This window comes from Argopecten irradians, chromosome 1 (genome assembly GCF_041381155.1).
Source record: "Argopecten irradians isolate NY chromosome 1, Ai_NY, whole genome shotgun sequence".
In the NCBI taxonomy this organism is placed as follows: Eukaryota; Metazoa; Mollusca; class Bivalvia; order Pectinida; family Pectinidae; genus Argopecten; species Argopecten irradians.
In genome coordinates, this window is record NC_091134.1 from 60,469,058 (window position 1) to 60,756,681 (window position 287,624).

Here is a 287,624-nt window from a genome sequence, read left to right on the forward strand (position 1 = left end):
AAATCAATGTAAAACACATTATGACAGTGACAGGACACGATTTATCATATCAAAAATAAAATCAGTATAAATCAATTAATAAAATCAAAAAAGCCTAGGCAGATGTTTGCATCGGCCGGGTAATCGAACCCGGGCCTTCCCGCGTGGCAGGCGTAGAATTCTACCACTGAACCAGCCGATGCAGTCTTATACACTCATGTTATTCCAACTCACTGATTAAATTTTTTTCTGTTTTTGATTTTAATGTTTGCGTGCATATGGTAAATCAGATACTTATCTAGTAGTAAGTTAGATACAATGTTATTGAATAACTACCGCAGTGAATAGCTTTTTTCTTTTCCATTTACCTATGATATAAACACATTTCAACGTGTGATTTACAGTTTTGTTACTGAACAACATTATTTTGTTAAACGTTTTATTTTAGAAGATACCAGTTTTCAACCGACTATCATTAAGCCAAACAAAGCTAGGATCGCATCTACGAAGGTTCTTAGATAGGAGCCTCTACGGAACCATAATTATTGCGGTGCAAGAAGTATTTCTACTGAAACCATTCCTTTTGTAGGAAGTTTTTCTCTCAGGATCACGTCTGATTTAGGGTAAAATGTTTGTAAAATACATTGATCAATTCCGATTAATACTTCTAGCTGCCGTTGATTTTTTCGGGCTTGTGTGTATCTTTGACATTTGACAATTAATTTCGCGAGCGAAGGCTACTCTTTTCAAAACTAAACGCGCAGACACATTCGTTTTCTCGCAGAGATGTTCCATGCATATGAATCTTGAGTGTTTTATATAAAAAGAAACAGGAGCGACCAATATACGGGCAATACAACTGATGAACTCGTTTGTTAATTTCCGATCGGATTTACAATCATATGTTATTAAAATGAATGTAAGAAAGTTCAATGCATGAACAATTTGATGTATAAATCATTGATATCCTGTTTTTTTTCTATTAATAAACAAAGGTGGGACCAAAATACCGCAATTAACTAACTGATGAAATTAGGTATGTTAACTCTTGTAATGGAATATAAATAATTTATAATTTCCTCCTCGCTCTCTCGATAAGTCAATTGCATGAACACAAATTTGCATGGGCAAACATTTGTTGGCGCATCTGAAGCGCCGCGGCAATCGAACACAGTCTCATCCGCGTGGCGCAGCGAGAATTCTACCACTTGTCACTCACCGATGCTTCGTATTGGACAAGTTCATTTCAGAAAATCTGGCGGACTTATGTACTGCTCCATGATAAAAAATATGGTCTATTGAGTCGACTTTCTTGCTAATATTTTAATGAAATACCTCGAGGGGAAAATGATCGTATATTTTCAAAGTGATTGAGGTATACAATTGAAAATATAAATTGTATAACATTGAACCAGCGAGGCGAGTTTTTCAATATCAAAAAGTAAATAACAGTACACATAATCAATTAAAAATATATATGTGCATCGGCCCGGGAATCGAACCACTGTAGGAGCCTCCCCGCGAGCAGGCGTAGAAGATGTACTACCTCACGGAACCACCGCTGTCTTCTTTATACACTTCATGCGTTAATTTTCATAACTCCCAGAATTAAAATTTTTCTTTCCTTGTTTTTGCGAATTTTAATGTTTGCGTAGCTGAATGAGTAAACAGGAATACTTATGTATAATTAAAGAGCATAAGATGGTATTGAATAACTACTCAGTGTTGAAAGGCTTTCTTATTTCTTTTTCCATTTACCTAAGGGGGTGGGGGGCGGGGGGGGGGGGGGGGGGGGGGGGGGGGGGGGGGGGGGGGGGGGGGGGGGGGGGAGGGGAGGCGGGGGGAGGGGGTGATATACACAATTTTCAATCGTGACTAACAGTTTTCTGCGTCTTACTACACCATATTTTGTTAACGTTTATTATATAGATACCAGTTTTTCTACCACTGAGTAATATGCAAGGAAACCCCCCAAAAAAAAAAAAAAAGCTAGGATCCATAACAAGTTCATGAGAATAGTGCCACCTATCGGGAACCAAATTAGTGTCTTAGCGCAAGAAGTATATGCTAACTGAACACCATTCCTTTTCTAGGAAGTTTTCTCAGCTCACTCTGCTCTTAGGTAAATTGTTTGTCAAAAATAACATTGAATCATTTCCTATTTCCGTTGGATTTTTTCAGGCCTTGTGTAATCTTTGACATTGCAATTATTTCGCGAAGGCTACCTTCTTCACAAACTAACGCAGACACATTCGTTTTCGGGAGATGTTCATCATATTGAATCCTTGTTTTATATTAAAAGCAAAAGGAGAATGACCAAAAAACGGCAATACACAACTGCTGAACCTTCGACGAGTTGGTTAATTCAGCAATAATTAAAATAAGTTATTAAAATAATAAGAAAGAAAGTCAATGGCAATGAACATTTGATGTTATCATCATTGAATCTTGATTTATATATTATAAAAACAAAGGAGACCCAAACAAACGGCAATTACAACTGATGAATTAGGATTGTTAATTTATGTATGATTATAATAAGATTATATTAAAAAGAAAAAAAGTCAATTGCATGAAACAATTTGCAAGGCAAAATCTTTGCGATCATCGGCCGGGAAATCGAGACCCGGAGCCTCCAAGCGTGGCAGCGAGAATTCTATCCACTGAACCACCGAGCTTCGTATCCTGTGGACAAGTCTCAAATTCCAGTAAATGAGGGCTAATTATGTGTAAATGCTCTCCATGATAAAGGGGATATGGTTAAGTGATGTTTGCATAATTATTTAATGATCAACCCGAGGTAAATGGAATGTATTTTCAAGATGATGAGTGTATAAAGTGAAAATTTAATAGTAATCTCATTGACAGGAGCGCCGATTTTATCAATATCAAAAATAAAATCTGGGATATATCATAAATTAATAAATAAATGTGCTTCAATTGTGCATCTTCGAGCCGGAATCCGAACCAGCGTTGCCTCCCGCGTGGCAGGCGAAGAAATTCTACAGGCCAACTTAGAAACCACCGATGCTTCTTATACACCCTTAATATCATGTTATTCACATCACTCACATGATTTAAAAATGTTTTTCTGAGTTTTCTGTGGATTTTAAATGTTTGCGAAGCATAGTGAGTCAAAAACAGATACTTATGTATATAGTTAGATAAATTGTATTGAATAACTATACGCAGTGTACAGTTAATATTTTCTCTTTCTATTCCATTTTACCTATGAATAAAACTTCATTTTCAACGTGATTTACAGTTTTGTTTCTGCGTACAACAGTTATTTGGTTTAACGGTTTTTTCAGAAGGATACCAGTTTTCAACCACTATACATAAGCAAACAAAGGCTAGGAATCCATACGAAGTTCTGAATAGGCCTACCGGGAACCATATATGCGATGCTAAAGAATGTATTACTATTCTACTGAACCATTTATCCTTTTTTCTAGGAAGTTATTCTCTCGGCATCACTCGGTGCTTTAGGTAAGGGGGGGGGGGGGGGGGGGGGGGGGGGGGGGGGCAATGTTTGTTAAACACATTGCGATCAATTCCTATCTTTCCCGTTGACTTTTTTCGGGCTTGTGTATCTTTTGACATTGCAATTATTTCGCGAAGGGGCTACTCTTTCAAAAACTAAGCGCAGGACACATTCGTTTTCGGAGATGTTCATCATCGAATCTTGTTTTTATATTAAAAAGAAAGGAAGAACCAAAAACGGCAATACAACTGCTGAACTAGGTTGTTAATTCAGATAATTAAAATAAGTTATTAAATAAGAAGAAAGTCAATGCATGCATGAACAATTTGATGTTCATCATTGAATCTTGTTTTATATTAAAAACAAAAGGAGGACCAAAAACCGGCAATACAATGATGAACTTAGGTTGTTAATTTAGAATGATTATAATAAGTTATTAAAAAAAGAAGAAAGTCAATGGCATGAACAATTTGCCATGGCCAAATTTTGCATAGGCCGGAATCGAAACCCGGGCGCCTCCCGCGTGGCAGGCGAGAATTCTACCACTGAACCACTGCCGATGCTTCGTATTGGACAAGTTCAATTTCAGAAAATATGAATGGCTAATTATGTATGCTCCATGATAAAGGATATGAGTAGTAGTGATGTTGCTAATATTTAATGATACCGAGGGGAAAATGATGTATTTTCAAGTGATGAGTATAAAGTGAAAATTAATGTAATCATTGACAGGAGGCGATTTTATCAATATCAAAATAAAATCAGTATATCAAATTAATAAAATAAAATGTGCATTCGTGAGGCCGGGAATCGAACCCGGGCCTTCCCGCGTGGCAAGGCGAGAATTCTACGCCACTGAACCACCGATGCTTCTTATTACACTCATGTTATTCAACTCACTGATTAAAATTTTTTCTGTTTTTGATTTTTTAATGTTTGCGTGCATATGGTAAACAGATCGCTTATGTATAAGTTAGATAAATGTATTGAATAACTACGCAGTGTAGCTTTTTTCTTTTCCATTTACCCTATGATAAACACATTTCAAAACGTGATTTTACAGTTTTGTTCTGACAACATATTTGTTAACGTTTTTTTTTAGAAGATACCAGTTTCAACCACTATTAAAGCAAACACAAGCTAGGATCCATACGAAGTTCTGAGATAGGCCTCGGAACCATATATGCGGTGCAAGAAGTATTCTACTGAACCATTCCTTTTCTAGGAAGTTTTCTCGGCTCACTCTGCTTTAGGTAAATGTTTGTAAAATACATTGATCAATTCCTATTTCCCGTTGATTTTTTTCGGGCTTGTGTATCTTTGACATTGCAATTATTTTCGCGAAGGCTACCTTTCAAACTAACGCAGACACATTCGTTTTCGGAGATGTTCATCATTGAATCTTGTTTTATATTAAAAAGAAATGAGGACCAAAAACGGGCAATACAACTGCTGAACCAGGTTGTTAATTCAGATAATTAAAATAAGTTATTAAATAAGAAGAAAAGTCAATGCATGAACAATTTGATGTTCATCATTGAAATCTTGTTTTATATTAAAAACAAAAGGAGGACCAAAAACGGCAATACAACTGATGAACTAGGTTGTTAATTTAGATGATTATAATAAGTTATTAAAAAAGAAGAAAGTCAATGATCAATGAAACAAATTTGCATGGCAAAATTTTGCATCGGCCGGGAATCGAACCCGGGCCTTCCGCGTGGGCAGGCGAGAATTCATAGCCACTGAACCACACGATGCTTCGTATTGGACAAGTTCAATTTCGAGAAAATGGCTAATTATGTATGCTCCATGATAAAGGATATGGTTAGTGATGTTGCGGGGATAATATTTAATGATATCACCGAGGAGGGAAAATGATGTATTTTCAAGTGATGAGGTATAAAGTGAAAAATTAATGTAATCATTGACAGGAGAGGCGATTTTTATCAATATCAAAAATATAAAATCAGTATATCAATTAATAAAATAAAATGTGCATCGGCGGGAATCGAACCGGGCCTCCCGCCCGTGGCAGGCGAAGAATTCTACCACTGAACCCAACGATGCTTCTTATCACACTCATGTTATATCAATCTCACTGATTAATGTAATAATTTTTTTCTGTTTTTATGATTTTAATGTTTGCGTGCATATGAGTTATAACAGATGCTTATGAATAAGTTAGTTAAATTGTATTGAATTAACTACGCTCAGTGTAGCATTTTTTTCTTTGTCCATTTACCTTTGATAAAACACATTTCTACGTGATTTTCAGTTTTGTTCTGACAACAATTTTTGTTAACGTTTTGTCAGATGATCCCAGTTTCAAACCACTATAAAGCAAACAAAGATAGGAATCCATACCGAAGTTCAGGGAGATAGGCCTCGTGGAACCCAAATATGCGGTGCAAGAAAGTATTCTACTGAACCATTCTTTTCTAGGAAGGTTTTCTCGGACTCACTCTGCTTTAGGTAACTGTTTGTAAAATACATTGATCAATTCCTATTTCCCGTTGAGATTTTTTCGGGCTTGTGGAATCTGTGACATTGCAATTATTTCGCGAAGGATACCTTTCTAACTAACGCAGGACACATTTCGTGTTTGGTGAATGTTACATCATTGAATCTTGTTTTTATATTAAAAAGAAAGGAGGGACCAAAAACGGCAATACCAAATGCCCTGAACCAGGTTGTTAATTCAGAATAATTAAAAATAAGTTATTAATAAGAAGAAAGTCAATGCATGAACACATTTGATGTTCATCAATTGAATCTTTTTTTATATTTAAAAACAAAGGAGGACCAAAAACCGGCAATACATATGATGAACTAGGTTGTTAATTTAGATGATTATAATAAGTTTCTTTAAAAATGAAGAAAGTTCAATGCGATGAACAATTTGCATGGCAAAATTTTGCATCGGTCCGGGAATCGAACCCGGGCCTCCCGCGTGGCAGGCGAGTAATTTCTACCACTGAACCACCGTTGCTTCGTATTGGGACAAGTTCAATTTCAGGCAAATGGCTAATTATGTATTGCTCCATGATAAAGGGATATGGTTAGTTGATTGTTGCTAATATTTAATGATACCCGAGGGGAAAAATGATGTATTTTCTCAAGTGCATGAAGGTAATAAAGCGTGAAAATTAATGTTAATCATTGACTAGGAGGCGATTTTACTCAATTATCAAAAATAAAATCAGTATATCAATTCAAATAAAAGGCTACAATGTGCATTCACGGCCGGGAATCGAACCCGGGCTCCCGCGTGGCAGCGCGAGAATTCTACCTCCTGAACCACCGTTGCTTCTTATACACTCATGTTATTCAAACTCACTGGATTAAACATTTTTTCTGTTTTTTTTTTATAATGTTTGCGAGCATATGGTAAATCATTATACTTATGTATAAGTTAGATAAATGTATTGAATAACTACGCAGTTGTAGCTTTTTTTCTTTTCAAATTTACCTATGATAAACACATTTTCAACGTGATTTTCAGTGTTTGTTTGACAACAATATTTTGTAAAAACGTTATTAGAAGATACCAGTTTCAAACCACTATAGAGCAAACAAAGCTAGGATCCATACGAGTTCTGGGATTGGGCATCGGAACTCATATATGCGGATGCAAGAAGTATTCTTCTGAACCACTCCTTTTCTAGGAAGTTTTCTCGGCTCACTTTGCGTTAGGTAAATGTTTGTTAAAACACATTGAATCTAATTCCTATTTCCCGTTTGATTTTTTCGGGCTTGTGTATTCTTTGACATTGCAATTATTTCGCGAAGGGATACCTTTCAAACTAACGCACGACAACCATTCGTTTTCGGTAGATGTTCACCCTTCATTGTAATCTTGTTTTTCATATTAAAAAGAAAGGAGGACCAAAATAAACGGCAATAACAACTTGCCTGAACTAGGTTGTTAATTCAGGATATATTAAAAATAAAGTTATTAAATAAGAAGAAAGTCAATGCTCATGAACAATTTGATGTTCATCATTGAAATCTTGTTTTATATTTATAAAACAAAGGAGGACACAAAAATACGGCAATACAAGATGATGAACTAGGTTGTTTAATTTTAGATGATTATAATAAGTTATTTAAAATAGAAGCAAGTCAACTGCATGAACAATTTTGCATGGCAAATTTTGTTCATCGGGCCGGGAATCGAACCGGGCACCTCCCGCGTGGCAGGCGAGTATTCTACCACTGAACCACCGATGCTTCGTATTGGACAAGTTCAATTTCAGAAATAATGGCTAATTTTTGTATGCTCCATGATTAAAGGATATGGTTAGTGATGTTGCTATATTTAATGATTACCCGAGGGGTAAAATGATGTATTTTAAAGTGATGAGGTATAAGTGAAAATTAATGTAATCTATTGACAGGAGGCGATTTTTTCGATATCAAAATAAAATCAGTGTATCAATTCAATAAAAGCATAAAATGTGCATCGGCCGGGAATCGAACCCGGGCCTCCCGCGTGGCAGGCGAGAATTCTACCACTGAACCACCGATGCTTCTTATACACTCATGTTATTCAACTCACTGATTAAAATTTTTTCTGTTTTTGATTTTAATGTTTGCGTGCATATGGTAAACAGATACTTATGTATAAGTTAGATAAATGTATTGAATAACTACGCAGTGTAGCTTTTTTCTTTTCCATTTACCTATGATAAACACATTTCAACGTGATTTACAGTTTTGTTCTGACAACATATTTTGTTAACGTTTTTTAGAAGATACCAGTTTCAACCACTATAAAGCAAACAAAGCTAGGATCCATACGAAGTTCTGAGATAGGCCTCGGAACCATATATGCGGTGCAAGAAGTATTCTACTGAACCATTCCTTTTCTAGGAAGTTTCTCGCTCACTCTGCTTTAGGTAAATGTTTGTAAAAACACATTGATCAATTCCGATTTCCGTTGATTTTTTCGGGCTTGTGTATCATTTGACATGTGCAATTATTTGCGAAGGCTACCTTTCGAACTAACGCAGACACATTCGTTTCGGAGATGTTCCATCATTTGAATCTTGTTTAATATTGTAAAAAGAAAGGAGGGACCATAAACGGGAATACACTGCTGAAACTAGGTTGTTAATTCAGATAATTAAAATAAAGTTATTAAAATAAGAAGAAAGTCAATCCTTGAACAATTTGGATGTTCATCATTGAATTTGGTTTTATATTTAAAAACATAAGGAGGACAAAAGGCAATACAACTGATGAAACTAGGTTGTTAATTTAGAATGATTATTATAAGTTATTAAAAAAGAAGAAAGTCAATGCATGAACATTTTGGCATGGCAAAATTTTGAAATCGGCGGGAATCGAACAAGGGCCTCCCGCGTGGCAGGCGAGAATTCTACCACTGAAACCACGATGCTTCGTATTTGGACAAGTAAATTTCAGAAGAAATGGTAATAATTATGTATGCTCCTATGATAAAAGACTATGGTTAGTTGGATGTTGCTAAATATTTAATGATACCCGAGGAGGGAAAAATGATTTAATTTTCAAGTGATGTGTAGTTAATTGAAAAAATTTAATGTAATTCATTGACAGGAGGCGATTTTTACACTCATCAAAAATTACACATCAGTACTATCAATTAATAAAATGTTGCCTCGGCCCGGGAATCGGAACCACGGGCCTCCCCGCGTGGCAGGCGAGGAATTATAACACTGAACCACCGATTGCTTACTTTACATACAATCATGTTATATCAAGTCACTGATTAATAATTTTTCTGTTTTTGATATAATGTTTGCGAGCATATGGTAAACAGATACTTATGTATAAGTTAGATAAATGTATTGAATAACTACGCAGTGTAGCTTTTTTCTTTTCCATTTACCTATGTTAATATTAACACATTTCAACGTGATTTACAGTTTTGTTCTGACAACATATTTTGTTAGTTTTTTCAGGAAATATATAATATTTAGGTTTAAATGTTTGTTAAATTACACATTGATCAATTCCTATTTCCCGTTGATTTTTTCGGGCTTTGTGTATCTTTGACATTGCAATTATTTCTCGCGAAGGCTACCTTTCGAAACTTTCAATAACGCAGACACATTCGTTTTCGGAGATGTTCATCATTGAATCTTGTTTTATATTAAAAAGAAAGGAGGACCAAAAACGGCAATACAACTGCTGAACCAGGTTGTTAATTCAGATAATTAAAATAAGTTATTAAATAAGAAGAAAGTCAATGCATGAACAATTTGATGTTCATCATTGAATCTTGTTTTATATTAAAAACAAAGGAGGACCAAAAACGGCAATACAACTGATGAACTAGGTTGTTAATTTAGATGATTATAATAAGTTATTAAAAAGAAAAAAGTCAATGCATGAACAATTTGCATGGCAAAATTTTGCATCGGCCGGGAATCGAACCCGGGCCTCCCGCGTGGCAGGCGAGAATTCTACCACTGAACCACCGATGCTTCGTATTGGACAAGTTCAATTTCAGAAAATGGCTAATTATGTATGCTCCATGATAAAGGATATGGTTAGTGATGTTGCTAATATTTAATGATACCCGAGGGGAAAATGATGTATTTTCAAGTGATGAGGTATAAAGTGAAAATTAATGTAATCATTGACAGGAGGCGATTTTATCAATATCAAAAATAAAATCAGTATATCAATTAATAAAATGTGCATCGGCCGGGAATCGAACCCGGGCCTCCCGCGTGGCAGGCGAGAATTCTACCACTGAACCACCGATGCTTCTTATACACTCATGTTATTCAACTCACTGATTAAAATTTTTTCTGTTTTTGATTTTAATGTTTGCGTGCATATGGTAAACAGATACTTATGTATAAGTTAGATAAATGTATTGAATAACTACGCAGTGTAGCTTTTTTCTTTTCCATTTACCTATGATAAACACATTTCAACGTGATTTACAGTTTTGTTCTGACAACATATTTTGTTAACGTTTTTTAGAAGATACCAGTTTCAACCACTAAAGAAACGTTTAACAAATTTGCTAGGATCCATACGAACAAAACTGTAAATCACGTGAAATGTGTTTATCATAGGTAAATGGAAAAGAAAAAAAGCTACACTGCGTAGTTATTCAATACATTTATCTAACTTATACATATTAGTATCTGTTTTACCATATGCTCGCAAACATTAAAATCAAAAACAGAAAAATGTTTTAATCCAGTGAGTTGAATAACATGAGTGGTATAAGAAGCATCGGTGGTTCAGTGGTAGAATTCTCGCCTGCCAAACGCGGGAGGCCCGGGTTCGATTCCCGGCCGATGCACATTTTATTTTATTAATTGATATACTGATTTTTATTTTTGATATTGATAAAATCGCCTCCTGTCAATGATTACATTAATTTTCACTTTATACCTCATCACTTGAAAATACATTCATTTTCCCCTCGGGTATCATTAAATATTTTTAGCAACATCACTAACCATATCCTTTATCATGGAGCATATACATAATTAGCCATTTTCTGAATTGAACTTGTCCAATACGAAGCATCGGTGGTTCAGTGGTAGAATTCTCGCCTGCCACGCAGGGGAGGCCGGGTTCGATTCCCGGCCGATGCAAAATTTTTGCCATGCAAATTGTTCATGCATTGACTTTCTTCTTTTTTAATAACTTATTATAATCATCTAAATTAACAACTAGTTCATCAGTTGTATTGCCGTTTTTGGTACTCCTTTCTTTTTAATATAAAACAAGATTCAATGATGAACATCAAATTGTTCATGCATTGACTTTCTTCTTATTTAATAACTTATTTTAATTATCTAAATTAACAACCTAGTTCAGCAGTTGTATTGCCGTTTTTGGTCCTCCTTTCTTTTTAATATAAAACAAGATTCAATGATGAACATCTCCGAAAACGAATGTGTCTGCGTTAGTTTGAAAGGTAGCCTTCGCGAAATAATTGCAATGTCAAAGATACACAAGCCCGAAAAAATCAACGGGAAATAGGAATTGATCAATGTGTTTTACAAACATTTACCTAAAGCAAAGTGAGCCGAGAAAACTTCCTAGAAAAGGAGTGGTTCAGTAGAATACTTCTTGCACCGCATATATGGTTCCGAGGCCTATCCCAGAACTTCGTATGGATCCTAGCTTTGTTTGCTTTATAGTGGTTGAAACTGGTATCTTCTAAATAACGTTAACAAAATATGTTGTCAGAACAAAACTTGTAAATCACGTTGAAATGTGTTTATCATAGGTAAATGGAAAAGAAAAAAGCTACACTGCGTAGTTATTCAATACATTTATCTAACTTATACATAAGTATATGTTTACCATATGCTCGCAAACATTAAAATCAAAAACAGAAAAATGTTTTATGAGTGAGTTGAATAACATGAGTGTATAAGAAGCATCGGTGGTTCAGTGGTAGAATTCTCGCCTGCCACGCGGGAGGCCCGGGTTCGATTCCCGGCCGATGCACATTGTAGCTTTTATTGATTGATATACTGATTTTATTTTTGATATTGATAAAATCGCCTCCTGTCAATGATTACATTAATTTTCACTTTATACCTCATCACTTGAAAATACATCATTTTCCCCTCGGGTATCATTAAATATTAGCAACATCACTAACCATATCCTTTATCATGGAGCATACATAATTAGCCATTTTCTGAAATTGAACTTGTCCAATACGAAGCATCGGTGGTTCAGTGGTAGAATTCTCGCCTGCCACGCGGGAGGCCCGGGTTCGATTCCCGGCCGATGCAAAATTTTGCCATGCAAATTGTTCATGCATTGACTTTCTTCTTTTTTAATAACTTATTATAATCATCTAAATTAACAACCTAGTTCATCAGTTGTATTGCCGTGTTTGGTCCTCCTTTGTTTTTAATATAAAACAAGATTCAATGATGAACATCAAATTGTTCATGCATTGACTTTCTTCTTATTTAATAACTTATTTTAATTATCTGAATTAACAACCTAGTTCAGCAGTTGTATTGCCGTTTTTGGTCCTCCTTTCTTTTTAATATAAAACAAGATTCAATGATGAACATCTCCGAAAACGAATGTGTCTGCGTTAGTTCGAAAGGTAGCCTTCGCGAAATAATTGCAATGTCAATGATACACAAGCCCGAAAAAATCAACGGGAAATAGGAATTGATCAATGTGTTTTACAAACATTTACCTAAAGCAAAGTGAGCCGAGAAAACTTCCTAGAAAAGGAGTGGTTCAGTAGAATACTTCTTGCACCGCATATATGGTTCCGAGGCCTATCTCAGAACTTCGTATGGATCCTAGCTTTGTTTGCTTTATAGTGGTTGAAACTGGTATCTTCTGAAAAAACGTTAACAAAATATGTTGTCAGAACAAAACTGTAAATCACGTTGAAATGTGTTTATCATAGGTAAATGGAAAAGAAAAAAGCTACACTGCGTAGTTATTCAATACATTTATCTAACTTATACATAAGTATCTGTTTACCATATGCTCGCAAACATTAAAATCAAAAACAGAAAAATGTTTAATCAGTGAGTTGAATAACATGAGTGTATAAGAAGCATCGGTGGTTCAGTGGTAGAATTCTCGCCTGCCACGCGGGAGGCCCGGGTTCGATTCCCGGCCGATGCACATTTTATTTTATTAATTGATATACTGATTTTATTTTTGATATTGATAAAATCGCCTCCTGTCAATGATTACATTAATTTTCACTTTATACCTCATCACTTGAAAATACATCATTTTCCCCTCGGGTATCATTAAATATTAGCAACATCACTAACCATATCCTTTATCATGGAGCATACATAATTAGCCATTTTCTGAAATTGAACTTGTCCAATACGAAGCATCGGTGGTTCAGTGGTAGAATTCTCGCCTGCCACGCGGGAGGCCCGGGTTCGATTCCCGGCCGATGCAAAAATTTTGCCATGCAAATTGTTCATGCATTGACTTTCTTCTTTTTTAATAACTTATTATAATCATCTAAATTAACAACCTAGTTCATCAGTTGTATTGCCGTTTTTGGTCCTCCTTTGTTTTTAATATAAAACAAGATTCAATGATGAACATCAAATTGTTCATGCATTGACTTTCTTCTTATTTAATAACTTATTTTAATTATCTGAATTAACAACCTAGTTCAGCAGTTGTATTGCCGTTTTTGGTCCTCCTTTCTTTTTAATATAAAACAAGATTCAATGATGAACATCTCCGAAAACGAATGTGTCTGCGTTAGTTTGAAAGGTAGCCTTCGCGAAATAATTGCAATGTCAAAGATACACAAGCCCGAAAAAATCAACGGGAAATAGGAATTGATCAATGTGTTTTACAAACATTTACCTAAAGCAAAGTGAGCCGAGAAAACTTCCTAGAAAAGGAGTGGTTCAGTAGAATACTTCTTGCACCGCATATATGGTTCCGAGGCCTATCCCAGAACTTCGTATGGATCCTAGCTTTGTTTGCTCTATAGTGGTTGAAACTGGTATCTTCTAAATAACGTTAACAAAATATGTTGTCAGAACAAAACTGTAAATCACGTTGAAATGTGTTTATCATAGGTAAATGGAAAAGAAAAAAGCTACACTGCGTAGTTATTCAATACATTTATCTAACTTATACATAAGTATATGTTTACCATATGCTCGCAAACATTAAAATCAAAAACAGAAAAATGTTTTATGAGTGAGTTGAATAACATGAGTGTATAAGAAGCATCGGTGGTTCAGTGGTAGAATTCTCGCCTGCCACGCGGGAGGCCCGGGTTCGATTCCCGGCCGATGCACATTTTTGCCATTGATACACTGATTTTATTTTTGATATCGATAAAATCGCCTCCTGTCAATGATTACATTAATTTTCACTTTATACCTCATCACTTGAAAATACATCATTTTCCCCTCGGGTATCATTAAATATTAGCAACATCACTAACCATATCCTTTATCATGGAGCATACATAATTAGCCATTTTCTGAAATTGAACTTGTCCAATACGAAGCATCGGTGGTTCAGTGGTAGAATTCTCGCCTGCCACGCGGGAGGCCCGGGTTCGATTCCCGGCCGATGCAAAATTTTGCCATGCAAATTGTTCAATGCATTGACTTTCTTCTTTTTAATAACTTATTATAATCATCTAAATTAACAACCTAGTTCATCAGTTGTATTGCCGTTTTTGGTCCTCCTTTGTTTTTAATATAAAACAAGATTCAATGATGAACATCAAATTGTTCATGCATTGACTTTCTTCTTATTTAATAACTTATTTTAATTATCTGAATTAACAACCTAGTTCAGCAGTTGTATTGCCGTTTTTGGTCCTCCTTTCTTTTTAATATAAAACAAGATTCAATGATGAACATCTCCGAAAACGAATGTGTCTGCGTTAGTTTGAAAGGTAGCCTTCGCGAAATAATTGCAATGTCAAAGATACACAAGCCCGAAAAAAATCAACGGGAAATAGGAATTGATCAATGTGTTTTACAAACATTTACCTAAAGCAAAGTGAGCCGAGAAAACTTCCTAGAAAAGGAGTGGTTCAGTAGAATACTTCTTGCACCGCATATATGGTTCCGAGGCCTATCCCAGAACTTCGTATGGATCCTAGCTTTGTTTGCTTTATAGTGGTTGAAACTGGTATCTTCTAAATAACGTTAACAAAATATGTTGTCAGAACAAAACTGTAAATCACGTTGAAATGTGTTTATCATAGGTAAATGGAAAAGAAAAAAGCTACACTGCGTAGTTATTCAATACATTTATCTAACTTATACATAAGTATATGTTTACCATATGCTCGCAAACATTAAAATCAAAAACAGAAAAATGTTTAATCAGTGAGTTGAATAACATGAGTGTATAAGAAGCATCGGTGGTTCAGTGGTAGAATTCTCGCCTGCCACGCGGGAGGCCCGGGTTCGATTCCCGGCCGATGCACATTGTAGCTTTTATTGATTGATACACTGATTTTATTTTTGATATCGATAAAATCGCCTCCTGTCAATGATTACATTAATTTTCACTTTATACCTCATCACTTGAAAATACATCATTTTCCCCTCGGGTATCATTAAATATTAGCAACATCACTAACCATATCCTTTATCATGGAGCATACATAATTAGCCATTTTCTGAAATTGAACTTGTCCAATACGAAGCATCGGTGGTTCAGTGGTAGAATTCTCGCCTGCCACGCGGGAGGCCCGGGTTCGATTCCCGGCCGATGCAAAATTTTGCCATGCAAATTGTTCATGCATTGACTTTCTTCTTTTTTAATATCTTATTATAATCATCTAAATTAACAACCTAGTTCATCAGTTGTATTGCCGTTTTTGGTACTCCTTTGTTTTTAATATAAAACAAGATTCAATGATGAACATCAAATTGTTCATGCATTGACTTTCTTCTTATTTAATAACTTATTTTAATTATCTGAATTAACAACCTAGTTCAGCAGTTGTATTGCCGTTTTTGGTCCTCCTTTCTTTTTAATATAAAACAAGATTCAATGATGAACATCTCCGAAAACGAATGTGTCTGCGTTAGTTTGAAAGGTAGCCTTCGCGAAATAATTGCAATGTCAAAGATACACAAGCCCGAAAAAATCAACGGGAAATAGGAATTGATCAATGTGTTTTACAAACATTTACCTAAAGCAGAGTGAGCCGAGAAAAACTTCCTAGAAAAGGAGTGGTTCAGTAGAATACTTCTTGCACCGCATATATGGTTCCGAGGCCTATCTCAGAACTTCGTATGGATCCTAGCTTTGTTTGCTTTATAGTGGTTGAAACTGGTATCTTCTAAAAAACGTTAACAAAATATGTTGTCAGAACAAAACTGTAAATCACGTTGAAATGTGTTTATCATAGGTAAATGGAAAAGAAAAAAGCTACACTGCGTAGTTATTCAATACATTTATCTAACTTATACATAAGTATCTGTTTACCATATGCTCGCAAACATTAAAATCAAAAACAGAAAAAATGTTTAATCAGTGAGTTGAATAACATGAGTGTATAAGAAGCATCGGTGGTTCAGTGGTAGAATTCTCGCCTGCCACGCGGGAGGCCCGGGTTCGATTCCCGGCCGATGCACATTTTATTTTATTAATTGATATACTGATTTTATTTTTGATATTGATAAAATCGCCTCCTGTCAATGATTACATTAATTTTCACTTTATACCTCATCACTTGAAAATACATCATTTTCCCCTCGGGTATCATTAAATATTAGCAACATCACTAACCATATCCTTTATCATGGAGCATACATAATTAGCCATTTTCTGAAATTGAACTTGTCCAATACGAAGCATCGGTGGTTCAGTGGTAGAATTCTCGCCTGCCACGCGGGAGGCCCGGGTTCGATTCCCGGCCGATGCAAAATTTTGCCATGCAAATTGTTCATGCATTGACTTTCTTCTTTTTTAATAACTTATTATAATCATCTAAATTAACAACCTAGTTCATCAGTTGTATTGCCGTTTTTGGTCCTCCTTTGTTTTTAATATAAAACAAGATTCAATGATGAACATCAAATTGTTCATGCATTGACTTTCTTCTTATTTAATAACTTATTTTAATTATCTGAATTAACAACCTAGTTCAGCAGTTGTATTGCCGTTTTTGGTCCTCCTTTCTTTTTAATATAAAACAAGATTCAATGATGAACATCTCCGAAAACGAATGTGTCTGCGTTAGTTTGAAAGGTAGCCTTCGCGAAATAATTGCAATGTCAAAGATACACAAGCCCGAAAAAATCAACGGGAAATAGGAATTGATCAATGTTTTTACAAACATTTACCTAAAGCAGAGTGAGCCGAGAAAACTTCCTAGAAAAAGGAATGGTTCAGTAGAATACTTCTTGCACCGCATATATGGTTCCGAGGCCTATCCCAGAACTTCGTATGGATCCTAGCTTTGTTTGCTTTATAGTGGTTGAAACTGGTATCTTCTAAAAACGTTAACAAAATATGTTGTCAGAACAAAACTGTAAATCACGTTGAAATGTGTTTATCATAGGTAAATGGAAAAGAAAAAAGCTACACTGCGTAGTTATTCAATACATTTATCTAACTTATACATAAGTATCTGTTTACCATATGCTCGCAAACATTAAAATCAAAAACAGAAAAAATGTTTATCAGTGAGTTGAATAACATGAGTGTATAAGAAGCATCGGTGGTTCAGTGGTAGAATTCTCGCCTGCCACGCGGGAGGCCCGGGTTCGATTCCCGGCCGATGCACATTTTATTTTATTAATTGATATACTGATTTTATTTTTGATATTGATAAAATCGCCTCCTGTCAATGATTACATTAATTTTCACTTTATACCTCATCACTTGAAAATACATCATTTTCCCCTCGGGTATCATTAAATATTAGCAACATCACTAACCATATCCTTTATCATGGAGCATACATAATTAGCCATTTTCTGAAATTGAACTTGTCCAATACGAAGCATCGGTGGTTCAGTGGTAGAATTCTCGCCTGCCACGCGGGAGGCCCGGGTTCGATTCCCGGCCGATGCAAAATTTTGCCATGCAAATTGTTCATGCATTGACTTTCTTCTTTTTTAATAACTTATTATAATCATCTAAATTAACAACCTAGTTCATCAGTTGTATTGCCGTTTTTGGTCCTCCTTTGTTTTTTAATATAAAACAAGATTCAATGATGAACATCAAATTGTTCATGCATTGACTTTCTTCTTATTTAATAACTTATTTTAATTATCTGAATTAACAACCTAGTTCAGCAGTTGTATTGCCGTTTTTGGTCCTCCTTTCTTTTTAATATAAAACAAGATTCAATGATGAACATCTCCGAAAACGAATGTGTCTGCGTTAGTTCGAAAGGTAGCCTTCGCGAAATAATTGCAATGTCAATGATACACAAGCCCGAAAAAATCAACGGGAAATAGGAATTGATCAATGTGTTTTTACAAAACATTTACCTAAAGCAAAGTGAGCCGAGAAAACTTCCTAGAAAAGGAGTGGTTCAGTAGAATACTTCTTGCACCGCATATATGGTTCCGAGGCCTATTCCAGAACTTCGTATGGATCCTAGCTTTGTTTGCTTTATAGTGGTTGAAACTGGTATCTTCTAAAAAACGTTAACAAAATATGTTGTCAGAACAAAACTGTAAATCACGTTGAAATGTGTTTATCATAGGTAAATGGAAAAGAAAAAAGCTACACTGCGTAGTTATTCAATACATTTATCTAACTTATACATAAGTATCTGTTTACCATATGCTCGCAAACATTAAAATCAAAAACAGAAAAATGTTTAATCAGTGAGTTGAATAACATGAGTGTATAAGAAGCATCGGTGGTTCAGTGGTAGAATTCTCGCCTGCCACGCGGGAGGCCCGGGTTCGATTCCCGGCCGATGCACATTTTATTTTATTAATTGATATACTGATTTTATTTTTGATATTGATAAAATCGCCTCCTGTCAATGATTACATTAATTTTCACTTTATACCTCATCACTTGAAAATACATCATTTTCCCCTCGGGTATCATTAAATATTAGCAACATCACTAACCATATCCTTTATCATGGAGCATACATAATTAGCCATTTTCTGAAATTGAACTTGTCCAATACGAAGCATCGGTGGTTCAGTGGTAGAATTCTCGCCTGCCACGCGGGAGGCCCGGGTTCGATTCCCGGCCGATGCAAAATTTTGCCATGCAAATTGTTCATGCATTGACTTTCTTCTTTTTTAATAACTTATTATAATCATCTAAATTAACAACCTAGTTCATCAGTTGTATTGCCGTTTTTGGTCCTCCTTTGTTTTTAATATAAAACAAGATTCAATGATGAACATCAAATTGTTCATGCATTGACTTTCTTCTTATTTAATAACTTATTTTAATTATCTGAATTAACAACCTGGTTCAGCAGTTGTATTGCCGTTTTTGGTCCTCCTTTCTTTTTAATATAAAACAAGATTCAATGATGAACATCTCCGAAAACGAATGTGTCTGCGTTAGTTCGAAAGGTAGCCTTCGCGAAATAATTGCAATGTCAATGATACACAAGCCCGAAAAAATCAACGGGAAATAGGAATTGATCAATGTGTTTTACAAACATTTACCTAAAGCAAAGTGAGCCGAGAAAACTTCCTAGAAAAGGAGTGGTTCAGTAGAATACTTCTTGCACCGCATATATGGTTCCGAGGCCTATCCCAGAACTTCGTATGGATCCTAGCTTTGTTTGCTTTATAGTGGTTGAAACTGGTATCTTCTAAATAACGTTAACAAAATATGTTGTCAGAACAAAACTGTAAATCACGTTGAAATGTGTTTATCATAGGTAAATGGAAAAGAAAAAAGCTACACTGCGTAGTTATTCAATACATTTATCTAACTTATACATAAGTATATGTTTACCATATGCTCGCAAACATTAAAATCAAAAACAGAAAAATGTTTAATCAGTGAGTTGAATAACATGAGTGTATAAGAAGCATCGGTGGTTCAGTGGTAGAATTCTCGCCTGCCACGCGGGAGGCCCGGGTTCGATTCCCGGCCGATGCACATTTTATTTTATTAATTGATATACTGATTTTATTTTTGATATTGATAAAATCGCCTCCTGTCAATGATTACATTAATTTTCACTTTATACCTCATCACTTGAAAATACATCATTTTCCCCTCGGGTATCATTAAATATTAGCAACATCACTAACCATATCCTTTATCATGGAGCATACATAATTAGCCATTTTCTGAAATTGAACTTGTCCAATACGAAGCATCGGTGGTTCAGTGGTAGAATTCTCGCCTGCCACGCGGGAGGCCCGGGTTCGATTCCCGGCCGATGCAAAATTTTGCCATGCAAATTGTTCATGCATTGACTTTCTTCTTTTTTAATATCTTATTATAATCATCTAAATTAACAACCTAGTTCATCAGTTGTATTGCCGTTTTTGGTACTCCTTTGTTTTTAATATAAAACAAGATTCAATGATGAACATCAAATTGTTCATGCATTGACTTTCTTCTTATTTAATAACTTATTTTAATTATCTGAATTAACAACCTGGTTCAGCAGTTGTATTGCCGTTTTTGGTCCTCCTTTCTTTTTAATATAAAACAAGATTCAATGATGAACATCTCCGAAAACGAATGTGTCTGCGTTAGTTTGAAAGGTAGCCTTCGCGAAATAATTGCAATGTCAAAGATACACAAGCCCGAAAAAATCAACGGGAAATAGGAATTGATCAATGTGTTTTACAAACATTTACCTAAAGCAGAGTGAGCCGAGAAAACTTCCTAGAAAAGGAATGGTTCAGTAGAATACTTCTTGCACCGCATATATGGTTCCGAGGCCTATCTCAGAACTTCGTATGGATCCTAGCTTTGTTTGCTTTTATAGTGGTTGAAACTGGTATCTTCTGAAAAAACGTTAACAAAATATGTTGTCAGAACAAAACTGTAAATCACGTTGAAATGTGTTTATCATAGGTAAATGGAAAAGAAAAAAGCTACACTGCGTAGTTATTCAATACATTTATCTAACTTATACATAAGCATCTGTTTACCATATGCTCGCAAACATTAAAATCAAAAACAGAAAAATGTTTAATCAGTGAGTTGAATAACATGAGTGTATAAGAAGCATCGGTGGTTCAGTGGTAGAATTCTCGCCTGCCACGCGGGAGGCCCGGGTTCGATTCCCGGCCGATGCACATTTTATTTTATTAATTGATATACTGATTTTATTTTTGATATTGATAAAATCGCCTCCTGTCAATGATTACATTAATTTTCACTTTATACCTCATCACTTGAAAATACATCATTTTCCCCTCGGGTATCATTAAATATTAGCAACATCACTAACCATATCCTTTATCATGGAGCATACATAATTAGCCATTTTCTGAAATTGAACTTGTCCAATACGAAGCATCGGTGGTTCAGTGGTAGAATTCTCGCCTGCCACGCGGGAGGCCCGGGTTCGATTCCCGGCCGATGCAAAATTTTGCCATGCAAATTGTTCATGCATTGACTTTCTTCTTTTTTAATAACTTATTATAATCATCTAAATTAACAACCTAGTTCATCAGTTGTATTGCCGTTTTTGGTCCTCCTTTGTTTTTAATATAAAACAAGATTCAATGATGAACATCAAATTGTTCATGCATTGACTTTCTTCTTATTTAATAACTTATTTTAATTATCTGAATTAACAACCTGGTTCAGCAGTTGTATTGCCGTTTTTGGTCCTCCTTTCTTTTTGATATAAAACAAGATTGAATGATGAACATCTCCGAAAACGAATGTGTCTGCGTTAGTTTGAAAGGTAGCCTTCGCGAAATAATTGCAATGTCAAAGATACACAAGCCCAAAAAAATCAACGGGAAATAGGAATTGATCAATGTATTTTACAAACATTTACCTAAAGCAGAGTGAGCCGAGAAAACTTCCTAGAAAAGGAATGGTTCAGTAGAATACTTCTTGCACCGCATATATGGTTCCGAGGCCTATCTCAGAACTTCGTATGGATCCTAGCTTTGTTTGCTTTATAGTGGTTGAAACTGGTATCTTCTGAAAAAACGTTAACAAAATATGTTGTCAGAACAAAACTGTAAATCACGTTGAAATGTGTTTATCATAGGTAAATGGAAAAGAAAAAAGCTACACTGCGTAGTTATTCAATACATTTATCTAACTTATACATAAGTATCTGTTTACCATATGCTCGCAAACATTAAAATCAAAAACAGAAAAATGTTTAATCAGTGAGTTGAATAACATGAGTGTATAAGAAGCATCGGTGGTTCAGTGGTAGAATTCTCGCCTGCCACGCGGGAGGCCCGGGTTCGATTCCCGGCCGATGCACATTTTATTTTATTAATTGATATACTGATTTTATTTTTGATATTGATAAAATCGCCTCCTGTCAATGATTACATTAATTTTCACTTTATACCTCATCACTTGAAAATACATCATTTTCCCCTCGGGTATCATTAAATATTAGCAACATCACTAACCATATCCTTTATCATGGAGCATACATAATTAGCCATTTTCTGAAATTGAACTTGTCCAATACGAAGCATCGGTGGTTCAGTGGTAGAATTCTCGCCTGCCACGCGGGAGGCCCGGGTTCGATTCCCGGCCGATGCAAAATTTTGCCATGCAAATTGTTCATGCATTGACTTTCTTCTTTTTTAATATCTTATTATAATCATCTAAATTAACAACCTAGTTCATCAGTTGTATTGCCGTTTTTGGTCTCCTTTTTTTTAATATAAAACAAGATTCAATGATGAACATCAAATTGTTCATGCATTGACTTTCTTCTTATTTAATAACTTATTTTAATTATCTGAATTAACAACCTAGTTCAGCAGTTGTATTGCCGTTTTTGGTCCTCCTTTCTTTTTAATATAAAACAAGATTCAATGATGAACATCTCCGAAAACGAATGTGTCTGCGTTAGTTTGAAAGGTAGCCTTCGCGAAATAATTGCAATGTCAAAGATACACAAGCCCGAAAAAATCAACGGGAAATAGGAATTGATCAATGTGTTTTACAAACATTTACCTAAAGCAGAGTGAGCCGAGAAAACTTCCTAGAAAAGGAATGGTTCAGTAGAATACTTCTTGCACCGCATATATGGTTCCGAGGCCTATCTCAGAACTTCGTATGGATCCTAGCTTTGTTTGCTTTATAGTGGTTGAAACTGGTATCTTCTGAAAAAACGTTAACAAAATATGTTGTCAGAACAAAACTGTAAATCACGTTGAAATGTGTTTATCATAGGTAAATGGAAAAGAAAAAAGCTACACTGCGTAGTTATTCAATACATTTATCTAACTTATACATAAGTATCTGTTTACCATATGCTCGCAAACATTAAAATCAAAAACAGAAAAATGTTTAATCAGTGAGTTGAATAACATGAGTGTATAAGAAGCATCGGTGGTTCAGTGGTAGAATTCTCGCCTGCCACGCGGGAGGCCCGGGTTCGATTCCCGGCCGATGCACATTTTATTTTATTAATTGATATACTGATTTTATTTTTGATATTGATAAAATCGCCTCCTGTCAATGATTACATTAATTTTCACTTTATACCTCATCACTTGAAAATACATCATTTTCCCCTCGGGTATCATTAAATATTAGCAACATCACTAACCATATCCTTTATCATGGAGCATACATAATTAGCCATTTTCTGAAATTGAACTTGTCCAATACGAAGCATCGGTGGTTCAGTGGTAGAATTCTCGCCTGCCACGCGGGAGGCCCGGGTTCGATTCCCGGCCGATGCAAAATTTTGCCATGCAAATTGTTCATGCATTGACTTTCTTCTTTTTTAATAACTTATTATAATCATCTAAATTAACAACCTAGTTCATCAGTTGTATTGCCGTTTTTGGTCCTCCTTTGTTTTTAATATAAAACAAGATTCAATGATGAACATCAAATTGTTCATGCATTGACTTTCTTCTTATTTAATAACTTATTTTAATTATCTGAATTAACAACCTGGTTCAGCAGTTGTATTGCCGTTTTTGGTCCTCCTTTCTTTTTAATATAAAACAAGATTCAATGATGAACATCTCCGAAAACGAATGTGTCTGCGTTAGTTTGAAAGGTAGCCTTCGCGAAATAATTGCAATGTCAAAGATACACAAGCCCGAAAAAATCAACGGGAAATAGGAATTGATCAATGTATTTTACAAACATTTACCTAAAGCAGAGTGAGCCGAGAAAACTTCCTAGAAAAGGAATGGTTCAGTAGAATACTTCTTGCACCGCATATATGGTTCCGAGGCCTATCTCAGAACTTCGTATGGATCCTAGCTTTGTTTGCTTTATAGTGGTTGAAACTGGTATCTTCTAAAAAAACGTTAACAAAATATGTTGTCAGAACAAAACTGTAAATCACGTTGAAATGTGTTTATCATAGGTAAATGGAAAAGAAAAAAAGCTACACTGCGTAGTTATTCAATACATTTATCTAACTTATACATAAGTATCTGTTTACCATATGCACGCAAACATTAAAATCAAAAACAGAAAAAATTTTAATCAGTGAGTTGAATAACATGAGTGTATAAGAAGCATCGGTGGTTCAGTGGTAGAATTCTCGCCTGCCACGCGGGAGGCCCGGGTTCGATTCCCGGCCGATGCACATTTTATTAATTGATATACTGATTTTATTTTTGATATTGATAAAATCGCCTCCTGTCAATGATTACATTAATTTTCACTTTATACCTCATCACTTGAAAATACATCATTTTCCCCTCGGGTATCATTAAATATTAGCAACATCACTAACCATATCCTTTATCATGGAGCATACATAATTAGCCATTTTCTGAAATTGAACTTGTCCAATACGAAGCATCGGTGGTTCAGTGGTAGAATTCTCGCCTGCCACGCGGGAGGCCCGGGTTCGATTCCCGGCCGATGCAAAATTTTGCCATGCAAATTGTTCATGCATTGACTTTTTTCTTTTTAATAACTTATTATAATCATCTAAATTAACAACCTAGTTCATCAGTTGTATTGCCGTTTTTGGTCCTCCTTTGTTTTTAATATAAAACAAGATTCAATGATGAACATCAAATTGTTCATGCATTGACTTTCTTCTTATTTAATAACTTATTTTAATTATCTGAATTAACAACCTAGTTCAGCAGTTGTATTGCCGTTTTTGGTCCTCCTTTCTTTTTAATATAAAACAAGATTCAATGATGAACATCTCCGAAAACGAATGTGTCTGCGTTAGTTTGAAAGGTAGCCTTCGCGAAATAATTGCAATGTCAAAGATACACAAGCCCGAAAAAATCAACGGGAAATAGGAATTGATCAATGTATTTTACAAACATTTACCTAAAGCAGAGTGAGCCGAGAAAACTTCCTAGAAAAGGAATGGTTCAGTAGAATACTTCTTGCACCGCATATATGGTTCCGAGGCCTATCTCAGAACTTCGTATGGATCCTAGCTTTGTTTGCTTTATAGTGGTTGAAACTGGTATCTTCTGAAAAAAACGTTAACAAAATATGTTGTCAGAACAAAACTGTAAATCACGTTGAAATGTGTTTATCATAGGTAAATGGAAAAGAAAAAAGCTACACTGCGTAGTTATTCAATACATTTATCTAACTTATACATAAGTATCTGTTTACCATATGCTCGCAAACATTAAAATCAAAAACAGAAAAAATGTTTAATCAGTGAGTTGAATAACATGAGTGTATAAGAAGCATCGGTGGTTCAGTGGTAGAATTCTCGCCTGCCACGCGGGAGGCCCGGGTTCGATTCCCGGCCGATGCACATTTTATTTTATTAATTGATATACTGATTTTATTTTTGATATTGATAAAATCGCCTCCTGTCAATGATTACATTAATTTTCACTTTATACCTCATCACTTGAAAATACATCATTTTCCCCTCGGGTATCATTAAATATTAGCAACATCACTAACCATATCCTTTATCATGGAGCATACATAATTAGCCATTTTCTGAAATTGAACTTGTCCAATACGAAGCATCGGTGGTTCAGTGGTAGAATTCTCGCCTGCCACGCGGGAGGCCCGGGTTCGATTCCCGGCCGATGCAAAATTTTGCCATGCAAATTGTTCATGCATTGACTTTCTTCTTTTTTAATAACTTATTATAATCATCTAAATTAACAACCTAGTTCATCAGTTGTATTGCCGTTTTTGGTCCTCCTTTGTTTTTAAATATAAAACAAGATTCAATGATGAACATCAAATTGTTCATGCATTGACTTTCTTCTTATTTAATAACTTATTTTAATTATCTGAATTAACAACCTAGTTCAGCAGTTGTATTGCCGTTTTTGGTCCTCCTTTCTTTTTAATATAAAACAAGATTCAATGATGAACATCTCCGAAAACGAATGTGTCTGCGTTAGTTTGAAAGGTAGCCTTCGCGAAATAATTGCAATGTCAAAGATACACAAGCCCGAAAAAATCAACGGGAAATAGGAATTGATCAATGTATTTTACAAACATTTACCTAAAGCAGAGTGAGCCGAGAAAACTTCCTAGAAAAGGAATGGTTCAGTAGAATACTTCTTGCACCGCATATATGGTTCCGAGGCCTATCTCAGAACTTCGTATGGATCCTAGCTTTGTTTGCTTTATAGTGGTTGAAACTGGTATCTTCTAAAAAACGTTAACAAAATATGTTGTCAGAACAAAACTGTAAATCACGTTGAAATGTGTTTATCATAGGTAAATGGAAAAGAAAAAAGCTACACTGCGTAGTTATTCAATACATTTATCTAACTTATACATAAGTATCTGTTTACCATATGCACGCAAACATTAAAATCAAAAACAGAAAAAATTTTAATCAGTGAGTTGAATAACATGAGTGTATAAGAAGCATCGGTGGTTCAGTGGTAGAATTCTCGCCTGCCACGCGGGAGGCCCGGGTTCGATTCCCGGCCGATGCACATTTTATTTTATTAATTGATATACTGATTTTATTTTTGATATTGATAAAATCGCCTCCTGTCAATGATTACATTAATTTTCACTTTATACCTCATCACTTGAAAATACATCATTTTCCCCTCGGGTATCATTAAATATTAGCAACATCACTAACCATATCCTTTATCATGGAGCATACATAATTAGCCATTTTCTGAAATTGAACTTGTCCAATACGAAGCATCGGTGGTTCAGTGGTAGAATTCTCGCCTGCCACGCGGGAGGCCCGGGTTCGATTCCCGGCCGATGCAAAATTTTGCCATGCAAATTGTTCATGCATTGACTTTCTTCTTTTTTAATAACTTATTATAATCATTTAAATTAACAACCTAATTCATCAGTTGTATTGCCGTTTTTGGTCCTCCTTTGTTTTTAATATAAAACAAGATTCAATGATGAACATCAAATTGTTCATGCATTGACTTTCTTCTTATTTAATAACTTATTTTAATTATCTGAATTAACAACCTAGTTCAGCAGTTGTATTGCCGTTTTTGGTCCTCCTTTCTTTTTAATATAAAACAAGATTCAATGATGAACATCTCCGAAAACGAATGTGTCTGCGTTAGTTTGAAAGGTAGCCTTCGCGAAATAATTGCAATGTCAAAGATACACAAGCCTGAAAAAATCAACGGGAAATAGGAATTGATCAATGTATTTTACAAACATTTACCTAAAGCAGAGTGAGCCGAGAAAACTTCCTAGAAAAGGAATGGTTCAGTAGAATACTTCTTGCACCGCATATATGGTTCCGAGGCCTATCTCAGAACTTCGTATGGATCCTAGCTTTGTTTGCTTTATAGTGGTTGAAACTGGTATCTTCTAAAAAAACGTTAACAAAATATGTTGTCAGAACAAAACTGTAAATCACGTTGAAATGTGTTTATCATAGGTAAATGGAAAAGAAAAAAGCTACACTGCGTAGTTATTCAATACATTTATCTAACTTATACATAAGTATCTGTTTACCATATGCAAGCAAACATTAAAATCAAAAACAGAAAAAATTTTAATCAGTGAGTTGAATAACATGAGTGTATAAGAAGCATCGGTGGTTCAGTGGTAGAATTCTCGCCTGCCACGCGGGAGGCCCGGGTTCGATTCCCGGCCGATGCACATTTTATTTTATTAATTGATATACTGATTTTATTTTTGATATTGATAAAATCGCCTCCTGTCAATGATTACATTAATTTTCACTTTATACCTCATCACTTGAAAATACATCATTTTCCCCTCGGGTATCATTAAATATTAGCAACATCACTAACCATATCCTTTATCATGGAGCATACATAATCAGCCATTTTCTGAAATTGAACTTGTCCAATACGAAGCATCGGTGGTTCAGTGGTAGAATTCTCGCCTGCCAAACGGGAGGCCCGGGTTCGATTCCCGGCCGATGCAAAATTTTGCCATGCAAATTGTTCATGCATTGACTTTCTTCTTTTTTAATAACTTATTATAATCATCTAAATTAACAACCTAGTTCATCAGTTGTATTGCCGTTTTTGGTCCTCCTTTGTTTTTAATATAAAACAAGATTCAATGATGAACATCAAATTGTTCATGCATTGACTTTCTTCTTATTTAATAACTTATTTTAATCATCTAAATTAACAACCTAGTTCATCAGTTGTATTGCCGTTTTTGGTCCTCCTTTCTTTTTAATATAAAACAAGATTCAATGATGAACATCTCCGAAAACGAATGTGTCTGCGTTAGTTTGAAAGGTAGCCTTCGCGAAATAATTGCAATGTCAAAGATACACAAGCCCGAAAAAATCAACGGGAAATAGGAATTGATCAATGTATTTTACAAACATTTACCTAAAGCAGAGTGAGCCGAGAAAACTTCCTAGAAAAGGAATGGTTCAGTAGAATACTTCTTGCACCGCATATATGGTTCCGAGGCCTATCTCAGAACTTCGTATGGATCCTAGCTTTGTTTGCTTTATAGTGGTTGAAACTGGTATCTTCTGAAAAAACGTTAACAAAATATGTTGTCAGAACAAAACTGTAAATCACGTTGAAATGTGTTTATCATAGGTAAATGGAAAAGAAAAAAGCTACACTGCGTAGTTATTCAATACATTTATCTAACTTATACATAAGTATCTGTTTACCATATGCACGCAAACATTAAAATCAAAAACAGAAAAAATTTTAATCAGTGAGTTGAATAACATGAGTGTATAAGAAGCATCGGTGGTTCAGTGGTAGAATTCTCGCCTGCCACGCGGGAGGCCCGGGTTCGATTCCCGGCCGATGCACATTTTATTTTATTAATTGATATACTGATTTTATTTTTGATATTGATAAAATCGCCTCCTGTCAATGATTACATTAATTTTCACTTTATACCTCATCACTTGAAAATACATCATTTTCCCCTCGGGTATCATTAAATATTAGCAACATCACTAACCATATCCTTTATCATGGAGCATACATAATTAGCCATTTTCTGAAATTGAACTTGTCCAATACGAAGCATCGGTGGTTCAGTGGTAGAATTCTCGCCTGCCACGCGGGAGGCCCGGGTTCGATTCCCGGCCGATGCAAAATTTTGCCATGCAAATTGTTCATGCATTGACTTTCTTCTTTTTTAATAACTTATTATAATCATCTAAATTAACAACCTAGTTCATCAGTTGTATTGCCGTTTTTGGTCCTCCTTTGTTTTTAATATAAAACAAGATTCAATGATGAACATCAAATTGTTCATGCATTGACTTTCTTCTTATTTAATAACTTATTTTAATTATCTGAATTAACAACCTAGTTCAGCAGTTGTATTGCCGTTTTTGGTCCTCCTTTCTTTTTAATATAAAACAAGATTCAATGATGAACATCTCCGAAAACGAATGTGTCTGCGTTAGTTTGAAAGGTAGCCTTCGCGAAATAATTGCAATGTCAAAGATACACAAGCCCGAAAAAATCAACGGGAAATAGGAATTGATCAATGTATTTTACAAACATTTACCTAAAGCAGAGTGAGCCGAGAAAACTTCCTAGAAAAGGAATGGTTCAGTAGAATACTTCTTGCACCGCATATATGGTTCCGAGGCCTATCTCAGAACTTCGTATGGATCCTAGCTTTGTTTGCTTTATAGTGGTTGAAACTGGTATCTTCTGAAAAAACGTTAACAAAATATGTTGTCAGAACAAAACTGTAAATCACGTTGAAATGTGTTTATCATAGGTAAATGGAAAAGAAAAAAGCTACACTGCGTAGTTATTCAATACATTTATCTAACTTATACATAAGCATCTGTTTACCATATGCACGCAAACATTAAAATCAAAAACAGAAAAAAAGTTTAATCAGTGAGTTGAATAACATGAGTGTATAAGAAGCATCGGTGGTTCAGTGGTAGAATTCTCGCCTGCCACGCGGGAGGCCCGGGTTCGATTCCCGGCCGATGCACATTTTATTTTATTAATTGATATACTGATTTTATTTTTGATATTGATAAAATCGCCTCCTGTCAATGATTACATTAATTTTCACTTTATACCTCATCACTTGAAAATACATCATTTTCCCCTCGGGTATCATTAAATATTAGCAACATCACTAACCATATCCTTTATCATGGAGCATACATAATTAGCCATTTTCTGAAATTGAACTTGTCCAATACGAAGCATCGGTGGTTCAGTGGTAGAATTCTCGCCTGCCACGCGGGAGGCCCGGGTTCGATTCCCGGCCGATGCAAAATTTTGCCATGCAAATTGTTCATGCATTGACTTTCTTCTTTTTTAATAACTTATTATAATCATTTAAATTAACAACCTAATTCATCAGTTGTATTGCCGTTTTTGGTCCTCCTTTGTTTTTAATATAAAACAAGATTCAATGATGAACATGCAAATTGTTCATGCATTGACTTTCTTCTTATTTAATAACTTATTTTAATTATCTGAATTAACAACCTAGTTCAGCAGTTGTATTGCCGTTTTTGGTCCTCCTTTCTTTTTAATATAAAACAAGATTCAATGATGAACATCTCCGAAAACGAATGTGTCTGCGTTAGTTTGAAAGGTAGCCTTCGCGAAATAATTGCAATGTCAAAGATACACAAGCCCGAAAAAATCAACGGGAAATAGGAATTGATCAATGTGTTTTACAAACATTTACCTAAAGCAGAGTGAGCCGAGAAAACTTCCTAGAAAAGGAATGGTTCAGTAGAATACTTCTTGCACCGCATATATGGTTCCGAGGCCTATCTCAGAACTTCGTATGGATCCTAGCTTTGTTTGCTTTATAGTGGTTGAAACTGGTATCTTCTAAAAAACGTTAACAAAATATGTTGTCAGAACAAAACTGTAAATCACGTTGAAATGTGTTTATCATAGGTAAATGGAAAAGAAAAAAGCTACACTGCGTAGTTATTCAATACATTTATCTAACTTATACATAAGTATCTGTTTACCATATGCTCGCAAACATTAAAATCAAAAACAGAAAAATGTTTAATCAGTGAGTTGAATAACATGAGTGTATAAGAAGCATCGGTGGTTCAGTGGTAGAATTCTCGCCTGCCACGCGGGAGGCCCGGGTTCGATTCCCGGCCGATGCACATTTTATTTTATTAATTGATATACTGATTTTATTTTTGATATTGATAAAATCGCCTCCTGTCAATGATTACATTAATTTTCACTTTATACCTCATCACTTGAAAATACATCATTTTCCCCTCGGGTATCATTAAATATTAGCAACATCACTAACCATATCCTTTATCATGGAGCATACGAAAAATTAGCCAATTTCTGAAGTTGATTTCAAATGTTTATATTAAATGAAATGTGAGGAGCCTTCGGGGCCCCAACCACGGGGGTCCTATTTGCTGGGAACATTAAAAAATTATTTTTAAAGTTAAAAAAAAATTCTCGCCTGCCACACGGGAGGCCCGGGTTCGATTCCCGGCCGATGCACATTTGATTTTTTTGATTGATAAACCTATTTCATTTTTGACATTGATAATGAGCCAAGTGAGCCAAGAAAAACTTCCTAGAAAATGAGTGGTTCTGTAGAGTACTTCTTGCACCGCATATATGGTTCCGAGGGTTATCCCAGAACTAGTTGAATAACATAGAGTGTATAAGAAGCATCGGTGGTTAGGTGGTAGAATTCTCGCCTGCCACGCTACTGTACAGCTCTATCCAAAAACTACCAAATATGTCTATGGATGTTTTATTGATTGATATTTATTTACTTTCTTCTTTTTTGATAACTTATTCCAATTATCAGAATTAACAACCTAGTTCAGTGGTTGTATTGCCGTTTCAATTGGTTTTGATGTAACACAAAATTGAATGGTGAATCGGACATTACATGATGGCGATGCACATTGTATTGATATTATCAATAAAACTGATGTAATTTTTGATATTGTTAAAATGACTTCCGGTTTAGATTTTGGAGGGAATGAACGCCTTTCTATGAGCGGATATCAAATGAATTAACATCGGTAGTAAGATAGTGTCTATGACCCTAATATTGTGTCATTCTATCGTTTTCATCATTTCCAGCCGGTTAGACTTTGTGTGGATCCTAGTTTTGTTTGCTTCCTAGTAGATGAAATGATAATTTTCTAAACAACATTCAGTTCCAGTATTTACTCGTATGAATATGAAAATTCACTTCATTATATGTGGCGCTATTATTGGTTTCGACACTTTTAAACAAACTCTTTTGTCAGAAGAAAAACGTAAACCACGTTAAAAATATGAATATTATCGGTAAATAGAAAAGAATAAAAAGCTACACATACGCTTAAATAATTATTCAATGGGTAAACTTCTTTGTAATTATTATATTCTACGCAACATTCGGTTCTAGTATTTACTTAGGTAAATATAATCAAATCTTTTTATGGTTCGGCACTTTCACCTTCTTGTTGACTAAAACATACTAAAGCATTTCATAATATTTACAGTTTGTACTGACATGGACTCAGTGTGTTTTAACAATGAGATATCATCAAGTCACATAAATAAGATCAAATGGCATTAAGATTATCGAGGCTCGGGTACGATTCGTAACCGAGGCATTTTGCTTGATTTCGTTTAATGTTAAAAACAATATAATTTACTTGGTGACCAATAAGAATGGTACACACGGTACATTTTAATTTCATAATCTTTACACTAATAACACTGGATATTATCTTTGACGTGATGGAGCAATATTTCCTACTGTACCTTCATGTGGCGGAGAATGCAGACTTGAATTTCTTGTTATAACTCCGTTGTGAACTCCATGATTAATTATCGACATCTGTTTTATAAGGCGAATAATATAAAAATGAACAGTTAAGCTCGGCATTTCACATTGTAAAATCCGAATATCATGACTTTCTTAGTATCCGTGTCCATGTCAACTTGCGCTTTATAATAATAACCATATGCATATGCATACTGTGACACGGTCAGGCGTTCGTGAGGTCAGAGCGATGTGTCAAAGTAATATCCAAATTGTCACATACATTGTCATTTGTCAAGCAAATAAAATGACAAACATGTCTGAAAATGCGTTTTATTCAAGGTTACATGTATGTAGGAGGTTTTTTTTTAATTGGAAATTTACAGATACATTTGACAGCTTCATTGGTTTTGCAATGACTGTCACATTATGTCTTAATTTGCACGTCTACAGTCAATTGAAGTTATCGACGAAAAGCTTATTTGTATAATTACCAAAGAAAAACAAAAAAGACCTGATCATACACATTGGAAACCTTCCCTAGAGGCTTCACAAAAAGGATATTACTGAGAGTCTTCTCTCATTCATTTTAGATTTATAATAAACTACTTGTATACACTAGGCATGATCCATGATCGTGTAAATTGACTTACATTTCATTGTACGCTTTTTTCTGTGTGGTTCGCTTGCTTTTTCCAGCAGCTGAGGTTTCTATAATGATGCGAACGCCTCTCTACACGCCTGGTTTTTTTCTGCGTTGCAAAATAATAATCATAACAGGAAGGACATAAATGCATTGGTTTTGGTATGCTTTCTTATGAAAAAAGGGAATTTTTCTTCCGGTGTGATATTAGTCTGTCCTTCGACAAAGCTGTGGGACAACAGTGCTCTCTAAACGAGGCAAAGAGATATACACATCTATCGTTCACAAAAAGGGGGCCAACGTTAGGTCATTACGACTTGGTTTGATTTATTGTGTGTGCGTGGGATTTGTGGGGATTTTCACACCGTGTAAAACAAAATATGCTGATTCATTGATGGATTAAATATGAATAAACTTCTCATTACCAGTTTTATCATTTAATTATTTTATCAATAACCTACATATCACGGGAACAATATAAACGGGCTGATTTAGAATGAGATCAAACAGTCTGTATCAAACTAACTATCCAGAATTAAAACCCAAACCAAGTTCAGTCGGTTACAAAGGTGACGATCTGACCCGAAATGACATTCTCTATTGAAACTAGTGTCCAGCTCTGGGGTTATTTCTAAATCTTGACCATAATGACCGCATGACCTGCATCTCCGGACAGCAGTCCTTAAAAAAGTTCTGTCCCCGCCGGTCAAGAGTGACCCTTCGAATGCCATGTACTATTCAATAGGGATTAAACGAAGGAGTTTAAAGGGGGCTAATTATTGACTGTACTGGTTCAGGATAAGGTGATGTTTTTTTTATCCTTTTGAAAATGTCATATGTGAAATAAATTCCTTTTCTCCTAGTAACAGTATTTGCATTATCTAGAATATAAATGTACATGTAAAAGGCAACTTTTCACATTATACAAAATGCCTCATGTTTATTTTTGAAAACGTCATATGTGAAATAAATTCCTTTTCTCCTAGTAATAGTATTTGCATTATCTAGAATATAAATGTACATGTAAAAGGCAACTTTTCACATTATACAAAATGCCTCATGCTTATATTATCAAAATGTAATTAAGAATTACATCTAAAAATTCTGAAAACATTGAATTTAGTTTGTAGTGTCAACCTTCACTGCCGCTTAGAAACAAATACATTAAAGTTGATATGTGCCGTATTAATCTCATACTTTTAGCTGTCAAATTAATCAGGGATTGTAAGAAGTTATTTAGCACCAAACATTACCAACATTTTGAGAATAACATGATTTGAAATGAATTTTGGCAGTATTGGTAAAACAATGATATTAATGTGGTGTAATGAAATGGGTACAGAATCATTAATATTACCATTAGTAAAGTGAATTTCTTATGTAGACTGACATAGAACATTGAAATATTTATTTATTTATTTATTTATTTATTTATTTATTTGCATTGTATAAAGTCCGTATAGTTGCTTACTTTTATTTTTACCTCTTTGTCATTAGCTGTAATTTCTGTAGCTTATTTAATTAAATATGTGGTATTCAATAGATAACGGAAGAGACAAGTCAACATGTTCGAACAGTCAAGACATATAGCTTAAATTGGGGGAATTTTATGCATATATGCTGAATGGAAGAGCTCATTGCATTGTAGATGATAACGAGAGTTGTAGATAAATACGATACATTTATACAGAGCGATAGTCTATTGGATATATTTAAACCTTCCATGATAAATTAGAACCACGTACATGCATCAGGAAAATAAGCAATGTCATACCCATATTGTAGAAAATCATTTTGTATATAATGAATGTTTTTATTTCTAGTTTAGTGTGTCACCATTCTACTCCACAGTATGTTAAACCAGTAATATTGGAGGTTCGTGCTACCAGTATTTCTGTAAGTGTTTTAGGCCAAGATCTAGGGTGGTCCACGTGCACCCCCCCCCCCCCCCCCCCCCGCCCCCACAACTTAAGCACCAATGTTTTTCTGAAGCCTTATGAATCACTGAAAACGAAATCGAGAGGTTACATTGTATAAACTGGGATGAACTTCCGGTTATGACGTGGATCCCGGCCTATTTACTTTAATACATTCTCTAGCAGAAAATTAATTGTGTAGTCTTTTGATTGGTAGAACAGTTGTGTATTGGTTAGTTGACGCGGACATGGACAATTTATAGTTTTATACATATCGTGATCACAAGTAGCAACATAATATCCAATTAGAGTATGTCACTTGTTTCAATACCACTGTAAATTTTAATTACAAACCATCAATATTACTCTTTCACTTGTAACATACTTATGCACTAATTTGATCGATGTCTGCATTATGTTTATAATAAAAAATCGTGCATTTGAAGGAATATAGAGAATACCAAGTATGATTGGAATTGTGTTTATTTGCTTGATATTCGGTGGTAAAGGTACGAGGATTGTATTTGCACTCCGACGGTTTCCTTATAGACGAAAAAAGGGTCGTTAGGGATTTTAAGTTAGAATTGAGGGGACAGATTACTGGGTCTGAAACATGAGCTAGTGGCTTAAAGGCTATTTAGAATAACGGTACCGACTTGCATTATCAAAGGACTGTATGTATTCACAGCTTGATTCTAATAGGTCCGTGACCTGTATCTCCGGCCAGACGCTTGGTCAGACAAAAAATGCCGTCAGAAATGACCCTTAAAATGTCATGCACTGGTCAACAGAATTAAAATGGAGATAAAAAGCCAATTACTAAATAAGCTAGTGAGATTAGGGTTGTTCAGAGGGCTGTTATTGTCCACGGTAAAACCTGGACGATAGTCAATTGACCAGAAAAAAATATAAAAATAACTTTGCCGTATTATGGCTTTAGTCTGACAGCTGAAATCTGGTCATTGCAATCTGCCAATCTGGTCATTGCAATCTGCCAATGACCAATACTTATTATTTATAATTTAACACTCTTAGCAGGACATCCGGTTCCGGCACGTTCCGATGCTCTATGACCAGTGGACGGTTAAATTGCACGCATCATCTTCATTCTCGAGACACGTGTTTCACAGTAGGTTATTTTTAATATTTCATTAAGGTGGTGTTTTATGGGGAAATGGGTCCATTAATAAGTCTATGTAAAGAAATCGTTTAGGATATTAATGTCCGGTAAAAAAGAAATTATCAAATCGACTGAAAAGACTAAAGAAATGATAAAAAGATACCGGTATGTACACTGCAGTTCAAACCGACATGATTATGAAGCTCCATGAATGATATCTACTTATAATTCGTTATTTTGAAGTCGAGATTTATTTTTCGTCTATACGGTCATGAACAAATTATGTCAACGACAAAAATATTTCCTGACGTCAAGCGAAATTATTGATTCTTAGACTAAATATCATCACAGAAAAAGACTTAAATTTGCAATTTGTAAAGTGTGTGTAACTATCGTCAATAGTGTTAAGATCACTAGTTTATGGAAAATATCTAATGTGAGTGTAAACGAGACAATGTAGTGAGGTTATAAGTCTGTCTTTGTCTCAGAAGGTGGTCCATTTCAGCATGGAATTTCATTCTGGTTGCTGAAAGGGATTCGACCTTATAGACAAAGCTGCACTGAGTTGTGTTTGTTTACCTGACATTTATTGAACATAGGGAATATCTCTATCTGCAGAATACAAAAAAAAATCAACGATTTTCGAAAACCCTAATAACCCCAGAATCGATATATATCTTCCACCGTATGCTGCAATGGACAGCAAACAACTTCAGTACTGTGCGTACCATGAGTTCGTGTCATTCTTCGCGTCAATGCTATCGTACAACAGTATCTAACGGAGGGTCTTAGAATCCGGTATTAGATAAGTTATGTACATAAGCACACCGTTATTCAAATATGTAAATGTATCTAACTTACAAACTGTCAAATTTATACAGTACCATCGCGGACAAAGCCAGGTGTCATACCGACGGTCATGTTTATTTATGACGGGTAGATGGCAGCACTGCAGCTAACAAAGGTGACGTAACTCTACATGCAGGACCCTTGACCAGTGTCCAAACTGGTCAATAAACTTTATCAGTGTGTCCAGTAGGTATACAATAATGACTACACACTTGCCATAGACACAAAGGTGGTCAGTTCTTTGTAATAGGTGAGAAAAGACGCGGCTTAATCAGGTGTCAGTATTCACTATGACGCGCCATTTAGATTCCGTGTCAAATGTTTTATAGGGTTGTAATAGGACATAGGGTTGTAATAGGACTTGAAAGGGACGTGTGAGAACTGGAGATAGTCTGTCAAGTGTATGGTCAATATCTAACCTGCTGTGACGCTAGATAATCAGACTTCTGTGCACCTTCTTGCTTTTAACTTTGGATATTGATGTTAAAATCTTATCGATAGGCGGTGGTGGCCAGCTTACGTCAAAGACCCTAAATTTGTTCCAATCGTGGAAATACATGGTCAAAATCAGAAAATGTTTAATTTTGGATTAAAGTGGCTCACCACAATAATCGCCATAATCCTTATAAAGGTTAATACAGCTCTATCTGTCCGATAGTACATCTCCTGCGTCTGATTGTAAACAATGGCTATAACGTCAGTGAAGACATGGAAAACACAATAAGATTGTGTTGAAGTGATTCTATACAATAAATTATCGCACGGCATTGTTTGTATGTTGAGATTTGAAAATAAAATCACTTTAATATTTTGAGTGTTCCTTCATTTTTCTCTTTCTTCTTTTCAGTCTGTTTTGTGGTTCAACAAGGAGCAACAATTTGAGCCTTATTGTTTTTTGTTAGCAAAGGTTTGGAATTAGTTGTCCACAGGCAATCAGAGCAATACAAACGAAGCGTTTAAAACTGATAGACGAAGGGTAGCTTTAATAGTGTTGCTCTAAAGTCTAAAAAAACCACTTCATGGGCGATAATGATGTCGATTTAAAAAGCATAGTAGACTGAGTGCGCTATCTCTACGGTTGGACGGAGGATGAAGGCGCTATTTTCCCGCCAAATAAAGTTAATTCGTCATTCAGGTACGGATAAATAGGTCAAATAACCAACGTAGAGCAATGATGATAAAATTCGAACCTGCTCAGCATATCGCCACCCCATGGTGATAACACGTTGTTATCGGAGGCTAGACACCTCCGTCTCTGTTCTGAGGATTACGATACAACGTAAGATAAATAATACATTTATCATATACAAATAACAACAATGACGAGGAATTCATATCAAACACTTTAATTGATAACATGGGACTAGTGTTATCGTAATGTCAGTGATTTTAAGCCGACGATCTTGTTTGATTCAAACAGCTCAAAGAATCGTCCAGAAACACTTCGTATAGAATTAATGCTGAATACATCCGTCATAACTTACTATAGGATTTGCTGCTGGATAACAATCTATTTTATAGTAATGAAATTTTAAGAAAACATGAACGATAAATATTAAAAACTGTAATCAAACATGTTCACATGGTCTGAATTCACATCGTTTGGCCTTCCGTGTCATCTCACCACTTAAGACTAGATACGTCTGTAGAAAGGATTAGGTATTGTTACGTTTGTTTTGTGTTGTTGTTTTGTGTTTATTTGGTTGTCCACTTGTGTACTATAAGGGGTTTGATGGATGACATTTATTCACCTTTTACAAGGCCCTGGCTTTGACCGACAGCTGGATCTTCGATAACTACAGGTCAATACCCACATGTTCTTTTTATCACAAAACAACTATCAGTGACAGCAGATTACACGCTTAAGTAAATAGATATCATTAACATGATGATTGTGGTCAGTTCTGTCACTCCGGACAGACAATAAGTGGTCATTTGAGGAGCGTTATTAGGCGTTACCTACCACAACCATTGGTCTTTATTAGCTACCTGATATCACAGGTGTACTTCGGACATTTTCATACTGACAGGAGTAACACTCTAACTGTGAACTTTGACGGCCTTAGAGAGGAAGCATGTCCAGTTTGGACACCTTCTCATGTTCGGACAATGGATAGGAGAGAGTGTAATGGATTATACCTGCCAACCTGTGGTTCAGGTATTGATAGACACGGCAAGGAACGTGAGAAATCCGTCCACATTAGATAATATGTCCAGCTAACAACGCCTCTCACCTGCTCAGGAAAGAAAGGTGGTCAGTAAAGTTGTAACAAGGATCGGATTTCGGACAATGACCATATTTTCCCTTGCCTAATAAACCTTCAAATTGGTGTTGCTTTTAAATATATCGTCTGTGTTGTAAGGTGAAATTCGCTGATTCAAAATTCTATAGGAAAAATCATAGGTAAACCGTAAAGATACTTGTAACGGAAATTTATAATCATTGTAAAGTATGCTTCAAATTTAAATTTATATAGATATCATATTATATCATATTAACGACTGTGTACATGTATTTAAGCATTAAACTGCTTTGTATGTAATTTGTATTGTTTATATAGATATCAGCGTTGCAGACAATCTTCATAATGCGCGTTAGCGCATTTTAAAATGATTTTCTGCCAATTACATGTATATCACTATAGACTCACATAGACGTGACTAGTTATAGGTATATACGTATATTCTACATAATCTGGTGTGTTTGCATGTTTTACACTAGACATTGCTGTATAATGACCTTTTAATGTCTGAGAAAAGACGCTTTTATTAACCATTTTACTATTGTGTCAGGCGAAAATTGACTAACACAATGCATATCGTCTAAAGACGATTCCGGTTTGTTACATCCGAAATGAAACAAGTACCTCAAAGTCCCTACATGTGTGATGCACCGACTCTCCTCCCCGGGTTACCAGGGGACGACGTACATAGTGTGGTGCTGTCGTTATCGTTTGGCGATGACGTGGAGTCAGAAAGGGTCAGCTCCGACCCCGACGCTATCTCCCTAAAATACCATGTTATTGGAAGGTCAGACCACTTGGGATTAACTACCTACAAACAAAGATTTATTTTTTAACATTCCTTGCATAAAAAACATGTCGCGTCTCATTTCAGATAGGCTCTTTGAGATTTGTTCCCAGGTCAAAAGGTGCCATATGGAATTATAATAGCTAGGCAGCGTCTAGAGGCCGTGTGTGAGTGTTGATTGTCCCCGCGTGCACGGACCAATTATTTTGGGGATACAGCAGTAATCAGACGTGACTGACCTAAACTGACCATTACGATGTCCATTGGCGATGTCCAGTACTGGTCAACGTGTAGCGATAATCGTCTACTGACGCTTGTTTCTGTCACAATTTCTTTTATTCGACAATTTTGTCGGTAAAATATAATTACATGTACCTTTCAGACCTCATGTCCCGACCGGACTTTGTTAATGCGGGTCAGTGGTCACCCAGAGGTCAGCCAATGTCCAGAAGTGGTCGTTTTAATTCGCCCATAAAGGAGATACACAGATATCGCAAGGCATGCATTGTAGCCCAATTAAAGACTTCATATCTCACCAAATCCCAGTAGCAGGAGCATGAGAAAAATGCATGAATAAAAAATGTATCTCCTTTTGTAAGAGCTCGGTCTATAATTACTGATGTTTAGGCTGGCTTATAGCTGAGACCACATTTGCATTTTAATCTCAATTATATCTTCATATTGCAAAGATGTTAAGATATGGCGTCGTTCTAAATTTGAAACCCTTTTTTGATCTAACCTAAAATTGACAAGTTTTAATTGATATCAAAATTCCTCGATATACTTTCCTTGATTATGTTAGTATAACTTAATTTATTTTAATCACCATAAGATACTCTGCTATCATGCTAAAGACCACAAGAAACGCATTTTAGTTTATTCCATTTTTAGATGTATTTCCTTATACCAGGAACACTCCGACATTGTCGCATTTTGCCAACAAGAAAAATGTCATGTTTCTTGACTTATTTTATATTGTAGTAATTATGTAAAGTACACGCGGGAACAGACTATCTGATGTTTAAAAATATTGATATTTTACTATATTTTTTTTTCTCACGAACATGACTAGTGACTAAATGACACGATGGCTGTGAACAATGAGTGGTCAGTCAAGTGTAGATTAATTCTATGCGAGGTGTTCCGATCGCGTCTCGGAGATCGAACTCCTTTGTACTTTTCATCTGATTCTGAAGAAGTAGCGTATCGGATGACACAACAAATATTTGTTGGAGTCCATTGAAATGTCAAAGTGTATCTACTCTCATTCAGAATACCATTGAATCACAAAATGTGTCAGAAAAAAACTTTACGTGCGAGAATTAAAAGCATGATCGAATTTAATGAAAATATAGCATGCATGTCGAACATGAATTATGATTTTGTTAAACCTTTCAGAGACTTTTCACGAATATCGGAATCAATGACTCCAATGCTGCCGCCACCACTCTGCGCTGTTATCGATTGTTCTTTTTATTTATTTATTATTTGATCCATGACCCGAAAAGAAATCCCCCGTAAATATGTGTCCTAAGGGAAATAACTCTTACACAATATTTTTTTGTATGACGGTGTATAAAATGAATTGTCGTGTTACATTGCTTACACAATATGTTTGATCCCTGAGGTCCTAAACATGCGGCGAACTGAAATAAAAATCTAAATCGTGCACCTCAAATCTATTGTATTTTCAACGTTTGCTGTTCACAATAATAGGGATTTGTATACACATACATGAAAGTAATATTCCTGGCCTGCCAATCACGTAATATACCATTTCAATACTACAGGGTGTGTGCACAGCACGATAACAATTGGTCCCGTCCGATTATCATCTATTTTGTCCCATAGATCAAATAAACCTGTTCTCAACTCTCGTTTCATCAGGAAAATATCAGTTTGCTGCACATTCGGTCGATAAATGCACAATCATACCATTAATCATTGGTGTACTGGGAAAATCCAAATGACGATGTTTACAAGTGATAAAAACAAATGATGATTTAGCAAAAATTCAATAGATGTTTTTTTTTTAAAGTTTAGTCTATATCATTGTTTATGATGATTTAGCACAAATTCAATGAAATGTTTAACCAAAAATATACCCGGTGATCCCGGGGGTTGCCCACCTGTTTGACTGAGAGGTAGCATAAGATAAGTTATCTGTGTGTGATATACATAGGATATACTTTACTACAATAAAACCAGTTTTAGATGTGAACTCCGTATTGTTTATTAGACCATTCGGAAGTCACCATGACTTGTGGTAGATAACAAAGAAACTTAATAGAAACCGGGGGTCGTACTAGAGTGCTGCACGAGAAATTTTGTGTGGAAATGAAAACGATAACAGAGTAACTAAAACCTCTTTTAAAGTGTTCATATTAAACTATATTTTAGATTTAATTAGATAAGTTTAAAAACAAAAGATGATTTAAGTTGACTCAATGTCTATCAGTTACACTGGAGACATACTTACACAATAGTCTAAATGAGGTATTATTGTCCTCCATTATCGGTAACATCACGGACATGTGGTCATACTGCACACTAATGTAGATCCTTTACTCAGTAACGCCATGGCCTTATATTTACAATAGTCATTCCTGTTATAATCGATAGGTCATTTGTCTCCTGTTACAAGTTACACAGCGGACATCAAAAATATAACAAACTATAGCCTTTATGTTTGATAACTTCTTACTTCATTGTTTTTAATTATCAGTAGTAACACCACAGACTTCGTTGTATACGAATGACATACACGTATATATATACATATATATATATTAGACTATTACCGATAAATCCGTAGACCCCTTTTCTATGCAACAGTAACACCACGGACAACACTGTTTTTTATAAACTTTGATAAATCTCGTTTCCTGGTACCCGGAACACTATATACATGGACTTCGTTATGTACATGACTGTATCGGTACTCTACGTCATTATGTCTTTGTCTGCTAAATCCGCGAGATTTGTCGGCAGCACCAGTACCCCTGACTAAGATTTACAATAACATTATGCTTTTGCTCGATAAAAAACAAAGATCTTTTCATGCATGTCAAAAAGAACTTTTCAATATTGAATGAAAAAACGAAAAGAAATAGTACAATATTCAAAATATTTATTTCGAAGTCTTTCCCACGGAAAGCTTCAAGGAACCCGATGGTTATAGCAACGGTTTATGTTGATCATTAGGACATCTTGTATTTTTATTTTTACTTTCAAATTAGCATTTCTTATCTTGGGGTTTGGACTTACGAGTCGGTTAAAATAATACCCCTCCGTGTCCTAGCCTCTGATGATAAGTTAGGCTTTAATTCCCGTGTATCCATGGGAAACAGAAACCTCGCCGACCGGACACAAGCTGACCTGATCAGACGCTAAACAGAACATACTATCCAAACAGACGGGTGGGACTGACCTCAGATGACCAGTATGTGACCTCAAGTTGACCAGTGGTCAGTTTCAGGTCCGGCTTTAAATGATCCCAATGTCCCAATTTAAACACTCAGACTCTAATTCATTTGACCTTAGAATTAAACTCTCAAATCGACAATGTTCAGAAACATTGACACTTTGTAGATATTTGTACGAATGAAAAAACGTTATAGTCTGATGAATCCGCAAAGAGACATATAGTTGATTCGGGAATATCTGCAATATCATTGATATACTAGTAGATAAAAATAAAATAGGGTCAAGAACAGATCTTTGGGGAACCCCTGCTACAAGTTGACCTAAATAAGATTATTAATTACATATGGAAGTCCTCTATCGTCTATCCAGCAACTAGTGTTCAATTCAAATATAGATAGCTTCACAAATCGTAATATCTTAATTTCACCATCAAACCCTTGTATTACCAAACGCCACCGAAAGCTTTGGAATGTTTACACAACAGAAAAGTGCACGTCAGTTGTATGTCCTCATTTTGACCTATCGTAGTCGTAGACTTGCTAATCCCGGGTCACTTACTATCAATAAATCCTTACAAAGGCAGAACATTATACAAAACCACGAGACTCTTGTTGGCGTTGTCATGGCGCCACATCGAATGCAACAATTACTTAGCAAATAAGAAATGACAAAAAGATGCAGACGGTAAAGATGGTAGCATATCAGAAACAAAAATAAAATAAACATAAAACAGTGAACTACCGAAGTTGAGTATTAGGAGACGGTGCTGCTGATGCATGTCCACACCTCTGGAATGTTTTCAAATATTAAATGGAGAATGTGTTGATTACCGAAATGTTTACAAGATCCGACGATTACACTGGTATGACTCCTAAACGGCACCGGACACTTAGTCAAATAGAGATACTGTTTCTCTTTACAAAGCTTAATGTGTCTACAAAAGTGATATTGGTACTCAGGTAAGCAGAGATGATATTGATTTCAGGCAAGAAAAACTATTAAACGGGTCTCCATTTATTAACAGAGATGGAACGATAGGAGATGTCCGCATAAACACTAAAACATGGGATTATTATTCGCGTCCGTATCTGTCGACCAGAGTCCATAACGCCCTTCAATAGGCTAATTACCGGAGACATAGCGGAAGTAGAACATAAGAACTCTCCTGTGGGGGAAACCATTAATATCCCATGCAACATTACGCCTTGGTTTACTTCTCCGGGCGCCTAACGGGCGTCAATTGCCATAATTAGTTATTTCTCTTGCAGACAACAACCATTACAAAATGAAGGTTTTGAAGAATACTTAAGCGCATATGACTAGCTTTCGTCGGGTATACTGCATGGGGTATTTAACTTCGACTAACGTGCTTTTTCATAAAGATAATGATATCTCCATTTCAATATATATATTTTTTCGATAATTTGCTTTACGCTATTGACAAAAGCGGTTTTCCGTCCTGTCCTGCCCTGCAGGTAGGGATTTAGAATAGTAAAGGCGACTAAATTCAGGATCTTATATGTTCTCTTCTTCCTAACTAACTTTATTCTTCCCCACGTTTTCCTTGACACCGCCTCATTTTTTGGCCCTCTGTTGAGCTTTCGCCCCTGTGAGGTAGCCTCTGGGTTCTGTTCCCTGGCCGAGACACCGAAGTCTACAAAATCGGAAGTTTCTGCTTCTTCCTAGCGTTCAGCATAGCGGGAGTGAGACGACTGGTTTGCCCGTTGCCAGTATAAAGCACAGGGACCTGGCACGACTTTTTTTTAAACTAACAATATACATATATATATATATATATTATAGTATCAAGGGTATGAACTCGGCGGTCGAGAAAAACGGACCTATTGTTTAAAAACCGTGATTATTTTAATAAATGGGTTCTACACAACATTGACGGATATCTTACCTTTAAGGGAAATAATTTATCTTTCTATTGAGTGCTTGATGAACAAAATTGACCAAGTTTTGACGAAGTTATGGCTTGATGAATCGGGAAATTTACGAAAAATATGCTTGGTAGACATTTCCCTGTCCGGTCGAAATGTCGTCTCGGCTCTAATGGGCACCTCAAAAACCAAGCCAAAATCACAAAATCTACGCTTGTGGTGGTAAACAGTATCCATAACTGTGTTCATCCACAATCTCCTTTGGAGGTGTCATGACCCGTACTTTGTAGAAACCCCATTTAAACATCGTGTAGCTCACTTACTTTAACCGTGACCGCCATGTTCATTTGTTTTTCGGAACGCTTCTCGAGTTTACCGACAAGCAAACATAACATAATTTGCATATTGTAGTCACTTTATGTAAAGTCGAGAAGCGTTCCGAGAAAAAAATGAACATGGCGGTGACGGTTAAAGTAAGTGAGCTACACGATGTTTAAATGGAGTTTCTACAAAGTACGGGTGATGACACCTACAAAGGAGATTGTGGATGAACACAGTTATGGGCATTGTTTACCACCACAAGCGTAAATTTTGTGATTTTGGCTTGGTTTTTGAGGTACCCATTAGGGCCGAGGCGACATTTCGACCGGACAAGGAAATGTCTACCTAGCATATTTTTCGTAAATTTCCCGATTCATCAAGCCATAACTTCGTCAATACTTGGTCAATTTTGTTCATCAAGCACTCAATAGAAAGATAAATTATTTCCCTTAAAGGTAATATATCTGTCAATGTTGTATAGAACCCATTTATTAAAATAATCACGGTTTTTAAACAATAGGTCCGTTTTTCTCGACCGCCGAGTTCATACCCTTTATACTATAATATATATATGTATACTATTGGTTAAAAATTTTCGTGCCAGGTCCCTGTGGTATAAAGTGACTGTGTGGGGTGTGTTGCTTGGTGTATTCGTTGGCATGCTACAGTGATATAGCACCATAGATGGGAAATAATTCCACTATACATGTACGAGAAAACACAACAGTCTTTCAAAACACGCATCGCGCACTTAATTCACGCTTCACATCGCATACATGCATGAGAGGCCGCCCGATTTAATCAAACAAACAAATCGACATTCCGCCTGAAATTCTATTAAACTGATAGAAATCAACAGAATGTATTATAAGATACATGTAGTGTACTTTATTTAATATCAAATACAGACCAACCCAGTGTAAGGCAATGTCCTATCGATCTTTTACCCTGCCGTATGATTGATGCCTGGGGTATCGAAGTCAAGTGAAATACATATGTACACGTATATCAAGATGGATAGGATATATATTCATTCATAGGAGTTACTGATTCATGATGAGAAATCGTTTAATTTATTCGCGATATCAAGGTACACAATCCCCTAGCGTATGTCAGTGTCACATTACCATGGGTATAAACTGTATTAGATAAGATATGTTTTCTACTATTTTCTCTGGCTAATAAATGGTCACGTGAAGTTGGATATATAATATACCGACTCAGTGTTTCCCTTTAGTGTGATGTTACAATCTGGTGGATATTGCGCTTGTGAACTCTTTTGGCCAAACATTTGAGTTCTTCAGGGTGCCGTTATATGGTTATTGTTCTTGTTGTTATTAACATGTACATCAGATAATCCTTTTGACATTATTTAGAATAAAATATATGTCTAATATAAAATTTAAGAACCTTTGATTCGGTTCATCTAGTGTTATATCACCATGGTAGAATCTTACATAATAACGGTTATTATTTAATTTGACCAAGGTCCATGTTAGATAAATATCAAACATAATCCACCAGAGTAATAGGCTGCATCTTTTCTTGCAAGTGTACACTCACTCTAAAGTAGACTGACCACCACTCTCTAGAATATTGATAAAAAAATCACTAAAATTTGGCTTGATTATTTTTGTCTCCCTAGTACATGCATGATCCTAAGTTTCAATCTAGGGGAGATAATCTAGTAAAGAACTCTGTTGAGAAAGTCTTATCAACAACTCTGGTAGCCAGTCTAACTATAAAGGTCCATATTGGCGTATTGACCCCGCAAGGTCAAGCATCAAATGGTAGATTTTCATAGTGTACATTCTACACGTATACATTTCGGCCGTCATACAATAGAAAGATGGAAGTACACTCTGGATTTTGTGTTAAAGTTCCATAACGTTAATATGATGTCGCTGCGCCGGTTGATTAGCCAATCATCAGCATCATGAGATCATACATGTAAAATGCTTGAAACATATAGTAACACAATACGTTACCCGAACAAAGAAATAAGGATGTCACATGATTGAAGTTGACACTTTCTGACGTCCATTTTATCGGTTTTATTAGGTGATTTGTAACCAGAGCCTCTATCTACATAAGCTGGATATATCTAACGTGTTATTTAGGTAGTGTGTCCTTTAAAGTATGCACATTCTAGTAAAATTGTTATCTAGTTTAACCTCGAATGCGGAATTAAGCTGTCACTTTTTTCCAGACCCCATACCTCGATTTAACAACCCAACATGTCACGAGATCGATACCGAAATGTGAAATATCAGATGTTTATCAGATGTTTAAAGCACGTTCTCTTTATATTACTGATTGCGGCACGAACTGCTTCCTTTGGCCGGACACCATGGCTTCCGCACGAACGGCTAGACTGTAGAGACAACCTTCTTTTGGGTATGCGGCTCCACACGAACGGCTAGGTTGTAGAGGCGACCTTTGTGGGGGTATGTGGCTCCACATGAACAGCCATATTGTAGAGGCGACCTTTGTGGGGGTATGTGGCTCCGCATGAATAGCCAGATTGTAGAGGCGACCTTTGTGGGGGTATGTGGCTCCACATGAACTGCCAGATTGTAGAGGCGACCTTTGTTGGGGTATGTGGCTCCACATGAACGGCCAGATTGTAGAGGCGACCTTTGTGGGGGTATGTGGCTCTACATGAACATCAAGATTGTAGAGGCGACCTTTGTTGGGGTATGTGGCTCCACACGAACAGTCAGATTGTAGAGGCGACCGTTGTGGGGGGTATGTGGCACCGCATGAACAGCCAGATTATAGAGGCGACCTTTGTGGGGGTATGTGGCTCCACATGAACTGCCAGATTGTAGAGGCGACCTTTGTTGGGGTATGTGGCTCCACATGAACGGCCAGATTGTAGAGGCGACCTTTGTGGGGGTATGTGGCTCTACATGAACAGCAAGATTGTAGAGGCGACCTTTGTTGGGGTATGTGGCTTCGCATGAACAGCCAGATTGTAGAAGCGACCTTTGTGGTGTATGTGGCTCCACATGAACAGCCAGATTGTAGAAGCGACCTTTGTTGGGGTATGTGGCTGCACATGAACAGCCAGATTGTAGAGGCGACCTTTGTTGTGGTATGTGGCTCCACACGAACAGTCAGATTGTAGAGGCGACCTTTGTTGTGGTATGTTGCTCCACATGAACAGCCAGATTGTAGAGGCGACCTTTGTTGGGGTATGTTGCTCCACATGAACAGCCAGATTGTAGAGGCGACCTTTGTTGGGGTATGTGGTTCCACATGAACAGCCAGATTGTAGAGGCGACCTTTGTTGGAGTATGTGGCTCCACACGAACAGTCAGATTGTAGAGGCGACCTTTGTGGGGGGTATGTGGCACCGCATGAACAGCCAGATTATAGAGGTGACCTTTGTTGTGGTATGTGGCTCCACATCAACAGCCAGATTGTAGAGGCGACCTTTGTTGGGGTATGTGGCTCCACACGAACAGTCAGATTGTAGAGGCGACCTTTGTGGGGGGGGGGGGGGGGGGGGTATGTGGCACCGCATGAACAGCCAGATTGTAGAGGTGACCTTTGTTGGGGTATGTGGCTCCACACGAACGGCCATATTGTAGCGGCGACCTTTGTTGGGGTATGTGGCTCCACATGAACAGCCAGATTGTAGAGGCGACCTTTTTTGGGGCATGTGGCTCCACACGAACGGCCAGATTGTAGAGGCCACCTTTGTGGGTGTGTGTGGCTCTACACGAACAGCCAGATTGTAGAGGCGACCTTTGTTGGGGTATGTGGCTCCACATGAACAGCCAGATTGTAAGGCGACCTTAGGGACCTTAGAGGGGGGTATGTGGCACCACACGAACAGCCAGATTGTAGAGGCGACCTTCTTTAGGGTAGGGTATGTGGCTCCACATGAACGTCTAGATTGTAGAGGCGACCTTTGTGGGGGTATGTGGCACAACACGAACAGCCAGATTGAAGGGGCGACCTTTGTTGGTGTGTGTGGCTCCACACGAACGGCCAGATTGTAGAGGCGACCTTTGTTGGGGTATGTGGCTCCACATGAACAGCCAGATTGTAGAGGCGACCTTTGTTGGGGCATGTGGCTCCACACGAACGGCCAGATTGTAGAGGCCACCTTTGTGGGTGTGTGTGGCTCTACACGAACAGCCAGATTGTAGAGGCGACCTTTGAGGGGGTATGTGGCACCACACGAACAGCCAGATTGTAGAGGCGACCTTTGTTGGGGTATGTGGCTCCACTTGAACAGCCAGATTATAGAGGCGACCTTTGTTGGGGCATGTGGCTCCACACGAACGGCCAGATTGTAGAGGCCACCTTTGTGGGTGTGTGTGGCTCTACACGAACAGCCAGATTGTAGAGGCGACCTTTGTTGGGGTATGTGGCTCCACATGAACAGCCAGATTGTAGAGGCGACCTTTGAGGGGGTATGTGGCACCACACGAACAGCCAGATTGTAGAGGCGACCTTCTTTAGGGTATGTGGCTCCACATGAACGTCTAGATTGTAGAGGCGACCTTTGTGGGGGTATGTGGCACAACACGAACAGCCAGATTGAAGGGGCGACCTTTGTGGGTGTGTATGGCTCCACACGAACGGCCAGATTGTAGAGGTGACCTTTGAGGGGGTATGTGGCTCCACATGAATAGCCAGATTGTAGAGGCGACATTCTTTTGGGTATGTGGCTCCACATGAACGTCCAGATTGTAGAGGCGAACTTCGTTGGGTATGTGGCTCCACACGAAAGGCTAGATTGTAGAGGCGACTTTTTTTTCGGTATGTGGCTCCACATGAACAGCCAGATTGTAGATTGTGGGGGAATGTGGCTCCACATGAACAGCCAGATTGTAGAGGCGACCTTTGTGGGGGTATGTGGCTCCACATGAACAGCCAGATTATAGAGGCGATATTTGTGGGGGTATGTGGATCCACATGAACAGCCAGATTGTAGAGGCGACCTTTGTGGGGGTATGTGGCTCCACACGAATGGCCAGATTGTAGAGTCGACCTTTGTGGGAGAATGTGGCTCCACATAAACAGCCAGATTGTAGAGGCGACCTTTGTGGGGGTATGTGGCTCCACACGAACAGCCAGATTATAGAGGCGATCTTTGTGGGGGTATGTGGCTCCACATGAACAGCCAGATTGTAGAGGCGACCTTTGTGGGGGTATGTGGCTCCACATGAACAGCCAGATTGTAGAGGCGACCTTTGTGGGGGTATGTAGCTCCACATGAACAGCCAGATTGTAGAGGCGACCTTTGTTGGGGAATGTGGCTCCACATGAACAGCCAGATTGTAGAGGCGACCTTTGTGGGGGAATGTGGCTCCACATGAACAGCCAGATTGTAGAGGTGACCTTTGTGGGGGAATGTGGCTCCACATGAACGGCCAAATTGTAGAGGCGACCTTTGTGGGGTATGTGGCTCCACATGAACGTCCAGATTTTAGAGGCGACCTTCGTTGGGGTATGTGGCTCCACACGAACGGATAGATTATAGCGGCGACCTTTGTTGGGATATGTGGCTCCATACGAATGGCAAGACTGTAGAGGCGATCTTCTTTTCGGTATGTGACTCCACATGAACGTCCAGATTGTAGAGGCGACCTTTGTGGGGGTATGTGGTTCCACATGAACGGCCAGATTGTATAGGCGACCTTTGCGGGGGAATGTGGCTCCATATGAACAGCCAGATCGTAGAGGCGACCTTTGTGGGGGTATGTGGCTCCACACGAACAACCAGATTATAGAGGCGACATTTGTGGGTGTATGTGGTTCCACATGAACGTCCAGATTGTAGAGACGACCTTTGTGGGGGTATGTGGCTCCACATGAACAGCCAGATTATAGAGGCGACCTTTCTTGGGATATGTGGCTCCACATGAACGGCCAGAATGTAGAGGCGACCTTTGTTGGGGAATGTGGCTCCACATGAACATCCAGATTGTAGAGGCGACCTTTGTGGGGGGTGGCTCCACACGAACGGCCAGATTGTAGAGGCGACCTTTGTGGGGGTATGTGGCTCCACATGAACGGCAAGACTGTAGAGGCGACCTTTGTGGGGGTATGTGGCTCCACATGAACAGCCAGACTGTAGAGGCGACCTTTGTGGGGGTATGTGGCTCCACACGAACAGCCAGATTATAGAGGCGACCTTTGTTGGGGCATGTGACTCCACACGAACGGCCAGATTGTAGAGGCGACCTTGTTGGGGTATGTGGCTCCACACGAGAGGCGGCAGATTTGGGGGACCTTCGTCAGAGTGCAAAGTTTTGGGCGCTACGTGGACGTACATATATAGTGTATATGTTTGGGTTTCCAGATGGGAGGCACCAATAGTCAATACGGCAAACATTTTGCTCGGAACTAGAAAGAAATTGTATTGCAATCCTTCAACTTTAACTCAGAACAAATAATTGATTTTTGATAAGCACCATGCAGGTTGAATTAAACAAAGAAAATTATATTACTTTTTTGAGACCTCAAGGTAAAAAACGTTATTTGGTTGGTTGCTTGCTTTATTTACGTCCTGTCAACATTTAGGGTAATTAAAGGACGGCCTCCCCTGCATTGTGTTTGCGTGAATATTTTTATAGCGTTCTCTCGCTCATGCATACTGTCAGAAATACCGGACATAACGCCCCACTCAGTCACATTACACATTATAATTCTTACGTCTTCATATTGAAAAAAGTCACCATACAGCTCATTGTTCTCAAAATAAATTCAACATTGTACATCATTAGTTTAAAAAAAAACTCAGTTTGTACATCCGTACAAAAATAAGGCAAACCTGCTATATATCGTCCGTCGTGCCATGAAGTCACGTAAAACTCGGGGGTTGAGTTGTCGCTCAACTGTCAAACTTTGACCTTTAACATGACCTCCGACCTGACAGGTAATATTGGATAGTCTTTAAAAACCTACAGGGAGGCCTTGGCGTGTCGGGTCACCAGAAGCATCAACAGGTGTCGAGAGGTTTCCAGAGGAGTCGATTCTGAGACTACTTATATATGTAACTTGATTCTGTAGATAGAAGACTGATCCTGTCACACTATTAACCTATATCTATAGCTCAAGGTTAGGGAAGCTCACCTTACAGAATCTGGAACACCGCTCGATGTTCAATCTTGACACAGTTGCTCAACTTCAAATAAGAAGTTTATTGCAAAGTCGCCCAGTATCTACATGTATTTAAACAGATAGTTAGCAAACGGGGGTATATTTTGGTACCACTTATTTTGCAGTAGTACACGCTGAATATATATTAAAAAAACTCCTTTCGAAAGAGAAGATAACTCTGCATGATAAAAACGTTCATCCAAGGGGTTATTAGAACTGTCCATATATCCACATGGTTGGATATAACGACAGTGATAGTAACTCATGGAGTATCGAGGATGGACCAATGTAAGTGTCTTAAAACATAACATTTAGCACAAAAACGTACATAACAGTCCTATCTGATAAGATTTCCTTCCATAAGACAGATACAGAAACTCCATACCTAATAATACTACAATACTGGTCAATAGTAGAAAACTGCTCGTTCATACACATACAAACTGATGTATTACTAGAGCATAGGATCACTGTATAGGATTTGTTTTCTCTTAGCCTTTTCCAACCTTAATCTTTTGGTGAAAGTTGAATACAACTTAATCCTAGGCGTTTTACTGTGTAATGCGATTATGGAAACTTACTCGGTCTCTCGTTGCTATGGTTACGCCCCTTAACACGTGATGGGGACAAGGTGAGCAGCCTTACATGACCTGATGACCTCGGATGTCCGACACTTTATAAAGGACGTTCTTTTTGTGTTGAACCGGGACGGATTCCCCCGAGGAGTTATCTTTTTTATTGTCATATTACATGGAGATGGGATATTGGCGGTGTTCTCCATTTAAATGTTATTCCTATCGCTCTCTTTGATACAAAGAACAGAAAGATGAAAACTAGACACTTTTAAATAGTAATATTAAGACTCTGTGTAATGTAAAGAATTATCGTTTGCATAAAAAATCTGAAATAAAGTCGGTAATATGTGTCAGATATCATCGGAAATGCTACATGGTGTTTTGCCAAATGTCGCACTTCCAAACCACGTCGGGAGCCTGACGTCAGAACCATGTAAGATATATGGAAGCCCAAACAACGTCGGAAGTGTCACGCAGGAATCATGTCATATAGATGTAGCGTCTGAATTATCATTTCATGTATCGGATGTCATAACGACGTTATGAATTTGACGTCTGAACAGCAAGCGTTGGAAATCTGGCTGGTGAATCGAGACAGCTATCAGACAGCAAAGAAATCTATGACATTTTAAAGTTACATGTGCCGTAATTTTCATCCTGACATAGCTGACGAATCAAAAAGAGCTTTAAATTCAATATTTACTACCAAAAGTTACCAACATTTTGAGAATTACTACTTACAATTCATACATAGGTTTTGATTTTAAAAGAATTTTGGTAGTACTGCCAAAAAAATCATTATATTTATTATACAGCTACATATACACCCAGGTTGTGGTCTACAATTTCATTTAACTTGTTTACAGCATTTATTATTAGTAAAGTGATTCCTGTTTTAATATCAGCATACATAAAACACAATAAACAATAATTTTACAATGAATCAATTCTGTGTTGGAAGTAACGTTGATAAGGCAAATATTCGTAGCTTTCACCAACACTGGAGAATGTCCACGAATGTAATGGTAAAAGAGAGATAACTCCTACGAGTTGAACAGTGGAATTGGCTTATTCTCCTCATAAAGACGAAACTTACTACGTATCATGTGTCGGTTAACATGAAAAAATAGATTCATCACATATCTGAAAATGGCAGCTCTTGTGTTAAACTGAAATATGATCAATAGGAAAATATACGTAACATACAGAATCCATAACTTACAAAGCAGGACTAAATCGTTAAAAAAATCATGTAATAAAAGATAAAACGAATTATAGAACTGAAAATAATGGTAAAAGTTGTGTACTTTGTGTTAATAACAAAATTTAAAAGTTTGTATAACCATTTTGTTCAAAATGAAGAAAAAACTGAAAAATAAATAGAAACGACCTAGTCACTATTTCATATTATTATCTTTCGGCGAGGTAAACAATCCCTGTGTGCATGCGCGATGTGGGAACATTTACCGAAGGAAATCTCATCTGTCTAATGGACATATCTGCTATCGACTGAAAACACCAATTTATATACTACAAGTACCTGATTACTGTGTTAAATCTAATAAACGTTGAAACGTATGCAGAAGTTTTGTGAAGAGTTTCTAAGTGTAAATATTCATATATTGTACAGGTTTTTGCAGCTTTAAAGAAGAGTTTTTAGCATAATATATGGTTTTATACTTGCTTCTACCATTATTTTATTTCACTTGTCATGATATTAGGTACTAGTCCGCTAAACCTGCCAATATTATTAGGTTTAAAAAAAATGGCCTAATATATAAACTTTATAATAAGGAAAAACTAATAATATATGCATGTTTAGCGGACTAATGAGGTACATGTATTTCTTTTATCATTATATCAATATTTGACATTCCCTATATATCCTTAGTTATAATGTATATCCGTCTAATGGACATTCCCTATATATCTCTAGTTATAGTATCTATATCCGTCTAATGGACATTCCTTCTATAGCCCTAGTTATAATATATATCCGTCTAATGGACATTTCCTATATATCTCTAGTTATAGTCTCTATCCGTCTAATGGACATTCCTTATATAGCCCTAGTTATAATATATATCCGTCTTATGGCCATTCCCTATATATCTTTAGTTATAGTCTCTATCCGTCTAATGGACATTCCTTATATAGCCCTAGTTATAATATATACAACTGTATCCGTCTAATGGACATTCCTTATACTGTAAATACCTAGTTATAGTCTATCCGTCAAATGGAAATTCCCTATTATACAAGTATTTCATGGGTTTGACAACAAATGTTATATTGGCCTCGTGCAATATAATATTTGTTGATTACCATCACCGAGGGGTAAATATTATGAACTAGAGCACAGAAACCCATGAAATATTTGTTTTATTATATAATCACTATTTTTTAGTTGAATATTTTATAAAACGAATACGACAATCACTTAAAAAATCAACAGCACCGTACCGTACGGAGAAGCTTCAAGTCCTATTGAAGATTGACGTATTACCCACGTACGTCACGTTGTAACTCCCGTTTTAATGTCTTATTGTCTTTTTTAACATTATTAGACCTGCATGCAGCCTTTTAATCTAATTTACAATCGCCGTGTCCGTCCTCTACTCGATAAACATCTATATGACGTGCTTGATTCGAGATCTATAAAGCTAGCGCGAAATTGAGCGTGAACCTTTATGACGTCATAATAACGTAACTCACTGTTACGCGCGATTCCTTATAATTCAATATAAGATATAGTGCCACGTATTTTTTTCGGTATGCAATTAATTATTTTTCATTTAACTTGAAGTAAAATTAGAAGCTCACACTTTTCAATGGTGGTAATTGTGTAAAGTAAGTAACTTTTGTAACTGAAGAAAAACACTCGGTTCTTTCCGTTATAAACAGCTAACGCCTACAGATACAGTTTCTTGTTGTGTTTTGCGACATTTTAACGTTGATAAACATTGCCAATATTTCAAATAATATGTTGTAATTTTGAAAACTTTCTAATTTTAGGTATAAGAACGTTTGTAGGAAGTCAAAGCCCCTAAGAAATTTATGTAAATCTAATGATTTAGTAACTATGCCTTTCAATGATGTGTGGTGCAAAATATGGTTAACGGGTAAAACAGGCGCATGATAATACTAAGACAAAAATCGAGAAAACGTTCGGAGTGGAGGCAGGGTCCGTTCCCGGACATGGGCCTTATATTACCAGGTATGCACTTATGACCAGGCATGGGCTTATTACCAGGCATGGTTTTTTTTTACCAGGCATGGGCTTATTACCAGGCATGGGCATATTACCAAGAATGGACTTATTACCAGGCATGGACTTATTACCAGGCATGGGCTTGTTACCAGGCATGGGCTTATTACCAGGCATGGACCTATTACCAGGCATGGAATTATTACCAGGCATGGACTTATTACCAGACATGCACTTATGACCAGGCATGGGCTTATTACCAGACGTGGGCTTATTACCAGGCATGGACTTATTACCAGGCATGGGCTTGTTACCAGGTATGGGCTTATTATCAGGCATGGACTTATTACCAGACGTTGGCTTGTTACCAGGCATGGGCTTATTACCAGGCATGGACCTATTACAAGGCATGGACTTATTACCAGGCATGGACTTATTACCAGACATGCACTTATGACCAGGCATGGGCTTATTACCAGGTATAGGCTTGTTACCAGGTATGGGCTTATTACCAGGCATGGACTTATTACCAGGCATGGACTTATTACCAGACATGCACTTATGATCAGGCATGGGCTTATTACCAGACGTGGGCATATTACCAGGCATGGACTTGTTACCAGGTATGGGCTTATTACCAGGCATGGACTTATTACCAGACATGAACTTATTACCAGACATGAACTTATGACCAGGCATGGGCTTGTTACCAGGTTTGGGCTTATTATCAGGCATGGACTTATTACCAAGCATGGACTTATTACCAGACATGGACTTATTACCAGACATGCACTTATTACCAGACGTGGGCTTATTACCAGGCATGGACTTATTACCAGGCATGGGCTTGTTACCAGGTATGGGCTTATTACCAGACATGGGCTTATTACCAGGCATGGACTTATTACCAGGCGTGGGCTTGTTACCAGGTATGGGCTTATTACCAGGCATGCACTTATTACCAGACGTGGGCTTATTACCAGGCATGGACTTATTACCAGGCATGGACTTATTACCAGGCATGGACTTATTACCAGGCATGGGCTTGTTACCAGGTATGGGCTTATTACCAGGCATGGACGTATTACCAGACATGCACTTATGACCAGGCATGGGCTTATTACCAGACGTTGGCTTGTTATCAGGCATGAGATTGGTACATATGCATATACATTTGCATAGTGCTGTTATTTTTCCCTGAGATGCAAGTAATAATTTTAACTTTTGTTCATGAATTTTTAATTCGAAAACTTTGTGGGTCTTTAACATTATCGGGACATGAAAAAAAAGAGTTTGCAAACCCTTTTTTTGGGAATCAGCACCATAAAACTTTCTCAGACAGATTTAGAATATTTACTCAAGCCTGCATGTACTGTATGTAAAATTATAAAGTTTGTCTGGATGACACCAATGTATTCATATGCCAGTATACATGTATATAGGGTAAAGAAATAATTCTGTATGCTACATATTGCAATAAGGTTGAATGACAGTAACGTTGATTATTTACACAGCAGTCAAACTGTTTAGAGAGCGATTTTACTTTGAGTTGCTTCCCTTTGGTAAGGATCTAGCCATTGTTTCGGATTAGGCCTTTCGGAGTATGCATGTGTACATTGTATATTTTATGTGAAGATCAACGTTTTAGCAGAGTTATCTGTGACATAGAAATAAATTTCAGACTAGCCAGATTATGTTTTACAGGTTTAGATTATTGATGAGAGTGGGAAAAATACGCAAATGTTTCTACGTAAACAAATCTAAATACAGTATAGCCATGACTACAATGTAGCTAGATATAGGTGAAACCGAAAGAAGGCTGTTACTGTTTGACTGTTGTGTCAAATTGTTATGAATAACTGCCATAAGCCGGTTGGAAGCTTGTAATCACAACTACGTAACCAATAGTTTCTCTCGAAGAGGTAGGTTTCGTATTTCATTCAAGATACGAAAAAAAACCAAGTACCATATGTATTCAATTTTTGTTTGTTCCGTACATGTAAGTGCGTGCACAGCTGAAATACAACCTTTTACTTTAGAATTCAATATTAAAGTGAACCTATTGTATACTTCCGTAGCAGTTTTAGCATAGCTCTAAATGATGATTGATACAATAAAAGTACATAAATTAATCTGACTGGCCCAGGGCCTTACATTTACCAGTTTACTTTCACTTTACCAAAAAATGATAATCACTGATAGTACAAATCATAATAACATAGAGAATGGGGAGCCAATGCAAGTTGTCGATTTACCTAATATGTAGCAATGTTGATATGATAATTACATGTATAATCATAGGTAACCACTAACCAGATATACATGTGTACACTCTGTACAGTCAGTTCTCTACAGTACATGTAATTAACTTTGTACATGTACACATGACATACAATGTACATGTATGTTTAACTTTATACATGTACACATATATGTTTAACTTTGTACATATATACACATTCATGTTCACCCATATTTGTATGTTTAACTTTGTACATGTACATATGACATATGTATAACTTTTTACATGTACACATAAATGTTTAACATTGTACATGTACACAAATGTTTAACTTTGTACATAAACACATACATGTATGTGTATTAACTTTCGCAGATAATCTAAGTAAAACACTTAAGATTATACTTTACACCATCTTATTGTCATAATGTGTTATCTATAGATAGACATACAAAATGTATGTATAGTATATTTTATGAAGCTCAATAAATGGGATTGGTAGAGCATCTGGCTAAATTTTGGAGGTTGTGGGTTCAAACCCCGACCTGACAGCTACCTTTTCAGATATTGTATAAAAAGGTAAATAAGGGCTTCTTCAAATTGGTTCATTCTATTCCAGGCAAAGGAAATTTACAGGATGCATTTTTCTGGATCCCAGCTGCCATCTCCTAAACGGTTGCTGGAGCGATATGAGAAGGCCTATGAACAGGAAAACATCCTCCTGGTGGGTGCTGTGGGAGCGGGGAAGTCTGCCACCATCAACACACTGTGTGCCTCACTGTCAGGGGAGAAACTGTACCGTGCTCCTGTAGGCTCTCAGAGTGGAGAGTCTGGCAAAAGGACCACCACTCACCTTATATGGTAAATAGCTAACAAAATTTGTCACATTATTTTATGCCATATTTGATAATTGACACTGCTTGAATGTCAATTTTAAAATTGCTTGATTGCAATAGAAGCAGACGAATTGTTACATATAATTTAACAATTCATAGAAGAGAATATATATTCTTTTCATTAATCAGCAATAACTTTATATAGATTTTAAGTTTAGACATTCACATGTTGATCACAAATTAATCAATAATGAGTAATTATTGTGTGCATAATCATTAATCAATCATGGAGCTGGGTCCATTTTATGATACATTATTGAGATGTACATGTTATATAGAGGTATTCTAACACCATTCAACTCCCAGTCATCATGGTTATTGAATAATCACACCTGAATTATAAAATATTACAAACTTCCTTGACAGGTATGACAAATGTGGAATTGAAGAGAAAAGGTTGCAGGAAATGAAAGTACCTAAATACTTCCCTAACTTAGTGGACATGACAGGACTAAACAATGAAAATTCTTCACAACAGAGAAAACTGCTGGACATGATCCTTACTGGACGGATATGGAACAAGACATCCATCCCAGCCATACAAGATGTCCAAACAACCCAAGGAGATCGCAAACTTGAGCGGATGTTCCCGTTGGTGTATAGAGGACGGAGGATCCATAAGATCTTGTTTGTGGCAAGTGCTACGGATAGAATTCCTGTAGAACTTATACGATGTGTGAAGAGTGTGGCCCAGCCCGATGGCAGTGCACAGTGCCTGAATCCCAGATGTAAGTATACATTATCTATAGTTATACCTACAGCTGTAAACAAGATCTTGTCTTTACAATTTGTTTATTAAATGTCATATGAATAGTTATAGTCATTAAAGGACATATAATGTGTTTCAGAGTAAACCGTAGTCAAGGGAGATAACTCTGGTTAGAATGAATTGCCCCGTGGGATTTTCAAAATTTAATCACAAATCTATCTCAACCCATGATCTGAATCAAAGCGACACGGTCAGAATTAACTATAGATTTATTAACTAAAAACTTAAGTCATTTTTCACTATTTTAAAGAAAATGTATGATTAAGTTTATGACTGTTTGAAAATAAAAGAACTGATCTTATGATCAGAGGCAAATTTCTCAACCTGTGGATGTTTTCATTTGAATGAACATAATGTTATTTATAGATTAATGTAAGTCTCGGTATATTTTCATTGGCAAAAGGTCAGTCTTGACATCATATTAAGTCAATTTACTATAATCAGATTCTAAAAATAAATAAGCCTTTGAATAAAATTTATTATCTTCTGAAATCCAATATATAATATATATTTGTACATCATAAATGTTCTTGTTTCAGATATTCCAATATTTGGCATACTTACAAAGCCTGACCTGATTTCCAAAACAGAAGTAGATTTGAAGAAAAAGGAACAAGAATTTCTGGAATGCCTTGGAATTAATGCTGATACCTCTTACTCTTTGTGGAAAAACAGTGCCTCCGGTGACTGCAGTTTCTCAATCCTAGAGTTCATGGACAAATTATTCTCACCGAATGTTCGTCATGTTTTGGATGAAATATCCATAGTGAAGCTATGGATGGCGGACCTGTATGAAAACCCTGTTCTTCTACTTGCAATACTTGTAGCTATTGTGGGTACAGGTCTTGCAATCAACCTATGCTTTCCAATATATGAAATGATGGAAAATCTCCTTGGAGTTCCCATGTTCATCAAGAAATTTTTCAAATTCTTAGGTATTTAGGGTTACCTGATGTTTGATTTTGCTGTCAATCAAAATTGATAAAAGATTAAAATTATATTTAGGACAAGATATATTTGGATAAGGTATAACAACTACAGTTGAATTAGAATATATGAAATGTTTGACTTTATTTTGGAGGGGGGGAATACATATGAATGGCCAATTTTTTTATACAGAAATACTGGGCTTTAATTATTTTTAAGTCAAATAAATGCATTTTTCCAATAATTCACTTTTTCTATGAAAATTTTTTTTTTTTATACTTGGTAAATGAATTAGAACTACATGTACAGGTACAATGTGCATCGATAAGGTTGTTTTAGCCTTTATTCAAAGTTTACAGGTTGTCAATAATTGTCTTTATTTTACTTTATTTTTATTTTTTAGGACCTTAGTTGTACATATTGCATTTTGGGACTGATCAGTCAACATGATGGTCGACCGGCCGCTATCTTAGATTTTGTTAGTTGAACTTTGTTACCGCTATTTTTCACTAAGTTCTAAAGGGATCTGTCTCAAATTTCAAATGAAGGTTCCTCTAGTACCCTAGTTGTGCATAGTGCATTTTGTGACCGATCGGTCAGCAAGATGGCCGACCGGTTGCCATCTTGGGTTTCAATAGTTGAGGTTCAAAAAGCAGAGAAAAGATCCCTCTATCATATGTCAGACATAGATCATTCTTTGGTAGGCGCCAAGATCCCTCTGGGATCTCTTGTTACTAAAACATATAGATTGCTATTGATGTTCATAATTAAATCATCAAACTGCAAAACATGTAAAACAAACTCCACTTCAAAGTGAAAGGGAGTCATGTGATTATGAACTAAGTCATATGCATCATAAATTATTTTCAAAGAAATGTATATATTCAATGAATCGATTAATGATATACATGTACTAAATGACAAATGCTTTTGCATGTATATTTTTGTACATGTAAACATGTACATCATATATTTTTTATGTGCATTTCTAATAATTTGTTACAGTCAATTTGTCATCTTGACATTGATAACGTGTGTTGATATGATAATTATCAATATATTGATTGTGGCCCATAGATGTGTGAAATACTCTTAAAATCAGATTTGTATACCTTTTTATATTTTAACCGGGACACATTTTGTAGATTAATTTTTACTTTATGATATACATAGTTTGTGTATGCCTATATCTATTGTTATATTTCTGCTTTATACACAGGGAATTGTTTTGATATTTTCACTTCGTTAGAACAACTGTGATAGTAGATAGAGCAGCTCTTGAAAATGTAACATAACTGCAAAATTACAACAGAAATCATATTCAAATCTTCAAGAGTATGTAAAAAAAAATGTAACTTAAATATTGAAACAGTCTGCTTTTTGTGCCGTTATAAAATTGTATATGGTTTCTAGTTTCTATATAGAGTTTATATAAAGCTCACAGTTGTAAAAGCTGCTTTTAGATGAAATGTAACTCATTCAGGGATATTCAGTGTTTAGTTGTGAGTAGTTACTATGACAATCACATTTACTGTGTCCATGATATTAAATTTAAGACTGAGTGATTTTACTGTTACAATGTAAGCTTGAGAGGTCAGGAGCACATTTATTATGAGAATGTAAGCAATGAGGGCACACTTATGAGAGTGACTTCATGAGATTAAGACGCCTACTACATGGTGTCAGGTTGAGAGATCGAGAGCATGGAGAGTGATACGCCTACTACAAGGTGTCAGCTTGAGAGATTGAGAGCATGGAGAGTGAGACGCCTACTACATGGTGTCAGCTTGAGAGATTGAGAGCATGGAGAGTGAGACCCCTACTACATGGTGTCAGGTTGAGAGATTGAGAGTATGGAGAGTGAGACGCCTACTACATGGTGTCAGGTTGAGAGATTGAGAGCATGGAGAGTGATACGCCTACTACATGGTGTCAGGTTGAGAGATTGAGAGCATGGAGATTAAGACGCCTACTACATGGTGTCAGGTTGAGAGATTGAGAGCATGGAGAGTGAGACGCTACTACAAGGTGTTAGCTTGAGAGATTGAGAGCATGGAGAGTGAGACACCTAGCTACTACAAGGTGTTAGCTTGAGAGATTGAGAGCATGGAGAGTGAGACACCTAGCTACTACAAGGTGTTAGCTTGAGAGATTGAGAGCATGGAGAGTGAGACGCCTACTACAATGTGTTAGCTTGAGAGATTGAGAGCATGGAGAGTGAGACGCCTACTACAAGGTGTCAGCTTGAGAGATTGAGAGCATGGAGAGTGAGACACCTAGCTACTACAAGATGTTAGCTTGAGAGATTGAGAGCATGGAGAGTGAGACGCCTACTACATGGTGTCAGCTTGAGAGATTGAGAGCATGGAGAGTGAGACGCCTACTACAAGGTGTCAGCTTGAGAGATTGAGAGCATGGGGAGTGAGACACCTAGCTACTACAAGATGTTAGCTTGAGAGATTGAGAGCATGGAGATTAAGACGCCTACTACATGGTGTCAGGTTGAGAGATTGAGAGCATGGAGAGTGAGATGCCTACTACATGGTGTCAGGTTGAGAGATTGAGAGCATGGAGAGTGAGACGCCTACTACAAGGTGTCAGCTTGAGAGATTGAGAGCATGGAGAGTGAGACGCCTACTACAAGGTGTCAGCTTGAGAGATTGAGAGCATGGAGAGTGAGACACCTAGCTACTACAAGATGTTAGCTTGAGAGATTGAGAGCATGTGTGAAAATGTCAGAAAGCCTGAGGGATTAATCTTGGTAAATCTATTTTTGATCTTGAGTATCTTTTTAAGGAAGAGAGTATTATTCATTTCATTTACATGTATTTTCTTCATAGTTTTGTTCATATTTGTTATATAATTACATATTCCATCATTGTCAATCTACCTGCAAACTGAATTAAATCATTATAATAACATATGTCAGTTGAATGTGAGTGTTCTTTACATGTACATGTATATCATATTATGTATTATCATCTTTTTGTGTGATATCTCTGATTAAATCTTATCATATTTTGAAAAGAAAATTGTATCTTCATTTGAATTTGATGTCAATTTCAAATGACTTTTACACAAAAAGTAAATGATATTTAAAACCATTTCAGAACCTATAATGCTACATGTATACCTTGTCCCTGATGTATACAATGCTCAACCCAATCATGCCAATCAGAGACTGGTTATAAACATAAGGAGATGGGAAATTAAAATTTGACTTAATGAAAGTAATTGGAATATTATGCCAAGAATAATAATTGAAATAATACTGATCCTAATTATTAATAGGATGTTATATAGGGGAGACTGAATTACAACATTTACAAAAATCAACCATTTTTCACATTTTTTGTCCATATTTAAACCATAGGTTTACAACGCGCAAAAAAAAATACTAAAAATGCTCAGTCTTTTTAGTGTTTTTTGAGCGTCGTAAACCTGTGTTTAAACCTATGGTTAGCTATGAGGATCAGTGTTCAACTGTTACAAATACAAATAAGTCATTTTATTCCATTGATACAAATGTGATAATGTGTTATATATGTATTGACATTGACCCGCATTTTCTTCTAAAGAATCAATTTTGTTCAAATAAATAATTCGTAAAATGATCAAATGTGATTCCCTCCTATCTTTTTTTTTCTTCCAGACGTCACCTCCGCCACAACCCAAAAGTGATGAAGTAGGCACGTTCATTGATGTTTAACATAATTTTTGTTAATGCAGAATGTTCTGCAAGATTTTAAAAACTTTCGATTTTAATGAAACTTGGTAAATGCCTAGTTGATTATTTTTGGTAGATTGTCTTTATAAAATACCAATACAACTTTCACTAAGCCGATTTATATATTGTTTGTTTTGCCAATATCAAAAGTTTAATGCAATAAAACATTTTAAAACCATTCTACATAATAATAATTTTATATAGAAATATTTGATTTTACTAATTTCGCAAAACTAATAAAAGTCGTTATATAAATTCCTTAAAAATCTTCTTAAAGGGGAGGTAACTCAGTATAGTTAATATTCTATCCGTCAATGTAGTTTTTGAATACAGTACAATACATGTAGATATTTAACACACATTACAAATATCAGTAGCATTTTGATTATATCAGTAATAGTAAGTGAATAACAAAATTATATCAAAAATCCATACTGGACAGTACATATAGTGAATAAATTTCAATCTTTTTAAATTAGTCTAATTCCGCTCCACTAAGATACTCTGTGTCAAATTTTAATTAGATTGAAATAAACTGTTGAATGGTCGAATGAGTTATTATGATAATTGTTGATGTAGTTTGGGTACATATTGAAACGGAATCATATGTGATTACAAAACCAAAAAAGTTGGAAAATCTTAATTCAAAAACAGCTGCTAGACGGGAGATACAATTAATATAGATAGCACACATTTATCTGTTTAGCCATTTTAACATTATAGACCTATATATATATATATATCATCAGGGACGTGGTCGGGTTAAAACAATTAGGTTGCATACGGGCATCCCCTCCAAACAAGAAATGAATATGTGCATATATTGTATATGTATCCTCTTTTGGCGTAGCGATTTTTTGGTATTCTGAAATCGAAATTACTTCCATTTTTCTTTTTTCTTTTTGAAAAAAAATTCTTTGCATGAAACTGGATAATTCTAAATGAAAACCCTTCTATTTCTTGGCAAATTCATTTGAATTATGGATATACAATGTATATATCTAATTGTATGTTTAGTACACGTTATTTGCATCAATGATATTTTAATATCAATGTCCCAAAGATGAGTGTATACTACTGTATATCAGCTATAATTATTTAAAATATGAACCTTATGAGTAACCCTTGGGATATCAAGATGGCATATGATACAGGGCTGGGGAAATGTACTCGTCCGCTCGTCTAGACGAGTGGATTTGGCCATCGGACGAGTGAATGTTGACATCACGCTTGTCCGTTGGACGAGTGAAAAATTCTGACAGTGACTATATGACCTACACCTTATTAATTGTATCGTTTCTCGATAAATTTATATAGGGTCTGACATTCGTAACGGTTTCTTAAAAATACGACGAAGCAATGATAAGCTTTCGCTTTCTGCGTCATTCTAGGAATTCCCGACTTTCGTTTTCAATGCGCATGCGCGTGTACAGCATTGTAACATGAATAAATCCGAGGTCTATTGATATCGTAATCAAGAGTCTAGAGGTGTATCGAAAAACAAGATGTCATAGCGAAATTTGCTTCATTTTTTTGCGACATTCGCCTCAAAAAAATCTTACCAGAAGCTAATGGAGTTAAAAATGATATATACCTACTACATTGGAAAGTAAGTTAAAATATCGACCCTTTAAAAAGATATCTTTTTTTATAACACTTGCATACAAAATTGTTTGGGAATTAAATGTTCTGTCAGTCTTCCTGTAAAACTGTCTGTTAGTCATGTTATCCCGAATCGGCATCAATACAGTTCTAACAATCAAATGGATATATCTAAAACCACTGTCGGTTAATATATACAGTCACATCTACTTATTTATCTGACAAATATTGCGGACAAGTAAAAATGTCATTCGGACGAGTAGATTGTGATGAAGCACTTGTCCGACGGACGAGTACATTTCAAAGTTTTTCCGCGGCCCTGTGATATGATAAACTGTCCCCGACTCGGGAAACAAACTAAAGTCAAACTACATGTAAATGACTTGGGATATACGTAAATGAACAGCATTGACTCTAAAGTTCGCTGGGTTTTTTTCTCCAGAGACCGGGGTCCAGTGCCCAGTTCCTTGAACATTCCTTAGATTTAACACATTTTAAGAAAGGCTCGTTTACTTATGATTTTCCCTTAATTAATTTTTGTAATGCTTTCCTACGGATAATTTTAAGTTAAGGAATTCCTTAAGTTAAGGAATGTTCATGAAACTGGGCCTAGATCTCGGTTATCATAGGCATGACTTACAGTTTCATTTGAATAAATTTTCCCAATGAGTATCTCTTATAATAATAAGAGCCAATGATATCATATCTTAATGAGTTACATATTAATTTATTGTGATTATGGATAGATTTGCTGAGTGGAATGATTGGGTAAATTTCTACCCTTTGTATAACATTAGATAAACCTCTAAGGTAGAACGTAATTGCAAAGACAACATAAAATTAATCATTTTCATAAATCGGGGAACATGTGCTTGAACATACAGTAACTAAGTTTTCCGTTGAAAGAAATGCAGATTAAGAACTTAAACGGAAGTGGGCATTTTATCATCCTCCTTCATTAGCAATGATTTGCACAATTTTTATCTGGGTTTGCTTTGTTATGCTGACAGTCCTCAGCTATCCGGAAGAAATGCATATGGTAGATGGATACGTGTGTTTTCACTGTTTTTGGGCGATTTGGTGTGGTACGTCTCGTTGTAAACTAATAACGGGGAATGTTGTTGACATAAATTATATTGCTATCTCACTGTAACATACTCCCGGAGATACATCACACCCTTCCCGGTCACCAAGCTGTGAACGCAAAGCAGGATCAGACTTTCGGGACTATTGATTATGACCACGCATGCATGGTCAGGTAACAGAACCTATGGTCTTTCTAAATGAGGATGAATTGGCAACTCTGAGCTATAACATCGTGACAGATGTATCAATTTCAGCTGGAATGAAAAAATTAAACTATTTTGTGTGGGTTTTGTTCTTATCCTTATTCGTAAAGAGTTTCGGTTGATGACATCCTCGATACTCCAGGGGTTCCGATCACTTACGATCTCTACACCCTGAACTATCTCATAGTAAAACCGAAGGCAGCTCAGCGGAAAACATATGAACGAATCACAGGCCTGCAAAAAATCCTTTAAAGACTAGTGAAAGAGTGACGCCGAACTCCAAAGCCACACAGCCAACCACAGTGTACCGTTATACCGCTCTTTTGATGTACATTAAAGGACTAAATTACCTGTTCTTTTCTGTTGTGTCCAGTTTACTAATGTATGAGATAGTCCAGGGGTGTAGAGATCGTAAGTGATCGGAACCCCTGGAGTATCGAGGATGGGTTGATGATAGAATAGACAAGACATTGCTGTGATGTGGAGAAATATTTATCTCGTAAGAATTGTATGATAGATTCAATTATAATCGAATTCGTCCTTAGCCCACATAGACATATTAGTTCTTAAGGAAGAATCCATTGTTACCTTAATATATCAGTTGAAGGAAATAGTCAATAAACCAAGATATAGATAAGTTATCTGTGTTTTAATAACTGACAAAAATATACAATCCGATTAATTCCACTGATATGCCAATTACAGTGGGCACAATATATGTCTTTCTATAACAGAGAGCACACCGTTTTGTTAAAAGTCTTGCTTCTACCCCATGGAACTCATGATTATGAAAGGAAACGACGATTGATTAAGATACTGTCTCTCATTGATGTTATTTTCATTTGACTTGGGAATAATATGATGTATATTTTGTAAATAACTTGACTTTATTTAAAACATCAATGAATAGTGGGAATGGCTACATGGCTATGTGCATATCTAGGACAACATAATTAATAGAATTGAACATAAAGCCAAGCCAGACGAGTGACCGCGAAAATAAGCAATAAAAGAACCCCTACGTATACAGACTGAAACTGCTCAATGTATTGTTAACCAATAATTTCCCTTATACATGTATATTGCTTATTTATTCATATTTTTTCCTCTATCAAAAAAGGACCAAACGACTTAGTATTTTTCTTCAGTTACAAAAGTTACTTACTTTACACCATTACCACCATTGAAAAGTCTGAGCTTCTTATTTTAGTTCAAGATAAAAATATAAAAAATAATTAATTGCATCCCGAAAAAATTCCGTGGCACTATGTCCTATATGAAATGCAGTACTGATTGTGCATGCACCGATAGCAAAATCAATTATCTTAAATTATTTTTTGTGTTAATGAGACATATATATATACGATTAAACACCAATTATTGTTCAAATTATGGGTACAATTTATGCTCTGTCGGCGGTGGATACTCTATATGACAGTAAAACCATTTTTGGAATATGTTCATCATTGGTGCAATGAATTTTTAGAATTAGCGGAATGATTTTCTTGGATGTTACTTGGTATGTCTTTTACAATTGACTTTTCCTTTCAAAATGTATTTTACGTTTTACTTATCTTTTGAAGAATTGTATTACATGTATTTATATATAACCTTTTCATATATTGTGAACGGAATTATCGTTTATGATGAAAGAATTGTTGTGAAGCGAAGAATAACTACCAACAGACAATGAAATCCCACAAATAGATCTCTGATAAACCTGCCGAAAATAATTGTATGCAGTTCCAGAAATCATTGCAATGACCATTGTTCTTATTTGTAGCATTCAACTAAAACTGGCACATCTATGGCTATCTACAATGACGATTTTCATCTTGAAATTTCGAAGTGTGCTTCGCGCGTCTTTGAATACTTACCATGAGGTAAATCGATTATTAATGTCCATAGAGTTCAAAATTGTACTGTCCAGTGGAGATAGACCGATAGACAAATTCGGGCCAGTGTTTGTCATAATCAGAAACGGCCTCTAGGAGCAACTCGGCAATAATATATTTACAGTAATATACTTTTAATAGAAATATCGTTCAAGTATTACAAGATGTATATTTTTTTCATTACTATAACTTTAATAAATATTGATATTTCATATGCATACAAAAATGAAACTTACAGTAAACAAAACACAATAATTAATGTTCTACTGGCCAGAATACAAAAGTTCACAAATCTCGGATATTTTGTTCCTTGCATATTTGTTGTTTTACAGCAGCGCATTTAGTTTTTGTCCTTTCACATGAAACAGAAGCAGCAAATTATCCACGATTCAAACGTTCGCCACAATATTATGTTGAAATCCTGGTAAAGCTTTTAAATCCACACAACGCTGATTAAGATCGATATCAATCTTCACTTGATACGTGTCCATGATGGACACACTCCACCCCACAACAGGTGGGCCGACAGGAATAGTTGTTGCCGTGTTTGTGATGGCAGTAAGAATCACTGATGCAGCCGACGTGCCAGCTACAATGACAGCCCCCAAACATGTCCTCGCCCCAGCGCTTCACCAGACTTTTAAGGATGCGACCCCCGTGTTGGCCCGAGTTTGCGGAATCCGACAACACCACATCTCCTGGACAACAACAATAAATTTTGATTAATAATGTATTCCATGAATTGTAAAGAAATCTATTGTTTTGTTCAGAATCTAAATTCATTTAATTTTCTGTTCGAAGATGATTCACACCCTATTAAATAAATTGTATTTATCTTTTAGTTGACTTCTTCATATGTATTAAATAAAAAAGCAATCTTTGTCATTATTAAAGAACTTTAAATCAATCTAATTCGATATTTTATCGCATTTGTTCTGAAATAAAAGGAACTATGAAAGAGGTAAACCTTTAAGCATAAACACTGTTTTGTCGTTTAAATATATACCATTCATGTTTTCAAACAGCAACAAAATCAGAACGATTTAAAAATTCATAAATGGCATACTTACTTTCATTCTTGATAGCGGAGACAATAAAACATGTGATGGCGCAAACCACAAATGTAGTCTTCCAATCAGCCATTTGTGTTGATTTGATTGTTTCATAAAATGATTTAATTCATCAGAATCAATGTTTTCAGAGCTTTGTTTTAAAGAAAGTTTTCAATATAGCTTTCTATGGCTCCATTTGTTAAAGAGAAATATCCCAATGCCGACGTCCTTGCTTTACAGATGTAATTGAGGTAAGATGCCGTTTTGTCCAGACTTGGTAACGGTCCAGAAAGAGTGCGGAACCTTGATTTACGCCGGGTTTTATTCAAAATAAATTGTATAATACTCATGTGACTAGTTAAGCATGCGTCAAGCCATTCCTGATGTTTTGTATCTCTTATCTTGGGGAGACGTGTGTGATTCAAATACAGGTTAGTAGGTCATACGCGAATTTCTGAACTATATCAGGACGGAAATTGTTATTTTGTAAATATTTACATCCAAAATCACGTGATTCAATAAGATTCCAACCCACAGAAGCTGTAGTAATTTACGCACCTGGTAACAGACCTGTTGTCGACGTGTAAAAGAAACTGCGAGTGTTAGCATCTAGAGTTCACGAGGGTCAACATTTTATCTCCTTGTTTCCCCATACGTCGGGTGGACGGCGTTACCAATCAAGGCAAGTTGTCGTGTAAACCCTATACATCGGTCACACATACTCAATGTAAGGCATGATTTCGGTTGACAAAAAGACATCAGTTTATTTTGTTTCTCCTCTAATCATCCAAATTATGCGAGAGATCGTGATTCATTCATCTAAACACCTAGATACTTTCAATCACATACACAATACATACATTCTTACACAAGGGTATTTTTACAGAACATGCAGCGCTCGAAGTTTTCTTAGAATGAAAGTGTTGACACTAAAACAAACCATTCTGTGGTGTTAGGAATCCAATACAACTAGATTACAGGAGTAACATGCATGCAAGGTTCAAAGATACAATTTGGTGTTGTTTATAAGAAATCGGTCATGGCTTTGCATGGGATTTTTTCCATTGAGAACCACCTTATTTTAATTCAATAGATCTAACACAGCAAAGGCAATTATGTTATAACATCCTTTATGTGACCATTTGACTTATCACGTGAAAGGTAATTGCGGAATTATTATTTTTAAAAATACTGAAGTTATACAACATAGTTTCATTGTAATTTGTTGTGTATGTTAGGATGGGGTGTAACAAGCACATACATGACCAATCGTTTGTATGTTTTAAAGTAAAAAAATGACTGCAAAATGTTGATAGGGCTAAATAAACGATAACACAATAACGACAATATTAGTGTACCACACCTGTTCTGATGTTACAACAGATGGTGTCATTATACACAGGATCATCACTACAAGAAGTGTTCCAGAAAAAAAGTTCTTACGACTATACCTGTCATACAAATATTGGTCATGACACTCTTTTCAATTTATGGAACAAATTTAGCAAAAAAAAACAACAAAAAAACAAAACTTTTTTCTTTTCGATGAAAAGTATGGAGAAAATTCACCGACTTCATTAATTAGCATGCATTGCGAGAATGCGAGAATTGGTATTATTTATAACTTTATATTTATTGTCTGATTACATAATACATAATAACAAAAAATAAAATAAGTGTATAAACATCATAATAGTAATTAAAAGCAAAATATGTAACAGATGCAATGTATAATAAATGATATAACTGACAACCGCCATTTGCATGACAAGGTCAAAAAAGACTCGATGTGTATGCATTTGGAAGGTCGAGCCCGGTCAAACAAGTACCCCTTGTACAAGTTATAGACACATGTAATCGTAGTGGCATGGCTATTTGGTGATATAAATAGGTACAGAACTTATAATAATAATTACTAAAATATAGAAATATGTACAGAACTTACTAAACTGAAATGTAGACATTTTTGCATATTTTACCAACATTTACAAATAACATCTGATGCATACACACTTTTCATCAACTTAGTTCAAGTATACCTAAGAAGTGATATATAGACATACAAACTATTGCTAGTTTAACAGTGTATGAAACTTTAATGGCCAACTATATTTCCGAAACAAACATTAAAATTTAGAAATTAATCATTTTTGAACATCAGAAAATCTATATTATTAACCTAAGAGGAAATTAAAACACCAAACGCATGCTGGATTCCCTGGGTAAATCTATGCTAACAAGTTTAGCAATAATTAAAAACAACATTTTCTTTTCGATGAGATCAAGATGGAGACCATGGAGAAAATTCACTGACTTCATCAATTAGCCTGCATTGATGGCATTGGTATTATTTATTACTGTATTTCTATTGTCCAATTACATAATACATTATAACAAAATAATAAATTAATAGATAAATCGATAAAATAATTTTATGAATATAATAATAGCAAATTAAATCACAATATGGAACGTAAGCAATATAATTACATGTATAATAAATGATATAATTGACAACCGCCATTTGCATGACAAGGTCAAAAAAGACTCGATGTGTGCGCATTTGGAGGGTCGAGTCCGGTCAAACAAGTACCCCTTGTACATGCTATAGACACATGTAATCGTAGTGGCACGGCTATTTGGTGATAGATTTTACCAACATTTACAAGCAACATAATGATCTTCGACTCAACAGTAATACATAAGGTTAGGGCCGATACATACACACTTTTTATCAACGTAGTTATGTTCAAGTATACCTAAGAAGTGATATGGGACAAGGAAGTAATTCCAACCGTGTGAACAAAACAAATTGTCAAATTGTCGAGGCGATCTGCCCCTTTATCAAGACATACAAAACAAACACGATTACATAATAGGATACCAACAGTAATGCGGGACAAAGTAGACAAATATATAACTATATACAGCACAATGGAGCGCAATTTACCCTTCAGCAAGTGGCAGCCGAAGGCCGGATCTCCCAAAATGTATCCATGCTGTTCGACAGAACGCGATATCGACATACAAACTAATATTACTGAAGGCAAGGCCTTAAAGGGCGCAGGCAGATGTTTCAGCAATTATTGATTATGTAATGTTAAACAGTACAATTTATGATTTCCGATTATTTTTCATTCATATATCCATACTCTATCCTTGTCCCCAAACCCCTATTTGTTAAGGAAACCACCATTAGAGAAGGAAGAAATTTTTTTCCGTAACATATATTCCGTTTTTGGTCGGCTGATTATATTGGAAGGTGGTCTAAATCACTTAAATGCTTACAGATAAAGAGCGATAGCACTGAGCTTCTGTATGATGAAGATTACGTTTGTCAGATCATGAGAGCGTTTGAACTGATCGATTATATAATGAGCTCACTTTAAAGCATCATATTCATGGTGATTACCCATCATTCCCCTCCCCATAGGTATAATTGAATTGGATTGGATTGAATTTATCTATACCACAAACCTAAGATGAAGTTAAAACACCAAACAAATTTTGGATTCCCTGGGTAAATTTATGTTAACAGGGATTCATTTCGCTAACTATTTAAGGACTTGGATAGATTTTTTATGTTATGGAGATATAACACAAAAACTGAGTGTACTCTAAATAAGCCGCGAAGCGGTTTATGATGAAAGTATTTTTGTGTTATATCTCCATAACATACAAAATGTTATCCAAATCAATCCCTATGATTCAATTTACTAAATATAATCTCTTCAATTTTACAAATTTATTCGGGACTCTTTTGTCTATGAAACCATTTCACCGTCATCTCGGCCAATCAGAAGCGACGTTAAAACAGCGACGCCATTTTTTCCTTAATGGGCTGGTAAACTAATTACAATTTTAAGCCATTGAAAATGCTCGTCACAAGTAAATTGAATTACTGTGCGGTATCTAGGACGACAGTGGGAAACATGAGGATATCAGTGGTATAGTAATGGACATTTTGATTTATCAAACGTTTACATTTTCTAATCTGAAATTCTCTTAACCCTCCTTGTAAAATAACAAAACCATTAACTATTACTCAACAAAGTGTAACATAAATAAAAATTCTGAAGAGCTGACACGAAGTCTATTCCAGAAACATTGAGTAACAAACGCCATCTTTATAATCAGCTAAAAAGGTAGTCTGTTTATAAGGGTACCTAGGAGCTCATTGTAATTACAAACAACTTATACATATAGTATACAGTCTAGACCCTCTTCCTACTCTTACAGTTTTTATGCAGCTCGCCTACACAGAGTTTTGAAGACGATGGCCTTGTTTTAGGGTGATAATTAATACATAAAATAAAAGAATACAAACGCTTTTCTTGGGAGAGCTCTTTGTGATTAACCAATAGCTGAATTCATTTGGCGGACACACAAAATTTTAACAGAACTTCACCTCACCACACCAGTCCTAGATTATGTAGTGGGTAGAAATCAGCAAGACTACCGAGCTTTACATGCAGACACAATAAAGCTATCTCCCACATCCATTATGACACGTGTTTTGGATTTTAATATGGTTAGTTAAACATATCATATTTGAAACATTCAAATGCAGTTGGGTACTATACTGCACAATGGTAAAATATCAGCATTTCTTATGTAGTGAAATAATTACAAATAAACATATATAAACTAACTTTGTTGTATTCTGGAAAATTCTGTAGTAAACATAAATCTCCCTAATGAGTAATATAGAAAAGTATAACTTAAACTATTTGTATTTGGTACATGTATTGTATATAATATATTATTACTGATACTTTTGGACATAGTATTTCATGAAAAACGATTGTGTAGTCTTAATAACATTTTTCTTAAACAAATAGTCGTTTATTTTGTTACATTTATTTATTTATTTTCAATATTCAACAAGTCATTAGCTCAGAATGGAATTACAGAATCGATAACATAATAATACGAAACATGTAGTCTATAGGTTATGCATTGATATGTTGCTTTCATCTAGTTTAATAGTTTAATGATAGTATGTTTTGTGTAGCGGTATAGAATGGCCGGGTGCTTGGCGATTGTATATACGAGGCAAGTTAGATACACTTTGTGTGAAACATATTAATGAAGTTATTTTTTTAATTTGGTTTCATGGTCAGTAGATTACTATATTACGGTATGTTGATAGGGATGAATTTCGTGTGATTCTCTTGGAACAAAAGTTAGACATTGTTTCAGTGAGATCAGTGTGACAGGATTCTAAGATCACAGTATTAACAAAGTTCGGTATAAAACAATTATCTAAAAGTTGTATAAAGCAATAAGATAAATAAGATAACCACGGCATCAATTTTAAATCAAAAAAATATTATCATATACAACTTGTAGATCTGGTATTCCAAAATATGGAGGATGCACGGGGTTGAAGTTTTGGCATTGGCTATCTAAATACTTTTTCCGGAGTTTAGACTTATTGTCTGAATATATCTAATATAAACTAATGTTGCGTGTGCGGAGTGCATGCGTGTTTTCATGGTGTTTTAAGGGGCTGCAATTGTATGAAACATCAATTTGATAAACAGTTTTCCGAAAAGTGAAACGATACCTAAGCTTATATCAACTAATTAAACAGTTGTGTCCGATAGGTGGTAGGAATATCGTTGTTAATTTCGCATTATGAAACAAAAAGCTATTTGATATTATTTTCATCATCACGAAAACATGCTATTATGCATTAAAACATGGCTGTGATGTCTAGTCGGAGCAAAGTCTACTATAATCATCTACTACTGTTGAAAAGTTACCTTTTCCTGTGGAATAGTTTGTGAAATTTTCCACGGGAAAAGGTAACTATTTCACAGTTGAAGGTAAATGTAAAGACTGGTGAACATCGACGGAGAGATGGATTACCAATTACATATGGTACTTGTCAAAGTTGTCGTGATGTATAAGTAAATTATTTTTATAATACCAATTCCATGAGACAAATGCTGAATTTTCTGCCAAAATGAAATTTCATATGCTTAAGACATGATTTTTCCATATTATGTTATCCAAATCACCTCATATACCATAAAAAATGGCATCTAAATTTACATCCCAACACTTTTTATGAAGATAATAATTCCCAAGGAATACTTTCAAAAACACACTCTTTTGTCACATGATTTCACTTTGTTTGTGTATATGAACCGGTAGTATTATGATCCCGAATATTTTGTTTTTTTCTTCTTCATCTAAATTTTGATTAGCTCTCTCTAAGGCCTGTATTGCGTGGTAAAAGATTTTTGCCCAATTCACTTCAAATTTATATCCAAAAAATCATCACTACTGTATTCAAATCTGCATACAAAGATACATATCTATGGTTCTCCATGTTGAACAGTGAAAACTAAACTGGGTAAATGTTTTAGTGTGAGTACCATATAGTACCTACGCATGGATCTTTCAGAAAAATCATGTAAATCATGATTCTTGTTCTCCAGTGAGGTAATGAAATGCATCATGAATAGGTCTCAAGGTTTAGATAGATAGTTATTGGGTTACCTGCGGCAGTGGTATAGTTAAACCAAACACCTCAAACTTTAGAATAGTCACAGTTTGAGGTATTTCTCCTATACTTAATGACTTACAAGTTATTTTACTTCAAAATCCAAAATATGATGACATTGAGTTTGATGATATAAACATCGTTTGTATTATACATCGTCTGATAAGTGAGTACATACTCTCCTCCACATACCCCCTCCCTTTATCTCCACAGGTTGCCCCACCACACAGACGGTTGCTATGCGCACGTAACCCAATACCCCAGCCACTGTAGCCAGGCTCGTAGTGTATCCAAGATGGCGGAGGATAATGTACAACAACGGAGAAAGAATCGTTTTCTTACTGAACTTCCACCAATAAGTCATGAAGTAAGTAATGTGTCATATTAGCAAGACATTATGTTGATGTATATTCATATAACATTTGTAAGATATTTAAGTCTGATTTAGATTAAGATTCAGTGCTGTGGATTCTTTACTTCGTTTATTAACAGTAAGTTACTGAATCTTATCTTGATACCCCTCAACCAGGGCCGAGTAACTCTACATACACGAGCAACATGCACCATCAGTATAAATAACATCAGACATACCATGGAAGTCGGTCGCCATGTTTAGGTTGAGATTTATGCATATGATTATGTTTTGGTCTGTGTAAAATAAATTAATGTTATGTTGAAGGTGTTATTATGGCTGTTGCCGAGTAGACTTCGGTGTATAGTGGTCTACACACATGTAAATATACAAGTAGACAATTTATGTATCGACATACGACTATACATCTAATTCCACTTATTCTTCTTATCGTTTTTGTAAATAATGATATTAAAGAGACATAACCCACGTGAATAATTAAACCTGGAAATGATAATGATAAAAAAAAGCAAAAACAAACAAAAACCGGAAAATTAGAGCAAACAATGAAAAACAAAATAAAATCTTGAGGCTGTTGCCTTGTTCAATATAATAAGATTATACATGAATAATAATGTACCTAGTTATTCCGATGGGGTCGAGAAAATTATGTAAATTCTTCTAATCATAATTTCTATTTAATACATAGCCAGATAAGCGATTCCATAATACATTAACACTTTTCACGATAGAAACTAAGACATGCATTAATCATTTAACATTTCTAAAATACATTATGTGCCGTTACACCTTTATTTCTTTCACCATCTATCGCCCACGGCTATATGTTTATGACGTCACTTTCCCTCGAGCTACATGTCATCCATCACCTGAATAGGTGAACAAGTCGCCATTATGAGAGACGCGCTGACAATGTCGCCTTTAATGCACAAACACTGATCCAGCGCGAATAATAGACCACTGTTCTATACAGAACATCACAAACAATATTAATATGATAGTCCACGTGTCATCCGTATGCTTTCACAAAACAATATAATACGCTTGAAAGTCACACGGAAGAAGCTGGTAATTAAATAACTAACTCAGCAAATTCACAATTTCCTGCAAAATCTTATTATAAGAAACTGTTCTACCGTCTTGTCTAGTTAATGTCATTCCACAATTGAAACAATTTAAAAGTAATACTTCTTTGGTCATTATATCGATATATGAAGGAAACTCCAAAGATGTTGTCATGATGATATGAGTAAAGGTATTATGAATATGCACATGTTTTGTGTAAGCATCACCTGGAATAATGTCCCTCCTGATACAATATAAATATATCCACTAGATCAACATGTTCCAATACAAAGAACAATATAGAAAAGCAATTTGTAATCCATGCATACATAGATACTTATACTGTATACAAACATGTAAATTACAGAGATATATCTGTCGATGTACCGTTTGATTGACAAGGTCTCGTGCTGCTCGAGACAGATTATGATGTACTCAATATAGACGTTTTTGGCTGTGGCAGAATGTCTTATTGTCCGACTACGGTGAGCCGTATTTGCCATAAGCAGTCCCGTTGAAACACAAAGTTTTTTTTTCTTGCCCTGGATAGAAATGTCTGCAATATTACCATTATGAAACGGTTTCGCTATTTGGCACATGTCTTTGACGTTTCTGAACAATTTATAAGATAGTTATGCAACGCCATGACGTCAAGTAAAATATATAACGACGTCATAACGACGGAATGTTAAAAAAAGAATGTGCTGGACATCTTGAATTCTACATAAATTTATATGCATATGAGATCCTACTTTGACAAGTTCAGACTGAAATTGCGATCGAGTTGATGTCCTACTTTCTGAACTGTTAAACAGTTCCCGCCTGTTGTGATGGATATTTTCAATTTTCCAATCGTCATTAAAGTATCAATTACCATAAAACTTAATGGAATACTGTTTTACATATAAACCTGTAACAAATTATTGTAAATTATTGCATATGATAAACCGACGAAATTTACCAAAGATTAAATTGTATATCTTTCAAATGCTTACGATTTTTTATAATACACCTTCATGGTGATATTACAGTCTCACCCCGCCCACCAAGACCGACCATGCACATTTCAAAGACAAGAAGAAGAAAGTATTTACCGGATATTCTATTTTTCTCTAAGCTTTCTCGCTCATCTACAGTAGTCCTACTTGCCACGCGCCAACGACTGTCTCGCTTGCCTCCACATCCTCTCTTCTCTTTAACTCTCTCTTCCTGTCTTTTCCCCCTGCTTTTTTTTATTTTTTTTCTGCTCACTCCCGCTGTTTTTTCCCTCTTACCCTCCTTCGTTCTATTTTTTTTCTCCCCTTCCCCCTATCGCTTTATGTATTTTCTCTCTCACCCTCTCTCTGTATTTCTCTCTATCTTTCTGTATTTTCTCTCCACCCCCTCTCTCTCTACGTTGCTCTTTACTCTCACTACCCTCCTCTCTATCTCGATTTTCCTCTCTTTCTCTCTATCTCTGTCGGAAACAATTACTGTTAGAAACAATGAGACTTGTTATTGTGAAAGATATAAAAAAGATATACATATGCTATATACCATTTTCGCATTGGGACCATATATTCATAGAGAATGACCTTAGTCCTGAGTGCTTAAAAAAAGAAAGAAGAAGAAAGTAATTAGACCTTCTCGCATAAACCGCATGTTAGTATTTTGGTGAATTAGAACTCAGGAATAAAAGAGAGTTAGATGGTCATATTTGGCTTGGATAGAAGACCGCTTTATTATACTGCTATGTGTAGCTGCCGTCGGCGTGGAGGTGCTTCCATACATAATAAAACACAATGGAAGATGTAGGTAGAGAATGATGAAAGTGTGCTAGCGAGATCTGTGACACAAGTACATGTCTCTCTTAAGCGCAGACACACAAACTGGTATTTACAGTTATGTGACCAATGTTATACTTCATTTTAGTATCTTTCTGTGATTAAGATTTATGTTGTAACGGATTTATATCAAATGTGACATATTCAGCAGGACTGTGTCTTAGCTATTCTATAGGTAAGTTTTGTGTTTTATACTACGTTCCTCCGGGCTAATTGTATGTGACATTTCCGTTTAATGGAACACAATATACTCGTAGAAGTTCATATTATACATGATATCACTCGGCAAACCAAACGCATCTTCTACTTATGATCAAATACAACTATTACATTTTTTATTCATTTCATTTCATAAATGATGAATAATGGCCAAGCCACGTTATTATGTACATATTCAGTGTTTTAGGGCTTCACGCATCTCATTTTGGTTCCCTAGTTGGTTACATATTCTGTTCTAAACTGGTATGTTTTATTTAGAGACCGGATACTCATCGCAAACCCCTACTAGTTCAGGACCATTCCAAGTAAATACATTCCCATATTAACACACCATTCCGAAATCAGTATATTAATATAAAGTTTATTTATTTACTATGATTGCGAATCAATTATATAATTATATATGATGTTACGGACAAATGGTATGTGTCCCATCAAAATGACTTTTGTAAGGTGTTGGGGAGAGAGGAAAGTCGGGCTACACCTGCTCTGTTAGGCTATCTTTCACTATATTACCTGTGATAAGTCACCAATAACCAATATGTTGTAACGTTAATGTTACATTAGATCAACGCTAACTGCATTTTGATTACCTAATTACACCAAATGTGTCATATACGGAGCCTATGAGAAGGCAGAAATATGTAAATGAAATTCACTATTCATCATTTTCATTTCTGCATGGGTTTTTTTTCTCTCTACAACTGGTTTGGGTATGTCAATACTTTTTATGCAAATCTCGCACAAACTTACTTTGATGAGTTAAGCCTGCATGTCTGGAAGGTAAATATATGATTGGTAATTAATTAGGAACAATAAAAAGCACATGTAAAGTAGAAGTTGACATATGGGATATGTAACACGTGTATTCATTCCTAAATTATCATACCATCATGGATTTATCATTTAGAACTTTCGAGGTTTATCACAAAATTATTCTACAGCAGTCAAGAGGGAATGGATTTGCCTTCATCGGTAGGAATAAGTTCTTGGTTTTTTCTTTGCTTTAATATCACTAGAAAGACGTCTTGTAAACAAAACAATGCCAATCGAGTTGGTCCATAGGTATGACATATTTAACGTCAATAATATTTTCTTAATTTCAGTCAGTATAATGCGCCATCACATATTACTTATTATATAATGACTCAAATGGTTGGAATGGTGTGTAGGCATGTGGACGGGAATAGAACTGCCATTAAGATAAAGGTATATTGTTAAAACGATTGTTCATTGTCAAAGTCACCTTAATCGACAACCATACCTTATATAGATACGCGATATACGTCGTTCACCGACTAAAGACTGATTAATTGCAGTTGTAAAATAAATTAGCTTAAAGACGAGTCCGTATCTTAAACAGGCATATAGCAAGGGAACTTGGTCTAGAATGTCGTTATTTTTTTTTCGTAACTAGGATCTTGCCCATGTTTCATCAACGCTTTGAACTTAAGGAAATACTTAAGCTTAAAATGCTTGGCCGAAAAGCAGGAAGGAGGTTAATAAAGTTTAGATGAAACTTTTGTTAACTTCTATTATGCTGATATGGATAATATTAAGCTAAAATTCTTTTAGTGAAGGTCATTTGATGAACTGGTCCCTAATTCGTAGTTTTGATAATTAAGCCCATTTTGACGTCCCGCTGTAGCCTTCTGAAGCACGTAATTGTCTACCGTGCAGTAAACACATAGGTATGGTGATGATGTATACAGGTGTTAGAGGACAGGACCTGCCTATTGTTGGGTTATATACAGTAGGCAATAACTCGAAACATGTCAAACGATATAGATGAGCACACTAATAAATTTATGGGAACATAATAGATTCACGGAAATGACATCATAGACGGGATGTATACGTACCAGACTGAAACAAACGGGACATGTTGTCTCTGTCTGGAATTAAGACTTGGTGAGTACACAGTTTTTGGAACAGTGTTATCACAGTTATTTTCTTTCTCATATTCATTGTAGAAGCCATCACCCTATTGGAATAGTTAAAGATTATTAAGGTGTTTCATGTGGTATACTTATGTATTGTAGATTTGGTCTAATTGTGCAGTGTATATTTTCAATGTCAATAGCCATTGCAGGAATACAATCACAAAATATTTCATTTAAAGAACACTTTTAACGAATGTCACGAACCTGCCGCTATTAGGTAATGGCCCTTTCTGTAATGTATCGATCATGTTTATATGTAGTACACAGACTTAGTATGATATGTGTTCGAAAATCTTCGAACAGCATACATTATTTTGTATTTCAAACGAAAATTTGTAATGCCAGTCTTTCTTATGTTAACTCTACAAAGAGCGTTCCTTTATGTAGCGTTAAAATTACAGTTATCGTGTTATCATCGTGAGATGAATTTTAATGAATCTTCAGATATTTCAAGTGGATATTTGGGAGTTTTCATCGAATTATTGCCCTGTAATACCATAGTAGTCGATTTAGTATCGGATCATAAATCACGCGGTATAATAAAGATAATGGAACTAGTTAAAGGGCTCTTAGTGATGTCCGCCAATGTTGTTCTGTCTACCTGACGTCTGGGTGTACAATGTGTAGGAATGATACCACCGTGATGTCGTCCATCATCGGCATTATTGTTCAATCTATAATTTGTCAAAGTTACAATAAGGGTTTTTGAAGAAAAAAACATCTGATTAAGGAACATGCCACTGTTAGCGGTAACATTTTTATAGAAGTTTTATTTCTCTGGCCGTCACTCATTTATCGATAATTTACCCAACAAGAATTCGGGCACGATTAAGATTCTGTATGGAGAAGACCTCAATAATCGAGCTACATAGTGCAGGTTAATGATAAGAACTGGTGTAACGAATTTCATGTTAGCAACTGGATAACTCACTTTCACGACAATGTTTGCTTTTGGCGATAAAACGGCGACTGCCATTGAATGTATTGGAGGCGATATATTAAATCTTTGCCTTTATTGCAGACTACTGGACAGCTAGGGCAATGAAAGGGTCGCTCACGTGATGGACCGTGGACAGGTGAGGAGCGGTGACGGTTAGCCCTAACCACGTGTGATTTTACCGTCGTCATGACACCAAAATCTTGCAATGGACTGCCATCTTACTGCGATTATTTGTTTTCCTTTTAATTTAGCATATCCATTAATTCCAAGGAAATACTTTGCACCTGAATCCTATTCTGTTAAGACGCGGGATTAGTATTGTGTTGGTACGATTCAAATATGGAAGTGTGAAAGTGGATTTTAACAAATTTTGTTTTATTTCACTCCATGAACTTATACATATTGTGAAAAATCAAGACATTGAGTTACATTGGGATTATATTTTACCAAATTGTGTCCCCAGTTGCTTGTGACAATGCCATGTATCAATGGTTCAGCTATCATATCACAAGGACGACGCGTCTTTAATGTCCGTAACCTCTTGTTTGTCCTACTCATCCTGGTGACCGTTGAACTGGTGACCTTTAACCCTACAAAATGTGCTATGATGGGGTCAATTCTCGGATTGTGTTCGGTCCAGAGGATGCGAGGCGATTCTTCCAAAGTCAGACAAATTGGTTGGTTTTGGGAAACCAAACCGGAAGTGACGTTGCCTTTATGTCCTCTCATTCCTCCAACCATTGGTAAGTTTATTTAAGTTTATACGCTGATTTGGGGAAAAGTGTCCTCCAGTATACGGTTTCTTAGTCATGCATACTAGTAGTTTGATTGTTTTATTAGCTCTATACGTTTAATATATTTTGGATTTGGAAAATGGTTTTGTTTTTATGGAACACGAATCATTACATATTGTCAAAATATACACTAGTACATTTATTAGTATAATCTATGACAGAAAACGCAGTCATCATTTTGTGAGACAGTACTACGATTGCATGTATTTATAACAATACATTTCCTGTCAAACTAAAAGTTTCTGAAATATGGTTTCGTTTTCACGGGGAAAGATTTCTTGATGTTATATTTGCTTTCAATGACGTTTGCATTTAAAATAAAACATGACAAAGTTTTTATTTTTTTTATTTTGAACTATTCCAAGACCATATCACTTCATATCGCATCATGACGCTATCCTTATGACTGGATAAAAGTAGTGTTCAAATACAGAACCTACGTACTAGCTATTTGGAAGTCATTGGATTAAACATTTTAGTGTAATCATTCAATATGTCTGTTGAATGAAGGCCAAAATATGACAAACTAATGTTCATTTCTCAAATACCTCTGTTTAATATCAATGTGTCTCTTAATCAGTTGGAAAGGTTCCCGTGACGACAGCGGTTTACAGCTGGGAAGCGCTTGAGACAAAATTTAAGGACGTTGGAAATGGCGGCCGGTACCGTCCTACACATTGCACTGCTCGTCATAGGGTGGCCATAGTACTGCCCTTCAGGGACAGAGAGATACACCTGAAAATCTTGCTCAATAATCTTCATCCATTCCTACAGAAACAACAACTTGACTACGCAATATTTATTGTCGATCTGGTAAGCAATCCTACAATTTCTACCAATTTATGCATTCTAACTACATCGTAATAAGGTAAAATCAAACATACTAAAAACCTTGATTAAATACTTGTGCTGTTCCCATTGTTTCAGATGCCGGAAGTGACGTTTAACAGGGCCATGCTGCTAAATATAGGTTTCGCAGAGGCTCTGAAACTCTATGACTACCAGTGTTTTATATTTCATGACGTTGATCTCATACCCGAAATGGGCCATAATATGTACAGTTGTCCGGAAAACCCACGTCATATGTCTGTTGCCATAGATACAATGCATTACAGGTGAGTTATGTGTCAATGAGGTATGGTTGATTTTTCGTTTTATTTTGAAGGATGTAGCCCGAGATGTCATCAACAAATATTACGAGGCAATTGTTTTACAAAGTTACAGTTTGAAAATCGTTCAAATAATGCATCAACCTTTAAAGTGATGAAAATTAACAATGTCCATTGGAAGTTCTGGACAACAAATAACATTTAATTGTGTTAGAATATAAATATTTGAAATTGTTGTTGAAATATTCATTGGAAAACTCAGGGTAAGTTGCAATACCATTCTTAGATGACAAACCAATGCATTGTCAATTGAAAGTATCACAGAAAGGTTTCTGAGAGCCGATATTATTAAATGTCACATTCTTTATTTCTAAACCTCTAAATGTCAATGGGGACAACCTACGTCACCGGAAGTGATATCGGACAATTCCGAAATCTGTTATACATAACTGGATTATGAAACCCCTCCAGTACTTTCAGAGAAATAACAGATGTAAAAGACGGACGGATGACGAGAAATGAGGGAAAGGCTATTTTTATAGCTTGCCAACCATTTGCTGATGGTGGGTTAGAAAAAACAATTAAATAAAAGTATTTTGGAGGGGTATCCATTGGAGTTGCATGAATGCGTAAATAACGACTACATGTACAATGCTGTAATATTCAGTTTTCGTAACTTTGGATGTGACCGTTACCCCTAAAGTTCTAAGTGTGACCGATATCACTTTCATAATTTCTAATTAAGCATCGTATATGATTCTCCACTATCAGATATAATGAATGAAATATTTTCTTTCAACAGTCACATAATACATATTAGCAAACGGAAGAGTTTTGTGGCAGCAAAATTTATTTATTTGCAATTTATAACGTTTTAGTGATTAAAATGTGACCGATATCCCTGCTGTCGAAAAATATTGTGTCGATGTGTTTGCATAATCTGAGCTAGTTTGACGATATCTAATAATTTCGCAGAGTCTCTAACAATACACTGTCTTTAACGCACGATAGATTTAGAAGATGCATTGCTTTTATGTCATACTTTCAGCCGATTTTCATCTTGAAGCGGGCGTTTTTCCATTGTTTTTGTGTGCCCGATATCACTTCCGGTGACGTAAGTTGTCCCCATTGAATGTAGTTCTCAGATTATCGAATGTTCTCCTATTTACAGATTGCCATACAACAATATATTTGGAGGGGTGGTAGCAATGACAAAAGAGCAGTTCCAGCAGGTCAATGGGTTCTCTAACAAATACTTTGGATGGGGAGGCGAAGATGATGATATGTTTAATAGGTAAGTGTATGTAGCAAGGTGATGTGTTATCATGTGAGATATATAGTATTCCTTAATAACATTCAAAACGAAAGTGTATATAGCTGAGGTAAACCAGAACAAATATGAGGTCAAAACAGAAATTATGAATGAATGGGATATTTACTGGGGGAAAACTGTGTAACAAAATCGGAATACATGTTTCATGTTTATTTCTAACAAAAAGGGATCCGAGTTGATAAACACTTCTCATTTAAATCTATCAAAGCATCTGTAATACATCTGAAATACGAAATCAAGCCGCGTAGGACATTTTGTAGCTATGTACATGTATGTTGGTTAGATGTCATAATGTTTTCGGTCGTCTGCACAATTACGTGGCTATTAATACTCGGGCAGAATGCTGTCACCATGTATATGTTGTATGCAATAAAAAGACAATTAAATAAATGTGGCAACAGGAAGACATCATTGCCTAAAACGAACGAGATTATAGCTTTTTATTAATTCAATATATAACTTACCATGTACACTTCTTTATAGTGTTTGTAAGCTGGAGACACACGTCAAAATATGTTTTAACATCATTGTTCATAGTGTTATCTTGTTTATTCCTATTGAATTTTATAAATATAATGACTGAACTTCATTCACCTACCATTATGCATGCATACTAACACCATCTTTTACCATCCATTGTCTTTTAATGTCATTTAATGTCACCGCGTCGATGTTTAACATATTTCGACAATAAATTAGCATATCACTTATCATAATATTTACAAAAACGATTAGCGAGATAGATCATTAGTTACTTACTTGTCTATAATTGTCTACACGATTTCGCTTATTACAAGGCTTTGTCTAATTACCCGGATGTTTATTGTAAGAGGAGAACAGAACCGCGGGCTCCAGATGGATAGGCGTTTTATCGATAGCAGACGCTAACAACTCCGATCATATTAAATAATCATACTTCAAAGTTTGATCCAATCTAATATTGCCTTACTTTCTAATTAACTGCTAAGGCCATTTAAGGATGGACTGTACTGTACGTCATGTATAACGTCTGGTATGTTTGCATTTCATATTGCAAAAGATCTTCCCAGAATGGATCAAGATTTGCATCAAAAAAAGCAAATGTCACTTCTGAACCACCAGTAGTTAATTTATATTTGTTGAATTCACAATTTCCTTCATACCAATTCTGTTCTACCCTAATTATATAGTTATATTTTTTTTATTATGACTTTTTTAGAAGTGTAGTGTAACCATGCAAAATATATTCTATATACAACATTCTCAGGTTCATATGCGTTAAAGGTGGTATGAACGCAATGGGATACAGACATATTCAATGTAGCGCGTTAGCGCTACATGTAGAATATGTCTGTATCCCATTGCGTTCATACCACCTTTAACGCAATCAAAACACTGTTCAATCTATATATTTACATAAATTAGTCTTTTTTTACATGTTCGTGGTCAAATTTAAAATGATGTTGGTTGCTAAGCTAGGTAACTACGGTAGTCAGGATGACCGAAGATATAGTTCCGATTGTTGAATGTTATAGCTGCAGTTTGATTTGAAATATAACAATGACATCTTTCAATTATTTTTAAAATATGTTGTTTTTTTTTCCAATTTGATCATATATCAATAATGTCAATTTCGAATAAAAATTGAGATAAGTGGGGCGGAACGACTACCGGTATGTATCGTTGTCAAGGTAGTGACGCGGTCCGAAGTGGAGCAAGCCGCCATATTTGATTTTCAACCGAGTAAAGTACTGTGACATAGCCTGTTAATGGTATGACCGTTGAGCTACTGAGTGTTTGTCATGTATGTATCGGTTTACGAACGCGATATAGTCTAAATTCTTCATAGTTATGACTTTTATTTTATTGTACGGATGAACAATGTACATTTGTTTGCATGGTGTGTGACTGACGTAATTTTGAATTCCCCGAACATTCCTGAGGAAAGCCCCCGGTTGTAGCCAGACCAGCGATTCATTTTGCTGTTTATTACCGTTACAATTCCTGAACACATATTCTGTTTTGATATCAAATACATATTTAATTGGATTTAATAACAACTCTTTATTGTTATTTTGAAACCCGACAACGAAGAAACTTTGTTTACACTACCTACTACTGTCAACCGAGTACTGACGAGCATAATATTGTCAGTGCCGCCTAAGGATCAGTCTTGAGAAAAATAGAAGAACGAAATAATTTTTCTTGGTTTATTATTAATTCAAAGCAAATCTGTCATCTGTGAAAAGGAAAAATGTATATCAAATAATTAAAGCTTATTTAGATTATCATATGACGCAAATTTACTGAAGCGTGAGCTAGAAGTAGTCCGATCCTACTCTGGGTTTGTATTCATACGTCGTTGCGTTTACGCTAATTTGAACGCAACTCCCCTCCCGTTGACTATATAGGGGCATATGTAAATATATTACAGTAATTGTAAATATCATTTACAATTACTGTAAACCATCTTTCTCTCATGCTAATAAATTTCGCGATTTCAGTTTCAAAACATTTTCATGGAGATTAAAGTATTTGAAATTAGGTGGAGATATATTTTAATTTCATTGTGCAAGAATTGTCTATGGTATTGATGCGGGGGGGGGATAAACTTGGTTTTTCCTTGATCTCGAAATTCGCGAAAATAATCGTACAGGAAAGAAAGTTGGTTTACAGTATATACACATTTGAAACGGGACAATGTAACGTTTTGAAGTTGTTTCTCCTTACTAGGGATTTCTATACATACATGTATATGCATTTACGTAAAGCTAATTGCATACTGCAGTTAAATATAGGTCAACAGTTTACAAGAAATATGTACATTTAATATCATTTACTATGTGATCCTATGTCATTCGCATGATATTATGAAACGTCAGTACACACATTGAAAATTCTTGAACTATAAACCAAGCGAAGTAATCTTGCCATAGTTATCCAAACTCACATGAATATACCGTAGTTTTAAACACTGTACACCAACAGAAAATAATCTTTAATAATGAAAACCAAAACTAAATTGTTTTACATGTTAATTTATTTTTTTCATTTGAAACCATTTTTTTTTTTTTTTTTTTTTTGCATTTTTGCATTTTTGCATTTTCACATATATAGCAGTTAAATGACAGAAATCAGAAGACATCACTTTCTCACTCACTTTCTCACTTGTGCCTTCTGGTCAGAAAAAAAAGAATACTAAGATTGCAATTTGCCATATCTTTCCTTTTGATATATCTATATAATCCTTCCTAACGATAATAACGCTGTCCGGTATAATGTCCACAATAACAATAGCAATTACACCAAGTTGATTTGAATTATTAATTACAGGATACGAACAAACAACATGTCTATCACAAGGTATCCCGGTGACGTCTCCCGGTATAAAATGCTGTCTCATAAGAAAGAGCACGGTAATCCAGACAGGTTTGTATTCTATTGTTGATGTTCTGATAAACACTTCAGTAATGTGGCTCGAATAACGATAATAACAATTAAATCTTTCAGAAACATTGGTGTGAATGACAGTTTTGTGTTATATTACATGATGTTATATTACATTATTTTTATATTCCCAACATCAGCACTAGGTATTGTTCTATTATTCTAAAGGAAAACCATTGTAATTTATCTGTTCTGCTGGGAAGAGACATGTTTTATCAGTCTTGATAAAACTTAATTTTCAATGAATCCTACTGAAAGCAAAACTTGAGTCTGTAAATTTCTTATGTTTAAAGAATAATGAGGACAACAAGACGAAAATAATCCATACCACATAACTAGTTCCTTTCCGTATTCCGTATTTATGTATTACTGCACTAGTATGTCACTTATTTTACGTATCGCTTGTTACCGAAGATCAAACCAGTTTTACTTACTGCTTTTTAGCACTGTAATGCCAGAAACGTGTCCTTGGTTGTTTCAGATTTCATTTATTGCAAGGATCGAAAAAGAGATGGCAGAAGGACGGCTTAAACAGTCTGAAGTACTCCCGTGTAAAGCTTGAACTACGGAAGTTATACACATACTTATTAGTTGATGTAGACGAGGTTTACATAATGAGTAACGGAGAATTCAACAGAAGTCACCACAAGCAACATCAACACCAGCTACAACAACAGTTCCAGGAACAAAACATCGACCAACGTCATATAGCCAAAATACAGCAAGATATACAGAAGGGATTGCAGTTTGAACAACAGAAACAAAGAATAGAACAACGAGAAAAACAAAAACAACAATCACAACAAAAACAGCAGGATATGCCGCAAAGCGGTAAACAGGGACAACAGCAGGCGAACCAATTAAATGCGCGCCTAAATCAGCACGTACAGCAAAATTTACACGAAAACCAAGTAATAAAACAAACTAATATACAGACGAAACAACAGGTATTACAACCAGGTGGTATACCAGTTCATTTACTAGATCCACAAAACCAAGTTATCACAAATCTGCATATGAGTCAACAGCAAAACCCAAATCTTCAATTGAAGCAAAACTTACAAGAAGACCAACTTAATAAAAATATACCACAGAACAAAGTAAATCAAAATCTACAGCAGAGCCAGCAAGCTCTGCAAAATATGCAACATAATCAACAAGTTCCGCAGAATATACAAAACCTGCACAATAATCCAATTCAACAAAATTTACAACATAATCAACAAGTTCAGCACAATGTACAACAAATTCAACAAAATCAACAAAATATTAAACAAAGTCAACAGATTCAGCAAAATGTACAACAAATTCAACAAAATCAACAAAATATTAAACAAAGTCAACAGATTCAGCAAAATGTACAACAAAGTCAACAGATTCAACAAGATATACAACAAAATAAACAAGTTCAGCAAAATGTACAACAAAATCAACTAGTTCAGCAAAATGTACAACAAAGTCAACAAATACAGCAAAATATACAAGAAAATAAACAACCCCAGCAAAATACACAACAGAAGGTTCAGCTTCCGCAAAATCAGCAGCAGCATAAAATAGACCTAGATGAAAAACACAAAATATTACAAATGGCACAAGCACAATCGAATGCCGGTGGTGTTATAAAACTGCCAAACCTATTAAAGCACCCAGATGTACATGTATAATGCAGCAGTGTCATACAGTGTGACTGATTATTGTTATTGTTCTTGTATGTTCAGGAGATATATGGTCTGAAGAGACATAAAACACATTTAGTGGTATGTATATTGTGTAAATGGTAATTATCATGTGCTGATATTTTCAAGTCATTGTCTTATTTTCACAAGAGGTAAAAACACTTCAAAAAATATGCCTCATAATTTTTTTTTAAGTTTAAAATTAATTTAAAAAATGTATATTTGCTTCCTCAAATCTCCTTTTTTTTGAAAGTATGGGATGGATTGCAGAGTTCCTGATTCTGATGACACAGTTCAAAAGACATCATCGCTGGAGAGCCACGGTTGATTGACTACCTTACGCTTCATCGATAGATGCATGGTAGCGAAGTGTAAACAACCGTGAGTCTCTGACGATAAATTAACTTGGTATATCTGTAGTAACTTTCGTTTTTGGGGACCATTCTTCTATTCACGACTATAATTGTGTGAATGAGGACCGAGTCAGTGAGAGAATCATTCGCTATTTTGTCTGTGATAAAACGTGTGTAAAGGTGACAAGAGAATTGTTGTCTTTGATTGTTTGTTGACATTAACATGTATTACGGAGGGTACAAACAACAATAAATTATTTCAATGCTATTCCTCTTTGTCGGTATAGATAATGTCTTCCTTTCTTTGTGCACGAAAGAGAAATCATATAATGATTAAATCCGTTTCTTCCACAATAGGCGCTGTTATTCAACTCTCAGGGTATCAGATAAACGATGCAGCTGATGATTCACAATATGTTAATACCACACGTGGTATAAACTCTGTACGCATTCTGATTGGTTAAAACTAGCGTCTTTTGTAACTTTTAAAAAATAACTCACTCGTGGGGAAAAAATTCCATATCCAACAACCAATCGTTGTGTAACCTCTATATATCAAACAGTCATGCAAAAAGTTTGCTGGCATATGTAACCCCAAACAGATAATATTACTTCGTTATAAATTGATGGAACTGGTGATGTTGTATTCGGCATTGATGTCACTATTTTTTAGTTCATAGGTGTATGAAATAGATTTTGTTTGCATACTGCTAACAAAATTTATTTCAAAACCCTATGAAATTAAAAAAGATATAGTGATTTCAATCCTTGTGATTAATTTCCCAGACTACTTTATTAAATAAAATTCGTTACACGTACGATATCATTGATTTTCCAAGGGATTTTTTTTTCAAATCAACGTCAATGTTTCTATTGTGATTTCCAGATAATGCCATTCTTGGATGTTTATTATTTTTTCCATAGTAGTATGAACAAAAATGAATCTGTCAGCTAGAAAGCCAATTTTAATATAAAAAGAACAAAGAAAAATGAATTATAAGAGAATGGCGCCGAAAGAAATATTGATGAAACCTCCACTTGTTTGGGATCCGGAGAAGCTAATAAGTATCACGAAAAGAAAGATGGGAAAAAAGAAAATTTATGAAATAAAGTCTCTTGATTCAATGTGAAGTCGTGGATAAAATAGACATACTTCAAACAGCCATGATTTTCTTAATATCAGATGGGATAAGTACAAGAAATTACAGATTTATTTTTTATTCTTCTATAGACAATTGAGATATGTTTGATGTTAAATCAATTTTGCTATATCCTGTTTGTTTCATTTCAATTTTAAGATTTTTATGTTTAATCTGCGAAGCAATAACATACCATGAGTAAAGGTGAAATTAAGAAATGTCTATCGTTATGAAATTCACACACTTCTTGAACAAAAAAATAATAATTTATTAATGAATGCATGACATTAGAAAAAAGCTTTAATCTATGTTATTAATTCTCATATCCAGGTATAATATATTACTTGTTATCCGCGATACTCAAGGGGTTACTATCACTAGTCCAGGGGTGTAGAGATCTTAAGGGAACACAGGAGTATCGAGTATGATTATTTATAAACTAGGTTCAATTCCTCAAAGTAACGTTAGCAGAAAAGAGCTTTAGCAAAACAAATTCATGATTTTGTTCACATTTGTGTTTACACCAAATAAGTATATGAGATGCACATATTTGTTTTATCAAAGCCTTGTCTAGATGGAGTAAAAAAACATCACTACTCATTCATCATCATCAATTATTAGACAACATATACATTGTAATGTTTTTCTTACGTAAGGATGTATCAGCTGTTTGGGTTTGGACTTTTCAAATGGATGCGTTGATCACATTGAATTAAATACAGGCTGTTAGGAGTTGTATGGTACAAGATAAAACGAATTGTGGTAACGTTTATTTGAAGGGAAACAACCCTTACTGTACTTAACGCAAAAGCTAAACTATTTGATCATAACTTTGTAATTATTTATGTGTTAAATATAATTGATAAGTCTAAACAAAAGGCATTGAAGACAGAAGAAAATTTAAATTTCACAAGGATACTCATCGTCAGCTACCCACGCAATAAACCTTCACTACAGATTGCGGTATAAACGGAGAGTAGGGTATATAGATAGACGCTGTGCTTCCGAGGGGAATGGCAGTCTTATATGTTCAATATACACACTATAAATCTCCTTGACAATTAATAGGGTAGGAAATTGTGAATTGGTAAACGTACAATTGGTTTATTCCTTCTATGACTTCCAGTAGAACTGGAAACTCTCCTAAAGCTGTTGATAAGAACTCTATCCTACGGTGTAGTCCTCCAAGGACTCTTCAGTGAGGCCAAGAAGATAGCGATTCTGTGTGGACGTTAGTGATCTAATATTAACAGCATACATCGGTTTCGTCCTAGACCCATGGTCAATACAGCCGTACTGTCCTTCTAGCACCTGTTATCTGTCAATGGTGCTAAATACAAAATGCATGCAGCTATATCGTCCTTCTAGGACCACACAGCTGTGTGATCTTTAATGTATTCTTTTATGAGGTGTTTTTGGGACTTAACTATTGATGTTATGTCCAACCGAAAGTTTATAAAACCGAAACATGAAATCAGCATATGTAAAGTTAAAGAAGACGACATATGAAGTTACAAAAGACACGATATTCATGTATTGAGAACGCATACGAAATAGCTTAACATTTTCAACGTTGGCAATCATCTTAGCGAATTATATAATCGCTAGGACTAAACAATTCACTAAACAATTATGTAAACGTTTGAATAGTGACATGCACCTAAACAGCGAGGTTCTATATCATACGATATCTTTCCTGAACAATGTGTTTCATTTCCTTGAGAAATTGTAAAAGTCATCTTTTTCTGTTAATACACATGTTGGAGTGGAAACATTTGTCCCTGCATAAAACAGATGAAATTGTCGATTATTACATTCGGTATATTTCGTAACTGTTAAGTTTATTTTCAACAATTTTAAAATATTTATTTTGGGATGACAAAATAATGAATGACAACTTTGACATTTGGTATCATTGTCACTATCCTAAACCGCGAAATCATTAGTAGTAATATGTGCACTATCAGTTTGTGTTTATTATATGAGAATACATTATGTAAATGAAATGGATTTATTTTATGCGAACTCTGGAAATCAGTTAGGAAAATAAACAAACTTTTGTTGTGTGTTTATATCTTTGCATAACACATATTTGTACACTAGTTGGTACCAGCTGTTCATCCTAATGTCCGACATACAACAAAGGAAGTGAGTGCCTGTCCAATACACAGGACTGTGTATACAATAAAACATGGCAGCACTCTTCATCACTGGTCTGCGTTTATTTACGTCTTAAAATAACTATGTAAACAACTACATGTATAATCAATCCATGACGTTCCACATACTGACTTATTGTACATGTATATCTAAATATATATAGAGAAAGATAAGAAAATCACTTGCTTTGCTTTTGTTGTTAAAATGTGCCAGAAACCCAAACAATCCAAGAGAAGCCTATCATGGTTTTACTTGTTAGCATACTTTTGAGTTGCTGATGTTGTTAAAAGTCTTCAAAGTGCCATTACCTATTTTGATCAGCATCCAAAGTTCAGTATTCCAATGACATATATAAACTGCACCAAAGAGTTACGTTACCGGGACCTGGCTGTAATCTATCAGTCAATGACCTTGCCCTTCCGTGTACATCGTACATTGTGTACATACATTCGTCTTCCACCCATTTCATTACTATCGCTTGCCGCGTGCGCGTCTATAACCAGAGAGACACAGTCAGCAAAGATGCCAGGAAAAGGTATGTCCAAGTTTATTTATCTATATTTTTTGCTTAATGCATGTGCACATGTTGACAACACATCAAAAACAGCGGTACATACATTTTCATATTATCTACAATGTTAATTGTTATCAAAAATGTTACATGGGGAAAAGTCTTTTTTAATTAAAGTCAAGTATTACATAGAAAATGTAGACAGTGCTTTGCTGCAAATCAAACGGAGGGCAAATGATTAGAAATATCTTTAATACATTTTACTGTAGATGAACATAATTCAAATTAACAAATGATCTATAAACTCTTAATGTATGAAGTTATATTCATTTGTATTAATGAGTGTTCCAAACAACTAACATTGCTATGCTACTGGCAATGATCTATACATTGTGCTGATCTGAGTTTTTTTATTAGGATTACGAATGTCTTTGGGAACGAAGATTCAAATATTTTCTAATCCTTTGATGACAGTAACACACTAGCACTATCAGTATGCGCTCTAAGAAGGGAAACACCAATATATGCTGAATTGTGGAAAATCAAACTACAATGACAATCAAGTCAAAGTAGGACATACACAACCGATAGATAAACAAACGTGGGCAATGAATAGAAAACAAGCACGGAGATTTATCTGATAACCGATTTAAGATAAGGAGCATGATGTTATCAGTGACTGGACGAAGCTGTTGTTTACAATGTGTACACAGGGGTCATTAACCTTTACGCTGTCCAGTTGTAATGTTTATCATTTATCAGGTTACCAGTACCATAGGTTGACTAATTGGGCCAACTGCTGAAAGCGCACCCTGTTTTGTCCGGGGAAAATAGGTCATGATTTACACATGTAATATGTAGAAGGCCATAGGACTAGTGTGTTGTCGAGGTTAAGAGACTAAACAAACCCGTTAATAAACTGACCTTTTAGAGCAGCAGCCTGGAGACTATAACAACGGTCAAAATAACCACGCAATATACACAAATTATTTAAAAGTTTGAAAATATCAATTTAAATCGGTCGAGGAAAACAGGTTTACGTTTTTGTGTATAACATTAGATCATAAGCAAATGATGGTGTTGTTTTTTACCAGAGATACACCGGTAAGTGTACATGTAGACAAAGAAAATAAGTAATCGATTTCGTATAAGATATGAATATAAAATTATATTCAATTAGATAAATAAATCCTTAAATAAATCCAGGAGTCAGTCAGAAATACCAACATGAGAGCTTAACCAGATTATGATAAGATGGTAACGGTCAATTTGTGGACCGACAGGGTCGATTTGGTGATAACCGTATCAAGGAAAGCCTCTTGGCTTATCCAATGGCCGCTGATTAATGGCGACGAAAGTTGTACAGAAGCAAATAAATTGTATAAAAATTCATTTGTTATGGTCAAAGAGGATCATCGTGATAAAGGTCACTGTAACCCGGTGTTCTGGAAGATCAAATAAAATTTCTACCAACAACAGCTAGGGGATCGAACATATCCATGAATACCCTCGGTCTCGGATAGCTTAAATGAACAGCAGCCATTTCTTAAATATGTTGAGAATAAGATTTAAGTCTGCTGTGGAGTGTACTTATAAGTAGTTTTCATGCTGGAGGACGAAGTTTGGGTATTGCTATGGCGAAGAACTACCCATTATTAACTTAAGGTAAAATCAAACTGCAGTAAAATTATATCTATTTGAAAAATGGTGTACAGGTCCCAACTGTCAAGACGTCGCGCACAATGTTCGGTCACTTTTATGTAACGTTATTGAATGTAAAAGATGTCATTATCTTATAACATGACGAGCGCAATTGACGTCATTTCCGACATTCGGCAAACCTGCAAGACAAAGAAAAAACGCAATTTTTCGAATACTTTTTTGAATTTTCAGTAGAGATTTCGCACACGTATATTTGAGCAAAAACGTATTTTTTTATTCTGAATAGAAAACATACTTCCTAATATAAAGTCATTTTTCAACGTCGTGAACTTGCGTGATAGAACAGTCAATCTAAAAATTTCATTTTGTGTCATTTCTGCAAGACAAAGGTTTTGTTCGATAAAAAAGTAGAACGACGTCGCAGTCTATATTTTCTGACATGTTATTAAAATAGAAGAAAAACGTATTTTTATATTAACAATTCATGTCTCTATCTCATGTATTAGTACCGTTTTGTACTGCGTGTATTTGTGTTTTTTCACTTTATTATCTTTTCTCTTCGGATCTGTCGATCGGCAAGTCTACAAACAAAGTCCACCATTTTGAAGTATGACGTCACAATTCATTATAACGAAATGACATTATGATAGTTCGTGTTTGGGGAATCTCTTTGTCAAATTTTACCGCCATGTGGTGTTCAGTATGACCACAGTGACACTTTAACTGAAACCGCATACAGGTGCGTGTTACATCTGTCGCGCCAAAAAACGTCATTTTCTCAACAAAAACACATCAATAGAAAAATAATATTACAAATATTTTGATAAAAGTCCTCCCGTAATTGAATAAATATATCCTTTCTGTTTTTCAATTTAAAAAAATAGTATTGCGCTTATATTATTTTACTGTTCAACGCTTTTTCCAATGAAATTCCGGCGTGACGTAAAAGTGACCGAACATTGTGCGTTATGTCTCAAGTTAAATTGGGTTGTTAAAACGGAGCCAATTATAACCCATTGTGCGACATGAAAAATTGGTAATCTTTTAAATGAGTCTAATTACGCAATTGGAACTATTGTTGGGCTACCGCAATGAAACGACCTAAAAATGGTAGCACAAAATTCAATTTAGCTGCTTATCGCTGCAAAGTCTAGATAAATGGTTATCATCCTCTTTTAAAGTATAGATAAGCAACCCAATCTTAATCCTAAACGAACCAATAATAATCGAATCGGTGGCAAGCCAGAATTGTAGTCAATTATCAAAGATTATATTACCTATATTACCTCTATTGGACACCGCTCTTACTGCGAAATGGTATAAGAACATATATTTGTACTAACTTTTTTCTCCTTCTTCGAATGATGTTTCTGATCAAGTTTTGTTAAAATCAATGCAGACCGTAAAGATAACTAGCTATCATAGTGACTTAAAGAAAGTGTTGACGGATGGACGACGTGATAGGCGCATTTGCGTATCGGGTTAAATCATCTGTTGATATTCCGTCAGAAGTGTTAGCTAATTGGGGCTTGGGAGTAACTTAATGGTATAAATCAAGGTTTTCCTATCTACACTAAGGGCGTCTTTATTATAACTATATACCTAGCTAAGGTAGATCTTTTTTGGATATTACAAACTCAGCAAATGTGACATTTGGTGTAAGTACCCATAAGGTGAACATTACAGACCCTTTGGTTTCATCACTGTTTCTGATAGTTCCCTTGCTATAGTTTGCAATCCTAGTAGCGTTTTGATTCTTCACAGGATTGCTTGAACGACTTGAAAATGGTGGAAGTGTACTCATCGCAGAAGGATACTTGTGGGAATTTGAAAGAAGAGGTTATATTCAACAGGGAGCTCACGTACCGGAAGTAGTCCTAGAACATCCGGAACTAGTTAAGATTATGCATGAAGAGTTTGTCCATGCTGGTAGTGACGTGTGCGAAGCATTCACGGTAGGTATTTTTGATATTACAACTGACGTTCGTGAAGATAAAGCCACGGAATCAGGAGAAACCATTTAAATTAGATTTTACCTCTTTTAGAAACACCAACTTCCAAGATATATATATATGTTCCTTTTTCCTGATCTCGCGTTCGTATGTTTTCATAACGCCAAGCTCCATATAAGCACTCACTTGTCGCAAAAACAGAGCAAACGAAACTAATCATTGCTATTATTGCATTAACTATACGTAATATTAATGAGCTTACATTTGTTTGTTGCAGTATTATGGCAACAGAGAGAAATTAAGATTTATAGGACGTGAGGATGACCTTGAGAAACTCAACAGAATGGCCTTGAAGATGGCACGAGAAGTGGCAGACAGGACAGGAACCCTTATGGCTGGTGGGATCTGTAACACGGGGGTATACCAGCCAGACCAGCCGGAGACGCACGAGCAAGTCAGGGCCATGTACAAGGTAAACACAGAAAAGGGGTTTGGTTAGGCTATTCACTTTTGTATATTAAGTAAGACCTGTATTACCCAAATTTGCAAACCCAAAGTTTCAAACAAGCGTCTTTCACGGGGAGAAACTCAATATTGTCTCTTCTTTTGCAACTTTTCGGTCCCCTGTTTTTCAAAGTGTATTGAACATACATGATATTTACCACACTTCGAATGATTTTTTTATTTGTTATTCAGTTCGATGTTTGCTCAATATCCTGACAGATAGACCTATGTGACATTGAGTTAATCTTAAAGCATTAAAACTTACTTTCTTCGCCTATGTGGGTTCCAGAGGGGATACGAGTGGATATAAACAAAGGTCTTTGTGAACAGGGAGCACGACAAACAAACTCTCACATTAACCTATGTCGTCCTTTGTATTAGGAACAGGTGGAGTGGGCGGTGGAAGAGGGTGCAGATTACATGATTGCCGAGACGATTGATTCTTTAGGGGAGGCGAAGATTGCCCTAGAAACCATTCAGAAATACGGCAAAGGTAGCCAAATCTATAGATGGAATTCATTTTTGCATGCTTTGTCGTCTAAGGAAAATCTTTATTTCAAACACCTGCCCGTATCATGGCAAGTTAGTTTATCCCGTGGTATGACATTAATCATCCGGAGGTCAGACAGCAACGCTTGGTTTCGCAGTATCCAAAGCTAGGGTGGTTAGTTATGATATTATGTTAGTGTAATATAATATAATGAAATAACCAATTTTTGATTACAATTACATTTGTATATATATGAACTAAAAGTTGATGTTTAGTAATGTATGCCGCACCACTTGCCAAGATTCGGACACGTGATATACTTAACATTTATAACATCAGTAGTATGCTCGAATGAAGACTACGAGTTTTTAATGCATTCCAATAGCAGCTTTTCTGCTTGTTTGGTTCAAATAGGATTAAATCTTCAAATAACATCTTCATAGACTCGTTATGGGGCTCGACGCATCTACTGGCAGAATGTTGTTCAATATACAATCAATGTCTGATCTGAACCATTACTTAAAGCATACCAACCACTTTGATAGGGATGTCGGCGGTTGTAACTCTGGGCTGTTATGTGCCTGAGGAAACGACTGACGAGGTACCAATAGTCGAGGCCTGCCGTATACTTGAGGAGTTGGGGGCAGCAGTGGTCGGTCTCAATTGTGGACGTGGCCCCAAGACAATGCTTCCTCTTCTACGCCAGGTCAGGGAGGCGTGCAAGGTATGCTGGAGACAATGTTTTCGTCGCCAATAGTAAAGCCATCCTCTAGAAGATATTATCTCTATCAGTTGATGAAGTATAGCCTACGCAATTCATAAGCATTGAGAATTGGGAGTAGCTATAATGTTTAAACAAAATATATGAGAGAACATTGATTACGAAATCAGGAATTATGATTGTTAGTTAATTAATGCAGATCGTTTATACATGTGAAAATGTTTGTGCTCACAGGGACCAATAGCTGCACTTCCGGTTACGTACAGGACACGAGGCGATTGTAAAAGCTTTATGTCTCTTAAAGACCCTGACTCAGGTAAAACATAGAACGAGATACTGAGACTACAGAAATGTGTGTATTCATGTAGATATCATACTTAATTAGTACGACCTAATGAGATACTGAGACTACAGAAATGTGTGTATTCATATAGATATTATACTTAATTAGTACGACTTTATTAATCATTAAACATTTTACTTGTTGGATATACAAATCTCGTGTATAAATTGAGCATGCATGATTTGTTCTGTCATCATATTCCTTCATTTGATTGATTACAGGTAAATATGTGTATCCAATAAATGTGGCCACATGTCTATGTGGTAGAGACGAAATTCGGGAATTTGCTGAAGAAGCAAAGGCCATTGGTGTTAACTACATCGGACTATGCTGTGGAAATGCTCCGAACTATTTCCGGGAATTGGCGGAAGTGTATGGACGAACACCGGAAGCTTGCAGATACCGACCAAACATGACATTTAATTATATTTTTGGAGACACCGAAAAAACGGATAAGTATGATGTAAAGAAATTGAGGCAGTATATGGTAACAGGAAAAGAATGAACGTGTTTTATTTATGGGATTCTGCAATAGAAAACTATATGTTATAATATTTAGATGTAAACATGACAAATCACATTATTTTGGTACTTGCGGTATGAACAAAACTAGTAATTACTAGACTTCTAGTGAATTTTGACAAAACCTTATAATACAATGTCATATCAAGAGCCGATGAACCTTAGGTAGTCTGTAAGATGTCTGTGTTTAGATAGAATTGGTCTATAAAACTGCGAGAGTATTTAACATTGTGTTACGGCAGCGAAAACATTCCACTCATTTTAACTGCTTATTCCCCTTACATATGTAATTTTGCCTAAGTTTCCATAACTTTATCTATGTGCCTTTCTGTATCAGTTAGTCGAAATATTTTGGGTAGGACACCGGTTTGTACAAAAGAGTTATTTGAATATTTGTTAAAACAATAAATATTAATAAAGATAATGTAAAAACGGCTAGACATGACAACGAATCGTTAGATTATTAAAAATATATCATTGAATACAAAATAAGTATACAATAAGTAAATATTGTCATGGGAAATTTGATCACAGAGAATTGTGTTCAAGTTGCCCTCTAGTATGATATAAAGTATGCTGTGAGGCAAGGCCAAGCAAATCCAATATTGATTTCTAAGAAGTCTTGTGTTAGATTAAATGATAATTTACCATAATATACTTGGACTTCCATTTGAATTTTGCTCAGTTGTGGAATAATAAAATAATGCTTGATTTCCAATTCGGTAAACCATTCAATAAAGTAACGAGTATTTGGTAAGTCAAAATTTACAGTCAGTGACGCTTAGAGTGTTGGAGACCGAAGAGACCTCGGTGCCTGCATATATTTGTTTTCCTAATCAAAGGTTTTTTAATGTCACAATTATGATGTTGAATATGGCCATTCAGTTCATTGATGTCGTCCATAAACAGGGGACAGGTGTGTGAGATGTGTAATTATGACACAGTAGGCCACTACTTGCAGATTACATATGAGTATATGGTCGACACTACAATGGTGAGTGTGTATAAGAATGATTTTATCATGAAGAATTTCTGTGAGTTTAAGAATACGTTATATGGCTGTGTTTGAGAAATAAATCAAAATCATTGTGAAATGTTAAATAAAGAATAAAACTCTGATAACAGTGGTGATGTGATATTACTGCAATCCATTTTAAACATGCCGATGTTAAAATTGAAATGCAAAACAATCACATCGTATTTTGTAAATTTGTTTGATCTGTAGTAGCAATAAACTATTACTTGAATATGTAAAAGACCCGTGTTGTATTTTATTGCTGGTATATATACAGTTTTTGATATATCTTAACAAATTCCTTTTGTTACAGAGAGACATACAATATGAAAACAAATTAAAATATAAGTTAGATACAACAGCTTCATTAAAGTTCCTCCGTCCACAAATGACATATAATTGATTTAAATGACTTGATAGTGGAGATTTATTCAAAATATCTCAATCTCAATGAGCGAATGACAGCAACATATAAAAGAACATCTTTTCCCAACGACCTCAGTCCAGTGGTGCTAAGTAAAATAAAAAATATATATATACAAAACTACAGAAATAGAAAGGATGCTTGATAGGCATACGCAATGTAAACATACTTTAAAATTATTTCAATTCAGTTGAATTTATGGTATTAAAAACGTATGCTAGAACACACGTGTTCATAGATAAAACGAACATATACACACACGATAAGTTTATTTGTATATCAATATATTTTACTGTCACAAACTGACGCCACATTTTATTGAGACATGTTATCATAACCTAAATAACTCCCACTTAACATTTAGGTCTTGTTTAGTCTACTGCAAACCATATCTGTGTGATAGGTTTCATTCAGTAAAGGTACACAAATTAAGTCATCCACTCCATCTTATTCTTGCAATATATATATATATATAATTCAATTTTGCTTGTTACGAGCATTTCCATTGGCTTAAAAATTTACTTAATAAGCCCATAAAGGAAAACATGGCGTCGCCGTTTGTGACGTTGCTTCTGATTGGCTGAGATGACGGCGTAATGATCATGATTTCATAGACAAAAGAGTCCCAAAATGAATTTCGACTATTAAAGAGATTATCTTTAGTAAATTGAATTATAAAGATTAATTTGAATAGATTTTTTATGTTATAGAGATATAACACAAAAATCTGAGTGTACTCTCATTATAAACCGCTCACGGTTTATTCAGAGTACACTCAGATTTTTGTGTACAGATGACACCTTTACCTGATCATTTAATCTCGCAGGTCTGTTCTCCCTGTACCTTGATCTGGCGTGGGAATGATATAGCCCACGCGTCATTTTACGTAAGGTCAGTTTCGGTGATAAGATAGGGTTGTTTACTGCCTATAAATACGACCAGTGTCCTCTTTCGTCAACTCTACGCTTACCAAGCATTATTATAACGCCTGATCAGCGAGTTTGTTTAAGAGGTGGCTAGTTGGGGTAATGCTTCACATCCTTGACATTCAACTGTTGTTATCAAACAATTTGACATTAATCATTTCAAATTTTTAAATTTCAATAACATATTTAATATCTATATCACAGTCATTTACAAAATTCGGTGGACGACTGATTACAAAGATTGTACATGTAGATCTATGTGAAACAGTAGGCAATACCTTCTCATGATTCTAACTACAAAGCATTCAGATAAGATCATCTATTTAGAATGAAAATATAGAGTTTGTATTATATAAATCAATAATTTCCAGTTCAGGAAAATCGCAGATGTTCATAAAAATGTAAATAATACATTTGGACAGCATCTGCATCTTCATAGTCAAATAGCAACTAAATGACAATGACATAGGTATTGTCAGACCATCACTTATACCGAATGAAAATAGAACACTTTACAAACAAACGAAATAGATCATTCTAAAAAAACATCAGGTTCACGATACCTCAATGAATCCTGCTTCTGAAGACAATGGGTAGCACCTTCCAGCCACAGTCTACTAACATTACATGACAACGGGCGAAACAGTCTCCCAACTCCCAGAATACCGAGCACTAAACCAAAGTAGTCTTTTCTTGAATATAATTTTAACCGAATTAAGGGTGTACACCTCTGAGAAGTCAAAATTTTCTTGTATTAAACTTTTTTTCTCATATAGATTTTTGGAAAAAGGAGTTCGTACCATAAAAGAAAATGGAAGAAAAAACATATGTCCGTGTGCTCGTTTTTGAGCTTTTGTCACTCGAAGACACCTAGTTGACAAAATGTTGGATTTTATGGGAATTTTGCCGTTTTGACCATATGAGATAGCGATTAAAGCCATAATTTCCTAATGAGATGTTTGATATGAATGAATGTTTGTAGAATTCATTTTCTAGTAGTCTTCTTTAAAAATATACCAGTTTTGATCAATTAGACTAATATTTTTTCTCAGAATAACAACATATGCTACCCCTACCCCTTAATTTTGAGCTACAAAATGCACCATTTTCAGCCATTTTTGCCAAATTTAACCCATTATAGGAAAAGTTCTGGTATTAAACTTTTGTTATTATTTTGCATATCAATAGGGAAACGGTAGTTCTTTCTAAATCAGGAAGAAAAATTGGGGGTCCGTGTGCTTACTTTTTTGCCCCATTTTAATTTTTGTTATTTTTCAGTATTTTAAAGTAAAAAATAAAAGTGCCCAAATTACCATTAAATGTAAAAATAAACTCACAAACGTGTATCGTTTCACATATTAATGCTCAATATCTTAATTACTACGAACCTAGTAACGATTTGCAGCAAAAATTAGCTAAATACAGCTAAAAATGCTGGCGCAGTGATGATTTTAGTAAAAACAATTTCAGTAAAAAATGGAAAAACTGTGGCTCTACTTGAAGCGAAAAAAGACACAATTTCAAAATGGCCGCTAAATGGGCCATTTCTTAAAATCCCTGTATAAAAAAATCTACTAAAAATAGAAATGTAATTTTTTGACAAAATTTGCATCTGGCAACTTGCTACAGATACTGATAAATTATATTTGAAAATCGCATAACTTCTTTGATTTATGTTGAAACGAGACTTCAACGGGACTGAAACCTCAGAAGAATACATCCTTAAGAATGTGTGAAAAAGTAATTAATAACCATTTTTTACATTAAGGAATAACCTTGAGTTACATATACTGTACATATTTATTTTCCTTCGTGGTCATGTCAGCAAGTATATTTAGAAATGACTGCAGTTGATAAAAACGTGCTGACCTTTGCCAGATATAAGAACGCGGAAGAACTTTCTTTTATCAATTCGTTATCACAGCCCAACATAATACCACAAATGGAAGGAAGCAGGGTAACAGGTAATTTGTTATTTTCTATGCTTCAGAAATCACACACGTCATTATGATTCTGAAATAAATGATATATATGATTTTGAAAAAAGGCGTTTTCATAATTACTTTCAATACAATTGTGATTAGTAGCATGAAAACTGTAAATATTAGTAAACGTGTGTGTTTTCTGGAGCAGAGAAAATTAACAACTTACCTGTTACCATGCTTCCTTCCACCTGTGTTATTATTTTGATCCGATAACGTAATACAGAATGAAAACATATTGAGACCGCGCCTTCTGACAACTGGGATATGTCAGCACCTTTTAGCTACTGCAATTATTTCTAAATAGACATTGTACTTGTTGATATGATCATGAAGGAAAATAAATATATATATGTAACTCAAGTTGAAAATAACATAAAATGATATATTTTGCCTGTGGTGCATGCGCAATCAGTACTTCATTCAATATAGGATATAGTGCCACGTAATTTTTTCGGGATGCAATTATGTAATTATTTTTAATATCTTTAACAAGAAGTAAAATTAGAATCTCAAACTATAAATGGTGGTAATGGTGTAAAGTAAGTAACTTTTGTAACTGAAGAAAAATACCAAATCGTCTGCTCCTGATTTTTATAGTGCAATAATACCATTTGTCAGCGGTGGAGCATAATTAATTAATTATTAAGTATATGAACCATTTTCCATATGAGCATGCTCTAATGGTAAATCACTTACTGTTTAAAATATATGCGACACTTTGATAATATCTTATTATTATATGATTATTTCGGAAAACATTGAATTACATGAGTGCTAGGATATTTTAATTACTGCAAAATGTATACCAATTAAAACATCTTATTAAAAAATCACATTCTGTTTAACTAGCTATATGATGCTTCAATCAATTACTATTGTAAAATATGTGTGACACTCAAATAAATATTGTACAGTGTGTTTTTATATAATGATTAAACAAGTAATAATGATCATATAATAAATGATATTATATATTTTAGTGAGTGCTTGAAAACAAAACTGTAGTATATCTTATGATGTATCTTTTCATAGGTATAAGTATAAAACTTACCTGGTTGAAAAGTTACCTGAGTTGGTGTTCGAGTTTGAAACAGACTATAACTAAACTCATAAACACCTCCCATTGTATTAACCAGAGTTGGTGTTCGGGGAATGAGCCTTTCTTCCATACAAAATCAATAAATAAGCTGTTCACTCTTTAAACGTCCTACTTTCCGTGTGAATTGTCGAGATAACGGTAGTGGGATTTCCTGCAGTGAGTCACTGTCGTCTGTCGGTACAGTGAGGCGGCACTATAGTACAGTGGGCTGTGACCATAAACGATGTCGACGACGTCTTATTTGCTGGAGCTAAGCAGAAGAAGCAATGTCACTTTTATGCATCCATTTGTGGTTTGTCTCGATCAAAAAAACAGATCATAGACAAAGTCTTCTTCCAGGGACGGGTCTTCAAAGAGGAAGACTATTTAATGAGATGGTGAGAAGAGACGCCTTATAGTGGTATGTAGTAAATATGTTATTATGCATCTTCTGTCAAAGTTTCTGAGAACATACCAGGAGTTATCTTCCTTTCCGTTTGACTACATTCTTTACAATCTAACATCCAGTACATGTACATGTATATGCATTCACTTGTCAATGATAGGTTGTGGTCTTTTTTAAAGAAAAATCAACATGGGTGTAAGACAGGGCCACAAATAATTGCAGACGACATATTATTTTCATTGTTCACAATGAATGTACTCCAACAGATTTGAATTGGCGGTTGACATTCTATTGATCTTCCATTGGTATTGGCCTTTTATTAACTGTATACCCCATAAATTATATACATATGGCCATAAATTTGGATTTTAGGGACGGCCTCATATAGCGAAATCTCACTACGCATGCTGCCAGAGACAGACAGAAACGTTCAACACATCCCACCAGTCACGTTATACTGACAACGGGTGAACCAGTCGTCATACTACCAATATGCTGAGCGCTAAGCAGGAGCAGAAACTACCCCTTTATAGACTATGGTGTGTTTCAACCAGGAGACGTCGTTCATTGCATTAAATTAATATAAAACATGCGAATATTGTTTGATGCATATTCAATTTGGAATTAATTGATTTAATTAATTCATAAAATGTATTTTCTTATTCCGATGCACAATACCTTTCCAAAACAAAAATTAAATTATCAGTGAAGATTAAATTCGCTATTTTGCGATCTGACGCCATTATTATCAACTAATTATAACGCGATAGCGCGCGGTGATTACGATCCGCGTTATGAAAATCAAAATTGATTTATTTTTATTTTTTTAATGAAATTGTTCAGAAGGTGATGATAAGTAATGTGATAATGAGATAAAAAAACCAACTGCTGTATCTTCACAGTGCTGTTCATAAACTTCTTGCACAAGCTATGCACGCCCCTGCCAACCACAACACAAAATAATCATTAATATTGATAGATTTGTGATATCATAAGAAGAAGAAGTGTAACGTTAGTATATATAGCCTACTAACGGTAAGCTAATAACTTGTGCGACCCAAGTCGCTTCAGATATATTTGTATATGTGTATGTATATCAGAATTTACTTCAATATTTATGGTTGTTTAAAAACTGATTTTTAAAAATTAAAACCGTTGGCTTACAAATAAAGTCCATGTAAATTAAAAAAAAACAACACGTTTCACTAATTTGCTTCCTGTTTAAAACAATGAACATGAAGACACCATTCTTGACCCATTATATATATACAATTGAAATGAAAGTAAAAGTAGAGGTGCATTTGCACTCGGAACTTCTCGCATATGTACCTTCCGAATGACAAGTAGCAGAACGTAATGGCAGAGTTGAAAAAGGTTGCTTGTGATCACATTGATGATTTGACAGTTGATCTTGGATCTCTAAGCGATGACATTTGGAACCATCCTGAATTAGGATACAAAGAATACTATGCACATGATGCCATTTCAAACTTCCTCGAGAAACGAGGATTTGAAGTAGAACGAAAATACAAACTCGAGACCAGTTTTTGTGCCAGGTTTGGACATAATCAACCAAACAGCAATAATCTGCCTCATGTAGCGGTGTTGTGTGAATACGACGCCCTCCCGGGGATCGGGCACGCATGTGGGCACAACTTGATAGCTGAAGTGGGCGTGGCAACAGGTCTGGCCATCAAACAAGCATTGCAATCAGCTGACAGAACATTAGGCAAGGTAAACACTGAACATGCAGGGCATACACATCTACATTGTACATCATAACCAAACAGCACATAACGATTACAAAGTTAATTTTAGAAATGATCACATACAATTTAAAAAAAACCAACATACAATATGTCTAGTCCTATAACGTTGACAAGGTCATTCTAATAGAAACATTCATGCATGCAGATATATTTACATTGAATATTAATCCAACATCAAATTTGCGTCAGATGAATTGATTTACAGGGACATGACTTAATGTCTTCCCAATCCATGATCCTCAAGATATTTATCACATACTACAATACTGAGATGTAAATGTTTAAGTCCTTGTGACAAGATGACTATGATATATAAAAGCTTAAAAGTGTACTATATTTAACCAAACATTCATTGTTCAGGACGCCAACAATTAGGAAATCGGAGACAAGGCCTTGGCTTATTTAGTTTTGATATGTACTGATATGTATGAACGACTGAAAATTAAAAAATGAACTACGGAGGGTTTGAGATCCTATATAATTGCATTTTACTATACATGTACATTTAGTTGACAACTTGCTTGGTATCCCAGCTGAGAAGGGTCTGTGATTCTGTGTAATGTATTATAATGTATATTTAGTTGACAGTGTTTGGTACCCCGGCTGATGAGGGTCTGTGATTCTGTGTAATGTATTATAATGTATATTTAGTTGACAGTGTTTGGTACCCCGGCTGATGAGGGTCTGTGATTCTGTGTAATGTATTATAATGTATATTTAGTTGACAGTGTTTGGTACCCCGGCTGATGAGGGTCTGTGATTCTGTGTAATGTATTATAATGTATATTTAGTTGACAGTGTTTGGTACCCCGGCTGATGAGGGTCTGTGATTCTGTGTAATGTATTATAATGTTATGTATATTTAGTTGACAGTGTTTGGTACCCCGGCTGATGGGGGTCTGTGATTCTGTGTAATGTATTATAATGTATATTTAGTTGACAGTGTTTGGTATCCTGCTGAAGAGGGTCTGTGATTCTGTGTAATGTATTATAATGTATGTTTAGTTGACAGTGTTTGGTACCCCGGCTGATGAGGGTCTGTGATTCTGTGTAATGTATTATAATGTATATTTAGTTGACAGTGTTTGGTACCCCGGCTGATGAGGGTCTGTGATTCTGTGTAATGTATTATAATGTATATTTAGTTGACAGTGTTTGGTACCCCGGCTGATGGGGGTCTGTGATTCTGTGTAATGTATTATAATGTATATTTAGTTGACAGTGTTTGGTACCCCGGCTGATGGGGGTCTGTGATTCTGTGTAATGTATTATAATGTATATTTAGTTGACAGTGTTTGGTACCCCGGCTGATGGGGGTCTGTGATTCTGTGTTATGTATTATAATGTATATTTAGTTGACAGTGTTTGGTACCCCGGCTGATGGGGGTCTATGATTCTGTGTTATGTATTATAATGTATATTTAGTTGACAGTGTTTGGTACCCCGGCTGATGGGGGTCTATGATTCTGTGTTATGTATTATAATGTATATTTAGTTGACAGTGTTTGGTACCCCGGCTGATGGGGGTCTGTGATTCTGTGTTATGTATTATAATGTATATTTAGTTGACAGTGTTTGGTACCCCGGCTGATGGGGGTCTGTGATTCTGTGTAATGTATTATAATGTATATTTAGTTGACAGTGTTTGGTACCCCGGCTGATGGGGGTCTGTGATTCTGTGTAATGTATTATAATGTATATTTAGTTGACAGTGTTTGGTACCCCGGCTGATGGGGGTCTGTGATTCTGTGTATGTATTATAATGTATATTTAGTTGACAGTGTTTGGTACCCCGGCTGATGGGGGTCTGTGATTCTGTGTAATGTATTATAATGTATATTTAGTTGACAGTGTTTGGTACCCCGGCTGATGGGGGTCTGTGATTCTGTGTAATGTATTATAATGTATATTTAGTTGACAGTGTTTGGTACCCCGGCTGATGGGGGTCTGTGATTCTGTGTAATGTATTATAATGTATATTTAGTTGACAGTGTTTGGTACCCCGGCTGATGGGGGTCTGTGATTCTGTGTAATGTATTATAATGTATATTTAGTTGACAGTGTTTGGTACCCCGGCTGATGGGGGTCTGTGATTCTGTGTTATGTATTATAATGTATATTTAGTTGACAGTGTTTGGTACCCCGGCTGATGGGGGTCTGTGATTCTGTGTAATGTATTATAATGTATATTTAGTTGACAGTGTTTGGTACCCCGGCTGATGGGGGTCTGTGATTCTGTGTTATGTATTATAATGTATATTTAGTTGACAGTGTTTGGTACCCCGGCTGATGGGGGTCTGTGATTCTGTGTAATGTATTATAATGTATATTTAGTTGACAGTGTTTGGTACCCCGGCTGATGGGGGTCTGTGATTCTGTGTAATGTATTATAATGTATATTTAGTTGACAGTGTTTGGTACCCCGGCTGATGGGGGTCTGTGATTCTGTGTAATGTATTATAATGTATATTTAGTTGACAGTGTTTGGTACCCCGGCTGATGGGGGTCTGTGATTCTGTGTAATGTATTATAATGTATATTTAGTTGACAGTGTTTGGTACCCCGGCTGATGGGGGTCTGTGATTCTGTGTAATGTATTATAATGTATATTTAGTTGACAGTGTTTGGTACCCCGGCTGATGAGGGTCTGTGATTCTTCTGTAATGTAAATTTGTTAGTGTTTGGTACCGGCTGATGGGGTCTGATCTGTATATTTAATGTATATTTAGTTGACAGTGTTTGGTACCCCGGCTGATGGGGGTCTGTGATTCTGTGTAATGTATTATAATGTATATTTAGTTGACAGTGTTTGGTACCCCGGCTGATGGGGGTCTGTGATTCTGTGTAATGTATTATAATGTATATTTAGTTGACAGTGTTTGGTACCCCGGCTGATGGGTCTGTGTGATTCTGTGTAATGTATTATAATGTATATTTAGTTGACAGTGTTTGGTACCCCGGCTGATGGGGGTCTGTGATTCTGTGTTATGTATTATAATGTATATTTAGTTGACAGTGTTTGGTACCCCGGCTGATGGGGGTCTGTGATTCTGTGTTATGTATTATAATGTATATTTAGTTGACAGTGTTTGGTACCCCGGCTGATGGGGGTCTGTGATTCTGTGTATGTATTATAATGTATATTTAGTTGACAGTGTTTGGTACCCCGGCTGATGGGGGTCTGTGATTCTGTGTAATGTATTATAATGTATATTTAGTTGACAGTGTTTGGTACCCCGGCTGATGGGGGTCTGTGATTCTGTGTAATGTATTATAATGTATATTTAGTTGACAGTGTTTGGTACCCCGGCTGATGGGGGTCTGTGATTCTGTGTAATGTATTATAATGTATATTTAGTTGACAGTGTTTGGTACCCCGGCTGATGGGGGTCTGTGATTCTGTGTAATGTATTTATAATGTATATTTAGTTGACAGTGTTTGGTACCCCGGCTGATGGGGGTCTGTGATTCTGTGTAATGTATTATAATGTATATTTAGTTGACAGTGTTTGGTACCCCGGCTGATGGGGGTCTGTGATTCTGTGTAATGTATTATAATGTATATTTAGTTGACAGTGTTTGGTACCCCGGCTGATGGGGGTCTGTGATTCTGTGTAATGTATTATAATGTATATTTAGTTGACAGTGTTTGGTACCCCGGCTGATGGGGGTCTGTGATTCTGTGTAATGTATTATAATGTATATTTAGTTGACAGTGTTTGGTACCCCGGCTGATGGGGGTCTGTGATTCTGTGTTATGTATTATAATGTATATTTAGTTGACAGTGTTTGGTACCCCGGCTGATGGGGGTCTGTGATTCTGTGTAATGTATTATAATGTATATTTAGTTGACAGTGTTTGGTACCCCCGGCTGATGGGGGTCTGTGATTCTGTGTAATGTATTATAATGTATATTTAGTTGACAGTGTTTGGTACCCCGGCTGATGGGGTCTGTGATTCTGTGTAATGTATTATAATGTATATTTAGTTGACAGTGTTTGGTACCCCGGCTGATGGGGGTCTGTGATTCTGTGTAATGTATTATAATGTATATTTAGTTGACAGTGTTTGGTACCCCGGCTGATGGGGTCTGTGATTCTGTGTAATGTATTATAATGTATATTTAGTTGACAGTGTTTGGTACCCCGGCTGATGGGGGTCTGTGATTCTGTGTAATGTATTATAATGTATATTTAGTTGACAGTGTTTGGTACCCCGGCTGATGGGGGTCTGTGATTCTGTGTAATGTATTATAATGTATATTTAGTTGACAGTGTTTGGTACCCCGGCTGATGGGGGTCTGTGATTCTGTGTAATGTATTATAATGTATATTTAGTTGACAGTGTTTGGTACCCCGGCTGATGGGGGTCTGTGATTCTGTGTAATGTATTATAATGTATATTTAGTTGACAGTGTTTGGTACCCCGGCTGATGGGGGTCTGTGATTCTGTGTAATGTATTATAATGTATATTTAGTTGACAGTGTTTGGTACCCCGGCTGATGAGGGTCTGTGATTCTGTGTAATGTATTATAATGTATATTTAGTTGACAGTGTTTGGTACCCCGGCTGATGGGGGTCTGTGATTCTGTGTAATGTATTATAATGTATATTTAGTTGACAGTGTTTGGTACCCCGGCTGATGGGGGTCTGTGATTCTGTGTAATGTATTATAATGTATATTTAGTTGACAGTGTTTGGTACCCCGGCTGATGGGGGTCTGTGATTCTGTGTAATGTATTATAATGTATATTTAGTTGACAGTGTTTGGTACCCCGGCTGATGAGGGTCTGTGATTCTGTGTAATGTATTATAATGTATATTTAGTTGACAGTGCTTGGTACCCTGCTGATGAGGGTCTGTGATTCTGTGTAATGTATTATAATGTATATTTAGTTGACAGTGTTTGGTACCCCGGCTGATGAGGGTCTGTGATTCTGTGTAGTGTATTATGATTTTTATTTAGTTGACAGTGTTTGGTACCCCGGCTGATGGGGGTCTGTGATTCTGTGTAATGTATTATAATGTATATTTAGTTGACAGTGTTTGGTACCCGGCTGATGAGGGTCTGTGATTCTGTGTAATGTATTATAATGTATATTTAGTTGACAGTGTTTGGTACCCCGGCTGATGGGGGTCTGTGATTCTGTGTATGTATTATAATGTATATTTAGTTGACAGTGTTTGGTACCCCGGCTGATGAGGGTCTGTGATTCTGTGTAATGTATTATAATGTATATTTAGTTGACAGTGTTTGGTACCCCGGCTGATGGGGGTCTGTGATTCTGTGTAATGTATTATAATGTATATTTAGTTGACAGTGTTTGGTACCCCGGCTGATGGGGGTCTGTGATTCTGTGTAATGTGTATATTTGTTGACAGTGTTGGTACCCGGCTGATGGTCTGTGATATGTATTAGTTGACAGTGTTTGGTACCCCGGCTGATGAGGGTCTGTGATTCTGTGTATGTATTATAATGTATATTTAGTTGACAGTGTTTGGTACCCCGGCTGATGGGGGTCTGTGATTCTGTGTAATGTATTATAATGTATATTTAGTTGACAGTGTTTGGTACCCCGGCTGATGGGGGTCTGTGATTCTGTGTTATGTATTATAATGTATGTTTAGTTGACAGTGTTTGGTACCCCGGCTGATGAGTGTCTGTGATTCTGTGTAATGTATTATAATGTATATTTAGTTGACAGTGCTTGGTACCCTGCTGATGGGGGTCTGTGATTCTGTGTAATGTATTATAATGTATATTTAGTTGACAGTGTTTGGTACCCCGGCTGATGGGGGTCTGTGATTCTGTGTAATGTATTATAATGTATATTTAGTTGACAGTGTTTGGTACCCCGGCTGATGGGGGTCTGTGATTCTGTGTAATGTATTATAATGTATATTTAGTTGACAGTGTTTGGTACCCCGGCTGATGAGTGTCTGTGATTCTGTGTAGTGTATTATGATTTTTATTTAGTTGACAGTGCTTGGTACCCCGGCTGATGGGGGTCTGTGATTCTGTGTTATGTATTATAATGTATGTTTAGTTGACAGTGTTTGGTACCCCGGCTGATGAGTGTCTGTGATTCTGTGTAGTGTATTATGATTTTTATTTAGTTGACAGTGCTTGGTACCCTGCTGAGGAGGGTCTGTGATTCTGTGTAATGTATTATAATGTATATTTAGTTGACAGTGTTTGGTACCCCGGCTGATGAGTGTCTGTGATTCTGTGTAGTGTATTATGATTTTTATTTAGTTGACAGTGCTTGGTACCCCGGCTGATGGGGGTCTGTGATTCTGTGTATGTATTATAATGTATGTTTAGTTGACAGGTTTGGTACCCCGGCTGATGAGTGTCTGTGATTCTGTGTAGTGTATTATGATTTTTATTTAGTTGACAGTGCTTGGTACCCTGCTGAGGAGGGTCTGTGATTCTGTGTAATGTATTATAATGTATATTTAGTTGACAGTGTTTGGTACACCGGCTAATGAGGGTCTGTGATTCTGTGTAGTGTATTATGATTTTTATTTAGTTGACAGTGCTTGGTACCCCAGCTGATGAGGGTCTGTGATTCTGTGTAGTGTATTATGATTTTTATTTAGTTGACAGTGCTTGGTACCCCAGCTGATGAGGGTCTGTGATTCTGTGTAGTGTATTATGATTTTTATTTAGTTGACAGTGCTTGGTACCCCAGCTGAGGAGGGTCTGTGTGGTAAACATGATCTGATCAAAAGTGGAGCATTTGAAGGAATAGATGCTGCAATGATGGCTCATCCATCCCAGTTTACCTTGTCCAAACCAAACTATGTCTCCATGACTCCGTAAGTAATAATTCTTAAACTAACACAGGGTTTATGCTGGATGCTCCTTATGTAATTTGAATGGACTTGGAAAAAGAGTGGGTTTCTTTTCATTTTCTATGCTTAAAGCTAGAGGACATGGGAATGGCATCAACACAAAACCTGTAAAATCATATTACATTGTATATGCAAAGTTTAAGGATGCTCCACCGCCGACAGAGCATAAATGATATTCATCATTTGAATAATAATTGGTGTTTAATCATGTATATATATGCCTAATTAAAGATGCTCCACCGCTGACAAATGGTAATATTTCACTATCAAAAACAGGAGCAGACGATTTAGTATTTTTCTACAGTTACAAAAGTTACATACTTAACACCATTTCCACCATTGAAAAGTTTGAGCTTCTAATTTTACTTCAAGTTAAAAATATGAAAAATAATTAATTGCATCCCGAAAAAATTCCGTGGTACTATATCTTATATGGAATGAATTACTGAATGCGCATGCACCAAAGGCGATATCAATTATTTTATGTTATTTTTTGTGTTAATTAGGCATATATATATACACGATTAAACACCAATTATTGTTCAAATGATGAATATCATTTATGCTCTGTCGGCGGTGGAGCAGCTTTAACACAAAAGATAACATGAAATAATTTATTTCGCTGTTGGTGCATGCGCAATCATTACTTCATTCCATATATAATTCAGTGCCACGGAATTTTTTCTGGATGCAACTAAATATTTTTCGTGTATTTATCTTGAAGTAAAATTAGAAGCTCAAACTTTTCAATGGTGGTAATGGTGTAAAGTAAGTAACTTTTGTAACTGAAGAAAAATACTTAATCGTCTGCTCCTGTTTTTGATAGTGAAAAAATACCATTTGTCAGTGGTGGAGCATTTTTAAATAAACGTATCTTGAAATGTCTATTGATGCAGTACTGGAATATATCTGGTTGCAGATAAACAAGATTGCCAAAAAGCATTTTGATTTACCTGCATACAGTAAAACACAGTTATTACAAACTGCTTGGGACCAATGGAATCAATTCATTTTAAGTATAGTTTGTTATACACATATTACAGACATCTAGAACCAGTATGTTATAACTATGAGTTTGTTGTAAGCGTGTTCATTATAAACATTTTTTATTGTAAGCGTGTTTGTTATAAACATGTTTTATTGTATGTATAGTTTGTTATACACATATTACAGACATCTAGAACCACTATGTTATAACTATGAGTTTGTTGTAAGCGTGTTCATTATAAACATGTTTTATTGTATGTATAGTTTGTTATACACATATTACAGACATCTAGAACTACTATGTTATAACTATGAGTTTGTTGTAAGCGTGTTCATTATAAACATGTTTTATTGTATGTATAGTTTGTTATACACACATTGAATATTTATATTAACACACATCTAGAACTACTATGTTATAACTATGAGTTTGTTGTAAGCGTGTTTGTTATAAACATGTTTTATTGTATGTATAGTTTGTTATACACATATTACAGACATCTAGAACTACTATGTTATAACTATGAGTTTGTTTATAAACATGTTTTATTGTATGTATAGTTTGTTATACACATATTACAGACATCTAGAACTACTATGTTATAACTATGAGTTTGTTGTAAGCGTGTTTGTTATAAACATGTTTTATTGTATGTATAGTTTGTTATACACATATTACAGACATCTAGAACTACTATGTTATAACTATGAGTTTGTTGTAAGCGTGTTTGTTATAAACATGTTTTATTGTATGTATAGTTTGTTATACACATATTACAGACATCTAGAACCACTATGTTATAACTATGAGTTTGTTGTAAGCGTGTTGGTTATAAACATGTTTTATTGTATGTATAGTTTGTTATATACACATATTACAGACATCTAGAACTACTATGTTATAACTATGAGTTTGTTGTAAGCTGTTCGTTATAAACATGTTTTATTGTATGTATAGTTTGTTATACACATATTACAGACATCTAGAACTACTATGTTATAACTATGAGTTTGTTGTAAGCGTGTTGTTTATAAACATGTTTTATTGTATGTATAGTTTGTTATACACACATCTAGAACTACTATGTTATAACTATGAGTTTGTTATAAACATGTTTTATTGTATGTATAGTTTGTTATACACATATTACAGACATCTAGAACTACTATGTTATAACTATGAGTTTGTTGTAAGCGTGTTTGTTATAAACATGTTTTATTGTATGTATAGTTTGTTATACACATATTACAGACATCTAGAACTACTATGTTATAACTATGAGTTTGTTGTAAGCGTGTTCATTATAAACATGTTTTATTGTATGTATAGTTTGTTATACACATATTACAGACATCTAGAACTACTATGTTATAACTATGAGTTTGTTGAGTTTGTTATAAACATGTTTTATTGTATGTATAGTTTGTTATACACATATTACAGACATCTAGAACTACTATGTTATAACTATGAGTTTGTTGTAAGCGTGTTTGTTATAAACATGTTTTATTGTATGTATAGTTTGTTATACACATATTACAGACATCTAGAACCACTATGTTATAACTATGAGTTTGTTGTAAGCGTGTTTGTTATAAACATGTTTTATTGTATGTATAGTTTGTTATACACATATTACAGACATCTAGAACTACTATGTTATAACTATGAGTTTGTTATTATAAACATGTTTTATTGTATGTATAGTTTGTTATACACAAGTTTACAGACATCTAGAACTACTATGTTATAACTATGAGTTTGTTGTAAGCGTGTTTGTTATAAACATGTTTTATTGTATGTATAGTTTGTTATACACATATTACAGACATCTAGAACTACTATGTTATAACTATGAGTTTGTTGTAAGCGTGTTTGTTATAAACATGTTTTATTGTATGTATAGTTTGTTATACACATATTACAGACATCTAGAACTACTATGTTATAACTATGAGTTTGTTGTAAGCGTGTTTGTTATAAACATGTTTTATTGTTATGTATAGTTTGTTATACACATATTACAGACATCTAGAACCACTATGTTATAACTATGAGTTTGTTGTAAGCGTGTTCATTATAAACATGTTTTATTGTATGTATAGTTTGTTATACACATATTACAGACATCTAGAACTACTATGTTATAACTATGAGTCTGTTGTAAGCATGTTCGTTATAAACATGTTTTATTGTATGTATAGTTTGTTATACACATATTACAGACATCTAGAAATACTATGTTATAACTATGAGTTTGTTGTAAGCGTGTTTGTTATAAACATGTTTTATTGTATGTATAGTTTGTTATACACATATTACAGACATCTAGAACCACTATGTTATAACTATGAGTTTGTTGTAAGCGTGTTCATTATAAACATGTTTTATTGTATGTATAGTTTGTTATACACATATTACAGACATCTAGAACTACTATGTTATAACTTTAAGTTTGTTGTAAGCATGTTGGTTATAAACATGTTTTATTGTATGTATAGTTTGTTATACACATATTACAGACATCTAGAACTACTATGTTATAACTATGAGTCTGTTGTAAGCGTGTTTGTTATAAACATGTTTTATTGTATGTATAGTTTGTTATACACATATTACAGACATCTAGAACCACTATGTTATAACTATGAGTTTGTTGTAAGCGTGTTCGTTATAAACATGTTTTATTGTATGTATAGTTTGTTATACACATATTACAGACATCAAGAACTACTATATTATAACTTTGAGTTTGTTATAAACATGTTTTATTGTATGTATAGTTTGTTATACACACATCTAGAACTACTATGTTATAACTATGAGTTTGTTATAAACATGTTTTATTGTATGTATAGTTTGTTATACACACATCTAGAACTACTATGTTATAACTATGAGTTTGTTGTAAGCATGTTCATTATAAACATGTTTTATTGTATGTATAGTTTGTTATACACATATTACAGACATCTAGAACTACTATGTTATAACTATGAGTTTGTTATAAACATGTTTTATTGTATGTATAGTTTGTTATACACATATTACAGACATCTAGAACCACTATGTTATAACTATGAGTTTGTTATAAACATGTTTTATTGTATGTATAGTTTGTTATACACACATCTAGAACTACTATGTTATAACTATGAGTTTGTTGTAAGCATGTTCATTATAAACATGTTTTATTGTATGTATAGTTTGTTATACACATATTACAGACATCTAGAACTACTATGTTATAACTATGAGTTTGTTATAAACATGTTTTATTGTATGTATAGTTTGTTATACACATATTACAGACATCTAGAACTACTATGTTATAACTATGAGTTTGTTATAAACATGTTTTATTGTATGTATAGTTTGTTATACACATATTACAGACATCTAGAACTACTATGTTATAACTATGAGTTTGTTGTAAGCGTGTTGGTTATAAACATGTTTTATTGTATGTATAGTTTGTTATACACATATTACAGACATCTAGAACCACTATGTTATAACTATGAGTTTGTTGTAAGCATGTTCATTATAAACATGTTTTATTGTATGTATAGTTTGTTATACAAATATCACAGACATCTAGAACTACTATGTTATAACTATGAGTCTGTTGTAAGCATGTTCATTATAAACATGTTTTATTGTATGTATAGTTTGTTATACAAATATCACAGACATCTAGAACTACTATGTTATAACTATGAGTTTGTTGTAAGCATGTTCATTATAAACATGTTTTATTGTATGTATAGTTTGTTATACACATATCACAGACATCTAGAACTACTATGTTATAACTATGAGTTTGTTGTAAGCGTGTTCATTATAAACATGTTTTATTGTATGTATAGTTTGTTATACACATATTACAGACATCTAGAACTACTATGTTATAACTATGAGTTTGTTGTAAGCATGTTCATTATAAACATGTTTTATTGTATGTATAGTTTGTTATACACATATTACAGACATCTAGAACCACTATGTTATAACTATGAGTTTGTTGTAAGCGTGTTCATTATAAACATGTTTTATTGTATGTATAGTTTGTTATACACATATTACAGACATCTAGAACTACTATGTTATAACTATGAGTTTGTTGTAAGCGTGTTCATTATAAACATGTTTTATTGTATGTATAGTTTGTTATACACATATTACAGACATCTAGAACTACTATGTTATAACTATGAGTTTGTTGTAAGCGTGTTCATTATAAACATGTTTTATTGTATGTATAGTTTGTTATACACATATTACAGACATCTAGAACTACTATGTTATAACTATGAGTTTGTTGTAAGCGTGTTTGTTATAAACATGTTTTATTGTATGTATAGTTTGTTATACAAATATCACAGACATCTAGAACCACTATGTTATAACTATGAGTTTGTTGTAAGCGTGTTGGTTATAAACATGTTTTATTGTATGTATAGTTTGTTATACACATATTACAGACATCTAGAACTACTATGTTATAACTATGAGTTTGTTATAAACATGTTTTATTGTATGTATAGTTTGTTATACACATATTACAGACATCTAGAACTACTATGTTATAACTATGAGTTTGTTATAAACATGTTTTATTGTATGTATAGTTTGTTATACACACATCTAGAACTACTATGTTATAACTATGAGTTTGTTGTAAGCATGTTCATTATAAACATGTTTTATTGTATGTATAGTTTGTTATACAAATATCACAGACATCTAGAACCACTATGTTATAACTATGAGTTTGTTGTAAGCATGTTCATTATAAACATGTTTTATTGTATGTATAGTTTGTTATACAAATATCACAGACATCTAGAACCACTATGTTATAACTATGAGTTTGTTGTAAGCGTGTTTGTTATAAACATGTTTTATTGTATGTATAGTTTGTTATACACATATTACACACATCTAGAACCACTATGTTATAACTATGAGTTTGTTGTAAGCGTGTTTGTTATAAACATGTTTTATTGTATGTATAGTTTGTTATACACATATTACAGACATCTAGAACCACTATGTTATAACTATGAGTTTGTTGTAAGCGTGTTTGTTATAAACATGTTTTATTGTATGTATAGTTTGTTATACACATATTACAGACATCTAGAACCACTGTGTTATAACTTTAAGTATGTTGTAAGCGTGATCGTTATAAACATGTTTTATTGTATGCTATTATGTCCTAGTGTGAAGATAACCTACAGGGGCCAGGCCGCCCACGCCTCCTCGTACCCCTGGGAGGGCCTCAATGCCCTCGATGCTGCTGTTCTCTGCTACAACAACATTTCCTGTCTACGCCAACAGATGAAGCCAACCTGGCGTGTTCATGGTAATATGTTCAATCCTTGCTACTTTCCTTTTCTGGCAGAAAATGATAATGGATACATGATCCATATGTTTATTGAAATTTCCTTTTCATTTACTCTATTTTTTTGCCAAGCTCTGAACCTTTTGTGTTAAGGTTACAATCTACATGGGGCAGTTGCCATGATCACAAATTGGTAGTTTTTCTCTGGATACTGTAGCTTTCTCCACCAGGCATATCTTTAAATGGTCCATGCTACTAAAAAAACAGTCAAGCAAATGGATGGATGTTATAAATTATGTATCTTTTGTGCTCATATATTATGAGGTACTTCTGATATCTACAGTGCTAGGAGCAGACAAGAAATAAATAAAATATTGCAAGGGAATGAAATATTATTGCTTTATAATATATATTAATAATATTATATTATTATATTTACATTCTGAGTGTTTCGTCACTATATGAATCAACCAACTGACGAAAACAAACCTTTGCCTATGAAAACTCTATGAATACTATGAATACAACGATTCTAGTGCATCAATCAGCTGATTACAAACATCACACTAGTTTCATATCAATAAGAAAAATAGTCCCCCACAATATTTTAATGTATAATCTTTAATGTGTTGTTTTTTGATGTAGAATCAACCAAGGTTTACTGTAATAAGTCAATCAAATCTAATTTTAATTATATTTCTTGTTTATCATTTGTCATTTGCAAAAAAAGGTTGACTGGAAGGTGGAAGCTTGAAAACATGACTTTGTGGAAAGACTATGTCATCCAGCTGTTTCATTAATCTCGTTTCTCGTCGTATATGAGTGTCATAATTTCTAATATAATATAAATAATATGAATAGCAGAAGCTATCTACATATCTTCTGAAGAGCGCTAACGTGCTCAACGTAATATGTAGATAGCTTCTGCTATTCATAGTCGTTATGAAAATTAGAAAAATACATTCAATCCCTATGTAATATTTTGTTCCCATGCAATAATATTTCATTATAAAGCAATAATTTTTTCCATGTCCATCCCAGCCACTGTACGTATCAAAAACAAAGCAAAATGAAAAAAAAAATCCACAAGAACCTGATGTCACCCATATTGAGAAATTGGGAACGACATTACTTGAATTGCTGTGCCATAACTTATATCCTGAATTTTGTATTCTACATTCTGTGTAATTTAAACACTACTCAAATTATTGATAGACATAGGTCCCTTGGTGTCCATTTAGGTAGACACAAGCAGGCTCAGCCTTTCATAAACTTCAATAAGCTGATATACCTACAGGAAATAACAAAATTAAATTCTCATTATTACTGTAAATTTACTTTAACTATTGTTTTTGTCTCTAGGAGTAATAAGTAAGGGAGGCCTTCAGCCCAACATCATTCCAGATGAGACTGAACTACAGTATTACCTCCGAACTCCCACAGAACCCGAACTCAAGGTTCTTATATCAAAGGTCAACAACTGTATCCAGGCTGCTGCCTTAGCAACAGGGTGTGAAGTAGGTGTTTTCAAAATATTGTAACTTTTCCAACTTATACAGATTGACCATCAGATCCAAAATGAAAAAATAATTATTACAGTATAATATTGCAGTGTAATTTTTGTTATTTTTAGTCATCTATAACTGAATACTTGGAAATGTCTGATAGCAAGTCTTTTTCCTCATGTATGATCCTGATGCCCAAGGTAACTTTAAAATAAACAAGAGGGGGAAAAAAACCATTTATCGGAGACTTAACGCCCAAATGAATAGCTTTCTAACCCATCCCCTTTGTCCTAAGAATTATACAATGCAATTTAATTGATTGATTTCTTATCTGAGGGTGATTTTTTTTATTTCAGACAGAGTATAAATATTCAGAAAAGCACTATTTTTCACTGTTGTCAAATGCTACAATGGCTGCCACTTTTGAAGAGAATGCTAAGTGTGTAGGAGTAGAGTTTGAACAGAAGGATGAGCTGATCCGGAAGTTTGGAGGATCCACGGATATGGGGAATGTATCCCATGTAGTTCCTAGTATCCACCCCAAGTTTTACATCGGAACCAAGGCTAGTAACCATTCAAAGCCATTCACACAAGCTGCAGGTACGTATAGACATCAACACAAAAATGTAAATTTGTGTCTGAAAAAATGAAATTGATCATGAATATTTATTGTAAAGTTTAATTATTTAACCAAATCATGTTACAACCAAATCAAAATATTTTGATTGTAGTTAGACTCTATATAAAAAGTTCAGCTATTACAATCAGGATTAAACAATTACTTTCACCTTGTAGTTGTCAAAATTGTATGAGAAATTAAAACTTGTGTTCTACAGTGTAAATTTAAAGTTTGCTGTCTGCCCTTTTACAATTTCCTCCTAGGAATCTGTTAATTTATCCAGACATAATTATATTCTTTACAGTCCTTTTTAACCTCTATGAATTCTAGGTGACCCTCAAGCCCAGCCCTACACACTGGCTATAGCTAAAGGACTCGCAATGACAGCTCTGGACATCTTCACCAAACCTGACCTCCTCTCTTCTATAAAGGCTGACTACCAGAAGGCTGTTAGTGAACAAGTGTGACATTCCAAACGTATAGCACAGGCAGACTGGGATGTTTTATGCTTTAAAATATTGAATGAGACAAAATATAAGACCCGAGTTTTAACGAGATATAATTAATATAAACCATAAGACACAGAGCTTTAACAATACCCACAGTATTCACATTTGTAACCAGGACATTTTCATCATTGATGTGAAATTTGTTACCAAATCAGCATTTATTTATAGCTATTTATCATTACGTATAAACAGCTGTTTTAGATACTTAAAGCATTAATTTTGTTGTTATACATAAACAGATATAGTTTACATGGCCACCTTTTTTCCAAAGAACTGGTGAACATATCCACTTAGGGGGCTCAACAGCGAGTGAAAGAAAACTGTGATAATAAGAGTATTTATTTTATGCAGTATTATTACAGTTTATACATGCAAGTACTGCAGCAGTAATAGATGCCACATATGGATAGATCATATACAGGTGTATTACAGTCCCCATGGGCCTGTTGTTCTTGTCAAGTCCTTTTCTTTTCTTGAGGCAATGTGTTATTACTGAGACTGTTGCCATTAGAAATTAGGCATTTTAATGTATGGGCTTTTAACTTGTCCTCAAAGATCTATATTTATTCTTGATAGCCGATATATTGTATTTCTAAAATAAATGTTTTCCACAATTAACTGTGTATTAATACCTAGGTACATATTGTCAAACCTTTCAATCAATTAATTTTTTTTTACAATTTTTTTTGGTAGAATATTGTACAATTCTAGTCAGAATAAAGTTTAACTAGTAACCAAATGGCTTATTACATGGAACATTTAGTCATAACAAAGGGGTATTCTTACTTCCTTATTATCCTGGGGTGTTATTTTATTTCCTTAAAGGGACAATTCACTCAGGCTAATTCTTTTACATAACCAAGAAGCAAAATATGGCATAAATGTATTGTTCTATATTCCTTATGAAACATATAACATAAAATATTGAAAAATCGACGTCTTTGTTAAGTATTTTGATTGATACCGTGTTGTAATTACAAATCGTTGATCAATACGATTTAGCGTGTACAATATGTACGCTGTACCCATACCCGAGTCAAAGTCACGCATGTTAAACAAATGAACAACATAACCATTGAGGAGGTGATAAAATGATTTTTAGGTAAGAAAATTCGCTTACTAAGGTAAACACACTACTGTCAGAGCGATTTGAGCAGTTTTAGACAAAAGTTGCATTACTCTACGAGCAAGGGGCAGGGTTCGGCATACAAGATGTTCAACCACAATGCGTAATGGCGGACAGCGAGCAAAGTTTGAATATTTCAAATGCATTTCACCACCATGGGCTTTTCTGGCATATCACAGTAAAACCGACTGATCTAATTTCAATAAGAACTATTTTTCCCGATATATGTACAAATTTTAATGTTCTCTTAGACTGCATTGTCCCTTTAACACCGACTTCTTTTTCGTTTTATTGAACCATTACCATAATACCTACCTTCTTTTACTATTCTGAGAAGATATACACTTTTGCAAGAAAGTTTCTGTAATTACATAGACTCTTCTTATCAGTAACCAACATCAAAATAGATCTTCAGCTGGATATTTATGATTCTCTGTTCCTGTATTGTATATGTTTAGTTATGGATTTTAATAATCAATGGTCACATATGCTTTAGGTATAAATAGAACATTGTATTAAATGCTGTTATATGTGATATTTTTGGAATGTTTTCATTCAATTTAATAATTTTGAAATAAACAGGTTGAACTCTAAAATTAGGAGTTTTATTTTATTCATTAATTTACTTTTGCTTTCTTTTGATAAATTTTAATACTTGAGTAATTAATATTCAATTTACAAAACAATTTGAATAACAGAATGAGAAAATGTGCTAAGGCAAAAAACGTGCACAACTACCTATACACTAATTGTAAACTCCAATCTGCTACATATTACCATCAGCCTTCCACCTCTTGGTTTCAAGTTTTAATCTCACTTTAGGCAGTTGTCGGGTAGTACTAACCACAGGTACTTTGGCTTTCCCCGCTCCACTTACTAAACACTGGCTAAAAGACACACAAGACCAAAAACAAAGCTCTTTGATCTACATACATTCTGTAGACAATTAGCTCAAATGGATACTTTTAAGATGTCCTTAATTAAAGGTAAATAAAAGAAACAGGGCAAAGTTGTTTCACATATTTAATGGACGGAACTGTACTTCCACATAGATATTGTATTATATTAACAAATTCAATGTACAAAATTTTACATAAATACTGTATTTACAATAACAATCCTGTCACCCATTGGTGACCACTGATATCACAGATAATGAGGAATGTAGTTAAAATAGACTTAACCTAATACAGATGTCATCTGCAAACCATTAGATATCAAGGCACAGTACAATGCTGTTGTGTCAGTCCTTGAACAGATGAAATAACATTTTAGCAAAAACTTTTTTTTTCAAATAATAAATTCTATAAAGCACTGTTTGAAAGTATTAATGCTGAAATATTAAATCACAATTATTTCCAAACTAAGGCAAAATTGTCAAAACTTTTACAGCTTAATCGATTAAATCAAACCAGTTTACTGCATCATTCCAAGAAACTAATTTATATTTTATATTCCTATAGTATGTTGCATGCAAAAAAGTCTTATTTTTGCAAACATTTAATTTGGCTTGCACACAAGTGACATGATCCAGAATTCTTTTGTCCACATTTTTATTCACTGATGCCTGAACTTTCCAATAAAATTGTCAAATGAATTTTTCATGCCACCCAGGTTGCTGTTGGTTCAATTCCACGGAGTGCAAAGAAAGTTTCTAATTTCATGTCGAAATCTCCAGGCCGTTCCGTGGGGTCCCGATATCGTACTGTCATATTGTCTCCCAAGTATTTTATCAGCCTACACGTGTCCTCAAACTGTTTTAGTTTCTGTCTATACTTTTTCCTTATGTAATCTGAACTTTTAGGGTTGAAAGCTGAAAAGAAACAAAAAGAAATGAATATCAAAATTTAGATGTGTAATTTATGTTATAAAGATTTTGAAATTGCAATTCCTGATAATCTAGAAAAATTTGGTTAAAAGAAGCTTAAAGAAAGAACTTGTATCTTTTTATAAAAAAAGAATATTTTTTTGTGACATAGTGCTGTCAAAGATATATTAAAGCATCAATTGATGGATATCAATATACAAAAAGTCTCTTTAAAGATGCTTCTGTTAAAGATGTTCAAGTTGTCATTAGGATTGCACTATCTTTCCTCTAGTTTTAGGTTCTAACAAAACATTCGCTCATAAGGAAGGACTATGAAGGATACCTTTGAGGTGGTAAGCTACGTAGATCAATGAAGATCTGCTGGGGCTCAAGAAAGGGTATTTAGGTTTAAAGTTTCCAACTGCTGTCATTGCTTTGATGAGCGATGTTGCCACGGTCTGTTCCATGTAACCAAGCATTGGTAGGTTAGTGACCGTTAAGCTTTCCTTAGCAGGCGGAAGTTTGTGTGGCAGTTGAAGGTTCCAGTATTTCTCTGGTAATCTGGAGATGGGAACAATTATTTTTTACCTTAAGTAGGTTGTTGACTTTATTTATACTTTTATTCTGAAATACATCTGGAATAAGAAAACCTGTCTTCACAATTCAAAGTGCTATAAAATCTAGTAATTACAATAGTAAGTCGTAACTTTAATTGGAACAGAGAAAATGGAGATTATATGAAAATGATCACAAGGTCAGAGATGTTGGATTTTACAACTTTTTACTTACTTCATAAATTTAAGGAGTTTTTCTTCATTTTCCATGTAGTAGAACTTTTCTCTGTATTCCACAATGAGGTCGGGATTGCCAGGAATTATTGCTTCATATCTACGAAAAGAAGACATGATAGATTAATCTATTACACACAAAAGTGAAGCTGTAAACCCTGTGCAATTTTCTTTGCATCATATGGAACGTCTCACATTGTATACAAGCAGTTCAAAGTTAATACAGTTTACAGGATATACCTTCCTTTGACATTTTAAGTTTCTAGGTTTGATAACTTTGCTGGCATGCATTAATACATGTATCAATCATAACATTTATAAAGTTTACATAACAATAAACATGTTCAGCTGTGAACCTCACCTGCACTTGCCATCTAGGAAAGTGACTGGACAGTAGCCCTTGACCTCTATCTCCTGTGAGGCTTTCACTTCGTCAGGGAATCGTCGAATGGGAAGGAGATCCTTTGCTGGTAGTTTTCTGGGGGCCAGAGGAGGGACATATTTCTCTGGTTCCTCCAGGAATAGCTTAAGTTCCTCAGCACCAGCCAACTTATAATAATGTCCTAGGAAAAGAGAAAGGAGATTGTAAGAGTACAAAATTAGCATTAAGTAACACTTAAATTTGCAATTTGATTCTAAAGAACGCTACATGTGTTTACTGTGACCAACATCATGAAATAGATTTTTTTACATTTAAACACATTATGTTACTGAGCAAATGAGACATACCTCTGAACTCGGCAGCAAATTCCAGTGTTGAATTTGTGGAACAGTCAACGAGTTCCCCTCGGAGGGCGAGACTGACTGGACAGTATTGACCATAGTCTCCCATCCTCTGTAGGAACTCGTTTGGTGTTATACACATGTCCGCAATCGACGCAGATTTACCTACAGAGAGAAAGTGATTTCTTTAATTAAATATTTCTAATACATGCCACCATATATCTTTATATAGTTAAGATATTTTCACAAATAATTAAAGAAAAGGTTCAGATAATTTTTAACATAAAGGCATAGAAACCTTTCATGAGAAATAGATAAAATTTCTTGACTCACCATCGGACACCCGCTGTAGATAGGTCTGTATCTGTGTGACTGACTGACTGGCAATCTCGGAACCCTTATTCCACATCCACCACTTAGAGTTCTCCCCTGGGATTTGGATGAAGTTCATGTGCTCAGACTTATACCACTGCCTCACGGCAGCTATCTCCTTATTATAGGCGGCCATCTTCACCGCCAGGATCTGAGAGCTGTCGTGTAGGGGTATCGTTCTGGAATGTCAGCAAAACAATATTATATGTTATGTTCAAGGCTGATAATTATAAGGTAATATCAGCAAAACAATATATTTTATGTTCAAGGCTGATAATTATAAGGTAATATGACATTTATTTGGAGTTGGTGAACTATATGTTTTTCAAATTATCTATTTTTTCATTACTTGTTCTATAGAAAAAAAAAATCCTCTTTATCAAATTGTTTCAAATAAATTGTTTATTTTTCATAGCTTAAAATGTAGCATATTTGTAAATATAATAACATGTATAAATAAATGAAAACCAGAGATGTAACAACACTTTGTCGGGACCATGTCAGGATCACTTCATGCAAGTTTCAGCCAAATCGCACCGGTAGAACTTGAGAAGAAGTTCAAAATGTGTTTTCAAGATGGTGGCTGTGGTGGCCATCTTGGATTTCGGATCAATCCGATAAATAACAACACTTTGTCGGGATCATGTCAGGATCATTTCATGCAAGTTTCAGCCAAATCGCATCGGTAGAACTTAAAAGGAAGTTCAAAATGTGTTTTCAAGATGGTGGCTGTGGCAACCATCTTGGACTTCAGATTGACTTGAAAAATAACAACACTTTGTCAGGACCATGTCAGGATCATTTCATGCAGGTTTCAGCCAAATCGCACCGGTAGAACTTGAGAAGAAGTTCAAAATGTGTTTTCAAGATGGCGGCTGTGGCAGCCATCTTGGATTTCTGATCGACCCGAAAAATAACAACACTTTGTCGGGACCATGTCAGGATCATTTTATGCAAGTTTCAGCCAAATCGCACCAGAAGAACTTGAGAAGAAGTTCAAAATGTGTTTTCAAGATGGTGGCTGTGGCGGCCATCTTGGATTTTGGATCGACCCTAAAAATAACAACACTTTGTCGGGACCATGTCAGGATCATTTCATGCAAGTTTCAAACAAATCGCACCAGTAGAACTTGCGAAGAAGTTCAAAATGTGTTTTCAAGATGGAGGCTGTGGTGGCCATCTTGGATTTCGGATCGACCCGAAAAATAACAACACTTTGTCGGGACCACGTCAGGATCATTTCTTGCAAGTTTCAGCCAAATCGCACCGGTAGAACTTGAGAAGAAGTTCAAAATGTGTTTTCAAGATGGTGGCTGTGGCGGCCATCTTGGATTTCGGATCAACCCGAAAAATAACAACACTTTGTCGGGACCATGTCAAGATCATTTCATGCAAGTTTCAAACAAATCGCACCAGTAGAACTTGAGAAGAAGTTCAAAATGTGTTTTCAAGATGGAGGCTATGGTGGCCATCTTGGATTTCGGATCGACCCGAAAAATAACAACACTTTGTCGGGACCATGTCAGGATCATTTCTTGCAAGTTTCAGCCAAATCGCACCGGTAGAACTTGAGAAGAAGTTCAAAATGTGTTTTCAAGATGGCGGCTGTGGAGGCCATCTTGGATTTCGGATCAACCCGAAAAATAACAACACTTTGTCGGGACCATGTCAGGATCATTTCATGCAAGTTTCAGCGAAATCGCACCGGTAGAACTTGAGAAGAAGTTCAAAATGTGAAAAGTTAACGCACGGCGCACGGCGGACGACGACGGACGAAACATGATGCTATAGGTCATCCTGACCCTTCGGGTCAGATGACCTAAAAATGAAAAGGTAAGTTTTCTAAAACAAATGAACAGTGTTGAGTTAAGCCTTACCTTGTTGGTGCCATGCGGTCCTTCATGCCCCGTAATAAAACTTCTTTACTATCCAACTCCAGCTCAACAACACGTACAGGGATGATGCTGCGTTCAGTCATCAAATCAATCTGTTTCTTGGTTTGGGGGAAACCATCTAGGATATACCTATATAGAAAGTTGATATATTATAAGGAAATCTATTCATCATTCCATGCTATAAGCCAGTGTCCATTACATTATGTAGGACCAAAGTGATATGAATGCTTCAACATTTGTTATTGAAACCAAGCTTAGGTATTCAGCAGTTATTTGTATTTTCAGGGCAACTACTTTCATATGCTTGTAAAACATTGTTCATAAGAATTTCATCTAAAAAAAGAGAGAAAAAACCTGCCTGAAGTTGGGTATTACAACTTACCCTCTTGTTTGACACTTCATGTCCAGGAGACAGACGTCGAGAGCCTGGACAGCCAGTTCCTCTGGAACAGTGTAGCCCTTTAACAGATACTTTAACATTTGTTTGGCTAGATCTGTCTTAGACTGCTCTGCCAGCACTTTCCTCATAGCCTCCCCGATAGACAGTCGTACCAAACCGTACGATTCAGCAAATCGTGTAGCCACTATAATAAATCGTATTCAAAATGTTAAATGAGGCTTAAGGCGTATATCGTTGTTTTATAATTTTCAGTCAAAACCTGACTTCATAATTCATAAGCAGAATTTTGCATTTTCATTCCAGCATCTTTTAAAAGTTATTTTATTTTCAGACATAAGTAATCCTATAGTCTCAATACATTATCAAAATTATTCAGGATTAATATTAACTATTGAGCTTTCATCATTTTGAATCTTACATATATAAATGATTATAATCATAAATCATTCCCAAGATGTGTACTTACATGTGGTTTTGCCAGACTTTGGTGGGCCAATAATTGCCATTTTGATGGGTACGACAGGTTTGGGTGTAGGCTGAGTGAGGTAAGTCATAGGGTCCTGGATAAAGTCCTCCCGAGCCGACAGAGATGACAGGAAGAAGATGTGGTTACGGTACAGACATGGATAGGTCGGGTAGCCAGGTCCACTCATAGGCTGGATACAGTCTCCCTCCTTAATCTACACAAAAAGAAAACCATTTTTAACACCTCAAGTTTTTTGAGGATAAAATAAGCTTTCAGTTTAACCATCTATTTAGGCAATCATCAAATTAGAAGTGTCCAATGTTTTGACATAAAAAGGTAAAACATACCATAGAATGTCCAGCAATTTCCTGTAAAGGGTTCAAAAACAAGATGATCTCCCCTTAACGAACAATTTTTATGACTTATAAAAGGAATTCTCTAATAGCGATCTATTAAGCAAATTTGGTATCAGACAAAGCAATGTCATGAATATTCTACAAACTTATTCTCTCTTCCCTAATTAACTTGCTCATATCAAAACACATTTACACTCAATCTGACCTTAACTGGACACCATCGTCCAAATCGACTGGGCTGTTTGTATCCACTCTGTAACATCTTTTTAGCCAGTTTCTCTCCAAGAGGGTAAACTCTCTCAAACATGCTGTGTCTAAACTGAACATATGGTTTTAACTTCTTTGTCATCAGATAACGAACAATGTGTGGTTTACGACCTCCATCCAGGTCGAGTCGGGGCACCAGGATCTCCTCTAATGCTTCCTGGAAACAAACAATCAGGTGGATATTGATGATATTCAGAATCAGGGCAAATTTCTTATGCAATCTATAATGCTCTGATTATTATTCAAAGAAGTTTACAAAGTCTTAAAATTCTTTTACAAATGATATTGAACACTTAGTAAAGCAATTTGAAAAAAAAAAATGCAATTATTTCTTGAAAGCTAATAGAATTCCAGAGCCTACCTGTACACCAGCTAGTCTGTTTGTGTCATTGTCATATACTTCATTTAATTCATTCCTAATTCTGTCCTTAGCATCCTCCTCTAATTCATCTTCTTCCTCCTCCTCTTCTTCTTCTTCCTATGAAAACATCAACATTACAACATGAACATCAACATTAAACATCCACTTCCACCTATTCATCTTAATTCTAATTGTTGTTTGTCCAGGTACAATAAGAATCAGTTATTAGTGCATGGACGTTCCCATTGGCTCCTCTGTGATGGAATCAATTATTTCAATTCTTAAGACTCAGAACAATATATTACCAGATAAATACACTCAAATTATGTTTAGAAGTCTTCACAGGTATAAACTATAACCACATTCTTCAACATACAACCACTTTTCAATGAGATTATTTCACAAATTGTTTTCGTTTTTGGTTGGATACCAAAAATGAATGCAATATTCCACAATTCATTAATCATTCACTGGGCAAAATGTTGTATACAGAAATTTTTTATTGATCTATTTTTACCTCAAATTCTTCAGCCAACATGGCCTCAATATCCATCTCCTCCTCTTCTTCCTCTTCTTCTTCTTCCTCTTCCTCTTCTTCTTCATCTCTATCTTCTCGTTCTGCTGCCTTCTGAGCTTGTCTTTCCTTCCTCTTTTCTTCTTGTTCCTTCTGTAATTCCTCCCTCCTTTTCTGGACAGCAGCATCCTGAAGACATTTTGAATTGAATATTTGATAAAACACAATTAAAATACAAAACATTCAAATGTATAGGATATAACACATATCTGATAACTTATCAATGTAAAAACAAGAATAGTTGATTTTATAAAATTTAACCTATGGTTTACTTCTCAGACTTCAACTCTATCTATTCACAGAAGCTCAACTTGATATGCACTCTTCTATGAAGAGACGTCTTCTCAGAAGGTCTTTTACCTCGCAGATGGAAGAGCTTCCAGAAGCAGAAGAGCTGCAGATCGATTGAATCGAAGTAGAGAGTAGAAGAGGGCAAATCTAGTTAGGCTAAAACAATGGTTTGTTTTATGATACACAGGGTAATTGCTTTGGTTTGTAACTGAGAGAGATTTTCCCATTCAACACTTTGAGTAACTTACCTTCTTTTTCTTTGCCTTTTCCTTCTTTTTCTCTCTCTTGGCGATACGTTTGTCACGCTTTATACACCATCTATCAAGCTTTGGTGGAAGCAGTCTACCAATGACATCGCTATCTTCCACAGAAATGATGACAGCTGCGTCAGGGAACATGCCCATCTCAGCGAGGTACTTAGCTTCTTCTGCAGTACGAGGGAATCCCTCCAGGACAAAACCTGTAGATCTGTAGGTAAATTAACACATCACATGTCATAAAAAGCTCAGTTGGTTAGACTTTGTGATTAAAATTGAAATTAATTGTCAAAATAACTTTTCACTTTATAGAATTTTGTAATATGGAGTGTAAGGTACAGTACTTGAAATTTTGTATTAGCTACTTCACAGATTTCTTTATATTTTTATGGTAGCTGATGAAGTTGTATTGTCCAATCTTAACCAACAATAAGATTCCATAAAATATATATATATATATATAATTCATATTACTACCAACACTAACATGGGCTATGTGTTATGGGTCTGAAAGGTGGTTGCCTATCAATGACCCTGCCGACAGGTAACAACACATAACAAATGTACCAGTAACTAGATAGATCTACTACATCTCAAAAGAATACTTACTTGAAGGGCTCTTTGTGCCACCAGTGAGGAACAATGTTGTCGAGGACTTCGGCTGGTAGAGGTTCCTCAGACTCAAGGTTAGATTTAATGGCTTCCTCTTCCTCAGTATACTCCACCTCTTCTTCCTCCTGATCAAACAGAAAATGGACAAGTGAGACAGGGTGTAACAAATTACTTACTGACAGAGCTTACTGTATGGCAGTTGTTATTTCACTATTACAACAGAATAATCTTTTTATTATCTTTCACTAACAAAGGTCAAGCCTTTATGAGACCTTACAATAGAAAAATCTTTTTATTATCTTTCACCAACAAAGATCAAGCCTTTGTGAGACCTTGACTTACAGGTTTCTCTTCCTCCTTCTTTTCCTCCTTGACTGGCTCACCATCAGGATCAGTGATACCTGCTTCTTCATCTTCCTCTCTGTAACATAGGTACACACATGAAGATTTCAATGACAACGTCGCATGCTATTAAATTTCTCTAAACAAGGCAGTTTTAATCTTTGATTCAAATGCTTGCAAAAACAGTTTTTGTTTTCTTTTCATGTTGAAAATATGCACCAAAGTCGAAGTAAGTTCCAATAATCAGATATCACATTTGTTATTTTTGTCTAGATATCTTGTAACTCATACTCACTCTTCCTCATCAGGAGGCTCCTCCTCATTCTCTTCAGCGTACTCCGGACCGACACGTTTCTTCGTTTTATGGATGATCAGTTCCTGGAGCCTGTCCTTGAAGGAGATGTGGAACAGTCCAAGCTTCTGAGCCAGGTATCTGCCATGGACTGACTTCCCAGCTCCTCTGGGGCCAAGGAATAGCAGTCTGATAGGCGGGGTCTGTGTTGTGTACAAAACAGGGGGTTATAAAGAGAGTTTATATCCAATAAAAGAATGTAGATTAACTCTATTGTTAATTATTTCTTTACAAGGTAACTCTTTTGAACTCAATAATTTAAAACTTTTGCATCAATTTTGAAAACGCTATTTATCATATTATAACTCAGGGCCATTTTTTTAATTTTAATTTCTCTGTGAAGTAAACATAGAGACAGACATATGTAAACTCTAAGAGACACTTACATCAAATGGTTTACCATGGGGCAGATACTCCTCGGGGTTAGCTAGGAAACGTTCACGAGCCTCTGAACTGGATATATAATAAACCTTCTCTCTGTACTTGACGGCAATCTCTGGATTACCCGGAAATAAGACATTGTTCTCCTTCAGGGCAACAGGACAGAACTGATTGGTATCTCCGAGGGGTTTCTTCTTGTTCCTATTAGGATCCTCCTCCTATAAAGAAATACAGCAAAAAAATTTTCATTGTTTGATCAACCAAAACTTCCAATATCAAAATTAGATGTCCTTTCTGTTCCCTCTTTATCAAAAGAGGAAAACACATTTAGGAGAAATTTCTGTGTGTTAGGTTCCATAACCCTAACGCGCTCCACGGGATATGTAGATAGTTTCTGCTATTCACAGCTGCTATGAAAATTAGAAAAATACATTCAATCCCTATCTATTTATCTTTTTTACATAATTGCCCTCCCTTCAGAGTTATGTCCCCTTACCTCCTCGGCAGCCTCTTCCTCTTCCTCCTCTGCAGCCTGTAGTGCAGCCTCCGCCTCTAGATCTTCCTCTTCCTCATCTACATCCATACCAGAGTACTCCCAGCCACTGTACTGGTAACTCTCTGTTATACACAAACATAACAACACTCTTATCATCAATAATATCTTGTAATTTTATCAATCATATCACATTAATTTTCCTTATTACTCATAGCTTGATATATAAAAATACAGAAATTATTTGTGTGCGCTAAAAATAAAGCGTTGATAATGACACAGTACTACGGTCACATATTCTTGCCTAATGAAAAGGACACACTAATTGGCTAGTGTTTCATGTTGAATTTGCCTTTGTTCAGTTGGCATTCATATGGGCTATGAATGCCAACTGAAAAAGACGTTCAATATTTATATTTACATTTTATTACAATTTTATAATGAAATCCCAAGCGATTTTGCATCTATAATGAATAAATCTTTCCTTATCATCAAGGATGGAACAGCCATTTAAACAGCCATTTTCCTTGATCGCTGGCACAACAATTGTGACGTCACAATGATGACATCAAAATAAGCGGCTGTAGTTCATAGACTATATGAATGCAAACTGCGCTTGGTAAGATTACATAGAAGGACTGCAGTGATAATGTAAATAAACCAGTGTAAATGCACAAGTGTAATAACAATTGTTAAATTTTGTAAGCAAGTAAAGTCTATTTCATATCATATTGTCACTTACTTTCCATGCTGGTCACAGTTTCGGACAGCAGTTCCTCAATAGGCCTGCTCTCCAGGTCCAGGGAGATTGGGTCGATACTACTGGAGCCCGAAATGGTGTTGAGTACATTTGGGAACTCCCTATCAAAGTCCTTCCTTCTCTCCTTGTACTTTTCCATCTCTGGTCCATCTGGTATACGCTACAAGGAGGAGGGTTTACTGATTATCTTGACGTTATAGGACAAATATTCAATAACATATGATTTTTGTCCAAAAAAAAAAAAAATGCAATACCTGGTATATAAATTATACAATCAGCATGCATAAATTTTGCATAAGAATTAAGAATAATTCCAGTTAAATTGCTTTCATTTGTTTCACCTTACACTTTCATTAACCAATTCCTATCTTAGTTTTCTTTATTTTTTCTATGTTTATTTTGATGTGAAGATTGTGAAATAAGTTTATATTAGTTACTCACCTCGTCATCACCTTCAATCCTCACTCCTGCCTCTTTGACACTGCTGGGTTCTTCTTGAAAATAAGAAAGATTACATAGTGATAATCAAGGGATATCAGACAAGCTCTTGGTACAAAAGGAAAGATTTGTAATACATCTAGTTTCTGTTTTGTTGATAAGAGAGCTGTAATGCACCTAATCTTAACGTTTTAAACACATGGCTTTTAAACCACTCCAGGCAAAGTCACTATAAACTCATTATATCTTCCAGATATGAACAATTTTATTAAGAAGAAAATATTTACCTGATTCTGCCTTTGTTTCAGTTTCTGTTTTATCATCATCTTCTTCTAAAAATGTAGAAAAGGAACATTTTAGTTCTTATTTCTTAAGACCTTAAGATCTCTCTGACTTGTAGAAGTTCCCTGTTTTAGTTTTGCTTTTGACTTTTGGAACTTCCCTGTTTAAAGCTTGTACTTTTTACTTTTCATAACCAATTTTTTAACAAATTCAAAGAGTATTCAATTAATAAAGGCTTATTTTTTAAAGGCCATCCAATACAAGTTTTGAAAAACAAACTGATAATAGTTTTTATTATAAATACATACATGTATATCATGAAATTCCATTATTTTTTCAAATAAATTGATGATTATTTTTCAAAACCGAACTCAACTATATTAATTAATCATTCTTAATTATGTAACATATTTATCAATTTAGCCCCTTTTTAATATATTAAATATCATGTTTTTATTTATTTTCATTTTTTACATTTATTTATTTATATTTATGTTAGAATTTTGTGTCAGAAATAGGAATGATTATTAAGAACATGTAATTGAATATGTACTTATTAAACATAGAGATAAACAGGACAATAATAAATACAGGAAAAGTTGTTAAAATATTTATGTTCAATACTTATAATACAACATTCTCCTAGTCGTAAATCATGACACCCAAACCAATTCCTAAACAGATATTATCACCCTTAAACACAGACGTTGATGGAGAGAATGTTTCTTATAAAACATTTCCAAATCAACATTCTGTACCCCAAATATCAGTTTTATATTAACATAATAATTATAGAAACATGTAACGTCAATATTGGGGACATAAGCATCATCTTTACAACAGATGAAAATTATAAATGAGTCATGCACTACACCACAGAACGATAATACAGCAGATAAACACATGCAATGAAGATATGATGCCCAATTATAATCAACAACCTTAGTTCAAATAGTTTCCTTAACCAACATGTAGATAACAGTATAAAGAACCTTTTATCTAACAGAACAAACCTTCCGAGGAATCAAGGTATTTTTTTCTCCTGCCTATGATAAAATTTGAAAATTGATTTGAATAAACTTTATGCTATTTGTTTTGGAATAAATCATTAAGATACAATGATGAATCAACCATGTGGATTTGGAAGCATAATATTATATATTACAAATGCATGAAATGGAACAAAAAAAACAAAATGGGATTCGCAGGAAAATTAACTCACAACATCACATGCTAGTTATCCAAGGAATCATCAGCCATATAATTTTTTTAACATTAAGAACCATTAGACAAATAATTTTAAGGTAACTTTGGGTAAGGAACTGTCAGGAAAAGTGTCTTTTAAGGAATATGATTTGCATTGTTTCATTTTAGGTGAAAATTTAATATAGTAAAAGATTTTTAAAATATTACTGTTCACTCAAGGAACAATAAAATTTGTTCATGTGATGATATTTTGATGGAGTAATTAGGGCTAAAGTCAAAATTGGGAGGTACATTGTCATGAAGTGATATACAAATGCAACCAAACACACTTGCAGTGAAATCAGCCCATGCTGTGCCAATGTGATAGACAGATTGTGGTACCTTTTGTCTCTGTGTCTCCGCCTTCTTCCTTCTCACCTTCCTCTGCGCCCTCCTCGGCATTTTCTCCAGCCTCTGCTTGTTCGCCTGCTCCAGCGTCTCCTTCGGCAGACGGGCCTGGTGAAGTGTGAAACATGCATGCAGAAATGACAGTGACCCAGAAAGCAGTGATGTGACGTGTAAAGGACATTGTTGTGTGGTATTGGTGTGCATAAACAGTTTGTACAATATCTAGTAGAATCTAGCATTAGGGGTACAAATGTATTAGAATGCTCTGGCCAGACACAAACTTACTCCAAAAGGACAAAATGGACAAAAAGGGGGATTCATAAGTTTTTAAATACAATGCAAAGCGAATGTTTTACTTTGTACATATGTTCCTGGCTTCAACAAAAGATACCAATAAAACTGTCCATTATGAATACTTTACAAAATTTTGAATTTTTTGCTAATCTTTTAAACAGAAAAAGCTATATGCAAATGAATACATTCAGCAGTATAAAAGCTTTATGAATGTGTACTTGAATGAAAGTACAACAATAGTGACCAATGAAAATGCAGCATGCATTGTGGAGAGCCAATGAGATTGCGTGTTACTTACCATCGGTGCCTTCACCACTTTCTCCTGAGGCTTCTCCTTCACCTCCTTCTCCATCTGTTGCTCCTTCTTCTCCTTCTCCAGCCTCTAACTTCCTCAGTCTCTCTTCTTCTGCAGCTTTCCTCTCAGCCTCTTCCTTTGCACGTTTTTCCTCTTCCAGGATTCTCCTATAAGAAACAACATGATTAGCAATGAATAAATTTTAATGATTCTCTTTTATTTCTCTATGACAATAGTCTTAACATATATAGACTGCCATGTAGACAGAATGTTGATTTACTGCTAGGATATTTCCATTTGCCAAAATGTTTTGTCTCATTTTAAATGTGTAGGAGAATTTTGATTACAGGAAGTTCGAATAATATTCCTATAATGATTAGCCTATAGAACATTTTACATCATGACCTACTTTCTTTCCTCCTCTGCTTCTTTCTTCTTTCGCTCCTCTTCCAGTTTTCTGTTTTTGATTTTCTGGTCAATATCCTCCTTATTGAGTGTATAGTACCTCCTCATCAGGAAGTCGCCGCCATCCGAGTCCTTCAACACGATGATGTCATCTGGCATAAGATTCTTTTCTATACAGATTGTCCACTGGTCTCGATTCTGGGGGAAGTTGTCTAGGATGTAACCACCATTCCTGTAGAGGAAAAATTATATTCTTTTGTGAACGCTATCTGCTTTACAGTTCTTGTTATTTTCAGAATTATTCACTTATAAGATTCTATAAAAGACATATACCAGTACAATTTATTGTCCTAACTAAAAAATAAAGCTTGTTAAATAGGATCTAGTGTAATACAGACAGAGAACATACTGCTCTTTTATTTCCCCCAATCGTTTCTGATAGTAACCAATGGCAACACCTAACTCCTAAACATTCCATACTTACATTGGTCCTTCTGATTTGATTTCCCTCATGTTCCTCTCGGACTCCTTGATAGCGTTCTCCATCACCTCAATGTACACCTCTGGAGGAAGCACCACCGGCTGTTTCTCAATGTCGTTCACCGCGGCCTCCACCAAGGCAATGACATCAGGGTGAGTGGCATCCACTTCAGGCATCACTGGTGTTGGGGCCTTCTGTGGGAGAGGGGTCGGTTCAGTTGTCTCCCCTTCTGTGACTGGGATATCAGTAGATGTTGCTCCTGTTACCTCATCACTCTCTTTCTGCTCACTCTCAGCACCTTAACACAAAATTAAGTTCAGTTTACTTGCACAGGTATCAAAGGCGCCAAGCTAAATCTGAGACAACACTAATTTCAAAAACCTGTGTTAAGCAAAATATCAAATAACAATAAAGGATGGCGTATCTACCAAGTTCTCATCATGATGGTTAAAATATAGAAGCTGACATTCTTATTTAGGCCTGAGTTAATTATTTTATATTTCTGATACAACCTTGCAACCAGTCTTGTCAGTTATTCAGATAAAAAAAACCCTCAAATCATTACAAGTATCCCATGGAGGTCCGAGATATAAAATTAATATGCAGTATAGCACCATATCATTTCACATGAAAGCTAACACATGTACATTTATGCTAGTTAGCCTATCCATATACCTTCTTCCTTCTTCTCGACTTCCTGTTCAGCAGAACTTTCTCCTTCCTTTACCGCTTCTCCTCCTTCTTTCTCTCCAGATTCCTCTTCGCCTTCTGTTTTTGTGACATCCCCATCGGTAGGAGTTTCTGAAATGAATCAACACAAACAATCAGAACCTGCTCAGTATTTTAACACTGATAGAATATTGTCGTTTTTAAACAAATTTTTTTTTATTTAACTGTAAAATTTAAAACCAATAAAATATCTCAATTGAAATTCTTTACATTTCATTATCAGAATCTATTTCAAAAGTAGATACATGTACATGTACTTTAATTATGAGGAAACAGTAATTCAAGGCATTAATTAACCATTTGTGTTCAATATAATACATATGATATGTCCAGCTGAAAATGAAAAATAAGAAGTAGGTTGTTAGTAAATCTGTTAATAAATTAATTTCTAAGATACATATATTAATAATATGTCAACAGTTCCTACTTCGGTAATTTACGTTTATCCATGAGACCATGTCCAACTTTATAAATCTATCATTTACATATTGTAGTTTTGTTGAAATACCAGACAAAAATGTAATATCATATTTTTCTAGAATTAGAAATGTAATGAGTTCTGTTAAAACCTATACCTCTACACCCATTAGCGTTCCACCATGTGAAAATAGGTTTTTATTCATTATTATACAGGTATTATGATAAAAGAAAAGAGAATCATTAATAAAAGAGCTAGGATTTGACATGTTGTCAAACTTGTCATGGTGTAAAATCTGGAATTTCAAACTAAAGACATTTGAATTGGTAATTTTGTAAAATAAATAACAAATTCAAATTAAAGACATTTGTCACATTAAATACCTCTGATACAGCATGTACACTATTAATCAATAAAATTAAGTTTTAGGAAGAATTACAAAGCATGAAGAATCTTTCATTTTGGATCATTAAAATATCAATTTGTGAATTTGAAATATAAAGGAGCCTAAAAATTACCTTACTGATAAAAAGGAGCCTGGTAATTCCAGTCTAAAGCTGCAGATCATACACATACACCTCAATGTGTTGATATTGAAAAGTGAAGTTATATAGAATATATATATGTCTATATATGAAAGTGTCTATACCTGTAATCCAGTATACCAGATGTTAATTATATCCAGAAGGTTAAAGAAATTGTGCTAATTTATATACCATTAATACAGAATTTATATAATTGTGCTTAGGTTTTTATGGAGGAGAGGAAAATTGAATGATAATATACAGAATTGTTGCTAACTACAGAATCGGGGAAGTCAGGAGTTGTCCCCCTTACCTTTCACACTTTCGTCCTCATCATCACTATCTTTATTCTCATCTTTCTCCGTGTCTAACAAAGCATTTATTTATAGCAGGTCAATAACGATAATTACCATAGCTTTAATACTTATGCAGCAAAATGTATATATTTATGTAAATAAAATGTTTTACACATGTACATGTCTTTCCAAGAACTGGCTACCCATATATGTAACCCATTCATGATATATTGAGGTGAGAATTACGTCATAAATCAATACAAACAATAAACACATATGATAAGGTGATAGAAAGTAAATAACGCCTTAAATAGTGAGGATTCAATATCATATTTGTGATATGGCAAAATGATTGGCATATTACACACAAAACAATTATCAAAGCATACACTGTTTATACTACACAAACATTTTTTTTCCCCTGTTATTTCTGATTGCATTGCATCCTTCAAGTACTGGACATGGCTTAACATAATACTTTATGCAGTGGATATCTATCACTGATATCAACCACTGAAGTATTCAAATAATTGATGAATTGAATTCATCAATAATTCCACAACAAGTATCACACATGCACTACATATGAAGCATTCTTACTGAAAACACATGGGTTGATGAACATATTTTTAAATCAATCATTTGCATGATGTGTAAAATAATTTGTTTGTGAAAATAAACATTGGCATTCTGTAACAACATTTGTATACCTTTACAGAATCGTCCCAGTATCTTTGTAGAAATAGAAAACAGATCAACATTACACCACACACTATACTGGTGTAACCTAGCTCATAGAATTCGGACGGCAAGAAAATACTACTATTAAAAACAGAAAAATATGGCTTACATTTTTTTTCACATTCAATTCATTTTTTATTTTTGCTGAATATAACCATTTTGTAAAGATTTTATGTAAAATAGAATAAAATATTGATTCTCGAAAAGAAAAATGGTGTAGTATTGAAAAACAATGATGAAAATATTAATTTTGTAATGCATAGCCAGTAAGTTCAATAAGTACAATTAAAAATAATCTTGTTCCTACAAATTAGAAGTATAAACACAGAGTTTATCACAGCAATATTTTGTTGAAATAGTGCAGAAATCAGTAGGTGCATCGATTGAAGATTAAATATTAAAGAAACTTGAAAGGGTAAGAAAGCGAGAACTTCATACAGTTTATAGAAGTGTAATTTTGGAGTTTGATGGGTGAAAGGTTGTGAATGTGAAAGGAAACAGAGTAAGTGGCTGATCTGGTTTATACTATTTTTGATTTTGTAGAAAAAGAGAATAAATGTGGTTAGCTGATCTGGGAGTATTACACTAACACAAATAAGTTCTAAGGGAATTCAATGCATTTCTATGAACTATATAATATAGAATAAATGATTATGAAATATATATAAGCAGAACAGTGTAAAGACCAGCACTCTCAAAATCTTGCATGTGCATCTTGCATATGTGTGAAATATGATTAACATAACAAATGGGGGTGATTTAAATCGCAAACTGTGACTGGCTAGCAAGAGAATGGTACCTTCTTGATCATCTCCTTCTTCTCCCTCTTCCGTCTCATCTTCTGCATTTTCTGAGGTGTTAAATATAAGGTATTAGTTTGGTTTTGATGTCCTCACCCCTAGATATGGGGTATTAGTCTGGTTTAGATGTCCCCACCCCTAGATTTGAGGTGTTTAATAAGTACCCCCATTCCCATCCCTTTAGTTATCATGTATCTAACTTTGTCTGTAAGTGGCTGACTGACATGAACTAGGGTTTATACAGCTAGTAGTATTAACCTGACCAACAGTTTAGTTTAGAAAGTACTCTACATACAATATATATATAGCAGTACAACTTTATGTTTGTGCTCTTCTTGTGAAATATGGCTTTTTCTGTATTTTATCAATGTAGCTTTTATTGTGATACATGATTAAACCATTGTGCTACATGACTTGTTAAATGTTGTTATTGCATAAAGATTTATTGTGTCAAACTAAATATGTTTCCAGTATTCTGATTGGTGGCATTTCCATCCCTAACTTTTTACTCTAACCATTGACAGCCATTAACAGTAGGCACAACTAGATTCTGTATACATATCATAATTTGACATTCCGGTTTTAAGCTGTAGCCATGATGTTTTCCAGAACTCTTAAAAACATATTGACTGAAAAATAAGTACATGTAACTCAAATTGATTTGCGGCATAATATGCTTTTGTTTGAAAATTACTCAAATCACAATTTTGTCATTAACATGACACTTATTGACCACTACGATACGCTTGTCGTATTGATAATATATCTTATAGCTGTACATATCTGAAAAGAATAATTTTGTGAAGACCATGTCTACAATCAACTCTAAAGCACTCCAAGTATGTTCACACAACCAAATATATGTGTAATTTCTAATGATTCTACTGATCTTAAATCTATACACATTCTGTCTACAAATATATATATATACAAACATAAAATCAGACAATAACCATCACATGCATTTTTTTAAATGTTAGATGCACTCAAGACAAGTTTGATCTGGTCTACCAGTAATGCTATTTTTACCTTCCTGAAATATATGTAATTACAATTTCACCTCTATATCAAAAACACACAAACAACCTGGTAAACTTTCACCAGTCTAAAATAAAACTTACGCCGAGCTTCTGAACCAGACATCTGTTGCAGTTTGTATGCTAGTGATGTAAGGGATCAAGAAACAATGGGAAATTAAACCAAAAACCAACAGGAAATATCACATATTAAAACATGAAGGGTGATTGAAGGGAGATAATTAGTCTCTGGATGAAGTGGAGATTTGGTATTTAGGATAAATCTGATGAGTACAAGATTTCTGATTAGGATTTGGATAGGTTATTTCCACCAGGGTAGATTTCCATAGCAGTGATTTTTCTCCGACCATGTGACAGATAAAGCTTCTATCAATATGGTTACCTTAAATCAATGATATGACTTTTATTCTGAAATAATTAAACCATGATCTTTATACAAAAGATCAATAGTCTCCATTTTCATTTTCATTAATTAACAAATTCAAATGATGTAATTATACATTTATATGGTTTGTTTATTTCATTTTTCTTTTTAATCATTAATTTATTCATTTACCACAGATTTCAGAATCCGTCATCATTGATTCAAAGCCATTACGTTATGATTACAATCGGGGTTCTGTTTTAATATTGTGCAGTTTATTACACATCTGGACTGTCAGTGTAATATTAATTCAAATGTAACATGTAGTTTGACCTACCAACGGCTTTTCTATTAAGCTTAGCCAACCTCTCTTCTTCTGTTCCAACATAAATAACAGTAAACTGATACAAGTCCACGGGAAATCGAAAACATCATGTACTTAGGATACAATTCTGTTATGGCTTTTTTCTTTCTTTTTTTTTATACTAGATTCCATATATGAAATGTATGCGAGATGAAAAAAGACATTTGATAGAATCAAATTCTTAGAACCTAGCTGTTTCAGAGAAAATAATGATATAGGATTGAGTTGGCGTGGATATAAATAAAGTGTACTATGGTTCTATATAATGGAATGGGTGATACAAAGATACAAAGGGTGAATACATGGACCAGATACATAATATTTCAGGTACATATTTCATAGAAATATGGGGTCATGCAGTAAAATCACAGCACCCAAACACAAATTACAGTAATTGGGTTTAGACTTTTACATTTATATCCTCAATAACAAATGTAAAATATAGAAACATGCATTCAAAATTTACCTCAGAATCAAAATACTATGAAATTGTTTTGTACATAAAAATATATAATGGCAGGTTTATAGGACACAACAGCTTTTTAGTATCTTTATTCGAAAGGACATGAAACCCACCTTCAGCCTCTCTGGCAGCTTGTTCAGCTTCAAACTGTTCTTTGATCTTCTGTCTGACAGAGGTCAAGGCCGTTTCCGTGGTTTCATCCCTCGTTTGCTGGATTAGTTTTTTCTTCTCCTCTTCCATCCTCGGTTTGATGAGCACTTCCATATCCAATACCTACAAAAAACAGATTGTTTTTTGGTCAAGTGAGTTTCAAAATAATTAGTAATATATTAATTACAGATGTAAATCATATTTATAACACACTTCCCAATATTATACCGTTTCCATGACAAATGTATATAATGTAGGAATTTTTGCATGGATTAAATGCCATTTTTAATGTTATTTTACTGGTAACTCTTAAAGTTACAAAAAGAAGCTGATGTATTAATAAATTTTATTTTTGAATCCTATTGTTTATATATAAGACTATCTCTGTCAGCCATTAACTGTAGGTACCAACCTTAGCATTGTACTTCTGAGCCAGTAGATGAGCTAGATTTGTCTTCCCGGAGAGTGGTGGTCCCAGGATGGACAGCTTACATGGAGGGCGAGGCTGAGGTGGCATTAGGTAAGGCCGGGGATTCTTAAGGAACTTCTCCAAGGCTTCCGCACTAGATAAGGTGTAAACTTTATCCAGGAAACTGGGGAGCAAATGAAAATAGAATTGAAATCTTCTACGCAGAAACATAAATATTAAAAATACTTTTAGGGTGTAATTAACACTTCATGTGTATTAATTATATATGATTTTACTCCAAATCTAAATATACACTAGGCACAATAATGAAATATTTGCTAATAAAATGTATATACATTTTTTACGTGAAGATATATATACGACTTCAAAATGATTCAAGGTACAAAAAGTGATAACTTGAAGATTTTCCCAGAACTAGAATGTAGTGACTTTATCTCAGATATAGCTTAGTTACAAGGACATAGTCATTCAGATCCCCCGCCAATGGAGATATCAAAGCTGAAGTAAGTTTGATTGTGGAGACTTATGTGTATGAAAAAAACCAGGAAAAAGGAAGTTGAGCTAAAGAAAGATGGAGTATAATTCAAGTAGAGCGGGGCTGCAATTGTTGAATCAGGTATACAGCCTTGACATTTATATTAGACTATATACACAAAGATGGGTGGAGTTTTGCAAAGTAACATTTACCATTTACCATGATATTTTCAGCAATGTTTCCATGGTAACGGAAAAAGTGCAAAAAATGAAAACCTAAAAATAGCAAAAGGTACTACTAGACCATAAACAGAAAGTGTCTATGAAGTTTTGTGGAAATATCTCTGCTGGTTTTAGAGTTATGCTCCGGAAATGAACCTGCTACAAAAATATGATATTTTCAGCAATGTTTCTATGGTTACAGAAAAAAGCACAAAAAGTGAAAACCTAAAAATAGCAAAAGGCACTACTAGACCATAAGAACAATGTGTCTATGAAGTTTCATGGAAATATCTCTGCTGGTTTTACAGTTGTGCTCCGGAAACGATTCTTACACAAAAATCTTTTTTTTTTTTTGGTTTGGTTTATTTATTTTTACGTCCTATTTAACAGCCAGGGTCATGTAAGGACGTGCCAGGTTTGTTGGTGGAGGAAAGCCGGAGAACCCGGAGAAAAACCACCGACCAGCGGTCAGTACCTGGCAACTGCCCCACATGGGATTTGAACCCGCATCCCAGAGGTAGAGGGCTTGTGGTAATATGTCGGGACATCTTAACCACTCGGCCACCACGGCCCCCACACAAAAATCTGCCATTTTCAGCAATGTTTTTATGGTTACAGAAAAAAGTACAAAAAGTGAAAACCTTAAAATAGATAAAGGCACTACTAGACCATAAGATCAATGTGTCTATGAAGTTTCATGGAAATATCTCTGCTGGTTTTAGAGTTATGCTCCGGAAACGAACCTGGTACAAAAATATGATATTTTCAGCAATGTTTCCATGGTTACGGAAAAAATGCAAAAAATGAAAACCTGAAAATAGCAAAAGGCACTACTAGACCATAAGACCAATGTGTGTATGAAGTTTCGTGGAAATATCTCTACTGGTTTTAGAGTTATGCTCCGGAAACAATTCGTACGGACGGACGGACGGAACCCATTTGTATATCCCCCGCCAACTTCGTTGGGCGGGGGATAATAAGAAGATATCTTCCTTTACCTCACAGCATATTCAGGTTTTCCTGGTAGGATATTTCCCTCGTACAGTGCCACAGGACAATTCCGTAGCCAACGACTGCGTCTCCATCTGTAACGAGGTGCAACCATTTGCTTTGACCCCAAGGTCCTCATAAGTTCATCTGTGTCAATATCTTCGGGAATTTCATCTTCCTCTGGATCGTGGAGACGGAGAGGCACAGCTGCCTTTCTGAGTACAAAACAGTCCAGTCGCGACAAAAGTTGCTGAAAAATTTGAAAACATATGATAAAGTTAATATGTTTTGGCATATTTCATGTCAATTAAACAAAGAGTTTCAAACTCATAACAAGAATAGACATGAATAATGTGACAAATAAAACTTTTTTTTTTTTAATGTTATAGAACAAAGTTTTCTTTGAAATTGAATGGTGTTTTTTTCCTCTAATCTCCAGTGGCAGGGAATCTATCAAAAACATGAGATAGCTAGCCTGTTTTCTTCATGTTCTTTAACTTTCATAATTCATGATGTCACAGAGCATTACTATAATCACAAAAATGTGATCCGCAAATATTGAGAAATGGTTGACTCATATTCATGTATACCATTAATGTCAGATCGGGAAAATTAATACAGTTAAGATTTAACTTTCTCATTTCTACTTAAAATCGCAACATTTGTTTTATCTGCGGAAATAACCACTCTAAGGTATATAGTATTGGTTGTAAAGTTATACCTTGTTATTTTTTGGTATGTAAGAAAATTCTTTATGTACTTGTAATTGACCTACCTTGAACAAAACACTAATTGACTGGTTGGAATCCATTTCTATGAGATACTGCTGGTCATGATCAGCCATGTAATCCTACAAAGTAAAAGACATCATGTTAGTGCCAACTTGTTCTTCACAATTAACTTCTAAACAGCAAACTGAGCATTCCCCATACAATAAATTATCAATTCATAGAAATAGTTTATAACATTTTGTATATTTCTAAAATGAAATAATAAAGAATTTTATTTTACATTCCAGTAAGTCTTGAGTAAAAGTTCCATAACCGATTTAAACATCTACATGTACTATCATTAAGGTATCTTGAAAAACACCATTTAAATTACAAAAAGAAGGCTGTCTGCTCTTTCTATGAATGAAGAATTAAAGCTGTACCACAATATGACATAACAAATGAATTTTCAGTGCCTGTAAATGTTTACACTCTGAGTTCAGATAAAGCTTACCTCTAGAATCCTCAGCATGTTGTTTTTGTATTTGCGTATGTTTTCCTCCACCTGAGGAGGTAAATCCTCAGGCCGTTTGATAAGCCTCTCCAACACTTCTATTGGCAACTCCTGTATCACCTCACCATCCTGACAAAGACAGAGGAAGGTGTGAAGGAAAATGTTCCCCAATATTTAGGTTAAACAGACATTTATATTAGTATACCATTAAAAATCAAAGTCACTCTTGTTTTTTAGGATCATGAAATAACATTCTTAAACACTTTTATTTTAAATCTCAAAACAATGTTTTAACCTTCACTACTATTTGAGAAAGTTTTAAAAATCCTTTTGCCTTCTACATGTTATTACCTCAGGTGTTGCCTCTTCTTCTGCTTCCTCTTCCTCTTCTTCCTCCTCTTCACCTTCATCTTTCTCTGGCTATAACACAAATAACACATTTTCAAACAATAAAGACGTTAATACACTTCTATGAAGAAACTCCTTCTACTTCATCACATTAATACAGCACATCGCCGTACAAAAATAATTTATTATTCAATATAGGTTAATAATTAAAAAAGAGAACATGGAAAAGCATATAAAACGATGAAATTCTATATAAAGTATTAAACAGAACTAACTTCCTTTGGTGGTTTGTCTGGGTTGTAGACTTCCCTTGTGTAGATTTCACCAGTCACTGGGTCAATCCTCTGCCCAGTACGACGTCTCTCCAAGTCTCCATCTGGAATCTATTGTGGATCACAGATTTAATATCATATAGGGATATACCGACTCCTGTGTTACTAAATGTAATTTTTGAAAGATCATGAAGTTTTATTCAATTATTATAATATATACTGGTATGATGCATCCAACGCTATGAGTTGGATATAACTAATTTAGCTTAATGTTTTCAAAAGTATATATTCAGCAGTAAGGAATTTCTTTTATTAAATTAGAAGTATTTTTAATGAAAGATTAAATTAGGAATTATATACACATATTGGCTAATATGAATCAGACACATGCATCAATATGTGTGTTTTAAAAGACAATATTAATGAGTTTCTTACCTTCAAGTTAATGATGAAGTCAGGCTTTAATTTCCAGTTCTTCACCAATTCCAATTGGTCCTTCAAGCTCATACATTCTTCTGACAAGCATGGAAAGTCGTCCAAAACATACCCTATTGAAAAAGATAGCAGATAAAAAAATTACAATCACAACTTTGATTGTAGATGTAAAAATTAAGCATCCATTGAATAAACTTTTATGCATAATGCATGAGCATGAAGCTGCCATTAATTTCCCTTGCAGAGTATAAGGAATATTTCTTTCTAATCAAGTCAAAGTTGTTACATACCATGATGAGCGACCTCTGGAGAGTTGATTTTGTCCTCCACCATTTTGATTACCACACTTTCAGGAATGGCTTCGCCTTTGACCAGTATCTCATGGCACTTCACTCCCATCTCAGTCTGTAGTTCTACTGACTGGTGAATCAGGTCAGTGGCTGGAGAGTAGAGAGGACAAATCATAACTGTGTTAATTATATGTGCACAACATGATACAGATATGATCCAGGTTAAGCTATACTTTATGTACATAATATTTTACTCTGTTTGCCAACAATATCTGCATGTAACATGAAATTATATTCTCTGTAATTATGTAAAATAAGTAGAACTTACGATTAACTATTTCACATTTCCATTCTGCAGCCAACCGCCTTGCTAAAGTTGTTTTTCCAGATCCCGGTTTACCAATAACAACAAAGCATGTTGGTTTGGAATGCAGGAATCTTAATTCAGTCTGCAATTTAAAGAAAAAAAAATAGTTTAATGGCATAATAAAGTCACCTCTTTAACTACAGTTAAACAATTCACCAGCCAGGATGTCTATTTATTCATCTTACATTTTTAATATCATGAAAATATAACTTTTATTATTACAACCGAATGAAAATTGTTCATACCTCATCATTATCAAAAGGATCAATGTCGCTGCTTTTTGTTTTTGAAAGTAATTCTTCAAATTGCTGAACTTCTGAAGGAGGCAGAGATGGATCAGTGACACTAACAGCTTCCATTGTAATCAATTTAGGGGCATCAGCAACAGAGGATTCTGTTGTTGTACTTGGCTCTGCCATCATTTGTGACTGTTCAGGAACTTGTCCTGTGCCTCCTGTGTCTTCTTGTTTTTGCTGTGTTTCTTCCATGGCGGGAGCAGGCTGTAGAAAGAAATATTATATATATATATATATATTCATCAAAGTTATCACAATGAAGACTTCTTTGTATTCATTGTAATATGTTGATACATTATTATAGGTGTAAAGAGTAAGACAGAAAAGTTAAATCTACTTTTAAATTTCAATTTTATTTGCATTAAATATATATTTGACGTTTCCATATACCTTTATTTATTACTGTTTTGCATTTCTCTATAGATACCTATACTATTTTACGAAACATAATTTGGTGAAAAAAACACAATTTCAGCCTCAAGCAAAAGTTTAGTTCTGCAGTTCAACTTAACACATTTTGATCTCAAACTCTGACAACAAATGTATTTTGCAGTTTGCAGTTTGATTAGTATCTTGCATTGTCATTGCCTTGTATGTATGCAACCCTGGATTCATATGGTATGGAACTGTAGCTGCATATAATTATGTGCAAATATGGTGAATGTAAATTGGCTGATATACACCGAGTTGAGACTAGGATACCAGATATAATTCATAATTCAAGGTTTAACTCATTTGATAAATACTACCATACATCCTAACAAGCCAAATAAATAGGTTAGATATATTGATGTTAGACTGGTGAGATACTGGTGTCAGATATTCCCTTGCAATAAGTTAGGTAAACCATACGTATGTAGCTACATGTACAGATGAAAAGGTAGTTTAAGAAACAATCAATATAATTGTGCATTGACAACACAGTGGTCATATCCATAAAACACATACCACATGTATACCATATCAGGTCTGATTGCTTTAATATTATTTTCTTTCTACCACAGGAGTTTGACGTTCTGTCAATAATATTTAGTACATGCATACATATATAAAAAAATACCCCTATATACTATATGTTTTTATATAGTATATAGGGGTATTTTTATATACCTATTAGTATATATTATTGACAGAACGTCAAACTCCTGTGCTTTCTACAATAACATTGAATCATTGTTTAGGTGCAAACAAATGCACACTCTCATAGGAATCAAACAAAACGACGAGAATATTCATAATTGATTCGTAGTTTATCACTATACCTAGATGTTTAATGCATCGGCCGTAATCATTACAAACATAGTCTAATGGCCCTGTCAGTACAGTGCACGTTGACTTGTTGCCGAATAAATCAACTGCAAATGTTATGGTATGTTTACACCATGCGATATACATATTAACTCTGTACTGGTCATTAAGTGTTTTTATCAAAAAATATCCTTGATATATTCCGTACGTTAGCTTTAAAGAAATAAATTCACTTCAAAACAACGTTTACCTCCGTGTTGTCCGCCATAGTTGTTTGGTCTCCAAGGGAAGTTCGGTTGTCATCGGAAATCAACCGGAAGTGAGTTTCAATCGTCCGTATTTTTTTATTTCGTCAAATTTTTAAAGCTGTGAACGATTTTTAAGATTTAAGTGAAACTGATTTTAGAAATTTTTATTTTAAAATTATTACCTTTTGAGCCTTTTCGTTAAATAATAAAATATTGATTAATAATATAATTTTAAAGTCAGCTAACATGCGAGGATTCCGGATTCTTCATACATCATGGCTTTACGATAAAAATTATCTTTTTATATTATGTTATTTTTATTAGGTCTCTACATTCTATATAAATGTTAAGAAATTATTTCATTACTGCAGTGAAATATTTAAAAAAAAAATTTTAGTTTTGTTGGATATATCCGGATTTTAGCAAATCCGTATGACGTGTATTTTTTTACTTTTGTACTTTCATTTTTGCCGTTTACGTATCATTAAGAAAACATTTTCAGAGCGTTTGATCCTTTGTTTAAGATGCCACATTTCAAGTGTTAACGTTGAGAATTGTTAGGCATCAGTTGCAGAATATTCATCTCAGAGGAATGCAATGTAGGCCTAACAGTATCCTTCAGTACCGATCAATAAATCTGAGTATCTCGAAAAATTCACGCCTCTCCATCAGATCGCAAATAATCACAGAAAGAATCAGGTCCGCATTTATCAGGCAGGTTACATATAGCACCATATAAACATTCAGTCGGTGACCAATTTACCAACACAGACGCAACGTACATCGTAGTAAGAGGATTTACCTATTGTGCACTTTGTATAGTGTATCGTTGTATGATGTACATATGTAGCTCCAAATGCCAGTCATCAGATGAATATTTTCAGAATTTTGGCTTTTAGGTTTTTTTTAGGTAATTGCTATTTTTTATCCACATGATGTACCTTAAAATGATGTCCAGTATGTTGTGTGCGATTCTTATTATGCTTGACATTATGATAACTGTCACTCCAAAGCCAACTGACCTTCCACTTCTAATTCTGATTTCCATGGATGGTTTCCGACATGACTATCTAAATCAAACGGTGTTCAACAAATCAGACATTTCCAATTTTCAACATTTCATTGATCATGGTGTGAGAGCAAGTCATGTTCGAAATGTATTTCCATCGGTCACTTTTCCAAACCACATGTCAATTTTGACTGGTCAATATGCGGAAGAGCATGATGTTGTCCATAATGATTTTTATGACCCATATCTGAATGATACATTTCATATGCATAATTTTTATCAGAATTTCCAATCCAAATGGTTTGACAATGGAGCTGAACCTATATGGGTGACAAACCAAAAAGGAGGGAGGGGACGAAATAGTGGATCTGTTCTGTGGCCAGGAGGAATAGCACCGGTGAAGTGTATTGAACCAAGAATAATACCCCGTGCAACACTGTACAACTTGTCTGATTCAATTTCATATCAACGTAGAATTGATGTACTAATGGATTGGTTTACTGATAAGGAATTTAATGCAATTAATTTTGGCATGTTATATTTTGAGGAGCCTGACCTTTCAGGTCATCATCATGGACCACTGTCAAAGGAAGTTCAAGAGGAAATCAAACGGCTAGACAAAGCACTTGGATATCTGAGAGAACAGTTAAACAAAACTGGTCTTTCAGACAGAATGAATATAATCATCACTGCAGATCATGGAATGAATCAATTTGAGAACAAAATTGTAAATTTGGATGAGATACTTGATCCCACTTGGTACACAACTCCTTCAAACTTCAAACACCATCTTGTTCCAATGGTCATTCCTACTAAAGGTCAGCTCTCCATTTGATTCTTGTCTTTAAATCACAATTGGTCGTTTTCTTGTAAATGTAGGGAGCAAATTATATGTTAGTACCTAGTACATGTTTATAATCAATTTTAAATTGCATTCCTATGCAGGATGGGACATTATGCTCCTATTTATGTTTTCCTTTCAGCAGAATTTAACAGAAAAATGATTGTGATATGCAGATTATATGTAAATTATATTTTAACATTTCTTTTTGACATTTCTGTTGATATTAAGTATTAAATATTAAATTGTTTATACACATAGATTTTTACATAATAATGAAATATATTGAAACACACAAAACCATACAGTAAATATTATATATATGTCAATATTTGACTTTCTTTCTAACATAGGACATGAAATGCATGTTTCTGCTGCCTTATTTGGAGAAGATGGCAAAGGGAAGGAACACCAAGGATTCTCTGCTTGGTGGAGAAACAGCACAGAGATGAAGAATCGCTACTTCAGCAAAAGTCGACGAATAATGGAAATCATATTGGAGGCTAAAAAGGGATGGATTATTGTTAATAACTCCACAAAAGGCCCATATGTCAGTGAGTAATTCTACTTTTAGATGAAATATCTTCATTTAAGTCTATTAAAACCACCCCTTTATTAATTACTGGGCAAAACTAATTTACTGGGGCTGCTTGTGTTACAGAGGGAAATCACGGCTACAATCCAGAGACTGTATCTGATATGTGGCCATTTTTCATTGCTATGGGGCCAGCGTTTCAGAAGGGACTGTATGTACCTGCCTTTGATATGGTTGATATCTACCCTCTGATGTGTCACATTCTGGGTCTAGTACCAGCACAAAACAGAGGCAACCTTGACCATGTTAAAGCAATTCTGAAAAATCCACCAGTCTGGTACAAGACTCTAGAAACCACAGCTGTAACATGTGAGTATTCTGTAAAATGTTTATGCTAAAAATGTTTATCATAGCCCTATACTCAAAGCACACTACTTTTAGAATACCTTATTTGACCCTATAAGCCTTAGGTGCTTAAAAATTTGAAGCAAATAAGGGGGCACTTGATAGAAAACAAAATTGGACTAACCTTTCACATAATTATTCTACAAAGTAAGCCATAAATCTATTTGCAAAAAAATCAGTAAGGAAACCAAAAGTTTTGATATAGTAGTCTGCATTCAATTCGAAGTATATAAAATTGACGCTCAAAAAGGCAGAGGGGCACCTATAGGGATGGGGGTGGTTATTTGGTCTATTACGGTATTATTAATTATTACTTCACAGTAAAATAAGAACTGCGCAATAACATTTGTCTTCTTCATGGTAAAGCTGTATTTGTATTTCCTGTTGAACAGTCATTGTGGTGGTGATTCTAGCTGCACTGGTTGGTGGGATATTTGGGATCGCTGCTGTACGTCAGAGTCACATATCCAGGAGGAAACTATTGTTTCAGAACAGAAGAAGGCTAGATTTGTCACCTATCCGATCTCTACCAGAAACTGATTCCATGCTGCGCTCTGATGACGAAGATGAATTTGAGGGGCTATAGTTGTTTTAAATTTTATGATACCCCTGTACGAAGTTAGAGGGAATCAGCTTGTTTGGCTGTCTGTGTGTAGAATTTTATTTTCAGGGCAGCTCATCCTAAACCATTTGGTCAATTTCAATATTCATAGACAGCAATATTGTGGACGATGTGTAGATGTGCAAGAAGGCTTTATTTTTCCAAACTTTTGGTTGGTATGGTAACCAGGTCACTACACACAGATTTTGTAAAATGGCCAATGATTTATTAGCTTTTTAGGTCATCTGACCCGAAGGGTCAGGATGAACTATAGTCATCATGCACTGTCCGTCGGCGTCCACCGTGTGCCGTGCGTAAACTTTTCATTGAAACGACTTCTTCTCAATAACAGTATGGCCTAAAGTACTCATATTTGGCCTGTAGCATGCTGGGATGAAGAGCTACCATAATTGTGAAAATGAATGACCTTGACCTACTTTTAAGGTCACAGGGGTCAAATAGGTTGAAATCTTTGAACGACTTCTTCTCAATAACCATAAGGCCCAGAGTACTCATATTTAGTCTGTAGCATGCTGGGAAGGAGAGCTACCATAGTTGTGAAAATTAATGACCTTGGCCTACTTTCAAGGTCAAAGGGTTAAAAAGGTTAAAATCTTTGAACGGCTTCTTCTCAATAACCATAAGGCCCAGAGTACTCATATTTGGCCTGTAGCATGCCGGGATTAAGGGCTACCAAAATTGTGAAAATAAATGACCTTGACCTACTTTCAAGGTCACAAGGGTCAAATAGGCTGAAATCTTTGAACAACTTTTCTTCAATAACCATAAGGCCCAGAGTACTTATATTTGGTCTGTAGCATGCTGGGATAAGGAGCTACCAAAGTTATGAAAATGAATGACCTTGACCTACTTTCATGGTCACAGGGGTCAAATAAGCTAAAATCTTAGAAGGACTTCTTCTAAGTAAAAGGTCCAGGATGCTTATATTTGGCCTATGGTATGCTGTGATAAAGGGTGGCTAAGGGTGTGAAAATGAATTACCTTGACTTATTTTCTAGGTCACAGGGGTCAAATAGCCTAAAGTCTTTGAATGACTTCTTCTAACTAACAAAAAGGTTCAGGATACTCATATTTGGCCTATGGCATGCTGGGATGAAGGGTTACCAAAGATGTTGAAATGAATGACCTTGACCTTCTTTCAAGGTCAGGGGTCAATTAGGCTAATATCTTTTTAGTTTTTCTTTAAACTAGCTGAAAGGCCCAGGGTATTCATCTTTAGCTAATAGCATGCTGAGATAAAGGGCTACCAAAGTTGTGAAAATGAATGACCTTGACCAATTATCAAGGTCAGGGGGGGTCAAATATTCTAAAATCTTGAATTTTGAACTTCTTCTCAAATTCTGTCAGTGTGATTTAGCTGATACTTACATGAAATGATCCTTGTCATGGTCCTGACCAAGTGTTTTTCCAAGATGGCCACCACTCCTGCCATCTTGAAAATATATTTTGAACTTATTCTCAAGTTCAACCAGTGCAATTTTGCTGGACCTTGTCTGAATAATTTTAAGGATACTGACATTGTCCCAACAAAGTGTTGTTATTTTTCAGGTTGACCCTAAAACCAAGATGGCCACCATAGCTGCCATCTTGAAAACACATTTTGAACTTAAAACTTTAAAGTTCTACCCATGCAGTTTGACTGAAACTTGCATGAAATGATCTTTACATGGTCATGACCAAGTGTTTTTATTTTTTAACCAAGACACCATATCTAATTAATTTTCTATACAGCTTTCGCCAAGGTAGTCAGATGACTGTTAAGGCCCTTGGGCCTCTTGTTGATTAATTTTGTTCAAACTTGGTCAATTAGTGTAACATATGGATCACATGCTTCAATAAAAATCACCTTGGATACATAATGGGGGTACAATGGGGTTGTATGGTCTGAAATAAAAGCCATTTTGATTAGTCATTGATTTACAGTTCTAGTAAGAACTGGTTTGTGGTAATGAAGTAATTAAAGATGTGGAATCTATACATTAATTCATTTTTGTTACAGTTATGTTGCCTCTGAGATAGTCCTGGTTCTGGTTATCTGACCCTCTATAAATATTGCACCCTCAACAGAGTCTTAACCTTTTAAACTATATCCCAGGATCTTTGAGTGACAAGTTCTGGTTTTCAAAACTCAGTGTCTGATTCACATATCAAGGATGATAAAAGGTTTGTTTTTATGTTGTTGGTTTGGTTGTTGATTGTTTAAGATATTTGCTCATAAATCATTCCTTTTGTATTATTCTAGATACTACTTTAACAGTTTTATAATCACAGTTCATGTTTGTTATATCACCATCTTGGTGATATTCTCAAATCCTGGAAAGACTAAATAGCCTGTCAATATGAGACTTTATATTTGGGAATCTACATGCATTAAACCATATACTCAAAGTATACATATATCTGTATATAGTAAGTAATATGTATTTGTATATAAACAGTGTTATCTGCCATTTGGATGGCTTAGTAAGGTTTGTACAAAAATGATTTTCATGTTATTTTGACAGCTTTTATTTGTTGGCTGTTTACAGATAGCTAAGGGAAAGCATACTGCTTGTATAAAAACAGTGAGTGAGTGAGAATTTTAGATTGGGAGGTATGGAGTGGTGTAGCTGCAATATTGTAGCTCAAAAGACTTTTTGACAGAAAATGGTATCGTCTTTAGAGCTACAATTGGTGCCTATTACTGCTAATGGAGCAAAGTAATGATTATGCAAACCATTATAAAACGTTTGTTTGCATTTTTATCGTACTTGTTTGATATCGCTTACCTACTAGGCAATAAAACTGAACCACATAAAATATCAAATTCTCATCGAGGCATTATTTTTTTTACATAATACATATACGGCAAATCCACAAATTGTGAATTTGACGTCTTGTGAGCGGTACGGTAGATATTAAGAATGGTAGTTATGCTTGTTTTGGACAAAAATAATATGTAAATGCATGTATACGCATAAAATAATTTGAAACCTACAAAAAAAGTATAGAAAACTATGCCCGAGTGATTTTCGGAGGCAGTGCTCCACTACGACACATAGGGACCAATTCGTACCCTGCCGAAAGGTATAGTAGGCCGGGTATGTATATTCGTTCTAGGAGTGGTGGTGTGGGACGTTTATGCTTACCTGTGGAAACCTTATACATGTATGTATACTATTGTCATTCTGTGATGAAATACTTTGACTATCCCTTTATATTGTCTAGACACCACTGGATTTAGGTATCCAGCCAATATGGTCTAAATTCCACTATCCCTTTATATTGTCTAGACACCACTGGATTTAGGTATCCAGCCAGTATGGTCTAAATTCCACTATCCCTTTATATTGTCTAGACACCACTGGATTTAGGTATCCAGCCAATACGGTCTAAATTCCACTATCCCTTTATATTGTCTAGACACCACTGGATTTAGGTATCCAGCCAATACGGTCTAAATTCCACTATCCCTTTATATTGTCTAGACACCACTGGATTTAGGTATCCAGCCAATATGGTCTATATTCCACTATCCCTTTATATTGTCTAGACACCACTGGATTTAGGTATCCAGCCAATACGGTCTATATTCCACTATCCATTTATATTGTCTAGACACCACTGGATTTAGGTATCCAGCCAATACGGTCTAAATTCCACTATCCCTTTATATTGTCTAGACACCACTGGATTTAGGTATCCAGCCAATATGGTCTATATTCCACTATCCCTTTATATTGTCTAGACACCACTGGATTTAGGTATCCAGCCAATACGGTCTAAATTCCACTATCCCTTTATATTGTCTAGACACCACTGGATTTAGGTATCCAGCCAATATGGTCTAAATTCCACAACCTGAGCTAGAAAAATATACTCTGTTAGCTTTGTGTATGTAACATGTTTACTAACCACACTGACTTCTGTTGCATAGACACACACTTTACTGTCACATAAGATATAGACACAAAACTTCACTGTCACAAAATCTACAACCGTTGGTACCAAAATGACAATTACAAAACCATCATACAGCTATTTACTTACAAAAACTTCTACATATACATAGCTGTTACAAAGTTTACAAACCTATATGTTTCTGTCACAAGATATGTGTAAAAACTTCTATACAGACCTGCATATACCGGTAGCTACATACACAGGCTTAATGTATCGTTCATTGCTGCTGTTTCTGATATAAACCAAACCTCACCCTCTTCTTATTGGGGTTTGGCTAAAAGTAAAATAAAATTTATAGGTAATTTGTTATAATTATATATATATATAAATATATATATAAAGAAAACCGCCGGATCTATCAAATCTGTTTATTAGCAATGTCATGGTTAAGCTTGAAATATTAATTGGATTAATCCTTGAAACAATTCTAGAACATTGCAACAATATTTGTTTCAGTACATACGTTTTTACTACAATCAAATTCAATCCTGATACCTCTGATATTCATTTCCAATTTACTGTAACATTCAGTTGTGGATTAAACCCTTTACTAAAAGTAAAGGCAACTTTTATCTATATTCTACAGAGATTTAATGTGTCAATATTGATTATTTTACATTTAATTACTTTTATCTACGCACATTCATTTACAATTGGATGATAAGTTTCCAACTTCATTAGCAGCACTAATGATCTGTACAACAATAATAATTCTATATGTATTCTATGTAAATGAGAAATATAAGAATCTGTCTCTCTATCTATGTACATGCATTGTAATGTGGTATATTCTATGTGTAATATTTGTGATATTTAACTAAATTTGTTAGATATAACATACAATGCATTTGTACCTAGCTTGAAGTTCTCACGTCAATATTGTTAATGGAAGTCAAAGATACAGGGGGAGAATTCATGGGAACCACATAAAATGTGTGTTAAGATGAGTTTCTTTTTAGACTGTCAATTAGACCACATATAGAGCTTTACATTCTGTCAATAATATATTGCATGAATTTATAAAAATACCCCTATATAATATATATGTTTTTTATATAGTATATAGTTTTTTGGGTTTTTTTTTTATAAATATATTTATGTTATATATTATTGACAGAACGTCAAGCTAGACCATGGGTGCTTTTTAGGTCAAAGTGCTCTTTTGGGTCAAATAAATGTAGTGTAGGAGATATCTTATAGCAAAAGGATCATAAGACTTCCATGAAATTTATAATTGGCGTCGTTTTCTCTGAAAAGTATGACTTATGCTCACAGACGTCTGATTAATTCCTATATGTAAGGCCAAATAATCCTGTTATATGCTCATTCAGAAGAACTAGAAATCCATCTATTAATCTCTCTGAAAACGATGTTATTTACATAGTATGAATGTATACATGTACATAATTAGATAGTACCAGTAATATCATAAGTAGATGGTAAAAAGTACCCTGTAGGAGTCTGTAATTAGGTCTACTAAAAGTATATATGACCACAGCTTGTCTGATAACATACAATATTTACCAGCAGAATCATGATGGTTATACACTTAGTATTCCTTATACCCATGTACCTGTAGTACCTGTACTGATTAAATGTGTGCAAGATGAAGACATACCATACCTTGTAAAATTTCTTTATGTATTCAGTACTACTTCTGCTTCTAATAATTTCTTGTACCAGTCAAAAGGTTTAGATAATCTGACACATTACCACTAGCCCTTGACCATGAGTAGCGAGTTTGAAATCCGTGTGGGGCAGTTGCCATGTCAGGTGTTGACAATAGGTTGGTGGCTTTTCTCTACCTCCTAAACCTGGCACATTCTTAAATGGCCCCGACGGTTAATAGAAAGTAAAACCTTTTCAAGCGTATATATACTCTTATGTCACCTATTACATCAAGGTTAAAGGTTAAATAGAAGTGAAAGGTTAAATAGAAGTGAAATCTATATTATTTGTTTATCCAGTCCATGAGATGTTTTTTACAAAACTTATAAAATTCAATTCAATTAAACAAAGAGTCACTGAACAACTGTAAAGGTTATTGGCTCAACGGTCAAACTTGTGTATCATTTTGCTAATGCTATTTCAATTAAACAAATGCAGCCACAGTTGCTGAGTTTTTAAGATTACCGACATATTACCACAGGCCATCCACCTCTGGGTTGCAAGTTGGAACCCCATGTGGGGCAGTTGCCAGGTACTGACTGCTTGTCAGTGATTTCTCTCCAAGTACTCCGGCTTTCCCCCCACTAACAAACATGGAACATCCTTATATGACCCTGGCTGTTAATAGGATGTAAAGCTAATAAAACCAAACCACCAATTAAACTAAGAGCTAATTAATCTGGAGTCAAGGGAACTGGGTTCAAGGTCAAGGTCATTTTTCATCCTTTTCTACAATGATTCCCCCCCCCCCCCCCTTTTAAATCAAGCAAGGAGTAAACTAACCAGAGTTCGATCTGGTACTGATATTATATTTCTATGTGAGGAAGGAAAGACTATATTATACATCTTCTGTAGTTGTAGAATTATTGGTTGAATGACCTTAGTTATGGTTTGGTGAAAATGCAATGATTCTTAATGAAACTGCTATTTTTTTATAATCACATATGATTTGACTTTTACATATAGTACATTTGTATTAAATATATATGTACAATTTTTATTGTAAAAGATTTGTTGTCACAAATAAATCTGTTCTATAATCCAAACTTTCCACTTCATTTTTAAAGCACAAGTAGAATCAGAAATCTTCCTAGTTAAAAGACTAGGATTGTCATTGTAGAACCAACTACTGTGAAATCATTTATTTTCGTTGGGCTCAATTTTCGTGGATTCTAAAATTTTACAATTTCGTTGGCACTTAAATTCGTGGAGAAGACCTTACACATTACCGTTAAAATACACAGTCGACACTGTCACCTGTATTGTTTGATCTCTCAAGCGGAACTAAGCTCTACCACACAACACAGTTACAATTACAAGCTAGAGTCGGTACTCATGCGCAGCCAGTGTTTTTACAGATGTTTCCAACAAACAATTATCATGTCACATTGATAGAGTCATGATATACTCAATCATTTGTTGGTACATGTAGATGAAGTCTATGAAATTCTGAAAACCATCTTTGTTTGAACAATATTTTCCAACTTTGAACTTGTCATGCTTGTCCCCGAAATAGACCTTATGTAGTGAGGTAATAATCATCCTACAATGTATGAACGCATAAACTTACATGACATTGGTATAGGTATATATATATTTTCGTGGGGATGTAAATTCGTTGATTTTGGTCAAAAAATGAAATCCACGAAAATTAATGATTTCACAGTACTATAAAAGTGGAAATATTTGCGGCATGGAAACTTTCACTTCTTTCTCTTTATTCCAATCTTGGATAATACACCCGCAAACATATTCAAACAGAAGATGGCTGTTCCATCTTTGACGATAATGAATTCATTATACAACATTTCTTGGGATTTCATCATAAAGTTGTTATCGAATGTAAGTATAAGCAATGAACATATTTTAGTTGGCATTCATAGCCAATATAAATGCCAACTGGACAGAGGAAAATTCAACATGAAATACTAACACGCTTTGAGGAATTTGCCTCTGTCCAGTTGACTTCATATTGGCTTTTAATGCCAAATGGAAGACTTTCTATGGTAAATAGATGCATAGTGCAAAAGTTGGCACACCACTTACTGTTAAATCTATGTGATCAGAATGCTACCCTATACCGGGGTATATAGGCCCATAATAACAAAATCAATTAGGAATTCTCTATTAAGTTCTTTTTAATGAATATGACATTTGTAATATACAATAATACAATTTATCAAAATATGCAAAACAAGTATTTATTTCCATGATTCTTTCAAACACATTCATACAACCTCTAATCAAACAGTGCCAGTATCACATGGCGAAGACTTTTGTTCATAATCTAAGTGAAAGTATACTTGTGACATTCCCACGAATTTATGAAACAATGCTTCTTGGGTGTGTCATAAAAAGGTAGAAGTTCCTAAATATAATTTCAATTAGGCTTTAGAGTAAATGCATATCATCGATTAATCATACCAACATTATATACAATTTATATAATCACAGATCCTATGTGAATATTGACATGTAGATCCCTCAATTTTGTAACTAACTTCTAATATCACAAGACTTGAGAAATACTTTTATACTGTAACAATTTTGTGTTCCAACACAAACCAATGTATACTGGAAACAAGATATAGGATAGACCCATTGATGTAGGACAATGGGATACAAACAGTTCATGCTGGAATGTTGGAACAGCAATAAACATAGGCTTTTACTACTATGTTTTTGGATCAAACATCTTTAAAAATAAGAATTTATATTTCACCAAAGTTATCATCATCTAACAAGTACTCTTACCAGACAATCAAAATATAATAATTTAAACCCAACTCTTATCTTTATACAAAGTGTTTTAAATTTGGTAATCATAGAAGAACCATAATGATGGTGTAATTATCTAGTGTCTATAAAATTGTGATGATAACTCTAGCATTGTGTTTACCTCAATATCCCAGTCTCCATTTCTAGGGTCTAAATCCAGGTTGACACAACAATAATCTTAACACTGGTTAATTATTCCCTTTTCAAACTTTCACCTATGTCTTGTGGCCATGGTTACTGATAACTCCTGTGATGATAAGTTGACCCTTGTATCCTTCTGTCAAAATCCTAAAATGGTTATCCCCCTTGTACCTATATATCTTATGACCAAATCCCTCTTAATAGTTTAGTCAAATAATGATAAATTTTGAGTATGGTATTAGACCAAACAAAACCTGAAGCAGTTGAGCAGACTAGATATCATCCCAACAATAGCAGACTGTTTGAGTACAGCCTTGTTGAGGCTATGGCTACCGTGTTATAAAGCTGTTATGTAATTAAAATTGGATAAAGCATAACAAGTAATAATTACAATAATCACACAAATTCTAAACTAATATAAAATTGATTTTAGAATGCACCTGAAACCTGTAGTATATTTTGGACTCAAAATTATTATGCACCAGAACGCCTAAAAGTTTCCATTGTTCTATATACTAGGACATATTTTTACACAGCTTGGGCTAAAACACATTCACTATGGTGTAATATAAGTCTTATCCATATACAACAAGTTAAAGGGTGAACAGCCTACAAACTGACACATAATAATGGACTATATGGCACACAAGAAAACTTAGATGTATATTTAAATGTATAATGCCCCTCATTATTGAGATATAGTGAGAAAAAAAATAAACACCTTGCATGGATAAAGTACATACCAGGAGATGAAAACTAACATGAAACATATAAATGAATTGAACCCAAAGATCTTTATAGAGTACATTGTATAACAATGTCAATAAGGTATAATGATGGCAATACAGGGTATCAAATGACAATTTTTTTGTTTACAACAAGCACTGTGTGCCACGACAATTATGATCTTACTTCAAAATCAAAGTCTCTCTTCAAAATATGTAGAAAATTGAAAATGTTATGAAATAAATAATTCCTATGAACACATAAACTGATAGTACAAATACAGTAACACCAATTGGTATAAAACGTGTGTGACATAATTGTCAGAACAATAAGATGTTTGGTCGGGGAAGGTATATTCTTACAAATAAAACTCATTTCAAATTCAACACAAATCTTAAACAACAATGTTATTCTCATTAATAACAGAGTAAGTCATACATGATGAGTGACACAAGGTGAAGCAAAATCTCATACTTAATTTTCTATTGAGTATAAAAACAAGATCTGTGTAAACCATAAAAAAGTCTACCAATAAATCTATACTACTACTTTATTGAGCAAGTGAAAAACGTAGAATAAAACGCTCTACATTACATATGGTAAATGTCCATCAATTCTCATATTAACTGTGATATACAAAGGTTACCTAAATTTTGTATTGTTATAATTATTATGTTATTAAATGAACTCCATTGTTATTAATTATTTTAATATTTTTTTAATTGACTGACCAGAATAATAACCCGTATACAATAGTGCACCATTAAGAATACATGTCAAAAATAAGAACAGAATATTTTGGAGGATTACAATGTTATGTGTAATATACACAAGTGAAAAAGTATCTTGAATAGACCAAGAATTTGTGGATCAGATAATCTTTGTTAATTATCTAGAATATACCGTATTTAACCTAAAGAGGACGCAGGGCACAGGTAACTGGTGATGAGGGCGCCCTTTTTAAGTTAATTATCTTAAGATATCCGAAACAGACTATATACCAAAAGCTTTGCTGCTAGACAGTCATCACTTCAAAGGGAACTGCCACAAACTTTGAAATGGACTATAGTTGGTTTACCCATGAAAATCCTTTGATGTTTTCTAGCATGTTGACCCGGATGTCTAGACAGGATACTGGCACACGCACCCCAAGGACATCAATCAGTGAAAGGGAACATGTCAACCTGTCAGCTGTCAGGATGAAAAGCTAGGAGAATAAGTTTAAACTGGATGTAATTAAGTTCGCTAAAGAAAATGGTAATAGCAGATATCATTAAAAAAAATGCGAAATCACAAATGCGTTAGATGGCACAGAAGACAATTTATTCATGGCCCAATCAGAACCAGCATCTGAATGTTTATGTTGCTCAAGCAGTTGAAAACACCAGCATAGATGTGCACAATGTTAACAATGAGCTTATATCTGAAAGCAACGACTCTAACTGTGATATGGATGATATGGTTGACGACTACTACGACTGTGCCAGTCCAGGTCATTGACATTTATTCTGTAAATTGGATAGGAAATAAAAATCTAGAGAAAGGTGAAGTACATTGTTTATTTGTGATACTAGCTGGACACTGCAGCATTTCATTACTTTTTTTTAAGAAAAAAAGACAGGGGTACCTTTATTACAGCACTTTAGGTCTAATACAGTACTATTTTTTCTGGTTTTTTAAGTAAAACAGATACATGTTACAAATTAAATGAATTTGGATACCCTTTTCACATGCAATGTTTCATACCTAGGTTCGGATAAAACGCTTCAATGTAGTATGTGATCAAATCACTGCACCAGAAAAAAATATTTACATCAGGAATATCACAAACACCATAATTAGGTTTTAATTCTTCTTAAGTTTTGCACAAATATGCAAGATATCTAAATTTCCTTATTGGACTTGCTCATCTGTTTTGGTTTTTGTTTGCCACAACTTCCAGTCTCACTTCTCCAAACAAGCTTTACTTCCACAGGATTAACAAAGAGACTAGCAGTGTATACAAGTTGCAAATAAAGGTCAATTCTAAACAGAAGATTATATCCTCCAAACTTCATGGTAAAGTTAATTTGAGCCTTCAGCTTGTAACGTGGGTGAAGCTTCCTCAGAGGATTTTAAAGAAGATGAGCTCATACTAATTTCTTGGACAATGGAGGCGAGTTCTTCATCCTCAGACAGATTTCCCTCACTGTAAGACAGATGTGGAGAGAGTCGGTATCCTCGGGCCGCAAAATTGGACAGTTTTCCACAGGAGGCTAACAGGAGTCCGAGATATGGAGGGGATGGCTTCATGGGCCTGGATATGTACTCCGGGTGGTACTGGACTGCGACAAAGTACTGGTGATCTACAGAGGTAAAAATACATAAAATATAACTTTAATTAGGGACAAATACACTACAAAATACTATTTCTATCTTTCCAATTAACACATGTTTATTTGATTTTAATTTGTCAAAATCAGCCCTTATCTAATCTGGGTCCTTGTGTAATCCAGTGTAATTGTTATACATTTCCTCTATCTGGGTCCTTGTGTAATCCAGTGTAATTGTTATACATTTCCTCTATCTGGGTCCTTGTGTAATCCAGTGTGTAATTGTTATACATTTCCTCTATCTGGGTCCTTGTGTAATCCAGTGTAATTGTTATACATTTCCTCTATCTGGGTCCTTGTGTAATCCAGTGTAATTGTTATACATTTCCTCTATCTGGGTCCTTGTGTAATCCAGTGTAATTGTTATACATTTCCTCTATCTGGGTCCTTGTGTAATCCAGTGTAATTGTTATACATTTCCTCTATCTGGGTCCTTGTGTAATCCAGTGTAATTGTTATACATTTCCTCTATCTGGGTCCTTGTGTAATCCAGTGTAATTGTTATACATTTCCTCTATCTGGGTCCTTGTGTAATCCAGTGTAATTATTGTTATACATTTCCTCTATCTGGGTCCTTGTGTAATCCAGTGTAATTGTTATACATTTCCTCTATAAATTTATAGTAATATTAATTAAACCTTTATGATTTGGTAAACTGGTTAAACCAGATAAATATGGTGGTACTGGTGACATCCAGTTTCAACAAGTTACACCATACTTAAAGTTTATAAACCTAAACAATAATTGATCAATGATTAATTTCTTTTTGTCATTTAATTTTTAACACAGTCATATTATCGATCACTCTCTTATGTACTATAAATCAAGAGTCTACAATTTACTTACTCTGTAGTTCCAGAATCTCCATTCTCTGTCCATCTTCACTCCTTCCTACAAACTTCATTCCTCGGTCCTCAAAGTCCTTGATATATTTTGGATTCACCTGCACAACAAAGTTCTTTATAGCATTTCCTACTCAAGTTTTATTGACACTATTAGACCAACAAGTCCAGACATGTTGAAAAAGTCTTATCAGACACTCAATCCAATCTGAAGACAAGCATTATTAAAGGTGTAAATCAATAGTTATGTCAGTGTTGTTCGAGACTACCCTACAACAGGAATTTTGATACAAGTGTTTCCCAATCTTGCACAGAAAAATCTAGCCCTTAGTCAAAATTACCTCATATCGATGGCGATGTCTTTCCTCAACAAATGAAGCATTGCCGTAAAGTTTCTCTGGAAAAGGAAGTCTTACATTTTATTTTGCAAATTATTCAGATAAACTATGTTTCAAGTAAAACATTAACAATCAATGTTAGTTGTATAAACATACTGTGAATATAAACTGTGAAATCAGATCAGAATCATAAACTGGTATCAGTTACTAGTAATAAGAAAATAAATGTTGACATTGTATTGTCTCAATCATCATTTTGTATTATCTTTTAAACTTAAAAACATTTCTTGAGCTATCAAAACAATGAGGGACAATCAACTTTTTTCTCGTTATTTTAAAACAATTATTCAAATATGCTGACAACAATCGGTTTACCTCATTTACATGTTATATGGTTTTAAATTTAAACTCAAAACAGTTGCTCATCTTTTCCTGGCTATCAAAGACAGCAATTTACAGAACCTGACACACGGCTGTTTCAATAAAGAAATAAAACGTGCATTACAGAGGACTTACTGATGATGGAATCATTTGTATTGAAGAGCGTGGTACGTTTCCCTAGTCTCATTGTTCCTCCCATCTGCCCTGGGTTGTGTTCAGGCATGTCAATCACCTAGCAACAGATGTAATACTGTTTGTTAAATCTTTGTGTCTTCAGGAAGACAGATGGACTGAAGGACAGACGGACGATCCGATTCCAGTATATCCCCACCCCAGCAATTAACTCTGTTGCGGAGGTTATAGAAATAAGAGGCATAGAAATAATAATGGACATAATCAAAAGTCAAATAGCTGAAATCATCTTTTATTTCATACTTAATATTAAAAAACTTGTTTATGTCTGACATGTTTAATGCAACTGAACTTTTTTCTGAAATTCTGTGGATAAGAGTGGTGAAAGAGTAATGTGAAAGACAGAAGGAAGAAAAGGAGGAAAACATATTTACCACAGGGTGTTTAGTGTGAGGGTCCAGTTCTGTAGAGTGGGCATCACTCCATCCTAACTCATTACGGGCAAACTCTATAGTAGCACATTGTAGACCTAGACACACACCTAAACAAAACAATGTGTACCATATATTTGATGTATAATGCACTGATAAAAGAATTTGAATTCCAATTCTTAATTGGGTCTATATATTTTCTCACTTTAATGATTGATGTAGTGAAAAAGTGATGCAAGCATTACATTACATTTTAAAGGGATAACCACAGAAATATACTTCTATAATGATAAAATGACAAGTTGATAAGTATCCTACTCAGAAAACATCCATCACTTGACAAGTTGTTAAGTATCCTACTCAGAAAACATCCATCACTTGACAAGTTGATAAGTATCCTACTCAGAAAACATCCATCACTTGACAAGTTGTTAAGTATCCTACTCAGAAAACATCCATCACTTGACAAGTTGTTAAGCAGCCTACTCAGAAAACATCCATCACTTGACAAGTTGTTAAGTATCCTACTCAGAAAACATCCATCACTTGACAAGTTGTTAAGTATCCTACTCAGAAAACATCCATCACTTGACAAGTTGATAAGCAGCCTACTCAGAAAACATCCATCACTTGACAAGTTGATAAGCAGCCTACTCAGAAAACATCCATCACTTGACAAGTTGTTAAGCAGCCTACTCAGAAAACATCCATCACTTGACAAGTTGTTAAGCAGCCTACTCAGAAAACATCCATCACTTGACAAGTTGATAAGTATCCTACTCAGAAAACATCCATCACTTGACAAGTTGTTAAGTATCCTACTCAGAAAACATCCATCACTTGATGGCCGTTTTACTGTTTAAGCGAGTTTAATATCAATATTAGGGTTACAGACAATAGAGGTCTTACCAAGGAAAGGCACGTTTTTTGTTCTCGCCCAATTTGTAGCCAATATCTTGCCCTCTGTTCCTCGTACACCAAACCCACCAGGGACCAGGATTCCACTGTTTCAAATAAAATTGGGACAAAATTAAGACAAAAAGTAAATCGAAAGTATTTATCAAAATTATCCATCTCTGGCTGCATTGTTATGTATTTTCTAATTTTCCAGTTATCTTAGATTGTGATTAGATAAGTTATTGGTTGTGAGGAAAGGAAGCGATTTCCTCACGGAAACAAATGGTATATCAATATTTCTAAAATGATGGTGATATGATATCTATTTTGATTGGATTATTTTCATGGTCTCACCATCATTAGATTGGCAGATACACTTAAGATGTTAAATACATGAGTTTACTCCTAAGGAAAGATTTATGAACATTAATGAAATGACTCTATACCAAATTGCCAAAGCCTAGTTTACTGAAATCAGATAACCTGTTTGTAGGGATCAATATAAAGAGCATTTCCCTGAGTACCTACTTGGAGCTAACTAACTGGTGCCAAGCTTCATGGTACTTTGATGGGTTCTCCTTCAACATTTCTACCTCCAAGTGTGTCGCCTCAATGTACTGAAAAATAAAATGTAGAACAATGCCATCAATTAGGTCATACAAAATTAACAATGAAATTGCTGGACACATAACTGGAATATGTATAAATAGTTTTGTAACACAGCTAAGCATTACTTTTTTTATAATTATTTCCGATAACCAGCAAGTCATTTATTAAGTACCAACCCACTCATATGTTGTATGCGTGTGGCGAGAGGTTTGGTAAACTGTGGTATGTTTGTGTCTTTTTTTGATAGTGAAGAAACCAAATCAACTTGATAATGCTACCTCTCCAAATCATATTCCCAAAATCGCTAAGCAGGACCTCATTACACAACAGATTAACCCTTAGTTAAATAGTCCCATTCGAATGATCTTGGCCCAAAAATGAAAAGCTCACACAGATTCAAATTGAAATTCTTTCATTCTTACTGCTATGTATACTGACCCTGAGGTTAAGTCTGTGACTGACAGACAGAGAGGAATGTTTCAGGGCTTTGATTACGGAGGCGTAGGCATCTTCTAGTCGTGTGTACTTGCCAACTAGAGCTATCGTAACCTCCTTCAACATACGGTCATACCTGTAAGTGAACATGCCCATTAAAACAAATTTTCAACACCTTACATATTACTTAGAATGTTTCCCTTTCATACACAAAATTGATGACTAACCACAAAAGGAAAGGACAAATTTTGATTAATCAAAATCTTCAACACTCAAGTTCTTAAATCAAAACACAATCACACCATCATATCAGTATTAATGTTATTGGATACAAGTTGGTTTTAGGAACAGATCATCCAATATTCATCCACTGAGATATCTCTAGCATTGATCTTTACCTAGAGAATATTGAACACCCCTGCATGTTAAACGGTACCTGTCTGCTAGGTCTCTCCACTTATACATGATGTTACTGGCCCGAGGGGAGGATAACTGGGACATTTTAAGTCTCTCTATTAGGTACGATGATACTCCCTGCTCTTGTAACAGTATAGGCACACGATAAATAGAGGATACATCATGGATAGAAAATACCTGCAAACAAATATGATCAACTTAAGCTAAAATCAATTTCTTATTTTCATTTTTTTTTGTTTTTGTTTTTGTTTGTTCTCTTTTCCAATAAAACTAAAGTTTTCAAGACAACATATATCTAGATTGTAATTATTATATAAACACCCATGAATTCTTGCTTCTATTCACACTATCCTTTACTTATGACCCAAATGTGTTTATAAGGCTGTAAATTCACACATGAATTTTTTCTCACTTATTACTGGTAAAAACGTAATCCCTGATATCTCAATAATTGCCATGTACAATGTATTTACCTGTTGGGGCTCTACGTGACAAAACAGTGAGATCTTTGACTTCACCGAGTCCTCTACTGGATTCTGACAGCGACATACAATCTAGAAAAAACATGGCAAACATCAACACTGTGATCTCAAGGTAAATGTACATAATTATCGTTATCGTATCTCAAAACTTTATGTTATACTGCATAAACCATTTTCTTTCATACCTATGGGTGTAATACTGGCTGGTTTAGGGCAATACACTCATGTCGCCTGGGGCTGTATTGCATGGCTACCCATGCAATAAAGCCTCGTGACGTCATGGCGTCAATAAAATTTCTATTTCCTCGGTAAAATTTGAACATTTTTTTTCTCACAAACTTGACTGGTTTTACTATAAAATATGCAAACAACGGAATTTGTGTTGAAAATAACATGTATGAAAAATTAACTTTCAGTCGTGGATGTCTTCGAGTTTATTTCAAAATGGTGGGATATTATAGCTGTAAAATTGCAATTAAACGTCAATGTATGAAAGAAAAATTCTCTTTCATAAGTGGATATGAAGGATAGGGATATTCTACCCTCGAGATCACAAAATCTTGCAAAACCCTCGACAAGCCTCAGGTTTTACTACATTTTGTGACCCTCGGGTAGAATACCCCTATCCTTCCTATCCACATATGAAAGAGTCTTATAATCATTATGGACACATTTAAAATCTTACCAGATCAGGGCTAAGGCCCAGACCACGGAGCTCCCTCACACTAGACTGGGTCGGTTTAGACTTCTGTTCTCCTGTGGCTTGTGGCTGTAATCAAATTAAAGCATGTTAAAGCCTACATTACAATGCATGTCAATGAAGTTAATCTGCTCCCCTTCCTGCTCTATTATGAAGGCGAAATTTCTTTATCTTGCCACTCTTTTCAAATCATTCTTGAGCACAAATTATATAATTAGTGTACTAATTAAAATAATGCAATAGAGAATGACTCCTTATACGCTAAAATTACAGCAAATATTATTATCATAAAACATGTTCAGATGAAAATGTTCTTTCTTGCTTTATTGTCATTGGATACCAATGCGTCATGCGTTTAGGTGCCAACCTCCACAACATACACACATGTAAATGGCTTACCTAGGCCATGAAAACCTACTGGCCATGGTACCTCCAAAAACAAGGACATAGTCATTCAGATCCCCCGCCAATGGAGATATCAAAGCTGAAGTAAGTTTGATTGTGGATACTTATGTGTATAAAAAAACAGGAAAAAGGAAGTTGAGCTAAAGAAAGATGGAGTATAATTCAAGTAGAGCGGGGCTGCAATTGTTGAATCAGGTATACAGCCTTGACATTTATATTAGACTATATACACAAAGATGGGTGGAGTTTTGCAAAGTAACATTTACCATTTACCATGATATTTTCAGCAATGTTTCCATGGTAACGGAAAAAGTGCAAAAAATGAAAATCTAAAAATAGCAAAAGGTACTACTAGACCATAAAAAGAATGTGTCTATGAAGTTTCATGGAAATATCTCTACTGGTTTTAGAGTTATGCTCCGGAAATGAACCTGCTACAAAAATATGATATTTTCAGCAATGTTTCTATGGTTACAGAAAAAAGCACAAAAAGTGAAAACCTAAAAATAGCAAAAGGCACTACTAGACCATAAGAACAATGTGTCTATGAAGTTTCATGGAAATATCTCTGCTGGATTTAGAGTTGTGCTCCGGAAACGATTCTTACACAAAACTCTGCCATTTTCAGCAATGTTTCCATGGTTACAGAAAAAAGTACAAAAAGTGAAAACCTTAAAATAGCAAAAGGCACTACTAGACCATAAGACCAATGTTTCTATGAAGTTTCGTGGAAATATCTCTTCTGGTTTTAGAGTTATGCTCCGGAAACGAACCTGGTACAAAAATATGATATTTTCAGCAATGTTTCCATGGTTACAGAAAAAATGCAAAAAATGAAAACCTAAAAATAGCAAAAGGCACTACTAGACCATAAGACCAATGTGTGTATGAAGTTTCGTGGAAATATCTCTACTGGTTTTAGAGTTATGCTCCGGAAACCATTCGTACGGACGGACGGAACCCATTTGTGTGGCTCTTACCTGTGGAACAAGACTGACGTGGACAAGACAATAATCCTCCCTTTTCACACGGAACTGGAAGAACTGGCGAAATCCTTCTATAAACGGCATGCCTTCTATATCACCGATAGTGCCACCTAGCTGTCAACAAAAACAATAAAAGGCCTGTAACTCTCTATTAGCTGAATAAGTGCATTTATGTAGACTTACCTCTTCTATACTTCTGGCTGTTCTTTGTCCCTGTCCACTGGGACCTTGGCCACCCTTTATAAAGACTTACCTCTACTATACAAACATCTGGTTGTACTTTGTCCCCGTCCACTGGGACCTTGGCTACCCTTTATAAAGACTTACATCTACTATACAAACTTCTGGCTGTACATTGTCCCTGTCCACTGGGACCTTGGCTACCCATTATATAGACTTACCCCTACTATACAAACTTCTGGCTGTACATTGGTGCTTTGTCCCTGTCCACTGGGACCATGGCCAGCCATTATATAGACTTACCCCTACTATACAAACTTCTGGCTGTACATTGTCCCTGTCCACTGGGACCATGGCCACCCATTATATAGACTTACCCCTACTATACAAACTTCTGACTGTACATTGGTGCTTTGTCCCTGTCCACTGGGACCATGGCCACCCATTATATAGACTTACCTCTACTATACAAACTTCTGACTGTACATTGGTGCTTTGTCCCTGTCCACTGGGACCATGGCCAGCCATTATATAGACTTACCCCTACTATACAAACTTCTGACTGTACATTGGTGCTTTGTCCCTGTCCACTGGGACCATGGCCAGCCATTATATAGACTTACCCCTACTATACAAACTTCTGGCTGTACATTGTCCCCGTCCACTGGGACCATGGCCACCCATTATATAGACTTACCCCTACTATACAAACTTCTGACTGTACATTGTCCAAGTCCACTGGATCCTTGGCCACCCTTTATAAAGACTTACCCCTACTATACAAATTTCTGGCTGTACATTGGTGCTTTGTCCCTGTCCACTGGGACCATGGCCACCCATTATATAGACTTACCCCTACTATACAAACTTCTGGCTGTACATTGTCCCCGTCCACTGGGACCTTGGCTACCCTTTATAAAGACTTACCTCTACTATGCAAACTTCTGGCTGTACATTGGTGCTTTGTCCCTGTCCACTGGGACCTTGGCCACCCTTTATATAGACTTACCTCTACTATACAAACTTCTGGCTGTACATTGTCCCTGTCCACTGGGACCTTGGCCACCCTTTATATAGACTTACCTCTACTATACAAACTTCTGGCTGTAAATTGTCCCTGTCCACTGGGACCTTGGCCACCCTTTATATAAATTTACCTTTACTATACAAACTTCTGACTGTATATTGTCCCTGTCCACTGGGACCTTGGCCACCCTTTATATAAATTTACCTCTTCTATACTTCTGGCTGTACATTGGTGCTTTGTCCCTGTCCACTGGGACCATGGCCACCCATTATATAAACTTACCCCTACTATACAAACTTCTGGCTGTACATTGTCCCCGTCCACTGGGACCTTGGCTACCCTTTATTAAGACTAACCTCTACTATACAAACTTCTGGCTGTACATTGGTGCTTTGTCCTTGTCCACTAGGACCTTGGCCACCCTTTATATAGACTTACCTCTACTATACAAACTTCTGGCTGTATATTGTCCCTGTCCACTGGGACCTTGGCCACTCTTTATATAGACTCTTTATATAGACTTACCTCTTCTATACTTCTGGCTGTACTTTGTCCCTGTCCACTGGGACCATGGCCACCCTTTATATAGACTTACCTCTTCTATACTTCTGGCTGTACTTTGTCCCTGTCCACTGGGACCATGGCCACCCTTTATATAGACTTACCTCTACTATACTTCTGGCTGTACTTTGTCCCTGTCCACTGGGACCATGGCCACCCTTTATATAGACTTACCTCTACTATACTTCTGGCTGTACTTTGTCCCTGTCCACTGGGACCTTGGCCACCCTTTATATAGACTTACCTCTACTATACAAACTTCTGGCTGTACATTGTCCCTGTCCACTGGGACCTTGGCCACCCTTTATATAAATTTACCTCTTCTATACTTCTGGCTGTACATTGGTGCTTTGTCCCTGTCCACTGGGACCATGGCCACCCATTATATAAACTTACCCCTACTATACAAACTTCTGGCTGTATATTGTCCCTGTCCACTGGGACCATGGCCACCCATTATACAGACTTACCCCTACTATACAAACTTCTGGCTGTACATTGTCCCTGTCCACTGGGACCTTGGCAACTCTTTATATAGACTTACCTCTTCTATACTTCTGGCTGTACTTTGTCCCTGTCCACTGGGACCTTGGCCACCCTTTATATAGACTTACCTCTACTATACAAACTTCTGGCTGTACATTGTCCCAGTCCACTGGGACCTTGGCCACCCTTTATATAGACTTACCTCTACTATACAAACTTCTGGCTGTACATTGTCTCCGTCCACTGGGACCTTGGCCACCCTTTCTACCCATTCTTGTATAGCATCTGTGATATGGGGCACAACTGTTAACAAAAAAAACCCATCTAAATTAAATATTGGTTTTAAGGACTAATTCTCAAAAATAAATAACTACATTGCAGTATCTCTTTCCAAATCACTTGGAATAAAATGCATTATAGTTTCTATTTTTGAATAAAAGAAATTTCATACGGCCATGCAACCAATAAGTCATTAAGCATAAAATCAGAATTAGATTGCAGTAACAAATTTAATTTTAAATTCCAAGCTTGTTGTTCGATGCATTGTCATTGAACATTGGTCCTTAGAACAATATATGCATTATAGCTAGTGACTAATGTAAGACAACTTGAGAAATATGCCTTTAATTCTTTCGCGGAAATATCAATTTCAATGGATGACCATCGTCGGAGACCCACGGGTGATCGCACTATACACTACGCCACACTTATCACCCGTGGGGCAGCTCGATCTCAGAGCACCGCTTTGATGAAGTTACTCTACAAATAGAAACCAATCAACTTAACTCTTTAACAAGAGGCCCAGAGGGCCTGTATCGCTCACCTGGTTTGTAATGCCAAGTAATGTTCTGAATACAAGTTAATTGTTTATTTTCTGAAGGAATTTAAATATTAACCTCTAATTCCCCTATTGGGCCCCACTTTTTCTGCTCCAGGGGGTCAAAGCCAAAATTTATACGAATTCTGTTTACCCCAAGGATGTTTCTGGCCAAATTTGGGTGGTACAATCCATGCAGAACTCAAGGACAATTAGCGATTTTTAGGATTTACCTCTATTTCCCCTATTGGGCCCCGCCCCTCCTGCCCCTTGGTGGGTCAGAGCCAAAATTTATACAAGTTCTGTTCCCCTTCTCCCAAGGATGTTTCTGGCCAAATTTGGTTACAATCCATGCAGAACTCAAGGACAATTAGCGATTTATAGGATTTACCTCTATTTCCCCTATTGGGCCCCGCCCCTCCTGCCACCTGGTGGGTCAGAGCCAAAATTTATACAAGTTCTGTTCCCCTTCCCCCAAGGATGTTTCTGGCCAAATTTGGTTACAATCCATGCAGAACTCTAGGACAAGTAACGATTTATAGGATTTACCTCTATTTCCCCTATTGGGCCCCGCCCCTCCTGCCCCCTGGTGGGTCAGATAGCCAAAATTTATACAAGTTCTGTTCCCCTTCCCCCAAGGATGTTTCTGGCCAAATTTGGTTACAATCCATGCAGAACTCTAGGACAAGTAGCGATTTATAGGATTTACTTCTATTTCCCCTATAGGGACCCGCCCCTCCTGCCCCCGGGGGGTCAGAGCCAAAATTTATACAAGTTCTGTTCCCCTTCCCCCAAGGATGTTTCTGGCCAAATTTGGTTACAATCCATCCAGAACCCTATGACTAGTAGCGATTTAAAGGATTTACTTCTATTTCCCCTATAGGGCCCCGCCCCTCCTGCCCCCTGGTGGGTCAGAGCCAAAATTTATACAAGTTCTGTTCCCCTTCCCCCAAGGATGTTTCTGGCCAAATTTGGTTACAATCCATGCAGAACTCTAGGACAAGTAGCAATTTATAGAATTTACCTCTATTTCCCCTATTGGACCCCGCCCCTCCTGCCCCGGGGGGTCAGAGCCAAAATTTATACAAGTTCTGTTCCCCTTCCCCCAAGGATGTTTCTGGCCAAATTTGGTTACAATCCATCCAGAACTTTATGACTAGTAGCGATTTAAAGGAAATGTTGACGGACGGACGGACGACGGACGCCCGCCATGACATAAGCTCACCGGCCCTTCGGGCCAGGTGAGCTAAAAATGATAACTCCTCAGTTTGGAGGGAGAATATTTATGGATATCAATGTTGTTTATGTACAGCTTCTGTGAAGCGTATGTTACCTCCAATCTCATTGGCTAAAAATTTGGCAGGAAAATCTGTTGTGGCCAAACAGCATTTGATGAAGCAACTTGCTCTGAGATTGAGCTGTCCCATGTGTGATAAGTGTAGCGTAGTGTAGTGCAATCAACTGTGGGTCACTGACGATGATGGATGACAGACCATTTACAAAAGATTAAAGAGCAATTTGAATGGCTCACCATTAGATAATGGTTGACAATACTCAAAAAATGTCTGACAAATGACAGGCAATTAAGTTATAACATCACTTGTTCTCGTTTCAAGATTTACACTGTGTTCTATGTTATCACACTGTGCATTTTTATAAATATCGATTGCATGACTTTAATGTTATATAATTAGATTAGAGAAGAACAGGAGTGATATAGCTACACTGACTGTCTGTGCAGAGACTTGTTTAAAATAGGTTTTACATTGTCAGACAGAGTTTTCTGTCTGTATCTTAATGGCTTAGCTGTTTTATGTTTGGATGTGTTATTATGAAACACATTAAATAGAGTATGGCAATTTTATAGTTTAATTATGTTGTGCAAGATATTTAAAATTCACACATACAAAATGTACAATGCACAATGTTAACAACAGGTTGGATGAAACATACAATTTAAATTCCATTATTGATATAAAAAATATCCTTTTAAGATATATATCATTTCATTACATGCGCTACTGGTAAACAGAGCATGTCATTTCCTAAAGTTGTGAGAGATTGTATATTTTTCCATCTAATAACATTGTGTGAATGACGTGTGAGAGTACATATTATACTTTTATCTGTTTTTAGGTCTTCTCCCAAATAAATATTTTGTAACAACTGATGTGCTGCTGTCATATGTGACCCATGCTACATATATACATGTAAATGTATTGACTTCCTTATCCTTGGATGACGTTGACGCTTTATTGACTTTGTTTGATTTATATTTACTATCCAATGAACAAATTAATACCTTGCACAGTTTTTCCAAGGTAGTCTCCCCTTCTCTCCCGATTGATGACATGTTGATATATTTTCCCGGTGGTGATGTTGTTGTCGCGATGAAGTTTGATGTCCATGAAACGTTCGTAATTCCCAAGATCGAGATCAACCTCACCACCATCATCCAATACAAATACCTCTCCTACAACACAAGTATGTATAAACTCTTGGTCAAAACACTGGACAAATATGTACAACCAATACAAATACCTCTCCTACAACACAAGTAAATAAACTCTCGGTCAAAACACTGGACAAATATGTACAACCAATACAAATACCTCTCCTACAACACAAGTAAATAAACTCTCGGTCAAAACACTGGACAAATATGTACAACCAATACAAATACCTCTCCTACAACACAAGTAAATAAACTCTTGGTCAAAATACTGGACAAAGATGTACAACCAATACAAAAACCTCTCCTACAACAAGAGTATATAAACTCTTGGTCAAAATACTGGACAAAGATGTACAACCAATACAAAAACCTCTCCTACAACAAGAGTATATAAACTCTTGGTCAAAATACTGGACAAAGATGTACAACCAATACAAAAACCTCTCCTACAACAAGAGTATATAAACTCTTGGTCAAAACACTGGACAAAGATGTACAACCAATACAAAAACCTCTCCTACAACACAAGTAAATAAACTCTTGGTCAAAATACTGGACAAAGATGTACAACCAATACAAAAACCTCTCCTACAACAAGAGTAAATAAACTCTCGGTCAAAACACTGGACAAAGATGTACAACCAATACAAAAACCTCTCCTACAACAAGAGTATATAAACTCTTGGTCAAAATACTGGACAAAGATGTACAACCAATACAAAAACCTCTCCTACAACACAAGTAAATAAACTCTTGGTCAAAACACTGGACAAAGATGTACAACCAATACAAAAACCTCTCCTACAACACAAGTAAATAAACTCTTGGTCAAAATACTGGACAAAGATGTACAACCAATACAAAAACCTCTCCTACAACACAAGTAAATAAACTCTTGGTCAAAACACTGGACAAAGATGTACAACCAATACAAAAACCTCTCCTACAACAAGAGTTTATAAACTCTTGGTCAAAATACTGGACAAAGATGTACAACCAATACAAAAACCTCTCCTACAACACAAGTATATAAACTCTTGGTCAAAATACTGGACAAAGATGTACAACCAATACAAAAACCTCTCCTACAACAATAGTAAATAAACTCTTGGTCAAAATACTGGACAAAGATGTACAACCAATACAAAAACCTCTCCTACAACAAGAGTAAATAAACTCTCGGTCAAAACACTGGACAAAGATGTACAACCAATACAAATACCTCTCCTACAACACAAGTAAATAAACTCTCGGTCAAAACACTGGACAAAGATGTACAACCAATACAAAAACCTCTCCTACAACAAGAGTAAATAAACTCTCGGTCAAAACACTGGACAAAGATGTACAACCAATACAAAAACCTCTCCTACAACAAGAGTACATAAACTCTTGGTCAAAATACTGGACAAAGATGTACAACCAATACAAATACCTCTCCTACAACACAAGTATATAAACTCTCGGTCAAAATACTGGACAAAGATGTACAACCAATACAAATACCTCTCCTACAACAAGAGTAAATAAACTCTTGGTCAAAACAATGGACAAAGATGTACAACCAATACAAATACCTCTCCTACAACACAAGTAAATAAACTCTTGGTCAAAACACTGGACAAAGATGTACAACCAATACAAATACCTCTCCTACAACACAAGTATATAAACTCTCGGTCAAAACACTGGACAAAGATGTACAACCAATACAAATACCTCTCCTACAACACAAGTATATAAACTCTCGGTCAAAATACTGGACAAATATGTACAACCAATACAAATACCTCTCCTACAACACAAGTATATAAACTCTCGGTCAAAACACTGGACAAAGATGTACAACCAATACAAATACCTCTCCTACAACACAAGTATATAAACTCTCGGTCAAAACACTGGACAAAGATGTACAACCAATACAAATTACTCTCCTACAACACAAGTATATAAACTCTCGGTCAAAATACTGGACAAATATGTACAACCAATACAAATACCTCTCCTACAACACAAGTATATAAACTCTCGGTCAAAACACTGGACAAAGATGTACAACCAATACAAATACCTCTCCTACAACAAGAGTATATAAACTCTTGGTCAAAATACTGGACAAAGATGTACAACCAATACAAATACCTCTCCTACAACACAAGTAAATAAACTCTCGGTCAAAACACTGGACAAAGATGTACAACCAATACAAATACCTCTCCTACAACACAAGTATATAAACTCTTGGTCAAAATACTGGACAAAGATGTACAACCAATACAAATACCTCTCCTACAACACAAGTAAATAAACTCTCAGTCAAAACACTGGACAAAGATGTACAACCAATACAAATACCTCTCCTACAACACAAGTAAATAAACTCTCGGTCAAAACACTGGACAAAGATGTACAACCAATACAAATACCTCTCCTACAACAAGAGTAAATAAACTCTTGGTCAAAACACTGGACAAAGATGTACAACCAATACAAATACCTCTCCTACAACACAAGTATATAAACTCTCGGTCAAAACACTGGACAAAGATGTACAACCAATACAAATACCTCTCCTACAACAAGAGTAAATAAACTCTTGGTCAAAACACTGGACAAAGATGTACAACCAATACAAATACCTCTCCTACAACACAAGTAAATAAACTCTTGGTCAAAACACTGGACAAAGATGTACAACCAATACAAATACCTCTCCTACAACACAAGTATATAAACTCTCGGTCCAAAACACTGGACAAAGATGTACAACCAATACAAATACCTCTCCTACAACACAAGTATATAAACTCTCGGTCAAAATACTGGACAAATATGTACAACCAATACAAATACCTCTCCTACAACACAAGTATATAAACTCTCGGTCAAAACACTGGACAAAGATGTACAACCAATACAAATACCTCTCCTACAACACAAGTATATAAACTCTCGGTCAAAATACTGGACAAATATGTACAACCAATACAAATACCTCTCCTACAACACAAGTATATAAACTCTCGGTCAAAACACTGGACAAAGATGTACAACCAATACAAATACCTCTCCTACAACACAAGTATATAAACTCTCGGTCAAAACACTGGACAAAGATGTACAACCAATACAAATACCTCTCCTACAACAAGAGTATATAAACTCTTGGTCAAAATACTGGACAAAGATGTACAACCAATACAAATACCTCTCCTACAACACAAGTAAATAAACTCTCGGTCAAAACACTGGACAAAGATGTACAACCAATACAAATACCTCTCCTACAACACAAGTATATAAACTCTTGGTCAAAATACTGGACAAAGATGTACAACCAATACAAATACCTCTCCTACAACACAAGTATATAAACTCTCGGTCAAAATACTGGACAAATATGTACAACCAATACAAATACCTCTCCTACAACACAAGTATATAAACTCTCGGTCAAAACACTGGACAAAGATGTACAACCAATACAAATACCTCTCCTACAACAAGAGTATATAAACTCTTGGTCAAAATACTGGACAAAGATGTACAACCAATACAAATACCTCTCCTACAACACAAGTAAATAAACTCTCGGTCAAAACACTGGACAAAGATGTACAACCAATACAAATACCTCTCCTACAACACAAGTATATAAACTCTTGGTCAAAATACTGGACAAAGATGTACAACCAATACAAATACCTCTCCTACAACAAGAGTATATAAACTCTCGGTCAAAACACTGGACAAAGATGTACAACCAATACAAATACCTCTCCTACAACACAAGTATATAAACTCTCGGTCAAAACACTGGACAAAGATGTACAACCAATACAAATACCTCTCCTACAACAAGAGTAAATAAACTCTTGGTCAAAACACTGGACAAAGATGTACAACCAATACAAATACCTCTCCTACAACACAAGTAAATAAACTCTTGGTCAAAACACTGGACAAAGATGTACAACCAATACAAATACCTCTCCTACAACACAAGTATATAAAACTCTTGGTCAAAATACTGGACAAAGATGTACAACCAATACAAATACCTCTCCTACAACAAGAGTATATAAACTCTCGGTCAAAACACTGGACAAAGATGTACAACCAATACAAATACCTCTCCTACAACACAAGTATATAAACTCTCGGTCAAAACACTGGACAAAGATGTACAACCAATACAAATACCTCTCCTACAACAAGAGTAAATAAACTCTTGGTCAAAACACTGGACAAAGATGTACAACCAATACAAATACCTCTCCTACAACACAAGTAAATAAACTCTTGGTCAAAACACTGGACAAAGATGTACAACCAATACAAATACCTCTCCTACAACACAAGTATATAAACTCTTGGTCAAAACACTGGACAAAGATGTACAACCAATACAAATACCTCTCCTACAACACAAGTATATAAACTCTCGGTCAAAACACTGGACAAAGATGTACAACCAATACAAATACCTCTCCTACAACACAAGTATATAAACTCTCGGTCAAAACACTGGACAAAGATGTACAACCAATACAAATACCTCTCCTACAACACAAGTAAATAAACTCTCGGTCAAAACACTGGACAAAGATGTACAACCAATACAAATACCTCTCCTACAACACAAGTATATAAACTCTTGGTCAAAATACTGGACAAAGATGTACAACCAATACAAATACCTCTCCTACAACACAAGTATATAAACTCTCGGTCAAAACACTGGACAAAGATGTACAACCAATACAAATACCTCTCCTACAACACAAGTATATAAACTCTCGGTCAAAATACTGGACAAATATGTACAACCAATACAAATACCTCTCCTACAACACAAGTATATAAACTCTCGGTCAAAACACTGGACAAAGATGTACAACCAATACAAATACCTCTCCTACAACACAAGTATATAAACTCTCGGTCAAAATACTGGACAAATATGTACAACCAATACAAATACCTCTCCTACAACACAAGTAAATAAACGCTTGGTCAAAACACTGGACAAAGATGTACAACCAATACAAAAACCTCTCCTACAACAAGAGTATATAAACTCTCGGTCAAAACACTGGACAAATATGTACAACCAATACAAATACCTCTCCTACAACACAAGTATATAAACTCTCGGTCAAAATACTGGACAAAGATGTACAACCAATACAAATACCTCTCCTACAACAAGAGTATATAAACGCTCGGTCAAAACACTGGACAAAGATGTACAACCAATACAAATACCTCTTTACTATCACATTACATAATAGAAGCCATGGAAACCAAGGACAAAATGAATATGTGACTTACCATGTTCGTACGGTGAGAATGTTCCAGCATCAATGTTGATGTAAGGGTCAATCTTAATGGAGGTGACTCTGATGCCACACGACTTGAGGATGACCCCGAGACTGCTGGCGATGACACCTTTACCGATGCCACTGATGACACCACCTGTCACCAGAATGTACTTCATGCTGTCGCCCACTGCTTTCCTGATAAGGCTCGCCAGTGTGTTATAGCAATCTACAGGAATAGGAACTCAATATGATATAGTATAGAACTTTCCTTAGTGTATGAAAACAATAATATTGTTAGATAGAGCAGTAGGTTTCATATAAACATTGTATGTAAACAATTAGGAATCATAGGAACAATACAGCTAAAGTGTTCCGAGTTGCTAATATATGCAGTTTTGCAATGTTTGATTATCATCTATGTCAGTCACACCTGTATACTTCACCAGTCATATGTAAATCAAACTCTTGGTAGACATGCATTGGCTCATGACCAGCTCTCATTACTAAAATGTTATTGGATAGAAGTAGCGATTCAGACACATAAAGATAAAGGAAAATTAAATGAAATCAGTCCAACCCATTGCATGTACAGTTTAAAATTTACATGTGTATCCCAAAAGAAAAATTATAGTCCAATACCCCCTTCACCTCCAAACCCCACAAGTTGCTAATTATATAATTATAAGGCTAAAGAGGAAAATCCTGAACTTAGAAGTATGTGTTTGCATATAATGTGCCAGCTGACTTCATACAATTGCATTATGAATTATAAATAATTATGACTCAGAATGCCTGGGTAACGTATTTGGCATATGCATGAGGTTTAAATTACAAAATATATACATATGGTACATTGTATACCGTTTATTAATATTGTACATGTGCATATGTACACTGGCTATTTGTAATTAAGGCCATTGCCATTAATATAAAACATCAATTTAAAATCCAAATCCAGTATTAAAACACCAAATAATAAATAATAGACAGATGCTATACAATAATTTGTATGTAGTCTCCCTAATATATAATTCTGGCTTGATGTATTGGTCATATAAGGTAGGTTCTCACACAACAGTCAGTGAGACAATTATCATTTTGGTGGACACAAAAGTTGTCAGGTATATAGCATCTAGAGTTTATTGTTATTGACATGCAAATAAAATCATCATAACTAAAAAAAAATATGCATAGCATAGCATGCTATAATTTTTATTACATTGTTTATCAGTAAATTTACATGTTGCTATCCTTTTGAAATGACTATCTTGGTGTTAATTAATCCTCAACACTAATTTATGCAAAGAATTATACCTTATATTAGCATAGACCATTTAGTGTAATCTGGCCAGACACAAGGCTTAAGCTAGCTTGTCGTACATTCTGAATGGCACCTATCTGTCACCGCAATTTATGTAGGATTTGGCAAGTCCAAATAACTGATTTTCAAATCATGATGAGTCCCCAGCTAGTACTAACAATATACAGGGTTCTCAAAATTTCGGTCACACATGCACACTCCTCTAGGCGAGTCCTGCAAATCATGATCATTGTGTCAAAATGTCTAACATATGCATGGTGCAAAGGTCAATGTAAACTAGGCTACATAAAGATGTAGTTATAATACTACTAATACTACTAAGTTTACTAGGCCTACTGTAGGCCTGGCCTACAATAACTTGAATAAGACTATAGATCTACAATATTATAATTTTCACATGTTATAATTTTTCAACAAAGAATAAATGTAAATGCCAAACCAACTGGTTTATGTATACACAATATATGTTAAACGGATGTAATAAATCGGAACCATCATGAAATTCATCGTGCTACATGTTTTAACAGCTGATCGCAAAAACTGCTAACCACGTGCCTGTCTATTTTTCTCCTGTGAACTTTGAATGATTAATCTGATAATTTCAATTCCGATTTCTGCAACAGAAAACAGAATCTAATTTGGTAAATATAGTTATACCACGCGACAAACATTAATTAGATTTTATAGAGGTTTTCTTGCTTTTTATGGAGAAAAAATCTTACCTCGACCAGTAGGTTAAATTGTTTATTCTCCGTTTGTGATATGGCGCGGTTCTGGTGATAAAGTCCGAGGCAATCCGAAGTAAGAAGGGTAAATGCCATTCCGGATGACTGATTCCGGAAAAAATAAACAGTTCATATGTCTTCTAAGGTAGCAGTGTACAGTAAGACCGAATGGCCATAGGTAAGATTTTTATTAAGCAGAAAGCCCCTGTTTTATTATATGCATTAAAAAATATGTATATATCCTAAAATTGGTGAATTCAATCTAAAGAATTATATGCAGGCTTCACATTTGCATAAAGAAATTCCCCAAAATGGGTTCGAGATTAATGGTTTAGAGGGTGTCCGAATGTGCGTCTCGGATGGAAAAACTCTAAGTACTGTAGCCGGGGTACGAGGTAAGATTGCTCAAAAGTTTAATGATATACCTATGTCGAAATAGGCTCAGTTCCGCTATCACGGCAGGGATGCTTGGTTTTAAACTATGTCCAAGAAAAAAAATATTCCTAGAGGGGGTGTAATTTTGGGTTGAAAATCCTAATTTTTAGCATTTAAAAAAAAAATTTGGTTACCATGGTTTTTACAGGCTCACAAAACCACAAAAAGCAGACCTGTCCAAAAATGAACTCTGCATAACAATTGCAAATGTTGTGTAGATTAAAAATATATATACTTTTATATAGATGCCATTTAAGGTTAAAAAGCTGTGTGTACATATTTAAAGCCTGCACTTTATTTTGCTGAATTTTTCAAATCTACTATACACTGCCACCTAAGGCTACCTGTCCATTTTTATATAATATTGATTAAAATAAATATGAAATAAAAAAAAAAAGCCTTACAAAAAATAAAAAGTAAGAGAATCCTGAAAATAATTTCATGGTACAATGAAAGTAGTTTTTGAGTAAATTTACCATGGTCATTATATGTACCTCTATTTAAAATAATTAAATAATTTGAATTTAGTAAATAGTTTTCATTGCAATTTTGTTAATTTCTCAATACATTATTAACTATAATGCCACTAATGATATTCTTCTAATCTGTTGAGCTTAGTATATTAGACAACAGCATCACCTGAAGACCTGCAAAAGCTCTCAGGAAATCAGATTTGATCTACTATTTTCTTTAACATTTTTTTTTACATGTATATGATTTTGGAGTGTTGAAAATAAAGCCATTACCTCAGCATAATCAACTTAATCTTAATCAACATTATCTCTAGTACCTTGAAGTTTGATGGTGCCCAAACCATCTGGGTATTCATTCATCCCACCTCTTAAATCCGACACATCCTGCAACGAATCTGGCTGGTAATGGTTAACAACCTCAAGGTTAATCATTAATTGATGGCCAGATTAATTGGAAGAAGAAATGTTCATAATGTAGAGCAGTACTTTATACTGAGCTGAATACAATAAGGTAGCTTTTATGTATGTCAAAGTGGTTAGAGTAGTACCCGACAAATATACCCGACATTTGTCGAGAGTTGAAGACCAAGGTTCAAGTCCCAGGCATGTTATACTGGTAATCAACAGGTAGATTATTATCAACAGCTAGATCATGATATGAACATTTTTTCAGTTTTACCATATTCGACCCAATAAGCGCCCATGTCCCTATAAGCGCCCTCCTCATTTTTGAGGCCTTTATTCCAATTGCCCGACCAAAGCCACACAAAACTGTATAGATTTGCAATAATTTCGTCTTATTAGCACTTTTTCAATTTTTTTAAATGCCCTGGGTGCTTATTGGGTCGAATACGGTAGGACAAATCATGTTGTTTTTTGTCATCTTTGAGTGTGTATTTCCCCCCCCCCCCCATGGAAGATGTACCTGTTTTTCTTTGTGACTGTATTCAAAAGTACAAATATGATATAAACACATTGTAATTCAGATTCAAAAGACACAACATAACGTAAAAAGTTACATAATTTTATTCATATTTTCGTAGGATATATCACATTTATTGAATCATGAACAAATCTGATCATTAATAAGTACATGATAATCAATTTTTAAAAACTATAAAGACTCATAGACTAAAATGATATACCGAATTTTTTTTTATCTTTTGTTGTTCCTTTATAATCCTAAAAACAGATGATATACCTGTACCTTCAAATAAATTCTATCACTGATTTTTTTCCTATGCAATAACAACTTCACCAATGATTTTGTCACACGTAATATTTTCCATGCATTCAAAATTTAAAGCAATAAAAATTATCTCACAAAGACATCTGAGATTAGTAATTGTCTTGATTCAAAAAGCTGGTATTCTGTTGCAAATACAATGTATACAGTATGTATAGTCAACTATGCTTTTTACAACAAAAATTAGGCCAAGGTCTCAGTTCAATAATAATGTGAAAGTCATTTACCTTATATAAAACAATCAAATTACGTTTGGTCAATGTACTCAATATAAAAACAAATTACCGGTTTAGAAATTAATACTGAAAAATATGTGAAAAAATCTACAAGAAAGTCTTATATACCAACCACATATAAAAAATGAATGTTACCTCTACTCAATATTACAATTCATGTCATTGTAATTTAAGGCAGTCTCTCATCAGTATTACAACTAATGCCATTTTAATTCAGTAATTAAATAAGGCAAGAACTTATAAAGTGCCAGTAAAGACACTACATCATATTATGTAAAACTACATACGTAGTCCCACCCATACAAACACAGCAATGAAACATCAGATATTTTCTGTACCATCATACAATTTAGTTGAGGTTTTCATTACATTCTAGTTATCTTTTCTTGGAGCAGATATTGATTTTGTAACATTTGATTATAAGAGTTTCAAACAAATAGAAATTAAAAGATGATGGGAAAATCTAGTACCTAAGAACAGATAAGAGAACAACATGTGTAAGACCATTTGTATTTTAGTGTATCTTAGAGCCTGTACATTCAGAGCAGTTTCTCTATAGTATACACAATATATTACGTGGATAAGACCCTTAACAAACAACTTTGGCTTATGGTAAAGTAATGGTCTAATCGTTTTAAGAACATCATTTCTAAATAATCAGTAAAGTATTATATGGTATACCAATGCTAAAGTAAAAGGTTTGGGACTGCTGGCAAATAATACTAATTATTAAAACAATACTTACTCAAAACAGAAACACTGTAATGTAGGACATACTTGAAACAGCTGGACCACTAAATTATCACCCAGGTGAAAATACAGAACAGGGTCTCCAACACAACTTGGTGTTTGTCGAAAGGACGGATCATTTTAACATCAAGAAAGATTACCCATTAAAGAAAAGCTATCACGGTGACTGATAATCAACTTTTAAAAAATACATTATAAGTTTAGGTGGGTAATTACCTCCCCTTAATGGATAGCCAGCATTTCTTTCAATGCCAATATTTGCAAAATGCAATATTGAAGGTACTGCTTATAAAAGCAGACAAATTATTCATTACAATTTTCCTATTGCTGTAAGTGATTACCTTTACAAGTTTAACAACCATCTTGTCTGTTCTTCACATGAATGTTTATACAGGTTTAATATAGTCATAACAACACCCATTAACAGTTAAATCTATTAGTTCTCCACTATCACATACTACTATCAAACAAGATAAGAAACAAGAAGACACCAGTACTGCATTCAAATACATTAGAACAAATATCAAACGCCTTTAACGATCCTAGAGTATTTATACATTCTAATAAAAAATGACTAGCATTCAGTTTAAAAATCAAAGACTTCTATCTTAAGTAAAAAAAAATTAGTATATGGAAGTTATTGAATATAGAGTGAGATTCTGTGTATAATTATAATGATTGTATATGTATACTTGTATACCCTCTCCTGTTACATAATTACATCAGTACCTTTCCAAAAGTTATATACATCTATATACATTGATACCTTCTGAATAAATCTTTCAGCAGCAGAATCAGTTCTATATATGATAAATCAAACAAATATTTGAATACTTGGAAGTATTTACAGTCATATTTATGTTTGATATGATGCAATAAGGTGTCTTCAAAACACAAAACTATATAATTTTTGATGAAAAACAAAATGTTCTTTTCAGGTTAGAAGAACAGACTAGCACTTTGTATTGATTAGCACTGATTAGATGTTTAGTTCTGATTTCCTCCCAATCTCCTCTCATTCCCCTAATATCCAATCTTAGTTAGCAAATGTGTCTCCCATCGGAATCCAGATGTTTTTACACTGTACAGACTGGTATAAGAACTCTTCACCCTCGCCTTGTTCTGAGTCTTTCCAGTCACGATCCAGCCCGTAATTTACCCACGTTCTCTTCACATTTTCGGCCGAGGTATACTCCACAAATCCTGACCCCTCCGCGCTGCCGAAGTACCACATGGACTGGACATCCTGATGTTCTACCAGATACTTAGTCAGGTGGTCTTTGTCTCCCGTCAGAATATTCACGACACCGCCAGGCAGATCAGACGTATCAAATATCTGTGGAAAAAACAGGTTTACAGTTTATATCATTGACTTCAGGATATTTATAGACCACTGACATGACATACAATACATATACATGCAGACATGTTAACCTTTGGTGACCAAAAAGAGGTAGATTTTTGACTCAAAAGCGGTAGCATTGCACGCGGCATTTTTCGCGGCGTGTCAGAGATATACAATATCAATAATAAGCAAAATAATTACAAAAGCATATTTTGTTAACAAATTATGTTTTAACTTTGATTATTACCATAGGCCTTAATTGGTTGCTCATTTTGCATTTTTAATGTTAATTAAGGCTTACATTACATTTAGAAGATGAAAAAAAGATGCCAATAAATATATTGTATACTTTTATTTAAATGCTATTTATCAACTTTTTTAAATATACATTTTGTCTACTTTTTTTCACTTTTTTTTATACATACTGGACTCATTCTCTTTTGATTTATGCAAGAAAAAATACAAATATTTGTTTCTAAAATTTACACGAATGTTCTAGAGAAATAATCCCCCTGCAAAAAAAATAAGTTTTTATTTTTTAGTAAAATCCTGATTTTTTTTCACCAAATCGGCTCTTCTATATGAGAATCACCCCATTCCAAAATGGCAGCCATTACGATTGCACTGCTTAGGCCTATTACTTTCAGCACACACTATATACGCCTATTTTACATTAAAAACGTGAGTAATTAATTTCAATTATAAGTAGTGTTTGTTTTTGAAATGATGCTTACTTGTTTTAAGCACAAAATTGATTGAAAGGCCAGATGATTGTTTCCTTACGGTAGGCCTACGTAATACACATCGTTACACTCAGACACAAGTGACACCACCAAGCCAAGGTGGAACTAGCCCCAGGCTGCTAATTAGCACCAGTGGGTGTTGGCATGGAGTGTTCACACCTCCTTTGTTTACTTAATTATCAAGCCAGTCCCCCTACTCTGTCTGGTATGCATTTTGAAGCCGCCATGGCAGCCCCAACTGACTATAAAAATTTCAGAAATTGGAAGAAAAAAAATTAAGAAGATGTTTTGCAGAAATCGGAATATTTGGATATTAAAGCGGTAGGCGGAACATCAGCCTCAAAAGCTGTAGACTTCCGCCTGAATCGGTAGGGTTAACATGTCTGTACAAGTAATAAACAATCATGTTAACATTATTCCTGAAAAAGCCGAAATGGTTAAACTACATTTTCAAGGGCTGAGGTGTTTATAATCAAATCTTATATGTGCTCAACTCAAAACAGAGACTCAATCAGCACTCAGAAGATCTTCCATCTTGTTGACAGAAGAGGGACAAAAAGACAGAAACAGAAGAGCTACAAATCAAGTGATCAGAAGATACCTTCTAGAAGTAGGAGAGGGCAAATCTAGTTAGGTTCACAAGTTTACACTGAAATAATTAAAATCAATTCATCTGAAAAACAAAACCATCTTATATGAAATACCTCTCAGTGGTGAAACAAGAGGCCCAAGGGCCTTAATGGTCATCTGACTACCTGGTATTAGCTGTACAGGAAATTAATTAGATCAAGGGTCATTCATTGAAATAAGGTCAAGGTCATTCATTTTCACAACTTTGGTCACCCTTTATCCCAGCATAACACGGGGCAAATATGAGTATCCTGAACCTTACAGTTAATGAGAAAAAGTTGTTCAAAGATTTTAGCCTATTTGACCCCTGTGACCTTGAAAGTAGGTCAAGGTAATTCATTTTCTCAACATTGGTCACCCTTTATCCCAGCATACAACAGGCCAAATATGAGTACCCTGTACCTTTCGGTTAGTTAGGTGAAGTCGTTCAAAAATTATAGCCAATTTAACCCCTGTGACCTTGAAAGTTGGTCAAGGTCATTGATTTTAACAATTTTGGTAGCCCTTCATCCCAGCATACTACAGGCCAAATATGAGTTCTTTGTTCCTTATGGTTAATGAGAAGAAGTCGTTTGAATGAAAAGTTTACCCACGGGGCATGACGGACGACGATGGACGGTGCATGATGACTATAGGTCATCATGACCGTTCGGGTCAGATGACCTAAAATGATACATTATTATTTCCTTTAGTTTCCTATAATGGAAATTTTATGGTGGTGATTTTTAACAAATATCATTCTTGATTGATATAATTTCTCAATACTTTATTCAGAGTAGCATTTAAGCCTCCTTACTGTATCATACTTTTGATTGGCTGTTCCACATGATAATGTAACATCGCCATACCTGATAGAGATCCAGAGCAGAGATTGGATACTTCTGGCTAGGGACGATGACGATTGTGTTGCCCCTGACAACGGCCGGGGCGAACAGGGACACAAAACCAAGGAGAGGGTAGTCATCTGGACAGGCAATGCCGATCACACCCACAGGCTCGTGGATTTTTACTGTGGCCCCATAAAGGGTTGTCTCCTGTTCAAGGTCAAAAGGGGTAGATATTTTATAGTTTTCATTTCAAATTTTAATTCCATACTTATTCCATAACCAGCTTTTAATTCTTGGTGAAATAGAAGGAAAACATTTTATTGTAAAACTAGTTTGATTTCTTTGTTGGATGTATGACTAAAGCTTGGAACAAATCTCTACACTGAAATATATATATATGTGAGGTCCATCACATGCTTTGAACAAAAGGATTATGTATATTGTATGGTTGCTTTTTAACATATAAAATCTCCTTCCTGTCTTTAAATACTGTAATAGGCATGTCACAGACAGGTAAGACTAACCTGGACATTTCCACCATATTTATCACAGTAAGCGCCCCAGTGGAACAGACGTTTTACCGACAGGTCTACTTCAGTACGACACTCGTCTAGGGTCTGCCCTGTCATTTGACTGATCCTCGTAGCCACTTCATCCCGTCGTAACTCCAGGTTCTCAGCCATGTAGTATGTGATCTGAGCTCGGTTGTGAGCTGCTCTCTTACCCCACCTAGTCATAAATAAAACAATTCTTATGAAATGAAATCTAAGAATTTAAAACAATTTCTTTCCACTATCAAATCTTTTAAGTTAAAAGCCAAGAACTTTGCAATAGACTGGACAAAAGCATCATATTGTGGCAGTAAAATGACAACAAAATGCAAGATCCTCCAAGGTTTTCAGGACAGTATTAAACTGAATATCCTTGGCTAGCAAAGTTGATGCTACATGAGCTACCTCGACTGTTTCTATAACAAGAGGCCCAAGGGCCTTAACAGTCATCCGACTACCTTGGCAATAATCATATAGGAAATTAATTAGATATAGTGTCATGGTAGCCATCTTTGATTTGGGATCAACCAGAGATGTAACAACACTTTGGATTTCGGATCAACTTGAAAAATAACAACACTTTGTCGGGACCATGTCAGGATCATTTCATGCAAGTTTCAGCCAAATCGCACCGATAGAACTTGAGAAGAAGTTCAAAATGTGTTTTCAAAATGGCGACAGTGGCGGCCATCTTTGATTTTGGATTGACCCGAAAAATAACAACACTTTGTCGGGACCATGTCAGGATCATTTCATGCAAGTTTCAGCCTAATCGCACCTGTAGAACTTGAGAAGAAGTGCGAAATGTGTTTTCAAGATGGCGGCTGTGGGGGCCATCTTGGATTTCGATCGACCCGAAAAATAAGAACAGATGACCTAATTAACAGTGCCTACCCGTGGAATGCTTTATGAGCTACCTAGACTGTGTCTATAATTAACAGTGCCTACCCGCGGAATGCTTTATGAGCTACCTAGACTGTTTCTATAATTAACAGTGCCTACCCGCGGAATGCTTTATGAGCTACCTCGACTGTTTCTATAATTAACTGTGCCTACCCGTGGAATGCTTTATGAGCTACCTCGACTGTTTCTATAATTAACAGTGCCTACCCGCGGAATGCTTTATGAGCTACCTCGACTGTTTCTATAATTGACAGTGCCTACCCGCGGAATGCTTTATGAGCTACCTCGACTGTTTCTATAATTAACTGTGCCTACCCGTGGAATGCTTTATGAGCTACCTAGACTGTTTCTATAATTGACATTGCCTACCCGCAGAATGCTTTATGAGCTACCTCGACTGTTTCTGTAATTGACATTGCCTACCCGCAGAATGCTTTATGAGCTACCTCGACTGTTTCTATAATTAACAGTGCCTACCCGTGGAATGCTTTATGAGCTACCTCGACTGTTTCTATAATTAACTATGCCTACCCGTGGAATGCTTTATGAGCTACCTAGACTGTTTCTATAATTAACTGTGCCTACCCGCGGAATGCTTTTTGAGCTACCTCGACTGTTTCTATAATTAACTGTGCCTACCCGCGGAATGCTTTATGAGCTACCTAGACTGTTTCTATAATTAACTGTGCCTACCCGCGGAATGCTTTATGAGCTACCTAGACTGTTTCTATAATTAACTGTGCCTACCCGCGGAATGCTTTATGAGCTACCTAGACTGTTTCTATAATTAACAGTGCCTACCCTGGGAATGCTTTATGAGCTGCTTCGACTGCATTTCTGACGTCTTTCCTGTTACCCTCACCAACATGACCTACGACCTTTCCATTAGCACCAACCACTGCCCTTGCATAGGGAGCATCAGGTCTCTTCTGTGCACCGCCATAGTACATCTTGTAGGTCCTGTCAATTCTGTAACCAAGATGATATTACATATGATCATGAATTCTTTCTGATATTGCAGATTAATGTTATTGTGCTTTGACATATACCAAATATATAAAATGTATCAATTCTGAGCGTTACACATAGAAGCCTCAACACAGCTCAATTATTAATGTATAATTGATACCCAACATCAAATTAACAGATTCATTTTACGCTTTTAGTAATGGACTTATCAAATTAATCTGACTGTCAGAAGAATATTAGGAATCCCTTCAATTCACAGACAATGTATGCCTTGCGACGTCACTAATCCCTGAACTCCTTTCTTACCCTGGCATGTTAACCCCATCCATGCTGATGTTGGTATCCTGTCCTTCCCCTATAGTAGGGCGCTGAGCCACAGTCGAACCAAACTTTTTTATGTCAAGGGCAATCTTTGGTGGCCTCGGTCGATCTTCCCAGGTAGGCCGGACATATTCATACAAACCCTACAGAAAAATATTCTACGTGAGTCCGATTAAGATGAAAAGAAAGAATGAAACTGTTGTTAATTTTAATTTCTGTCTAATAAGTGTGTACAATCCCAGAGACTCTGAACAAGCATAGAAAGAACCTTTTATGGCTTATTGTTTGCAATTGAAATGAAATAAGCATCAGATTTCTCAGATGGTTTTACACCACCCTGAACCAATAACTTTGTTAAGGTATGGCAGCAGGGCAGAGAATTCATGATAATTATGCTTCAATATCTTTTTATTTTGTGGATTTAATTCATGTAGATCTTATCAGTCAGGGTTATTTCAGCCAGTTGATGTTTTATCATCATACTTCACATCACGACATGAGAATTGCAATATATAGCACAAAACAGCTTTGTTTATAGAAATACCTAGGTCTAACTTACAGTATCCTCTCATATATCATTCTTACACTAATGTTGTAGCAACTTATCTTCATATTTTATTCATTAAAGACTAATGGTTACTTAGCAACAAACCAACCTCCTTGCCACCATCTCGTCCGTAACCACTCTGTCTGTAACCACCAAATCCGGCAGCAGCATCAAACAGATTGTGTGAGTTGATCCAGATAGTGCCTGCCTTGATACACAGTGCCACTTCCATAGCCAGCGACACATTCTCGGTCCACACACTGCCTCCCAGGCCGTAGATGGTATTGTTGGCCAGTGTTATAGCCTCCTTGGTCGTTCTGAATGGCAGCACTACCAGGACAGGCCCAAAGATCTGAAAAGTAAATATTTCATCCTTCTTTATTTAAATAGGTGCCAAAACATCATGTCCCAATGTCTGGAAAGTAAGAATTCAATATTTGTAAATTCAGCATGAGCTCAAAGATTAGAAAGGTCAACATTTGATTTTACAGATACAATGTTTAGCATAAACATTGAAGAAGGTTTGTAGTTAAAAGAAGGGAAAAAATAATGAATTGCTTGTTTGCAACGCATTTCAATTTTAAATATTCTGGGGCCACATGAACTGGTCTACCAATAAAATGTTACGATATATATACAGTACAGCAAATTCTAGGAAGTCAAGAAATAGTGTACAGAATATGAATACAAACCTCTTCTACGACGACCCTGGAGACAGTCTGTACATTGGTGATGATGGTAGGAGGGTAGAAACATCCGTTACTGGGGATAGAGGACTCAATCTGGAATACCTGTGGAGGAAGACAGATATAATCATAACTACTACATGGTGTCTTATCTGTTAAGGTAAGTCCGTGATTGATAATCTAATATTACTGAAGTCATCAGGGTAATTTTCTAGGTTTAAATCTATTTCAAACAAAATTAGTTTTCAATATTATCATTTAATGTCAAACATTAGAGTTTATTTTGTGGGGCTATTACTTGTTGACATGGACTACTACACAGGTTTAGTGACCTGGCATCCTCTTATCTACTCATGTCCTTGCCTCTCATTACTACATGCTCTTACATAATTTTTGATGCCAAATGTAATGCCGATTAGGATGTTCAGATGGCACAGTACATATATGGCACATCTGCTTTATAGCTACACCATACAATTGTACCATTAATGCCCATGACCTTTGATGACCTTACCTCTGCTCCTTCTTTGCGAGCCGAGTCTACATATTCCTGTATTGAGCGTCTCTGTGATTCATCTACAATGGCTCCCATGTCCATTCCTTTATCTAAGGAGTTTCCAACCCGGAAATGTGTAAGGCGTTCCTTTAACTTGGCAACTAATTTATCATGGATAGACTCCTGAACCAGGAGACGGGATCCGGCACTGCATACCTGTCAATCAAACACCAGGTAAACAAATACTTACTGCCATGATTGCCTAACCATTGACGGTGACAGTGATGTACTCGCCGCGTAACTTGCACAATACTTATTGCCTTGGCTACAATATAATGCTAGACGTGAGTTAAATGTGTGACTCGCATGTGATAGATCATATTCATAGGACTGCAGTGTTCAGGGTGATAGCGAGAGAAGTTCAAAGTGAAAACTTCATAAAATCGCTGGATTGTTTGCTTTTAAAGAAGAGTTAAATATATTTAGTGTTGCGATAACTAGCCAAGAGATATGTGTTTTTTTAGCTTACGCCCACACTAGGTAAGGGAGATGACCATCCCTGAAGTGTCAAAGCAGATGTTAATGACCAGATAATAAAATTACAAACACCAGAGAGCAAAAGCAAAATGAAGTGCGAAGCAGAAAGCCCTGATGTCGGTACATCAAACACATTGCAAAACTCCAAACACAGTGCAAAACCACTTAGATTTGAAAACCATTTTGATTGATACAAACGAATGTAACATCAGACACCAAGATCTTCTGCATATACTAGATCTAATGGCGGTGACTCCCATTAGCTTAAGATCTTCCGCACACCTTTTCTTATCAGGCGCTGCCATATTGCCTATCTAGCTAAATCTCGCAGATTTAACGCGCTTGTTGCAACACATTGTCTGATAAACTCTGCTCAATCGTTCTATTGCTTTGCAACAGGTAGGCTTTGTAAACCCAAGACGATTGACAGAACCACTCGATCTGTGGATAATATCTGTCGCACAACTTACCGAGGTATTACATCAGTAATTTTTCAACGGTTAGGCAATCACGGCATTACAATCAGGTAAAGTATAAACTATACTATAGATTATATCACTCCAAGAGGAAATTACATCACAGAAATTATTTCAGTAACAAAAGATTTTAACTACATGTATCATTCAATTCAAAGATTACAGTTAAAGCCAGTTTACTAAAACTCCTTTAACTTGAATACCCAGATTAATTCAAAGTATTTTGTTGAATTTTTAAAACAATGTATTGAAAGTATATACATACAGATTATATTTCATGTTCCTGGACTTAAATCATTATTCATTATGAATATAGCTGACCATTCTGCATTACACTATACCTGTCCTTGGTTGAACCAGATAGCGTCCACTACACCCTCCACTGTACTGTCCAGGTCAGCGGACTCAAACACCACCACGGGGGACTTCCCTCCTAACTCCAGGGATAACTTCTTACCTGAACCTGCTATCAGACGCCTCAGGGTCTGGCCAACCTAGTCAATACAATTTAAGCATTGAACGTCTTTCAGTTGGCATTCATAGCCAATATGAATGCTAACTGGACAGAGGCAATTTTATAACATAGTCAATACATAAATCATAATGGTAGTCAATAAGTACATATGTACATAAAGTGGAGATTTTTTTTCCTCATGGACTTAAAGAAATGACATTGTACAGCCAAACCTGCCTGTAAGGACTACCCGAGGCACAGAGGAAAAATGGTCTTTATAGCCAGGTGGCCTCTATACACAGGTAATTTGGGACCCTAGGAACCGATGACATAACTTCTTCGGCTATTTGGCTAGTTAAACTAATAAATTGAATCCTGCAACCATGAATATAGGTAAGAAATTTATCAATCTGATTGAAATACAGATCCTTATTATCACTACGTTTGATAAGAGGATCTGAGAATATCCCATTAGGGGTCATGTCCAGGTGACCTTTGGAAATGGCCAATCAAATTGCTACTTGCAAAATTTTGACAGTGAATTTCAGGGACGAAATAGTTTGAAGAACTGTCAGAATTATTTTGGTTTATGTAGTCATCTCGCCTAAAGAGCACAATAAAGCTAATTGTATATGTATACTGGGACGAAATATCGTTTTCAATAGAAGTGACAAGGTGTAGAAAATGTATCTCATATGAAGACCACGTGGTATAAAGGTCATCTGGACGTGACCCCCTATGGGCTATTGTCAGATCCTTTATATAACGGAGTGGTTATAAGGATCTGTATTTTAATTAGATTGGAAATGTATCTTAATGAATTTTATAACCCATTGTTTAATGGATGCTCCTAGTTACAACATCATTATCTTTATTGGAGAAAACTTAAAGCTACCGTTACTTACACTGTAAATCCCTACCTCTCCCTTAAAACCCAGTCAATCCTTACTATCCCCACTCAACGACTACTTACCCCTGTAGAACCGGTAAATGCCACTTTATCCACATCCTCGTGATCCGCGAGTTGGCTCCCCATGGCCCCACTTCCTGTGAGTACATTAAAGACACCAGGTGGCAGTCCAGCCTCAGCGCAGATTTCAGCCAATAGAAGAGCAGACAGCCGAGTGTAGGTTGCAGGTTTCAACACTACAGTGTTCCCCATGGCCAATGCTGGGGCAATTTTCCACGTCAGTAACATCAAGGGAAAATTCCAGGGAACAATAGCACCAATCACACCTGGAGTAACAAACAATAGCACCAATCACACCTGGAGTAACAAACAATAGCACCAATCACACCTGGAGTAACAAACAATAGCACCAATCACACCTGGAGTAACAAACAATAGCACCAATCACACCTGGAGTAACAAACAATAGCACCAATCACACCTGGAGTAACAAACAATAGCACCAATCACACCTGGAGTAACAAACAATAGCACCAATCACACCTGGAGTAACAAACAAGAGGCCCAGAGGGCCTGTATCGCTCACCTGGTTTTTTGTTAGTAATTATCACAATACTCTGACAATTAGAAAAATAAGCAAAATTGACTCCCAAAGTTTAATTTTGAATCACAACCATACAATGATGCTATTGATACCATACAAATATGCTATCCAATACATAGGTTCAGAGACAAAGTAATTTATATGAAAATAGTAGCCTAATTGACCTTTTTGACCTCGCATCTATTGCCGTTTCAGGCCCCAGGGGTCAGCCCTATCATTTGTACAATTTCAAATCCCAACCCTATTAGGATGCTACCATTGCATTATAAGTGCTCTTCCATTTTTAGTTGCAGAGAAGAACTCGTTTATATGGAAATAGCCAAATTGACCCCTTTTGACCCCACCCTTCAGGCCCCCGGGGGGTCAGCCCCATCATTTGCAAAATTTTGAATCCAAACCCTATAAGGATGTAACCATTGCATTATGAGTGCAATCCCATGTTAAGTTGCAGATAAAAAGTCATTTATATGGAAATTGACCACTTTTGACCCCGCCCCTCAGGCCCCCGGGGGTCAGCCCTATCATTTGCTAAATTTGGAATCCCCAGCCTACAAGGATGCTACCATTGCATTATGGGTGCTATACCATGCTTAGTTGCAGAGAAGAAGTCATTTATATGGAAATAGCCAAAATGACCCCTTTTGACCCCGCCCCTCAGGCCCCCGGGGGGTCAGCCCTATCATTTGCATAATTTGAAATCCCCAGCCTACAAGGATGCTACCATTGCATTATGGGTGCTATACCATGCTTAGTTTCAGAGAAGAAGTCGTTTATATGGAAATAGCCAAATTGACCCCTTTTGACCACGCCCCTCAGGGCCCCCGGGGGGTCAGCCCCATCATTTGCACAATTTGGAATCCCCACCCTATAATGATGCTACCATTGCATAATGGGTGCTATACCATGCTTAGTTGCAGAGAAGAAGTCATTTATATGAAAATAGCCAAATTAACCCCTTTTGACCCCGCCCCTCAGGCCCCCGGGGGGTCAGCCCCATCATTTGCACAATTTGGAATCCCCACCCTATAATGATGCTACCATTGCATTATGAGTGCTATACCATGCTTAGTTTCAGAGAAGAAGTCGTTTATACGGAAATAGCCAAATTAACCCCTTTTGACCCCGCCCCTCAGGCCCCCGGGGGGTCAGCCCTATCATTTGTACAATTTTGAATCCCCACCCTATAAGGATGCTACCATTGCATTATGGGTGCTATCCCATGCTTGGTTTCAGAGAAGAAGTCGTTTATACGGAAATAGCCTAATTGGCCCCTTTTGACCCCGCCCCTCAGGCCCCCGGGGGGTCAGCCCCATTATTTGTACAATTTTGAATCCCCACCCTATAAGGATGCTACCATTGCATTATGGGTGCTATCCCATGCTTAGTTTCAGAGAAGAAGTCGTTTATATGGAAATAGCCAAATTGACCCCATTTGACCCCGCCCCTCAGGCCCCCGGGGGGTCAGCCCCATCATTTGTACAATTTTGAATCCCCACCCTATAAGGATGCTACCATTGCATTATAGGTTCTATCCCATGCTTAGTTTCAGAGAAGAAGTCGTTTATATGGAAATAGCCAAATTGACCCCATTTGACCCCGCCCCTCAGGCCCCCGGGGGGTCAGCCCCATCATTTGTACAATTTTGAATCCCCACCCTATAAGGATGCTACCATTGCATTATAGGTTCTATCCCATGCTTGGTTTCAGAGAAGAAGTCGTTTATATGGAAATAGCCAAATTGACCCCATTTGACCCCGCCCCTCAGGCCCCCAGGGGGTCAGCCCCATCATTTGTACAATTTTGAATCCCCACCTTATAAGGATGCTACCATTGCATTATGGGTGCTATCCCATGCTTGGTTTCAGAGAAGAAGTCGTTTATATGGAAATAGCCAAATTGACCCCTTTTGGCCCAGCCCCTCAGGCCCCCGGGGGGTCAGCCCCATCATTTGTACAATTTTCAGTTAGTAGCCCATAAGGATGCTACCAGTCAAATTTTGTTGAAATCCGACCAGCAGTTATGGAGAAGAAGTCGATTGTTGATGGACGCCGGACGCCGGACGCCGGACGCCGGACGCTGCGGTATCCCATAAGCTCACCTCGGTCCTTTGGACCAGGTGAGCTAACAATAGCACCAATCACATCTGGAGTAACAAACAATAGCACCAATAACACCTGGAGTAGCACCAATCACACCTGGAGTAACAAACAATAGCACCAATAACACCTGGAGTAACAAACAATAGCACCAATCACATCTGGAGTAACAAACAATAGCACCAATAACACCTGGAGTAACAAACAATAGCACCAATCACACCTGGAGTAACAAACAATAGCACCAATCACACCTGGAGTAACAAACAATAGCACCAATCACATCTGGAGTAACAAACAATAGCACCAATAACACCTGGAGTAACAAACAATAGCACCAATCACACCTGGAGTAACAAACAATAGCACCAATCACACCTGGAGTAACAAACAATAGCACCAATCACACCTGGAGTAACAAACAATAGCACCAATAACACCTGGAGTAACAAACAATAGCACCAATCACACCTGGAGTAACAAACAATAGCACCAATAATACCTGGAGTAACAAACAATAGCACCAATCACATCTGGAGTAACAAACAATAGCACCAATCACACCTGGAGTAACAAACAATAGCACCAATAACACCTGGAGTAACAAACAATAGCACCAATCACACCTGGAGTACAAAAATAAACAATTAACACAACTAGCACCAATCACACCTGGAGTAACAAACAATAGCACCAATCACACCTGGAGTAACAAACAATAGCACCAATAATACCTGGAGTAACAAACAATAGCACCAATCACACCTGGAGTAACAAACAATAGCACCAATAACACCTGCAGTTACAAACAATGTCTTTAATCATCCACTTAGTATATATTTGATAAAACATTTGCCTAATTTGCAATACATTATTGGTGTATAATGTTTATCCAAAATGTACACATGTATCTGTAGCTATTGTTTTAATGATGTGTACTTCTTCAAATGTTTCATTTTGTCAACCAGTTCATTACTTCCATATATATATATGTGACTATATGTGACTATCAGAAATACTTATATGTACAAATGTGCATAAAAAGTTTAAAGGTAGGTTTCGCCAAACCAAATAAATATTTTTTTGTGAAATGCGATAAGCGGAAGAAAAGATGAAAAAACATATTAAAATATCTCAATTTAATTTCTTTATGTGTTTGAGATTGAACAAATGTGTCTTGAATACAAAATTGAAGGAAACTCTTCGGAATATTACGGTGTCCGTCAGACAAAATAATATGCAAATGAAGCTGCGATGGATTGCGTTGTCGAAGTTTGGCGCATGCGCATTGTCACGCACTAAAAGTAAACAAAATGGCTGAACAAAAGTGTGTGAGATGAAAAAAATATATCTGAATCGGCAACAAAGTGGAGGAAATTATAATGGATTCGGTAGCACCCTAGGATAGATCTATAGGGATTTAAATTCAGAGATGGCATGTAGCAATAGAAGAAACAGAAGCCACATCTCAAGCGGAACTTGCCGAGATCTGTTGGGACTCGTGTAACGGCATTGCACGTGGTGAGTTAAATTTCAACACATAAGCATATGCCAGCGCACAGATAGCCGCAGACTAACTACATGTATATTTGGTGTACAAAGTTAGCGAGCGTATGTAAGTAACATGAAGTGTTTTAGATTATATGATATGTATAAACAGTCCCTCGCACTTCGATTTGTTGTTGTTGTATTTTAACTAAACATGCCGTGGCAAGACTGTCACTTCTATCTGACATCTTGACATTTTGTTGCACGCTTCCGTTTGTTGCTGCGGCCTCGTTTTCGAAAAAATATGTCATGTTCTATGTAAAGCTTGACTTCGCTCTATTTTTAGAGAAGTATTTTCCTGGTCAAGCTAGGCAACTGACCACCCATATTGTTCGCTGTATGCATTGAAAATGATCTGAAGATTATATCTATGTATAGGATAAATTTCAATTTCGTAGTCTTTATATTTCATTGGGCGAAACCTACCTTTAAAATGACATGGTCATGTGCATGTATTGAAATATTGAGGATTAAGATTGATTTTTATTTTAACCCAAATAGTAGATTTAAAGTTAACAGTATATGACCTCTTGAATGCCATATGTTTTCACATGAAGAATTGTGAAATAATCCCAATAGGATACTAAACTTTTATCCCTGGATTACCTCGTAGATGGATGCACTTGATTGAATAAATGGGTATCACCCTGTATGGAAATGACAATTCTTACCAACAGACTTCCAGTTCCTCATCTCTGTGTCAGCCAGTTGGGCCCAGCCAGCATAGTGATAGAAGTGACGGACCACTATAGGAACATCTGCATCCCTGGTCTCCCGGAAAGTCTTTCCATTGTCCATAGACTCAAGGACACTCATCAGACGCATGTGTTTCTGTATATGTCGGGCAATGCTGAAGGAGAAAGTCAATATTATATTGATAGAGTGGGCAATGCTGAAGGAGAACATCGATATTATATTGATAGAGTGGGCAATGCTGAAGGAGAACATCAATATTATATTGATAGAGTGGGCAATGCTGAAGGAGAACATCAATATTATATTGATAGAGTGGGCAATGCTGAAGGAGAACATCAATATTATATTGATAGAGTGGGCAATGCTGAAGGAGAACATCAATATTATATTGATAGAGTGGGCAATGCTGAAGGAGAAAGTCAATATTATATTGATAGAGTGGGCAATGCTGAAGGAGAACATCAATATTATATTGATAGAGTGGGCAATGCTGAAGGAGAACATCAATATTATATTGATAGAGTGGGCAATGCTGAAGGAGAACATCAATATTATATTGATAGAGTGGGCAATGCTGAAGGAGAAAGTCAATATTATATTGATAGAGTGGGCAATGCTGAAGGAGAACATCAATATTATATTGATAGAGTGGGCAATGCTGAAGGAGAACATCAATATTATATTGATAGAGTCTATTGTGTAGCATTGAATAATAGGATGTGCTTCTCAAAACCAACTGTATCTTACTTCACAAGTTTGATGCTAACAGTATATTTTCAGTAGATTTGTTATTTTTGTGGCCATAGTTTTCTTAGTATTTTATGTCTTTAGGTATTTTCAAAAATTTGCTGAGTCTTAATTCTCAAACTGGAGATTATACACAACAGTAATATAACACAATGTCAATATGTATGTAATAACCACTTTATGATTAATTTTGTAAATGCTAAGAATTGTTATATAAAATCTGTGGTATTATACATAAGATACATTATGGATGTTGGACTTTTTATTACCCCAGGTACCTTGGTAATGTTCTGATAATGAGAGAGAAAACTGAAGATTTTTGAAAGTTTCAGGACCCAGGCAGCACCTTTATCAAACTTGAGATTATGCATGATCAGATCTTTTGCTGGGCCTATTGAATATCTAGTTGAAGCAACTTTTGAACCAGAGAAAATATCATACTAGAACATCTTAATTCATGTATATTAACGTATCAGAAGAATTTACTAGGTTAATACTAATTCTAGATCCAACCATAGAACATTTGGTGGCAACCCCATACCTGTACATGTATCTGGCCCTGACATGGGGACTCAGTTTGCTCCATGATGTGTAAGCTTTCTTGGCTGATTTAACAGCTAAATCTACATCCTGTTTCTCAGCTTGTATTGTTGTAGCCAACACCTCTCCTGTAACACAATGCATTTATACATAATTAGGCAAATTGTAAGTAAACATGCATCATTTCAAATATACTATTCAACATCACAGTGAACTGGGTTTTGTTGAGGAGGAATATGTCAAATTTAAGTTCACTGGGAAAAGAGACATGATTTAGGGGAAATACAAGATAATAATTTCATAGATTTGCTTACATCTGTATGTAAGATAAATTAATAGAGTATGATAATCATGCCCAAGGAGCTTGAAAATGTTTAGAGATTGAGTAAACAAAGGACTTTCATGTATACTGGCAGTTACATATTGATATGAAAAGAAGAATTACTGAGAGACTGTAATCATTGAGATGCTAAGGTTATAAGTTTTAGTAGACTAAAACAGGAAATGAAATTAGATATAGGGAAATGCAGGGAAATCAGATAAATTAGGGACTGAAGTTTTCAACATGATGACATGTGTATATATTGAACCTGCATAGATATATAATACATATACAATATCTATAGTTTCACATCTTAGAATGTATACCTTACCTGTGGCTGGGTTTTTGGTTGTGTATGTCTTTCTGCCCTCTGGTTTTACCCATTTTCCATCAATGAAAAGACCAAATGCTTTGTCATGGTCATCCAGCCAAGCCTACAAAAGTAAACTTATGTTATGTTTTTCATATTTTTTACTTTGGTTTTGTGAACATTGAATTCATATCAAAGGGTTACAAAAGACTGGGAGATTTGGTTTTCTTTTTGATTTTGTGATTTGAATAACATTTTACCTTGGATTTTTTTTTTCATTTCGTAGATTGTGAGTTCAAGACCCGGATAGGGCACGAGTAATAATCAATGAATTATCATCTTTTGTTAAATTGTGTCTCTTTGATATATATATATATGTATAGTTAAAATATGGCAAGCCAATTTAGCCTTTATTGAAGGAGCGAGGTCTATCCCGTATTTAATCTAATTATATAAGATATCTTATATAGTATATGTTAGATATGTTATGTAGAATGAGATTTCGTAGCATTTAAAACCAGAAACTAATTTCTCCCTTGAGCATCATTCGGAGCACTTCAGAACACATCTTAGAATCGTTTGCAGTGACAGAGATGGCACTGAAAGAGATAATCAAGCGCTGTTTGATTGCATTTAACGATGTATTGAAAACGCAAAAGCAGTTAATTCCAATTACTCTAGTAGTCGGTTCGGACATGGCGGCAATAAAAATATTGGCTATAATGGTGACCTATCTAAACATGCATACTTTTGTCTCGTTCAACCAAACGCTTGATACTTGCGTAGCATGCGAAGCCAACAAAAGTCTGACTGAACGAGTAGTAGTACGCAGCTACTGTACAGCTGTCTATGTAGACTTCTGGGTAGGGAGACTTCATTTCTGGGCCTTTGTTGATATCATGTTCCTACATATAAGATATCTTATATAGTAACGAAATTTCAATTATATCAAATATCTTATATAGGTAACTTAAATGAGATATCTCATATACAATATAAGATATCTTATATAGGATTAATTAAAAACAGATATCTCATATATTATATAAGATATCTGATATAGTATATAAGATATCTTATATATCACAATCAAGATATCTTCTATATATGCATTGAAATAAAGGATTGTAACTGCTCTTTGAATAAATGTCATGCTGGCTTGCCATATTATAAACTTAATCCACTCATTCATACCCGCATACATTACAGATAAAAGATTAAATGGAGGACAGAGCCCCGAACATTTTTAAATGGTTGTGACAATTAATTTAAGGGCTGGTATATTATATTTGCATTTATAAATTCTTAAGAATGTAACTTTTTTTTAATATGAACATGTATATCTGCGTCATTAAATCTTTATAATCTTAATTTATGTTGCATTTTGAATGTACAGTAATTTGTTTTATACTGATCGGATCAATTCACAACATAAACAAAAAGAATACTTGAGGTCATATTACTTAAAATTGATTTTGCTCACAAATCTACGTTTTTTCTTTTGAAATCAAAGTTTGCAACACTCAATCATAGCGGGAATAGCTTGAAATCATGACTTACTTGCATATTTATCCTGAAATTTCATGAAATCATCGTTTATTTTGTTGGTCAGTTGTTTTCAAAAATCGTCTGCGTCAAAGTAAGTCAAAGTATGCAAAATAATGGGTATAGAAATTAAATCTATATGGCAAGTTACCGATCAGGCATGTATGGACAGGATCGTAAAACAGAAGGTAGTTTTTACCTGGTGCATACGTCTTGTGTTTACATTTAAAAAAAAAAAAAATAATAATATGTATTTAGTGAATTTCTGTAAGTTTTAGGTCGTCTACACCTTTGTTTGTCTAAATTTACTCCTGCCCGGAGCTGAATCCTGTTTTTAGTGATTCCCTGGTCACCTATCGAACGCACCTTTAGACAGTCCTTTTTTTCGTGCTGCTTTCGCCGATCAGTCACTGGATCCCAAAATAACCATGCATTACGATTACATTATTTCACTAAAAGATATTGGTTGCTTTAATGAAACGCAAGCTAAGTTTTGGTGCTATAAGCATGTTTTTAAAAGCGCATTTCCTTTCTATTTTGAAATCACAGTAACTGGTCCTGTAGGTATCGTCAACTGTACCAATTAGCAGTAAAATAAATGGCGTCTCGTCAAAAAACATATTATTAAAATTAAGTAGCGACTATTGTTACTGAAGTATCTTGGACTAAAGATAATTCATGTCTATTTTCAACGCCTTCTGTGCCTTAGTTTTGACAAAATCCTTAAAAAACCTCGAAAAAATCACGGTAACTGGTCGCGACCCAGTATAGAATATATATAGTTCCACAGAATTTTTTCGGGATGCAATTAATTATTTTTCATATTTTTAACTTGAAGTAAAATTAGAAGCTCAAACTTTTCAATGGTGGTAATGGTGTAAAGTAAGTAACTTTTGTACCTGAAGAAATATACTAAATCGTCTGCTCCTGTTTTTGAGAGTGAAAAAATACCATTTGTCAGCGGTGGAGCATCTTTAAATAAACTGAAGTATTTGATAATCCAAAGTTTATACCCAGAATTAAAAAAAAAGTGTATAAACTGTAACTACCCAGCTCCTTGATTACTGAAGTGCACAAACTCTTGTGAAACTTGGAATGTAATCAGCTACTATTATAACATTGATTGATAAGGTTAAAAGTTTGTTGGTTCAGTTGATAAAACTAGCCATGGCCATGCTAAAATTTATCACTGCAAGTGGAATATTCATTTAGACATGAACATCAAATGTATTTGAAAAGGATTCATCTATAACGTATACCTTTACAACGTTGTCAGATTCTGGTGCAGGTCCATATGACATGTTTTTGAATATTTCGGCAACAGTATTCGCAGATTCAGGAGCAGCAACACGAACAGTGCTAGCTGCCATGTTTGCAAAAGAAATAGGTTGGGGTCACGAGGTCACAGGTCAGTGGAAATTTATCAAAAGTTCCAAGGGCTTCCGAAGATCCGATCATTTCGTGACGTCATAACATGGCTGCCACCATCAAACAAAGTGAGATCTGAGGAGCATGTAAGTTTCTTTTCGAAATAGCACGAAAGTAATCAAAATGTTTTATATATTGGTGTCTTGACTTATACAAAAATATCTTATGTTTCATTTCAAATTAATACAAAGACTATAACTTAAACTTGAAAGTCATACTTTTATGGAATTTATTTCGTCGAAACGTAGATTTTTTTACTTTCGTTTGCATCCATTTTCTCGACGTATAGGAAAATTATTCAAAATGGACGTTTACTGTTGCAATACGTGATTTAGGAATATGTTTAATAATTCTTTTATTTGTTATTCAAAATGGACGAGATTTTAATGATTTTAGATTTTTCCATGTTTGGCATGACAACTCCGTCGTCTCGACCGTTATTTTATACGATAAACTCCGAGGATACCGTGTCGTGCTCGGGCATGCATGCCAGAGGCTCGGGTGTAGGTCCCAATATATAATTACACACAGCACACATGTATGATGTTTATGTCAAGAACACGCGAATGTATAGTCAGCTTAAGAACATACAAAGGCGGATCAGCACAGAGTTGCTGATGCAATCGGTAAAACGTGAACTAGGCCTAGTGTGTGAGTTGATAAAGTGCCAGTTTTAATATCGCCTGTAAAAACTGTAATGCTGTATAATAACTTGGGCCTATGCATGTATGATGCATCGGACTCTGCGTTAGACTATGCCTAAGGCAACTTTTGACATGTAACTGGGCTTAGTGTGTTCCATAATGAATGAGTTCTCTGTTGTAAACAAACAGAACTGACATAAACAAAGCTTATAGACATAACCATGCATTGCCATACAGTGCTGCATATATACAAACTGTTTAAACACCATATATGGAAATCAATAAACATGTAAAAATAATTTTTTACAGCAATTTTAGCATGGAAATTGAGAAATAGCGTAACTGATGGAAATTCAGGTAATTTAAGCCTTAAAGTTTTAATAAAAAATATGGTTTGTGACTTGTTGTATTTTTGGCATAGAAAAAGTAGAGTGTTCTACATAATTTTCTCTGCCTCTCTAAATTTTAAACTTTCGATATTTACCGACTTTTGTAAAGTTCGTATTCGCAAAGTTATTAAACAATTGAATTAAAATATTGATTTTTAAGGTGTGCATGTTTAAAATAGCTCGGAAGCATCCGAACTAATCCGATCTATTCTGATCTGTACGGGTATTGTCGATATTGACCACGTGATACGGCTCGGGAGGTTCCGATCTATACTGGTATCACCGATGTCGGTCACGTGATTCAACTCCGTTTTCCGATATTACCCGAAAGTTTGAAACATGGCGTTGACTGTGGCAGTTCTTTCAAAACGTTGGATATTTCATGCGACATTTACCGCTATGTCAATAGTATATTGGTGCTTTCATGGATCTGAACCATCATATATGAGCATCCATATTCACACATTGTATATTTTATGAGAGTTTGTGATGGTGAAAATTAAAAGAAATACAACTTTAATTAACATTAAAAATTGCAAAATGAGCCACCAAGGCCTAGGGTGATAATCAAAGTTAAAACATAATTTGTTAACAAAATATGTTTTTAATAATTATTTTGTATATTATTGATATTTATATATTTCTGACACGCCGCGAAAAATGCCGCGTGCAATGCTACTGCTTTTGAGTAAAAAAATCTTCCTCTTTTTGGTCACTAAAGGTTAACATGTCTGGGAAATTAGAATTTTTAATAGGAAAATATGGCGGATTATTAGGTTGTATATTTTCCTCCTAAAATTATTTAAATGACACTATTCAGCGCGTCATGTTGAAATATCTGTCAAAAAATGACATTCATACATACAACAGTGAACAACAAAAAATAACAATTATTTCTTGTATTTAAATTGCAATGAGATATTAATTATTTATTTGACGCTATATGCATCGTTGGAACAGCCTTGGAACTAACTGAATAATATAACAGCAGATCCAGATTACTTTGGAAACTGTGTTAACTTAATTTCCAGAGCGCAACACAAAAAAAAAAGTTTTACAGTCGGCTTTATCCAGTGTCTATGCAATATTTCAAACATTTGCATGTTCCAAATATATATATGTTTATCAGAGTTGGATCTTTAGGAATGACTTACTTTTCAAAATTTGAAATTAGGACATTAGGTGTGTATTTGGTCAATTTTCTGAATCAGTACCTTGAATTCATTCTCCAGTTAATGTATAAATAAGCCTTAAAAGTGACATTTATACAAAAATGAATGTCTTTGTTGTTTACATTATATAGTCCAGGGCTTTTTTTCCAGCATGATTAGGGGCCGAACATCCGCCCCATTCCCCATAGCAAAACCTCTAAATTTTTCCCAATTCAACCCTAAAATTTCCCACAATCGAAGTTTCTTGAAAACTATCCAAAATATTGCATGAACTTAGTTGGTTAAGGCTTTAAATAACCGCTAATTGGCTTCAAAAAGTACATGAACTACACTGGAAATAAAAAAATTTAATTGTTATGCTATATTTCATAGTTTTCCCTAATCTTGGTTTTGGTGCACCATTTTCCCAAATTCAAAGCCACAGGCCCTATTAATATTCCCAAAGCTATGAGAAAAAGCCCTGTAGTCTTAGAGAACACAACAGAAATGTAGATTTACACTACAGTATTATAGTAAATTAGTAATTGGATTCTTTTATCATATCCCTAAATCTATCAATTAAATTTTAACCAATTACTGTATAATAAATGTTGTTTAAATTGCGTTTCATAGAAAATATGGGACCACATTGCAACATTTTCCGTATGCCAATACTATTACTAACTCAGTAATACTTTTCAATTTTGAATATAAATCTGATTTGGTATTTAAAAAATGTTGTTATGATGCATATCATTAGAATTATATCAACGGTTATAATTAGTATTAGTGAGTAATATGTTTATACTTATAATTGTAGCTTCGAAGCTACAATTAAATATATAAACATATTGCTCACCAATACTTCATACAAAACTTCCTTAAGTACCAAAAGTGCTTTTTAAGTCATTGTTGCTTAGAATTTATGATCATAAATATGTACATAGTACGTACAATGTGTAATATTTGGAGTCAGTCTTTGTATTTGGGTGAAAATCTGTGTATTTTGATGACATTCCTATATAGCTATTACAACTAAACATGCAGATACATAATGTAATAATGAAAATTTTAGATAGGTCTATATATAAAATCACTTTTGTATTCTTTTACTTTCCATGTACATGCTCTTCTTAGTTAATTTGTTTTCTAGTTAATTTGTAGAAAACAAATTGTTAAAAGATTTAACTAGTATTCTTTTCAATATTTCTTCTTTAAATCATCACTTTATATATATTGTTTTCACAGATCAATGGAGATCTGTTGTCTGACAAGGTCTGCACACTGCACAGCAGGATGATGAATACTGATATGGTACTACAAAAAGTGAAATACAAAATGCCACCAATGAAATGCATAAACCCAAAACCTTCTATTTATTATTTTCAAGCAAAATTTAGTTGAAGCATCCAGTTATTCATCTTTGAATTGATTTTACAATAATCCTCCATGTTGTACGTTCATAATTGACAAGATTTATAATTTTATATATTGGTTTGTTGTCTTTATTCTGACGATGTTAAATTGGTCTATGTGAGATAGGACAGATATCACTTTAAGTATCAATGATGATATCCAACTTACGTAATATAGTACTGTTGGAGACGTAAGTAATATAGTACTAATGGAGACAGTTTGTGTGAATTTGTCGTAATAGTCTTATAGAACATAGACAGACCCCCTCCTCACCACTGTAAACAACAGTCTGGGATGAAGTCATCTGTGTATGCTGTGATTAGCACCACACATGTACAATACAGATCATCTTCCCTTGTGTATCCTCCCATGATCAGCTTCCCCTGTGTATCCTCCCCTGATCAGCTTCCCCTGTGTATCTATCCTCCCCTGATCAGCTAGCTTCCCCTGTGTATCCTCCCCCGCCCCATCTGGTAGCTGGTTACCATATACCCCTCTCTAGATCTCTGGATCCTCTTACCCAATATACTCCTCTTTATTTAATAACATGACTTTTGTTAAGTGCCCATCCTCTCCATGATAGTAAATAAATCACACATGGGATTGTTGGCGTTTATAGCCTGGCCTCCTAATGAACCTTTGCCATATAATGGTGGACCATGAGTGGAGAGGAATGATTCTACGTCAGATTTATAATCTCTGTCATTCTAAGTTGGCTTGGGATATTTCACAGTCTGCTAAACTTTGGTAGAGAACTAATTTTACTAGGTACATACTTATTTGAACAGGAAAATTGAAAATACGTGTATTTCAGATATATTTATATTGTTCACTATAATTGCCTTAATAGTTAACTTAGTTTGCAATTCTTTGACAAAATCCTGAAGTTATTGTCTTCAGCTTCTACAGGTGAGCTGTAAATGTGATAATTTCATAATTTCAACTACATTAACTGTATTACGCATCAAAGGAAAGTGAAGTTCCACACGTTCCAAACCAAGAGAAAATGTAACCCAGAGAATGACTGTTGGATAGACTACATGGACTTGATACTAATCTACACAGACTTTGTGCCTGTTTTTCTGTGTTTACTATGTGTAGTTTTATTAACATCACATCTAGGTGTGCCTGAGTCTTGTAAATACTGGTGCTAGTCTAGTACAATACCATTGGACACCATTGTAAGTGACTTGGTACTTGTTGTGTGTAATACACGTGTCCCAGGGTATCGGCATGGTTGCCTAGGTGCTGTCGAAAGCAATGACTGGCATGGACAAAAATGGGAAATGCTGCCACTGTGATCTGGAACAGTTGTGGAGAAGTAGGTGTATAACTTTGCATGTATTTATATCTAGTCATGTTGCAATCCTGATTATACTTTTTCGTTTTCAGTTTATTTAGGGACAACCCATCTGTTTGATTAGAAGGTAGAAGCAGTAACCCTATAGCCTAATAGCAATTTTTCTGTAGCTAAAAATAACTGATAACTTTGCACATCTTGAACCAATAATAGAATTTTCTATTTTAGACTGTTCACAAGATTTCATTAATTTCACCATTCGTGCTGCCATGATGCCATTAATACAGTCATATGAGTACAATATAATGAAAAAGATCAACAAACTAGCATTTATTACACGTCATACTACCGGGGTATGTAAAAAAGAAATACTTGGTAAATAGCACTGTAGTGGTCCTACATTATGTACTAGCTGGTACATTAATTTAACCGAATCTTGATAAATTCGTACTCTTAGGATGTTTTTCAGAGATCAGTTTTACATGTGAATGACTCGTTCTATAGTAACGACCCTTCATATTGGATTGCTATATATATTTTAATATTTGACTTAACAGAAAAAGTGAATATAGAAATCAAATGAGTTGGTGGTTTTGGTTGAAATGTCTGTTCATAAAAAAAAAACCAGGAAAAAAATAGCAGATAGACTATTTCCAGGAAAACCATATAAATACTACATGTACTTGATTTTGTTCAGATGAATGTAGCTCAATCTGACTAAATTTATGATTTGTTATTCTAATTTTTTTTGCCTCCATTAACCAGAAGCAATGTCTTAGAAATAGATTCTGCTTATTATCTTGGAAATTAAGTATTTTGCCATACAATATTGCAATTTCCTGGTGAATGATGCATGCCCTCTGGGCCTCTTGATGTTGGAGAAATTAATTAACATACCAGCAGGTATCTAAAAGGGATATTGTATACTGTACTTGTATTTGTGGCTTCCTTGTTTACCACTACATGCATTTCCTTACATTTTATGCCTCATGCATGCTACAAAAACTTGTCCGCCTCGTTGTTGTACAGAATTCTACACCTGGCATTCGCCATCATGTGCAGGATCTCATAGGAAATGTTCATGTAATATACATCAGGTTTGTAAACAGTCTCATTCAGATCCTGTCTGTTTATAATTAGGGGTCTATTAATGAAATAATTGGTGTTATATAGATACTGTCTGTGTAAACCTGGGGTCTATTGGTGTTATACAGATACTGTCTGTGTATACCTGGGGTGTATTGGTGTTATACAGATACTGTCTGTGTATACCTGGGGTCTATTGGTGTTATACAGATATATACTGTCTGTGTATACTGGGGTCTATTGGTGTTATACAGATACTGTCTGTGTATACCTGGGGTGTATTGGTTTTATACAGATACTGTCTGTGTATACCTGGGGTGTATTGGTATTATACAGATACTGTCTGTGTATACCTGGGGTGTATTGGTGTTATACAGATACTGTCTGTGTATACCTGGGGTCTATTGGTGTTATACAGATACTGTCTGTGTATACCTGGGGTCTATTGGTGTTATACAGATACTGTCTGTGTATACCTGGGGTCTATTGGTGTTATACAGATACTGTCTGTGTATACCTGGGGTTATGTGTTATACAGATACTGTCTGTGTATACCTGGGGTCTATTGGTGTTATACAGATACTGTCTGTGTAAACCTTGGGTCTATTGGTGTTATACAGATACTGTCTGTGTATACCTGGGGTGTATTGGTGTTATACAGATACTGTCTGTGTATACCTGGGGTCTATTGGTGTTATACAGATATATACTGTCTGTGTATACTGGGGTCTATTGGTGTTATACAGATACTGTCTGTGTATACCTGGGTGTATTGGTTTTATACAGATACTGTCTGTGTATACCTGGGGTGTATTGGTTTTATACAGATACTGTCTGTGTATACCTGGGGTGTATTGGTTTTATACAGATACTGTCTGTGTATACCTGGGGTGTATTGGTGTTATACAGATACTGTCTGTGTATACCTGGGGTCTATTGGTGTTATACAGATACTGTCTGTGTATAACTGGGGTCTATTGGTGTTATACAGATACTGTCTGTGTATACCTGGGGTCTATTGGTGTTATACAGATACTGTCTGTGTATACCTGGGGTCTATTGGTGTTATACAGATACTGTCTGTGTATACCTGGGGTCTATTGGTGTTATACAGATACTGTCTGTGTATACCTGGGGTCTATTGGTGTTATACAGATACTGTCTGTGTATACCTGGGACTATTGTCTATTGGTGTTATATAGATACTGTCTGTATACCTGGGGTCTATTGGTGTTATACAGATACTGTCTGTGTATACCTGGTGACTATTGTGAATTGGTGTTATATAGATACTGTCTATACCTGGGGTCTATTGGTGTTATATAGATACTGTCTGTATACCTGGGGTGTATTGGTGTTATATAGATACTGTCTGTGTATACCTGAGGTCTATTGGTGTTATATAGATACTGTCTGTATACCTGGGGTGTATTGGTGTTATATAGATACTGTCTGTGTATACCTGAGGTCTATAGGTGTTATATAGATACTGTCTATATTATATACTGTATCCCAGACTTCAGGGGTCTATTAACATTACCTAATTCCCTCTTTTTTAACACAGCTGCTCATGCAGTAAACCTGTACTATGTACATCTGGTTTCCCTGACATGTAATTCTTCCTTCGCAGGTAATTGCTCACACAGTGGCTTGCACATAAATTTAAACTATATGTAATTCAGAAATTCTGCGTATTGAATGATATCATTGCATGTGAAAAAAAATGTTTCTAGTTGAGGAAGGGTGGAAATCACACAAAAAATAATTGAAACAAAAAGAATGCTATTATCACTATCAATTTTAGTTTTAGCTGACTAACCTCATAGTAGGCCAAGAGGAATCCAATTTACCAAACATAGATTTGTACTACGATATTGTAAAGGTGTATGTGGTTCCACTTGATTCAGACTATATGGTATTATGATGGATATTAAGGTGTTGTTTGTCAGCTCCCCAGTAGGGCTCCTAGTTAGGTAGATCAGGCCCTATATATAACAAAAGTAAATAGCAGCAGAGGCTGGATCTGTCAGCACCCTACTGACAGTGATGAAAGTACAGATAATAATACACTAGGTCCTCCATCTCCAGCTACTGCAAAAATGTTGGCATGCACAGTCCCCTCTGAGGGCCTCCTATATATAGGTGTACCCAGCTGTCTTCTTATAACTACAAAGATATCATATCTTCAAGATAACATATCCTCTTATGCATGCTAAGCTATAAAATTGGTTAGCATTGATATTTAATTGGAGGATTACTCAAAAAGAAATTAAGATTGGTAAATTAGATACCATATATGCAGAAGACTACCAGTAGCTGGTATGCTTATTCTGAGGGCTTGTCATGTAAATCCTGTGTGAGCCCCCATGCATGGTACAATGTGTGTACATTCTGGGATGTGGTTAGATGGATATGGGGGAGGGGACCAGTAAAGTGATTATGTGTGTGACATAGCATCAATGGCCCTGAATTCACGATTAAGGACAATTTTACAGTGTTTTAATGATTGCGTAAGAGGTTGCAGGAAGGACCAGGAGAAACAGCAGGACCTGACTAACCTAAAGGTTTGTCCACAGCCATAGGGATGTCAATGATTCTGGAGATTCATACTTTGTCAGAGTTTGTCCATGGGATACAGGCCTTACATGTATATATGTCAGACCTTCTGTCTCAAGTTCTGCCACTTCCAGTGGCTAACCACATGTATAATTAGTAACAGGGTTTTCTTATCTCTACAATATGGAATTACATTGTACATTATTAAGTGAGCTTGCACATATTGAGCAATGCAATCTGAAACAAAAATGCTCTTTAAGTATTAATCCCCAGGTGCTTTAAATGTTGAATATGAATATTTTCTTACAAACTTGTCAATTTCATTATCACTAATATGTTTTCTATGGATTTCCGGAATTCGGGAGAAATATTTGTTTCAAAATCATAGACCAAGTATTCTTATCTAATTAAGGTATTATCAATATGAACACTTTTTACTAATAAGGGATCTATAGAAATATGATTTTGATAATAATTCAATTGTATCCATGCATGAAAGTTTTGGAGTATGTACAGTGTTCCAATGAAGTAAAACATATATGATATCTGTACCAATGCTGGATTTGTGTGCCATATGATTTTATCCCCAAAGTAAAAACAAAACCAAATCTATTTGTGGTAAAATTTGAAAAGATATTAATTGAAATGCACAGAATTACCAGCTGTTAAAAATGTCTGTGATCTTAAATTTATAAGAGGCCTATTAGAATGGAGCACAAGTTTTTGACATAACTGAAATTTTGTTTAGGAATAATTCGGTGAGAATCATGTGGTCTGAAGTGGAAAACAAGTTTATTTTTGCTGAGAATCTGACAGACATGTTGTTCATTTCAATCAGCTGATTAATGGGAGTGAAGTTGATGATAAAACTGGGGCCCACGTTTTGGTGCGTTGCCAAGGATATTCCTAGGTGGTACACTCACAGAAGCAGTGTGCCAAGATATACCTTATGTTTTAAATCCACTGTAGCTCTCTGATCATTTCCTCTTTGACATATAGATTAGAAATTGATAGCTTCTGAATCAAAGTTATTGCTTTCTAAGAGACATTAAGAACTAAGATTTGTTGATTATCTTGATAGCTTGCCATTGTTTAAAGGAAAGAATTTCTTACAAAGATACACTGAATCTGTATGTACTAGTGTATCATATAAATAAAAGACATCATCGGGGAAAAAACATAAAATATACCCTTTCCAGGATATTTTTTTTGTTCCTAGAGTTAAAAACTTAGATGACCTTTACTGTCATTAGGTCGTTACATCAGATAAACCACATCTAGTCAGTAGAGATTACAGTTTACATGAACACACAGCTTAACAACCTGACTTAAGCCTAGGACTTACGTCACTTCCTTTTGAATCCTTGGCTAGCAAATATAATGGAACACTGTAATTCTGTAATCCAGCTGTTAGTTACAAACTGATGGATAACATGCAGAAAACCGATTGTTGCAAAATTAAGATTACTGGTACTGTTATGCATTGTGTAACTTTTCTTTTTGCCTTTTGATTTATTTTTTTTGTGTGTACACAAATCACACATCATTATCATTGTTTTTTTTTACAAAGGAAAATCATTGATTAATGTACATGTAAGTATATCTCTCTCTGTCCTTTTCTACAATGGAAAATCATTGATTAATGTACATGTAAGTATATCTCTCTCTGTCCTTTTCTACAATGGAAAATCATTGATTAATGTACATGTATGTATATCTTTGTCTGTCCTTTTTCTACAATGGAAAATCATTGATTAATGTACATGTATGTATATCTTTGTCTGTCCTTTTTCTACAATGGAAAATCATTTATTAATATACATGTATGTATATATCTCTCTCATGTCCTTTCTGTAAGATGAGCATTAAGTAGCATCCCAACTTATGTCTTTACAGACTATTGAACCAGGTGAAGAAGCTGCCGCTGAAGGAACCACTCAAACAGCGACCAGCTCCGAACAAGTTCAGACAAACCAGCCAACGGTATCAAGTTCACCAGCAGAAGGAAGTTCTGTCGACTCGCCCAAGTGTTTTGTGCACAAACAACCTCGCCACAATACTGATACCATTTCGGAAATCTCCAGTGAAGAACTGACCGAGTTAAGTGAATTATTTCATGTTCCAGAACAAGCACAAGAGGACACCCAGGAAGTTCTACAAACTGTGTCCAATCTCGACTGTGTGGAAACATTACCGACTGTATGTGAAAGTCACAGGGAAGTTGTCCCAACCGTAACTGAACCAGAAGTCCAATACTCTAACGCCTCAAACGAGGAATTGACAGAATCTGTCCTCAAAGAAGAAGTGGTAGAGGAAACTATCACCTCAAGTACAGCACAAGATCAAGAATCATCAGAACAACCAAAACCGCCATCCAAAATGGAAGCTGTCGGTGAGTAATTTGTTTGGTTGGATGGCATGGAGTGTTGATCTGCTTTGTTTGTACAGTTGATCGGGTGATATTATATACCTAAAAATGCACATGTAGACTGGTGGGCCGTGTTGTGATAGTTTATGTGTTACCATCAGTGGTAGTAAATAGAAATTTAACTTCAGGCACTTCAGGCCATAAACCTTTGTTATATTTTTGAAATCAAACTCAAATAATACACAGATGAAGGTGCACCTAACTTTGTTACAACTCATATTTTTGTTCTTTGTATATTACAAAGATAGAGGGGCATTTGACTTTGTTAAAATCCAAACTCAAAGATGGAGGCGGGGATAATTGAGATGTCATTTCCAGACCTTGAGAACTGATTCGGAGTGTGGCAACCAGTGGAAGCTGTGGAATGCTATTGTTCCTTTCTCAATATAAACACCCAGCCGATCATAAGCCATTCGATTTCAGAGCATAATCCATTACAGTATAATTTACTATTTAAAATCCTTATATTTTACCATAAAAATCATTATATATGCAAATCTTCATTTAGTATAAAACTTATATTTCTTGCATGCGAAGTTTCTTATACAACTAAAATGCCTTACTAATGAGTGGTACAGATGTGTTACAAGAAATGAGGAAAGAGAAAAGGGGAATAGCTTTTATAGGGAAATAACCGCTTATCAGATATGTATAGTATGTTTGCATCTTTCCTTCAGCTTTCACAAGATCATTTGTGAGATTCTACCCGACACCCGAGTACACTAGGCCAGTGCCTGTTTATTAAGTCTCACAACCATATACTCTATCTGCATGCACAGGTCATATCAAACAGTAAACTATATGTATAGGAATTACCGTAGATGCTGTATTGCTTGGTTGCTTTGCCTTACTCTACAATTTAAGCATGTAAAGTTGTTGGTTATCCATTTAATGAAATAGTTTGTAAATATATCTTTCTGATATTTAGTATCAATTTCATTAAATCTGTATTTGCTGTATCACAAAAAGAATATGCTTCTATTTAATATACCTTTATTTAGTAATGGAAAAAGAATCAATGTTAACCTCAACAATTTAGATAGGATATCACCATGTATGTAATTGTATTGCCAAGTGTAAGAAAAGTTTACAATTTTAACAAGATAACTGTATGGAACAATATGAGCTCAGAAGTAATGGTGGTTCTAGATTTGTGCATGCAGCATGAGTTGTGGTTTAAAGCCATAAGCAAACGATCCAAATCTGCAACAAAGTCATTTTTCTTTCTTCAGAAAATAAAACTTCGGGAGTACAACTTCCATCTGGCCTAGATGATCTCTCTCTTGTGGGTGAAGGTCAAGACATTGAGGATACACTCAACTTTGACCCTGCCAACTTTGACCCCTCTTCCATATCCTCTCTTGTAGAACAATTACAGGCCCCTTCTGACGATCAAAGGGAGGTAAGTCAGGATGAAGTGGATTTCCAGAACACCAATGGTTCCCTACATGCCAGCCTGGAATCTGATGCCCTGGAAGCTGCCTTCGCCGAAAGTCTGAACGGAGTTGACCTGGAACCTGTCGATGATAAACCTAAAGACACAGATATCAAGACAGATGATCCAAAGGCTAAGAAAGACAAAACAAAGGAAGAAAAAAAGAGCAAGAAGAAAGAAGACAAAACCATTGGTATGTACAGTTAAAAGATCAAACATTGAATTGCAGTTATTCATTTTAGTAGCATTTATGGATGCTTATATCACTTATTTCAAATCATACGAACTTCAACAACTTTATTTCATTTTAACGTCTGAAATTAGATCAAACATGAAGACATAGCAACTGTTCCTAACACTGAGTTTAAAGATAATGAATCCAACAATTACTTTGACAGGAAATGTCTAGTTTCACTATCATATGTTTCAAATAAACAAGCAATTTCTCTTAACAATATGACCTGCTTAATTTGATGTTAAGATTGGATTTGTTGCTTAAATACTACCCTTTATGCTTCACTTTATGTAAAACCATCATTTTTTATCAATATGATTTATATTTATTGTGTTTGATGTTAAGACCACATCCTTCGAGCCTTGAGCAGCCTTCACACCACTGAGGAGAAACTTGCTGCCCTGTGTAAAAAGTATGCCGACCTACATGAGGAACACAGAGTACTCCAAACCAGCAACAAACAGAACACTCGCAAATTGTCTGTGGTAAGTCATATCGTTCACAAATTGTCCGTGGTAAGTCAAATCACTTGAAAATTGTCCGTGGAAAGTAATATCGTTCACAAATTGTCCGTGGTAAGTCATATCGTTCACAAATTGTCTGTGGTAAGTCTGATCACTCACAAATTGTCTGTGGTAAGTTAGATCACTCTCAAATTGTCTGTGGTAAGTCAAATCACTCACAAATTGTCTGTGGTAAGTCAAATCACTCACAAATTGTCTGTGGTAAGTCAGATCACTCACAAATTGTCTGTGGTAAGTCAAATCACTCACAAATTGTCTGTGGTAAGTCAAATCACTCACAAATTGTCTGTGGTAAGTCAAATCACTCACAAATTGTCTGTGGTAAGTCAGATCACTCACAAATTGTCTGTGGTAAGTTAGATCACTCACAAATTGTCTGTGGTAAGTCAAATCACTCGCAAATTGTCTGTGGTAAGTTAGATCACTCGCAAATTGTCTGTGGTAAGTCAAATCACTCGCAAATTGTCTGTGGTAAGTTAGATCACTCACAAATTGTCTGTGGTAAGTCAAATCACTCGCAAATTGTCTGTGGTAAGTTAGATCACTCACAAATTGTCTGTGGTAAGTCTGATCACTCGCAAATTGTCTGTGGTAAGTTAGATCACTCACAAATTGTCTGTGGTAAGTCAAACCACTCGCAAATTGTCTGTGGTATGTTAGATCACTCGCAAATTGTCTGTGGTAAGTCAAATCACTCACAAATTGCCTGTGGTAAGTCAAATCACTCACAAATTGTCTGTGGTAAGTCAAATCACTCACAAATTGTCTGTGGTAAGTCAAATCACTCACAAATTGTCTGTGGTAAGTCAAATCACTCACAAATTGTCTGTGGTAAGTCAGATCACTCACAAATTGTCTGTGGGAAGTTTGATCACTCACAAATTGTCTGTGGTAAGTCTGATCACTCACAAATTGTCTGTGGTAAGTTAGATCACTCACAAATTGTATGTGGTAAGTCAAATCACTCGCAAATTGTCTGTGGTAAGTTAGATCACTCACAAATTGTCTGGTAAGTCAAATCACTCACAAATTGTCTTTGGTAAGTGGTAAGTCAAATCACTCACAAATTGTCTGTGGTAAGTCAGATCACTCACAAATTATCTGTGGGAAGTTAGATAACTCACAAATTGTCTGTGGTAAGTCAAATCACTCACAAATTGTCTGTGGTAAGTCAAATCACTCACAAATTGTCTGTGGTAAGTCAAATCACTCACAAATTGTCTGTAGTAAGTCAAATCACTCACAAATTGTCTGTAGTAAGTCAAATCACTCACAAATTGTCTGTAGTAAGTCAAATCACTCACAAATTGTCTGGTAAGTCAAACCACTCACAAATTGTCTGTGGTAAGTCAAATCACTCACAAATTGTCTGTGGTAAGTCAAATCACTCACAAATTGTCTGTGGTAAGTCAAATCACTCACAAATTGTCTGTGGTAAGTCAAATCACTCGCAAATTGTCTGTGGTAAATTAGATCACTCGCAAATTGTCTGTGGAAAAAATATAAATGTTCGTTCACAAAAATTGCCTGTTGTAAGTTAAAACACTCGCAAAAACATTCACAAAATGTCTCTGGAAAGTTCAATACCTGGATATTGTCTGTGGTATGTTAAAGCAAGCAGAAATTATCTTTGGTAAGTAAAATAAATGATTGTTCATGGTAAATAATACATGACTTGACAGTTCAATGGTATAGGGGAAAGCATGCCTATTGATCAAGCTTGGAAATTTGATACAGGCATTAAGTAGTATCATTGTCTTACATGGTATAATTCTATTGATTCAGCTTTGAATGAGTACCGGTATATTAAAAGAGTAAGGTTTAAGTGCCGAAATGGCAGCTCTGACTATGCTCCCAAGGGAATGGAGAAAAAGGTTGTAAAATGCCAAATTATTGTAAGCTCTTTTGAGGGATATGTAGTTCTGTAAAATGATTTTTACAAATTATTCATTGTACCATTATTGATGAAGACATTATGATTTATTGTTCAGGTGTGCTGTTGATTAAGACATTATGATTTATCATTCAGGTGTGCTGTTGATTAAGACATTATGATTTATCGTTCAAGTGTGCTGTTGATTAAGACATTATGATTTATCGTTCAGGTGAGCCGTTGATTAAGACATTATGATTTATCGTTCAGGTGTGCTTTTGATTAAGACATTATGATTTATCGTTCAGGTGAGTCGTTGATTAAGACATTATGATTTATTGCTCAGGTGAGCCGTGAGAAGGACCAGCTGCAGTCAGAACACACAAAGGCTGTGATGGCCAAGAGTAAACTGGAGAGTCTGTGTCGTGAGCTTCAGAAACACAACCAGGTCATTCGGGTAGGTATACTAAAAAAATAGAATAGCTAACCCTTCAGAAACACAACCCAGTTGTTTGGATAGGTATATATATAGATGGTGGTTACACAGTACCAGTATACTAAAGGAATAAAAAAGTGAATCCCTCCTTCAAATCTTGAAATTTTTTTCAAATCCTCATTATATCCTCATATCTTACTATCTGTTGATTTCCGATTTCCTGGTTGTCACATTATATGTGACAGGATACATATAGATCCATTTGATAATCTTCGGCCCTGTATGTCTCCTTTTAAACAAAAAGACAATATATAACCCCTACTAGCTGTAATTTGTATTCCTCAGTCTCCCTGTATAGCTGATGAGGGTAGTGTTATTAGTCACTGAACTCAAGTGTATTGCAATGTATATCCCCGAGTATGCATCATACGTTGTTGAATTGTTAATAAATGTTGTTTAAGTTAACAATATATATATATATATGTAATGTACAGTATAAACTCTCTAACTTGAACTCGAACCCCGATTCCTCGAATACCCCTATTCGTCAGACTGGTCGTACGGTCCAGACCGTGTCCCTATATAATCAATGTAACAAAACCCCGGATAGCTCGAACAGTTATTCGTCGAATACCCCTTATTCCTCGAACAGAAATATTTTCCTGTTTCATCAAATACATAGTATTTACCCATGTATTCGTCGAACAAGTGTTCGGCCCTTGAGATTTTTTTACCTGTGTCACACCTGACCGCACCAACCGACATAGATAATTTCTAAAGGTAATTAAGGGATTAACGGTGTCATTATTACCAACATAAACGATCGCAAGTTGTTGTTTGATGCTACTTTATTTGAACGTTTCAGAAATGGCATTAAGTTATTGATGTTTCTCTCGCAATAATCTTCGCTGTAAATACGAAAATATAAAGTACGCATTGTGAAATGACAAAAGAGGCAGAAGATATCGCTGACATCCACCTAATAAAGGTTTATTTTTGTAATTTCTTTGTTGGTTTCATTCAACAGGCTAACACAATGTTATTTATCGAAAGATGTAAACGATATCTAACGATATGCACAGCACATTTTATCAGTGCGTTCCGTATCTTTTCCAAACAAATTGTATTTTGCAACTTTACTAGTAAACACATGTAACCTAACGTTACACTTTTACTAAATAGACATCTATGTCCGTAAATATGCTGGCTAATAACTTTATTGTGAGTATGTATTTTGTAAATGTTTTAAATGATTTGTGATAATTAAATAATAGAAAATGTACTCCTTGTTGACCAATATGAATTGTACATTGACCTAGATGACGATCGCTTACTCTGCTGTGAATGACATTTTGATTTAGGGCTTTCTTGTTAGCTTTTTCAAGCGTTAAATTTATGTTATACATATATCTCTCAACTTGATATAGCTATCAATAAAACACTTCAATAAAGAAATCCAAAATGCTGAAAGATAGGGTAATTAAATTAAAATGTCATTGCCGTGCATTGTTTGTCATAGTTGGAGATTGGACATTTTGACTGTCGATCGTGACCAACCTCGGATGAGTTGAATACCCTGTATTCCTCGAACTATTGACCTGGTCCCCTGCTTTTTGAGTTATAGGGGTTTTACTGTAGTTTGTACAAAACAAGAGCATCCTGTTAAGTTCAGGTATTATGGATGATAATGCATCAAAAGATTTATTTTTCACTTACAGCAAGAAAGTCTACAACGAGCTAGAGAAGAAGATGAAAAAAGAAAAGAAATCTCCAATAAGTTTCAGGTACTGTCATATGTTAGAGCAAATCATTAAAACATAAAATATATCACAACGTAAAAGTTATCCTGAGAAGTGTGAATGTTTGAATGAAAGAGAGTAATTATGATGTCATACTTAATTTATATATACATATATAAAATAAAAGTAAGCGACTTTCCTCTTGTACATTCACCATTTCATGATGGCTCTTCAATAGTAATGCTTGTGCTAGAGGCAAAACTGAAATTGAAGATGAATGGGTCATATGAATGATTACATACTAGTAGCACAAACCAAGGAGATTGAAATCGGTGATGAAAGAATGAGATGAATAATGTATAATATGTATTTCAAAATGATTATGTACAATTTGTTGTTTCTAAAAATAAAAAAGATACACAAAAAAATTATCCTGATAATGTTTAATACCATATCTGGTTTAAGAAAATGTGAAAGGAACATAGTTGTTAGATATTGAACAATGTAGATAAGCTGTTCTCCTGTATCAGAGCCATTTATGAATTATGATTCATTTGGAAGATAAGATAACTGAACACAAAGTGATATTCATTGTATATTGTTGACAGTTAATTAGCCACCAGCTACTATGGAAAGATTACAACTCAACATTACTTTGTTGAACACGAGGTAATAAAATAATGAGCTTAAATTACTAGACTAACAGTATATTAGGGGGAGGACATTATCAATTGTAAGGGTAACATTGCCTTTATGTTGTGATTGTTTCACTACAGACAACCATCGTAGAGATTCAACAACAAATGACCGACCACCATGAACGCAACCAAAAGTTACGCGAGGAAAATCAAGAACTGGCAGCTAAACTCAAAAAGTTTATCGAGCAATACGAGTTACGAGAAAAGGTGTGTTTTTGAGAAGAAAAAAACCCTAACAAAACCAAAAAATCTATTTACTGTTTGTTATATGTGATATTTTTTTTATTCAGAGTATTAGGACATATTTAAGTGCTCAGGACCTTTTCTGGTTCATAAGATGCTTCATTATAACTGGAAATTATTCCAATTTTTAACAAAGAAAACAACCTAATATTCCCAAGTTGTAGAAATATCCCTGAAGTTTCCTTTGTCACAGACAAAATTTTGGGCCAAATCATTTTTATATATCTGCCATCAACCACTCTGATTTTAGATATTCTTGAACGTACACATATAGGTATGAATTTAAATTTAAATGCATAAATGTCTTGTAATGATCTATCTTTTATTGTCTGTAGCAAGTGGAAAAGGTCATGCAGCACCGTGAACTTGAACAGAAGTTAGCAGATGCCAAGCTTGCCCAGTCAAATGCTATACTCAAAGAGGAACAAGAAAGAAATAAGAAAGAGAAAGAACTGGTGTGTATCATTCCTCATTTACTTCTGTGTGTGTGTTCTGTGTATAAGGGCTATTCCAAAATTACCTTTGTAAGAGGGATGGAATATACCAAGGGCTATTCCAAAATATAAAAGTCCACTTTTGACATCTTTATAAGAGTCTAAACTCTCAAACTTTGTCCAGGTACTCTTGTTACTTTTTGCATCATTCAAAACACATTTACGTAGATTTTGATAACAAATTCTGAGAACTGGTGTTTTAAGTCCACATTTTCCAATCATATTGAACTGAAATTTGCCTATGTTACCCAAAACATGCGTACAAAGAAACAGAGTTTTGAGAATTTGTGTTAATCAATTTGAGTTGTGCTAGAGCTTAGTCAAGTTACTCTTTAAATCCATCAGAACACAATAGACTAAGGTGGACGAAAATATTTGTCAAGGTTCAAGTGTTTTTGAAATGAAAACTTAAGGGTTTTGAATGATTTTGAGAATTTAGTTTTTAAATCTTATTTTTTGTAAAGTTTATTTGAATGTACTATCATTTCATACATCTTTTTGCCCTGTTTATATTTTGTCAAAAGGACTTACATTACATGTAAATTGGTAAAGGTAACACATAAATGATGGTTCCTTGTTTCTTGATGAATACCAGTAATATTTCATCGAGTGAGGTGGAAATTTTGATATTTTTCACAAGTGCGAAGCACGAGTGAAAATTATTAAAGTTTCTACCACATGAGATAAAATATCAGTGGTATTAATCAAGAAACAAGGAATTTTCTATTTATTACATTAGTTTTTTCATTTCCATTTACAAAAGACCATCACTACTAGTTCCGCCAAAGGTTATTCCGCCATTGTATTTTGCAGAGTTATTTGCCCCTGCAATTATTACATCATATTTTTGTGAGCATAGCATCATATTTCTACACAAATATATGACATCATTTTTGTGCACAAACTTATAACACAACAATCAAAACGATATTTTCACTGTAAATGTTGTGTTCCGATTGGTCAAAAGAGAGTGAAAATATATATATCACAAAAAATTTTCACCATAAAACCTTATATTTCACTGCCAAAATGTTATTAAAATGCTTACTCCTAGTTTCTGTTTTAATTGTCACTGTAACAGAACAGCTGATCTCTGATATACTAAACACTAACTTCTTCTGAAATTGCACTTAATGTTAAAGTGAATGGTCAGGCAAAGAAAACTAGTCTAAATGCGTTCATTGGCCTTCCAAAAGTCCTTACATATCAAAACGACGGTTAGTGTCTACTGACAATATCCTGTTTATACTAATGAAATTATGGGAAAGCCCAGTGTAAATTTAATTTGCACAGTGCAAAAAAAATCGCCTAACTCTTTAAAAGTGAGGTTGCTGTGAGACGTCAACACTAGCATAGTCAGCCGGGTCCCGGGAGGATGTTTTAGGATCCCTATAATATAATTTAATTTCTTCGCATGCAGGGGGATTTTTTACGGGAAATTTTATTTTTCTATTATAAGAAATTATACTGAATATATGAACACCGTTTTTACTGACTTTAGCCTTCCTGTGCCCGACTATTCACATTAAATATTTTTGATTGAAACTATTTCTTTCTATCAACTAAACATATATTGAAATTGTAAAGTGTAATCATGTAATCCAAAAAAAAAAAATGTATACAAATTAACAGGCTTTGCTTTCCTATACAGTTAGTGATACAAGCTACAGAGGGACAGAAGAAAGCCACTTTGTTAGAAGCACAAGTAGGTCAAATTTTGTTTACAACTCATGATCACCGCTGAATCTGTCAGTGGTATTGGATGGTGCTAATATGTAGTCTTCTTTACATCTTTTGAAATAAAGCAGTTAATCTTTTTTAAGTAATTAAGTATGATATTGATGTAAAATATATTTTGTAATTTCTGCTTGAAAGCTATTCAATTTAGATTAAGAATGAGAAAAAAAGGCAGTGTACTTTATATATGGATGGGATACACTCGGAACCACGTTCACAATACTGGTATATTTGTAGTGTTTATCAGTGTATTTGTTCTCCCCACCTTATGAAAATGTATTCCTTACTTCTCCCACCAGCTTGACTGGTATATTTGTAGTGTTTATCAGTGTATTTGTTCTCCCCACCTTATGGAAATGTATTCCTTACTTCTCCCACCAGCTTGCCATGTATAAGGAGCGTTATGAAGAGTTCCAAACCACCATCAATAAAAGTAACGAAATGTTCCAGAAGTTTAAGACGGAAATGGACAAAGTAAGTTTAACTTATGCTAATTAGAAATGATGAATATGTGCTGAATTACTTATTTAAAAAGCAGACAGTCTTACAAGAAGTGCTGTCACGAGTACCAAAGTCAAAAGTTTAAAAATGTGTATCTCAATACCAGTCAAGTCAAAAAAAAAAGAGGGGGGGATGTCATTTTTAAGTTACGCAAGGCGTCAAAAGGAATAAAATAATTACCAGTTTTTTTTAGATTTATTCACTGTAGATGTGCTTTATCAATCTCTGTAACTGTTACAACAACATACCAAATTTAATTTTCACTTTTGGAACAGTTTTTTAAAGCATTGGAGTTTCACCACAAGAGGACAATTAAATGTCATTCCTCTAGCCACTCAGTTCTTGATAGTTTGGATGTTTATTTTCTTTTTACTTTTTGAATGATATTTCAAAGACTGTATGGTATTCAAATAATGGTCGCTGACTCTGGAAACCTAGAACAAAACGTTTTGTACCTGTAGTGTACATGTTTAGTTTGTTTTGATTCCCATGGAGTTTTTCTGGTGATGGATGTGAAACTTATTTGATAAGGGAGGTAACTATTGAAGTGTTAAAAAAAAGCATGGAAAATAAACTGTGGGAGTGACCTCCCTTAGCACATTCAGTGATAAAATGTTGATTTCTACTTTTACTCAGATGACAAAGAGAATAAAGAAATTGGAGAAAGACGGTGCTCAGTGGAAACAGAAGTGGGAGAACTCTAACAAAGCATTAATAGAAATGGCAGAAGAGGTAACTTTAATTTCTTAGGTCCCAGTCCGTTCCTATGTGCAAATTAAAATAATGTACATTTTCTTTAGTTGAATGTTTAAGAGTGTATATGATTGCTTTACATGTTTTACTATTTTTGTCTCATAAATTGGATTGAGAAATGAGAATATAACATTGCTCATGTTGGGCTAACGCGCCCCATAGAATGTATTCTTAGAGGAATTGCTCCATACAAGCATGGGTTAGCGCCCCATAGAATGTATTCTTAGAGGAATTGCTCCATACAAGCATGGTTAACATAAAAACGAAATCCAATCCCTATATTGATGCAAGAATTACTGGTATAGTTTAACAGAACAAAACACTTTTTTTTCTATGTCATGTTATGAGAATGGAAATTGTTACTTTTTTCAAAGCATCATATATGAGCTTTAGTTTTTATATATTCATATTAGAATTATCAATACAACATATTTTTCATCAAAATGGAATATTGATTGAAATTTTTTTTTTTTTTTTTTTAGAAAACACTTTATGACAGAGAAAAGCCTCTCCTGATGGGCAAAATAAAGAAACTTGAATCGTTGTGTCGAGCCATGCAAGCAGAACGCCTTGGAAGGAAGGTGCTAGAAGCATCCTCACTCGGTAAGAATGGCTTAGTCTAATGTGTTCTGTAAAGGGAAAGTTTTGGTATTCCATGTAAGTACAAGTTAGTCCAGAAATATTTATTATTAGAAGTATCAGAATTAACAACATTCTGAAAGCCTTGATATGATGATTTCTTTAAAGGGGAAAGCTTTCAGAAAACTTATTTTTCATCATACTGTTAGAATAATAGACAAATGCTGCTACAAATGTCACAGTTGTTTCTTCTAATAATGTGTTAAAGGACAAGAAATGAGGTGTGTAAAGTGTTGATACTGAACTGACAGATCTTTCTGTAAGCCTTTAGGGGAGTTGAGATATTAGCTAGTTGATCAGGAACTGTTTTCAGTTGGAAGATTGCTCTAGTATTCTGATAAAAGACCTAATTATTGTATCTTTTGATTGGTATTTAGCAAAGAAAAATATTGAGAACTGTTTGCTAGAACACATGTATTTAATGGCAAAAAACTAATATCAACTAGACTAGCAGTCTATACATGTTTGCTGTTAAAATGCTCCAAAACTTGCTCATTACTGTTCTAATTACAGATCCTTCCAAATTTGAAGAAACATTGGCAGCCAGTCAGGGGGTAGAGAAACAGATTCAGACACAACTTCATTCCGCCTCCTTAAAACAGGCATCAGAATCCTCCTCGCCACCCAAGGACAGCGGAGACGGGGAGAAAGATAGTCCAGACTCACCGACAAACTCATCAGACTGTGATCAGGGCGAATCCTCCTCCACAGGCCAGTCCGGAGACACCGATGAATCATCTGAGGAACAAACAGATCTCAGCCAATCAAAACAACCGGTCGAGTCAGAATCAACCAATGAGGAGCAAGAAAAACAGGAGAGTCCAGAAGATCAGCAGCCAATAGCAACATAGCCCAGATGTACCAGAGAAAAAATCTTATTTATATTTCTTGCTTTTCTTCCAATGTTTCATCAGTCATAAGAAATGTGTAAATTTTCGATTAAGAGCGTTGCATTTTTTATGAAGGAAAATGTATTATACATTGAACAATGTGATAAAAATTAATTGTTTATCTAAAACAAACTGTTTCACATTTCTGATGTCAACATTTGTGGCATTTGTTTGTATAGATCATTTTATGCTTGAAAAAATAAAATGATTTTTGTCAAAACATTCTTACTATTTTATATCTTTAATAAACCCAAACACAATTAACAATAAGCTATAATAAAGTCAGAAAAAGCAAACCTTTAGCAATTATGATTTGGTAAATGGAAAATATAATTGCTATATAGATGTATTATTTGTCGATTGCTGGTTTAGATAGGGAAGATGTGTCTTTAGTCATACCACTCTGACAATGACACTTTTTACATGTATTAGACCTTTTAGAGTCTCGGGTTTGGAAACAGGAAGTGGTGATCAGGTGAATGTTTAGTCTAAGTTTCATGTTAATGACAGCCATATTCATTGCAGATTGTGAACAGGAACTTTGTCTTGTTGGGAAAACGCTGTTTTTACAATATATTATTTTCCTCAAAAAGGATGCATTGTGACATTTGGCATTTGTCGTTTGTCCCTTTAGAGAATTGAAGGTTTCCCAGCTGATGGGGTAAACTAGGGTAGTCCATTGTTTTGACTGCTGTTTGACTGGCTGTTGTGACATAATTATGGACCCCTGTATCACCCATAGTATCAAAGCTCCGAAGAACGTTTGGAGGTGCGTCTGTTGTGTTTCTGAGCAACTGTCAGAATTCTTAATATCCAATGGTCTGACAGCTTTGTCATTGTCGGAAAGGAATATACTCTTTCCTGGGAAACACCACCATTGCTGTCTATATATCATTCTGTAACTCGTCTTTCACTCATGACAATATCATGGACTTTTAACATTGACCACTTTGGAGTCGCAACAGTAAACTGACGTCATCGGCTGTCTGCCGCGCCTAAATCCCACCACTCATCTTTTTACTGTAACATTTGTAGCTTACTTTCTCAAGTGCTGCGTCCATATCAGTGTGGATAGGCGTAGTCCGCTAATTCTGCCCTTAATATAAGGCTTCTTAATGTTTTTTGTTTCTTTTTTTTTGTTGCCTTTTGCCTTATACATAGCAAACAAATTAAAAAGCCTAAAAATATGGACAGCTTTAGCGGACTAGGATAGGCGCTAACCCTTCTTATACAATTTCACTCGTCAATTTTGACCATTTTGCATGTGTAAGAACACGAAGGGCAACGTGAAGGGAAAGTTTAATGAATCAAATATGACACGATCTCTCATCTTCCATGACCTAAATTCTTGTACAAGGAGTTCGAGAAGTGATATTCGAATTATAACCGTTGGGGACAGTTTCTGTTTATGCGGCTGGAAATCGATGTTGGACGACTATTTTCTGAAATTGACGTCCTATCGCGCGCGTCAACATGTTAATATGTAGTGTGGGATGAAATCGATTCCTGGAAATTGACATGTCTGACATTTCGGGACTGAAATCCAGTGTCTCGATTAAGGACGAATTTACATGCATGACACAATTGTGTCTGTAGTGATTGCTGTTTACGGAATAAATGTCTGCATGGCTTGGATGTAAATGGTTTCTCGCATAATGTCAAATGCTCTAAATATAGGCATGTTTATCTAAAATGTGTGTAGATTTAATAAATACAGTGTATATAAGGTCGATTCTACTTTTCATTAAACGCCACGCATGTCTGTCTAATGAAACTATCGCGTTCATACGTGAAACTATGGCGTTATTACGCGAAGCTATCGCGTTCTTGCGTGAAAATATGGCCTTATATCGCGAAACTTTTACATTATTTTTTCATATGAAAGTACGATATGTTATCTATTTAATTTGCTACCGATACTTGTTTGTGGATGCAAAAATGCAAATAAATGAATTGAAATTGAAATTGATATGAATTCATAAAATAAAAGTATATAGAACGGATACCTGGCCCCGATTTCTCGAAACAAACTTAAGTCCTAAACTGACTTAAGTCTAAAGTTTTCATATAAGTTACATAAGGAGAAAAACTTAAGTTTTGACTTAACTCTGTACTTTTGTTTCGAGAAATCGGGGCCTGCACCATTTACTTGATAAAAGCTAGATTATTGGACATCATACCAATATCGGCGATAATATAAAATTCAAATAAGAATTAACAGGAGAATATTAGTCATCAATAAACTAGACAACAACATAGACACTGCATGTATGCTTAGTATTATTCATATAGCTTATCACTTCGTTTAATGATTGTGTAATAGATATCCCTTTTAATAGTATCCATGCAATTCAAAAAGTCGAATTTATCTTTTTCCTCAAATGTAATATAATTAAAAGGCAAAGATGACATAATTTTTCATCTCTAAAACTTTGAATTCTAATCGTCATTATGTGTATTTGAAAATTGAGAGTAGGGCCCAGATAAATTAAAGTAGATAAGTACTGAAGATGTGTCAAGAGACGGAAATACAGATCTGACAACAATCATATTGAATGTAGCTTCCGGTTTAGAATGTGGCTTTTGAGGGCTCGCACAATGCATACATAATATTTCTCACATAATAACGCCAACGTTTCCCGTAACAACGTCAAGGTTTCGCGTAATACGATGGTTTCGCATAATAACGACAAAGTTTCGCATAATAACGCGACAGTTTCACATAATAACGTCAAAGTTTCGCATTATAACAACAAAGTTTCGCATAATAACGCGATAGTTTTGCGTAATAACGTCAAAGTTTCGCATTATACCGACAAAGTTTCGTTTCACCTAATAACGTCAAAGTTTCACGTAAAAACGCGATAGTTTCACGTAATGACGTTAAAGTTTCGCATTATAATGCGATAGTTTTACGTAATAACGACAAAGTTTCGGGTAATAACGTCAAAGTTTCGCATGATAACGTCAAAGTTTCTCGTAATAACGTCAAATTTACCTCAATCGGCTTTCGTAGATCTCCAGGTAACTATGGAAATTTACTTTTCCAGAATCGTTGGGGTCCTCGACTTTAGAAGGTGGCAGTGGCGTAGGAAGGTGAAACGCAATGGGGCGGGGGGGGGGGGGGGGGGGGGGGGCAAAGGTCCTCAACATTTCGTAACACCCCCCCCCCCCCCCTTCTCCCTTTGCGCGCCCCGCCCCCACAGGAGATACTTGATATATTTTTTTTCATATATCATTACATATAATCCTTGTACACATCTATAGACAGTGGCGTCGTTAACAGGAAATTAATGAATACGCAAATTAGCGTGCGAGTTTTTTCGGGGTTTTTAGGGCGGGGTCCGGGGTATCCCCTGGAAAAATTACGATTTTAGAATGACTGAGATGAGTATTACGATGAGTTTTGATGATTTTGAGAGCGCCGAAGGCGCGAGATTTTGGTGTTTGGGGGATCCGAGGGTCTCCACGGGAAAATTTTTATTATTTAGAATGGCAGAGATGAGTTTTACGAAGTATTTGATGAATTTGTGAGCACCGAAGGCGCGAGATTTTGTTGTTTGGGGAGTCCGGGGGGGGGGGGGGGGTGTCTCCCCCGAGAAAAAATATTACGATTTGGAATGGCTGAGATGAGTTTTATAATGTATTTTGATGATTTTAAAGCGTTTTTAACACGATAATTTGTTTTTCGATTTAAGGTTACCAGCATTGAGAAATGATAATCGATGAGTGTCGTCATACCATTATGCAAACCCAGCTCGATCTGAACATACCGGATTCACACCATCGACACATTGTTATGTAACTCAAAATAATAGCTTACCGTTGGATATTGTTACAAACCTTGGCTAGGAGTTTTGAGCTGCACCACAGCTCGGATTGGATGAAGGACGACCGTGTCTGAGTTACAGACAATTCACTTGTTTTTATTTAGAGACGGTAACTCTAGGGGAAACAAAAAAGTAGATAATCCGCCAAAGTTATCCATCAAAAGAGCCTTCCCTGGCCTACATACACTTAGCATTTCTTACATTCAGTTTTAACCAATGGAAATGAGAAACAGTGATAGGTAGTGGGTCCATCCTCCATATCCTAACCTAACCATTGTGACATAGTCCTTTGAGATTGTATATTGAAGAATGGTTCGATTAAAAATCAACAACATTGACGCTCTCGTGCTCTTGACAACTCTTTTGTTTGGATGGTGACCTTAGATTTGGGACTAACATTGCTAGGGTGGACATTTGCAAATACCTTATTAATTTCGTTACAAAATATTTCTTATTAATTTAATGCAATCCTTCCGCATTTACTTCCACATATATATATAATATATATATTAATGTTTTGATAACTTAAATGGATATATGCCAAATCCGATGTCACAATTTACCGGATTTCGACCTCGTTTCCGGTTTATCTTTTCCTGGTTCCGAATGTTTATTATTAACTCTACACGGAAGTTGGAGCCATGTGAAAATGTACGTGTGTTGTCATAAAATGAGAGGTTTCTCTTTTAATTCATTTAACTATTTATTGCATTTTTCAATGTGTAACATTTATTAAACAGACAATACTCATTTATTAAACAGACAATACTCAGGTGGGGTTAATAATAATATCAATGATATCCGGGTCAGCAATCTGACATTTCTGATTTGGGTCGGTTTGGTTCTCTACTTTGGGTCGGTTTGGTTCTCTACTTTGGGTCGGTTTGGTTCTCTACTTTGGGTCGGTTTGGTTCTCTACTTTGGGTCGGTTTGGTTCTCTACTTTGGGTCGGTTTGGTTCTCTACTTTGGGTCGGGTTGGTTCTCTACCTTGGGTCGGTTTGGTTCTCTACTTTGGGTCGGTTTGGTTCTCTACTTTGGGTCTGTTTGGTTCTCTACTTATGGTCGATTGGTTTTCTACTTTGGGTCGGGTTGGTTCTCTACCTTGGGTCGGTTTGATTCTCTACTTTGGGTCGGTTTGATTCTCTACTTATGGTCGATTTGGTTCTCTACTTTGGGTCGGGTTGGTTCTATACTTTGGGTCGGTTTGGTTCTCTACTTTTAATCGATTTGGTTCTCTTCTTTGGGTCGGTTTGATTCTCTACTTTCGGTCGGTTTGGTTCTCTACTTTGGGTCGGTTTGATTCTCTACTTTGAATCGGTTTGGTTCTCTACTTTGGGTCAGATTGGTTCTCAACTTTGGGTCTCTTTGGTTCTCTACTTTGGGTCGGTTTGATTCTCTACTTTGGGTCGGTTTGGTTATCTACTTTGGGTTGGTTGGGGTCTCTACTTTGGGTTGGGTTGGTTCTCTACCTTGGGTCGATTTGGTTCTCTACTTTGAGTCGGGTTGGTTCTCTACTTTGGGTCTGTTTGGTTCTCTACTTATGGTCGATTGGTTTTCTACTTTGGGTCAGTTTGATTCTCTACATTGGGTCGGATTGGTTCTCTACTTTGAGTCAGTTTGGTTCTCTACATTGGGTCAGTTTGATTCTCTACATTGGGTCGATTGGTTTTCTACTTTGGGTCAGTTTGATTCTCTACATTGGGTCGGTTTGGTTCTCTACTTTGGGTCAGTTTGGTTCTCTACTTTGGGTCAGTTCGGTTCTCTACTTTGGGTCAGTTTGGTTCTCTACTTTGGGTCTGTTTGATTCTCTACTTTGGGTCAGTTTTGTTCTCTACTTTGGGTCAGTTTGGTTCTCTACTTTGGGTCGGTTTGGTTCTCTACTTTGGGTCAGTTTGGCTCTCTACTTTGGGTCAGTTTGGTTCTCTACTTTGGGTCGGTTTGGTTCTCTTCTTTGGGTCGGAATGGTTTTCTACTTTGGGTCTGTTTGGATCTCTACTTATGGTCGATTTGGTTCTCTACTTTGGGTCGGTTTGGTTCTCTACTTTGGGTCGGTTTGGATCTCTACTTTGAATCGGTTTGGTTCTCTACTTTGGGTCAGATTGGTTCTCTACTTTGGGTCCTCTTTGGTTCTCTACTTTGGGTCGGTTTGATTCTCTACTTTGGGTCGGTTTGGTTATCTACTTTGGGTTGGTTGGGGTCTCTACTTTGGGTTGGGTTGGTTCTCTACCTTGGGTCGATTTGGTTCTCTACTTTGAGTCGATTTGGTTCTCTACTTTGGGTCGGTTTGGTTCTCTACCTTGGGTCAGTTTGGTTCTCTACTTGGGTTGATTTGGTTCTCTACTTTGGGTCGGTTTGATTCTCTACATTGGGTCGGGTGGGTTCTCTACTTTGGGTAGGTTTGGTTCTCTACTTTGGGTCGGGTTGGTTCTCTACCTTGGGTCAGTTTGGTTCTCTACTTTGGTTTAGGTTTGGTTCTCTATTTTGAGTCGGTTTGGTTCTCTACTTCGGGTCTGTTTGGTTTTCTGCTTTGGGTCTGTTTGATTCTCTACTTTGGGTCGGTTTGGATCTCTACTTTGGGTCGGTTTGGTTCTCTACTTTGGGTCAGTTTGGTTCTCTACTTAGGGTCGGTTTGATTCACTACTTTGGGTCGGGTTGGTTCTCTACCTTGGGTCAGTTTGGTTCTCTATTTTCGGTAGGTTTGGTTCTCTATTTTGAGTCGGTTTGGTTCTCTACTTCGGGTTTGTTTGGTTTTCTGCTTTGGGTCTGTTTGATTCTCTACTTTGGGTCGGTTTGGATCTCTACTTTGGGTCTGTTTGATTCTCTACTTATGCTCGATTTGGTTCTCTACTTTGGGTCGGTTTGGTTCTCTACTTTGGGTCAGTTTGGTTCTCTACTTTGGGTCGGGTTGGTTCTCTACCTTGGGTCGGTTTGGTTCTCTACTTTGGGTCGGGTTGGTTCTCTACTTTTGGGCGGTTTGGTTCTCTACTTTAGGTCGATTTGGTTCTCTACTTTGGGTCGGTGTGGTTCTCTACCGTGTTTCTTGGAACCTTAAATGATGGCGATTGCATATCGGTTTTGATATAGGATTGACGTTGAAATGACGACACCTTACTATGTACTGTAGTATGTTGTTTGTAATAACAATTGTTGACCATTTCAACGACACTTACCATTTAGTTTGTATCGAGAACAGCAGGCTTATTTATGTTCATCGAATTGTGATTTAGAACCCTAAAACGTCCGAAAATTATCGAGACAACATAATAGTAAAGTTCTATTTCTCCTGTATATGTGGGACCCAGCGCTAAGTTACGTTTCCTTTCAATTACCTTTGCATTGTGAACTTGATTAGAGGCGACCCTACAGACTTTGAAGGGAAATAAATCAGGTCAGTGAAAGTTATTCAGTATATTATCGGTGTGGTAGGTAATGATAACAAATTAACTTAGCTGCTCCAATCTACAATACGTGGGTGGGACCAGTCACTCGGCAACAAGGAAATGCGGGTCAAGGTCAAATTCGAACAATTTAAAGATGTTATTGATTGCAGAGATGTAAATACAGACCCAGTCCCGGACATTACCCACAACTAATGTGGTCTGTGTAAATATTTTGATCGAGCATGGCTCTGGTTACCTGTGGGATACCACAGGTATTTTATCCAACAGGTATGTCAAACAGCCGTCCTGATAAGATTTAGGGCGTGTTTGAGGGGTCGTTATGGACAAATGTTTATTTCCGTTATTGACTTATTACAAGGGGTTGTTTTTGTTTGGAAATCTAAGTATTTAATAACAACACAGAGTTAAGGATTGGGTTCTGAAATAGAGGAGAATTCAAATGAAATGCATCATTATTTAAAAATATTAAACGCTTTTTAGTTACCAAACACATTAGGCCTACCTGAACGTTAACCATTTATTTAAGTCACGTGACGTCACAATCATGGATAAATAGCTGTTGAAATGGCTGGTTGTCCATCTCTTATGATATTTTTCATGTTTATTCTTAGTTGGTGCGAAATATCGTATGATATTATCACTGGACTGCCTTCCGTCATCAATTATAGGGGATGTGTGCCATCTAGATAACTGTAAATTCAACATGAAGCTAAAACATTACTATACAGTTACATGTATCCACGAGTCTGTAACCAGACATTCGTCAACATGTCAAACGTTTGTTGGGGTCAATTAGGGTAGAGGTTACGTCTATTATATAAAGATACAGTTCCTGGTATACTGCACACGATCAAAATACCCACCGACAGACCGTGCCATAAATAACTCATTAAAAAACGTGTTTACGCATTCTTCCTATAAATTGGCTGGCATTGTATCAAATAACACTATACAGTCTGTGTAAGTTCGGTCTTAGCATACAATTTTTGGCTAATAGCATTTCAACCTCTTTCTATAACCCCAACATTAACTATGGTCCTAGATATACTTTAATTTATAGCCCAGTGTTTTCGTGCAAATTTTAGGAAAACAATAATTAAATTCGTTACATCTGATCTTTGGAGTTGTTCAGCTGTGTAAATCAAAACTCTTCGGAATCGTAACATTTTCAAAACTTCTATATATTAATAGTTACTGTCAACATATTATTTTAATATATAAATAACCCGTAGCAAACAAAGTTCATGCAACATTGCACAAATATAACCAATGGGCTTCAACCATGGTACCATGCTTGAATTCATAATTAAAACGAGATAAATATAAATCGCGTACATGTCAACTTTTGATCAAACAGTACTCTTATATGGCCAAGATACAGGGGCATTGATCGCAATGAATTCAGAATCAGTCTTTTTTTTCGTTCGGATTGTGTCAGAACACGTAACGTGTATACGTCCGGTGTACTATACTACTGTTGGGCCGTACCACACAATGAGTTAAAAATACATGGCCTATTTACATACAGAAAGTCGGTTAATGTTTCCTGACGTAAGGTCAAGGTCGCCTAACTTTGCATAAACAGTCTACGATAAACAGTGCGGCCGAGCACTTAAATTACCACCCTATAACTTTCAATTGATTTAATGTGGGTATGCTGTCATTTTGCCAAACCTTTCAACAGAAATGTTAAATGCTGGCAGAATTCTCATGGCAAATAGAAATGATTCGTGTGTATTTAAAAGTCGTTTCATACTGAATAAGAAATAAGGGCATTGTTGAACTTCAAAAATACTGTTCGACATAATACACAGCAAGATTTATTGGTCCAAATATAGCCCATCTATTACAAGACTTTAATTATAGTCTTTCGGGTTCATAGCTGAATAAACAAAGATTCCATAAAAAAACACCGTCTAAACGTTGATCTCCCTGGATTTATTTTTTGTTTTAAATTCCATACATAAAACAGGAGCATCTATGACATGTATTCATGAACATTTCATTATCATATCAGTTCCACATTTGCTTTAATTCTTGATTTTGACATGTGCTGGTATGGAATTTAAAATAAAACCTAAAATACAAAGGAGATACATTGCATTATTATATATATATATGCGAGAACAAATGACATAGTAAATATTTTTTAATATTTCAAAAAAATAAACAGACAGACAATGCCATTTTCCTCAGTGTTTGTAGTAGTAACCGCTCGGTCTCTCAGACAACGTCAGCGAACTAGCGACTTACAATCGGCTTACAATTGAGTATATCATACATATAGAAAGTCATGTGCTTTTAATACAGTACTATGCTTTTTTTATCCTATATCAAATACTGATTTACAAAAATGAAACATTTCTATCAAAAACATCGTTAGACAACGACTAGGAGAAGAAATTACATAGCATTATGAAGTGTACGTACTCGGTTATTGACTGAACAAAACCTAGCATTTTTTTTACAATATCCTGAAGTTTTCGGTTGTGATTATTGACCAAAACATTTAGCCATTAAAACATACGTTACTCAATTAGGCAAATGATAAATAATAGTACGTGTTTGTAGCAAATTAGCAGAACGATTGGTGCCGACCGTATATAAATTAGAATACACATACATCATAACATACACTATTCAGTATATCGAAAATAGTCTGAGGCTCTTGATGGGAGAGGAGCCAGAATCTACTTTTTAAAATGCAGCACAATTTGCCTTTTTTTTTTTGCATTTTCATAAAGTCGTCATTATCTTAACACTATCCGAGGTTTAAGGTTTCTTTTTCAAGTCTGCATGAAACATTTCGACACAACACGTTTTATAAAATCTTATCCTATTGGACCCTTGCTAGCTTCTGCAGCCGACATACGTAATACAAAATTGTGCACCAAGTTATATATATGCAAAGTGTCATTCAGGCACTTGGAAAGTAACGTTTACAAAGTCACACACTAACGCACCAATATGAATAAAATATCCCACGCCAAAATTCCATCCATTCCATGCGATGAAGTGAAAAAATGAATATAAAAAAACGTTGTTCCACCAACCTGTTTAGTTTAAGAACAAAATACGTAAAATCCCAAATCAGTTCAGAAACAATAATAGCACTAAAATCCATAACTCGTCCTCAGAGTTTGGAAAGCGTTCGTCCAAGGTAAAAGTAGGTTCTCCTGGTCAAGCACATCTAAAGCAGCTCGCGCACATGTCAAGATGTACGATTTTTGTAATGGTTATGGTATTGGTTGGAGTAAAACGCAGTTTAATAATGCAAAAGATGAACATTCAAAATGTCGCCATATAAAAGTTCCTCACAATGCTAGTGTTAGTAGTTATCTAAGTTTGTTAGCCATTAATTCCATATATGTTGTTGTGTCGGTTGGTATGGTTTTACGGCGAAGGTCTCCTGCATGGGACGTATAAAATGGTAGTCGTGGGCCTTGCAATATGGACACGCTATCATCCGACTGTACTCGCTGTAGAACGCCAGACCGTTGTTTATGTCGACGACGGCGCGTCGGCAATGCTTGCACGTAAGTCGCTTCTGACAGCAAGGCATGGCGGCAAAGATGTCGTAAGAATACATCGAGCCGAGGAGAAGAGTACTTCCATCCCACTTCCTTTTGCATGCGGTACATTGGACGTTGCTGGCACCTTCTAGACAGTTGACGCATACGGCGTTGATGAACTGCAGACGGCCTTCCGATATAACCTGGACGACGCCGTCGCCATACGCTTGAGGAGACAGAAAGAAGGTACCGTCGATCATGGGATAGCGATCGAAAACGGGAAGTGCACACATGCACAGCACACAGTTCAAAGACGAAACTTTGTAAGTGCTTAAGTGGTTAAGCACAAAGCTTCTCGTTTCGTCGTTGCCTGGTGGTCCATCATCCTCCATTTTGATATGGTACGGGTTCTGTTTATGACGTGGAAGCATGTTGAACGCAGTAAGGTCGTGACGTCGACGGAAAATGTTAGAATACGACGTCTGGGAGGCGTCGGTCGAGCACGTGTCGAACTTCGGTTTAGGCGCTCGTATCAGCACGTTGTTGCCGTTCCGAGGCGGTGATGGCGTCGGTGAGCTTGATCCCGTGGATATGACGGAGGAACTTCCTGTACTCCCGAGACTGTCGGTCCTTGGACGGACGATGGCAGTAGTGTTTATTGGCTTACTGATACTGTTAGCACTACCGGTGTTATTGTTATCATTGTTCTTACCGGTTGTTCCGGTCAAGCTTTTATTGGGCGGATTCACATTTCCAGTGACGTTACGGTTAGCGTTGTCAAGCTTACCGGTAGACTCGCTGGTCGAGTTGTTTCTGTTTCGTATATTAGCATTGGCGTTTATATTCAGGCCCACTATCGAATTCCCATTGTTGTTGTGTCGGTTCCCGTTATTATTGTTTCCATGGTCGACGTGATTGTTGACGTTAGCGTGGTTGACGTTATGTGACCCGCTCTTTCCGCTCATAACCACGGGCATTGGACGGTCATTTTTCTTTGCCTTTTTCTTGTGTTTTCGGGCGTTGTCATTCTTAGGGGGTGGAATATAGTCCAAATCTTTCCTTAGGTGACCACGACCACAACGACAATCACATGCTTTGAATGCTAGATCGTAGCCCTTTTTGGTCCACAAATTCTGCAAACGTTGCTTTTCGCTCCAGCTACGTGCCCTACCGCATGACTTCAGGTAGGCCAACACGCCGTCCTCCCAATCATCAAAACAAACTTTATGCATCCACGTACCTTCAGCACACGCTTCATTGTTACAAACCACCTTGACAGCATCTCCAGCGTCCGAGGGATCTATACTTTCTTCCGAACATAGACACCCAGACGGCATACAACAGCTTACAACTGAATGTCGGTTTACTGCCGGTTGGTTATCATTATGTTCCACGCTGCCGCCGCCGGTGTCGTTGTTGTTTGTTTCATCTTTTACACTTCCACGCTGATTTCGGTGATGTCTGTGGTGAGGCATGTTAGAAACAAATGTCCAATATTCCAGAAAATCTTCACTGTTTAAAGCGTCAAAGTCTGTTCATTGCGCAAACTTGGTTCTACAACACACACGTCTTCACATATGCCGGTAGATTTTTTCACTGAGTTGGTCGGCTTGTTTTGTTGATACAGAGAGCCGGCCTCTGACGAGCTGTTTGATTGGTTGTTAACTCGGTCAGCCCATGAGCCATTGGATAGCAATGACAACATTGTAACCTCTGACCTCCACGATCAGTGATTGATATGTAGATTTCGTAGCGTGTTTACAGTTTTTGGAAAATTAGGTCGAGGCCATTCACAGAGCTTAGGTGTATTTATATTTTACAAAAACGCATGTGTAGCGGTATATTTCTATTTCACGTGGTGATAGACAGGTAATACACATTGCTGCGTGAGCTAAAAGCTCGGTTAACGGGTATGGCATAGAAAGCGACAGACAAATAATGAGCAGATTTCATTGATTGTGTTTCATCTATTCTCGACTTGAATGAGATGGCTACGATGGTTGTAAACGGCTAGAATGCTTGTCTTACATTGAATGTATAATCAGTACTTGTGTTAGTAAGCCTTATATCAAAAGTAATTAATACCAATGTGGGCAGGGGATGTCCGCAATTAAGGCAAAACATGTTATTTATTTAAAGCGGTTAACTTGTTAGATGTACATGTATATCAGAGAGCACATGCACTTTATAAATGAAAGGAAATTACATTTGTAATGACTATTTAATATACCAGCAATCGATCTAACACATTCTTTTAAATTCACCAAAAACTAAAATCAGCAATATTGCTTGAAAAATTCCGTTGAATTGATTTATCAAAAAGAATAAAAAATAGATTTACAAAATGCATGTAGTACATGTAGTTTTCGTCAATTATGAAATTGGACTAAATAATGCAATATTTATGTACATTTTGCATTTGACGTTATGATTGCATTGTACAATGTAACCCGAGGGCATAAAGTAAATTAGAAGTAAAATATTTTAAGAGTACGCGGAGAATGTTGAGATTACTAGATGTATTCATGTAGATGCCCTTTACAAGGTGACTTTGAATTCCAGTAAAAGTACTTCACCCCGGATATATGATCTAGTCTCATTACATCAGCACCAACTCTCAAAATTATCATAGCATACCACATATAACCGATTATTTCGCCAAGTCATTATTTTTGCGGTTTCACAAAAAAATTATCAGTAGATCTAAAAGGATACCAAAATGTGTCAAATTACACAAACATCTTGAGGCCGGGTCATTTTGAAAAGTTTTTGGGTAGAACTATTTTGATTTTTGACCGGCGACAAAATGCTATTTTCTCATCATATTTTCCTGAAGCTTATTGTACGTGTATATTAGTGCCCTGCGTTTTTGACTTTGAGTGTGTCAATGTGTCTATCAAATTTGTTTTTGTTGAATTAGATTACCACACGCGGGCTATATACTTTTTTAACTGTTCTACAGTTGTTATTGGCTCTAGGCCCTATAGACAATATTATATCTCTATTTGTAATACTTTGTCAACAATATAACATATATATCTAGGAGAAATATGTCTATAATGTCAAACGCCTGTGCATACATTAATAATAAAGGAGCGGGATTCATATTTATAGCACTTCGATGGTCACACTAACCACATTCTAGTAAACTTTCGCGCTGGGAACACGATCAATAAATATTGGAGGATAACTTTGGACAGTGGTCAGTGTGTCCAAACTGACGATAACAAGACTGTCCAGCTGTAAACAAATTGGTCATTAACATCCGGGGGTCAGGACGCCCTGTCCCTGATGTCACGGAGGAAGATACCGATAATGTCAATGATACAATTAGAACAGTCTCGCGTGACCTTTTAATTAAATTATTGACGTCTTTATATTTGCCATTTAACCGAATTCTAAATGCGTATCAAGCGGTTATCAATAATCGCTAAATACAAACGTTGGTGTGGAATTTACTTCCAATCTACAGAGTGCAGTATCATCATAAACCGCCGGATATTTAGAAAACCATGAAATCCATTCACTCAAGTCTGAATCTATCCAAGTGTGTCTGTTTTAAACACGCTAAGAAGTGTTTGAGGATTTATAGAATTTCGTAAAGCGATACTCAGATCCTGTAAGTAAATGCATTTTACCTCTCGCATTGGTTAGAGAAGATAAGTCTTTGTTCAAGATAAGTATATTTCCTTCGTTACTCTTTGAATTTCTTTCATTCGAAACATACAAATGTACATCACATTATATAGGCCAATATCGAAAATATCTATCTCTAATTGAGCCATTTTCCAGTAAATGATTTTTGAAACCCGAAAACGAGTAACATATTTAAATTGGCATCAAAGCCCAATACCAGCAACTCTAGTAAGCAAGCGAGATCACTCTTTAAGTTTCCTTTATACCGCAATATGTACATATTCTCAGCAGAATTCTTATACTCTGATATCGCAGGAGTTACAAACATGTTCAAATTTTCAAACCAAGTTTCAGTGATTCTATTAATATTCTAGAGACTGACGATTAGTCTAATAAACTAGAGTAAAACTAAAGTTATACGTAGTCGCTTCCGTTTAGATAATTATAGGTTATACATATGTTTACTGGTCGTCATGTTTCTAAAATGCAAATTGCCTAGTTCTAACTAGAGTAATTGATTCTGATCCGAACATCATATTGATCAATGTTCTGATTGTTTCAGACATCGATGTCCATTTCAAATGATGCACATTGTATATATGAAAAACGTCTTTAGTATCTACTCCGGACTTTTTGGACATCTGCCGGACTATTGAATTACAATCATTTTTCATGTAGCTATTCTTCATTGGCTTCCATTCGTCTTGCAATATACTATGCAATATGAAACAAAATGAAAACAATCATAAACCGTCCCCATGGTTCCGTTTGTGGAGTGTAAGTACAATGTATGAATCATTCAGCTTCCGGTACGGTAACAATCGGATATTCACATTCTTCCGGTTAATAAAGGTTATCGATAGAGGAATAAATATTTCCTCCTGGCTGGTAATGCTATAAAATAAATACTGAAAAATTGAAGAGTGTTTGGGTTGATTGTTATCGGACAAGTCATCAGAGGATTTCCTTCACGTTATGTAACATTAAACCAAGCATGAGGCCCCATACAGGTGTATTTATGTATGGATTATCGAAACGTATGTGATTCAACATATATTTTATTGCAAAAAATACGCATAAAATGGCATCGCTGTCTGAGTTTTGAAGGAGGGGAAATCCGATTATACGCTTTATAAGTAATTGGTAATTCATTAGAAAGTGATGAATTCGTAACCCCTTCGGTCGCTCAGAATTTCCATTGTCCCCGACTTCGGCTATTACGTAACCCGTCATACTACTGCAGGACGCTTAATCTGGTGCATTTCCAAGTATTATAAAGGCAAACAAAAACATCGCTGTTCCATACAGGCAACATCTGTCAGGCAAGTTGCCGGAAACAGATTCCCTTTTGTTATTGGTTTCGACCTTGACCCCACGGACTTGTTTACGATATGCTGCGTTACTGAATCTAGAAACACATAACGCGAGGGTATCCCGAAAACGTGTATGGCAGATAGTTTATCATCAAAGACACTTCGTGATATTTAATTACTATAATTTTATTTAAACACCTCAAAGTACAGCGGCTTTACAAATATTTTCAGTTATAGAGGCCAAAGGTCAGAGGTTGGAGGCTTTATGCTTGGTTCAAACCACAGGGACCTGGCACAATTTTTTAACCAATAGTACTAGTATACATATATTGTATATATATATATATATTTGTTGGTTAAAATAATTCGTGTCAGGTCCCTGTGGCTAAAAGTTAAAACTAGGGCAAATTGGGGTTCCCCTCTACTTTTTACCTTTCGAAAAGCAGAGACATCAATAAATTTTGTATTCAAAGATACAGAACACATTCACAGCAGTAATTTAAGAACATTCTCCAGTATTCAAATATACGTAGTTCTCTCCAATGTACCAGTATAGTAATTTAAAGAGAACATCATTATGTTATAGAATTAGTTGCTAAAAATTATCTAAATTAAGTATAAAAAAAACTATGCTACGTGAGAAATGTATCTCGATGCGAGCTTTATTCGATATTTAATGAAATGGATGTTGAAAGAACAGTAACAGTTGTCTCACCCAATGTGTAATAGGAAATCTTACCTAATATACACCATGTTTCTCCACTCTAAATATTATTATTATCTTTATTTCCTCCAAAATTGAAGATTACATAAAGAATGACATTTAACATGAAACAATAAACAAAACAGCAAACAGAAATTTACAAAATATGTACAAGTTCAAGTCTTATAATAAGTAATTAGATGAGAACTAATCGTAACAATAGAGATCAACTGCTTTCAGAAGTATATACAAACATCATTTCCAAATCTAAACTTCCCTAAATCACTTTTTGAAAAATCAAATGCTAATTCTTTACCCAACAAGGTTTGATATAAATCAAAATCAGATAAATTATGAAGCGATGACATGAACCGAGTCTAATCAAAAATTGTTCACCAGAAAACATCAGTGTTCGTCATGAATTTCACTTTTTTGTCACAATGCAAAATAATATGGGTAAGATGATCGTTAAAAACATTCCACAATATTCACATAGTTCAATACAATTTGGTATCCCTGAGTTTACACAAATATTCAAAATACAATGTACATGTCTATCATACTGTTGGAACTGTACAGCAAGTTGCCAAAGAAAGTGCAACCTATTTTTAGGATGAATACATTTGAATATATTAAATTCAATATCATTTGACATACTTTTTAGTCGTGATCTTTCCTCAAATTTGTATACATTTTTATGACCAAGTTTTCGTCAATGCTTTTTAGCAGGAGAAGTACCAGATTTAATACAATCAGTAAGTGAACACGTATCATACAATGCGCTGAAATAGTATGGTGTCTGGCATCTTAAACATATTAAGAAATTCATCGCGTACTTGTATCCTTGATATCGGTTAATATATTCTATATAAAAAAAACACAAAATAATCTGATGGTGTCAATTGACAAAACATAGGCTAAACATGGACAGCTATCGTACGAGATTCATAAAATATGAGTTAAGTGTCTAGGGTAAGTTGTTACTATAAATAATGTCTCGTAAGAGAGTGGAGTAGACCACTTGATGTGTTATAACTCAAGCACCATAAGACAATTTAAGTTAATGTATTTGTGGAATGTCGGACATCGAGAATTACAATATGGATATCAAAGTTGCTTTCACATGAAACGTTTGATAAAGCAAAGTCCTTGCAACTGAGCTGCTATCTATCAGAGACTTAGATATAATATCTAAGTCTCTGTATCTATACTCTGTTTTCCAAGTCAAGTATTCAGTTATACAAAGGTTACAGCTTAAACGACAGTCATTTAAGTATTGAACGTCTTTCAGTTGGAATTCATAGCCAATATGAACGCAAATTAGACATTTGAACAGCCATCTTTCGTGATCACTGGCGCAACAATTTTGACGTCACAATGATAATGACGTCATAATAAGAGGATGACAGTTCATAGACTGATGAATGCCATTTGCGTTTGGTAAGGATACATAGTGGGACTGCAATGGAAGCGGCAGCACACGTACATGTAAATATCCCTTCTTTAGCGGCCATCTTCCGCCTGTCATGAAACATGTAAAAAAAAATACAAAATTTTGTATACAAAAGTAATAAGCAATAGTGACATTGTCTGTGTAACGTTTCAGCAATAGTAACATTGTCTCTGTGAACCTATAAATCTATTCAAGCAACAGAAACATTGTCTTTGTAAATTTTTTGTCAATGTAAATCTTCAAGTGAAGCTCGAGCAATAAAAACATTGTTTATGTAAATCTAAAAAAAAGTTTTCAAACAACATTTTACCTTTTGAATTAGTCTATGTCATGACGTACTTTTCAGAGCTTCACTACATGATATACCTGGATATATAACATATATATTATTTGGTAAAAGAGAGTTTACAGACGAATTAAAGAGCGGTATTAAAGATGCAAATAATTGATTATGAATGGAAACAAACAGCTTCATAAAATGTCCAATCGTCTATAGTGCCGTTCAGGTCAAATTACCCTGTATAATGACTAGATCAGTTATACTGACAAACCTTTGGTCAGACGCTTGTCTATGTTCAGAAGAATTGCTGTAAAATACGAAAAAAGCCAACGCTTGTGCTGAAAACTAAAACGTGTTATTTCAAGCTAAGAATAATGTGATCGTATTCTCTAAAGAGCTTTAACGTTTAATGATAAAATGGTTTGTATCAGCTGGGTTGTTTACTGTCTTGTTGTAGGCAGTCCCTGAATGGCGCCGGTAAACAGAAACTTTATACCATTTAAACTGTATTTACGTCCACAACTTCTGTGATATTAAATGTCATGTGTGCTTTGACTGTTTAAAAACTGTCCAATAACTACATGTGATACAACTACTTGTACTATTTGTGTGTCAACAAAGGTATGGGACAGTTGTAAGATCTTCATTTCGGTTTTATTTTCAAAGAACCGTCACATCATATATTTTTACATTACGAGAAAAAAATTAAAAATTAAATACAAATGAAAAAACATCCAAGATCATTGAAGGATATGATCTCCGCTGTTTACAAGGTGTTGCGTATGGTGTCGTGGTGTGTTTTGGGAGACCACGGTATGTTCGTGCTGTGTGTTATTGTAAAAGTTTAACTATTGGCCATTTCATTCAGTATACTGCCAAAGACACTGAATAACACACCTTACCGTGTTTAATCACTGACATTTATGCTGAACGTTAAGGAGGGGCCATTAAAACAGAACTCATAACTTTCCTCACGGGGCGAAAGGTAACTAGTCTTTTAGTACCCGGCTATTCTTCAATACGTCATCGTGCCCTTTCTGGTGGCAACAAGGTCTTAAAATTTTATCTATGACAGAATCGAGGACCATTAGTGGAAAACCATTTTGTTTTGTAAAACAATTGAATGTCAAACACATCATTCCTTTCAATGCAAATTATCCTGTCAAAGTAAAATTGCTTCAGTGAATTTGCGACCCGAAGTTTGGTCCTTTTCTTGCAGCAAATTTTGCTGAATATCTTTTCATTATACATAATAAGAATATGTTTAGTACAGTAACAATATGACCAAAGTGTGATTCGCAAATTAACTCGGCAGGTTTTCTTAGACAGAATACTTTGCTTTGAAAAAATATGTTATTAATGATTTAAAATGGATTGGATCGAATTGCCGTATAATTAGTGATGTATAAATGACGTTTATTATTTCCATAATTACCACTGTTTGGTTTTTACATGATTTTCAATAAAATATTCATATCGTAAAATTGTACACACTACTGGTATAAACAATGCGTTACGTAATCTTTGATACCATGTGATCTGATGTTACAAAGCGTCTGCCACAAACTGTCAAATAGTGCATCTATTATTCAGTATCATTCCAACTGTACGTCATTCTCACGATTAGTGTTGCCTGCCAGAAATGCTGCAGTAGTTGTTATATTTAATGCAAGCAAGAAAATACACCCCGTAACTTGGCTAGTCTGTTATTTTCTCGGATTTCTCCTGTAAATATATCTGTATAATTTAGTGTTGTACTGGCAGTGACAATCTAGTTTGATAACTCCCAGAATTTAATTTGGTTTTCTATGGGGAGTTGTATTCCTTTACAAAGTACATCATTAAATTCGCTTTATATCACGTTTTTGTTTTAAATACTATGTACTTTCTTTGTATAACCTTTTGGATTTTTTTAAGTCTAACAAACACAATCATGAAGGCAATCTTGTCGATTTCTTTGCAGATTATTTAACCCTATTTCCACAGGAATTCAAATTACATATGAATTCACTGCTCCAAAAATTAAATTATTTAAAAAGAGAAAAACTAAAAATAATTACATTATTCACAGAATTGTACACCTTACATAGTGTGTACATATGATTAAAAGAAAAAATCCCACTATAATTAATCCACGTAGGAAAAATCAATATACAATCACGCGGGGACGGTAAAGTACAGGGAACCAGAAATAAAGTACATCTACATATAGTTATAGAATCTATTAACGATGGTTTAACAGCTAATGATACTTACGGTTCCGCCACACGGAACAGATTTTCCGGAAGTTACTGTTTGTCTCTGTAAAATTACACCGACCTGAGAAATCATTCTAGGCAAGCATTCTGTCAAAATATTCTAAATTGAAACCTACCAGGTCAGCGAGAAACCCAGACAACGTCAGAGAGTTTAAGAATCAAGAAGACAGACGTTCCAGAAAAGGAAGATGTATTTTATTACATGTTCAATCATCAATGACGAAATATGCAATCAGGCATAGCTTGGTCAGGACCAATCAGATGCTTGAAGTTTATCATGGCTTGTTTTGACTGTCCATTCTATTATATAAAATTGTCTAGAAGTTATTTTTATAATCCTCTGTATACATAATGGTTTTCATAGTTTGCTAGGAACTAGGAACAGCAACGGTACCGCCGACTTTAGAAAGTCATTAAAGCTTTCGAAGATAAATACTAATGATTTGAGGATTTTTTGGAACTAATAAATGTAATATTCACAATATACGACTGAAATTAAGTTAGGGCAGTCAACAGGTTGTGTACAACAAGGCCAGTTTTTAAAAGTTCCCACGATACAGTTCATCCCATTCATTTCATCTCATAGGTGAAGGAATTCCTTTGATACGTCGGTACAATGTATTTCTCGCTGAATAGGACATGGAAGGTATAGTTTCACAAATACAATAATACAAAACATTCCAAGGCTCCATGATATTTTCCCTGTTGTAAACAACTTACAGAAGAAATATGTCAGTCTACTTTAGTTTAAACTGAGGTCAAATTTGGCTTTATAGCTTTCTTGTTAGACTAGCCACCAGACCCTAAGTTACTGTTAAGACTTTTTCAGCAGAGTTCTTTACTAGATTATCTCCTCCTAGTTTAAAACTTAGAATCAGGCATGCAGTAGAGACAAAAATAATCAAGTCAAATTTTAGTGACTTTTTATATTCTAGAGACTGGTGGCCAGTCTACTTTCTTGTCTTTATATTCCTTTTTCAGCAAGTAGTGGTATTATATGTATACAATGTTAATTCATCACTATTTCTGATTATATAACGCAATTATACATGACCGTTGTGAGGGCCAGCTTGTTAAACCAAATCATATAAAAACAAAGCAGAGACTTGTTATGATTGAAATCGGCAGTTTATATATAAAAGACGGGCTTAAATATTACTTTTCAAACCAATATAAAAACCAACGGACACCACCAGACACAATTTGGTTATAGATGTGGATAAAAAAAGCGCCACCATGTTGTTCGCGTCAACATAGATAATAAGTGAAATATGACTTTGAGGAATTCCATTGGATACTCTGCGCAGGGAATCCGCTGTGACGTTATGATAGAATCATTACTGTTATGTCAGGATAAAGAGGATTTCGATGACGAACAAAATGACTACTTTGCTGGAATTAAGCAACACCTTTTTTTTCATTGAAATGCTTTACAATGTATTTTGTTTAGTTATGTGGTAAAAAATAAATCTTAAATTTGTGTTAATTTCATATGACTTTTAATTAACTCGAAGTTTTAATTTTTAATAGATTGACATCGTTATGACAGACTTTGTTACGACAGATTGACCTCGTCCTTTATGGCAAACATTATTTGACCCCATAACATATATCTGCTATCAATAGGCCATCAATAACCATGTGGCGAAGCTGTTAGATAAGATGTTCGTTCAAATTCCGATACAACGGATGACATAAGGTATCTGCATATGTCATAAACAGCATAATGTTATTCCATTTTCATTGTGGTGTTCAGAAACTAATAATGTCCTTATTATTCTCAAAACATTTACGTAAATTAAGATATTAGTCTGTTACATAACATACAATCTATTACGTATAATGACGCCTCATGTGAACCATGTACACTTGTCTTTGTTTAGCTGTTTCAATTGTGCTTTTGTTTTCTGTTTGGTTCATCTATTTTGAAAATTCGATGAATGGTCTTGCTCTTAGGCCTCCTAAATCAATATTTATCATCATTATAAAATCTAAACCATCGCTAAAGTATATATTGTAGAGCGTTCGAATGGCACTCCCCTATTTCATAATCTTAAAAAAGCGACTTAATTAATGGAAATTTATCTTTTCTGTTCTTCCAAACTAACTTTATTTTCCTAACATCGCTCATGATACACCATACATTGAGTTGAGTGTTCGTCATTATGGGAGGCTTTGGGTTCTGTCCTATGGCCAAGGCACATGATATTATGTGATATTATGTAATGTAACGAAAATCAACCAACCAACCAAGAGTTATGTCTTATAGCTAAATAACATATTTGTATGTACGCCACTCCTTTAGAAATGAGATTATTTGAAAGGGTTGGGGGAAATGGTAGGCATCTATGGATAATCAAAGTGCAAAACAGAACCGATAGCGACTGATTAAAAACACAAGAGCTCTAATTATTGATAGTGAACATTGACATTTCAATTAAAACCAGCAATTATGGCTTCCTTCTAAATCCGATACATTGGCTGACGTAAGTAACGCCATTGACAGTACATGTATTATACTATTATTATCCTTTCCTACTTTATATTACGGAAAATGAACACGAATGGTCCAAATACTCATAAACGCCAATAGGACTAGGTCTTACATTTGTAAAGGTTTGCACGAAATAATACCACGCTTAGAAAACATTAGTATTTTTATACAATTGTTGTGACCTTCTAGGGGTTAGCCGCGATACCTAAGGACAAAGGGATTTGGAGAGGATAACGAAACATAATCAAGTTCAAGTTCTTTTGATCTTGAGTTTGCCGACTCATCAGTTTGATGCTATACCGTAAAATAAAAACTTATACATAGACAGTACTGCATTCGGAAGAGTATAATTAATTGATAAATAAGATCTTTTTACATTAGCAGCTTCATTGTGTTTTGTAAAATTATCTTGCTCTTTTACATTAATTAATTTATACATACTTCTATTTTTACAATGATAGATTATAAAATCTTATTGATATCAGAATAACATAGGCATTTAAAAAAACGAAATTCAACCTCAAAATCATTCAAAGTTATACAAAAGTAAATGCTGTGGTATCGACTCTTTTCTACATTAAATTGTACGAATGGAAAGTTTTATGTTACTTTCATACATGTTTTAGTAATAACATTGTAAACCAAATTCTTGGTAACAGGACAGTTGTGATGATATCCTGTACGCATTCCTTTGGATATAAGAAGAGTATAGCAAATATGCCCAATCCTGCAGAGTCTACTTGTTATAATGGTACCTGCAACTTCCATTGCATGATCTTAAAAGACATCTTAACGGGGTCATTTTTTCTTCTCTTTTTCCTGTCTTGTTTCTAACGTCTTACGTTTGGTCTTGAGATGGACGTTCGTTGTTCGTTGGGTTTGAAGGCATACTTGGTGAGATAGTATTATATAAAGCATAAATATACCACCGCCTTTCAAAACATACAGACAGTCACAAACACACACGGAAGTCTGCCCTTAAATGACCTTGTTAATAGAACGTTTAGCCAAACCAATAAACCAAATCCACTTCTTTAATTGAAAGGTCATACAAGGCAGTTGTTTTCTGGGATAAAGAAAAATTGTGTACTTTCCTCGTCCTAGAACATGGGACAATATCTCTCTTGCTCTGTAGCTAATCTGAGATCATAGCGAACGGAACTACGGATATATTGAGAAAAAATATAGGATTTTTTGTAGAAATTACTGTCGCTGCTGTGTTTATTGGAAGCTACTACAGTATTTTATAATCCCTGCCACTTTAATGCATAATCATATATTGTTTAACTGTTACGCATGTTTACTTCTACTATTCCTATTCAAATGGATGAAATGTGAAATGAAATTAAATGCTATTCAAAGACGACATTAAAACTGTTACCTATAAAACAAATGTGTATTTATCTGTAAATAGACATCAAATAACAGAGCAAGTTCATAGTAAAAGCAGCACAGGGATAAAGAATAATAAAAGACAGCTTTAACTAAATCTGTTACAGGAATGCGTTGAATGACTGTGGAATTCCGTGGTCATTATTGTTTGACAACTAAATGTTTTATATATCTGTTTACATCATAAAGCCTATGCATATGTCTTTATATAATTATGATGCATATGCTATAATACTTACACATTTTTGTATAACTTTACCGTTCGAATCCTCATTATCTTTACAATTGTGCGTTCTTATTCTAACTACACCAGAAACAAACATCAGAGTGATTTTATGAACTGTTATTTGAGATAAGCTACTAACGCTGAGACTCTATAGTATCATTCTGTTTTCTTATTTGATCCACCATGACGGAGAACATTTTCCTCTGAAATTTTTTTATATTAATTGAAAGGCGGAAGTGTATAAACTGGTAGGAAGCCGTCACGATGTGGACGTCTGTATCCAAGCCACTTGAGCTGGACGCGTGCGCTGCGTATGTTTATGTTTATACATCTGTTTTTATCGGCAGTTGTTATGTTCCGGTGTATCAAGGTCACCTGGAAAGGTCACAAAGGGGTCATCTTGTGGGTAATATGTTACGGATGCGTAAGCAGCATAGATCAATGGTGATCAAGGACAAATATGACGCTACGACTTCTGCTGGGTAATTATTACGGCAGGACGAGTCAGAGGTCATCTTGGCCGACAGCCAATGGGACAGGAAGGAGGCGTCCATAAATTAGATATACTTTTGATGTTAGTAAACAAAAAGCATTGGCGACCTCGGTTCGGTGTCAAGGAAAGCTGTTGGTAGGATGCATTATATCACAGCGTAGTTTAAGGGTGTTATATGTCGTCAAGCCTGCCTAAACGTCATGTTCAATAGTCTTATACTGGTACAAGAGGTGACATAGACAGAGTGAGACTCTGAAACATACAATACAATGGGTAAATTAAAAAAGTTCGTATGCTACAAGTGATATTATTTTTCATGTAGACAAAATTGTGTTTGACGAAAAACTTATTAAAATATTTTCAATATTTTTCACAAATTAAACAAAACCATGATTAACGATATGCAATTGGATAATAAAGTATAAATTAGTGCAAATTAATGAATGGGACTAGAACCATGTGCTCAGTTGCGTAAGAGTTTTCTGCTAACAAATCTGTGTTAAAATGTTAAAAACAAAACAACACCAAACAATGCAATAATAATATAGAAATTAGCATCTAGTTTTAGCTTCTAAAAAGGTTGCACTGCTATTATAAGTAACATGACATGACAAAATGGCAATCTTCTCTTTGTTTATGCATTTTACTATATGTATAAGATGTTAGACTGGGATTTTTATCCAATTTCTGTTTTATAGCTGTATGATACAAATTGGAAAGCACGTTGAAGGTGTGACCTATACTGATTGGATGTCACCATAGTATAAATAACAGCACGCCATAGCACCGCAAAGGAACAATTCCCTTCCAAGTGTGTAGAATGTACAAGGTGTAATCAACCAAAGCAGTAAGGTTAGATTCCAAATCATTTGAAGACATATTCACTTTAACCGTATATAATTTAAAGCAAGATGTTTTAATACAACTAAGGTAAATTTATTGCCAGGACAAAATGGTTGTTATAAATAACAGAATGTAAAAATATAATTACCACTGAGATACTGTTTGTAAACTGATTTTTCATTGTCTTCATGTCATTAACATGCGAGTCAGAAATAAACTTTGGATTTTTAATTGGTTCATATTTGTTAAATGATATATCGATCATTAGGCCTTTTTATAAAGTACATATGATTACGTCAGTATGGAAAATAAGGTACGAGAATCGTGATGGGTTTGTACTTTTAACATTAGTATTTACATACATTTTCATCAGATCAGCTCATATATCATATACGACAATCACAATAAACATGCATTTAACTCAGTAAGGTAACAAACAAACAATCTATAAAACACTTGTTTACGTCAAATGAGGTTACTATCTAATTGGCTGATTGAACATAATGACGTTTGTTGCTGTTTTTGTGGTTAGAATTAATGGCACTATAGACATTCATTAATGTTACTCAATATACCTGTTTTTCAGCAGTTTACAATTGCTGAATTGTCTTTTAATCTATCAAATTTCAACAAACTTTATGAATATCAAACGTCCCAGTTATTGAATGGTATTGAATGGTAAACTCATTTCAAGTTTTTAACACATTAAAAGACCTTCATTTATAATATAGTTTTGGGACGGAAATCGTTATGCTGTTCAATCTTGTGAATAGAGTCTATCATGGTATAACATTAACAATTACATGTCACTTTACTATACACCACGATTTTCTTACAAAATAAAACCTTTAGACGACGCCTATGTGCCATGTGCACTACTAGCTTTAGCCTTTCTTTGTTAAGGAAACAATGCCGCCCACCATAGGACGACCTTGAGAAATCCATTATTATTAGAAAGAAAATCAATCAGCTTTGGGTCAACTTCACCGGGCGATTTTTATGTGCATCTCAGAAATTATTACAAGTCAAATATTAATGCGCTGATTGAAGAATTGATAAAGATTAACAATGTCTTATTTCACTAGTGTGGAATATGATGGTTTGATTTTGAAACGTGACTTTATAATCAAGGTCGCACGTCTGGCATGTGAAGCTGACAGAATCAAAGCATCTCGATGATCGACTGAGTTCATGGTCAGGGCAGAATGGCCGAACGGCGTCATTAAGTGTATTTCATAGTGTTTACGATAAAATCCACCAATCGGATCCGAGAACATACAGGGCCAAATATAATTATTGATTAAAATAGTTTCGTATATGACATTTTAGGAAACGAACATGTAATGAAATTGATATTTGTTTCCACCAGAGGGCGTGCAATAAATCTCCCGGCACGTGCTTGTTAGGTTCAGCAGTACTCTACAACGATGTTGTTTACGGTCCAAACGAAAGAGCTCCGTTATATCATTATTTACATGTGTATTACAGCTCAAAACTATACGGCTTTTCACGGCGGACAGCAGTTTTCATCTATCATCTTTTAAACATTTTTTATTAATTATGTATTTTACACGAATGTATACATGTAATACAAGACAGTCGGCGCTTTCTGTTATCTAATGACAGTTTTCTTTCTTATTTTTTTCCAATTCTGGTGTTTATGTGTGTAAAAGGCAACAATATTATCTAGACTGCTGCTATATAATGTATTTATAAGCTTCTGTTTGTTAATGATTTATTATCTCAGCTCTGTGGAGGACAGACGACATTGGTCATTAATATTGCGGTGTAATATCGTCCTAAAATACCATTGACTTTACATGATTAATAAAATAGCATTATTCTAATATTGATTATTCAATATGTAGATTGACATATCACCACTGTAAGTGTCTATTGTTAATTCTGTACACAGGTTGATTGAGTGTGAAGGGTTGTTGACTATAAACCAGCAGGAGCATCATTTAGTGCTTTAAAGTTGTAATAAAACTATATTCTCAGTCAATGAAAAAGCCAGCGTAAGTGTTCAAACGAGCCTTTCTTCACCTTTATGTTTCTCCAGACCTTCTAAATGTAGAAGTTGTCTTGGATGGTTTTTTTTGCTATTGTTTTTGTAGAAACTTAACATGTCTTTGAAACAATGGAAATACAAAGGTCCACTTCAATGGGAAAACAATCAGAAATTTTGAAAGCCTACTTTCCCAACTCAAAAAATTATTACAAAACATATCTCAACTGGCCCCACATCCTCGATATGCCAGGGGTTCCGATCAATTACGATCTCTACACCCCTGGACTATCTCATAGTAAAACTGGAGGCAACAGAATAGAACAGGTAAATAACTTAGTCATTTGATGTACATCAAAAGAGCCGTATAACGGTACACTGTGGTTGACTCTGTGACTTTGATGTTAGGCGTTGCTCTCTCTGTAGTCTTCAAATGAAATACTTGCTAGTCTGTGATTGGTCAAATGTTTTCCGCTGAGCTGCCTTCAATTTCGCTATGAGATAGTCCAGGGGTGTAGAGATCTTAAGTGATCGGAAGCCCTGGATAATCGAGGATGCTGGCCCCACGGGTTTTAGTGCGATATTTTTTCCTACTTGCTCTAATATTTGGCCGAATGTGTTATAAGTGAACGTTTTAGCTGAAAATTTAATACATGTAATTGGTGATTCCTATGCGTTTTGTTATACTACGTCACATACTCTATGGTGAGTATTGAAAAGAGCCCGTACTTGTGACAAATTCTTATTGATAGTACTTTACATGTTAGCTCCTATAGTAATGATTTTGCACATTCGCCAAATGGTCAACCTGTGGCGTGGAACAATTTAGTGTCCGTTGTCAGCGTAATGTGACTGGGCGGATTGATAAAACATAAGTCTTCGGTAAAAGCACAAAGATGAACCAAAAAACTTTAACTCTCACACAACACTCACCAAGCGCGTGCACGCACACACCAACAGAGAGGCGGTCCGTAGCTAATGATAGGACGAGAAACGGAATAAGACCGAAAACCTCACTGTGCGTCATGGCCAGTGTAACATTGAATGTAAAGAAAGAACATGTCCTGGTCATCGGGCACCGATAAATGAGCGGTAACATGTCCCAAGATAGTGACTGACATCGACATTAAATGAGCGGTAACATGTCTTAAGATAGTGACTGACATCGATTGGTCTCCACTGTCATTACAGTATATGTTTCTGTATTGGTCCATCTCAGTTTGCCTTTTTATGAGCGATTCAGTCTGTGAGGAGGTTTAATGGTTCTGTCGCTTAACTTGTAAACATCAGGAACGGGCTCAGATATTTACCAACAGAACGATTGGCCACAAACCGATGCCTAAAAGAGCAATAAATACATTTAAAAAATCATGTTTCATGTGTGTCGAGGTTCACACAAAGGAATTAATATCACGTACAACTCATACGAAATTTTTATGAAACGAGTCTTAGAAGATTTTGAACAAAAAATAAACCTTCGAGAGGAGTTTAAAAAACCACACATGAACTTAACTAAGATAAGTATTCTCACATAACTACAAAGACTACATTTCATAGGATTTTGATACTGAAATGTGGCGCATAAATGCAGCGGAGACATATTGTCTCGCCGTCCTCGAAATTCTGACGTCACTTTATTGTTTCTGTCATGAAGTCACAATAGACCTATTTCCTGTCCGACACAGCCAATTGATTTGAAATCACTCCGGGTCATATCATACTTGTGACATACGCAAACACACTGTCTGTCTGTCTATAACTAACCATCGCAAAATTTTAAAAAGATATATTCTAAACATGCCTTCATATAGAGAAGCGTGATTGTTGAAGATTTCCAATGAAAACAAAATGTTTACGATAAATCAGACTTCTTTGGGTTGATAAAAAGGATACATTCAACAGAGAATGTGAATGCCAATGTATTCATGGGACACCTTCGAACTCCGATGGGAAGAGATGAAATGCCACTTTCTCTCTAGAGGTTACAAAATCGCATCTGATCGACCAAGAAATTAAATCGACAAGGTCCGCGCCCTAGATAGAGCCAATCCTCTCATATACCAAACCAGAACTGCCACTCAACGTGTTCCCTGTTTGGTAACATTCCATCCTAACTTACCACATATCTCCCTTCTATCCTTAGGAACCACTGGAAAATCATCGAGTCATCAACCAAACTTATGCGTATTTTCCCAGGGCCACCGCTACTAGCCTACCGCAGACCAAAAAATGTAAAAGACCTTGTAGTGAGCAGCAAACTTCCTTCTCTTGCTCCTGCTGCACAAACGGGTTCATTCAAGACATGCAACAATAAACGTGCATGATGTGTCCATCCACAGCATCCACAGACACATTTGAATGTACTATCAACAACAAAGCATATAACATCCGACAGAACCTGACGTGCAAATCCAGCAATGTCATCTACCTCCTCTTGTGTAGGAAATGCACAATGCAATACGTTGGGGAAACCGGCGGTCCACTCAATGTCAGAATCAACAATCACCGCTGGTCTATCAAACAGAACAAACATGACTATCCGGTTGCCAGACATTTCAACTTACCCAGTCATAGTTGGAAAGACATGCAGGTGATTGCAATTGAGCACTGTTCCTACTGGACATAAACCAAGCGTCGATCGAGAAAGAGATTCTGGATTACATATCTACAGACCCGCTATCCAAGGGACATTTACGAACGTTAAATATATATATATTACAAATTAACATCGATTGATCACTCGCTTTTCAATTGCTAATCCATACTTCCAGCATTTCCCCGTTCTTTTCTACGCTTTTTTTGTCTTTTGCATGTGCTGCCCGACAAAAGGCGTCTAAATTTAGGACTTTGCCCCTTTGCACACACATCGAGGAGATAGGCGACTAAATTTGCATCCTATACAAATGAGCACTACATATTAAAATTTCGCCACACATTTCACGTCACGCGTGACACGCTCTCCAGTCATTGCTCATATTGTAGCGTTCTGCCGAACAGCATGGCTACTTTTAGTTTTTGGTAGATCCGTCCTTCGGCTGCCACTTACCGAAGGGTTAATTGCGCTGTTAAATATTTGTTCTTCTTTCATTGTCCCGTTTTACAGTTCGTGTAATATTATGTAATCGTGTTCGTTTTGTGTGTAAAAAGGACAGATCGCCTTGAAAATTTGACAATTTTTTTGTCCTCACGGTTAGAATTACTTCTTTGTCCCATGTAAATATATTACCATCATTCGACATGATATAGTATTAATGGCGAATATATATCATACCTGACAATACCATACACAATGGCACATCACATTAAATATTAAGTTTTGTTTTTAATGAGGATGGTTAAGTGGTTGTGTAATATATGACTCTAAATAATAAAGCAACCATTGTATTGATGTTAACAGATATTCTCTTCTTTGTGCTTATAGCTTTTACAATATTTAGTAATGGTACTATTTTAAATTTTGTTGCAAGATAAACTAGCAAATACTGCAGTCTGATTACTAAATAATTCAGATAAAAACCAGTACATTAATGAAAAACGACGATTAAAAAGACCACCATGTTTGTGATAAGATTGTTGAGCTAATTAATCAAAATAACTAACATTGTCAACGTTATCTTTTCATCTTTATGTTTTGGTGCATACAAAGACATTTTCTTTGTTTTGATTTTCACGACGTAAAACTGAAATCGTTATCTAGACAAAACCGTGACGTCATGTATAAATCCACACAATCAGTTCAGGGCGAGAATGACGTGGTCTTATCTGCTAGACATTACACCATATTGACCTGGCGATAACTCGAAAAATAATCATTTAAATGTACTCATTCCAGGACAAATATTTATTCATATAGAAATTATTTTGACGCCAGTTGCTGTGTATAAGTTCAAAGATAAAATGGAATACAAACAATTATGAAACAATTGCCGACCTGCACGTATCCAACAACATCGGGTTGCTTCATAGACAATCCAAAAGTTTGGTCTGTGTTCCTAGCCTCACGTAGAATGTTTCTACGTGTTGTTGACAAAAACATCCAGTCGACTTTGAGAAGATAGACTAATATAAGCATGGTATTTTGGTATCACTGTATTGGCTTACATAGCGAAGTGGAATCTCAAGCTGTTTGATTTAATATTGAACGATTTGTTTGTGAATAATATATCATTATCTACTTAAAGAATCAAAATTAACTGATGCATGTGTCCTTGATATCCATGGTATAGTGATTCCACTCTGTAATCGTAGAGTACAAACGAAGACTTTGAATATTGTTCCCTAACTGAAGCATATAAAACTCCATACAAATGGTAACTTCTACAACACTGAATAGGACAAAAATTAATATATCCTTATAATAATATAATCATGATTTTAAATCATGTACAGAAAGAGGTTAATTAATAGCAACATTTTGTAATGTGCTCGCAAAACGATAAACAAGTAAAGGTCCAGTTTTCACACAGAAATTTATTTTTCGAATTATGACAGTTACAACTCTTCATTTATCAGTTGTAGAAAATTTATGCAATACTATAAGACTCTTTCATATGTGGATATGAAGGATAGGGATATTCTACCCGAGGGTCACCAAATGTAGTAAAACCCGAGGCTTGTCGAGGGTTTTGCAACATTTTGTGATCCCGAGGGTAGAATATCCCTATCCTTCATATCAACTTATGAAAGAGTATTTTTCTTTCATACCTCTACGTTTTATTGCAATTTTTTTAACTATAATATCCCGTCATTTTGAAATAAATTTTAAGAAATCCACGACTGGAATTCAATTTTCCATACACAAAAAATTACGAGATACTTTCAACACAAATTCCGTTGTTTGCATCTTTTATAGTAAAACCAGTCATATTTGTGAAAAAATGTTATTTTTTTACCGAGGAAATAGATATTTTGTTGACGCCGTGACGTCATGAGGCTTTATTGCCGGGGTAGCCATGCAATACAGCCTCAGGTGACATGAGTGTATATCCCTGTACCAGCCAGTATTACACGTGTAGGTATGAAAGAAATTACGATATTGAAAATCCAATATTGCCAAATATTTTCATTAGAAAAACAAAGAAAAGAACTTACAGGTTTTCTCACTGTGCTATTCCATGTTCGAAGCCGAAGTAACTAATATAATATTCGTGGTCTGACAGCATACTTATCAGATTTGTGAATTGTGAATGTGTATAACATTCGATACGGTTGTACTCAATGTATTGATATCTGTTCCACAAACATGGATGGACATCATGGTTATTTACTCGTGATGTGGTTTATCAACAATTCACACATAAAATATACAATTCATTATATTCAACACACAAAACACATGCATTTAGATCAATCCATTTTTGTTGTGTGTGTGTGTTTTTATTAAGAAAACGATTAAAAAATGGTACTAAAATTAATATTTCAGCAAAACGATCCCGACCTGTATTTAAATGTAGATTCTTCCTCGTGGTTTAAGCACACACCATAATCTCTTGGTATGTCCTTGTTAGGAATAAGAAATTAAATCAATTGGAATAGTGCCATCCAAATTCGTTTTACAACAAATTAATGTTAATCAATATGTAATTAAGTGTCATGTGACGCTAGGAAAGTGACATTATATTTAACACGTGAATGTCTTTGTAATGTGTTTCACTTACATCAAAGCCCATTCATTAAATTATAATTATCGAGCACCCGTCTTATTTACCAATCTATTTGACTCATCAAACAGCAAAGCATAGCCGAATCGCACGTACACCACTTTTGTTTTCCTGTAGATATAGATTTCTGTTTGTGTGCTCTGTATCACGTACAAAGTGAGTACGTGCTGTTGACACCGACGTTTTACTCCTGAGGATCGGTCGACGTTGGAATTACATTAAAGTCCTTTGATTGTGTTTAAGTGGACTATATATGTACACATGTAAGTACACTATGAATACAAATAACACCTTTACTCTCTAGATATAATCATATATGTTAATGTCTAGCTATCAGGGGCGTAGCTAGAGTCTTTTACATGTGCAAGCCCAGGCGAGGGGTCTGGGGGCCGCCTAGGCCCCCAGCGGGTCCAGGGCAGCGCCCTGGTTAGGGGGTTCAGGGGGGCGAAGCCCCCCGACGGAAAATGGTTTTAAGGAATTGTTTAGCTCCGAAAATGATATTTGATAATGCTTGGTATTGCTAAACTATATTTATTAAAATCAAATGTATAGGACTGTTTTCTACCTGTACCTGATAATTATGCGTTAATGTTTAGTATTTAAAAAGTGTATGAAAATCTCATGATAAGTCCTGCATGTATCTTGAGTGACTCTAATGGGATTTGAGGATAGATTGACGAAACTTTCTTACGTTATCGATTTTTTTTTATATGTGTAAAAATCGAATTATACCGTGATATATGTGAAAAAATGAATGAATATAAAAAACAGCGCCTCATATTGTAAGGCATAAAAGCCGCACTGATAAAAAAAATAGTATTTTGTCTTTTTAAAGTCTATCTTGACGGGAAGTTTTATTTCTCTATATCGCTCCAACAAGAGTATGTGTCAGTAGATTGTGCATTTACTCTGGGTTGGAATTTTGGAACAATAATCCCATAATATCTAGATAAGGTGGCCTTGACTAAATAGAATCTAGTCCGCTAAGCCTGCCTATATTATAAGTTGTTGTTGTTTTTTGCCTAATATATAGACTTTATATTTGGCAAAAAATAAATAAAAAGCCTAATAATATTAGCAGGTTTTAGCGGACTATCTAAGTAGAATCTACTCTGTGTCACTATAATTTGCGAGGTGTCACTTTCGGATATTTCATCTATCGTCCTTTGACTTTGCGTGTCTTTCGTTTTAAGCTTGAAAAAGCCACCTTGTGTCTTAGAATGTTCATATTAACGCATAACGTATATTTCAGTATTATCAATTTTAGATAAATCATCTACGTTTAGGTTATTTTAACTTTGATTTTAATTTACATTCAAGACTTTGACGGATAGACATAGATGTTTTAACTTTACAAGACAATGAATAACTTATACTAGGATTTTTTATGTGCAAGCCCGGGCTTTTTTTTTATAGAGCAAGCTACGCCCCTGGCTATATGATAGATCCAAAAACAAACCTCCAAATTAATATGCTGACATTGAATACATCCTGATTAACCTCTGGATCGTGTTTCCCAGCCAATGAATTAGAGGTGTTGGATTAAAATCCAAAATAGAAATGAAAAATTACAATACGTAATAATGATGATTGATACAAGCACACCTCAATGTCTGAGCCATTGTGGTGGGTTTTGTGAAAGAGTTTGCCAGGACTAACAAAACACTATAAATTAAGTAAGGTTTTTGAGTACATGTAATAAGAATTGGCGACGTTTAGTTGTATAACAAATCTGAATATCCTACATCAATATATATGTCAAACCAACTTAACATTAGAAGCAACGTCGATCTTGTAATTCGAAACTTCTATATACTAAATAGGATATTAGGTATGCTATTCGATATCGTATATGCTATATAGGACATCTCATATGTTATAAAACTCACACATATATATTCGAATAAGCTTACTTCGATATGGGATAAGGTAGTTTGACCAAAAGCATACTTCGAATCGAGTTAGCGAGCTTCGGATGCAAACAGTTATAGGGCGAAGCACTTCTAAGGTAACTACGGTGGCTGATTTGTGCCATTTCGTCTTTTCGTCTTTTCGCCCCGAAAAGACGAGAATTAAGAAACCTTAATTTTCGTCTTTTCGTCTTTTCGCCCCGAAAAGACGAAATTTAACAACTTTAAATTTCGTCTTTTCGCGGCGAAAAGACGAAAAGTCAAACACGAAAAGACGAAAATGATACACGCTAATTAGCGACTTTGATTCTCGTCTTTTCGCCTTCAAAAATCTCGTCTTTTCGTCTTTTCGCCCCGAAAAGACGAAAATTAACAAACCTTAATTTTCGTCTTTTCGTCTTTTCGCCCCGAAAAGACGAAAATTAACAAACCTTAAATTTCGTCTTTTCGTCTTTTCGCCCCGAAAAGACGAAAATAAAACAAACCTTAATTTTCGTCTTTTCGTCTTTTCGTCTTTTCGCCCCGAAAAGACGAAATTTAACAAACCTTAATTTTCGTCTTTTCGTCTTTTCGCCCCGAAAAGACGAAAATTAACAAACTTTAAATTTCGTCTTTTCGTCTTTTCGCCCCGAAAAGACGAAAATTAACAAACCTTAATTTTCGTCTTTTCGCCCCGAAAAGACGAAAATTAACAAACCTTAAATTTCGTCTTTTCGTCTTTTCGCCCCGAAAAGACGAAAATTTACAAACCTTCAATTTCGTCTTTTCGTCTTTTTCGTCTTTTCGCCTTCCGGTCCGGTGTGGAAGTCATTTTGAAATCTTTTTATCTTAATATTGACTTAATTGTTCAATATGGAAGCATCAAAGTAGTTTATGATAACAATCGATTTATTAAATTGATAGTATTACAAGTATCTTCATCAATAACTAAGATTAGAAGTTTTAAAACAGAAGTCAACATGTTTGTTTACAGCAGTTACGTAGATTTCTCACACGTGGCATATGCCACGTGCCACTAACAGATTCATCATTCCGCAAATCCTTTAGCGTGATTGATACATTTTTTTTAAAATTCATTAATATCTTATTTTTTTGTGTTCTAATCGCCCTCTTTAGCAATTACGCTTATCAAAACATTGCCGTGTATATGTAAGGACCATAATGAACTTAAGATGCTAAACATAGCACTTACAGGAGTTGCCTCCCCTACACAACTTGGAAAAAAAAGTTGTCGGCGGGTATTATTTGAAAGCGTTTGAACCACGGATAAACTTGTTAACAAAATAATTTATGAAAGACAACTCGTGAAGACTTTGAGTTTAAAGGAAGGACTTGTACCAAGAAATTGCTCAAATACAGTTAATTATAACAGTCAATCAGTAGGTACAATGTACTGTGTATTATTTGAAAAGACATTTTGACTACATACATGACATGGTCTTCATCATAATTGTACATTAGAAATTACATTATAATCTCCGTCGTATATGATAGATGACAAAGTATATTTGTAATTTGTATTTTTTTCGGGGCGAAAAGGCGAAAAGACGAAAAGAAGAAATTTTAGGTTTGTTAATTTTCGTCTTTTCGGGGCGAAAAGACGAAATTTAAGGTTTGTAATTTTCGTCTTTTCGAGGCGAAAAGACGAAAAAACGAAAAGACGAGATTTTTGAAGGCGAAAAGACGAAAATTAAAGGCGCTAATTAGCGTGCTTCACGTTCGTCTTTTCGTGTTTGACTTTTCGTCTTTTCGTCTTTTCGCCGCGAAAAGACGAAATTTAAATTTGTTAATTTTCGTCTTTTCGGGGCGAAAAGACGAAAAGACGAGAATTAAGATATTTAATTTTCGTCTTTTCGGGGCGAAAAGATGAAAAGACGAAATGGCATAAATCAGCCACCGTAGGTAACAGATACACGAAAATATAAGAAAAAACACAATTTTCAAAATTCAATCCTAAACACTGACAGCTTCAGTTGGCGGCCGCCATTTTTTCATACATATGGGGAGGTTGTGCGTTGTTCCGGTACTGCTCTCCCCAGTAAATATATATTTAACTAATGCAAATGCATAACAGGGATAAAAATGTCAAAATATCCACCAAGGCGAAGATGAGCACAAGGAATCATGACGTCACATACACCAACAAATGGCGCGAAATCATATGATTCGCATACGCCGAACTCCAGGCCTTGAAGCTACACAGAGAAATCCGAATCTTTGAGTTTATGCTAGACAATTATTACATTATATACTTCTATAGCTTAAAGTGTGTCCTTTTATTTCTAAATTATTTCTTCTACATGAAATAGAAAATAAAATAAACAAGTAGATCTTCGCTTTTCCTATGCCGTGCATGATTCATATTAAAACATCTGGCTGCGCCCTTTAAGGCCTTGCCTTCAGTTATATTAAATCAATACGAAAAATAATGAGTACAAAAGTAATTATAGGAAATGAATGATCGTGCGTACATATAGAATGATTAGGATGTATCATCTAACACATCAGCATTCCAACAACTTCCGTGATAAATCTTGTGCATTGAACATTTCCAACAAAATATGCTTATGTCCATGATAGGAAGTGAAAAGTAGTACTTTAAGAAGCTGAATATCAGAATCAAAATTTTGAATAGGATTAGTGAAGTCTAAATTGAACAACTGGTCCTGGTCATTATATATTGCCAAAGAAATTAGCGAGAGGAGCTTCGTGTATTACGGGATTTATAGAGCCAGGCATTCTACTGTCATGTTATGTCACGTAGACGATTCACAGCAGAAAATATTTCGTCCATTGCAAGTAACACAATGAATATCGGTCTTGAAATGAGGAAGGGGCCATAAGTACTGGCAATGTTGGATAAATCTAGACACTTGACCTAAACTAAGGTGAATTCCTAATCTTGTTTTGTTTTTATAGACAAAATAAATTTAAACATTTAAGCCTTATTTGTGTACGCAATTGAATCTATGTATTAAACGTAACTAAATATAGGATTATTCTTGCCGCTGGCTAACGTTTTAATTCTGTAAAATTGAAGATAAAGATGATAAAATTAGCGTTACCGATATCGGTTCTATGATAATTCCCTTATGGTGTCTTTCCTCTAGCAACGGAGTAGGATAGCATCGACTGGCGACGTGTCAATCGACATTTTCTAAACAACTTTCTGCATGAAATGCCCGTTAAATTCTCTAAAATCAAATGTTTTTATTACGATTAACAGAGACGACTAATTATGGCTATCCTAATAATAAAAAAACTTCAAACAGAAACGCTGAAAGGACCATAAAAGATCTGCCTTTACTAATGTGAAGCGCGCAGCATATGTATTTTCTGGCATAATCTGTTGCCCCAATGGCAACAAACGCAATCTTTGCCATACATTCTTTGATTGCTCATGCTATATGCAATTTGTTTTTATTATCGTTTTGTCTCTTTGTCAGATTCTCCAATGTTATAGATCTCTTTTGCTGGGATGTCACACCCAAACAAAAAATTGTGATCAATCAAACAGGAAAATAAGATCATTGGTAATCTCCCATGTTTATAACTAGAGTTGTTGTTATTTTTTAATTTTCTCTGACGAGACAGGGAACGGAGGACCATGTTGTCCTGTTTATATGTATGAGCCGCATTGGTTGATTTTTGTAGTTTGTTCAGTTGCTGTTGATGTACGATGTAGCAGTATTGCTCGGCTTTTCCATATCATCACACACCAACTTTACGGACCAGTATGGATAGCCGTTAAAACATAGTGCAATAGGTCCTTGGTCGTCGACAAAATTCAAGTCTCTTAATCACACGCAGTTCCGAGATCATGTAAGTATTTTGTCGAGCGGATCAACCGCAATAGAACGAACTTCCACAACTCATACAGCTACACTCTTAACTTATCCTGCAGATGTATTTGCAAAAATGTATTGATCATACAAATCCCTAGCTTTTAATTTGCTATTTCTTTTGCTATTATTTATCCTAATAACACGTAATAGTCTAGTAAATTATAGATTGATATGGTGATATATCTAAATAAGTACAAGGGAATAGATCCATGCGTAATGAGGAGTATGCATTTATTGACGACACTTGTCACACAAAACAAGGTCAAAACCGGAGTACATCACCTCAGAAGAGAATCGTGTGGCCAAAAGCAGAATATGTAAAATGTTTCTCATTTTTCTATTTCAAGGAGCACTACAATTACCATTTTTTTAACAATACTTGACAATCATATTTCCCAAATTATATGTTATAAGTATTCTACGACTTTTGTGTTCTTGCGTCTCGCTTGTCAGCTTTGATTCCGATACATCCGTCCACTTAACCGATTCCTGATCCAATAAAAAGGTTTGCTTTTCTGTCCTATTATTAGTTAAGATGTCACGGAAACACTTTTCCTGGGGTTCCATTGGGTATATCCGGCAATGAATAGATTATCTTTGTGGCTTCTGAATTAAATTCAATAACAGAAGATAATTTCATAGTGTACGACATAATCAATTCTGAATGCACGAAATCGCTATCAAGATTACAGCGTCTACTAATGGCCATGTTTCCCTGCCAGAGAGTATATCTGATTCTGAACGCAATCCTCACTGTTTAAACCTAAAAAATGGAATAATGGATCGTGAACTCGGGCTTAGTACATATATATTTGCTTATTGTTGTATGCACTTGTTTCACACAGCGTTACTGAGTCCGTCATTTCCACAATTCTAGACACGTTTTTCGGTGTTTACCATCCTGCTCTAGTGGAACCCCCAGTCACCCTGTACTGTATCGGTCCCTCCCTGCAGACGAGCGAGAGTTTTCCAATGGTTCCTTACGTCTGTTTATGACTTTGCACTTGTTTGCCCGTCCTCGAGTTCCCTGTGACCCCGAGGACCGCATTCCTTCTATCTACACTGATTGTATCCCTCAATACAAAGTCAGTGTGGGTGAGTGGCGTGATAAGTATTGTCTAACAACATTAAAACAGAAAATGTGTGATTTTGCAAATACTTTCGATTGTAAACACATCATGTTTCACCGAGTCAAATGGAAACTGATGGAAACAAAGAGATTATCATCAACACCAGGGGATGGTTGTGTTGTAAGATCCGAAAATCCGACGTGAAAATGGTCGTTAAATCTTGGCAGTGCTTCATTTTTTCAATCAAATAATTGTTTACATACACGAATTGTGTGTTTAAACTTTTAATGTAAACATATTGTAAGGATTGGTGTAATGGGTAAAAAGGTACATGATGATGTATTATTTCATTCATTTTGCTGATTCTTAATCGCTAATAACTGCTGATGTAACGTTATACGCTTCTACCTGACTAATGGATTACACACGCGCGTCTGTGATGCCGCAAAATACAGTGCCTTATCGCGCATTACTTGCACTTTGGGACCCCTAGTGATCACGTGATTGTATCTTTGCAACCATATCTAGACAAATTCTTATAGTCTTTCCGCAATTAGAGAGCGAATTTGACTACAATTTTGGACATTGTTGAAAAGTTTCTGTTAGTTGCTTATCCAGAAGTCGGTCATGTGAACAATTATCACGTGTCGAAGTGTGTCCAAATACAATCGTTGAATCCTTTATAATTCAAATGTTTTTCGTCAAATATGCACGTGTCTAATTGATATTGATAATATCTGTCTATCTTTTTTGTACAATGGCACGCTGCGAACCGTGCAGAACTACCGGTATATAATATTTAACAACATCCGTTGTGCAGTTGCTCCAACAATAAAATGCTGTAAGGACTGTTTATAGCTCTAAAACAGGTCAGATTCAGTCGATATCTATAATTTGGGAGTGAACCGTGACGAGATTTTCGGAAGGTCGACAGTCGTTATTGTTGATGTCTCAAAATAGTTCGAAGGACACTGGTATATATAAATAACATTTACTGATCACCCTAAACTCGGTGGTAACTGGTAAGTAAATATACACGTAGACCGCAGGATCTATTTCGGTCAATACTGACTCGTCATTATACTCTACATAATGCAATCAATTATAGAATGTCTTTGATTCATGAAAGCTTAGCCTATCGGGCGTTTCGCAACTACAAAAACGAAATGTTTTAAAATGTATTAAGGCTTTGTTGGTCATCAATTTCACGACGCCCAAGCGCCACTCCACACTAGCATTATGTCGCACTTCTTTTGGGAAATCGAGAGAAACGTCGTTTCGTTCTCATCCTGACCGATTTTCAGAACCAAATCTGTCCATTCGAGTTTTGTAAGTGAGTTGGGTACATATGCACTATGAGTTAAGATAAGTGAGTAATCAATTTACCACGATATCTGTCTCCAACAACATCTTAGAAACATGTCGGAAACTCAACAATGCTGCCATGACATGTAACTATGTGTGCTGAGGTGTTGTCAAGGACCAAGGAAAAAGACTTGTTTATCAGAACTACTGTTAGGTCAATCTGAAGGATTTCACAGCGGGAATTCGTAAAGTCTCTAGTGTTTAAATGGATAACTTATATCTAACTTATTATCCAATGGCTTTTGTTAATTCATGTGCTTACCATTTGAGTATGCCGTATTAACGGCAGATGTAGGTTATTTCAGTTAAGTTTACGTACTTGATCCTGGTTTGTGCTTTTTCTGGGGAGATATTGTGCCCCTTTACCTCTATACTCTAATAGGTTCTTGTCGCTCTGTTAGGCAACACTTTTTATTTCAGCCGATGTATATCTTGCAGTGGTAGACGTTAATGGTCTAAGTCATTATTGTTACTAAAAGTAGAAATTACGTATCTGAGCAACAACTCATGTTCATTTTGGGGGCAAAACTTCAACTAGTGCTGACTTTCCGTCCAAAAAGAGACTGCTGACGAAAACGGGCCAGAAGGATTGTAGAAGGCCATACTCTTATAAGGCGGCGGTCGAGGTCAGTGTTACTGATAAATTAAGTTCCATTGGACCCATTAACTCAGCCTTACCGTTTATATTGGATTACTTAGTTGCAATGGTCAGAGCCGTGATTGATATTACATATAGTTCTATATAATACATCCAGTTGTGGTCGACCAAACCCGAGTTTTATGTGGTGCTCATTAGTGGAAAATGTATCATTGGTACTCCAGATTTCTAAATGAATTTCAACGATGCTGGGGCTGATAAAGACTTAGATTTCTTATAGACGGTCATGCTTACTTCCAGAATAAAGTGATATGTTAATGATTTGGTAAATCCCCTTTGTCATACACAGAAAGGGCCTACTAGTATTCCAGTTAGGGTTTTATTCAATGGATTCCATTAGGGTTTTATTGATGCATCCTTTATACATCTGGTTTTGCTTACGATAATAATAGCATCCCTTAGAGATCAAAGGTGTCAAAGATGCAAATAAGATATACCAAATGACTTCTTGAAATGGCCTTACACGTAGAATGTGATCTATTTAACACCATTTGTCCTATCAAACGGTTTCAGAATAACACCGAACTATTTTAAGATCGGATCTGACGTCTTGAATTCTATTGTGAGAGCCTGATGGTATTGGGATTCCATTGATAAAACTGTTATGTGATGATTATCAGGTGAGTATAACTTGTTTGTCACGTGACCTGTCACTGTTCATGGCTGCATTTGTCACGTAATTACAACCTGTCACTGTTAATGGCTGCCACACACGAAAAACAACTTAATCTTACCACGAACATGGAAATTTGCTACTAACAGTCTACGTTAATTGGTCTTTAATCATAGTAGCCTAAATACAGCAGTTAAAGACGTTTGGGTATTCTAAATCTAAATTCTGTAAAATTATACGAATTTAATCTAATTTTACCTGTATTAGGGCATATATTTATTGTTTCAAATAAATTTCACAAACTGTAACTATTCCGTGGTAATTGTTTTTCAATCATGTCATCAATTTCGTTTCTTAATTATAATAATGTCTTTGATGCTTCAAGCCCGTCGGCGTTGGCGATTGGATCAGAACATTGCTAGAAAAACCATGGAGATAGCTGCTGATGATGAAGCCCTATTGATATCATTTTCTGTTGATATAGATATATTTTGGTACATACCTGTATTAGGACATATAAATGGCCAATGGCATCTGAAATTTGGGAATTCTCTACATCAAAATCAATAATACAAGTAAGCTAATAATCGTTTCATGTTTCCGTTATTATGGTTAGTCATATTACATATCCACGGATATTACTTAATGACATTCATTCATGAATACATTACTTTAGATCATCAATAACCACATCCAATGAATTAAATACCTCTTTGAAGCAAGGTTGTGCACTATGTCTAGTTGCAACGGTACATTGTGCTCCAAAAATCCAGGTTTTGTTACATCTTCTCGCTCTTGAAATAAATGTCTTTTACCTGTGAGAATGAACAGATTTTGGAGTCAATGCCACCATATAACATAAGTATATAACACTAGTATACCCCAGGGGACGACCAAGTGTGGAGAACATACTGGTACAAGGTTTATAGGAAATCAAAGGAACGTTTCCTCCACTTACTTTGTAGCACTGACAAAATACCTGCAATAACATACTCTGATATAATTCTATAGTTGATAGGTTAATCAAGATTCTTGTTTAAATTGGAGCTTCTCGTCATCAAACCAAGTATCAACTTCTCTCTGGAAACGCCCATGCTTTCCTCCTGCTGTCAAAATATCCTTTGAACCGTCTCATTGATGTTCCCGAATACTTCCAAGGTCCAGCATACTGATAGAAGGCTACCATTGCTTCCTTTGTATTGAATACCTACATAGTAGCATTTTGCTTATTTGAAGTTCAGAGAACATGGATTGGTAACTTGGTCAGCAACTTTTTAAAATAATCCCAACAACTAAACCTTTAATTTTCATTTTGTGGAGAAAAATAAAAAGAAACTGATCATAGTCAAAGTATTTTTAAGGTTATTTATTTGAACAAACTTAGTAGCAACCCGAAGCAGCATGCTACTTGCCGAACAGTATTAGTCTTAGTCCTCCAGTTACTGGCAGGAAGTTTTTAATATGGTCAGCAATGATGGCTCCTCCCTTCACACAGGAAGTGGAAAATGAATTTTATGGAATATGACATACTTAATAAGTCAATGTTTAGAAAGTGTATAGTAATTTTCAACATACCCCAGTAAAGAGGATTCATTTAGATGAAATTTATGTTAACAGTTATACAAAAGACCACATTATACAATATCTCTAGTTATACACATGTATTATTGATACTGTTAAGCTCGCCAATCCAAGTTTTTGTTATTTGCTTGCCCAAGTTTGTGTATTGATACTGTATCCACACACACAGTGTTCTGAAAGAGACTGACTCATACACATTTGAACTATACATCACATGTTTCATTCAGTTTAAAAACATGCAGTAATGTGGCTAGACACAATAAAGTGTGCACATGTTGTCTGAGTCAGGGACGACATTAGTATTATGGGATCAGTACTGCCAATAATGATGCTCCTCCTTATTACCTTAAGTCATTATCACTACCATCCTCCTCATCCATAGTCACTTACTCACCTAAACACCATGACATATGTAATCATGTCAGAAATGTACGTCATATTCCAGTTCTCTACCAGATTACCTGGTAAGGTGATAATATATATATTATGTGACAAAAATTGTGAAATTCCCATTTTCAGCAGAAAAGAACATTAGCAATGTCACTTGGCAGTATAAGTGATATGTAAGTTTTTATCAATAATGTAACCTTTTTTGTAATTGTTACTGAATTCATATAATTCTGGAATTTGTTATCATAAAAGTAAAATTTTGGAGAAAAGAGGAATTGTACAACACCTCAAATTGCATAATGTGTCCCCCAACATTACCTAAACTAGGTCCATTGTTAGCTATGAGGTTAGTACCTAAACTAGGTCCATTGTTAGCTATGAGGTTAGTACCTAAACTAGGTCCATTGTTAGCTATGAGGTTAGTACCTAAACTAGGTCCATTGTTAGCTATGAGGTTAGTACCTAAACTAGGTCCATTGTTAGCTATGAGGTTAGTACCTAAACTAGGTCCATTGCCAGCTATGAGGTGAGTACCTAAACTAGGTCCATTGTTAGCTATGAGGTTAGTACCTAAACTAGGTCCATTGTTAGCTATGAGGTTAGTACCTAAACTAGGTCCATTGTTAGCTATGAGGTTAGTACCTAAACTAGGTCCATTGTTAGCTATGAGGTTAGTACCTAAACTAGGTCCATTGTTAGCTATGAGGTTAGTACCTAAACTAGGTCCATTGTTAGCTATGAGGTTAGTACCTAAACTAGGTCCATTGTTAGCTATGAGGTTAGTACCTAAACTAGGTCCATTGTTAGCTATGAGGTTAGTACCTAAACTAGGTCCATTGTTAGCTATGAGGTTAGTACCTAAACTAGGTCCATTGTTAGCTATGAGGTTAGTACCTAAACTAGGTCCATTGTTAGCTATGAGGTTAGTACCTAAACTAGGTCCATTGTTAGCTATGAGGTTAGTACCTAAACTAGGTCCATTGTTAGCTATGAGGTTAGTACCTAAACTAGGTCCATTGTTAGCTATGAGGTTAGTACCTAAACTAGGTCCATTGTTAGCTATGAGGTTAGTACCTAAACTAGGTCCATTGTTAGCTATGAGGTTAGTACCTAAACTAGGTCCATTGTTAGCTATGAGGTTAGTACCTAAACTAGGTCCATTGTTAGCTATGAGGTTATTACCTAAACTAGGTCCATTGTTAGCTATGAGGTTAGTACCTAAACTAGGTCCATTGTTAGCTATGAGGTTAGTACCTAAACTAGGTCCATTGTTAGCTATGAGCTTAGTACCTAAACTAGGTCCATTGTTAGCTATGAGGTTAGTACCTAAACTAGGTCCATTGTTAGCTATGAGGTTAGTACCTAAACTAGGTCCATTGTTAGCTATGAGGTTAGTACCTAAACTAGGTCCATTGTTAGCTATGAGGTTAGTACCTAAACTAGGTCCATTGTTAGCTATGAGGTTAGTACCTAAACTAGGTCCATTGTTAGCTATGAGGTTAGTACCTAAACTAGGTCCATTGTTAGCTATGAGGTTAGTACCTAAACTAGGTCCATTGTTAGCTATGAGGTTAGTACCTAAACTAGGTCCATTGTTAGCTATGAGGTTAGTACCTAAACTAGGTCCATTGTTAGCTATGAGGTTAGTACCTAAACTAGGTCCATTGTTAGCTATGAGGTTAGTACCTAAACTAGGTCCATTGTTAGCTATGAGGTGAGTACCTAAACTAGGTCCATTGTTAGCTATGAGGTTAGTACCTAAACTAGGTCCATTGTTAGCTATGAGGTTAGTACCTAAACTAGGTCCATTGTTAGCTATGAGGTTAGTACCTAAACTAGGTCCATTGTTAGCTATGAGGTTAGTACCTAAACTAGGTCCATTGTTAGCTATGAGGTTAGTACCTAAACTAGGTCCATTGTTAGCTATGTTAGTACCTAACTAGGTCATTGTTAGCTATGAGGTTAGTACCTAAACTAGGTCCATTGTTAGCTATGAGGTTAGTACCTAAACTAGGTCCATTGTTAGCTATGAGCTTAGTACCTAAACTAGGTCCATTGTTAGCTATGAGGTTAGTACCTAAACTAGGTCCATTGTTAGCTATGAGGTTAGTACCTAAACTAGGTCCATTGTTAGCTATGAGGTTAGTACCTAAACTAGGTCCATTGTTAGCTATGAGGTTAGTACCTAAACTAGGTCCATTGTTACCTATGAGGTTAGTACCTAAACTAGGTCCATTGTTAGCTATGAGGTTAGTACCTAAACTAGGTCCATTGTTAGCTATGAGGTTAGTACCTAAACTAGGTCCATTGTTAGCTATGAGGTTAGTACCTAAACTAGGTCCATTGTTAGCTATGAGGTTAGTACCTAAACTAGGTCCATTGTTAGCTATGAGGTTAGTACCTAAACAGGTCCATTGTTAGCTATGAGGTTAGTACCTAAACTAGGTCCATTGTTAGCTATGAGGTTAGTACCTAAACTAGGTCCATTGTTAGCTATGAGGTTAGTACTAGTTACAACTAGGTCCATTGTTAGCTATGAGGTTAGTACCTAAACTAGGTCCATTGTTAGCTATGAGGTTAGTACCTAAACTAGGTCCATTGTTAGCTATGAGGTTAGTACCTAAACTAGGTCCATTGTTAGCTATGAGGTTAGTACCTAAACTAGGTCCATTGTTAGCTATGAGGTTAGTACCTAAACTAGGTCCATTGTTAGCTATGAGGTTAGTACCTAAACTAGGTCCATTGTTAGCTATGAGGTTAGTACCTAAACTAGGTCCATTGTTAGCTATGAGGTTAGTACCTAAACTAGGTCCATTGTTAGCTATGAGGTTAGTACCTAAACTAGGTCCATTGTTAGCTATGAGGTTAGTACCTAAACTAGGTCCATTGTTAGCTATGAGGTTAGTACCTAAACTAGGTCCATTGTTAGCTATGAGGTTAGTACCTAAACTAGGTCCATTGTTAGCTATGAGGTTAGTACTAACTAGGTCCATTGTTAGCTATGAGGTTAGTACCTAAACTAGGTCCATTGTTAGCTATGAGGTTAGTACCTAAACTAGGTCCATTGTTAGCTATGAGGTTAGTACCTAAACTAGGTCCATTGTTAGCTATGAGGTTAGTACCTAAACTAGGTCCATTGTTAGCTATGAGTTAGTACCTAAACTAGGTCCATTGTTAGCTATGAGGTTAGTACCTAAACTAGGTCCATTGTTAGCTATGAGGTTAGTACCTAAACTAGGTCCATTGTTAGCTATGAGGTTAGTACCTAAACTAGGTCCATTGTTAGCTATGAGGTTAGTACCTAAACTAGGTCCATTGTTAGCTAGATGACTAACTAGGTCCATTGTTAGCTATGAGGTTAGTACCAAACAGGTCCATTGTTACTATGAGGTAGTACCTAAACTAGGTCCATTGTTAGCTATGAGGTTAGTACCTAAACTAGGTCCATTGTTAGCTATGAGGTTAGTACCTAAACTAGGTCCATTGTTAGCTATGAGGTTAGTACCTAAACTAGGTCCATTGTTAGCTATGAGGTAGTTAGTATACCTAAACTAGGTCCATTGTTAGCTATGAGGTTAGTACCTAAACTAGGTCCATTGTTAGCTATGAGGTTAGTACCTAAACTAGGTCCATTGTTAGCTATGAGGTTAGTACCTAAACTAGGTCCATTGTTACCTATGAGGTTAGTACCTAAACTAGGTCCATTGTTAGCTATGAGGTTAGTACCTAAACTAGGTCCATTGTTAGCTATGAGGTTAGTACCTAAACTAGGTCCATTGTTAGCTATGAGGTTAGTACCTAAACTAGGTCCATTGTTAGCTATGAGGTTAGTACCTAAACTAGGTCCATTGTTAGCTATGAGGTTAGTACCTAAACTAGGTCCATTGTTAGCTATGAGGTTAGTACCTAAACTAGGTCCATTGTTAGCTATGAGGTTAGTACCTAAACTAGGTCCATTGTTAGCTATGAGGTTAGTACCTAAACTAGGTCCATTGTTAGCTATGAGGTTAGTACCTAAACTAGGTCCATTGTTAGCTATGAGGTTAGTACCTAAACTAGGTCCATTGTTAGCTATGAGGTTAGTACCTAAACTAGGTCCATTGTTAGCTATGAGGTTAGTACCTAAACTAGGTCCATTGTTAGCTATGAGGTTAGTACCTAAACTAGGTCCATTGTTAGCTATGAGGTTAGTACCTAAACTAGGTCCATTGTTAGCTATGAGGTTAGTACCTAAACTAGGTCCATTGTTAGCTATGAGGTTAGTACCTAAACTAGGTCCATTGTTAGCTATGAGGTTAGTACCTAAACTAGGTCCATTGTTAGCTATGAGGTTAGTACCTAAACTAGGTCCATTGTTAGCTATGAGGTTAGTACCTAAACTAGGTCCATTGTTAGCTATGAGGTTAGTACCTAAACTAGGTCCATTGTTAGCTATGAGGTTAGTACCTAAACTAGGTCCATTGTTAGCTATGAGGTTAGTACCTAAACTAGGTCCATTGTTAGCTATGAGGTTAGTACCTAAACTAGGTCCATTGTTAGCTATGAGGTTAGTACCTAAACTAGGTCCATTGTTAGCTATGAGGTTAGTACCTAACTAGGTCCATTGTTAGCTATGATGGTTAGGTACCTAAACTAGGTCCATTGTTAGCTATGAGGTTAGTACCTAAACTAGGTCCATTGTTAGCTATGAGGTTAGTACCTAAACTAGGTCCATTGTTAGCTATGAGGTTAGTACCTAAACTAGGTCCATTGTTAGCTATGAGGTTAGTACCTAAACAGCTGTTTACCTAAACTAGGTCCATTGTTAGCTATGAGGTTAGTACCTAAACTAGGTCCATTGTTTAGCTATGAGGTTAGTACCTAAACTAGGTCCATTGTTAGCTATGAGGTTAGTACCTAAACTAGGTCCATTGTTAGCTATGAGGTTAGTACCTAAACTAGGTCCATTGTTAGCTATGAGGTTAGACTAACTAGGTCCATTTTATATGAGGTTAGTACCTAAACTAGGTCCATTGTTAGCTATGAGGTTAGTACCTAAACTAGGTCCATTGTTAGCTATGAGGTTAGTACCTAAACTAGGTCCATTGTTAGCTATGAGGTTAGTACCTAAACTAGGTCCATTGTTAGCTATGAGGTTAGTACCTAAACTAGGTCCATTGTTAGCTATGAGGTTAGTACCTAAACCAGGTCCATTGTTAGCTATGAGGTTAGTACCTAAGCTTGTCCCTTTGCCAAAGATTTGATTTCTGATTAATATCATGCATTTTTATACAATGAGTGTTTACAATGCATATATTCATATAGAA

At 35.6% G+C, this 287,624-nt stretch overlaps 11 protein-coding genes and 34 non-coding genes across 67 annotated transcripts; 37 read left to right on the forward strand and 8 right to left on the reverse strand.

Annotated features, from left to right (window-relative positions):
- Nucleotides 1–7,924: 7,924 nt before the first annotated feature.
- Trnag-gcc (transfer RNA glycine (anticodon GCC)) lies at nt 7,925–7,995 on the reverse strand. The gene has a single exon. It is a non-coding gene; the product is annotated as a tRNA-Gly (tRNA).
- A 1,870-nt stretch (nt 7,996–9,865) lies between these two features.
- Nucleotides 9,866–9,936, reverse strand: Trnag-gcc (transfer RNA glycine (anticodon GCC)). Its single transcript has one exon. It is a non-coding gene; the product is annotated as a tRNA-Gly (tRNA).
- A 215-nt stretch (nt 9,937–10,151) lies between these two features.
- Nucleotides 10,152–10,222, reverse strand: Trnag-gcc (transfer RNA glycine (anticodon GCC)). The gene has a single exon. It is a non-coding gene; the product is annotated as a tRNA-Gly (tRNA).
- A 3,091-nt stretch (nt 10,223–13,313) lies between these two features.
- Trnag-gcc (transfer RNA glycine (anticodon GCC)) lies at nt 13,314–13,384 on the forward strand. The gene has a single exon. It is a non-coding gene; the product is annotated as a tRNA-Gly (tRNA).
- A 794-nt stretch (nt 13,385–14,178) lies between these two features.
- Trnag-gcc (transfer RNA glycine (anticodon GCC)) lies at nt 14,179–14,249 on the forward strand. The gene has a single exon. It is a non-coding gene; the product is annotated as a tRNA-Gly (tRNA).
- A 215-nt stretch (nt 14,250–14,464) lies between these two features.
- On the forward strand, nt 14,465–14,535 carry Trnag-gcc (transfer RNA glycine (anticodon GCC)). The gene has a single exon. It is a non-coding gene; the product is annotated as a tRNA-Gly (tRNA).
- A 794-nt stretch (nt 14,536–15,329) lies between these two features.
- Trnag-gcc (transfer RNA glycine (anticodon GCC)) lies at nt 15,330–15,400 on the forward strand. The gene has a single exon. It is a non-coding gene; the product is annotated as a tRNA-Gly (tRNA).
- Nucleotides 15,401–15,622: 222 nt separating this feature from the next.
- Nucleotides 15,623–15,693, forward strand: Trnag-gcc (transfer RNA glycine (anticodon GCC)). Its single transcript has one exon. It is a non-coding gene; the product is annotated as a tRNA-Gly (tRNA).
- Nucleotides 15,694–16,488: 795 nt separating this feature from the next.
- Trnag-gcc (transfer RNA glycine (anticodon GCC)) lies at nt 16,489–16,559 on the forward strand. Its single transcript has one exon. It is a non-coding gene; the product is annotated as a tRNA-Gly (tRNA).
- A 220-nt stretch (nt 16,560–16,779) lies between these two features.
- Trnag-gcc (transfer RNA glycine (anticodon GCC)) lies at nt 16,780–16,850 on the forward strand. The gene has a single exon. It is a non-coding gene; the product is annotated as a tRNA-Gly (tRNA).
- Nucleotides 16,851–17,642: 792 nt separating this feature from the next.
- Nucleotides 17,643–17,713, forward strand: Trnag-gcc (transfer RNA glycine (anticodon GCC)). The gene has a single exon. It is a non-coding gene; the product is annotated as a tRNA-Gly (tRNA).
- A 220-nt stretch (nt 17,714–17,933) lies between these two features.
- On the forward strand, nt 17,934–18,004 carry Trnag-gcc (transfer RNA glycine (anticodon GCC)). The gene has a single exon. It is a non-coding gene; the product is annotated as a tRNA-Gly (tRNA).
- A 796-nt stretch (nt 18,005–18,800) lies between these two features.
- On the forward strand, nt 18,801–18,871 carry Trnag-gcc (transfer RNA glycine (anticodon GCC)). The gene has a single exon. It is a non-coding gene; the product is annotated as a tRNA-Gly (tRNA).
- A 220-nt stretch (nt 18,872–19,091) lies between these two features.
- Nucleotides 19,092–19,162, forward strand: Trnag-gcc (transfer RNA glycine (anticodon GCC)). Its single transcript has one exon. It is a non-coding gene; the product is annotated as a tRNA-Gly (tRNA).
- A 793-nt stretch (nt 19,163–19,955) lies between these two features.
- On the forward strand, nt 19,956–20,026 carry Trnag-gcc (transfer RNA glycine (anticodon GCC)). Its single transcript has one exon. It is a non-coding gene; the product is annotated as a tRNA-Gly (tRNA).
- A 220-nt stretch (nt 20,027–20,246) lies between these two features.
- On the forward strand, nt 20,247–20,317 carry Trnag-gcc (transfer RNA glycine (anticodon GCC)). The gene has a single exon. It is a non-coding gene; the product is annotated as a tRNA-Gly (tRNA).
- A 795-nt stretch (nt 20,318–21,112) lies between these two features.
- Trnag-gcc (transfer RNA glycine (anticodon GCC)) lies at nt 21,113–21,183 on the forward strand. The gene has a single exon. It is a non-coding gene; the product is annotated as a tRNA-Gly (tRNA).
- Nucleotides 21,184–21,403: 220 nt separating this feature from the next.
- Trnag-gcc (transfer RNA glycine (anticodon GCC)) lies at nt 21,404–21,474 on the forward strand. The gene has a single exon. It is a non-coding gene; the product is annotated as a tRNA-Gly (tRNA).
- Nucleotides 21,475–22,268: 794 nt separating this feature from the next.
- Trnag-gcc (transfer RNA glycine (anticodon GCC)) lies at nt 22,269–22,339 on the forward strand. The gene has a single exon. It is a non-coding gene; the product is annotated as a tRNA-Gly (tRNA).
- A 220-nt stretch (nt 22,340–22,559) lies between these two features.
- Nucleotides 22,560–22,630, forward strand: Trnag-gcc (transfer RNA glycine (anticodon GCC)). Its single transcript has one exon. It is a non-coding gene; the product is annotated as a tRNA-Gly (tRNA).
- A 792-nt stretch (nt 22,631–23,422) lies between these two features.
- Trnag-gcc (transfer RNA glycine (anticodon GCC)) lies at nt 23,423–23,493 on the forward strand. Its single transcript has one exon. It is a non-coding gene; the product is annotated as a tRNA-Gly (tRNA).
- A 220-nt stretch (nt 23,494–23,713) lies between these two features.
- Trnag-gcc (transfer RNA glycine (anticodon GCC)) lies at nt 23,714–23,784 on the forward strand. The gene has a single exon. It is a non-coding gene; the product is annotated as a tRNA-Gly (tRNA).
- Nucleotides 23,785–24,579: 795 nt separating this feature from the next.
- Nucleotides 24,580–24,650, forward strand: Trnag-gcc (transfer RNA glycine (anticodon GCC)). The gene has a single exon. It is a non-coding gene; the product is annotated as a tRNA-Gly (tRNA).
- Nucleotides 24,651–24,865: 215 nt separating this feature from the next.
- Trnag-gcc (transfer RNA glycine (anticodon GCC)) lies at nt 24,866–24,936 on the forward strand. The gene has a single exon. It is a non-coding gene; the product is annotated as a tRNA-Gly (tRNA).
- A 795-nt stretch (nt 24,937–25,731) lies between these two features.
- On the forward strand, nt 25,732–25,802 carry Trnag-gcc (transfer RNA glycine (anticodon GCC)). The gene has a single exon. It is a non-coding gene; the product is annotated as a tRNA-Gly (tRNA).
- Nucleotides 25,803–26,022: 220 nt separating this feature from the next.
- On the forward strand, nt 26,023–26,093 carry Trnag-gcc (transfer RNA glycine (anticodon GCC)). The gene has a single exon. It is a non-coding gene; the product is annotated as a tRNA-Gly (tRNA).
- A 794-nt stretch (nt 26,094–26,887) lies between these two features.
- Nucleotides 26,888–26,958, forward strand: Trnag-gcc (transfer RNA glycine (anticodon GCC)). The gene has a single exon. It is a non-coding gene; the product is annotated as a tRNA-Gly (tRNA).
- Nucleotides 26,959–27,178: 220 nt separating this feature from the next.
- Nucleotides 27,179–27,249, forward strand: Trnag-gcc (transfer RNA glycine (anticodon GCC)). Its single transcript has one exon. It is a non-coding gene; the product is annotated as a tRNA-Gly (tRNA).
- A 794-nt stretch (nt 27,250–28,043) lies between these two features.
- On the forward strand, nt 28,044–28,114 carry Trnag-gcc (transfer RNA glycine (anticodon GCC)). Its single transcript has one exon. It is a non-coding gene; the product is annotated as a tRNA-Gly (tRNA).
- A 1,085-nt stretch (nt 28,115–29,199) lies between these two features.
- Nucleotides 29,200–29,270, forward strand: Trnag-gcc (transfer RNA glycine (anticodon GCC)). Its single transcript has one exon. It is a non-coding gene; the product is annotated as a tRNA-Gly (tRNA).
- A 220-nt stretch (nt 29,271–29,490) lies between these two features.
- On the forward strand, nt 29,491–29,561 carry Trnag-gcc (transfer RNA glycine (anticodon GCC)). The gene has a single exon. It is a non-coding gene; the product is annotated as a tRNA-Gly (tRNA).
- A 795-nt stretch (nt 29,562–30,356) lies between these two features.
- On the forward strand, nt 30,357–30,427 carry Trnag-gcc (transfer RNA glycine (anticodon GCC)). The gene has a single exon. It is a non-coding gene; the product is annotated as a tRNA-Gly (tRNA).
- Nucleotides 30,428–30,647: 220 nt separating this feature from the next.
- On the forward strand, nt 30,648–30,718 carry Trnag-gcc (transfer RNA glycine (anticodon GCC)). The gene has a single exon. It is a non-coding gene; the product is annotated as a tRNA-Gly (tRNA).
- Nucleotides 30,719–31,512: 794 nt separating this feature from the next.
- Nucleotides 31,513–31,583, forward strand: Trnag-gcc (transfer RNA glycine (anticodon GCC)). The gene has a single exon. It is a non-coding gene; the product is annotated as a tRNA-Gly (tRNA).
- A 25,724-nt stretch (nt 31,584–57,307) lies between these two features.
- On the reverse strand, nt 57,308–58,459 carry LOC138305200 (collagen alpha-2(IV) chain-like). The gene has a single exon (XM_069245637.1). It carries the CDS (start codon nt 58,457–58,459, stop codon nt 57,308–57,310), a length of 1,152 nt encoding a protein of 383 aa, XP_069101738.1.
- Nucleotides 58,460–58,918: 459 nt separating this feature from the next.
- Nucleotides 58,919–65,067, forward strand: LOC138336042 (uncharacterized). The gene is made up of 4 exons (XM_069285316.1): nt 58,919–59,232; nt 60,172–60,413; nt 60,815–61,176; nt 61,757–65,067. Exons 2-4 carry the CDS (start codon nt 60,190–60,192, stop codon nt 62,158–62,160), a joined length of 990 nt encoding a protein of 329 aa, XP_069141417.1. The 5' UTR covers nt 58,919–59,232; nt 60,172–60,189; the 3' UTR covers nt 62,161–65,067.
- Nucleotides 65,068–78,489: 13,422 nt separating this feature from the next.
- On the forward strand, nt 78,490–93,545 carry LOC138336050 (uncharacterized). Of its 2 annotated transcripts, none has more exons than XM_069285325.1 (7): nt 78,490–78,590; nt 84,668–85,329; nt 85,961–86,193; nt 86,308–86,495; nt 87,661–87,783; nt 91,135–91,230; nt 91,730–93,545. In XM_069285325.1, exons 2-7 carry the CDS (start codon nt 85,062–85,064, stop codon nt 92,910–92,912), a joined length of 2,091 nt encoding a protein of 696 aa, XP_069141426.1. In that variant the 5' UTR covers nt 78,490–78,590; nt 84,668–85,061; the 3' UTR covers nt 92,913–93,545. The 2 variants fall into 2 exon arrangements, with proteins under 2 accessions (XP_069141426.1, XP_069141434.1); XM_069285333.1 differs by lacking the exon at nt 78,490–78,590 and adding an exon at nt 81,472–81,659.
- A 3,407-nt stretch (nt 93,546–96,952) lies between these two features.
- On the forward strand, nt 96,953–104,537 carry LOC138336061 (betaine--homocysteine S-methyltransferase 1-like). Its single transcript, XM_069285346.1, has 7 exons — nt 96,953–97,111; nt 100,514–100,704; nt 100,979–101,173; nt 101,587–101,698; nt 102,241–102,419; nt 102,651–102,732; nt 102,981–104,537. Exons 1-7 carry the CDS (start codon nt 96,982–96,984, stop codon nt 103,262–103,264), a joined length of 1,173 nt encoding a protein of 390 aa, XP_069141447.1. The 5' UTR covers nt 96,953–96,981; the 3' UTR covers nt 103,265–104,537.
- Nucleotides 104,538–110,431: 5,894 nt separating this feature from the next.
- Nucleotides 110,432–128,458, forward strand: LOC138336172 (xaa-Arg dipeptidase-like). Its single transcript, XM_069285516.1, has 6 exons — nt 110,432–110,849; nt 117,559–117,707; nt 123,957–124,099; nt 125,441–125,595; nt 125,940–126,183; nt 126,533–128,458. The coding sequence occupies exons 1-6, from the start codon at nt 110,472–110,474 to the stop codon at nt 126,667–126,669; spliced, it is 1,206 nt and encodes a 401-aa protein (XP_069141617.1). The 5' UTR covers nt 110,432–110,471; the 3' UTR covers nt 126,670–128,458.
- Nucleotides 128,459–128,846: 388 nt separating this feature from the next.
- LOC138336070 (adenylate kinase 9-like) lies at nt 128,847–155,907 on the reverse strand. 19 transcript variants are annotated; one of them, XM_069285416.1, is made up of 42 exons: nt 155,855–155,907; nt 154,306–154,560; nt 154,022–154,142; nt 153,694–153,843; nt 153,404–153,516; nt 152,972–153,079; nt 152,700–152,768; nt 152,349–152,477; nt 151,900–151,974; nt 151,133–151,374; nt 149,421–149,601; nt 148,972–149,131; nt 147,752–147,790; nt 146,630–146,680; nt 145,107–145,160; nt 143,798–143,923; nt 143,126–143,420; nt 142,646–142,873; nt 142,240–142,403; nt 141,678–141,755; nt 141,068–141,100; nt 140,060–140,104; nt 139,776–139,825; nt 139,317–139,494; nt 138,578–138,699; nt 138,087–138,299; nt 137,644–137,843; nt 137,349–137,427; nt 137,004–137,131; nt 136,386–136,605; nt 135,790–135,975; nt 135,273–135,389; nt 134,850–135,068; nt 134,289–134,502; nt 133,805–134,006; nt 133,405–133,551; nt 131,489–131,706; nt 131,162–131,320; nt 130,794–130,995; nt 130,434–130,532; nt 129,988–130,205; nt 128,847–129,650 (listed from the first exon to the last, which is right to left on the reverse strand). In XM_069285416.1, exons 1-42 carry the CDS (start codon nt 155,870–155,872, stop codon nt 129,439–129,441), a joined length of 6,117 nt encoding a protein of 2,038 aa, XP_069141517.1. In that variant the 5' UTR covers nt 155,873–155,907; the 3' UTR covers nt 128,847–129,438. The 19 variants fall into 19 exon arrangements, with proteins under 19 accessions (XP_069141517.1, XP_069141500.1, XP_069141477.1 ...); XM_069285399.1 differs by having other exon boundaries at nt 139,776–139,828; XM_069285376.1 differs by having other exon boundaries at nt 141,642–141,755.
- A 430-nt stretch (nt 155,908–156,337) lies between these two features.
- LOC138336180 (bis(5'-adenosyl)-triphosphatase enpp4-like) lies at nt 156,338–165,920 on the forward strand. Its single transcript, XM_069285528.1, has 4 exons — nt 156,338–157,679; nt 158,056–158,256; nt 158,364–158,606; nt 159,035–165,920. The coding sequence occupies exons 1-4, from the start codon at nt 156,785–156,787 to the stop codon at nt 159,226–159,228; spliced, it is 1,533 nt and encodes a 510-aa protein (XP_069141629.1). The 5' UTR covers nt 156,338–156,784; the 3' UTR covers nt 159,229–165,920.
- Nucleotides 165,921–166,994: 1,074 nt separating this feature from the next.
- LOC138336191 (CTP synthase 1-like) lies at nt 166,995–190,947 on the reverse strand. Its single transcript, XM_069285538.1, has 16 exons — nt 190,843–190,947; nt 188,810–189,025; nt 183,320–183,490; nt 180,403–180,503; nt 177,941–178,060; nt 176,541–176,624; nt 175,847–175,927; nt 175,393–175,550; nt 174,960–175,092; nt 174,441–174,529; nt 173,925–174,019; nt 173,019–173,125; nt 172,588–172,684; nt 172,075–172,130; nt 171,738–171,834; nt 166,995–170,864 (listed from the first exon to the last, which is right to left on the reverse strand). The coding sequence occupies exons 2-16, from the start codon at nt 188,973–188,975 to the stop codon at nt 170,584–170,586; spliced, it is 1,836 nt and encodes a 611-aa protein (XP_069141639.1). The 5' UTR covers nt 188,976–189,025; nt 190,843–190,947; the 3' UTR covers nt 166,995–170,583.
- Nucleotides 190,948–192,763: 1,816 nt separating this feature from the next.
- Nucleotides 192,764–214,205, reverse strand: LOC138336197 (aldehyde dehydrogenase family 16 member A1-like). The gene is made up of 14 exons (XM_069285552.1): nt 214,048–214,205; nt 211,265–211,367; nt 210,613–210,739; nt 209,300–209,478; nt 204,444–204,706; nt 203,358–203,510; nt 202,022–202,219; nt 201,514–201,612; nt 200,931–201,173; nt 200,260–200,417; nt 199,786–199,953; nt 198,055–198,259; nt 197,552–197,737; nt 192,764–195,321 (listed from the first exon to the last, which is right to left on the reverse strand). The coding sequence occupies exons 1-14, from the start codon at nt 214,156–214,158 to the stop codon at nt 195,022–195,024; spliced, it is 2,493 nt and encodes an 830-aa protein (XP_069141653.1). The 5' UTR covers nt 214,159–214,205; the 3' UTR covers nt 192,764–195,021.
- Nucleotides 214,206–218,978: 4,773 nt separating this feature from the next.
- Nucleotides 218,979–237,607, forward strand: LOC138336199 (alpha-taxilin-like). Of its 4 annotated transcripts, none has more exons than XM_069285576.1 (13): nt 218,979–219,137; nt 224,655–225,150; nt 226,419–226,814; nt 227,202–227,341; nt 229,600–229,710; nt 231,408–231,473; nt 232,205–232,333; nt 232,705–232,824; nt 234,515–234,568; nt 234,982–235,074; nt 235,738–235,833; nt 236,337–236,457; nt 237,007–237,607. In XM_069285576.1, the coding sequence occupies exons 1-13, from the start codon at nt 219,096–219,098 to the stop codon at nt 237,342–237,344; spliced, it is 2,202 nt and encodes a 733-aa protein (XP_069141677.1). In that variant the 5' UTR covers nt 218,979–219,095; the 3' UTR covers nt 237,345–237,607. The 4 variants fall into 4 exon arrangements, with proteins under 4 accessions (XP_069141677.1, XP_069141694.1, XP_069141686.1 ...); XM_069285593.1 differs by lacking the exon at nt 218,979–219,137 and adding an exon at nt 222,582–222,766 and having other exon boundaries at nt 226,554–226,814; XM_069285567.1 differs by lacking the exon at nt 218,979–219,137 and adding an exon at nt 222,583–222,766.
- Nucleotides 237,608–246,749: 9,142 nt separating this feature from the next.
- On the reverse strand, nt 246,750–249,737 carry LOC138336218 (headcase protein-like). The gene has a single exon (XM_069285607.1). The coding sequence runs from the start codon at nt 249,600–249,602 to the stop codon at nt 247,971–247,973; it is 1,632 nt and encodes a 543-aa protein (XP_069141708.1). The 5' UTR covers nt 249,603–249,737; the 3' UTR covers nt 246,750–247,970.
- Nucleotides 249,738–287,624: the final 37,887 nt, after the last annotated feature.

Coding starts and splice junctions, on each gene's coding strand:
- LOC138305200 (XM_069245637.1), bottom strand. CDS start 58,459: ATGCCTGATAACAAGCCAACGTCTGGTAATAAGCCCATGCCTGGTCAT.
- LOC138336042 (XM_069285316.1), top strand. CDS start 60,190: ATGCATTTTTCTGGATCCCAGCTGCCATCTCCTAAACGGTTGCTGGAG. Junction 60,414..60,814: donor ACCACCACTCACCTTATATG/GTAAATAGCTAA, acceptor CTTCCTTGACAG/GTATGACAAATGTGGAATTG. Junction 61,177..61,756: donor ACAGTGCCTGAATCCCAGAT/GTAAGTATACAT, acceptor TTCTTGTTTCAG/ATATTCCAATATTTGGCATA.
- LOC138336050 (XM_069285325.1), top strand. CDS start 85,062: ATGCCATGTATCAATGGTTCAGCTATCATATCACAAGGACGACGCGTC. Junction 85,330..85,960: donor TCTCATTCCTCCAACCATTG/GTAAGTTTATTT, acceptor TCTCTTAATCAG/TTGGAAAGGTTCCCGTGACG. Junction 87,784..91,134: donor GATGATGATATGTTTAATAG/GTAAGTGTATGT, acceptor TATTAATTACAG/GATACGAACAAACAACATGT.
- LOC138336061 (XM_069285346.1), top strand. CDS start 96,982: ATGACCTTGCCCTTCCGTGTACATCGTACATTGTGTACATACATTCGT. Junction 102,420..102,650: donor AGGTCAGGGAGGCGTGCAAG/GTATGCTGGAGA, acceptor TTGTGCTCACAG/GGACCAATAGCTGCACTTCC. Junction 102,733..102,980: donor TCTTAAAGACCCTGACTCAG/GTAAAACATAGA, acceptor GATTGATTACAG/GTAAATATGTGTATCCAATA.
- LOC138336172 (XM_069285516.1), top strand. CDS start 110,472: ATGGCAGAGTTGAAAAAGGTTGCTTGTGATCACATTGATGATTTGACA. Junction 124,100..125,440: donor GCCAACCTGGCGTGTTCATG/GTAATATGTTCA, acceptor TTTTGTCTCTAG/GAGTAATAAGTAAGGGAGGC. Junction 125,596..125,939: donor CCTTAGCAACAGGGTGTGAA/GTAGGTGTTTTC, acceptor TTTTTATTTCAG/ACAGAGTATAAATATTCAGA.
- LOC138336070 (XM_069285359.1), bottom strand. Junction 153,080..153,403: donor ACTTCATCATTAACTTGAAG/GTAAGAAACTCA, acceptor GATCCACAATAG/ATTCCAGATGGAGACTTGGA. Junction 152,478..152,699: donor AAGAAGAGGCAACACCTGAG/GTAATAACATGT, acceptor TGTCTTTGTCAG/GATGGTGAGGTGATACAGGA.
- LOC138336180 (XM_069285528.1), top strand. CDS start 156,785: ATGATGTACCTTAAAATGATGTCCAGTATGTTGTGTGCGATTCTTATT. Junction 158,257..158,363: donor CACAAAAGGCCCATATGTCA/GTGAGTAATTCT, acceptor CTTGTGTTACAG/AGGGAAATCACGGCTACAAT. Junction 158,607..159,034: donor AGAAACCACAGCTGTAACAT/GTGAGTATTCTG, acceptor CCTGTTGAACAG/TCATTGTGGTGGTGATTCTA.
- LOC138336191 (XM_069285538.1), bottom strand. CDS start 188,975: ATGAAGTACATTCTGGTGACAGGTGGTGTCATCAGTGGCATCGGTAAA. Junction 174,020..174,440: donor CACCAGTTAGTTAGCTCCAA/GTAGGTACTCAG, acceptor TATTTGAAACAG/TGGAATCCTGGTCCCTGGTG. Junction 170,865..171,737: donor GGAGATTCTGGAACTACAGA/GTAAGTAAATTG, acceptor TTACCTCTGTAG/ATCACCAGTACTTTGTCGCA.
- LOC138336197 (XM_069285552.1), bottom strand. CDS start 214,158: ATGGCAGCTAGCACTGTTCGTGTTGCTGCTCCTGAATCTGCGAATACT. Junction 199,954..200,259: donor GATGGGGTTAACATGCCAGG/GTAAGAAAGGAG, acceptor TCTTGGTTACAG/AATTGACAGGACCTACAAGA. Junction 198,260..199,785: donor GCTCATAAAGCATTCCCAGG/GTAGGCACTGTT, acceptor ATTTATGACTAG/GTGGGGTAAGAGAGCAGCTC.
- LOC138336199 (XM_069285567.1), top strand. CDS start 222,662: ATGGCCCTGAATTCACGATTAAGGACAATTTTACAGTGTTTTAATGAT. Junction 232,334..232,704: donor AATACGAGTTACGAGAAAAG/GTGTGTTTTTGA, acceptor TATTGTCTGTAG/CAAGTGGAAAAGGTCATGCA. Junction 235,834..236,336: donor TAATAGAAATGGCAGAAGAG/GTAACTTTAATT, acceptor TTTTTTTTTTAG/AAAACACTTTATGACAGAGA.
- LOC138336218 (XM_069285607.1), bottom strand. CDS start 249,602: ATGCCTCACCACAGACATCACCGAAATCAGCGTGGAAGTGTAAAAGAT.